The following is a 288,358-nucleotide window of genomic DNA, read 5'->3' on the forward strand; positions in this document are numbered from 1 at the left end:
TCTAATATGATGTAAGAAAAAAAATTAATTAAATTAAATGCATTTCAAATTTTTTTTTTTTTCAGTTTGGTGCCGGTGGCGACACGTACAACGTGCTGACATGAGGAAACTTTCCTGTCGATTTCTCATACACAAACAGCAGTTGACCGGCGTTGCCTGGTGAAACGTTGTTGTGATACCTCGTGTAAGGAGGAGAAATGCGTACCATCACGTTTCCGACTTTGATAAACGTAGAATTGTAGCCTACCATGATTGCGGTTTATCGTATCGCGACATTGCTGCTCGCATTGGTCGAGATCCAGTGACTGTTACCAGAATATGGAATCGGTGGGTTCAGGAGGGTAATACCGAACGCCGAGCTGGGTCCCAACGGCCTCGTATCACTAACAGTTGAGATGACATGCATCTTATCCGCATGGCTGTAACGGATCGTGCAGTCACGTCTCGATCACCATGTCAACAAATGGGGACGTTTGCAAGACAACAACCATATGCACGAACAGTCCGACGACGTTTGCAGCGGCATCGACTATCAGCTCGGAGACCATGGATGCGGTTACCCTTGACGCTGCATCACAGACAGGAGCGCCTGCGATGGTGTACTCAATGACGAACCTGGGTGCACGAATGGCAAAACGTCATTTTTACGGATGAATTCAGGTTCTGTTTACAGCATCAGGATGGTCTCATCCGTGTTTGGTGACATCGCGGTTAACGCACATTGGAAGCGTGTATTTGTCATTGTCATAATGGCGTATCACCCGGCATGATGGTATGGGATGCCATTGGTTACACGTCTCGGTCACCTCTTGTTCGCTTTGACTGCGCTTTGAACAGTGGACGTTACATTTCAGATGTGTTACGGCCCGTGGCTCTAGCCTTCATTCGATCCCTGCGAAACCCTACATTTCAGCAGAATAATGCACGTCCGCTTGTTTCAGGTCCTGTACGGGCCTTTCTGGATACAGAAAATATTCGACTTCTGCCCTGGCCAGCACATTCTCCAGATCTCTCAACAATTGAAAACGTCTGGTCAATGGTGACTGAGCAACTGGCTCGTCACAATACGCCAGTAACTATTCTTGATGAACTGTGGTATCGTGTTGACGCTGCATGGGTAGCTGTACCTGTACACGCCCTCCAAGCTCTGTTTGACTCAATGCCCAGGCGTATCAAGGCCGTTATTACAGCCAGAGGTGGTTGTTCTGGGTACTGATTTCTCAGGATCTATGCACCCAAATTGCGTGAAAATGTAATCACATGTCAGTTCTAGTATATTTGTCCAATGAATACCCGTTTATGATCTGCATTTCTTCTTGGTGTAACATGTTTAATGGCCAGTAGTGTATCAGTACGTCCATCATACTATGTGTTAACGACAGCAGTGTCAGATCCACATGAAAATGGTATTTTTATCAATTGAAGTAGCTTTTTATTAATAACATGCTATTGGGTACTGAACAGTGCATAAGCGATGTTGTTTCCTCACTTCATTGAGCATTTATAATATATGTTTACTCAGACGTGTGATTCTCCTCTCAGATGGGAGTGAATACACTTGTGGACATGCATGATCCAGAGAGAAGAGAATAACAGAGAAATTTTCAACAATGTGAAATGGGGGACTGTGCCAGGAACACAAAACGATTTATTATGCAATTGCACAAGAAGGTCTCTAACGACAATTTGATCGTTGCCTCACTACAGTCTTACCCACTACCAAAATCAGGAAGCCACTCTTGAAAACACAAGCAGCTGAAAAATTTCATTTAAGGGTTGTCAGATATTGGGGACCGACAGTTTTCTTTTGTACGCTACACCCGGAAGTGCACTGTGCCAGTATTGACGAAAATACCAGTCGTTTGTGGGTCATTTGTTTCTTACGGTTATTACAATGTACGACATTATCTACCTGCAGTTATTACAATGTACGACATTATCTACCTGCAGTTCGTGCTTTGTGTTAGGTGTCATAATTCATTCCTTGTGACATGTAATAACAAAATGGACGTATTTTAGACTTCCGTAAGTATAATATGGTTTCGCCATATGCACTGCCTTTCAATTCTACGTTTTAACGACATTCTATCTCAACAGGAGCAGCATGGTAGCTATTAGCTGTTCAGGTACCGAAATCATTCCTACTGCACTCGCCTTTCATCATTCACTTGCCAGTTTTCCCCTCAGTCATTTTCTCTTCCCAGCCCCGAAAGTGTGTAAGCGAGTCCGTTGTAGACATTTACGGACGGTGCCGTATTGTGACGACGAAGTTACGGCGGGAGAGGAAACGTTGCCTTGTTTATTTTTCCGCGCGGACGGTGCTTTCTGGTGTTCGGTCGCACGCAATTCTCTCGTTAGCATTGTTCCTTTAGTTCCTAGCTGCCAAATGACGCTCTGGGAGGGAACACGGCGCAGTTCTTTAAGCGAAGCCATTGATAGCCATAGCGCACCGTTACGCTCGATACAAAAGCAAATAGTACTCTTAACAACTCTGTGACCCATGTGTAGCGTGTTTGCCCCCTTATCATGTAGGCAATTTATGTCAGAAGTGCATTAAAACTCGCTTACGATCTGCAGCGGGTAGCCGATGTTGTTTGCATTGAGTTTTTGGAGTGATAAAACTTCCCACATATCGTACTGCTATCCTATTATGTCGTATTCCTTACCTACAACGTAGTACTGGGTGAACCCAAACCGGTCTACAAAATTTCGAAATTGTTTGAAGGATATTTTCAAAGACGAGAGGCATTCAGTAAGTAATGCAACACTTTTTTTCATAGGCAATTTCGGTTGAAAAACGGCCGAATTTGTTACAAGACATAGTGAAATATTCCCACTTCTGCCTTCATACTTTCAACAGGTGACGATGTCCGTAACTGAGGTGCGTTCCAAGCAGAGAGCTGTCATTTAGCTTTTTTGGCTGATAACTAGAGAACTGCAGATATTCGTACGTGCTTGCAGAATGTCTGCGGACACCTGACTGTGAAGAAAAGCACGGCGAGTTGTTGGGCGAGGTGTCTGTCACTATCGCAAGAAGGACGTGCAAATATATCCTGTCACCCGCGTGCCGGACGGCGTCACACAACCGTGGCTACTGAGTTGTTAGAACGTGCGGACACTCTCATTGGAAGTGATAGATCACAATCAAATGCTTCGTTCAAATGTTTAAAAGTGTGTGAAATCTTACAGGACTTAACTGCTAAGGTGTCAATAAGGTTCACACTACTTAACGTAAATCATCCTAAGGACAAACACACACACCCATGCCCGAGGGAGGACTCGAACCTCCGCCGGGACCAGCCGCACAGTCATGACTGCAGCGCCTGAGACCGCTCCGCTAATCCCGCGCGAAATGCCTCGTTCCACAACTGGTTGTGTCTGTTGGTAGTGCTGACACACTCGACCGGCAATTAAAGAACTCAAATGCGCATATGCGCTTGTTTTCTGCCGCCTATCAGAAGACCGTAATGAGCAACGCAATACCATCTTCGCGGAACTGCTTGCGCGTTACGAGGCTAATGTGGCAATTTTTTATCGGCCATGGTCACAGGCAATGGAATATGTGTTCGTCACTTCGAACCTGGAACGAAATGGTTATTCGTAGAGTGGCGCCACATCCTCTTTCCTGCGAAGGAAAAGTTCAAAGCTGTGCCCTCACCGCCGGCCGTTGTGGCCGAGGGGTTCTAGACGCTTCAGTCTGAGGGTTGCAGGTTCGAATCCGCCTCGGGCATGGATGTTTGTGATGTCCCTAGGTTAGTTAGGTTTAAGTAGTTCTAAGTTCTAGGGGACTGATTACCTCAGATGTGAAGTCCCATAGTGCTCAGAGCCATTTGAACCATTTGTGCCCTCACCCTGAAAGTCATGGCGACGGTCTCCTCGGACTCTGAAGGAATTACTCTGTTTGATGTCCTTCCTAGTGGTGTCACGATTAACTGTGAAGTGTATTGTGATACCCTCAGGAAACTGAAGAAACTACTTCCCGATCTTCGCAGCCACAAAAATTCAAACGAACTTCTCCTACCCCATGACAACGAAAGGCCTTAAGTAAGTACGTGCTCCCGAGAAGATCTCACAAAACTTCATTGGACTGTTATTCCTCGTCCACACAACAGCCCGGATTTCGCAACCTCCGACTTTAATCTGTTTGATCGAACGAAGGATGCATTCCGCAGCCAGCAGTACATAGAAGATGTGGAGGTTATTGATGCAACACCGGACGTTGATTCCGATGTCGACCAGTAGAGTCGTATCATGCGGACACATGGCGCTCCAGTCGCAATGAGCGGGGATCATGTTGAATAATAGGGTTTTATAGCCAACAGTTCATTACTCGTTGCCTTACTCATTGAACGCCCCTAGTATTTTGGTGTTAGGTACCCGTGTTGATGTGTCACAGAGCAATTGCATTTCGTTTCATTTATCACCACCAAATCTTTGTATCTCTATTGCACAGATAATATCTGCCCCACAGTGTAATATCGACAGCGTGCTCTGTGTGTCTTGTATGGAACAAAATTTTTCCCATTCACTGACAGCACTTGCAGATTTTTTTTTTTAGTTTACTTTATTTTTTTTGGGGGGGGGGGGGGAGGAGTCATGATTCTGAACTAGTGTGATGCGGCCCGCCACGAATTCCTCTCCTGTACCAACCTCTTCATCTCAGAGTAGCACTTGCAACCTATGTCCTCAGTTATTTGTCGGATGTATTCCTCCACAATTTTTCCCCTTCGCCGCTCCCTCTAATTCTATGGGAGTCATTCCCTGATGCCTCAAGAGATGTCCTACCACGACTGTCCCATCTCCTTGTCAATGTTCATAACATAGTACTTTCCGATTCTGTTCAAAGCTTCCTCATTCCTTATCAGTCTTCCTAATTTTCAATATTCGTCTATAGCACGACATCTCGAATGCTTCGATTCTCTTCTGTTCCTGTTTTCCATGTTTCACTACCATACAATATTGTACTCTAAACATATATTCTTAGAAATGTCTTCATCACATTAAGGCCTATGTTTGATACTAGTAGATTGCTCTCGTCCAGGAATGCCCACTTTGCCAGTTCTAGTCTGCTTTTGATGTCCTCCTTGCTCCGTCCGTCACTGGCTGTTTTGCTGCTTAGATATCAGAATTTCTTAACTTCATCTACTTCGTGACCACCAATCCTGATGCTAACTTTTTCGCTGTTTTCATTTCCTCTACTTCTCATTACTTTCGTCTTCCTTCGATTTACTCTCGATCCATATTATGTACTCATTAGACTTTTCATTCCATTCAGCAGAGCATGTAATTCTTCTTCACCTTCACTCAGGATACCAATGTCATCGGCGAACTGTGCCTTTGATATCCTTTCATCTAGAATTTTAATTCCACTCCTGAACATTTCTTTTATTTCCATCATTGCTTCCTCGATGTACAGATTGAACAGCAGGGACTAAGGACTACCTCCCCGTCTTACACCGTTTTTAATCCGAGCACTTCTTTCTTGGTTATCCACACTTATTATTCCCACATGGCTCTTGTACATTTTATATATTACCCGCCTCTCCCTACAGCTTACTCCTATTTTTCTCAGAATTTCAAACACCTCGTACCAATTTAAATTGTCGAACGCTTTTTCCAGCTCGACAAATCTTATGAACGTGTCTTGATTTTTCTTCAGTCGTGCATCCATTATCAACCGCAATGTCAGAATTACCTCTCTAGTGCTATTATCTTTCCTAAAGGTAAACTGATCATCCTCTAACACATCCTCAATTTTCTTTTCCGTTCTTCTGTATATTATTCTTGTCAGCAACTTTGATACAAGAACTGTTAAGCTACTGGTGATAATTCTCGCACTTGTCAGTTCTTGCAATCTTCGGAGTTGGGTGTATGATCTTTTTCCGAAAGTCACATGGTATGTCGACAGTCGCCAACTTTCTACACGCCAACGTGAATCGTCATTTCGTCTCACTTCGCCCAATGATTTTAGTGATTCTGATGAAATTTTATCTATCCCATATGCCTTATTTGGTCTTAAATCCTCCAAACCTCTGTTAAATTCTGATTCTAATGCTGGATCCCCTACCTCTTCTAAATCGGCTCCTATTCCTTCTTCTGTCACATCAGTCAAACCTTCCCTCTCATAGAGGCCTTTAATGTACTCTCTCCTCTGTATTTAACAGTGGAATTCCCGTTGCATTCTTAATGTTACCACCACAGCTTTTAGTTTCACCGAAGGCTGTTTTGACTTTCCAATATTCTGAGTCAAAAAATGGCTCTGAGCACTATGCGACTTAACTTCTGAGGCCATCAGTCGCCTAGAACTTAGAACTAATTACACCTAGCTAACCTAAGGACATCACACACATGCTGAGTCAGTCCTTTCGACCATTATTTCTTTTTATATTCCTTCATATGTTTCATGCAGCCATTTCGTCTTAGCTTCCTGCACTTCCCATTTATGTCATTCCTCAGGAATTTCTCTGAAAATTTTTGTACTTCCTTCCTTCATCGATTAACTGAAGTATTCCTTCTGTTACCCAAGGGTCTTCGCAGTTATCTTCTCTATACCTATGCTTTTCTTTCCAACATCTGTGATTGCCCATTTTAGAGATGTTCACACCTCTTCAACCCTACTGCCTGTTGAGCTATTTCTTATTGCTGTATCTATAGCCTTACCGAACTTCAATTGTATCCTATCCTTCCTTACTACTTCCGTATTCTACTTCTTTGTGTATTGATTCTTCCAGACTAATCTCTTAAAATTCAGCCTACCCTTCATCACCTCTACATTGTGATCTGGGTCTTACAATCTAGCATTTGATTTCTGAATCTCAGTCTGACTATGATATAATCGAAATCTTCCCCTATCACCCGGCCTTTTCCAAGTATGCCTCCTCCTCTTGTCATTCTTGAAGAGTATAATAGCTATTACGAGCTGAAATTTGTTACAGAACTCAATAGCTTTTCTCCTCTTTCATTACTCGTCCCAAGCCCTTATACTTCTGCAACATTTCCTTCTACTCCTTCCCCTACAACTGCGTTCCAGTCCTGCATAACTATTAGAATTTTATCTCCCTTTACTTACTGTATTACCCTTTCATTACCCTCATATACTTTCTCTATCTCTACATCTTCAGCTTGCGACGTCGGCATGTATACCTGAACTATCGTTGTTGGTGTTGGTTTGCTGTCGATTCTGATAAGAACGAGCCTTTCACTGAAGTCTTCACAGTAACACACTCTTTGCCCCACCTTCTTATTCATAACGAATTCTACTCCCCGTATATCGTTTTCTGCTTTTTTTATGTTACCCTATACTCGCCTGACCAGAAATCTTTGTCTTCTTTCTATTTCGTTTCACTGACCCCTACTGTATCTAGATTGAGCCATTGCATTTCCCTTTTTCAGATTCTCTACCTTCCCTACCACGTTCAAGCTTCTGACTTTCCACTCCTCTACTCGTAGAACGGTATCCTTTCTCTGACTATTCAGTCTTTTTCTCACAGTCACCTTCCCCTTGGCAGTCCCCTCCCAGGGAGTCGAATGGGGACTATTCCAGAATCTTTTGCCCATTAAGAGCTCATCATGACACTTTTTTCAGTTACAGAGCACATGTCCTGTGGATACACTTTTTTTTTATTGCAGTGGTTATCACTGCCTTCTGCATCCTCTTGCCATTGATCATTGCTGATCCTTCCGCCTATTGGGATAGTTTCCCAACCCAAGGACAAGAGTGTCCCCTGAATCTCAAAAACGTTTCATTTTCAACCGTTAACTACACCTTCCAGCTACTCTACATTGTCGCCGCTCCGATCAGGACATCTGTCGTCGCTTTGTACCAACTTTCCAATATCCTCGTCATAGAAGGAAGCCGCCTGTGTTTCCTGCCAATTCTCTACGCTGGTCTACAGTTCATTGCCTGAGCCAGAACGTTGTCTTCATAGCTAGCCGTTCATGTGAGCAGATAATGAAACTCAGGGAGGGTTAATTACGGGCTGTATTGTGGGTGATCAAACATTTCCTATCGAAAACGCTACAGAAGCATCTACATTACCCATTCAGCGTGCCTCCGAGAACTGTCATGCAGAAGGAAACGCATGACAGCTATGTTATGTGGGCTGCATGATTCAAGCGAAATATCACACCAGGCTCTCATACTTGGCGGGAGACATTAGTGTTCTAAGCGTCTTTACATGCCTCACTGTGCGCTCAGAACTAAAAGGAGCGATATGACGCGATCGACGGTCATGCTAGAGACACTGCCCAATAAACCTGTGCAAAGCGTCATCGGATCTTCGCTGTGGTTTCCATTTCGCACCCCATCGGACCTTACTTTCCAAATAGTCTTTGTAAATTGATTAGCTCATTAGCTGGCTGATTCCAAAGGTACAGAAACGCTTTAACATTATGCCACGGTTTAAACGTTCTTCAGAAAATAAAACAAGTTCAGTGCTTCTTCACTTCTCTTCTGAATTCGTCAACTCAACACTGCATTCATAGTGTCATGATGCGACCTCTCGAGATAATGTAAGAAGTCATGTCCTTCGATCAAAGAAGCTATAAAGCGGATTTTAGAAAGGTCTGGAGAGAACAGTTGGAGTTTTTTATAGCGATAAATAACAATTTGTAAATTAGATACAGATTGAGGAAGAGATTATAATAAAACAGTATTCGTATAGAACACTGTTAGTGAAAAGGAAAAAAAAGAAGTCTGTGTAAATGTCAGAAACAGAACGAAAACTACCACAAGGAGGAGGTCTCAGAATTTATCAGATACATTCGTAGACCGAGACAGAAGAAGATTAGCACTTGAATATCTTTAAAGTTATGACGACAAAGACTGAGATTTAAGCTGCAAAGTTTTGTGGTAAGGCCTATGGGACCAAACTGCTGTGGTCATCGGTCCCTAGTCATATGCACTACTTAATCTAACTTAAACTAACTTACGCTAAGGACAACAGACACACCCGTGCCCTAGGTAGGACTCGAACCTCCGACGGGGGGGGAGCCGCGCCAACCGCGACAAGACGCCCAAGACAGCACGGCTACCACGGGCGGCCTTTAAGCTGCATCAGGCCAAAGTGTCGAGTGTTAAGGCTATCTACCATTCGACGTAACATTCAAACACAAATATCACGAAAAGTAAAGAAACTGTACTTTTGGTGAAACAATATTAGAAAAGTAGAAGCCACAAGCATAAAATAGGAGAACATCGGTATCCCGGGTAGACAGTTCAAAAAATCGTCTCAACAAAAGCACTTCTTCTAGCAGAAACGGCAGTGTATCTTGCAAGACACGTCTTGCCTGCAAATACTAGAGAAAGAACGTCTAATCCAGTGAGCAACCATCAGTAGTGCCTGATCACATAATGAGTCGAAGAAAGAGATTGTCAGAAGATACCATCCCACAATGAAGTCCTCTGGCAAGCGATTTAAGCCACTCTTTCACTGAATGCTTATTAAATGCTACTCCAAGGTTTGAATAAAGTGCATTCTAACTTTTCTACGTAGATGTCAGTGATTCTACTAGTTTCTCAAATTATCAAGCAGCGTTCCCCTTTCTTAAGACTTACTATATATACTCGTAAACTGCAAAGAACTTAGGGGCAAAACTAATCAAGGTGCAAAGCAGTATCCTACCGCGATATGAATTTGACCCTCCCGGAATATTCCATAAGCATTCAACATCTTTTTCTGTAACGTCGAAGAAAATAGCGCATTGAAAAAGTTTTCCTCGTTTCATTACGTTACAGTTATTAAATCGCCAATTCCATTTATCGATATGGTACTATCCCACATACGTACATCGGTAACTTCATGGATCTTAGATTTGAACGACACAGTATTAGATAATGTAGGTGTGCCCAGGAAATAATTTTCCATATATGAGGTACGATTGAAGTCTGCGGGCCCTCTGCAGAACGACGGTATGGATTGCGCGCTTCCACTGCTTGACAGAAGCAGGTCAGCAGTGCTCGGTGGTGGTAGTGTTGACACTCGTTCGACTGACAAAGTGAACGACTAGATGTAAAATGAAGACTTCACGAATGTAGAGTGCTAGCTCTACAGATTTAAACATAAAAAGCAGCGGTGTCAGTCGGAATTTCGAGATTCACTCTGTCAAGCGAGCCGTGTGAACTTGCCCCCATCGATATGATTCGTATTGACAGAGTGTATAGGGCACGAACAGGGCTTCGAGGTACGTGATCAGGGTGGTTCAAATGTCTCTGAGAACTATGGGACTTAACATCTGAGGTCATCAGTCCCCTAGAACTTAGGACTACTTAAACCTAACTAACCTAAGGACATCACACACATCCATGCCCGAGGCAGGATTCGAACCTGCAGCCGTAGCAGTCGCGCGGTTCCGAATTGAAGCACCTAGAACCGCTCGACCACCGCGGCCGGCCCGTGATCAGGAAGACGCAACTGTAAATGGTTTTCAAGAAAACCAAATTTGAAAATTTTACACGCGCTTATGCAATTTGTGTGGGGGCTTGTGTTCAACGAGTCCGCAGCCGAGCGAGTAAGCGCCCACGTTCATCAGCACGGGGTCTCTGGATCGAATATTAATGCTGTTGTGTTTCTGTTTTTTTTTTTTTTTTCGTTGAGACGTAATTCTGACGACAGATTTATTATAACTGTGGAGGTCATTAGTATTTATTGGTTCATTTCTTATTTTCACAATCTTTGTCATGAAAAAGGAGGAAAACCTTTTTCGTAGGAGACTGGAAATACATAAAAGGATACAGGACATTTTAAATCAAATCTTAACCATCATTTTATTTACAGTATTGCACCTATGTTTGTTTCAAACATAATGTAACCTATTGAGGACTGGGCGAATTGGGTTTATAATGATAGCAGAACTAGGGAAGACAATAATTGTTGCGATACACAGAGCAGGTATTGAAAGCCGAATATGATTATCATGAGAATATACTTTCAAAATTTTTTTTAAAAAATCCGATTTTTCAGCAGCAAGATTATGATACTAACAAATTGATAGTATAGTAATACTGCGGATGTGTAAAGGCATAATAAATCTGTTGTCAGAATCACAGGATAATGAGAAATAAGCGCCAGCAGCGAGATTCGATCCACACCTCTCTCTTATACAGGATGTCCAGAAATTCCAGTGGCAAAATTCTGGGAACTGGGAGCGAGTAGGTATCATTTTGAATAAGAAACCTTGTCCGGAAACGTACTGTTCCCGTGCTACAACCATTTGAAAACCATTTGAAAACATATTGGTAACTCGGGCCACGTCTGCAAGTAATTGATTGGGCGTGACCCAGTAAATCACTTGTTTTACAGTTCTACTCATTAATAGCCAAAGAAATTGCTCCCGTAGTCGTTGACGGGTTCTCTTCGACGTGATGCAGTACATCCACTTTCCAATTCGGGTGTGCAATGTCTCTTTGGAGCACTACAGTCACGCCTGCTCACGTTGAAGATATCCTTTCGCGAAGCCTGTGCGTAATTGTGGCAAAAAGAGTATGCGATGTAGACGGACGTTGAGGCGGACGATCTTGATATAGGTGACAAGCAGCTCTTCCATCAGCAGCAGTCCGCAGCTCGTGGTCGTGCGGTAGCGTTCTCGCTTCCCGCGCCCGGGTTCCCGGGTTCGATTCCCGGCGGGGTCAGGGATTTTCTCTGCCTCGTGATGACTGGGTGTTGTGTGCTGTCCTTAGTTAGGTTTAAGTAGTTCTAAGTTCTAGGGGCCTGATGACCATAGATGTTAAGTCCCATATTGCTCAGAGGCATTTGAACCATTTGAAGCCATCAGCAGCAAGATTCGCCACTCAGAAGGATCATATCGATGTATACTGCATACTCAGCCATGTTGCTCAAACACTCACTGACGCGTGAATGAGGCTCGAGTCAGAACAGAGAGGTATGATAGACATCAAATGACATCAGCCGATCCGACGTAACACCCCCCCTCCCATATAACACACCTGTCGCATACTATCTATCAAAACTGTTTTCAAGCAACCGGTGCTTTTGCGGACGTGGGTTCCTATTCAAAACATTACGTACTCATTCCCCTCTATAAATCTTGTACGTTTGTATCAGGAATTTCCGAACACCCCGTAGAACTAAACGCTTACTCGCACTGGGGCCATACGAAGTATATAAGAACGCCTAAATCTTTTAAACTCTGTTTTCTGGAAAACAGTTGTCTGTTTTCGTATTTCTGTTTACGTATGTTGAAGTCCTAGAGCCCTGCGCCCCCTGTTAATATGAATGAAATGGTTAAGGCATGTGGGATCCCTTTGTGTATTGTAGTACGTGTTCAGCTGACGCGTATAATTTTTCCTGCTTCGGGAAATCTGTCCTCGCAGCTGTTAAACAGCACCGTATTTCACAGCCTGTTGCCTGTTATATACATAAAAACAAACATAATACAGAGCAGTTCCTTAAAAAATTTCAAACATTGCGTGACGTCACTCAGCTCAGCTATCAGAGCAGTCTTACTATATTTCCGCTCGAATACTGTACACCGAACCCAAGAAACATGCTGCCCCATGACCTCACCCGCACAAAGTACTGTAGCCGCACCGTTGTGGCTTTTCCTTTGTGTCCCTCAGTTTTGTTTTTCAACCGAACGTTTCTCAAAGGAGTGACTTAGATTAGCAGTTCGTAAGACCAGTAAACTTTGCCTAAATTAACTGTCGCGACTTGAAAAGAACGGACATTACAGTCTACTCTCTAACAGCACCGCATGGTGCAATTCACAGGAATTTCTGTTACACTGACTTAAACATTACCTTCGTGGGTCCATCACTGCATCATAGCTCTCACACTAGTGGCTGCATGACGCTCTTTAATAGGCCGGCATGCGTCACTGTTCGAAGGCAGAGACCAATCAAACCTACACAATTCTCACGACATAATGTTAGGTATACCAAGGGAAGTAATCGGATGAAATATCTCAGGGGTGGGAGGGGTTCTACCTCCCGACAGAGAAGCAGTTAACGAAAGAACACCAATGATGTTCCCTCATCGTCCCAAGAGCAATTCACCTCTAACGTGTCCTATTTCGCTGCTGAGGAACATTAAAACCACTGTTCATTTTATAATGAGACAGATAAGTTGTTCTCTTTAATTAATGAAGGTAAATCATAGATGAAAAGGTAATTACTACGCCAGTATTTTACAATGGATCCTAAGCTACATATTAAAATCACAAGCTCTCTCGAACGGAAGACAGAATGGCAGGTCAATGGCAGATGAATTAGCCTCTTTCACTTTTCTAAGCGACGTGACATTAACATTTTCTACAGCTATTATACAATTATAAAAGTATTCGTTGGTTCATTGAGAAGTACACTACTGGCCATTAAAACTGCTACACCAAGAAGAAATGCAGATGATAAACGGGTATTCATTGGCCAAATATACTAGAACTGACATGTGATTACATTTTCACGCAATTTGGGTGCATAGATCCTGAGAAATCAGTACCGAGAACAACTAACTCCGGCCGTAATAACGGCCTTGATACGCCTGGGCATTCAGTCAAACAGAGCTTGGATGGCGTGTACAGGTACAGCTGCCTATGCAGCTTCAACACGATACCATAGTTCATCAAGAATAGTGACGCGTATTGCGACGAGCCAGTTGCTCGGCCACCATTGACCAGACGTTTTCAGTTGGTGAGGGATACGGAGAATGTGCTGGCCAGGGCAGCAGTCGAACATTTTCTGTATCCAGAAAGGCCTGTACAGGACCTGCAACATGCAGTCGTGCATTATCCTGATGAAATGTAGAGTTTCACAGGGACCGAATGAAGGTTAGAGCCACGGGTCGTAACACATCTGAAATGTCACGTTCACTGTCAAAGTGCGGTCAGTGCGAACAAGAGGTGACCAAGACGTGTAACCAATGGCACCCCGTACCATCACCCCAGGTGATACACCAGTATGACGATGACGAATACACGCTTCCAATATGCGTTCATCGCGATGTCGCCAAACACGGATGCGACCATCATGATGCTGTAAACAGATCCTGGATTCATCCGAAAAAATGACGTTTTGCCATTCGTGCTCCCGGGTTCGTCGTTAAGTACACCATCGCAGGCTCTCCTGTCTGTGATGCAGCGTCAAGGGTAACCGTAGCCATGGTCTCCGAGCTGATAGTCCATGCTGCTGCAAACGTCGAACTGTTCGTGCAGATGGTTGTTGTCTTGCAAACGTCCCCATCTGTTGACTCAGGGATCGAGACGTGACTGCACGATCCGTTACAGCCATGCGGATAAGATGCCTGTCATCTCGACTGCTAGTGATACGAAGCCGTTGGGATCTCGACCAACGCCAGCAGCACTGTCACGATACGATAAACCGCTATTGCTATAGGCTACAATCCGACCTTTATCAAAGTCGGAAACGTGATGGTACGCATTTCCCCGTTACTCGAGGCATCATAACAACGTTTCACCAGGCAACGCCGGTCAGCTGCTGTTTGTGTATGAGAAATCGGTTGGAAACTTTCCTCATGTCAGCACGTTGTAGGCGCCGCCACCGGCGCCAACCTAGTGTGAATGCTCTGAAAAGCTAATCATTTGTATATCACAGCATCTTCTTCCTGTCGGTTAAATTTCGCGTCTGTAGCACGTCATCTTCGTGGTGTAGCAATTTTAATGGCCAGTAGTGTAATACAAGGATAGCAATGGCAAAAGAGGCGTTATATAGGAAAAGGAGAATCTTCTGCAGCGGTCTGGACAGAGAACTCAGAAAGAGACTCATAAAATGTCTTGTATGGAGTGTTCTTCTATATGGTGCTGAAACACGGACTATGAGGAAAAAAGACAGAGAAAGGCTGGTGTCTTTTCGGATCTGGACATGGCGGAAGATGGAAAGAGTAAGTTGGATGGACAGAGTAAAAAATGAAGAGGTACTGAGAAGAGTGGGAGAGAAAAGACAGTAACTAGATGTAATAAAGAGAAGAAAAAGAAATTGGATTGGGCATATATTAAGAAAGAATGACGGACTGATAAAAACAGTTATAGAAGGTTATGTAGAAGGGAAAAGGAAGCGAGGAAGGAAGAGATTCCAGATACTGGATGACATGATGGACGGTACAACATACAGCAGCCTTAAGAAGGAAGCAACTGATCGCAGAAAATGGAGAGACAAAGGACCTGCTAATATAGCAGATAACTGATGATGATGATGAGTGTAATAACTTTCACCATATTTTTATACAAATAAATCGAACTCTTATAATGAGTGATTACGAACCCCGGTTAAATTAGGAGAAAATAAAGAAAAAATAAAGTAAAAGGAAAGACTTCACTGTGCCACCCTATGTGCCCTGTCTGTCACGCATTTCTGTGTAGTAGTATTACAGCTTAATCAACGCCGCGTCTCCACGACACAAGCGTGTACTTTGTTTATTATCTACGCTGCGGTGTAGTTTATTATCTCAAAGCTCTCTAAATTTATGTACGTAACTGTACACAGCGCAGCCGCTCAGAGCGAGTGAGTAAAATGCGTGCGTTTGCGTGCAGGGTGAGGGCGCTGCGCCATGTGGCCGCTGCCGTGGGTGCTCGCGCTGGCCGCTGCGGGCCTGGCGGCCGTCTCGCCGACTCCGCCCCCGCCACCCCCGCACTGCCGGCTGTCCGAGTTCCCGTGTGGAGGCGGCGGCGGTGGCGGCCCTTGCGTCGCCCTCGACAGGTTCTGCGACGGCGCAGACGACTGCGGCGACAAGTCGGACGAGCCGCGCTACTGCTCCCGTGAGTACCGCCTGCCTGCCTAACTATCCCACCTGCCTGACCGCCGTCCGCAAGCAGCATTACAGAGTCCGCAAAAAGACATACCGTATTTCAAAAGGCAGCTACAAATCAACAAGGACAGATACAAAGGAAATACTTTCACTCGTGAACAACAAATACTAAGCCATTTTACATTAGTTGCTTTTATAAATTATGTCTATCAAATGGTGTCCTCCATTGTTGATACATTGACGGAGCCTTTCCTGGAAGTTGTCCATTGCTCTTTATGTACTTTGTGGTGGAATGGCAGCCGCTTCCTGTGTGATTAGGTCCTTATGTGATTGCTGGGTTATGAGATAATGTTTGCGTACTTAGGTGCCACCCAAACAAAACAAAAACACAAGGTGAAAGATCAGTTGACCTTGAGGGGCCAGGTGATGTGGGCGATGTGTCCTCATGAAGAAAAAAGACGTCCAGCAGAAAACTCTCCCGAAATGGCTAGAGAAAGGAGAGAGATGTGAGTTGTGGCTTCGTATTGTTGGAACCAGACTTCTTCCTCTTCATCATCCCCAATAAACTCGTTTAACTTAGATCTCTAACGTGCGACAGTAGCATTTTGAGCTAACTGTTGCCGTTACGACATCTTCTTCAAGAAAATTATAGACTCCACACAGCTAATCCAGCAACGGTGCACCAGAATGTCGCACGATTCCTGTAAAGAGGTCATTCGTGAAGTCCTTGAGCGTTTTCTGCTGCCCAATAGAGGACGTTTTGTTTATTTACAGTATCTGATAAGTGGAAGTATGAAACTTCCTTGTGTCCACTGAAACGTCTTAGTGTTTGCTTAAACTGCTGAGTGAAACTTTACTTATTTTTATCGTTTCAACACTGATCTACAGAACTGTCTCCGACAAAGACAACTCAAACTTAAGCTACTCATTTATTACCCAAAATGTACAAGAGCAACGCAATCTGACTGCCACACGATGACAACATGGCTTCAAATAATTAAGAAAAGAGAATGGCCCTGAATTGGAAGAAATCCTAACAGTAACCCGTACTTTTTCATAAGTCACTTACCTCAGAGAAAATCTATATAATGTAAACTATAGAAATTACAGCAAGCAGCAACTACAGCCAGCTAAATGAAAAGATTCTAACTACTACAGGCCTTAACTACTAGGAGGCATATGGTTAGCAAAAGAAAGATTTTATTGAAGAGCAAACAATGTATTTAGCAGATTTTACCTTACTCAAGTGACATCCAGTTTCAAAAATTATATAGTCATCAGTAACTCCACTACCCAAACATTACCAACTACTTCAATAAAATTCTTCAGGGTATCAGACCGCATCGTCATAATTTAAAATGCGCCAACGTTTCGGCCAGCGTTGCAGCTAGCCTTCATCAGGGCCTTACGTTAACTGCTAAATGAACACACTTGATTCCTTAAATAGCTGCACGAGAAAACCGTGTCGTTACTTGATTGGCTGTAAAGGGAGGAGGAGGAGGGGTGAAAGGTATGCTTTATTGGTGTTTCCTTTATTATCTGTCATTGGCTGAAGAAGACAACGGCCGCGGAAGCCTACGCTTACATTACCAACTACATCCATCGCCATTTTTCAATCCATGTCCTACCAGCACTGAGTCTCAACGAAGAACACATATCCAAGCCGTCCGCTCGCTAACTGCTAACTGCTAGTCCTCTTACCGAGGTCGCAGAACGCTGTCAGCGATATTAATACAATCTATAGCGCTGCCAACATACAAACATATAAACTTACATACTTACAGTACACTATCTCAGAAGAAATCAAAACAGCTACAGTTTTCGAGTTTCAAAACTTCTCTCATAACTAAGTAAACACCATTTTGTGGGGGTGCATGTGAAGACGTCTGCGCAAATCGTCCTGTCAGACAATCCCAGGACAGCTGCATGTTTATGTCTTAAACAGTTTGGAGACTGCTAGACGGACGCTCTCACGTTCGTCACATTTTCCGGCGTTGTAACAGTCCGAGGTCGGCCATTTGATTTTTTGTCGATGGAGAGCCTGATGCTCTGAAGTTTAATTCGCAAACTCGAATAATATTACTATCGGTAAGAGAATGACGTCGGCGAAGTTTGAACTGAATGCGAAGTTCTCGCTGAGTAGTAATCACCGAACCACCATTACGAATATACTCCTCCACAACAAATGCACAATGTTGACCTAACCAAGCCATTGCGCCTGCTGAAAATGGCACGTACACCGCTATCGATCGATATCTTCTCCACATAATGCCACAACAACTCGCACAGTGGCCTCTCCAAATACGGCAGGTTTTTTCTCCGGCCCCTGTGTAGTTGAACATTGCAGTGTCGTGTAAAACGTTATTACAGATTTCATAAACTTTGCTGAAAACTAAACGCTCCAAAATAATGGTCCGAATTAATCACAACTGGTGGTACTTGTACCATATCGTCCCAGCAATATGCGATTATGGCTGCAGAGAGATAGCGTACTTGTCCGTCTGGCAGCTCCCTCAATACGTAACAGGGAAACCAACAGAACGAAATAAATCCTCAGAAACACAGAGTGAAGCCATATTGGCCAATTATCTCATATAAATTGGCGAAGTTATTCAATAACAAAGGACAGCAAATTGGAGCAGAGGCTGAAGCACTAAATTAGCGCAGATGAGAGCTGGATGGGGAATGTGGGAGTTAATGAAATGAAGTGTCAGTATTGTTAAATGAACTACGTGGGTCAGACGGGAGGAAATTGAAAAATGCGTTTAAAGAGCACAATAATAAATGGAATGCTTCATAACGCCATTCGTTGAAACCAGCCAAAGATATACGTGAAATACAAAAGAGGGAAAGAAAAGTAATTAGGAAAATTTTGAGAAAAAAGTATGACCATGGGAAATGGAAATTAAGAAATAATAAAGACGTTCGTGAAAAAAATCGAACTAACATCATGCACAATGAGGAAGAGAAGAGTTGTATTCTATGGACACCTAAAAAGGCTAGATGAATAAGGAATCGCGAAACGAATTTTTAATTTTTTGACAGAAACCCAGAACAACAATGTCCTGGCTCAAAGAAGTTAATGCGGACATGAGGGAAATGGAAATAACAGAGGAAGAAATAGTAGGCAGAGAATAATTAAGAGCAAAAAAAAGTAGTTACAAAGACTGCCAGAAGAAAAGAAAAAGACAGGTGCAATATGGGCAGAAGAAAGAAGAAAACTACATACACAATGAATCAAAAATTACTGGAAAGAAAGAAAGTAGACTTAAGTTATTTCCTTAGTTGACAAACCTAATTAAAAAAAAGGAGAATTGTTCATCAGCAGCAACAAAGTAATCAATAAATGTGCAGCATTCGTTAGGGAGCATCACTGACTTCATGAATGTATTGTACACATTTAGAAGAAAAACTTTGGTTTCTGCCAGATTTAGAGGAAGTAGCGATTTTTTGCGCTTTGGGAGAGAAATGCGTCATGGTGTTAAGTGGAAGGACGGACGTGTCCAGGAAGCATTTCTGGGCCTCGTGAGAAGCGGTCACCAACCTAAACTCGTTTCTTGTTGATTATTCTCAATGGATGCAAACACTGCGACATAGATGCAAGACTTGTTTTAAGAATTGGTTGTTACATGACAAATAAACAGTCAAAGATTTTGCTGTCGGTAGCAGCATAGTATGGCGGTACAATCTTTGGTAGGTGAGAGTATTTGACTTCAGTTAATAAACTCAGCCTGATGAGTTATGTGCCTGAATGAGATGTAAAAACAAGAATTTTACGTGTCAGTCAATGCATGTTTGCTGCTTCGTTTCCAATTTTGGCTGTGTGTAATAATTTTAAGGTATGTAATGCTACACGACAATACAGATAGATTTAAATTATACGCGTGTTAGTTTGTGTAGTGATGCGAGACAATGATTTGTGTTTCCTTGTTTTGGAGAACTTGGTAACCGGATAAGGTTCAAATGGTTCAAATGGATCTGAGCACTATCAGATTTAACATCTGTGGTCATCAGTCCTCTAGAACTTACAACTACTTAAACCTAAAGACATCACACACATCCATGCCCGTGGCAGGATTCGAACCTGCGACCGAAGCGGACGAGCGGTTCCAGACTGAAGCGCCGAGAACCACTGCGGCCGGCCACGGATAAGGTAGTCGCGAAACATGTTGTGATAAATGAACCACACATTTTCGGCCTTTGCGTAATACAGTGTCTGATGCAGCTGTACGATGGATTGACTGCAGTTAATGTCTAGTTACATTGGTCTGTGAAATTTTCTCAAATACTGCGACGATTCGCCAAAATCATTCAAATAAATTTCCAGAAGCTTACAAGTTCAGTATACTTTAAATTTTTTGTGAATTTTTGGACCTAAATGAAAACAAATTTAATTTCCTGGTGAGAAGCAACGTTCTTTTTACATTTTATGAATCCATGAACGCCAACTGCCGAAACCCATGACCATCATAATAAACGTTTTTCTAACAGGTTTGATGCGATCAGCCACGAATTCCGCTCCTTTTCATCTCAGAGTAGCACTAAAATCTACGGCCTCAGTTATTTGCTGGATGTGATCCAATCTCTGTCTTCCGCCACACTTTTTGACCTATACAACTCCTTCTAGTACCATGGAAGTCATTCACTGATGTCTTGATAGATGTCCTATCATCCTGCCCCTTCTACTTGTCAGTATTTTCCACATACTCCTTTCCTCTCCGATTCTGCGCAGAACGTCCTCATCCCTTACCTTAGCAGACCACCTAATTTTTAATATTCGTCTGTAGCATCACATTTCAAAATCTCCGATTCTCTTCTGTTCCGGTTTCCCGCAGTCCACGTTCCAAACGTACATTCTCAGAAATTTCATCCTCAAATTGAGGCTTACGTTGATCATTAGAAAACAGTAGGGTGGGGAAGCTAACGTCGAAGAGTGGACACTCACTAGCGAAATTCTGGTCTTTGATCCTAGCCTCTCGGTCGTCAAGCACTAGGAGAAAGTGGGCACGGGGCGGAAAATGAGCGCAATAGGACTTTCTCGCTCGTTAATACTGTAGTCGGTAGCTGCTCTCACCGCAGCTGTAAGACAACATGAAAAAGGCGACTCCTGCAGTCGACATAAGATTTTTTCTGCCTAGAGGAAAGCGTTTCTGAAGAAGGGAAATTTGTTAACATCGAGTATAGATTTAAATGTCAGGAAGTCGTTTCTGAAAGTATTTGTATGGTGTGTAGCCATGTATGGAAGTGAAACATGGACGATAAATAGTTTGGACAAGAAGAGAATAGAAACCTTTGAAATGTGGTGCTGCAGAAGAATGCTGAAGATTAGATGGGTAGATCACGTAACTAATGAGGAAGTATTGAATAGGATTGGGGAGAAGAGGAGTTTGTGGCACAACTTGACAAGAAGAAGGGATCGGTTGGTAGGACATGTTCTGAGGCATCAAGGGATCACCAATGTAGTATTGGAGGGCAGCGTGGAGGGTAAAAATCGTAGAGGGAGACCAAGAGATGAATACACTAAACAGATTCAGAAGGATGTAGGCTGCAGTACGTATTGGGAGATGAAGGAGCTTGCACAGGATAGAGTAGCATGGAGAGCTGCATCAAATCAGTCTCAGGACTGAAGACCACAACAACAACAACAATCTAGTTCCTGCTACTTCTCATTACTTTCGTCTTTCTTCGATTTAGTTTCAGTCCAATATGTCTGCTGATTCCACTTTCCATTCAATTCCTCGCTGTCACGGAGAATAGCAATGTCATCAGTGATGTCATCATTAATACTTTTTCACTCTGAATTTTAACAAAACACTTAAACGTACCGTTTATTTCCGCGATGGCTTCCTCTGTGTACAAACTCAACAATAGAGGAGACAGATTTTAATACGGGCGCTTTGTTCTTGGATTTCAATTCTTATTGTCCACTCTCGTTCTTATACATATTGCATACTACCGGTCTTTTTCCATATCTTACGCCCATTTTTCTGAGAACTTCGAACAAATTGCATCATTTTACAATGTCCAACGCTTCTCTCTAGCCTGACAAATCCAATGAACGTTTCTTAATTTTTCCTACGTCTTTCATTCATTATTAAACACAATGAAACAAATTCCTTTCTCGTGCCTTTAATTTTCCTGGAGCGAATCTGATGGTCACCCAAGAGGTCAACAATATTATTATTCATTCCTCTTTACAATATTCTTGTCAGCAATTTGGATGCATGAGCTGTTAAGCAGATAGTACGATGGTTTATGTGGTTGTTATTTTTTCCATGTCTCCAGTCTCAGAGACCCTGCACATCAAGTTGAATAGTTGTCAAGTTGCGACATGCCCACATGATTCCCGAAGGAATGTTATCAGTTACTTCTGCCTTATTAGATCGCAAATATACTAGATTTCCGTCAAACTCTTAGTGTATTACACTAGCCGCCATGTAACCCAAATCGATTTTTTTTCTTCCAAACCCTATTACTAATGAAGGCTGTTCTTCACGTTTTAAGCAATATTTGGTTTGTAATGATGACCATTCCGTAATAAGTATACGGAACTGCTTCGGGACACGGGCTGGCCTTGTCCAACACAGAGGCTGACGAGGGAGACAAACTAAGCAGCATTTTCCTCTCCAGCCTGTATCCCTCCACTTGGGAGTTTCAAAAGAAGATTTCAGGTCGCCACGTGTACCTGGATGACCTTATGTTCCCTCTTGCTGCCTTGTTCTATTTGATAAAGAAAGCTTGTTTGAAATAAATGCTTTAAAGTCTCCGCTGCGACCACTGGATGGTTCTCTTCACGAGGAAACCCATATACAATTAAGATTGGTCTCAAAATTTAAATAATCCTCTTGGAAAATAAACATACTGGAACTTCAGTCAAATAAACTGCTGTAGGTTTTACGTTGTCTGTAGGATAATAACCCCTACTGTACCTTTTCCATTCCACTAACAACAAGTTTGAGATTCCTTCAGTCATATTCATAACGTAGGAGGGAAAAAAAGTTGGATTCAACGTACTTTTGAAAACATGCTTACTGGAGATGTAAAACAATCTCGAGTTTTGGGAAAGTGGAGGAAGAAATTAACAGTTTCATTTTCAAAGGAATGATACTGGCATCAACGGTAAGAGATTGAGTGAAACTAGATAAAGTTTAAATCTAGATGGTCATACGAGGATTTGAATCACTGCCCTCAATGTTGTGAATAACAGTAGGTTAAAATTTCGCTCTCTGGTGCTAGACGGGCCCGACAAAGAGGCCACTGCATGCAGCATCTGAGGGGCATGTGAAAAAGTACACCACTCTACCAGTAGTTGTCAAGTTTAGTGACGTTGGAACCGCTGCTACTCGATCAAGTAACTCCTCAGTTGGCCTCTCGAGATTGAGTGCACCCGGCTCCAAGAAAAAATTCCTCAGCAATGCCGCGAATCGAAGCCGGGTCTCCTACATGGCTGTCAGCCGCGCTGACTACTCAGCAGCGGATGTGGACTCGTACTGTGAGTCCAGTGTGCTAACGGTATCGCCGTCTCATTCCATCACATCCAGTTCGGAACAACCAACCTTTATATATACCTTATACACCGAACACAACAAATGTCAGGCGCAGTTGTTAGATCGGTTACTGCTGCTACAATGGCACGTTATCAAGATTCAGGTGAGTTTGAACGTGGTGTTATGGGCGGCGCAAGAGCGATGGGACACAACATCTCAGAGGTGGCGAAGAAGTGGGGAATTTACTGTAAGACCATTTCACAAGTGTACCGTGAATGTCAGGAATCCAGTAAAACATCAAATCTCCGACATCGGCGCTGCCTGAAAAAGATCCTGCAAGAACAGGACCAACGAGAACTGAAGAGAATCGTTCAACGTGACAGAGTTGAAAGCTTTCGGTAAATTGCTGCATATTTCAATGCTGGGCCACCAACAAGTGGCAGAGTGCGAACCATTGAACGAAACGTAATCGATACGGGCTTTCGGGGCCGAAGGCCCACTCGTGTACCCTTGATGAGTGGACGACACAAAGCTTTACGCCTCTCCAGGGCCCATCAACATCGACATTGTACTGTTGATGACTGGAAACAATTTGCCTGGTCGGACGAGACTCGTTCCAAATTGTATCGAGGGGATGGGCGTGATCGGGTATGGGGACACCCTCATGAATCCATGGACCCTGCATGTCAGCAGGGGACTGTTAAAGCTGGTAGAGGCTCTGTAATGGTGTGGGAAGTATGGGACCCCTGATAGTTTAGATACGATTCTGGTAGTGACAGGTACGTAAGCATCCTGTCTGATCGCCTGCAACCATTCATGTTTATTGTGCATTCCGAAGGACTTGGGCAATTCTAGCAGCACAATATGACATCCCACGTCCATAATTGCTACAGAGTACCTCCAGGAACACTCTCCTGAGTTTAAACACTTCCGTTGGCCACCAAACTCCCCGACATGAACATTATTGAGTATATCTGGGATCCCTTGCAACGTGCTGTTCATAAGAGATCTCGTACTCTTGGGGATTTATGGAGAGCCCTGTAGGATTCATGGTGACATTTCCCTCCGGCACTACTTCAGACATTAGACGAGTCCATGGCACGTCGTCTTGCACCACTTCTGCATGCTCGCGGGGGCTCTACACTATATTAGGCTAGTGTACGAGTTTCTTTCACTCTGCAATGTATTTGCGCTTATTTTGCTGTTGTTTAATGACTATTACTTAAGATTAATTCTGGTGAAGCTACTTTCGTCTGTAGTCGAATTTTAATGATCTTTTTTTAAATAAGAGTTCGTATGAAAATCGTTCTTCATTTTATCACGCTGTATAATTCGCGGTAAATGTTTGTTTTTTCTTTTCACTAAACTGTCCACTGGATCGTTATGGGCCAAACCAGTGTGATCGCTAGTGCAGGTACAACTGCAGTTTCAAGCTGCGCGCTTATAGGCGACTGGCCGATCGTGTGCGGTTGCCTAATGACTGGTGGTCCGCGCAGCGTGTGTTTGGAGAGTTATCCGTGTCGACGCCTCGGGAGCGGCGCGAAGCGCATGAATATTTAATCCTGCGAGCCGGGGAGGTCGGCGCTGACTGCCGGCCGTTCTAGAGAGACAGGCACTGCTCACACACGGCTCTCAGCGCACTCCCCAAAAGTGTTTGAGCGCTCGAAGTTAGGAAGTACTGCGATGATGAAGCACGGGGTTTTCCTCGAGGCAGCCCTACTGTAAACTATGCTGTACGTACTCAGAGTTCCGTACGCCATTCTACACTATTTAGTGCGTTATACTTCTCGTGGAATCTATCAAATTATTTAGGTTTCGAAAAGATAAAGACACCGCAGTCACTTCTAACATTTTGCTTGATAATGGAACTAAGAATGCAGTGTATTAACATATTTTCATACAATTTGTCTGATACGAGAAACGTTCGAAAATTCTGCCGATGGTTCACGATCGAAATTCTCAGAAAAATAAGTACAAAGTATGGGAAAGGATGAGTAATACACAGTTTGTGCAAGAATAAACAAGAGAGAAGAAAAAGAATGGAAAATCGAGAAAGAAGTGATCTGATTAAAGGGGGCGCGAGGTAAGAATGAAAACTTTCTCCCCTATTGATCAATCGATACGTCGCCGAACCAATGACGGATATTAGAAACAAGTTTCATGAACAAGACTGAAATTGAGGGTGACAAAAGTCGCTGATGACACTGCGTCCCCATAGAAACTGAGGCTGAATGACACAACCAGTTCAATTGAATGAACAGTGTGCTGAATAATGAATACGAAATAAAGTAAATCAAAGGAAGGCGAAAGTAGTGGGGAATAATATAAATGATCACAAACATTCCGCCAGGCGGTCGGCCTAACTTTCGTTATCATTTTCTCCGGATTTTGTCTTAAACATTATGTACGACATCCAGACCATTTATACTATGATTTTCACAACTCGGCAAACCGTAGATGTTCTAAGCTCGAAACTTGTCGTAGCACAACAAACGTGTCATTATACAGCAGGTGTTTTTAATTAACCATTAATGCTAAAGTGCAAGGAGGACACTAGCAGAGACAAAGAGAGCATTCCTCACAAAAAGGCCTCTACTGCTGTCATACACAGGCCCTGTGTTGGAAATTCCTGTACGACTATGGTAAAGTGTTGTGTTGAAATCTGTCAAGGACTATGGGAAAGGCGGCCGCTGTGGTCGAACAGTTCTAGGCACTTCAGTCCGGAACCACGCGACTGCTACGGTCGCAGGATCGAATCCTGCCTCGGGCATGGATGTGTGTGATGTTCTTAGGTTAGTTAAGTTTAAGTAGTTTTAAGTCTAGGTGACTGATGACCTCAGATGTTAAATCCCATAGTGCTTAGAGTCATCTGACTATGGGAACATCGAAAAAGACGAGAATCAAAGTGCTTTTAATATCGAGTTAAAGAATAATGATGAAAATTAAGTGGCCAGAAAGGAACTGAGGTCCCAAGATAAATCAGTAAGGAAAGGATTATGTGGGAAACACGGTCTAGAAAGTCCGACTGAATGATGCTGCACGTTTTAGGACCTGAGGGAGTAACTTCCATAGTAGAAGAGGTAGTCGTAGAGGGCAACAACTGTAGGAGGTTATAATTGCCTCGAATTGATCCAACATATAACTTGCCTTCCGCACACTGGTCACATTAGCCCTCTCAGGCAAGTTCCAGACCCGCTATTCCATCTGTGCCAGCACAACACTGTCCCATTCCCGGGAACCAACCTACCCATTCCCAAAACCCAGTTCGGCTTTCGTCCCAACTATTCCATCGAGGACCGACTCAATCACCTGTCAACTAAATAAACGGAATTCCGTCATATTTGTGTCTCTTGACATCGAAGCTCCCACTAAAAGACCTATGCATTCTTAGTTAAATGTGTCTGCCTTATGGCACCCTTCCTTCACTACGGTCCTACATATCTCGCAATCAAACTGTTCTCCTGCATGTTTCATTTCACCACTCCTCTACATCTATGCCGCAGCTCATAGCAGCTCCGACCTGCCAAGGGACCGAGCGCGTCAAGTGACGCGAGGAGCCGACGCCACGTTTGAAACTGCCGCTCCCGCCTCACTATAAGTATGTGACACCTGTTCTCTGTTACAACAAAGGGGACTTCTGAAATCGGCTGGATGAACAGTCACTAGATGGGAAACATCACTATGTTGGGATTCTGTTATAAAAGAAGCGGTCGATGTTAGAATAAGCAGCAAAATTTTTAAAAGAGATCTGGGATACACACTTAATAGATTATTGGTGCTGGCTTTGGACATAAAAAAGTGAAAGACGGAGGCTTCACTCTTATAGGGAGGCGGGAGGGGCAGTTTCAGTCGTGGCGCCAGCCCCTAGTGCACATGATGTCACTCGGCCCCGCGCTGGGATGTAGTTGCTTTGAGCTGCCCAACTGCCGTACAACGCACACTTCACTTTAGCTCTCTCTGCAAGATTCCAACCGCTACTACTACATCTATGTAGGCACAACGTCTTGCAATTTCCGGCAGTCAGTGATTTTAATTCCTGACGATAATGGTGGAGACAGCTGTCGAAAGCTCGAGTGTTTCATTCGAAGTGATCAGACCTGTAGACCTATAAGATTTTACTGAACTATTAAACCGAGAAACACACTGGGGACACGTATATTTCCTTTGCAGGTTTCAAATTGTCTGTCCAAAAGGTTTATCCCATTTGCAGTTGCGCAAGACACGAGTGTAGACGCGATGTGTGAGCACACTGCTACAGAGAGATGAGAAAAAAATGGTTCAAATGGCTCCAAGCACTATGGGACTTAACATCTGAGGTCATCAGTCCCCTAGACGTAGAACTACTTAAACCTAACTAACGTATGGACATCACACACATCCATGCCCGAGGCGGTATTCGAACCTGCGACCGTAGCAGCAGCGCGGTTCCGGACTGAAGCGCCTAGAACCGCTCGGCCACACGGCCGACTAGAGATGAGAACTGAATATGACAGCACATCGCGAATTCAGGATGAACGACATGGTGACGGTCGAATAAACTCGAATTTTTTTATTACGGAATTAGAACAAAAATATATATTAAAGAACTATTGCCCAAAATATTAGGCGCGAACTCCAAAAGGTAACGATTCATTGACCGTTTCAAGCCGAGCGTGCACGGCACCCCTCGGCGTTCGAGAACCGGTTCCCCGCTCACGCTCCCTATTTATACCGATCTGTGTAAAACTGGTTTTTTGCTCCAAAGTTGCTGATAAGATAATGAACATAAGAATGGAAAAGAAAATGGAACGTGTGTTATACGACGTTTAGTATGTCTTTCGAGAAGCTAAAGGCACAGAGGTGCAGTTACGTCGTTGTACCCGATAATTGTAGCAAGACTTAAAAAAATAAAGACGCATTCATAGGATTTGTCGACTTATAAATAGCCTTCGTCGTTATGAAATCGTGCAAAATGTTAGAAATTCTGAGAAAATAGCAAGACATAGTAAGAGACGGGTATTTTATAATACGTCTAAGAATGAAGAAGAAACAATAAGGATTGAATGCCAGGAACAAAATGCTTGCATTAAAAATGGAGTAAGACAAGGATCTATCGTTCACTACTACCATTCAATCTCTACATTGGTGAGTCAATGACGGAAATAAAAGTTACATTCAGTTGGCTTAAAAGTCAAGGTGAAGGAATATCAATGGTAACATTCTATGCTCACATTTCAACGATTAGTAAAAGCAAGGAAGATCTACAGGCTATAATAAAAGGAATAAGTACACAGGAGTACACATGAACATGATATCCAACAAGAGTAAAAAGAAGGACGAAATTAATTCGTAAGAGCAATGTTGTAACTTCGTCGCCAATCGACATGGCTACTGTGTGTTCTTTGCATTATCAATTGTCCACAAGGTCTCGCTGACAGCTTTGTGCAAATACGGTTGCTGCTCCTGACATACAATATAAATACATAAATGTTATAACTCCTGAAATAACATCTGCCTACGTCCAAACCACAGATTTTTTCAGTCTCATACGTCCTGTATGATCGTTGCTCGAATAGTCCTGGCCTGTTCCAGAGTCCGGTTCGCAGACTGAGTTCACGTGAGTGAACAGAATTGCCTTCCTCCCCGTGCAGACACTACTCCGTGATTATGTCTTTCGTTGTCACTGGGTTGCTGACTTCCCGTCGGACTCGTCATCGGCAAGTGTAGCAATTCCTTTGGCGAACAGATCAATACACCTCGGCACAGAAGTTTCGATCGAACAGTTCAGTGGATCTAGAACTACCTGCTAAGCTGCGGAACACAGTTTATATCTTGTTTCGTGCGGTGACAAGAAGCTGCTCCCAACTTGTTCCACGTGACTGCTGATGTGCAATATAAATTCCTGTTTTGCTGGCGACCTCTGTTGATGGACGCTTCAGTGGCTAGCTGTTTCTCTCCGCCTGGTGATTAGGCTGCCCTGCGCAACCTGCGTTTCTGGAGGGAGGAGTTACAACACTCACGAGAGAAGAGTGTCCCATGCGGATTGCCGATTTTGACCAAGTTTTCCTGCGACGTTCTATATTGAAAATAAACGGACCTCTGTTTCGGTTTTTTATTATACACTCCCTAGTTTTTAAAATATCGATGTCAAACTTGATGGCAGGGAACCATTTTTATAGTCCTATACACAGAAATGTCGTCTACTAACAAACATTTTTAATAACACAACATGTGGTAGAAAGTTAACATTTTTAGAATTGTAAACATTTTTATGTGCTGTTGATTGGTTACGCGTCGTTCGACATGTGTAATAGAGCCAGGTCGGCAGCTGAGCGGTCGATGGTCCATGTTCGATTCTTAGTCGTGACTTTTCTTCAGTCGATATTTTCTCAGCGTATCTTATAATATTTCGATAATCGGAATAATTTTCTTTTCCTTTTCCTCCAAGTAAAACATCTGGAGGTATTAATTATCAAATAAGTATATATAGTATATGTAATTTATTTGTAGTTATGCTGACGAAAAAATGTTGGAGCACCAAAAAATAGTTAATGTAGACTAGTGCAATTTCAGGATCACATATGTCTAGGTAACATATTTAAATGATTAACTTGACAAGATCACAGGTTAATGTGAGCGTTGGATAATCCATTACAAATGTGAAATGGTGGTACATAAATACCGGTGTACCGCCAGAATATTGAAAATAATCATTCAAACGTGTATGCACTGTGTTGTAGATGTGCCAGATGTCAGTTTGTGGATGGAGTTCCATGCCTGTTGCACTTCGTCAGTCATACAGCAGGGGTTAATGCTGCTTGTGGATGATGCTGGAGTTGTCGTCCGGTGATGTCCCATATCTGCTCGATTGGAGACAGATATGGTATGTGGGCGAGCGTTAATGTGTTGGAAAACAGCTTCTGGAATACTGTTCATGAATGGCAGCACAACAGGTCGAATCAGCAGACTCGCTCACAAATTTACAATCTGGGTGCGTGCGATATCCACTTGAGTGCTCCTGCTGTCACACGAAATCGCACCGCAGGTCTAGTGTGTCTAGCAAGCCGACAGGTTGGTTGCAGGTATACAACTGACTTCCTTATAATAAACATATGGCCATCGCTGGTACTGAGGTAGAACCAGCTTTCATCATAAAACACAATAGATCTCTACCATACCCTCCAATGGGATTTCTCTCGACAACACTAAAGTCGCAAACGATAGTGCTTTTAGTCAAATTAGAATACACGTCACAGGGCACTTGGCTCGGAGCTGTCCTTGGAGCAATAGCTTCGTAACAGTTCGTTGTGCACTGCGGTGCCACCTGCTACTCAAATTGCTGCTGCACATGCAGTACGATGCGCTGAAGTCGATGGTATTCCCTCTCGGTAGTGCCACGTGGCCTTCCGGAGCCTGTCTTCTTGCAACCATACATTCTGGTGACAACCGCTGCCAGCAATTATGTGTAGTGGCTACATTCCTGCCAAGTCTTACTGCATTATAGCAAAAGAAACATCCTGTTACACGTCCTCGTTCAAACTCAATGAGGTGTTGATAATGACGTCTTTGTCTCCTTAATGGCATTCTTGACTAACATCAGCTTACCACGTCCAGTCTCAAAGATAACTACTGCCTATGACTGTTACAGCTTATATTTAAATTAGTTCTGATTTAGATCGTCATAGTGGCACTAATAGCGCCACTCATGCGCTTTTCATCTTTCAGACGTAGAAACACATCTACCAACTTTCGTTTATGTCGCACAACTCCTTGTTGGTATTGCAATTTTCTTTCGTCAGTGCATTTTTATAATGACATAGCACCAAAAACACATAAAGTACACTATGTGATCAAAAGTATCCGGACACCCCCAAAAATATACATTTTTCATATTAGGTGCATTGTGCTGCCTCCTACTGCTAGGTACTCCATATCAGCGACCTCAGTAGTCATTATACACCATGAGAGAGCAGACTGGGGAGTTCCGCGGACCTCACGGACTTCGAACGTGGTCAGGTAACTCGGTGTCACTTGTGTCGTACGTCTGTGCCACGAGATTTCCTTACTCCTAAACATCCCTAGGTCCTCTTTTCCGATGTGATGGTAAAATGAAAACTTGATGGGACACGTAACCGCACAAAAGCGTACAGGCCAACCTCCTCTGTTGACTGACAGAGACCGCCGACAGTTGAAGAGGGTCGTAATGTGTAATAGGCAGACATCTATCCAGACCACCACACAGGAATTCCAAACAGCGTCAGGATCCACTGCAGGTATCACGACAGTTTGGTGGGAGGTCAGAAAACAAATTTCATGGTCGAGCACCTGCTCGTAAGCCACACATCACGCCGTTAAATACCAAACGACGCTTCGACTGGTGTAACGAGCATAAACATTGGACGATTGAACAGTGGAATATCGTTGTGTGGAGTTACGAAATGAGGTACACAATATGGCGATCCGATGGCAGGGTGTGGGTGTGGGTATCTGCCAGTGTGTGTAGTGGCAACAATAAAATTCAGAAGCGGTGGTGTTACGGTGTGGTCGTGACTGTCATGGAAGGGGCTTGCACCCCTTGTTGTTTTGAGTGACACTACCACAGCACAGGCCCATATTGGTGTTTAAAGCACCTTCTTGCTCCCCATTGCTGGAGATCAATTCGCGGATGGCGTTTGCATCTTTCAATACGATTGAGCACCTGTTCGTAATGCACGGTCTGTGGTGGAAGGGTTACACGACAATAACATCCCTGCAACGGACTGGCCTGCACAGAGTCCTGACCTGAATTCTACAGAACACCTTTGGGATGCTTTGGAACGCCGACTTCATGCCAGCCCTCCCCGACCGATGTCGATACCTCTTCTCAGTGCAGCACTCCGTGAAGAATGGGCTGCCATTCCACAAGAAACCTTCCAGCGCCTAACTGAACATATGCCTGCGAGTGTGGAAGCTGTCATCAACGCTAAGGGTGGGCCAACACCATACTGAATTCCAGCATTACTGATGAAGGGCGCCACGAACTTGTAAGTCAGCGAGATGTCCGGATAGTTTTGACCACATAATGAACATTATTGCGTAATCCTAAATGACTATCTATTCGTGTGTGTGCTCGCAATCAGTGGGGTGAATCTTACCATAGAAAAAGGCAAAACATAAATATTTATCGCAAGTTGCTCAACTCAAGAACGAAATCTCGGCTCATAGACGTTCTCCGGTACATTGTTCGTTGAAAACGTATCGGATTCACATTTCCAAACACATATCTATCAGATATCAAGCTTGACAGACTGGCGCGGACAACTCGTTATGGACCGTCACATGAATTTTGATAGCACCCGCCCTATCCTGTAATTCCCTACTCTCCTGTGATGCAGTATGATTTCGAAGCCGTGTGATGAAGTTGTTTAACAGTCGAAAAACGTGAACGTCACACTACTGACAAAGAGGGCTACATTACGGTCGTTCAGTGTCACGGTGCAGGTCGGTTTAGTATCAACATTTACGAAAGTCCTCTTGTAGTGCTTCATGTCGGTTTGGCCACCACGTGAGTCGAGTATCAGGTAAAATTTGTTTTGCTGCGCGTAAGGTTTAACGAAGTGATCAACATATGATTGATATAGTTGAGAGGTCAACTTTCCAGAATTTCAGCGCTTGCCGAAAACGTTTCCAAATTCCATCTGGAGAGTTTCCCCTTCTCGAGAGTCTCGTGGACCAAATTTTCCATTATGTTCTTGCAAACAAGAACATTACCGGCCCTAGTTTCGCGGATACAGTGATGCGACGTTGCGCATTGTACGGGTGTGTAACTTCATTCGCACTACCATCTGCAACAAACGTTTTCATCTCGCGTCGAGATGTCAACGTAAGTTTTATAGTGGGAACGATGTGCATATCCTGTTTAGTTATGAGAAAATCTCGGTCGTAGTTTGAAATCAATCTTTAGTCCCTTTGAAATATCACGGCAGCTTCAAGTTACTTTTTAAGTCGATATCAGTTCTTTCTGCGGAACGTGTTTGGTGGCATGACGTTAGTGTATTCTCTTTGCACGTGGTGATGAACCCATGAACTGAAAATCATCCTACTCTTATATTTACTGCATACTTGCTGCTGCAGCCCTTTGCTGAAGAGTTATTGTTGTTACGTGCTCTGAATATTCCGTGGCTTCAACGAATCTGTCGAACGCCCATTTATCGATATCATTTAATTTATAGACTCTGAATCTTCTATTTTGGATGTTTGCTTCCCACCTCTGCAACAAGCCCTTTTTATTTAACATTGCGTTTGCTCCTGTAGTGTGCAGTGTTTTCAAACTCCACTTAAGATGTCGTTACGCTACTGTAACTGCAGCTATACTGACATGCAATGGTACTTGCTCTCACACTATGCATCTCTTTGATTCCGGTTCCTATGCTGAATCTTCATCTCATCCTGATTTCGCTGGTGATGAGGTCGACGCACTTGAATCGTCGGTGATACTGGTACTTTACACAAAATCTGGTGGAGTGTCGGTTTCATTTTCAGAGACAGTCTCTTCAGTTTCTAGAAAGTTAATTTCAGGAGCATAATCCAAATCACTGATACAATTTCTAGCTGATTAAACGTTATCTTTCAGAAATCTTTGCCCTCACACCTGATTGTGCGAAGCCATTGTCTTCAAATAAACTAGAGACGACTTGTATGGGATCAGCAAGTTTTTCTTTGCACTCTTTGCTTATCTTTTCACCGACATCTGCAAAATATTCAACATTCTGAACTTCACATTCCGAAGGCGAACTTGTCGAAAGTCGTTGATTGTCCGTCATTCCGATAGTTCACTTAAACACACACACATCGGCAGTGATATGAAACGGTTTGATCGAGCTATATTCACTCGCCAGGGAGCTCTCGATGTGGACTCTCTGAATTTGTGTACAACTCTGACGGTTTAATTATATAGCAGGCCGCCTCGGTCGCTCGACCGCCGACCTCGCGCTTCTAGACGCGTAGCATGACGGGTACCGAAGCTACAGCATGAAAACGCAAACGCTTAAGCAACTCGAAGATCATTAATTCTGAACTCCATATTATATTAATAAAATTTTTGAACTTAGACGTTCTTTCGATGTACAGTATAATATTACTGGTATACAAAACAATAATATTATATTTATCGCATTTGCTGATGGCAATGCTTCTGAAATTGTAAAACAGTGCATAGAAAATTTTTACTTGTGGGTCATGAAATCATATATTCCACCAACCTGCATCCGATTCCCATCAGACCGACGAGAACATTGACCGACAGCATTGTTTAGAGGCCAGTGACTGATCTCAAAATTACGCATTTTGCGTAATTACCCTGCCCGGGTACTGGTACAATAGATTGGTAAAAGAGATATCAGGGACACTGAAATAAAATTTTGATAAAGTAAAAGCTGATTGAACACTAGTAGCGTTCGGCTGTGGCCACCAAACAATTCGTCGGCAACTCTGATTCGCTGCAGCCTGTAAAAGTTCTAAAATGTAACATAGTAAATTGAGATTGGTATTAATGGAATAGGAAAGTAGGTTCTTAATTCAAACACGGCTTTTGTAAGTAAATTAGCGTAATTATTTAGTCAAAATTTACAGGCACGAGAGCGATACTTACATTTTGTGAAACAGCCATCGAAAACGAACGAGAGAGCTCACAGCTCCCGCTTTTATATAATCCAAAAACAAATTACATCGACTACCTTCAACTTACTTTACAGTTTCGATACATAAACATTTCTCTGGAACATTCTTTATCGGAACAGCAAAAAAATACATACCTTACATTAATTCGTGATATTTTCTCCTTACTTCGCAGATTTATTTACATAGAGAAAATTAATTTTTAATGTATTTTAGCCTTAATTAAATGATTAGGGCGTATTCTATTAATCATTAAACAAGCAACATTTAAATGGCATTGAAAATGCGATTTTTCGTCATGAACTTCTACTTCGTCTTTATTTTTCACAAACTAGGGAGTGTCTGTCAAAGAGCCGAAACACGTGACTCATTATTTTCAGCGTAGAACGGTCGGGTAAAATTTTATCCGGTTTTGTAGTCCACATGGCAGATCCTCGCCCTGTGCGAAATGCGATTAGTGAGAAACTTACCGTCAAATTTGGAGATCCCGAAGTATAGGAAATCAAGGAATTATGCTAACTTGAAAGGAAAATAAGGCATTGCAGTCGAAGGAAGGAGGCCGTAAAAGCTGACTGCCGCACACAAAGAAAGCTTCTTGGCCAAAGGAAGCTTACTAGTACCACACATTCGTCTTAATTTGAGGAAGAAAGTTTTGGGAATGTACGTCTGGAGCACGGTAAGGTATGGAACTAGATCATGGAGTGTGAGAATACCAGAAAATAATGAGAATGCAAACGCTTCAGACGTGGTTCTATAAAAGGATATGGAAAATTGTGTGTCCTGATAGACACAGAAAAATGAAGTTCTCCGCAGAATCGATTAAGAATGGAGCATATGGACAAGAGCAAGAGACAGGATGATAGAGCATGCGTTAAGACAACAGGAAATAACTTCCACGATGCTAGAGGAAGCTGTAGAGGACAGAAACTGTAGGGGAAGACGAGATTGGAACACATCCAGCAAATACTTGAGGACGTAGGTTGCAAGTGGTACTCTGAGATGAACATTTGGCGCAGGAGAGTAATTCCTGACGAGCTGCATCGAACCAGTCAGAAGGCTGATGACAGAAAAAAAGTTCGCGGATGAGGATAATACATACAAAAATATGGTGGTTCTTTCATCAAAGTCCAACAAAATTATTCTCCAGTTTATCTCATCAAACTAATGAGCATAAAAAAAGGAAAAACGGCTATGTATTATTACTGGTTTCCATCAATCGGAGATCTACGCTAACGAGCCAGAACATTATGGCCACTAAATACATCAAGTATAAATACTGCCTCGTGGCGTTGCGGGCACGTTACGTAGAAAGCAAAGTAGAGGATCGGAGGGGAAATCATTCTAGCGACGATACGGTCGGCAATTACGGAATTCTGTTGCCATAAACCACTTGATAAATGCCAGGTGATTATGGCATGGCACGTGGGACCGTGTATCTCGAAAACAGCGGAGTTGGTAGGCTGTTCGTTTTCTGAACTTTTACGGAAAGTGGTTGAAGGGATGTGAAAGCTCGAGTAAGAACAGGGTGTTGGAAGTCCACGTCTCATCATACAACGTTCAGTTCTTAGCCTTGCGCCACGAAGGCTCGTAAGTACAGTATTATAAGAACATTATTGCGGACTACCTGTATTCCTTCACGCTTGACGTCCACAAGTACGGCGATGCCACCTTACAGCAGCTTGCCTGTCCATGTCGCAAGGCATACGAGATGCTATCCAAAATTTTCGGGACTGGTGCTGTCATCTCTTGAAAACCTTACCTTTGGACTAATGGTCACCATTACACTCGAAGTAGTTCCCATCCGCACGTACACACTAGTCCCAGCGCTTCTCCCACTGCTCATACGTTTTCTGGAAGTCCTGTTCTTTGACGGTGTTTATCAATGCCAGTGATGCTTCTTGAATCCTCTCTAGAGTCTCGAACCGACGACCTTTCGACTTGATTTTCAGTTTTGAGAATAGCACGAAGTCGCAAGGTGCCAAATCTGGCGAGTATGGTGGGTGGCGTACAACCGACATGTTGTTTTTTGCCCAAAAGGTACTGGTAAGCAAGGACGTGTAACAGGGCGCGTTGTCCTGATGCAGCAGCTAGTTCCCTTGACGCCAAAGTACGGGCCGTCGTCGCCGCACGTTTTCACGGAGCCGCCGCAATACGTCACAGTAGTACACGGAATTCGCTGTTTGGTTGGGAGGGACGAATTCTTTGTGCACAATTCCCTCAGTATCAAAGAAAACCATGATCATGGTCTTCACTTTGCTCTTCACCTGTCTCGCTTTTTTGGCTCTCGGAGAGCCTGGGCTCTTCCACTGGGACGATTGTTGCTTTGTCTCTGGGTTATAACCCTAAATCCAGCTCTCGTCGCCGGTGATAAACTGTGACAAGAAGGTTGGATCATTACATGCGGTCTGATGAAGGTCCGTGCATACTTCGACATGCTCTGCTTTCTGGTCGGCTGTCAAGATCCTTGGCACAAATTTTGGGGCGGCACGATGCATGGCCAATTCATCAGTCAACATTTGTTGACATTTCCCATAACCAATACCCACTTCATCCGCAAGGTCTTGAATGGTTCGACGTCGATCCGCAATAATCAATTGTTGAAATTTGGCAACAATGTCTGGTGTTGTGCGGCTAACGGGCATACCAGTGTGAGCATCATCTTTGTACACCGGCCCTAACGGAGCATGCCACTCAAACTCATGCTACGGCTTATGCTCTGTCCCCCAAACACTTGTTGAATCATTGTTAGGGTCTCCGTAGCAGTTTTCCCGAGATTCGCACAGAATTTGATAAACACGCGCTGTTCTGTTCGCGGATCCATTGTAAAATCGCCACTCACCAAACACAGAGTATTACGGAAATCATTGTGGACACGCAACACGTCCTCCAAGCTGAATGGCACTCCGCACACTTACTCATCAGATATGCAGCTCTCGCCACCTAGCGGTGCAAACATCTACTGCTTCTACTTTCCAAATGCCAGCACCAGTCCCGAAAATTTTGGGTTCCACCTCGTAGAATGGTACTACTGGATTTGAGGAGCAAGATAATGGACTCAAGTTGATGTCTTGGATACCAAGGGCACCTGATATCCGATGCTCGGATGCCACCGGACGCCAACTCGGCCCCACAAAATACCGGCCGGTAATTTACATGATTTGTGTGACCTCTGCGAAGACATACAGTGCTTCATACCTCTGGACACCTACCGAAAACTTGCAGAATCCACGCAAAATGCAAATTGCTGTATCGCGTTCCAAATGCGGCTCAACACACCATTAAACAGGCGATCGTAACGTTTTGCCTCCTCAGTGTCTGTAGGGAGCAGTGCTGAGCAGGCGGTACGGCCAACAGGGAGCGTGATAGTCGAGGTGCATATCTGCACGTACTCATGTTAGATATTTGAAAGCAAGAGTCATACGAACGAAAAAAAGAACGTCAAAGATATATCGCACACACATGTTTATCGTCAGTAGATGTAAGGTCTACGTCCTTGCCGCAGTGGTAACACCAGTTCCCGTCAGGTCACCGAAGTTAAGCCCTATCGGGCTGGGCTAGCACTTGGATGGGCAACCATCCGTTCTGCCAGGAGCTGTTGACAAGCGGGGTGCACTCAGCCCTTGTGTGGAAAACTGAGGAGATACTTGATTGAGAAGTAGCGGCTCCGGTCTCGTAAACTGACGGGAGAGCTGTGTGCTGACCACATGCCCATCCATATCCGCATCCAGTGACGCCTGTGGGCTGAGGGCGACACGGCGGCCGGGCGGTACCGTTGGGCCTCACACGGCCTGTTCGGACGGAGTTTTATGTAGACTTAAAAACTTTCTCCGGTTCTGCTGGGAAAAGGCATGTGGTATGGGCGCCCCTTGCGTTCTCTGTCTTCGTTTAGAGTAATTAAAGCTGTTGCATTGAAGATAAGCTTCTTCATAATTTAATTTGTTGAATCAACGCTTTGCTTTTACAAGCGCTTGTTACTGATTTTGTAGAGAATGACTCGAAACTTATTTTCAAAATCTATTATTCCAGGCAAAGCAGTAATTTGCACTAATTCCTCCTATTTTTAATATCTCACATGACTTGCAAATGATGCATTGTGGTGTATCCAGTCCTTTGCCTGGGTTCAGTCCTACCTCGCAGTAGTTGTTGTTTTTTACGAGGTTTGTGAACTTTTTTATACATATCGTTTGTCTTTGCAGATGTAGTAAAATAATTGCAAGGTATTTCCAATTTTGAAAAATAATCTTCCACCACAGACATACTTCCTGATAAACAGTCTGTTACACTTACGGAGATCGTACTGTACAACAGCCGTCTTCATAGTAAATATCGGTTTTATGGTGGATTAATGAAGTGACGCCACAATATTAGCCGTTTAAGAACACAGTAGCCATAAAAGTAACTAATTTATTTGCTGGAACGGTGATAAGCTCTCAGGAAACTTACTGATCTCTACGCACGCAGAAGAACACACATCGTAGTCATTTACAATGATATCCGTATGACTACAGCCTGATATCGAAAGCTTGTGTGAAATCACATTATCGCTCACTCACAATATATGCTCACAGGAAATAGCATACAAATAACTACTAAAAACAGTTGTACGCTGAAGTTTCATCGGATATGGTGGTTCACTGTTATCAGGGTAATTGTACCTCATAATGAAATTTTATAATGTAAGCTAGATGCATTTTAGTAAGGAATGTTCATACCGTCTAGAATCTTCAGTTAAATGACCTCAATTGGTGCACAGTAACGAAGTCATATCATAGTTCAGCAAACAAATGGGTAATGCCACAAATTAAAAGTTTCGCAGTTATAAACGAACATTACGGAAGAGCACTTCGCACTCCACTTATAAATTATTGCTTGAAAGTTTCACCCGACAGAAAAAGAAGCTTTACCTCTTCGTTCATCTATACGTATCACAGATGTTCAAACATTCAAATGTGTGTGAATTCCTCAGGGACCAATCTGCTGAGGTCATCGGTCCCTAGACTTACACTCTACTTAAGCTAACGTATGCGAAGAACGACACGCACACCCATGCCCGAGGGAGGACTCGAATCTCCGGCGGGAGGGTCCGCGCAGTTAGTGACATGGAGCCTCTAACCGCGCTTCACTCCAGTTCAAAGCTTACGTACGCCGTATAAACCATAGGTATGAATAGGTACTACGTTGTATTAACAAAAGATTTAGTGATGGATTGAGAGGAAAATCAATTGAAATCAGAAATTAGCACTCAGGATTGTTAAGGGTGGAAAACTGAATGATTTCCACGGGTGTGAAGCAAAAAACTTCGTCCGCAACTGCAAGTAACGGAATGCAACATTAGTTCGAGTAGATATGCCGACTTCACTAACATAGGGCGAACGGATACCGAAACTATATGAAGAAACTAAACGGATAGTTCAGTACGTAAAAGTAGTCGATACACTATCACAGATAACTGAAAGGGGAAATAATAGCAATGTGAGAGAAGTACTAATTGAGTTGTACAATAAATTTCAGTTATTATTAGTGAATACACTTATTAAAAATCATACGAGGAGGAGGTATATTCAGAAAAGGTCCGGAGACACGGGAAGATCTCAGCCGGATTATATCACGAACAGACAGGGATTCCGAATTCAGATATTGGATTGTAAGGCGTACCCATGAGCAGATGTAGACTACGATCACAGTATGATAACGACGGAAGGAAGGCTTAAATATAAGAAAATCTTCCGGGAGAATCAGTGTGCAAAGCACTAGCATACTGTAGTACGAGGAATGATGAGTTGCCTTGGAAGCTCTCTTAGGTTACATATGCTACTATAACGAATACCATAGTCCGCAATTCAGAGAAACAAGAGTAGAAATCTCTAAAAAGGGCCATTACAGAAGTTGGACAGACAAACATAGGTCCAAGGAAAGTAACTGCTAATTTCGGAGCTAAAGTTTTTTCCAAAATTCTTTTACTATGACTGGTCTGTCCATATTCAATCACGGTCACATATTAATAAAATATCGTCTAAAAGCACAGGTATTCGGGGCCGAACAAAATTATTTTGAGTGTTTGATAAGGCCATTATGTAAACAAAAAAATTAACGTTTTATCTGCTGTTACTGATATTCCTTTACTTTCGTAGTAGCAGCGGTATCTTGGTAACAAACATGTCAATAGAAAGGGAGGTAAATAGTACAGGGCGCAGAAGTAACTGGTCATCAGCGTCACCAGTCATTTGAAATTCACAGTTGAGTAATGGCTTCCTGTAAACACACCTTATGGTCCTTAGTTATATGCGTCTTCATTTCCTCTGCACGTTACTTGACGTCATGTACTCATGTCCCATTAGGTCGCTGCCTACATTGTGTCTCTTGGAATCCAGCAAAGCACTTGCGTGATCCACTTGCCAACCATAACATTGACTGCCCGTCTCGCCCACTTCCATTTTCCTATTCACTACAGTCATACTTGCGTCGTCCAGTCCTGTCTATTTCCAGTATATTTGTTTTCTCTTATGTTTATCCTTATAATTCCGAACACGCATTTCTCCACTCCTCTCTGAGATAATCTCACGCCTTGTACATTTTTAGCATTGAAGGACTATATTTCACTGACGTAAGACAAAACTGGAAACACACGCAGATAGTAAATTTAAACCACTTAATAATCCCCACATCATAAAGCAATTAAGTTCCTTTCGAAATGCGCTCCACTGCTCCATACGTAGTAATCTTAAACGGTCATTCGGTTGGCAAAACGTCCGCACCTAAGAACTGCAAAGTTGCACAGTTCACACCAATACAAAAAAAAACCTGAAATAGAAATGATACACTGAATAACAGACCCTTATGACTGACATCGACTTGCGGTAGGAATATGGAACATAAAATGAATTGGTAAGACTATTAACTATCCGAGGAAAAAGTATCTGTTGACATTAGTAAGCACGGATTTTGAAAATATAGTTCTTGTGATACACAACTGGCTATTCACACAAAATAAGGAGTGCTATAGATAGGCGATCTCAAATTGATTCCATACTTCTACATTTCCTGATCACTGTCGATGCCGTTTCTCACAAGCGGCTTCCAATCAGATGGCATACCTATGTGGTATCGTGTAAGTTGTACGACTGCTTTCCTGATTTCGTGTCAGAAAAGTCACAGTTCGTAGTAGTACACGGAAAGTTTTTCAGAAAAAACAGTCGTAATGTAAGGAGTTCCTCAAAGAAGTGTTATAGGTCCTCTGGTGTTCGTAATTTGTATCAACGGTTAATCTGAGCAGCCTTCTTAGATTGTTTGCAGATAATGCTGTCCTTTACCGCATAGTAAAATCATCAGAAGATTAAAACCAATCGCAGAATTACTAGGGCTATTCGGAAAGTGAGATGCGATTGATCACGAAATGGAAACAAATTTGAAAATCGGAAATATTTTATCTGCAACAGTTAGCTACAGCTTCTAGCCACTGCTCTACATAGTCACCACTCCAACTTAGACATTTGTCGTAGCGTTGTACCAACTTTCCAATACCCTCGTCATAGAAGGCAGCCGCCTGTGCTTCCCGCCAATTCTCTACGCTCATCTTCAGCTCGTTGTCTGTGCGAAAATGTTGTCTTCATAGCGATCAGACATGTCGCCATCGTCCGAAATATTGTGCCCGTTCGACGCTATCAACCGGCAGTATACCCCCGGACTGTTCGAGCCAGTCCAATAACTGTTTGTCTAAGGGCGAGAGGTGGAACAACTTCGTATCGACTGGCTCATTTTGTGAAGATCTTTTCTTGAATAAACCACCCAATATTTCTGAAAATTGTAAGTTTTGTTTGTCTGTGCATGTACAACACATTTACCGATTCGGATAATTCCCTCGTTTGATGTGTCGCCCCCGTTACTTTTTTTTGTCTTAGAATGTACCTCTGAAACATCCAGTACATCGTCTTGCTTTTATTTCTTTCGTTGTATTAATACTTACTTGTTACTCCGGAAATGAAGTAACAGCACCATGACGTCTAGGAAGCCCTAGCGACGCTTTGCGCCGTAGACGCGGGCCCAGCTCTTCTGGTTCCACTCTCTCACTTTCTCTCTCGCTCTCTTTCCCTCTCTGTCCTCGGCGATCTCGCGACGTCAGCTATAAGCCCGGACTCGCTGGAAAAAGACCGGCTGACAAGCGCAAAATTGTGTAAACATCTGTGGGCGGACGAGCTGCTGATGGAGCGCCCGCGCCGAGGAGCGCGGCCGCTATTCTGCGCCGCGAACAAAGGACTCGCGCTGTTTGTTCGCAGCCGCCCCTCGGGCCGCTGATTAGGATGTCACGAAATGGCGCGCTCACAATTGAGAGGGATCTGCGCCGCCCATTCACGGATTAGTGATAAATTCCGCGCTCTGAACAAGCTCGCCCCGCCCCCAGCCGCCCCCCCCCCTTGCCCTGCTGAACGACGAGTCTGCCGTGAGGAGTCGCGGGGGCGGCTGGGGGCGGCTGAGCGGCGGGCACGAGAGACTGGGAGGCGGCGCCGGGTGCGGCAAATAATGGTGTTGACTTTCCGCGCGCTTTTGCTTCATTACGGCGAATACGTCTCCTCCGAGGCGACGTTAAAAGTGGAACTGCGGTTTGCAGACGTTAGTTTCCTCAGTCTCTTCGTCGAGAAGCAGTGGATCGAGAAGAGGGGCGAAAGAAATATTTTAGAAAAGTTGGAGAAGAAACGACGTCTTTTACCCGGGGGACATTACGTGAGTTTCGGGAGGAGTTATTTATTTCTTTTTCTCGTTGCGGTTCTGAAAACTTGGCTTGGTGACTTGACTTGCGTACCTCAGAATGAGTAGGATAAAAGACGTCGCTCATAACAAAGTAGTGCAATATAGACACTGTAACAAACAGAAAAAGAGTCTTTTGATAATACGGTTACTTTTTCCGGCATGTACCCACGTAGTGAATGGAAGATCAAGAGATATAGCATTCTGCAGATATTTACATTGCGAAGTTTGAGCTTTCTGTGGTAAGTGAAGAAGGACTAAAAGCATCAATGGAAGAAAACAGTAACGATAAAAATCTAAACACCTGAAAAATTCATTTAAGACAAATCGTTTTGAAATGAAATTTGTCGAAATTGCAGAGAAGCAAAAGTAAAGTAATCAAGCAAGAATTTTTGACGAACTGTAACTTAGTTTGTATTAAGTAAAGCTGTTATGACGGGATACCATTATAGGTGAACAAACCAAAAGAAATGTAAATTTTAAATTCAGAAGGAAGACCTTTCCTTTGACATAACAAGAAGAGAGAGAAGCTGGTATTAAATAAATGTGTGACACATTTCTGCTGTCTGCTTCTAAGAGATCACGGAAATAATTAATGAAAAGCACTAATTTGTTTTTATTCTACAGTATTACTTCTATTGTATTAACCAGTTTTCGGCTTACAAGGCTATCCTCAGACATTTACTGAGTATTATCACTAAAGAAGTTACAATGTTTGTAAACAACGTTGGAAGAGAAGATGTACGTCTACATTGAAGCAGAAACATAGAGTAAATAACATCTTTGAACGTGTGCTGGTAATACAATGTAAAAAGAAAAAAAAACTGAACAGTAAATAAATAAAAATAAAAATCGTGTGGACAGGAAAAACCTTTAACACAAAATAGGAAAAGCACACCTACCTAACAATTTTTGTTAAATAATCAAAACTAATAAAATAAAATAAAATTAGTACTTGACAAGGCTACTTCATGAGGTATAAAAGATGGAGAGTGATACACAGACCCATTAAAATAAAAAATAATTATCAATGTAACTACAGAATACATAAGAAACTTAAGCAATCTCAATAAGATGAACAGAAGTGAATAAATGCAGGAAAATGGAGTAGTGTGAGGGAACATACTTGAAATACAATCTTTGAGAGTGTGGTGGTACTGCATTTTAAAATGTAAAAACCGCTGAACAATACACAAATACAAAAGAGCAAACCAAAACTGTGACTATGTAACAGTTTCTTCTTCTATCACATCAGAAAATCTTCCCCCTCATAGAGGCTTTCAGTGTGTTCTTTCCACCTATCCGCTCTATCGTCTGCATTTAACAGTGGAATTCCCGTTGTAAGCTTTTCTTCTACTGCTCCCTTACTACTGCATTCCAGTCCCCCATGAGTATTAGATTTTCATCTCCCTTTACATACTGTATTACCCTTTCAATATCCTCATAAACTTTCTCTATCTCTTCATCTTCAGCTTCATACGTCGGCATATACAGGGTGTTACAAAAAGGTACGGCCAAACTTTCAGGAAACATTCCTCACACACAAATAAAGAAAAGATGTTACGTGGACATGTGTCCGGAAACGCTTAATTTCCATTTTAGTTTCGTCAGTATGTACTGTACTTCCTCGATTCACCGCCAGTTGGCCCAATTGAAGGAAGGTAAAGTTGACTTCGGCGCTTGTGTTGACTTGCGTCTCATTGCTCTACATCAAGCACATCAGTACGTAGCATCAACAGGTTAGTGTTCATCACGAACGTGGTTTTTCAGTCAGTGCAATGTTTACAAATGCGGAGTTGGCAGATGCCCATTTGATGTATGGATTAGCACGGGGCAATAGCCGTGGCGCGGTACGTTTGTATCGAGAAAGATTTCCAGAACGAAGGTGTCCCGACAGGAAGACGTTCGAAGCAATTGATCGACGTCTTAGGGAGCACGGAACATTCCAGCCTATGACTCGCGACTGGGGAAGACCTAGAACAACGAGGTCACCTGCAATGGACGAGGCAATTTTTCGGTCAGTTGATGATAACCCTAATGTCAGCGACAGAGAAGTTGCTGCTGTACAAGGTAACGTTGACCACGTCACTGTATGGAGAGTGCTACGGGAGAACCAGTTGTTTCCGTACCATGTACAGCGTATGCAGGCACTATCAGCAGCTGATTGGCCTCGGGTACACTTCTGCGAATGGTTCATCCAACAATGTGTCAATCCTCATTTCAGTGCAAATGTTCTCTTTACGGACGAGGCTTCATTCCAACGTTATCAAATTGTAAATTTTCACAGTCAACCTGTGCGGGCTGACGAGAATCCGCAAGCAATTGTGCAATCACGTCATCAACACAGATTTTCTGTGAACGTTTGGGCAGGCATTGTTGGTGATGTCTTGATTGGGCCCCATGTTCTTCCACCTACGCTCAGTGGAGCACGTTATCATGATTTCATACGGAACACTCTACCTGTGCTGCTAGAACATATGCCTTTACAAGTACGACGCAACATGTGGTTCATGCACGATGGAGCTCCTGCACATTTCAGTCGATGTGTTCGTACGCTTCTCAACAACAGATTCGGTGACCGATGGATTGGTAGAGGCGGACCAATTCCATAGACTCCACGCTCTCCTGACCTCAACCCTCTTGGCTTTCATTTATGGGGACATTTGAAAGCTCTTTTCTACGCAATCCCGGTACCAAATGTAGAGACTCTTCGTGCTCGTATTGTGGACGGCTGTGATACAATACGCCATTCTCCAGGACTGCATCAGCGCATCAGGGATTCCATGCGACGAAGGGTGGATGCTTGTATCCTCGCTAACGGAGGACATTTTGAACATTTCCTTTAACAAAGTGTTTGAAGTCACGCTGGTACGTTCTGTTGCTGTGTGTTTCCATTCCATGATTAATGTGATTTGAAGAGAAGTAATAAATGAGCTCTGACATGGAAAGTAAGCGTTTCCGGACACATGTCCACATAACATATTTTCTTTCTTTGTGTGTGAGGAATGTTTCCTGAAAGTTTGGCCGTACCTTTTTGTAACACCCTGTATACATGAACTATCGTTGTCGGTGTTTGTTTGCTGCCGATTCTGATATGACTAACCCTATCACTGAACTGTTCACAGTAACACACTCTCTGCCCGACCTTCCTATTCATTACGAATCCTATTCCTGTTATACCATTTTCTGCTGAAGTTGATATTACCCTAGACTCATCTGACCATAAATCCTTGTCTTCTTTCCACTTCACTTCACTGACACCTACTACATCTAGACTGAGCCTTAGCATTTCCCTTTTCAGATTTTCTAGTTTCCCAACCACGTTTAAGCTTCTGACAGTCCACGTAGAATGTTATTACATGGCTATGTGAAAAATGTGAAGAAATCGAAATATAAGAGATTGATGGAAGGTCTGACTCAGTATATAGGAAAGTCAAAACAGCCTTAGGTGAAATTAAGAGCAGGGGTGGCAACATTAAGAGTGCAACGGGAATTCCACTGTTAAATTGAGGGGAGAAAGCGGATAGATGAAACAGAATTGAAGGCCTCTATGAGTGGGAAGATTTGTCTGATGTAATAGAAGAAGAAACAGGAGTCGATTTGGAAGAGATGGGGGATCCAGTGTTATAATAACAGTTTAAGAGAGCTTTGGAGGACTAAGGCTGAAGGGATAGATAACATTCCATCAGAATTTCTCAAATCATTGGAGGAATTGGCAATAAAACCACTATTCACGATGGTATGTAGAATGTACAGGAAGATTGCAAGAGCTGACAAGAACGAGAATTATCGCACAATTAGTTTAATAGCACATTTATCCAAGTTGCTGACAAGAATAATATACAGAAGACTGGGGAAGAAAATTGAGAGTGCGTTAGATGTCGATCAGTTAGGCTTTAGGAAAGGTAAAGGCACCAGACAGGTATTTCTGATTTTGCGGTTGATAATGGAAGCAAGACTACAGAACACTCAACGCCCTTTCATAGGATTCGTCAACATGTAAAAGCCTTCGACAATGTAAAATGGTGCAAGATATTCGAAGCTCTGATAAAAATTGGTGTGCGCTATAGAGAGAGACGGGTAAGATACAATACTAGGGGGGACCCAAAAGAAACCGGACTCCGAGGGCGCTGCCACACGTAGACGTAGTGCAGGGTTCTCACGCTGGATGGTGTTAGTGGAGACCTTCATGAAACAGCTGTGCAGACGGCGTCAGTGTAGAGCTGAACGTGCAAGTGTGGACTCGAAAACAGAAATTGCACGTGATCCAAACTTCTTGAACAAAGTCATTACAGAGGATGAGAGTTGGTGTTACGGGTATGACCCAGAAACCAAGCAAGCATCAAGCCAGTGGAGGACTCCCAACTCTCCCAGACCAAAAAAAGCAAGGCAAGTGAGGTCAAATGTGAAGACGATGATCATTGTCTTTTTTGATGTTCGTGGAATTGTGCATCGGGAATTCGTACCCCCTGGCCAGACTGTTAACCAGCACTTTTACTTGGATGTTTTAAGGCGTCTGCGAGAGGATGTGAGTAGGAAACGCCCGGAACTATGGCGATCAGGTGACTGGTTTCTGCATCACCACAACGTTCCAGCACACACGGCTTTACAAGTGACCCACTATTTGGCATCTCAGATGTGGTCTGTCGTTCCCCACGCTCCGTATTTGCCGGACCTAGCCCCGTGCGACTTTTCCTATTTCCACGAATGAAAAAAACGCTAAAAGGGGAGCGTTATGACGTTGTGGAGGCGGTAAAAACAGCTTCGCAAAGGGCACTGGACAATATCAAACTTGAAGAGTTCCAAACATGCTTCCAACAGTGGGAAAAGAGACCTGCTAAGTGCATCGCATGTAATGGAGAGTATTTTGAAGGTGAATGAAGTAATTTTGTAAAAAGGTTCATCAATAATTTTTTTATGACAACAATCCGGTTTCTTTTGGGTCCCCCCTCGTATGTACAAGAGACAAGAGGGAATAATAACAGTGGATGACCAAGAACGAAGTGCTCGGATTAAAAGGGTATAACACAGGGATGTAGTCTTTCGCCTCTAATTTTCAGTCTGTACATCGAGGAAGAAATGATGGAAATAGAGGAAAGATACTGGAGTGAAATTAAATTTCAAGGATATCAGTGATACGATTCGCCGATGAGATTGCTATCATCAGTGAAAGAGTGAAAGTGAAGACGCATTTTTACATGACCTGCTGAATGGAATGAGTGCAGAATATGGACTCAGACCAAATCGAAGAAAGTCGAAAGTAATGAGAAGTAGCAGAAATGAGAACGGCGAGGAACTTAACATCAGAACTGATGGTCACGAAGTAGATGAAGCTAAGGAATTCTACTACCTAGGCAGTAAAATAACCAGTGACGGACAGAGCAAGGAGGACATCAAAAGCTGACTAACTCTGGCAAAAAGGCCATTCCTGGCCATGAGAATCTACTAGTATCAAACATAGGCATTAATTTGAGGAAGAAATTCCTGAGAATGTACGTTTGGTGCACAGCATTGTATGGTAGTGACACATTGACTGTAGGAATACCGGAACATAAGAGAATCGAAGTATTATAGACGTGGTGCTACAGGTGGATGTTGAAAATCAGGTGGACTGATAAGCTTGTGCGCAAAATCGGAGAAGAAAGGAGTGTGTGGAAAACACTGACAAGAAGAAGACACAGGATGGTAGGACATCTCTTAAGACATCAGTGGGTGACTTCCATGGTACTAGAGGGAGCTGTAGAGGGCAAAAACTGTAGAGGAAGACGGAGATTTGAATACATTGAGCAAATAATTGAGGGCGTACGTTACAAGTGCTACTCTGAGATGAAGAGCCTGGCACAGGAAAGGAATGCGTGGCGGGTCGCATCAACCCAGTCAGAAGATGATGACTCGAAAAAAAAGGTGTCAATATGAAAATCCAATACATACAGGGTGTTTCTGTAAGAGCGTGCAAGAATTTAACAGGTCATACAGGATGCTTCATTGAATAATTTGAGAATGGGTACCAGGTGTCGGAGAACCCACATTGTGGACGTAATACAAGTAAAATCACAGTATTCCGTACTTTTTTATTTACAAGAGTTAGGGTTAACTATAAGTACCATCACTGACACAATGAAGGTGTCAGGATGATAACAGTACAGCACATCGACACCTACTGCGCTTGAAGTAACCTCTAAGCCCGAAATTGATTATTCGTGCAAGCTATAACTAATTGAATACTTGTGAAAAAACAGCCCCAGTGGAATACTGAAAATGTCGTGTAGCAAATATGTGGCTGTGGTACCACGAACAAAAGTTAAGACAATCGTCAACAGTAGAATATAGCAGAAAGCAACGAAATGATAACGTGCTACGAATCGAGAGGTGGAATGTCAGGAATTTGAACGTGGTAGGAAAACTAGAAGAACTGAAAACGGAAATGTTAAGGTTCAATTTATGCGTAGTGGCTGACAGTGAAACGAACAGAAAGTAGACAAGGATTTCTGGTAAGACGAGTATAGCGTATGATCAACAACAACAACAGCATATGGTATAACGGAAGTCGGATTCGTTACGCATGCGAAGATACGACAGAGAGTGAGTTACTGTGAACAGTTCATTGATAGTGTCGTAGTCATCACAATCGACAGAAAATCAACACCGGTAACTGTCGTTCAGGTATACACGCCGACAACGCAAACAGAAGATGCAGAGCTGGAAAAAGTATATGTGGATATTTAACAGTAAATCAGTAAGTAAAGGGAGATGAAAATGTAATAGTCATGAATTGGTTATGGGGGAAGGAGTAGAAGAAAGTCTTACGGGAGAATATGGTCTTGGTAGTTTGTATTACCAAGGAGAGTTCTGCAAAAATTTCAGCCAGAAGTAGCGTGTACTCTGTTCAAGAATCACAAGAGGAAGAGCTATATTAGGAAAAGACCGAGAAGTACATGAAGATTACGGTTAGATTACATCATGGGCAGACAACGATTCGAAAGAGATACTGGATTATAAGGCGTACGCAGGAGCGGATAATGGCTCAGATCACAATTTAATAATGATGAAGACTAGGCTGAAGTTTAAGAGACAAATCTGTAAGAAACAATACGCAAAGAAATTGAATACGGAAATGCTAAGGGATGAAGAGACGTGCTTGAAGTTCTCTGAGGCTATATATTCTGCTAGAATGAATAGCTCAGTAAGTAGTTCACTTGAAGAAGAATTGGATATTTCTGAGGAGAGGAATGACAAAAGTGGGAAAGAAAACATAGGCAATGTAACTGCGATGAGACCACGGGTAACAGAACACGTGCTTCAGCTGATGGCAAGAGAAGGAAGGGAATTTCAGGAATACAGAAATGTAAGTCGGAATGGAATAAACAGAAAGCTCAGGCAAGCTAAGGTGAAATGGCTACATGAAAAATGTGGAGAATTCGAAAAAGAAATGATTGTCAGGAGTGATTCAACATATAGAAAAATCAGGACAACTTACGGAGAAACTAAAAGCAAGGGTGGTATCATTAAAACTGTAGTGGGAATTCCATTGTTAAGTGCAGAGGATAGAACGCATAGATGGAAAGAGTACAATAAAGGTCTCTATGAGGCTGAAGACATGTCTGATGACGAGATAAAAAGAGGAACAGGAGTCGATAGGAAAGAAATAGTGGTCAAGTATCATATCATAATTTAAAAGAGCTTGGGAGAACTAAGATCGAGTAACGCAGAAGGAATAGATAAGGTTCCATCGAAATTTCTAAAATCACTGGGGGAGTAGCCATAAAATATCTAACCACGATGGTGTGTAAAATGTATGAGACTGGCGTTATACCATCAGATTTTGGTAAAATTACCATCCAAACAATTCCGATGATTGGAAGAGCCGACACGTGCGAAAGTATCGCACAACCAGTTTATGAGCTCATGCATCCAAATTGCTGACAAGAATAACAGAAGAATGGAAAAGAAAACTGAGGACCTGTAAGAAAGAAGAAGACGGGCATTTAACTAGTACAATATGTACAAGACCCAAGAGGGACGACATTGCTATCCTTAGTGAAAGTGAAGAAGAACTACAGGATCTGTTGAATGGAATGAACAGCCTAATGAGTATAGAATATGAACTGAGAGTGAATCGAAGATACCTTTCACCCAGGACTTTAAACCTGTTCTTAAATATTTCTTTTATTTCAGTCACGGGTTCTTCGATGTACAGATTGAGCAGTACCTGCGAAAGACTAAATCGCCGTCTTGCCCTCTTTTTGTTTCGAGCACTTCGTTCTTGGACTTCCATTCCTATTGTTCCCTCTTGGTTCTTGTAGATAGGTCTCCCGTGTATTATCCTTCCTTTTTTATAGCTTACTCGTATTTTTCCCAGAATCCCGAATAGATTGCACCACTTCACGTTGTCGAACACTTTGTCCAGTTCGACAAATTCCATGGACGTATCTTGAGTTTTCATCTGCCTTGTTTCCATTACCAAGCGGACCGTCAGAACTACCTCTCTCGTGCCTTTACCCCTTCCCAAAGCCAAACTGATTGACAACTGAAAGATCTTTTATGTTCTTTCCCATACTTTATGTATTAGTCTTGTCAGCACCTTGTATGCATGAGCAATATTAGGTTGACCATGCGATAGTTCTCGCACGTATCTGCCATTGCTATATTCAAGATTGTGTGAAAGATGTTTTTCCAACAATCTGGCAGTATGTCCCCAGACTTATACAGTAGATTCAACGCATCAACAGTAGCATGGTTGCCACGTCACCCAGTGACTTCGAAAATTCTGAAGGTATGCTATACGTTCATTGCTTTTAATTTCAGTGAAATCTGTTTTCTTTTGTTTGCTTTTAATTTCACTGAAATCTGTTTTGTTCTCCTTATGATCGGTCATTTCTTCGGACAAGCATTTCCCTTTATATTTCTGCACATTTTTCTTGCAGCAATTTCGCCTTGATTTTCCTGCACTTCCTACTTATTTCATTCAAAAGTGATGTATATTCTAGCAGTCCTGAATTTCTCTGAAAATTTTTGTATATCTTCATTCTGTAGATGAACTGAAGTATTTATTCTTCCGCATAATTTTCAATGTGAAAGAGGCGGTCGCAGACGGTAGAAGATCCTAAACGGATTATTTTGAGCTGAAGTTCCAATGGTCGGAAATGAATACGCCCTTCTGAAAGAGCAACGCATGTGACATGCAGATTTCTAAACTGTGTGTGAGCCGTGGTGCCATTAAATTAGTAGGTTGTTCTGTCTGGCAACACTGGCTCAGGTGTAGGTTCGACTATCCCTCTTGCGGCCCCATTGCCAATATCTATAAGGAAGAGTTGGAATCTGTGGGTTGTGTCCTTAGACGGTCTTTGCTTGCCGATCTTAATAGCTGGAAATGAGTTTAACTCTGAAATTATTAACAGCCAAATAAAATTGCCGGCGAGTGTGGCCGAGCGTTTCCTAGTGCTTCTGTTTGAGAACCGCGCGACCGCTACGGTTCTAAGTTCTAGGGGACTGATGACCTCAGATGTTGAGTCCCATAGTGCTCAGAGCCATTTGAACCATTTTTGAAATAAAATTGACAGAAGGGGCGGGTTGGGATCCAGTTGGTTACCGATTGAAATTACGAGGTTGGTTACTTTGAAGTAAGCCTTATCATTGTCATATTGTTGGCTAATCTTTTTAACCTTTAAGCACAGGTGCGCATCTTAACCCCGAACCTTTCGACATACAGCTTTCAGATAAAAAGTTAAGTCGTCTGTTTTGAGTAACTGAATCTCTCTTGTCATCAATAGTGCTTATATAGTTTTCATATGTTGAGAAGGGCATTTAATAAGACAGACTGTGTCCAGTGCGGTAGTAAACACCGCTGTTTCACCCGATAACGGGCGAGATGCAGGTCCGGCCGTCTTGTAATCATTGTCATATTGTTTGCTGTTTTGCAAGACAGAACTTCAGATTTCTTTTGCAAAGATTAAAAGCTTATTCATCTTAAAGTTTAATGTCAAAAGAATTTTGCAAATTTTTTCAGTTTGTTAAAGACAATTTTGTGCTTAAATGCTTCTGTTATTCGTAAAAAACAGTTCATATATTGTTAAATAATCAGGTTTTGTGAAAAGAAAGTTATGTTAGTGGCTCCTCTCTTCCACGTTTTCCTTAATTCCAGTAAGTACCACGTATCAGTGTGCGCTTAATAACAAACGACGGCCTTGCAAATCGACGGTGCTGGTGTAGCTTGAGAAACGATACGTAGTCGTCTGTGTGATCTGCGCAGTGAAGATTACCATTATCTACAGTTCATGACTGGTTGTCGAACAAGGACGGAGGTACAAAGACAAGATTGACAACGATGGGATCCTAATTGGAAGAGATTTGTTGCTGCGGATAGAAGCGTATGAGAAAACGTCGGGGAGCCTACCAAGAACAAAGACAAGATTGACAACGATGGGATCCTAATTGGAAGAGATTTGTTGCTGCGGATAGAAGCGTATGAGAAAACGTCGGGGAGCCTACCAAGAACGACGACAAGGAATTTTTTGTCCACAGAATTTCAGGAGGTGGTGTCGAACAGGAAGACAGAAGCTACACGAATAAAATCCCCCATCTTTTAACGCGCAATATGAATACTTCTAAAAATTCAAGTTGGTGAGTAATACTGAAGCTGCAGTTATATCACGATTACAAAAGAAAAAAAATGTGTGCGAGGAACGGATGCAAATGATTTCAAACTAAGGGCTGAATCCCTTCAGTGTGGTATTTTATGTATTTCTGTATTGCTTGCTTCCAGACCCGCGGTCGTCACTTTGAATAGTTGCTTAAATTTTGTGGTATTGCTACAAGGTGTAAGATGTCTGTCAATAAACCTTTAATTCGTTATGAGATTACCGATGAACTTAACGTTAAAATTGGTGAGTATGAAGTAGACGAAGGGAAGGAATTCTGCTATCTCGAAGTAACACGCGATAGACGAAGCAGAAAGGACAAAAAAAAGCTTACTGGTACAGGCAAAGAGGGTATTCCTGGCCAAATCCAGTTATGAGATGAGGTGCTATATAAAGATGTAAAAATTTTCTAAATGATAAGAAAGGCGGTTTTCCGTAAAATCGTCGTCGAAAGCAATACGTGGAAGACGTTGATAACAAGAAGGGACAATCTCACAGAATATTTGTTAAGACAGCGAGAAATAGCTCCCATGGTACTTGAGGGAGGGGCGTAACAACTGCAGGGAAAACAGAGATTGAGCTGTAGCAAACAAACAGTTGTGGACAATGGATGCAAGTGTTACTGTCATAAGGTCACAAGTTCAATCATTAGAAAGGCTTATTTGGAATTGTTGGTTTAACATTTAAGACAGGAAAAATATTAGCTGCTAATCATTCACCATGTGCGTCAGCAGGTCGACATAAAATGAGTGTCGCGTGCAGAGATCAATCTTCTGTGAGTTGTATGTATTACACTTAACAAATTGGACATCGTCGACTTTCGAGAAAATTTCAGAAGAAACCATCAACTTGCAACATGAACGCCGAATGAAAAATAGCGCTCCACAGTGATCACAAAGGTTTGCACCATCCAGATCGAAGACGAACTCCTTGGGAGTTACAAAACGTGCGTGACGCTCAGCTACGAGGGTGAGTCAAAAGAAAACCTTAAATATTTTTTAAAATACTATTTATTATGCAGAAGTGGTACAAAGCTGTATCACTTTTCAACATAATCTCCCCCACGCTCAGTGCAAGTTCTTCAGAGCTTACAAAGTGCATAAAGTCCTTTAGAATAAAATTCTTTTTGTTTTCGCGCAAGCACTCATGCACCGCGTAACTTACCTCTTCATCAGAACGGAACTTCTTTCCTCCCATTGCGTCTCTGAGTGCTCCAAACATATAGAAATCACTTCGGGCAAGGTCTGGTGAGTATGGTGGATCAGGAAGACATTCAAAATGCAGGTCTGTGATTGTTGCAACTGTAGTACGGACAGTGTAGTGCCTTGCATTCTCATGTTGCAAAATGACACCTGCTGACTGCAATCCACGTCGGTCTGATTTGATTGCACCCCCCAGATGATTTTTTAGGAGATCTGTGTATGATGCACTGTAATGCTGCAAAATGACGCCTTTTCCGTCCCAAAAGAGAGTCAGCATAACCTTCCCTGCTGATGGTTCTGTTCGAATCTTCTTTGGTTTTGGTGATGAGGAATGGCGCCATTCCTTGCACGCTCTCTTCGTTTCCCGTTGGTGGACGTGATCCCAGGTTTCGTCCCCAACAACTATTCTTGCAAGGAAACCATCACCTTCTCGTTCAAAGCACCGAAGAAGTTATTCACAAGCATCAACACGTAGTTCTCTCATTTCAGGAGTCAGCTGCCGTGGCACCCATCTTGCAGACACTTTGTGAAACTGGAGCACATCATGCACAATGTTGTGTGCTGACCCATGACTAATCTGTAAACATCCTGCAATATCATTCAGTATCACTCGGCGGTTTTCCTTCACTATAGCTTCAACTGCTGCAATGTTCTGTGGAGTCACAACTCGTTGTGCCTGACCTGCACGAGGAGCATCTTCCACTGAAGTCACAACATTTGCGAACTTCCTACTCCATTCGTAGAATTGCTACTGTGACAAACATGCATCACCGTACTGAACCTTCATTCGTCGATGAATTTCAATAGGTTTCACACCTACACTACGCAAAAACCGAATAGCAGAACGCTGCTCTTCCCTGGTGCAAATCGCAAGTGGGGCGGCCATCTTTATACTGATACTGCGACCGTATGTGTGCATTTGCACTATGCTGCCACCTACAGGCCATTCTGCACGCTGTTTGTAGCACGCTTACCAACTCACAGGAAAACGGAGCAAAATTTCGATTTGTTATTACAAATTTAAGATTGCATTTGACTCACCCTCGTAGGTATGCACTCTTAAAGAACGGATATAGAATCACGTTGGTGTAACGGGGTGACGAGAACTGATGAAATGCGATGACATGCAATCTAATGCGAAACAGTCTGTCGTGGGATTATCGTGAAACTGGCTGTCCTTTAAGGCGTCAGATAGTGCGATAATATGTTGTACAGGCACAACAAAACCATTCAGAGACTGGGTGTTTGTACAGTGGTTCCAGGTGGTAGGAACTGCAATGCCACAAATTTTCAGGGGGGTTAGTTCGCTCTAAAGGAGTATGATTTCTATGGGCAGACCAGGAATCAAGCAAAAGTAAGTTATTTTGACCAGCTATTGGCCAAAAGCGGTGCTCGTACCACAGTTGTAGTTCTCGTATGACCATTTTGCCACTCTTGCTCTGACGTAAATATTCCCTAGTGACCTTGCAAGATCACATAGAAGAAAGAACCGTAGGGGTAATAGCGCATCCAGTCAATTTAACATCTAGATTAACACTCGGCATAATTGTATACTAATGATTTAAAGCACTGATGTTAGTTGATAGGAGTCTCTTGGTACCTCCAATTTTCAGGGTTTCTTTCATACGCATTTCCTCTTCAAATCCTGATTGGTGGTAGTTGAAAACAAATTCCTTAGTGAACTCTGGGATAAGTTTGTTTACTTCATCTACAAATTTTCGGGCCGTTTCCGTAGTTTGCTTGCATTATCAGGTTGACGCTTTGTTTGAAATTTTGTTATCTTACGCCTTCCAATTCTGTAGATCTGTTTGAAGTTATGCAACCATCCACTGCTCCCTTGAAACGACTGTGGTCTATGTCGTGCGTTATTTGACGCGCATAGTTCACTATCACGTACACTCTGTAAATTGTTTCGAATATTCTTGAAACACGCAAACTCCAGTTTTTGTAACAAGTGCGCCTTGTCCTCCACTGAATATCCGTAGTTTTCCTTTTGGACTACACGGTCAAATTGCTGCGGACTTATTCGAAATCTGTCCATAATTGTTTTTTTACTACGCTGCACATGATTTTCCATTTTATGTTTAGTACCCGCTGTTTGGGGAACGATTGTCTTTTGCTACATTTCACTGGAGATTTGATTCCTGTCTCGCTGTCCGGCAAGGACGATGAACTACGTGGCTCAGCACCTGTTTCAACGTCCTTTCATTTGTTAACCACGTATCGTCATCATTGTACTCCTCTTGTATATTGTCCGCACAATCGAGCGTATGCGACACCATGCATTCCACTGAGTGATGATTTCATCTGCTACACCTTTCTCAATCTGCAAAAATCTTTGGGTTCCTTTCTGATAAAAAGGCAATTTCGGCATCTGGTTTTGGAGATATCATGCAATACTTGCTTTCTTTATCTTTGACATTGCTGTGCTTTGTATCAGCACCACTATCACTGTAGCTCTGTTGTGAGTTGCATGTCCACTAAGCAGTTCAACTAGGTTCCGTACCCTCATGCTATGCTCACCACTCGATACCTCCAGTCCCGCCCGATGTTGCGATTAACAGCCAATGTTGTGGTTGTATGGTGGATGATATGTGGCGCGTCGAATGCCGTAAACTTTATTGACCTTTCACAACCTCGCACTCAAGGAGTGCCTTATGAGATTATGAGGTTGGCACAGGGGTGAAATTCATCGGAAGCCGCCTCAAATCAGTCAGAAGACTGATGGTTCTGAACTTTAGGGATTCCCAGTACATCTCCCCGTGGCCAAGCGGTTCTAGGCGCTTCAGTCCGGAACCGCGCGACTGCTACTGTCGCAGGTTCGAATCCTGCCTCGGGCGTTGATGTGTGTGATGTCCTTACGTTAGTTAGGTTTAAGTAGTTCTAAGTTCTAGGGGACTGATGACCTCAGATGTTAAGTCCCATAGTGCTCAGAGCCATTTGAACCATTTTTACATCTCCCCAACGGTTTTCTTCTCCTGGCCTTTATCGAGGGGCTGACTTATTGGATTCTTCCCGGCGCAAATCTGTAACATTTTAAATTTACGCATTATTGCATGGTCTCGGATAAACACGTATTTTTATGAAGAGCAGTTTCTTTCAGTATTTGATCATCAAATCTTTGTAGTCGAGTCAGTGACCTCACATCAGAATAACCCCACAGCACCACCGATAGATGTATCTGAAGAGGATCAAATGATGGTCTAAATTAATCTTCACAAAACTAAATGAAAGACTAAAACGAGGAAGTAACGGATAAATTTTAAATTGTGGTCATTAGCGGAATCTCTCGTGACTAATATTTCAGAAACAGTGTTCAACGTAATACCTTAGATGCAAGGTCATACCACGTCGGCGTGATATTATTATCTTACGGCACTGAGTGACCTTTCCAAATAACTTTAAGAAGTACGACAACATGGAAAGCCTTCCTCTGAGGCTCTCCCATTGTTCTTCGGTGCAAACCGCATTCACTTACAGCACGCCGAACATTCCCAGCATTCTGTAGCTGAAAGGAGAGCCCGACACGGCCGGCATTCGCCGCTCAGAATCTCTGCCTCGCGTGCCTGCCGCAGGCCACACGCCACAAACATTTCCTGCCGTGCGCGCATTTTGTAATAAGGGCACTCATTATAACTTCCACCTGCAACACTTGTTCAGTTCTCCGTTCTCCGTTGAAACACGAGGGAAAACGCGTTGATGCTTCTAAATTTTGTAAAGTAGTTTTATGCGCGCTTTATGAAGTGGAAATGCCAAACGTTCTACGTACCAAATGACCTGTTTGTCTGGAGAATCAAAAGACAAGGTATCTCTTTTCATACATAAATTACTTGTAACATAAGAAATTGAGAAGATGTTCTGATACCACAAAAGTATGTTGCTCACCTCATTAATGCAAAAATTAATGACAAAAAATAAGAACCAGGGAACTGGTTGGTTTAAATGCGATTCCTTTTTTTTAATTTTTGGGTCATCAGTCTTCTGACTGGTTTGATGCTGCCCGCCGCGAATTCCTTTCCTGTGCCCACTTATTCAACTCAGAGTAGCACTTTCCTGAATGTATTCCAATCTCTGTCGTCCTCTACAGCTTTTGCACTCTGCAGCTCTCTCTAGTACCATGGGAGTCATTCCTTGATGTCTTAACATAGGTCCTATTATCCTGTCCCTTATCCTTGTTAGTGTTTTTCAGATATTCCTTTGCTCTCCGATTCTGCGCAGAACATCATTCCCTCCCTTAGTCAATGTTTCACTACCATACAACGCAGTTCCCCAGACGTACATTCTCAAGAACTTCTTATTCAAAGCAAGGCCTTTGTTTGATAGTAGTAGAGTTTTCTTGCCCAGGAAAGCCCTTTTTGTCAGTGCTAGTCTACTTTTGATGTCCTCCTTGCTCTGTCAGTCACTGGTTATTTTGCTGCCAAGCTAGCAGAATTCTTTAACTTCTTCTGCTTCATGACCATCAATCCTGATCTTAAGTTTCTCGCTGTTCTCATTTCTGCTACTTCTCATTACTTTCGTCTTTCTTGGATTTAGTCTCAGTCCATATTCTGCACTCATTACACTGTTCCTTTCACTCAGCGTATCATGTAATTCTTCTTAACTTTCACTCAGGATAGCAATGTCATCAGCGAATCGTGTCATCGATATCCTTTCAGCTTGAATATTAATTCCACTCCGGAATCTTTCCTTTATTTCCATCAATGCTTCTTCGAAGTAGAGACTGAACAATAGGGGCGAAAGACTACATCCCTGTCTTACAAACTTTTTAATCTGAAACTTACTGAAACTTATTATTCCCTCTTGGCTCTTGTACGTAGTGTATATTACACGTCTCGCCCTAGAAATGCCTAAAAATGGCTCTGAGCACTATGGGACTTAACATCTGAGGTCACCAGTCCACTAGAACTTAGAACTACTTAAACCTAACTAACCTAAGGACACCACACACATCCATGCCCGAGGCAGGATTCGAACCTGCGACAGTAGCGGTCACGCGGTTCCAGACTGAAGCGCTTAGAACCGCACGGCCACACCGGCCGTCCTCGCCCTGGAGCTTACACCAATTTTTCTCAGAATTTCAAATATCTTGCACCATTTTACCCTATCGATCGCTTTTTCCAGGTCGACAAATCCTATGAATGTGTCTCGATTTTACTTTAGTCTTGCTTTCATTACACTAGTCAACAGCCGTTCCTCATCTGGGATATGATACATCAGCTAGTATGTATTTTGGTGTGTAGAATCTGAATATACCTTTCAAAGTCTTCTAGCAAGTACCATTTTTGAATTTTTAAAGGCTTTTTGCTGTTCTTCTGTTTTGATGTTTAATTGTTTGTTTTTGATTTGTAGAGGAGAGCTAGAAGATCTACAAATCGTCAGGAAATGGGTGATGTGGTAATCCAGTGGTGTGAAAGAGATCCTCAATGAGTATTTCCTGTGAAAGTTAAAACACTAATAAAAATGGTAACTAGTAAATGTTGTTGCTGTCTAAACCACCCCAACAACCCTTCTAATGTGTGTGGTAAATTCACTCCAAAAGCCCAAAGAAAACCAATCACTGATGTGGTTAGGAAGGCATATAAATTATATTTTGATTGCCCTGTTGGTGATCAAGATAAAAATTTTGCAGCTCATATTGCCTACATAACCTGTACTACAACCTTAACCGAATGGCTGAAAGGAAAACGCCGAGAGATGCCATTCGCTGTTCCGATGGCGTTGTGTGAGCCTAAAGAGCGTTATTCAGACTGTTACTTCTGTCTTAGAAACATTTGGTGAGATTCAAGGAAAACTAGATATAAAGTAAAGTATCCAAAAGTATCTTCAATGCATTTGCCTGTGGCCCTGATGAGGAGTTTCCTGTTCCTGCCTGTAACTTGAAAGCCACGGAACCAGACACCATGTCAAGTGAACCAGAAAGTATTTAACATATAGTACTGCCCTTAATATCCATGACTCTTCGCCTCAGCTCTTTAATCAAAAGGAATTGAACGATTTGGTTCGCGATCTACAACTTTCGAAACAGCAAGCTGAACTCTTGGGGTCGTGACAGCAACAACGGAACCATCTAGCTCCAGAGACAAAAATTTCCTATTTCAGATCAAGAGGTCTTTCCTTCGCTCAATATTTCGATATACAGAATTCAATGTGTGTATGTATAGATGTAAATTGTCTGATGATGCAGCTAGGTGTACAACATAATCCACAGGAGTGGCGACTATTTATTGGCTCCTGTAAACCCAGCTTGAAAGCAGAACTACTGCATAATGGCAAGCATTTCCATCGGTACCTTTGGCTTACGCAGTAGACATGAAAGAAACTTATGAAACCATGGCTTTGCTGCTAGAGGCAGTCAAATATAGGGATCATAATGGCAGCTTTACTGTGATTTAAAAGTTTTTGCACTCCTTTCATGTTTACAGGCTGGGTTCACGAAATACTGCTGCTTTTTGTGCCTTTCGGACAGTCGTGACGCCAAGAACCACTATACAGTCAAGGAATGGTCTAGAAGGAAGTCATATGTTCCTGGAAACATAAATGTCGACAATATCCCATTGGTTGAGCCCGATAAAATCATTTTGCCTCCCTTTCATATCAAGTTGGGCCTTACCAAGAAATTCGTAAAAACTGTGGATAAAGAAGGTAAGGCCTTAGAAGAGAAGTTTCCGAAATTAAGTGAAGCAAAGCTGAAAAGGGGTATATTTGTTGGACCATAAATAAGAAAATTGCTGAAAGATCCAAACTTTGATACCAAACTCACAGATATCCAATTCGCTGCTTGGTCTTCTTTAACAGCAATTTGGGTAATAGAAAAGACAAGAAATATGTTAGCATTGTGAATGATCTGTTGGACAACTATAAGAACATGTCGCTTAAAATTCACTTTTTACATTCGCACCTTGATTTCTTCCCGGAAAATTTGGGAGACGTAAGCGATGAGCATGGTGAACGCTTTCACCAGGACACTCTTACCATGGAACACCGTTACGAAGGCCATCGTTGTTTAAGAACATGAAGTCCATTAATGGCTGCAAAAGGTCTCCAAGTAGCCGAAAATTACCAATTCCAATGAACGATCGGTTCAGATGGACTAGAGGACCCAGTCTATTCCATGTTAAACAGCCCACATCTTTACGGAGCCACCATCAGCTTGCACAGTGCGTTGTTGACAACTTGAGTTCGCGGCTTCGTGTGGTCTGCGCTACACGCCTGTCATCAGCTTTACCAACTGAAATTGGGACACGTATGACCAGCCAACAATTTTCAGTCGTCTATGGCCCAACCGATATGGTGATCAACCGAGGAGGGACGCTGCAGTCAATGTCTTGCTATTAGCAAAGCACACGAATCGGCCGTCTCCTGCCACAGCCCAGTAACAGCTATCTTCGATGCAATTAACTAACGGATACGTTGGCTATACGTCCCACACTGATTTCTGTGGTTACTTAACGCAGTGTTGCTTGTCTGCAGCACTGATCACTATACCCAAACGCCGCCACTTCGGTCATTAGATGAAGGGTATTGGCCACGGCGTTGTACGTGGTGGGAGGTAGTGCCTGAAATTTATTCTCGGCACACTCTTTACACTATTGATCTCGAAGTATTGAATTCCTTAACGACATCCGAAATTGAATGTCCCATGCGTCTATATCCAATTACCATTAGGCGTTCAAAGTCTGTTAATTCCCGTAGTGCGGCGATAATGGCGTCGGAAACCTTTCCACATGAATCACCTGAGTACAAGTGACTGCTCAACCAATTCACGACCTTTTTTTTACTTTGTGTCTGCCGCCATGTGTTTATGTACATATCACTACCCCATGACTTTTGTCACCTCAGTGTATGGAATTGACAATCTTCGAGTCAGCGGCCGGATGCCCTACCCAACACCTTTTACCCAGCGCCGTACTTTGTGTACTCATTCTTTCTGCGTCTGGAGTAAATCTTATGTTCAAGTACGAGAGCGATTTTCTAAATGTTTGCATATCGTGTATCAGGTGGTACCGACCATATATGCACGTAGGTGGATATGGAAAATCGTCTAAAACCACGTCAAGAATTGTCAGCTGACTAATCCTCGTTATCAGTCCGCTGGTCAGCATAGCCGCCCCAAATCCGTGAAGCGGTGCGTTTAAAGCGCTCGTCTATGCGAATGTGTGTGAAAGGTTTACATATGCTAATAGCTTCTTCGAAACCAGTGCTGAAGGAAAATTCCTTCTCTTATATCCTCCAATGGTTCAAATGGCTCTAAGCACTATGGGGTCATCAGTCCCCTAGACGTAGAACTACTTGAACCTAACTAACTTGAGGACATCACACACATTCATGTCCGAGGCAGGATTCGAACCTGCGACCGTAGCAGCAGTGCGGTTGCGGACTGAAGCGCCTAGAGCAACTGAAATTAGACCAAAATATGTTGCAGTCAACTATAATCGACTAGGTATCTCGCACATTTTTCGCCGGCACGGTAGGTCAGCGTGTTCGGTCAGAGGGCTGCGTGCTCTCTGAAAAAAAAAAAAGAAACCTGTGTCAAGGAATCACGGATTAACTTGAACAGATGTCTTGTCATCCCAGACCAAACGCAACGAACTATATCGAGCAACAACAAAAAAAAAAAAAAAAAGCCGCCGGCTATGACATCCTCAACACGTTACTTCTTATTGACATGAAATGTATTCACGATTGGGAATAAGTGCGTCCATCTACTGTATAATGGAATAACGATAATTAGATATTGTACCGGACCGGGACTCGAACCATGATTTCCCGCCTATCGCGATCGGTAGCCTTACCATTTGGCTATCCGAGCAGTACTCCCTGACAGACCCGAACTCCATGTATCTCCCGATGTCGGTGGGTAAATACGGTATAGCGGTGCCTGTGCTATTCCGAATTACGACGCAATGATCCTTCGGACATGCATGCATAATGGATGTGCGAGTACAGGTTCTAGATACATGCTTGACGACATATGGAAGTTTTGGTCTAGTCTTCAGTCGTGCTCGGACAGCCAAATGGTAACGCGACCGAACGCGATAAGCGAGAAATGCGGGTGTGACGGTTCGACACAAAATTTTCACTTTCGCCATTCTTTTCTTTTTTTTAAAATTCTTATGGGACTTAACTGCTAAGGTCATAGGTCCCTAAGCTTACACACTACTTAACCTAAAATATCCTCAGGACAAACACACACACCTATGCCCGAGGGAGGAATCGAACCTCCGCCGGGACCAGCCCCACAGTCCATGACTGCAGCGCCTTAAACAGCTTGGCTAATCACGCGCGGCTTTCGTCATTCCATTATACAGTGTGGTTGTCCGTATTCGCAACTGCAAACACGTTTCATGTGTTTCATAATGGCTGTATTTCTCGCAGTGCTTGTTCCTTCGGCCATGCATGCACGTCCGAAGGAACATTGCGTCGTAATCCTGGGTAACACAAGCACTGCAGTAGCATAATTACTTCTTATTGTCTCAAATGTAAAAGACAGTCCTCAGTTTTCTATAGAAGAATGTTGAAAATTAGGTGGACTGATAAAGTAAGTAATGAGGGTGCTCTCTGGAGAATCGGTGAAGGAAGGAATACATGGAAAACACTAACAAAAAATGGCTCTGATCTCGATGGGACTTAACATCTGAGGTCATCAGTCCCCTAGAACTTAGAACTACTTAAACCTAACTAACCTAAGAACATCACACATATCCACGGCCGAGGCAGGATTCGAACCTGCGACCGTAGCAGTAGCGCGGTTCCGGACTGAAGCGCTCAGAACCACTCGGCCACAGGGCCGGTAAACTCTAACAGGAAGAAGGGATAAGGCGGTAGGACATTTGTTATGACACCACGAAATAACTTCCATGGTACTAGAGGCAGAGGTAGACGGTTAAATCTGTAGAGGAAAACAGAGATTGGAATACATCCAGCAAATAATTAGGGACGTAGATTGCAAATGCTGCCCTGTGGTGAAGAGGCTGGCACAGGCATCAAACCAGACGTGCAGAATGATGACTCAAAAAAAAAAAGTATAAAAACAGTGTACACAGTAGCTAACGCAATATCAGCCATAGCAGTTAAAGACGAAACAATCATTTGTTTCTCAGGGACATTTTTTCTTGGGTAAAATGATCCTGAGTTTTGTTCGAGCTGAGAACACGGAGTGTAGAAAATGATTATTTGTATTACCAGCAGCCAAATAGTAATTTCTCACTCACACCTTCAACTAGACGATTGACCAGTTCTATGGAAGCAAAAAGGAAGACAAATTCAAAACGAAAAAACAGTGAGCCTTTATTATCTCAAAAATTGCAAGCATACACATCTGCTCTGAAAACCCCAGAGTCTAATTCTTTCCAGCGATCTTTGATTATCGGTATTATTCTTCAACATGATGTACGAGTATAAATAGTACTTAGAGCTTTGAGTATACTATTATTCTTTAGCATAATATGACAAGCAGCATGTAACCTTTGGAAAATATAGGGGGCAATCAAGTGGAAACAAAAGTAATTAAAGTCTTCAGTACTTCAAAAATAATCACCTTAATTGTTAATACATTTGTTCCACTGTGGGCCAAGACGGACAAGGCCTTCTTGGGCCCACCTACATGTTTCCATGGTTCTTTCGAGTGCGTTGCAGAAGTTTCGCTGGGAATCCTTACCCGTCCTCCATAGTCCCGATTTCTCCACATGCGATTTCCATATTTCTGCAGGCCTGACGGAAGACTTTCGCGGCCGTTGATTTGCTTGATACAAAGACATGCAAACCTGGGTACAATCACGGTTCCGCTGGCAGCCACAAACATTTTTCCATGAAGGTACAGACGATCCTGTCTCAGCAGTGGTGTACACGTATTAACAGTTATGCTGAATAGCTTTGAAATCATAAACAGTTTAATACGAATTTTCCATCTGCCCCGATTTCATTTGACTGTTCACTATATTCTAAGAGAGATCAAACTATTAATAAAATAAAAATGTCTGCGAAGAGGTCTAAGAGTTTTATACGTCATAAAAATTATAGCGACCAACACATTTATGAAAGACACACGTAATTATGAAAGACACACCTGAACACTTTAGAAATCTTTCTGTTGTGAAACTATCGTTCAACTGTATCACACAATCTGTGCGTACGGGACTACATTATCCCATTAGCAAGTTTCATGAGTCAAGGAATTTTAAATCATTACTTCATATGCTAGACATACTGACATACATGTAAACCAATCTACATTGCCTCGTAGCACTAGATACCCTTGGGCATCTCATTCATTAATACATTACCTAAGGTAGAATAAAAAATGCCTCCATTAGTATAAAAAACTAATGTGCATCATACTCCTTAAAGTGATGTAAAAAGGTAAACGAATTAAGCTAATAGGTTCATACCCCATTTATAGAGGTATAAATCCTCTCCTTTTTGATGACCAGCCACTCTACAAAGCTTCCTTTCCGATCAACATTAATGTATTAGTACATAACACACAAAAATCTCAGTTGCTAACTAAAGTCAACTGCCCGCATCTACCAAAAATTGTACTATCAAGTTCCGTATGTATCACAGCCTCCAAAGATGCTGCTGTCTACAGTCACATCTTTGATCTTTTGAAAGCGTTAGAATAAATACAGATTTTTTAACTTTGAGAGAAAACTCGAAATCGTGTTAAATGAAAAGACAGAAGTGTCCAACGGGAATGTCTCGGCCTGCTTGAACTAGATCCCTGTGACAAGAAACCGCTAAGCAAATCGCGGTCACAAAGTTTCTTTGTTTCGAGTTGGTTATTCTCACGAATGCTAATATTGCGACACAGGTGCAATATTTGTTTTTAGGATTTTCTTTGAGTTGGCATGCAAACGATCAAAGATTTTATTGTAGCCAGCGGCTTCGTTGTAGACTGAGATACAAATATAACGAAATAGCAAGGTCTTCCTTATGTTAGGTCAGTGGAATGTATTTAGCAAGTGAGCTTAGTGAGAGTGTTATGCGAAAATTACACGCTGACATGAGACAAACAAGTATGTTTTATAAGTTACACAACGCATGATTTCTGAATGCTTTTTACTTTTGACGTTGTCAAATGACGTGGCAACTTTAAACTATGTAGGGCACTACAAATACTCAGGGTGTAAAGGGTATAAGTGCTGGTATATCTGTTGGTGACTGATGACAGTGTACTGAACAACATTACGTAAGTATTTATGTCATCTGAAGAATAAAGTGCGCGTCATTTATGTTGGCGGCCGAGTTTAGGTTCGTTCTGCGCATCTGACGTCACAAAACACAGTCAGCCAATGAACAGAGAACGACGTTGCCACATCTCGACTGCAGTGCAGAGCATGGACGAGTGTCTTCAGTTTTAGAAACGTTCAGTCATAAATAAAGTAATACAACAAAAGCAATGTCTTGATAGCAGACATTCTTTTATAGAAAGTTTGGAAAAAGCATTCTTTATACCAATTGCTTCATATTCTATTAATTAATTAAACCAAACAAGCAATAAGACTCCTAATTCAGGCGATAGCAAGGAAAGGTGTTTGTATCACTCTCACGAACCGCTTTTTCGCAATAAAGAACAGCGGTAATTGTTTATTTCCTATTGTACTTCGACGAAGCGTGAGTAATTGATAGTCATACCAACAGTGTTTGTCAGTATTTTGCCCGTGTTATAGTCCTCATGGCGTTGTATAATCAGACGAGGTGCGTTAGCGTAATGGTGAAGGTGTTGGGCTGCCATGTCAAAGGTTATGAGTTCGAATCTTATGTGGTGCTTAATATTTTCATTATTTAAAAACAATATCGAAGTGCCTAACTTCACGAATTATATTCGTTTGAATGCAATTTTTTTAAATTTCTAGTGCTTTGTCTCTTCATTAACCCTTTCGCTCCTGCAGACACGTGCTCCCCGCATTCCGTGCTGTGCGCGATTTTGTCATCACGGCACTGCTCGCCTGTGCAGACACATGGTGTTCCCACTGCTTTGACACACTTATCATTCGATTTCACAAAAACTATTTGGCCCAAAAATTTGATTTTTACACGTCTTCTTGACTGATATCTTCCCCCCATAAATGACTTAATTTTGTGTCGATGTTCAACGCAGTTATTATGCAGCATTAAATGTAGTAAACCATTGCACGAAATTTTGAAGAGTTTGCAGAGGTAGAAGTCCATAGCGTATACTTTCCGTATGGTCCATTTTAGTTGCCACAATGTTGAGAATGAAATGTGGACAAGATACCTAAATTTCATATAAAATTTACTGTATGACAATATCTCATTTAATTTAAGTACGACATAGGTGTCGTATGTAATATTGAGAAATATTCCGTCTTTCGCGACTGTAATAAAAGTATTATTTACACCGGACGCGTTTGGCTTTATTTTAAAGCACTTCAATCAAGGAAAGGTATGGCACATACACAATGGTACTCATGTTCTCTTTCTCGTTTTTGTTCCACAGTCGCAGTTTTACCAATGGTACTGCAACTGTAATAAGGGACTTATTTAGACCAGACGCGTTTCTCTCTTTTGAAGCATCTTCAGTGGACAGTATTTTGTCTCCTCTATTGCCAAGTCACCTTTCGTAGTTTTGTGCTGCGGTAACACAATTTTCAACGTTTGTGTTGGCAGATCAGTGTTTTAGCAAATAAATTATGTTTGTGTGTGCCACACACAAAAATTATATTTGACATAGCTCAGAGCACTTCGCTGATAGACGGTATATTCAAGTCCTAATGTTTTTGTAAGTCCACAGTTTTGTTTACTGTATTTTGTCTACTTCCTTTTGATTGATTGAAGTGCTTTAAAATAAAGCCAAACGTACTCAGTGTAAATAAAACTTTTGTTACAGTCGCGAAAGACGGAATATTTCTCAATATTACATACGACACCTATGTGGTACTTAAATGAGCTATTGTTATACAGTAAATTTTATATGAAATTTAGGTATCTTGTCCACATTTCATTCTCAATATTGTGGCAACTAAAATCGACCATACGGAAAGTATACTCTATGGACTTTTACCTCTGCAAACTCTTCAAAATTTCGTGCAATGGTTTACAATATTTAATTCTGCATAATAACTGCGTTGAACATCGAAACAAAATTAAGTCATTTATTGGGGGGGGGGGGGAGGTATCAGTCAAGAAGATGTGCAAAAATCTAATTTTTAGGACAAATAGTTTTTGTGGAATCGATTGATAAGAGTGTCAAAGCAGTCGGAACACGATGTGTCTGCACAGGCGAGCAGTGCAGTGACAAAATCGCGCACAGCGCGGAATGCAGGGAGCACGTATTTGTAGCAGCGAAAGGGTTAATACGGCCGTGGTGGCTTTACTTCATGAACTGCGCGCTGCCCCCTACACGTAAGCTTGCGAACTATGCTATACTATGGCGCTGCTTCTATTGGCGCGTGCGTCGTGTGCAACTGGCAACGCAGCAATCTCCCGCGTCTGGGCGGGCATGCGCGAGCCGCCAAGATAAAAGAATTGAACTATAGTAATTATAGCTACTAGAAGTATTACTCGTAAATTTTTATGTTTGCTAGTACCTCCAAGCACATGTGACAAGAACAGACATTAACGCTTATTTTCCTCTAGGCAGCATTTCCCTTGTTGAAGTGTTTTGCGTGGACAGAGAAAGATCAATCTATAATAACAGGCGTAATTCATTTAGTAGTGTAGTTAGGACAGTGCGGAAAACATCAGTTAGCAAACAATGTGACGTCTTTGTGGGAAGACTGTTCGACACAGGGGAAAAACAATGAACACACTGACGTATGTACATATTAAGGTACCACATATAAAAATATCTGTTCTTACACCTGTTAAGCCTGTATTTATATATGAGCCAGTGTGTGCAGTACGTCAAGTAACGTTTACTGTTTCCTTGTTTTACAAAACTGTAATGGAACACAGTGGCCCTGAAACACGTTGCAGAAAAAAAAAAAAAAAACCTCACTTCTCGACAACTGGTGCGTAATATTCTCAGAATTTCGGCAGTCTGACTAAAGATTCATCCTGATCCCCGTGCCGTGCAGGCCGGACTTCAAGCCGTATGACTTTTCAAGGTCTGTAAGAGTGAAGTATGACTCGATCATCTTTATGTACGAAATGTTTGAGTGAAAAGACTTACGTGTCATTAAATTAACTTCAAATGCCGTGTTTGCATTTGCCTGTCATTCGAGCAACTACAACGTGTGTGCCATTTTTTTTATGCATGGAACCAATTTCCTCTTCATTTAATGCTCGTATAGTATCTGTTACGTTAAGTACGCCTTTATCATAGTTGTAACGTCCCCTAGGAAAAATTTTATGAATTACTGTGCTGGTAAACCCCTTATGTTATTTCATTTTCAAACAACTGAGCAGAACTGAACGTACTCAGACATTTCGCTCTTTACTTATTCTGATGAACACTAACCTGACACACAATATTTTTAGCGCAAAGCAATCTGACTTTCAATAATCCCTACAAAAGAATGGCCCTGACTAACAATAACCTATACCTTTCATGAATCACTTACCTCACAAAAATCTTCGTTACTCGAACTACTTCAATACTGCGAGCGCCAATACTGCCAGCTAAATAAAAGATTCTAGCTACTGAAGGAACTATCTAATGATAGGCATAGTTAGAAAATGAAAGATTTTGATAGAGAACAAACAATGTATTTACGTTAATAGTGTTCAAAAGTCATCATATATGTATCAGTTCGTGGTATCCAGTATTACAAATTTACTCTTTCTGATGGACACACGTCCATATCGCCCGCTCTCAAAATTCTGTCATCTCTCTCCCCACATCCACCACTGCTGGCGCCTCACCTCCAACTGCGCAACGCTACGCGCTGTTCACATCCAGCTGCCGCTGCCCAGCACTACAATAGCGAATATTACAACAATTCCAACCAGCCACAGACTGCACACAGCACAGCCAGTGATTTTCATACAGAGCACTACGTGACGTTACCAACATAAAAGCCTAAACAGCCTACTTACATAGTTTACTTTTTCTGTTATGTTATATCGAAGTCGGAAGGCATGAGAGACTCGCCACATTCAGTAGACATTTAGAGATGCCTATGACTTGACTATTTGTATCAAAATTCAAAGAACTACGTTAGTGTGTGTCTGTAGTGGAGTTCTACAAAACTAGCACTGTTCCCGCGATGAAATATCCATAGTATTAGTAACACTGGAAAATGCTTCAACGTCTGCAGTCATAATGCCACTAAGTGAATTTAAATCGCCATGGATTCATTACTCAGCTGAAAATATTGGTTTCTTTATTTTCTTATGTCATGTGCTGAAGAAAGATTACGATTTTCCCTTTTTGAAGCTACTACCACAATATCAAATGCATCTATTAATCAGATAGGGAATTTTGCGGCGGAGAACACTTCATCCCAAATTCTATTTCTTCCGACGACCTGGTTAACAGCGCAAGGTAGCTTTGAATTGAGCTCGCTGGTAAGCGGAGGAGAAAAGAGTAAGGCATTGTATTCCAAGTAATTTAAATGTAAATCGTTGCATTCATAATATAAAACTTTCCATGGGAAATCATATTCAAGCAGATACTAGTGGAAATAAATCTTACAAAATTTGAAACAGAATAACTGAAGGGAACACTGACGTAAGTCGAGTGAAGACACCGCAGTAAAAATAACGTAGCAGGAAGTTTTCAATAAAGAGAATACGAAATGAGCGAGATGCGTGAATTAGAGCGAGAAATAGTCCGTCTATTACGTAATATTGGATGAAGCATTAAATGCTGATTGAATCCTGTGAATTTAATTGTTCTGGAAAATCTGCAGAGTCGCGTAGATATAACTTGATAACTGGCAAATTTAGACACTTTTCAAAAATCACCCGACTGGAAGGGGTCATTTGATATAAAGAAGTGGTACCGCATCACAGGACAATTACGGAGGCCGGGATAAGCCTATAATCCGCTGGGAGAGTCATTTACTCAGTACTATCATAATTCAAGGTATTTCGATACTGTCTCATTGGGAGACCCAGACCCAAGTTGAGTTCTTACTTATCTTTTACAGTCTTTCATTTCAGTCACTATTTTCTACCGTAGGTTGAAAAGTCACCACGTAAATATAAGAGCCAAGGAATTATTGGACAGTGGAATGTAAGAGATATGGATACCACAGTAAAAAAAAAAAACGTTAATGAATACATAGTGCCATTTACTACAGCAACGAAATGACTAACTGTCCCATGAAGACTGCGTTCTCGGCTCATCGCATGGATTTCGCACAAACGGTTAATGGGCAAACGCACATCTCTCGACAGACACGCAAACGAAAATATATTCCACCAGCTTTTGCTGTCCAGTTCGAAAGGCTTTCGCTAGACAGTCACAGATCTAAGTGAGCTGGCATCTAAGCTCGCTACCAAGAATGGAGGTCGTCAGAAAAACGAGCTACGGTAATACATATCACATCAAGCGACAAGAAAAATTTTGATGACTACTTTGCAACGTACGGTAGCTTGTGTTATGCAAATAAAGTTCTTGAACTTTGTGTGTAAAGTATTGGCAAACATAAAAAATATCTCCCAATAGATCAGTGGAAAACGTAAGCTTTCCTATGTGATGAATTCAAAATTAATCAACGCTTAAGACGTAGAAGAGTTTCGAGATCACCCTCAGGTACCGCGTACCTCAGAAGTCAACATTTTTTCTTTAACTAACAACTAAAACTATTCAGAAACATTTGTAACCATTAGTTAGTAAGGAAAAGACAATATTTCAAAATTCAAAGAACCTTCTTTTTTCTCTTGGCTTTTAAAGATAGCCCTAAATCTATATCTTATAAAATGTGGGTATGTATATACAGTGTGTTCCAAAGAACGCCGACAAACTTTAGCGATAGGTTCCTTACTTCAAAACAAGAAAGAAATGTCTGGTAAACAAGGGATCTAAAGCACATGCCTTAAGAGATATGGGGACTTCTTCATCTTCGATATTACGAAACACGTTTCTTCTACTCCAAGCCCTTTGCTTTTCGTACAAAAGTACTCTTTCCACTCATCCGCTATCTCCTCTGCATTTAACAGTGGAATTCCCGTTGTACTACTCTATTAATGTTACCATTCTTGCATTTAGTTTCATTGAAGGCTGTTTTGACTTTCCTGTATGATGAATCAGTCCTTCCGACAATAATTTCTTTTACGATTTCTCCACTTTTTCATGCAGCCATTTTGTCTTAGATTCTCTACACAGACTATTCATTTCATTTCTCAGTGGTCGGCCACTGTGGCCAAGCGGTTTTAGGCGCTTCAGTCCGGGTATGGATGTGTGTGATGTCCTTATGTTAGTTAGGTTTAAGTAGTTATAAGTCTAGGGGCCTGATGACCTCAGATGTTAAGTCCCATAGTGCTTAGAGCTATTTGTATTCATTTCTCAGTGACTTAAATTTGTGTATTCCTGAATTTCCCTGAGCATTTTTCTACATCCTCCTTACATCAATCAACTTAAGTATTTCTTCTGTTAACCATGGTTTCTTCATAGTTATCTTTTTTGTACCTATATTTTTCTTTCTACCTTCTGCGACAGCCCTTTTTATAAATGTCCACTGAGCTATTCCTTATTGCTGTATCTGTCCTTACAGAACTTCAAATGCATCTCACCATTCCTTAGTGCTTCCGTATCACGCTTCTTTACGTATTGATTCCTCATGACTGATCTCTTAAACTTCAGCCTACTCTTCATCACTATTACATTGTGACCTGAGTCTACATCTGCTCCTGGGTACGTTTTACAATTCAGTATCTGCTTTCGGAATCTCTGTATGACCATGATGTTATTTAACTGAAATCTTCCAGTCACCCAGCATTTTACAAGTATACCTCCTCCTCCTGTGATTCTTGACAGAATATTCGCAGTCACTAACTGATATTTATTTAAGACCTAAATTATTCTTTTTCTTCTCTCTTAATCCTTGTTATAAGCCAATATTCTCCGGTAACCGTTTCTTCTACTCCTTCCCCTGCAACTACATTCCATTCATTCGTAACTATTAGATTTTCATCTCCCTTTACATCCTGTATTACCCTTTCAATCTCCTGATGTACTTTCTCTATCTCTTCATCTTCGGCTTGCGACGTCGGCATGTATACCTGAACTAAAGTTTTTGGTGTTGGTTTGCTGTCGACTGCAATAAGAACAACCCTATAACTGAACGAAGTTACAATGAAATCCAAACCTTTAGCTGCTTACAGGTGTTGATAAATACCAGCGGGGACAGTTTAAATTGTGTACTCCGACCAAGACTCGAACCCGGGATATGCTGCTTATATGACAGAGGCTCTATCCGTCTGAGCTACCGAGGACACAGAGTACAATGCGACTGCAGGGACTTATCTCTGGAAAACTCCCTGTGAGCCCCCATCTCCATCTTACTGTCCGCACACTAGATTTGTAATGCTCCTGCCCACTATACTTATTACTCGCGGCAGTCAATCTACCGATTCCCGTAAGAGATCTGCAATGTAAGTGCATCCGCAGTGAAGTAGGTCATTGGCAGGTAAGCCTTGTCTGTATGAAGATGGTATCTGTTCTTTCGGACATCTTCATACACTGTAACTGAACTGTTCACAGTAACACGACCTCTGCCCTACAATCCTATTCGTGACGTATCCCACTTGCGTTATGTCATTTTCTGCTGCTCCTGATTTACTCTACATTCATCTGACAAGAAATTCTTATTTTCTTTCCATTTCACTTAACTGGTCCCTTCTCGTTCCAGATTTTGTAGCTTCCTTAGCACGTTAAAGCTTCTAACATTCGGGGAACTTTATCCTTTCGTTGGTTATTCACTCTTTTTCTCGTGGGCACCTCCCCTTTGACAGTTCCCTCCCAGAGATCCAAATGGGGGACTAATCCGGAATCTTTAACTGATGGAGAGATCATCATGACACTTTCTCAATTGCCGGCCACATGCCCTGTGGATACACGCTATGTCGTTTCAATAGCCATCTGAATCCTCATGCCGTTGATCTGACTGTTCCACTTTTACGGTCAGTTTCCCACCTCAAGGACAAGACAATGCCCTGAATTTCTGTCGGGTCGTCCGCACTCTTTGACAATGCCGTTGTCTGAATGAAGGTGACTTCTTATTCTGAAAGTCTTCGACCGCCGTGACTTCTTATGCTGATAATTACTCAAATTTTAATGGAGGGTAGGTTTAGAACACGGGGAGAGAACGTTTTGATTAGTAAACAATGACGCACCCCCAATACCAGGAGAGTACCTGTATTGTCAGCAATAATCGCAACGTACTTCTGAGGTAGTATCCACATGTACCACTGAATATACCTGAAAATTCATGTCACTGTATGACGCATGGTTCATGAGATATGACGTCATAGACACTGAGATTTGTGAGAACTAGATTTCCAGAAAACGATACGCAAGCTACCCAGACCACACTCATCTAGTGCATGATAATGAGAGCACTTAGCGACTTCCAACGAACTTTAAACATACCTTCAAACCTTTACTAAGCGTTTTCTCTGTTACTTCTTTAGCATTAACATTAACTCATTCTTAAAGTTATAGAAGTTTGAAGCTGTTTTATACAGAGGAGTAGACTCTTTTTATAAATCGGTGGTTTACTGGTTACTTACGATGTGGGAGAAGCACTGGGGGTTAAGAACAACCTCCATCCCGTAGGTGTGGAAATGAAATAGGAGTGATGTGGAAGCGTGCTCAGACACATCTGGAGTATTTTAATCAAATGATACAGGCGCATGACAAATTATTTGTATAAAAATACTGCGGGAGTAATAAGCCAAACTACCACTAGTGGTAGGGGTGTCAATGAGTGGAGGGGACGTAAAATTTTTCTTTAATTCCCTGTTGATATTTATTTCCTGTGTTTAGTTGATCTGTATTATTTTAAAAGTATGTAGTGCAATGTATCTCTTATTTGTGCTGGTCATTGTTTCAACCAGATCGCGATAACGAACACTGCAGGGAGCCAATAATTTTGCCAACCTGTTCCGGGATCTTGGATCAAACCATATGGTTGGGGTGTCAATGAGTGGAGGGGACGTAAAATTTTTCTTTAATTCCCTGTTGATATTTATTTCCTGTGTTTAGTTGATTTGTATTATTTTAAAAGTATGTAGTGCAATGTATCTCTTATTTGTGCTGGTCATTGTTTCAACTGAATCGCGAAAACGAACACTGCAGGGAGCCAATAATTTTGCCAACCTGTTCCGGGATCTTGGATCAAACCATACGGTTGAATACCGCAGATAAATTTAACATCATTTCTGGAGTACATAATTAGACATATATGTGTGTATATTACGTAGCAATTAACACGCACATTTGTCCAACATCTCCATCTTAGCCTCCGGATCGATTTCAGAAAACCCTGGTACACATATCACTTACTATCTGGAAGAAATAATATGGGGGTAAGCACTACCATCCTGACATTGGGCTGAGGGTAGGACTGATGACATATTGATAGACAGAGAAGAGCAGGAGACGGTCAGAGCGAGCGATGATGAGGAGGTGGAAAGAGAGGGAGGAGGAAGTGGACTATGAGAGGCGAGGCAGATGATGGTCATTTAGCGGTAGGAGGAGATAGACAGAGAGTGGGAAAGGGGGAGACTGTCGAGAGACTGGGCAGGAGAAGTATTTGGACAGAGAGAGGGAGGGGAGGATGAGACGGTCAGAGACTTTGGGGATGGATAGAGAGAGGGAGTACGAGGTGGATAGAGGGAAGGGGACGCCAGAGATGGACAGAGAGAGGAAATGGAGATGAAAAGGGAGAGGGGGAAGGAGAAAATGGACAGAGAGGGGAAGAGGGGGAGATGGATAGGGAGAGGGGGAGGAGATGGATAGAGAGAGGGGAGGTGAAGATGGACAGAGAAAGGAAGAGGGGGAGATGGATAGAGAAAGAGGTGGGGAGGAGATGGATAGAAATAGAGAGGGGATGAGAAGATAGAGAGAGGACGAAGAAGCAGATGGACAAGTAGAAGACTGGAACAAATAAATATCAGGGCAACGCCAGTTTTCTCAGCTACTTAGTGTATAAGGTTGCTGCTCGAAGTATTGTTCGTCACACAAATAACACAAGTGTGGTAGTAACCAAGAGAGAGAATGTGGAAGTCGGTTTATTTGTTTAGTCAATTACCTCCTTTGTTTTACCTTAACACAGAGATTAAATACAGTTCAGTGAGCCAATAATATTGGCGCGTAGATTCTGTTGTGACCAGTTATGCAGCACTGTTGAAATTCACCGTGAAAACCTCCAGCTGTCTTTTATTTTGCACCTAGTTTCGGTCATTTTCAATCTTGGCAGGCAGGCAGGGAATTTTTTAATTGACTTTCGATGTGAATAACCCTTCGGATGACAAATGATCTGTACAATTATTGTATTCCTGAGGTTTTGTTGACTGTGATTGGCCTGCAACAGCATCTTGTAATCGTTTGCATCATACTATAACGTTCCTGCCACTTATGCCTACTAAGCTTGAAAATGGTCTGTGACTGAAACTAGTAGCATTGTGCAAAATAAAACACAGCTGAAATTTTTCATCACGTATGTCAAAGCTTATTTAGCAGCTGATTTACCCAATGTAAGTTATGCCATAATTGCATTCTAAGAGTGATGCTCTAATATCTGATGTAATACAAAACACAGGACCGATCGAACAATATATTTATGTCAACAATTACCGTAAAATACCAGTGAGGTCTTAGCAAACTCATGGAGAACAGATTGACGAGCCGAATTTTATGACCACTTGCTTAATAACGTATTAGTCCACCTCTGGAACTCAACACAAGAGTGGTTCTGCGTGACATGAATTCGATAAGTCCTTGGCAGATTTCCGGAGGTATGTGGCAACAGATATCTAGGTATAGATCACACAATACCCATAAACTGCGAGCTGGTTGCTTTTTAAGGCTTTTGTCATACTTAATGTACAGATTTCGAACTGCAAGTATACAGTTAAATAATATGCTGTATTTACAGCACCAGTTCTAGAAGTACTTCCACACCGAAAAGTACATCCTCAGTCCAAACAAATATTACATGATCATTAGTATCTCATAGTTTAAAATTATTAGTGTAAGGTTTTTTTATCAGAGTAACACACAGTTAACCATACGAAGCATCCGATAGTTGTAAATAAAATAATTGTAATGTACAGATTTAAAACTGCAAGTGCACAATTAAATAATGAACCGTATTTACAGCATCAGTTCTACAATTACTTCCACATCGAAAACTACATCCTTAGTCCAAACAAACAGTACATGACCATTAGTATCTCATAAACGTAAAAATATTTTATATGATATCATTTTTTCCCAGAGTAACACACAATTAAACATACGAAGAATCCCATAGTTGTAAATGAAATAATTTTCAATGTTTCATGGCAAAACCCTACACCATTCAAAGAATGGATTTATGTAAACGAACAATGAATTTTTGTAGCACCACACCAAAATAAACTGTGTTGCCTTATCTCTGCTTCTTTGCAGACTCGTATGTTTAACTGCTCACGACACCCGCTTAGATGAGGTTATCTGTGCTGTGCAGTTAGCCGTCATCTTTCCTAATGACAGGCATGTTACTGACTACTTCTGCATACTGACACAAGATACTGGTCTCGCGTTTCTTTCTGTCTTCCTTACTGAACATTGCAAGTGGCAGTTTCTCAAGTACAAAACGCATCTTGCACGCCTTAGATATACGTATATCTGCCATACGTCGGTATCTGCCATCAGTCAACAAACAACTTCAAAGGAAGCTATCGGATCAGAAGTGAGGCCAGTGTGTCCTCTGCAAGGTGTTCGTTTGCCTTAAGCAACATAAGCAGTCATGGGGTCACATGTTGTCTCTGCACAAGACCCATTATTCCATCTTCATCATCACTGCCCCATACGTGTGGTTATTTCTTCTCAAGCTGTTGTTCCACTGCTACCTCATCATCACAACTTTCTTTCTACTTCTCCTGCTTTTTTCTTTCCTTTCTTATGGCTGCTCTTCATCTTTTCCTTATAGGATTTACTGTTATGTTTATTCTCTTTTCGTTTGGGCATGACGAAATATAAAACGAATTTTTCTCGTTTTTTTCCAGAATGCCTCTTCTTCATTAGCATCAGTCAGATCCTGGAGTTGGAGATTTTCCCCAAAGGTCTGCAATTCTAGCTAGGTCAGTTCTCTCTTCTTGTCGGCGCTGATCCATAAAATCATCTTCTTGAGTTCTGCGAAATCTTCCTCCATAAACATGGTAGCTTTGAGATTCTGCGGTACATTTTATTCAAAAAACCAGCCGTGGTTCTATCGTTCAACAGAAAGTGCACGGGACTTTATAGCAGATGTACTTTGGGACGACTGTCTGCAGGAACTGTGCCTATCGGCCTGATACCATTTCGTATCATTTTATATGGCTGTTCTGTCGGACTAAGGCGAGGACAGCCAATGACCTCTTCAGTGCAGGTGCACACCACGCTCGAACTCTTGCTGGAATCGGCGAAATGCTGCACGTAATGAGGATAATGGGCAACGAGCTCTACCTTAGTAACGTGTGAGTAAGTTGAGATTTTGGGTGTGATGGTAGGTGTCGTCCATTCATTTGCAATTAACACTGTGTCCGAATTAGGCAGTGCTAAGGACATCTGCCTAGTAAGCAGAAAACCTGTGTTCGAGTCATGGTCCGGCCCAAATTTTCAACTTCCCCTCTAACTTCGATCAATGCCCGTTCGGTGCCAGTCCCTGAATTCCATTGTGCCGTATCATTTTGTTCCTTATCAAAATGGCTGTTCCACATTATGTTACGAATACAAGGTGTGATTCAGAAGTTTCACGACTGATTCATTTCTGAGTAGGGGAGCGCGGACGGACCAGTTCCGCCGGGTGGGAGAAGTAGTGCGGTGTCTCAGGGAACGAATTGACACTGCGACAGTTACCTGCAGAACCCTGGAGAGTGCGAATCGCTTGCAGCGTGAATGGGTGTCGTTGACCTCGGTCGAAAAGTGGAAAGGCGAAAATGGATCAGCACTTGGAGCAGCGTTATGCGATTAAGTTTTGCGTGCGTCTGAACAAACCCGTCACGGAGACTCTCAGCATGATTCAAGAGACCTTTAAGGAGGAAGCCATGTCCCGTGCGCATGTGGCAGAAACGCTTCAAAGATGACTGCGGGAATGTTGAAGATGACGACCGCTCTGGGAGGCCACCATCATCGTCTTAATACTAGGTTAATTGCCAATGAACTGGGACTCTGTCAGAGTATGGTGTGGAGGATTATGACGAGAATTTGATGATGCGAAAAGTGTGTGCCAAACCGATGCCAAAAGTTTTGTCAGTGGATCCTCGCCGAATCCCAAGAAAGCTAGCATGAGAAAGTCGTGTGTGAAGTGCATGCTGAGCTGATTGTTGTTGTTTTTTTTTTTTTTTTTTTTGGTAAAGGAGTGATTCACAAGGAGATTGTTGCTCGTGGACAGACTGTCACAGGTGGCTTTTACGCTGGAGTTCTCCGCCGCGTGAGGGATCGAGTTTGCCGCGTGCGCCCAGCGATCAAGGGCGATTGGATTCTCCACCATGACAACGCGCCCGCTCGCACGTCGCGCGCCGCCGTCGAAGTTTTGGTCAAGTTCAACGTGAGAACACTGCCGCAGCCACCCTACAGCCCCGACTTGGCTCCAAGTGACGTTTTCTTCTTGCCCTGAATCATGACAAGCCTAAAAGGGAAGCGATTCGACTCCATCAACGTCATCCAGCAGGCTTCGACATGAGCGCTCGACAGCATGATTCCCGAGGCCTTCCTGAAGGGCTACGAACAGTGGAACACGCGGTGCCAGCGCTGTGTTTATGCTGAAGGATCATATTTTGAAAAAATTTAGTCTGCTGTAGTTAAAGGTCCAATAACTTTCTAGTTTTGAGTTAAGTCCTGAAACTTTTGAATCACACCCTGTATCGTTCCTGTGAAACGAGATCGAACCTCTTACACTCAAGTCTTGTGGTGTTTTCATCGACGGACATCTTGACACCCTGCCGCTCTTTGCTCGCTGTCTCACTTCTGACTGGTACATTTGGATTCACTTGCGCGCTCTAGATGCTTGTAGGAGTTCCTTTCATGCTGATGGTTTGTTTGTCATTCCTGCCATTGGTGATGATTTCTTCTGGCCACGACCCGGGCTAACTGACGAATATCTTGAATCTGGCCCCACAATTCTACATAAAGCATCTCGTTTCAGTAATCATTACATACGGTTCCCACATATCTCTCTCTAAATACCCATGCACAAACACCAACTGTTCGCAAGTTACAAACGATAGCCAATTTGATAACAAATTACGGACCAGCAGTTTGTGGGCGCGGAGCTGGTCGCCGATAGAGTACGAGACGTGTTTCATTCGGTTTACGGAGATCAGATGAAATTGGTGGCCAAGACATTTCATTTCACTATCATACTTCTCAATCAATTTCAGGACGATTCTAGTATTGGCAGACGGACAGTTATTGACCTGGAAGATCCCATCGACATCGGGATAGACATTGAGCATGATGGTATGCAGATATTCTACATTAATGTCAGTCCACAGCTGTCATGAACCCATCGATTAATAACACAGGTAACATGGACGTCGAGATGAATTCCCCTACCAGCCTGCGTCGTCAGCGCGGTTCATCTTTCGCGCAGGCTTTCACCTCGAAGACGGCTCATCCGGACACAAGCATGGTATAACAAGAAACTTGATTTATTGAACCAAGCGACACGTTTCAATGGATCCACGGTCCGTTCTCGATGATCCCATACCCATTGCCGTCATAACTGATGATTTTGCTGGGTCAACGTTGGAACACATAAGGGCTGTTTCGTGAACCCTGTAATCCGTACACTTGTGCCTACACCAGCATTGTAATTTGTCGCCTGATCTGCCACAGGTTGATCGTGATGTACAGCGCGGGCAAGTCTTCGACCTCCATATCTACATCAACATCTGCATGATTACTCTGCAATATACAAATAAGTTCCTGGCGGAGGGTTCATCGAAACACCTTCAAGCAATTTCTTTGCCGTTCCACTATCGAACAGCTCGGGAGAGAGATGAACACTTACTTCTTTCGGGGCGAGCTCTGATTTCTCTATTTCTTAAGATGATCATTTCCCCCTATGTAGATGGGTGGCAACAAAATATTTTCACGCTTTGAGGAGAAAGTAGATGATTGAAAATTCATGAGGAGTTCCTGCCGCACCGGAAGACGCCTTTATTTCAATGATTGACACCCAAATTCGCGTATCGTATCCGTAGCACTATCTCCCCTATTTCACGTCAATACAAAACAAATTTGACGTCTTCCTTCAATCCTGTCTTCTGCGTATCCCACACTGCACAGCATAACTCCAGAAGAGGGTGGACAAGAGCAGTGTAAACGATCTGTTTAGCAGACGTGTTGTATTTTCTAAATGTTCTACCACTAAATCACAGTCTGTAATTTACTTTCCCCACAACATTATCAGTGTGATCGTTCCACTTTAAGTAATTCGTAATTGTAATTCCTAAGTATTTAGTTGAACTTGCAACCTTTAGCTTTGTGTTATTTATCGCGAAACCAAAATTTCACGAATTACTTTCAGTACTCTTGTGAATGACTCAATACTTTTCATTCTTTAGAGTCGACTGCAACTTTTAGCATCACGTAGAAGTCTAATCTAAATCATTTTACGATTTGTATAGATTAAGAGTTGACTTTACAGGACGGTAAGAGGTACTTATGAACCCACGGTCGAGGGGCGCCGGCACGGTAACTCAGCGCAGTAACATTAAGAGTGCGATGGGAATACCGCACCTTGGTTAGGTGGAAAGAATACATTGACGGCCAGTGTGATAGGAAGAACTTGTCCATAACGTGACAGAATAAGGAGAAGAAGCAGGAGTCAATATAGAAATATAGGTAATCCAGTATTACAATTAGAATTCAAAAGAATTCTTGAACAGTAAAATGGAATAAGAAAGAAGGCATAGACAACATCCCATCAGAATTATTAGAAACATTGGCGGAAGTGTCAGCAAAACGACTATTCACGTTAGTATGAGGAATGTAAGAGTCTGGTGGTACACTATCTAACTTTTGGAAAAACATCATCCATAGAATTTTGAAGATTGCAAAAGCCGACAAGTGCGAGAATTATCGAACAGTCGGCTTAACAGCTAAGGCATCTAAGCAGCCGACAAGAGTAATACACAGACGAATGGAAAAGAGAATGAAAGATGTGTTAGATGACGATCAATTTAACTTTAGGACAGGTAAAGGTGCCAGAGAGGCAATTCTGACGCTGCGATTGTAACGGAAACAAGACTAAAGAAATGTCAAGACGCGTTCATAGGGTTTGTGGACCTGGAAAAATCATTCGACAATGTAAAATGATGCAAGATGTTCTGAATTCTGAGAAAAGGGTGGGTGAGTTGTGGCGAGAGACAGGTACTGAACAATATGTACAAGAAGAGGGAATAATAATAGTGGAAGACCAAGTACGAAGTGCTCTGAATAGTAAGGGTGTAAGACAGGTCCGTAGTCTGTCACCCCTATTGTTCAATCTATACAGCGAGAAGCAATGATAAAAATAAAAGAAAGGTTCGAGAGTGGAATTAAAATTCACTGGTGAGACTTCTATCATCAGTAAAAGTGAAGATGGTTTACAGGATTTATTGAATGGTATGAACACTCTAATAAGTACAAAGCATGGATTGAGAATAAATCGAAGAAAGACGAAACTAATGAAAAGTAGTAGAAATGAGAACAGTGAGAGACAAAAAAATCAGGCTTGTTGATCACGAAGAAGATGAACGTAAGGAATTCTGTTACCTAAGCAGCAAAATAACCCATGACGGACGGAGCAAAGAGGACAGAAAGAACAGACTGGAACTAATTAGAAGGGCATTCCTGGCAACGAGAAGTCTTCTAGTATACAACATAGATCTTAATTTTATTAAGGATTTTCTGACAAAGTAAGTCTTGAACCCAGCATAGTATGATAGTGAAACATGGACTATAGGGAAACCGGAAAGGAAGAGACTCGATGCATTTGAAATCTGGTGCTACGGAAGAATGTTGAAAATTAGGTGGACTGATAAGGTAAAGAAGGAGGAGGTTCTCTGCGCAAAATATGAGGAAAGGAGTTTATGGAAAACATTGACAAGAAGAAGAGACAAGATAGTAGAACATCAGGGAATAACATCCAAGGTTATAAAGAGAGCTGCAGAGTGTAAAAATTGTAGAAGAAGACAGAGACTGGAGTACATCTATCAAATAATTAGGGACGTACGTTGCAAGTGCTACTCCGAGATGAAGAGACTGGCACAGGAGAGGTATTTGTGGCGGGCCGCATCAAATCAGTCAGAAGACTGATGATTCAAAAAGATCTTCATCATCTGCAAACAGTGTGAGAGGCTTGCTCAGATTGTCTCCTAAAATGTTTGTGAAGCTAAGGAACAGCAGGGAGTATATAACATTTCCTCGGGGAACGCCAGATATTATTTCTGCTTTACTTGATGACTTTCCGTTAATTACTACGAACTATCTTTTTGATTGCAACTCAGGAATCAGGTCGCACGACTGAGACAATACTCCATACGTGTGCAATTTGATTAAAAATTAGTTGTGAGGTACTCTGTGGAAATTCTTCTGGAAATGTAAAAATATGAACCAATTTCAATTCTCGATAGCATTCATTACTCTGTGAGAGTAAACAGCTAAGAGTATTTCACAAGAATGAATTTTCGGAATTCGTGTTGGCTCTTTGTCAATAAATCGTTTTCTTCTAGGTAATTCATAATGTTGAAACACGGTAAACGTTCAAAAATCGTACTGTATATCTATGTTAGTGATATGGGTCTATAATTGAGCGGATCATTCCTATTCACTTGCTTCGGTACTTGTGTAATTGTGCTGCTTTCCAGTTCATAGGTACAGGCCTTTCGAGGAGTGAACTGTTTCCTTTGCAAGTTCCATAGGTTTAACAATTGTAATAGAAGTCTTATTAAGAGCAGACGCGTTTCCTTTTATTTTAAAGCATTTCAGTGGTCATGTTTTTTTTTCAAAAACAAAAAAAAAGGTCGAATGTGTGTGAAATCTTATGGGACTTAACTGCTAAGGTCATCAGTCCCTAAGCTTAAACATTACTTAACCTAAATTATCCTAAGGACAAACATACACACCCATGCCCGAAGGAGGATTCGAACCTCCGCCGGGACCAGGCGCACAGTCCATGACTGCAGCGCCTTAGACCGCTCTGCTAATGCCGCGAGGCTGTTTTGTTTTTTTATTATTTATTACATTTTTCTTCGTCTTCCACGTGTGTGTTAAGAATTAGTACAATGCACTTAACACATTTACACTTTTGTTTGGGACACTTCCCAATATAGAAGTGTAAATGTGGTAGGTGCAGTCAAAGTGCTGTGTGCAGATACTTAAGACACGGGTGTGCAAGACGAAGAAGTATGTAATAAACAACAAAAAACTTGCCACTGAAAACTCTTTAAAATAAATAGAACGCGTCAGGTCTTAATAAGACTTTTATTACAGTTGCTACCTATACTGCTTGTATATGTGCAACTGCGGAAGAAAAAATAGGCAGAAATACAACGAAGACAATATGGTTTTGTATCGCTGCTAAGTATAGAGCTATTGTGTCAGCATACTCTGAGAGGAAGCCGACTGATATACAATCCGTGGCGGAGGCCTTGCATTTAGTGATTTCAGCTGATTCACTGCACCTGGGATATTTACTGCTAAGTTACTCGTGTCGCCAGAAGCCCTTGATTCGAATTCTAGAAAATATACTTAGCCTTCTGTAGTGAAGGAATTTCCGGAAGCCGTGATCAATAACTCAGCTTTAATGGCACTGTCATTAGTAACATCACCATCGTCATCGCGGAGTGAAGGTATTAATTGCGTCTTGCCGCTGGCCAGATTTCGGGACAGAGTTCGCGGTGGGAACTATCAAAAGCATCTCGCATTGAATTTCGCACTAAATTTCGAGGTTCTGTAAACGTTCTGTGATGAGTTGTGGGCATCCAGCATCTTTCAAGCGCTTTCTGTATCATGGCGGTACCACACGAACAGGCCACCAGCCTTCCCAGGCCCCGTGGTAAAGCAAACTCCAGTTTGTCAGAGTCGATTATGTCAGTGGATTCTCACATTTGCGGAACGTATCATAGCTATAATGATTCCTCATTCGTATCTGCTCCGCATACGCACTTACCTCACCGTGTTATATAGCCAGAACGCAACCGGGTAGCATTCAATTTGGCAACGTGCCGTAAGCACAATGATTTTGGTTCATCAGTGTATATTCAGTGCAGTGCCGATGAAAACCTGAATGGGGCAAGAAAGCAAATGAAATATAATTTCTCTGGAACGAGTAACCGGGGAACACAGCTTTTTATGCCACAATACTCCAGAAATAACCGCGAACAGCCTCAGAAATTCTGCCGTGGAGTTCGCTTTCACTCCTAATTGCAACGGTTGTCTATCCTAAGACTCGTCTTACGTTTAGAGAGATTTCTCCAGTTGCATTAATTTTTATGCAGTGTATAAATGGACTCAGCCCAAATAAATAATGCTCATTACACGTTTTACATGACGCCCAGTATGAACAACTTCGGTTTGTTTCTCACACAGACAGTTCGTTTCTAGGACAGATTCGTGTTTACATCCGGTAGAGCAGGCCTTGATTAATCTAGTTCTATAACCGGTTTAACGAGCAGCGCTGTTGCTGGCCTGCAGCGGACAGGCAGAGTGGTGAGATCGGGTGCGCGTGACAGGGAGAGTCGGGCAAGAAACACGAGAAGAACCACCGTGCTTTCGATTAGGCTTATTAGAGACTAGTCCAATTCAAGTCAAGTACTCACTGTACAAACACGGCACGGTGGGTTACTGCATCGTTTTCAGACCGTTCGGGCAGAAAGATCACAATTTTTAGTTCCCTAGCCGTAACATGGTAATACATTACTGGCCATTAAAATTGCTACACGAAGAAGAAATGCAGATGATAAACGGGTATTCAGTGGACAAATATATTATACTATAACTGACATGTGATTACATTTTCACGCAATTTGGGTGCATAGATCGTGAGGAATCAGTACCCAGAACAACCACCTCTGGCCATAATAACTGCCTTGATACCCCTGGGCATTGAGTCAAACAGACCTTGGATGGCGTGTACAGGTACAGCTGCCCATGCAGCTTCAACACGATACCACAGTTCATCAAGAGTAGTGACTGGCGTATTGTGACGAGCCAGTTGCTCGGCCACCATTGACCAGACGTTTTCAGTTGGTGAGAGATCTAGAGAATGTGCTGGCCAGCGCAGCAGTCGAACAATTTCTGTATCCAGAAAGGCCCGTACAGGACCTTCAACATGCGGTCGTGCATTATCCTGCTGAAATGTAGGGTTTCGCAAGGATTGAATAAATGGTAGAGCCACGGGACGTAACACATCTGAAATGTAACGTCCGCGGTTAAAAGTGCCGTCAGTGCGAACAAGAAGTGACCGAGACGTGTAACCAATGGCACCCCATATCATCACGCCAAGTGATACGCAAGTATGGCGATGACGAATACAAGCTTCCAATGTGCGTTCACGCCATGTCGCCAAACACGGATGCGACCATCATGATGCTGTAAACAGAACCTGGATACATCCGAAAAAATGACGTTTTGCCATTCGTGCACCCAGGTTCGTCGTTGAGTACACCATCGCATGCGCTCCTGTCTGTGATGCAGAGTCAAGGGTAACCGCAGCCATGGGCTCCGAGCTGATAGTCCATGCTGCTGCAAATGTCGTCGAACTGTTCGTGCAGATGGTTGTTGTCTTGCAAACGTCCCCATCTGTTGACTCAGGGATCGAGACGTGGCTGCACGATCCGTTACAGCCATGCGGATAAGATGCCTGTCACCTCGACTGCTAGTGATACGAGGCCGTTGGAATCCAGTACGGCGTTCCGTATCACTCTCCTGAACCCACCGATTGCATATTCTGCTATGAGTTATTGGATCTCGACCAACGCGAGCAGCAATGTCGCAATACGATAAACCGCTATCGCGATAGGCTACAATCCGACCTACATCAAAGTCGGAAACTTGAAGGTACGCATTTCTCCTCCTTACACGAGGCATCAGAACAACGTTTCACCAGGCAACACCGGTCAACTGTTGTTTGTGTATGAGAAATCGGTTGGAAACTTTCCTCATGTCAGCACGTTGTAGGTGTCGCCACCGGCGCCAACCTTGTGTGAATGCTCTGAAAAGCTAATCATTTGCATACCACAGCACCTTCTTCCTCTCGGTTAAATTTCGTGTCTGTAGCCCGTCGTCTTCGTTGTGTAGCAGTTTTAGTGGCCAGTAGTGTAGTTAGTGCATCTGACAAAGCTTTGGCATTGAAGCCATAGCCACATCTCGTGCCCTTGTCGCTTTTCGTGTCGGTAAACGTTTCTACGTCACCCTTTGCTAGTAAGGCGTGCCACTTAATGTAATGCTAGCCTCCAACGCGCTCTCTGCTGCTACCCAAGCAACAGCACTACTTAGTCGATGGTAAGTGCTAGCTGTTTTTATTGTTTGTCTGTCATTGTAAATACATAGCATTAAACAGAACATAAAACCGAAGTAATCTGAAATCTCTTTATCGCATAGACAAGTGAAATATCTCTTTAAAATGTTTGCTGTTCGTCAAGGGACATAAGTCGAAGTTCTCTGTTGATTCTGGCCCTCGCGTGAATCAATTGGTGAGTTGTACTCTTTTGGGCTGACTGTCGATATCTGCCGAAGTACCACAGATATGATGACAATGATTACGAGAGTCGCTGGAAGTACTATATATAGGGCGTATCACAAATGAGGAAGACAAAAAAAAAATTCTTAACGAATGAATTATCCGAATGGGCCGGAAATCGGTAGAGTTGATTTACATCAAGAGACAAACAAATGATTGCTTTTCCAGATCAATTGAATGATTTATTGAAGAGAAAGAGGTTCGCAAACTCAGCAAGTCAATAACGCGTTTCTCCACCTCTGGCCATTATGCAAGCAGTTATTCGGCTTGACTTTGATTGACACATTTGTTGGATGTCCTCCTAAGGGATATCGCGCAAAATTTTATCCAATTGGGGCGTTATGTTGTCCTGGAATCTCATTGACTGAAGTATAATTTTCTTCAGTGACGAGTCCCGCTCCGAAATGAGCCCCGATGGCCAGCGAAGACGTGTCCGTGGACGCTCCAGACCGCAGTGAGAATAGGGTCTGTCTGACGCCCTACATACGGCCCGACACGAGCGACGGTCTCTGGTGCCATTTCTTTTCATTGCAGGACCCCTTTGTTTGTCATCTGTGGCTGCTTTACAGCACAACTGTACGTCGACGATATTCTGCACCCCGTATTTTTGCCCGTCATGGCAATACATCCTGGCGTACTTTTCAACAGACTACGCCCGCCAGCACATAGAGACAGTTTCTACTGTTTGTCTTCGAAATTGCCAAACCCCGCCTCGGCCACCAAGATGGCCGGATCTCTGCACAACATTTGCAGCATTGTGGCCAGGGCCCTCCAACCAGCTCGAAAAAAAAAGAAATGTGTGTGAAATCTAGTGGGACTTAACTGCTAAGGTCATCAGTCCCTAAGCTTACACACTACTTAACCTAAACTATCCTAAGGACAAACACACACACCCATGCCCGAGGGAGGACTCGAACCTCCTCCGGGACCAGCCGCACAGTCTATGGCTGCAGCGCCTTAGACCGCTTGGCTAATCCTGCGCGGCCAACCAGCTCCAGATTTTGACGATCTAATGCACCATTTGAGCAGAATTTGGCTTTATATCCGTCGGGAAGGCATCCAACAACTCTGTCAAACAATGCCAAGCCGAATGACTGCTCACATAATGGCCAGAGGTGGACCAACGCTTTACCGACTTCTTCAATTTGTGCGGCGCCTTCTCTTGAATAATGCACCCAATTTTTCTGAAATTGTAATCATTCGTTTGTCTGTAAATGTACATCACAACTAGAGATTTATCGTTTTTCTTTCTTTTTTTTTTAGTACTTTAAATTGTTTTCTTTCTGAAACGGCACGTCGTGCACAGATTCACATGTCAGACTACAAACAAAAACAAAGTTGTTTCCATGTTCCTATGACAATAAATGGCAATGTAATTGGAATTTCATAAAAATAAGGAAACGTGTGTGAAACTTTTGAGTCTTGCTATGGTGCTGCATAAACTAAGAGAAAAGACAGTACAACATGCTCGCATTGAGCCATCGGCCGCTCTTTCCGCTTAGAGCTCCAAAATCACGTGACTAGAGACTGACTGAATGAGCTATCATGGTCGGCAGTGTGTGGTACACAAGTTCTTGTACTATGTATCGAACTCTGGGAGGCCTTTTTTTCCTTTATCTATTCTTCACTGGGTGACAGGTTCACAAGTGTACTCTGTCATGTAACGCATCTGTGGGAGAATAAAATTTATGTTCGTTTGTGAAAGAACAGTTGGCGATCCATAGCTGTAGGAAGTACTTGGAAATTTAGGTGATGAATTTAGGAGACTACAGCACAAGGAGTCAGTCCGGGGAGCCTGCTGAGAGAGCCAAAGTGGTTAAGGCGACCGTTCACGATAGGCTGTAAATCCGGGTTCCGGTCCAAGACCGGTACAAATTTTCGTATGTCACGATTGGGCAGTAGATCTATACACGATACAGCTGATGTCAAGAAATTTACAGTCAGTGAATAAATTTCGAAGGACAATAACAAGTTAGGAGACTGAGTCTCTTCAGTGTCCCGTTGACGGTTAACTTTTTTCTATATTTTGTAAACAATAACACACACAAAGAAAAACTAACGATGTTTGATATGTTGTGTGGTCCTCGAAATATTTTTCATTCATGACTTACAATATACGGCAATATAGCTATAATATGAGCTCCGTATATGGACACGTAGGCTGATGTAAATATTTTTGTTAAGTAAGTGGTTCCAGGCCTGCTTAAATAATCCACCGGCATGGAACGTTTATCGATAATATACTAATGTTCCCCCCATGAACCATGGACCTTGCCGTTGGTGGGGAGGCTTGCGCGCCTCAGCGATACAGATAGCCGTACCATAGGTGCAAACAAAAATGAGGGGTATCTGTTGAGAGGCCAGACAAACGTGTGGTTCCTGAAGAGGGGCAGCAGCCTTTTCAGTAGTTGCAAGGGCAACAGTCTGGATGATTGACTGATCTGGCCTTGTAACAATAACCAAAACGGCCTTGCTGTGCTGGTACTGCGAACGGCTGAAAGCAAGGGGAAACTACAGCCGTAATTTTTCCCGAGGGCATGCAGCTTTACTGTATGATTACATGATGATGGCGTCCTCTTGGGTAAAATATTCCGGAGGTAAAATAGTCCCCCATTCGGATCTCCGGGCGGGGACTACTCAAGAGGATGTCGTTATCAGGAGAAAGAAAACTGGCGTTTTACGGATCGGAGCGTGGAATGTCAGATCCCTTAATCGGGCAGGTAGGTTAGAAAATTTAAAAGGGGAAATGGATAGGTTGAAGTTAGATATAGTGGGAATTAGTGAAGTTCGGTGGCAGGAGGAACAAGACTTCTGGTCAGGTGACTACAGGGTTATAAACACAAAATCAAATAGGGGTAATGCAGGAGTAGGTTTAATAATGAATAGGAAAATAGGAATGCGGGTAAGCTACTACAAACAGCATAGTGAACGCATTATTGTGGCCAAGATAGATACGAAGCCCACGCCTACTACAGTAGTACAAGTTTATATGCCAACTAGCTCTGCAGATGACGAAGAAATTGAAGAAATGTGTGATGAAATAAAAGAAATTATTCAGATTGTGAAGGGAGACGAAAATTTAATAGTCATGGGTGACTGGAATTCGAGTGTAGGAAAAGGGAGAGAAGGAAACATAGTAGGTGAATATGGATTGGGGGACAGAAAAGAAAGAGGAAGCCGCCTGGTCGAATTTTGCACAGAGCACAACATAATCATAACTAACACTTGGTTTAAGAATCATGAAAGAAGGTTGTATACATGGAAGAACCCTGGAGATACTAAAAGGTATCACATAGATTATATAATGGTAAGACAGAGATTTAGGAACCAGATTTTAAATTGTAAGACATTTCCAGGGGCAGATGTGGACTCTGACCACAATCTATTGGTTATGACCTGTAGATTAAAACTGAAGAAACTGCAAAAAGGTGGGAATTGAAGGAGATGGGACCTGGATAAACTAAAAGAACCAGAGGTTGTACAGAGATTCAGGGAGAGCATAAGGGAGCAATTGACAGGAATGGGGGAAATAAGTACAGTAGAAGAAAAATGGGTACCTTTGAGGGATGGAGTAGTGAAGGCAGCAGAGGATCAAGTAGGTAAAAAGACAAGGGCTAGTAGAAATCCTTGGGTAACAGAAGAAATATTGAATTTAATTGATGAAAGGAGAAAATATAAAAATGCCGTAAGTGAAACAGGCAAAAAGGAATACAAACGTCTCAAAAATGAGATCGACAGGAAGTGCAAAATGGCTAAGCAGGGATGGCTAGAGGACAAATGTAAGGATGTAGAGGCCTATCTCACTAGGGCTAAGATAGATACCGCCTACAGGAAAATTAAAGAGACCTTTGGAGATAAGAGAACGACTTGTATGAATATCAAGAGCTCAGATGGAAACCCAGTTCTAAGCAAAGAAGGGAAAGCAGAAAGGTGGAAGGAGTATATAGAGGGTCTATACAAGGGCGATGTACTTGAGGACAATATTATGGAAATGGAAGAGGATGTAGATGAAGATGAAATGGGAGATATGATACTGCGTGAAGAGTTTGACAGAGCACTGAAAGACCTGAGTCGAAACAAGGCCCCCGGAGTAGACAATATTCCATTGGAACTACTGACGGCCGTGGGAGAGCCAGTCCTGACAAAACTCTACCATCTGGTGAGCAAGATGTATGAAACAGGCGAAATACCCTCAGACTTCAAGAAGAATATAATAATTCCAATCGCAAAGAAGCAGGTGTTGACAGATGTGAAAATTACCGAACTATCAGCTTAATAAGTCACAGCTGCAAAATACTAACACGAATTCTTTACAGACGAATGGAAAAACTAGTAGAAGCCAACCTCGGGGAAGATCAGTTTGGATTCCGTAGAAACACTGGAACACGTGAGGCAATACTGACCTTACGACTTATTCTAGAAGAAAGATTAAGGAAAGGCAAACCTACGTTTCTAGCATTTGTAGACTTAGAGAAAGCTTTTGACAATGTTGACTGGAATACTCTCTTTCAAATTCTAAAGGTGGCAGGGATAAAATACAGGTAGCGAAAGGCTATTTACAATTTGTACAGAAACCAGATGGCAGTTATAAGAGTTGAGGGACATGAAAGGGAAGCAGTGGTTGGGAAGGGAGTAAGACAGGGTTGTAGCCTCTCCCCGATGTTGTTCAATCTGTATATTGAGCAAGCAGTAAAGGAAACAAAAGAAAAATTCGGAGTAGGTATTAAAATTCATGGAGAAGAAATAAAAACTTTGAGGTTCGCCGATGACATTGTAATTCTGTCAGGGGCAGCAAAGGACTTGGAAGAGCAGTTGAATGGAATGGACAGTGTCTTGAAAGGAGGATATAAGATGAACATCAACAAAAGCAAAACAAGGATAATGGAATGTAGTCTAATTAAGGCGGGTGATGCTGAGGGAATTAGATTAGGAAATGAGGCACTTAAAGTAGTAAAGGAGTTTTGCTATTTGGGGAGCAAAATAACTGATGATGGTCAAAGTAGAGAGGATATAAAATGTAGGCTGGCAATGGCAAGGAAAGCGTTTCTGAAGAAGAGAAATTTGTTAACATCCAGTATTGATTTAAGTGTCAGGAAGTCATTTCTGAAAGTATTCGTATGGAGTGTAGCCATGTATGGAAGTGAAACATGAACGATAAATAGTTTGGACAAGAAGAGAATAGAAGCTTTCGAAATGTGGTGCTACAGAAGAATGCTGAAGATTAGATGGGTAGATCACATAACTAATGAGGAAGTATTGAATAGGATTGAAGAGAAGAGAAGTTTGTGGCACAACTTGACCAGAAGAAGGGATCGGTTGGTAGGACATGTTCTGAGGCATCAAGGGATCACCAATATAGTATTGGAGGGCAGCGTGGAGGGTAAAAATCGTAGAGGGAGACCAAGCAGATTCAGAAGGATGTAGGTTGCAGTAGGTACTGGGAGATGGAAAAGCTTGCACAGGATAGAGTAGCATGGAGAGCTGCATCAAACCAGTCTCAGGACTGAAGACCACAACAACAACAACAATACTAATGTTGCAAAACTCCACCGGCCAAAAATCAACAGACGGAAGAATCCCTTCACACAGTTACCATTCCCGCTATTGGTAGTTTACAGCTGTGGATGTGGACAATAAATTGTTATGCGGGTGGTGTAGTTAAACCGTCTGTCTACGGCTGTAAAACAGATTGCCTGTCACGAGGAACACGTGGCTACATCCGCAGCGTAAGCCACCGCTACAGAGAGTAGGGTGCCATCCTAGTGCTGCTTTACGGCCATTTACGTGATTCATTTGGCACAGCGATGGAGAGAGAGAGAGAGAGAGAGAGAGAGAGACAGAGACAGAGAGAGTCAGCAGCTGCTGAGAGCGTGTGGTTGTTGCAGCGTGCAATAGGAAGTGGTATTAGAGTTACTTGGGCAGCATTTACGATAGTAAGTTTGGTTAATGTAACACAATGGGACTTATATGCTCGTGCAGGCAGCATGTTTTTTAGATGTATTTATTTGGGCCTTAGCTGCCCAAATATTTAGTCAGTTACACCGTCGTTTAATATATCACTATTACATAAAGTTCCTTATATTCATAGGGGATTTCGATACATATCACTTTTTATTAGTTACTTATTACCACTACAATATATATAAACACAAAAAACAAATTATTCTTATGTTGGGGCTATTAATATTCCACAGGCTTCATCATTTCAATCTAATATCAGGAAGAGACTAACGCTGGACAGAAATAACCAAATATGATATAGCTAGCCGGCTGGAGTGGCCTAGCGGTTCTAGGCGCTTCAGTCCGGAACCGCGCGACCGCTACGGTCGCAGGTTCGAATCGTGCCTCGGGCATGGATGTGTGTGATGTCCTTAGGTTAGTTAGGTTTAAGTAGTTCTAAGTTATAGGGGACTGATGTCCTCAGAAGTTGAGTCCCATAGTGCTCAGAGCCATTTGAACCGTTTTGAAATAGCTAAATGACTGCATACCGTTTCATCTTCTTCTAGCATTTTCTGGTGTACATCTATGGCATGAATCAAATTCTGGCGTCGCTGTGGCACGGTGTCTTCACATCTTGGGATTTGGGGAGGGAAGTTTACTCTTGAATGTATATTGCGATGTAGACTTAGATTTTTGGCTGTCAGGCAAGTTTTGTTGCACCTGTGGATAGGGAATTCCCAGTTTGACATAGATTTGTAAATTTTGGCCTGCTGACCGTCGTAGCGGGAAGAACCAGGAATAAGATGATTTAGAGAGAGTTGATCTTCGAAATATCGAGAGCATAAAACTTCTATTCTCTAGAGATGTGCAAGATTACTCCCATGTAATCTTATGATTTAGCTTGTATGTCGTTATGGAAGTTTTAATTTTGAATAGCGTGTTCTTTTTTGGAATGAATTATTGAATCCGTTTTTGCTGTCGTCTACTGAGTGGTTTCCCAGAACTGGGACCAATCATCAGATTAGTTGTAGTGGTTACAAAGTCTATATGAGGTAGACCTACATGTATAAGTACTCTTTGCATGACGCTGCATGTTGTCAACTGGTCAACAATTTCTATGCATCCGATTCCAGAGTGTCCTTTGACAAAGATAAGGTGCATACCTTTGCGTTGTCTGATATGCTGGCAGATTAGGTGCCGTACGCTGAAGTGCCAATAGTTTACTTGCAAATTCCAAAATAGATGTTCTAGTTTCTCTAGGGCGCAGTGAGAACTTGTTATTATCAGAATATGAATGATATTGTGTAATTCAATCTGAGCGTCTCTCTCTTTCAACTTCAACAGTACAACTGCTCGTTTCGGGGGCAAGCTTGTTCCATAGTAGGACAGAAGTGTGCAAATCTTGTCCCTTCACTCGACTTAAATCCGTCAGAGTATCGAGATAGTTGTATAGGTTGAAGTTAGATATTGTGGGAATTAATGAAGTTCATTGGCAGGAGGAGCAGGACACCTGGTCAAGTAAATACAGGGTTATAAATACAAAATCAAATAGGGTTACTGCAGGAGAAGGTTTAGTATTGAGTAAGAAAATGCGAATGCGGGTAAACTACAATAATAGCATGTTGTTGTGGTCTTCAGACCTGAGACTGGTTTGCTGCAGCTCTCCATGCTACTCTATCCTGTTCAAGCTTTTTCATCTCCCAGTACCTACTGCAACCTACATCCTTCTGAATCTGCTTAGTGTATTCATCTCTTGGTCTCCCTCTACGATTTTTACCCTCCACGCTGCCCTCCAATACTAAATTGGTGATCCCTTGATGCCTCAGAACATGTCCTACCAACCGATCCCTTCTTCTGGTCAAACTTCTCTTCTCCTCAATCCTATTCAATACTTCCTCATTAGTTATGTGATCTACCCATCTAATCTTCAGCATTCTTCTGTAGCACCACATTTCGAAAGCTTCTATTCTCTTCTTGTCCAAACTATTTATCGTTCATGTTTCACTTCCATACATGGCTACACTCCATACGAATACTTTCAGAAATGACTTCCTGACACTTAAATCAATACTGGATGTTAACAAATTTCTCTTCTTCAGAAGCGCTTTCCTTGCCATTGCCAGCCTACATTTTATATCCTCTCTACTTCGACCATCATCAGTTATTTTGCTCCCCAAATAGCAAAACTCCTTTACTACTTTAAGTGCCTCATTTCCTAATCTAATTCCCTCAGCATCACCCGACTTAGACTACATTCCATTATCCTTGTTTTGCTTTTGTTGATGTTCATCTTATATCCTCCTTTCAAGACACTGTCCATTCCATTCAACTGCTCTTCCAAGTCCTTTGCTGTCTCTGACAGAATTACAATGTCATCGGCGAACCTCAAATTTTTTATTTCTTCTCCATGAATTTTAATACCTACTCCGAATTTTTCTTTTGTTTCCTTTACTGCTTGCTCAATATACAGATTGAACAACATCAGGGAGAGGCTACAACCCTGTTTTACTCCCTTCCCAACCACTGCTTCCCTTTCATGTCCCTCGACTCTTATAACTGCCATCTGGTTTCTGTACAAATTGTAAATAGCCTTTCGCTCCCTGTATTTTACCCCTGCCGCCTTTAGAATTTGAAAGAGAGTATTCCAGTCAACATTGTCAAAAGCTTTCTCCAAGTCTACAAATGCTAGAAACGTAGGTTTGCCTTTCCTTAATCTTTCTTCTAGAATAAGTCGTAAGGTCAGTATTGCCTCACGTGTTCCAGTGTTTCTACGGAATCCAAACTGATCTTCCCCGAGGTTGGCTTCTACTAGTTTTTCCATTCGTCTGTAAAGAATTCGTGTTAGTATTTTGCTGCTGTGACTTATTAAGCTGATAGTTCGGTAATTTTCACATCTGTCAACACCTGCTTCTTTGCGATTGGAATTATTATATTCTTCTTGAAGTCTGAGGGTATTTCGCCTGTTTCATACATCTTGCTCACCAGATGGTAGAGTTTTGTCAGGACTGGCTCTCCCACGGCCGTCAGTAGTTCCAATGGAATATTGTCTACTCCGGGGGCCTTGTTTCGACTCAGGTCTTTCAGTGCTCTGTCAAACTCTTCACGCAGTATCATATCACCCATTTCATCTTCATCTACATCCTCTTCCATTTCCATAATATTGTCCTCAAGTACATCGCCCTTGTATAGACCCTCTATATACTCCTTCCACCTTTCTGCTTTCCCTTCTTTGCTTAGAACTGGGTTTCCATCTGAGCTCTTGATATTCATACAAGTCGTTCTCTTATCTCCAAAGGTCTCTTTAATTTTCCTGTAGGCGGTATCTATCTTACCCCTAGTGAGATAGGCCTCTACATCCTTACATTTGTCCTCTAGCCATCCCTGCTTAGCCATTTTGCACTTCCTGTCGATCTCATTTTTGAGACGTTTGTATTCCTTTTTGCCTGTTTCACTTACGGCATTTTTATATTTTCTCCTTTCATCAATTAAATTCAATATTTCTTCTGTTACCCAAGGATTTCTACTAGCCCTCGTCTTTTTACCTACTTGATCCTCTGCTGCCTTACTACTTCATCCCTCAAAGCTACCCATTCTTCTTCTACTGTATTTATTTCCCCCATTCCTGTCAATTGCTCCCTTATGCTCTCCCTGAATCTCTGTACAACCTCTGGTTCTTTTAGTTTATCCAGGTCCCATCTCCTTAAATTCCCACCTTTTTGCAGTTTCTTCAGTTTTAGTCTACAGGTCGTAACCAATAGATTGTGGTCAGAGTCCACATCTGCCCCTGGAAATGTCTTACAATTTAAAACCTGGTTCCTAAATCTCTGTCTTACCATTATATAATATATCTGATACCTTTTAGTATCTCCAGGGTTCTTCCATGTATACAACCTTCTTTCATGATTCTTAAACCAAGTGTTAGTTATGATTATGTTGTGCTCTGTGCAAAATTCGACCAGGCGGCTTCCTCTCCCTTTTCCTACACTCGAATTCCAGTCACCCATGACTATTAAATTTTCGTCTCCCTTCACAATCTGAATAATTTCTTTTATTTCATCACACATTTCTTCAATTTCTTCGTCATCTGCAGAGCTAGTTGGCATATAAACTTGTACTACTGTAGTAGGCGTGAGCTTCGTATCTATCTTGGCCACAATAATGCGTTCACTATGCTGTTTGTAGTAGCTTACCCGCATTCCTATTTTCCTATTCATTATTAAACCTATTCCTGCATTACCCCTATTTGATTTTGTGTTTATAACCCTGTAGTCACCTGACCAGAAGTCTTGTGCCTCCTGCCACCGAACTTCACTAATTCCCACTATATCTAACTTCAACCTATCCATTTCCCTTTTTAAATTTTCTAACCTACCTGCCCGATTAAGGGATCTGACATTCCACGCTCCGATCCGTAAAACGCCAGTTTTCTTTCTCCTGATAACGACATCCTCTTGAGTAGTCCCCGCCCGGAGATCCGAATGGGGGACTATTTTACCTCCGGAATATTTTACCCAAGAGGACGCCATCATCATGTAATCATACAGTAAAGCTGCATGCCCTCGGGAAAAATTACGGCTGTAGTTTCCCCTTGCTTTCAGCCGTTCGCAGTACCAGCACAGCAAGGCCGTTTTGGTTATTGTTACAAGGCCAGATCAGTCAATCATCCAGACTGTTGCCCTTGCAACTACTGAAAAGGCTGCTGCCCCTCATCAGGAACCACACGTTTGTCTGGCCTCTCAACAGATACCCCTCCGTTGTGGTTGCACCTACGGTACGGCTATCTCTATCGCTGAGGAACGCAAGCCTCCCCACCAACGGCAAGGTCCATGGTTCATGGGGGGGAATAATAGCATAGTGAGCGCATTATCGTGGCCCAGACAGATACGAAGCCTACACCCACCACGGTAGTACAAGGCTATATGCCAACTAGCTCTCCGGATGAGGAAGTGACTGAAGAAATGTATGATGAGATAAAAGAAGTTATTCAGACAGTTAAGGGTGGCTAAATTTTAATTGTGATGCGGGACTGCAATTCTGTAGTATAAAAAGGAAGACAAGGAAAAGTAATAGGTGAATACGGACTGCAGGAAAGCGAATGAAAAAGTAAGTCACCCAGTAGAATTCCGCACAGAACATAATTTAATCATCGCTGACACTTGGTGTAAGAACCATGGAAGAAGGTTGAATACATGGCACACACCTGGAGACACCGGAAGGCTTCAGATTGGTTATATAATGGCAAGATAGAGATTCCGGAACCACATTTTAAATTGTGATACATTTCGAGGGGCAGATATTGAATCTGACCATAATTTATTTGTTGTGGACTGTAGATTAAAACTAAAGAAATAGGGAAAATGTAGGAAATTAAGGAGACGGAACGTGGATAAGTTGAGAGAATCAAAGTTTGTTGATAGATTCACAGGGAGCATTAGGCAAGACGGATGGGTACTTTGAGAGATTTAACGGTAAATGCAACAGATGATTAAATATGTTAAAAGACATAGCCTAGTAGAAATCCTAGAATAACACAGGAGAATGTATAAAAATGTAGCAAATGAAGCAGGCGAAGGGAAATAGAAACATCTGAAAATGAGACTGATAGGAAATGCAAAATGGCTAAGCAGGAATGACGGGAGATCAAATGTAAGGATTTAGAAGTATATTTCACTAGGGGAAAGATAGATACCACCTACAGCAAAAATAAAGAGACTTTTGGAGAAAAGAGGAGCAATTGTATGAATATCAGGAGCTGAGATGGAAAACCAGTTCTAAGTAAAGAACGGAAAAGACAAACGTGGAAGGGCTGAATAGAGGATATACGCCAGAGAGATAAACTGGTAGGCAATATTATAGCAATGGAAGAGGGCGTAGACGAAGATGAGGTTGGCGATACGATACTGAGAGAAAAATTTGACAGATTACTGGGAGACCTAAGTAGAATCAATGCCCCGAGAGTATACGACATTGCGTCAAAACTACTGATAGCCTTGGGACAGTCATGACAAAACACTTCCATCTGAAATGCAAGATGGAACAGACATACGAAATACTCTCATACCGCAAACACAACACAATAATTTTAATTTCAAGGAAAGCATGTACGATCAGTTTTTAATATTTCCGAACTATCAGTTTAATAAGTCATGGTTGCAAAATACTAATACGAATTTCTTACTGAACAATGAAAAAACTGGTAGAAGCCAGCCTCGAGGAAGATGAGTTTGGATTACAGAGAACACACGAGGCAATACCGACCCTACGGCTAACCTAAGAAGATAGGTTAGGGAAAGGAAAACCTACCTGTGTAGCATTTGTAGACTTACAGAACGCTTTTGACAATGTTTACTGGAGGACACTCCTTGAGATTCAGAAGGTAGCAGTCGTAAAATGCATGGATTGAAAGACTATTCACAGTACGTACAGGTAGACTATTTGCAATATGTACAGAAACCAGACGACTGTTATAAGAGTCAAGGAGCATCATAGGAAAGCAGTATATGAGAAAGAAGTCAGACAGGGTTGTAGCCTGTCATCAATGTTATTCAATCTGTAGTTCAGCGAGATGGAATGAAGTCTTTGAGGTTTGCCGATGGCATTGCAATTTTGTCAGAGACAACAAAGGAGTTGGAAGAGCATTTAACCGGAATTGTCTTGAAAGGAGTACATAAGACGGACATCAACAAAAGCGAAACAAGGAAAATAGAATGCAGTCATATTAAATCAAATAATGGTAGGGGAATTAATAAACGAGGCAAGTGAAGTTCAGATGAATTCCGTTATTTGGGCAGCAAAATAACATGGTCGTCGAAGTAGGGAGAGTGTAAAATGTAGACTGTCATTGGTAAAAAAAAGCCATTTCTGAGAAACAGAAATTTGTGAATATTCGATATTTGTGAACTAATTTAGTACTGAAGAGAAGTGTACAGCGCAAAAGTAACAGAGGAAGACCAATAGATGAATACAGCAAGTAGATTGAGAAGGATGCAGGCTGCAGATATATATTAGCATGGACAACTGCATCAAACCAGTCTCCGTAATGAAGATCACAACAGTTATGAGGAAGAGAAAGGAGTGATAAACCCCAACCCAGAGGTAATTGAATGTCCAAGAAAAATGCTGACAAGCTAAACTTAAGTAAGCCGATAGTGTGCAAATCACGGAAGTAGGTAGGCTATTCCGAGTGAAGTGGGATTAATGTGTCTGCTCAAAAGCTAGGGGATTGAAATACACTCAACGAGTATCCCACTGACAATACAGATAAGTCTGCTACTAGGCGGCAATTCCTGCAATATCACGAACAGTACAAGGAAGTGCAATATTCAAAAAAACTTTACAGCTCTTGTCACACAGGACGTGACTCAGAGTCTAACAAAGCAGCTCTTATAAAAACTATTTTGTTTTAAAAGCTGCAAAATAAACGAGTCTTTGTATTCGCATGAGAGTACATACTTGCAAAAAGATCATACTACGTTAGATTTTTAGGAAAAAGTGTAGTATGAGAATTAAAGCGGCTAGCAGGCAATTAAGACGAAACACTGATTTTTACACACTACACTATGAATAAATTTTGTCATGCTGAAGTATGGGAGGAGTATTGTGAAACAGTGATACAAGTAAATGTTTCATTGTTGTGCGTGCGGGCAGTTACATGTGTTTCTTTTTGTTTCTCGTATATGACAAGAACATCGTAAAGAAATGTACAGAACTTTTTATAATATGTACAGATAGATGAATCAGAATTTCTTGCATGAAAGAGCACCACTCGTCTCCTATTTACTCTGATGGTTAAATTTTGTTGAAAAATAGTTCCCACTTACAGCCATCAAATGATATAGTCCTAAATCCTATAGAGCTGGCCTAGAATCTTTCAGAGTATAACTATGGTCCATGGTTGTAATACGTCAAGCACCTCGCTCTACAAGCTGAAAAAAATAACGGCTGATGCTTTTAAAATATACAGTCTCCGGCACAACTACGTGTCGTAATTAACTCTAGGTATCGTGCAGCCCTTGTCTAAGCTGTGGCACCAAAAAGGGGAGGAATGGCATGTCTCTCATCCCAGCTGCCTTTTCCCCTGCAGGCAAACGTCCCTTCAAGCACCTTTGTTTTTCCGGTTGCATGCCCTGCAGGTGAGATGCGGGGCAAATCATGCCTTGGCGGCTGTTCACAGACGTCGCCTATATCGAATGGACTACTTTGCCACACCAACAACGAATCCACCAAGAGACTACGGTGACATCTCGTGACCAGGAGAGCCAACGGACAAGTAGCTCTCTATTTGTGACAGCAGCAGCCAATCATGTGATTCTATAACCTGTGGCCTGAGGCCAGCACAGACAGTTGCAATTCTACTCCGAATCGAATTGCAAAGTTGCCAGCAAGTGCCTTGGACTATTGAGAGACGCTAAACTGGAATATGCCATACTAGTGAACAGACTTGTTATTAGGACCACCACAGCCATACTGCTGCAACACAGGTACGGCATTAGTCGCTGGAGAATATTTACTGTGGGAAGTGTTAATTGGTCGTGCACCTTTCGAAAGTGTTGAATACTTGTATACCAGAGTTCATGCCACGGTAATTTATGAGTTATAATAAATAATACTGATAACACATTGACCAATTTATTTGTGCAGTAGATGCAGAAGTCTACATTTGACTAGTCGTTAATCTAGGCCACACATCAGAGCGAAGTGAACCGTGGCACTCTTGGTAAAGAGTGACAACATAACAGCGGAGCGACTCAACGATAGTAGAGACCACGACACAACATAATAAAAAACAACAGGACAAGCTACTTTTGAATGTGTACCATTAAAACAGTAGAAAAGCCATATATCGCACCAAAAAAAAAAAAATGTGTGCTGCCTACTGGAGGAGAAATACTTTGACAGACGAGGAAGCTGAAAACAAAATTCTCGTTGGATGCTGAAACAGATGATGACGAATCGACGGGAATAGCTGAGGAACGGAAATAGCTGGGGAACATAATTACATCATCAGGGAAGATAGTTTTACGGATAGTAGCAAGCAAGCATCGTGACCAACAAAGGTGAGATATAGTATACTTACTGCTTCTCTTCTTGTTCTAAATGGTCACGTCATTCTCGGACGTACAAACAATGGTGCTGCTTCTCTGTGCAAGTCTGCCGGGCAATAAAGCACAATGTCTGGTTATTTCAACATCAACATGACGTACTACGCTGACGGGGGTCGCGTTTACGGTACTATGTTTGTTTTTTGCAGCGTGCAACAGGACGTACTACGGCGACGTCGGCCGCACGTACGAGCTGGAAGTGCGGCGGCCGCGGGAGGACCGCCTGCCGTTCCTCTGCCACCTCAACTTCACGGCCGCCGGCGGAGACTACGGGGACATCGTGCAGGTGAGACGGCCCAGTACTCCTCTAACACACTGAAACAATAAGAACCCTTATCAATATATAAGAATAAATAAATTTATTTTGTTTGCAATTTCTTCACTGTTTAACTCAAACAGCTCACGAAAATTTGAGATTGCAACAAAGCAGATTCTGCAGGCTTCATTTTAAAAAAATATGCATATCACTCAAATCAGTTTTTTTTATTTACGACGCGGCTCGAAGGCTTTTCTCAGGTGGTAGTTCGGGTGTTTAGCTCAGGTGAACTTCTGCTTCACGGTGTAGCAAATTCTCCGAAACTTGTAGTGAACAAAAAACCTAAAGATTTTTAAGTGTTTGTATTTTACTTGCATTTTAAACAGACTGTCGAGGAAATCTGCCTAACAAACAGGTGAAAATGAAAAGTTTTTATTTTTAGTCACAAGGGAAGAACACTAACTATGGCACCTAACACAGAATGGGAATGTGTCTGCTTTATTACCCATCAACGTTACTTGTCAGTAGAACTTTTTACTTGTGTACAATCTATGATTCAAGATTATCGAATCCAAAGGCAATAAAAGCACAAGTTGTTGAGGAAAAACTACTCTGCAACAGATAGTTATGACCAGCAGTATATGTGATATTAATTCCCCAAAATACACTCCTGGAAATTGAAATAAGAACACCGTGAATTCATTGTCCCAGGAAGGGGTAACTTTATTGACACATTCCTGGGGTCAGATACATCACATGATCACACTGACAGAACCACAGGCACATAGACACAGGCAACAGAGCATGCACAATGTCGGCACTAGTACAGTGTACATCCACCTTTCGCAGCAAATGCAGGCTGCTATTCTCCCATGGAGACGATCGTAGAGATGCTGGATGTAGTCCTGTGGAACGGCTTGCCATGCCATTTCCACCTGGCGCCTCAGTTGGACCAGCGTTCGTGCTGGACGTGCAGACCGCGTGAGACGACGCTTCATCCAGTCCCAAACATGCTCAATGGGGAACAGATCCGGAGATCTTGCTGGCCAGGGTAGTTGACTTACACCTTCTAGAGCACGTTGGGTGGCACGGGATACATGCGGACGTGCATTGTCCTGTTGGAACAGCAAGTTCCCTTGCCGGTCTAGGAATGGTAGAACGATGGGTTCGATGACGGTTTGGATGTACCGTGCACTATTCAGTGTCCCCTCGACGATCACCAGTGGTGTACTGCCAGTGTAGGAGATCGCTCCCCACACCATGATGCCGGGTGTTGGCCCTGTGTGCCTCGGTCGTATGCAGTCCTGATTGTGGCGCTCACCTGCACGGCGCCAAACACGCATACGACCATCATTGGCACCAAGGCAGAAGCGACTCTCATCGCTGAAGACGACACGTCTCCATTCGTCCCTCCATTCACGCCTGTCGCGACACCACTGGAGGCGGACTGCACGATGTGGGGCGTGAGCGGAAGACGGCCTAACGGTGTGCGGGACCGTAGCCCAGCTTCATGGAGACGGTTGCGAATGGTCCTCGCCGATACCCCAGGAGCAACAGTGTCCCTAATTTGCTGGGAAGTGGCGGTGCGGTCCCCTACGGCACTGCGTAGGATCCTACGGTCTTGGCGTGCATCCGTGCGTCGCTGCGGTCCGGTCCCAGGTCGACGGGCACGTGCACCTTCCGCCGACCACTGGCGACAACATCGATGTACTGTGGAGACCTCACGCCCCACGTGTTGAGCAATTCGGCGGTACGTCCACCCGGCCTCCCACATGCCCACTATACGCCCTCGCTCAAAGTCCGTCAACTGCACATACGGTTCACGTCCACGCTGTCGCGTCATGCTACCAGTCTTAAAGACTGCGATGGAGCTCCGTATGCCACGGCAAACTGGCTGACACTGACGGCGGCGGTGCACAAATGCTGCGCAGCTAGCGCCATTCGACGGCCAACACCGCGGTTCCTGGTGTGTCCGCTGTGCCGTGCGTGTGATCATTGCTTGTACAGCCCTCTCGCAGTGTCCGGAGCAAGTATGGTGGGTCTGACACACCGGTGTCAATGTGTTCTTTTTCCCATTTCCAGGAGTGTATTACGCATTGGTTATAAACAACAAACGTTAACAGAGTCGTATTTCCCAAAATTTAGTGTTGCTGTACTGTCGAACGTTCTTACCCTATTCATCATCACAATCAAAATGTAGAGTTTCAGTGAAACGATTGTACCACTGCATAACGGCACAGTTCTTGGCATGCACGAGGAATATTCGGAAAGTAAGCTCCGATCGGTCTCGAAATGGAGACCACTATGAAAATCCGATGAAGCTTTGCACAGATGTGTTGGGTATTGTCTCTAGTATGCCCGTCGATCGGACCACGTTGCTCTTTTCAGTTCTGAGTGCACAATGATCGCATAAAAATGCCTAGGAAATAGTGTCTTTCGCTAAGTATGAGGGCCTGATCAGAGATTTCGCCTGATGTCAAACATCCCACATAACACAGCTGTCATATGTTTTCGTCTGCATGACAATAATTCTCGACCGCACTCTGCAGGGGCAATGAAGATGCTGATCAGCGATTTCGATGGGAAGTGTTTGTTGGTCCACAATAAAGCACGTAACTGGTTACTCCTGAGTTTCATATCTGCTCACATGAACCGCTGGCTTTGAAGACAACATTTTGGCTCACTCAACGAGTTGTAGACTAGCGTGGAGTAAGCGAAAAGCGCAAGCGGCGGCCTTCTATGGAAAGAGTATTGGAAAGCTGGCACAACGCTATGACAAATGTCTAAGTTGAAACGTCGACTATGTGGTGAAGTAACTGGAAGGTGCAGCTAACTGTAGCAAATAAAATATTTTTTATTTTCACAGTGGTCTCCATTCCGCGATCGACGTCCATCTCAAGGCCATTTTAAACTGGTCTATTTGTTTTAGGAGAACCGTGTATGACGATAAACGTACTACATATGTCCATCACAAGTTCATTTTTGACAGATACGCACATTGTAATGCGAAGACCACTCAAATATGTCTCTCCAAGAGAGTTGCACACTGGTTACAACCAAAACGACACAGTTTCCTACGGCATATGTACTGCCATGACAACGCCACTGAACGTTTTCAGTTTCTGATGGCCAGGTAGGACGCACTTATACCACAACTCATTTTGACTGTATCTACGAAGTGTCGAGCGCGGATTCGCAATGTTGTCAAAGGAATACGCGTAATGGATACGACTGAAGCATAGTTTGGAAGACTGCTTCACGAATAAGAGACACAGCGGTATTACGATCGTCTCTAACTTGTGACACGCTCTTTCACAAGAGATTACATTTCCAATAACATATCAGCGCTACAGATATTTCTAGTTTTGCTTGAAATCGGGACTAGTCATGCCCACAAGGCAAAAAATAATAGAATCTGAAACGCAGCTGGTTGTAGGTTCGCTTCGTTTTCTTCTTTGCTGTTTGTCATTTCGAAGAAGTTCCCATAAGTTCCTGTCTTCTGTATTTTTCCACATAAAATAAGCAAACTGTTTCACAGTATTAAGGAAGTTTTCGCAGAAATACAAATCTCTGTGCCTGCACAAACATACCGTCCTTTTACAAGCGACACCACATGACTCTCTTAACAACTCCTTCCACCAATTGGATAATTGTTAATCAGTTAGCTAGTTAATTACATGTTCCATAAATCATTTGAACATCTGTAATTACTATGATGCGTAACGAATCACTGAACAAGATATGTATATGTGATTAATTTTAACTTTAATTATCTTATTTTTCAGCCTTACTCGTATAACTATGTTTGGGAACTAAGTGATTTTTCTTACTTGGGATACCAATATTTTTACAAAATTTCACCTATGGAATAGAAGCAAGTATCCAGAAGAAATAATTTTAGGTTAGACTTAATACTTACCTGGCTACCTGTCAAACACTTTATGTTATTGGGTGAATGATAAAAATTTTTTTTATGCATGTTGAAATCCCTTCTGTGCCACTGACAGCGTTTGCATTAATAATGGATTGCCTAGCCCTGTAGGTACGGACATAAGTATTCTTATCGAATTGTGTTATCCATACTTTCTTTCTAAGTAATGAAGGACAGTGTTTACGACTGATTTTTGTTTATTACAAACTAGTTTTCGACTTACTGCGCCATCTTCAGGAAACAACCGACTAGTGCCTGAGAGGGACACTAGTTCTTGGGTTATCAAAGATTATAAGCGAAGATACAATCGACATGCACAGAGTGTTGTGCGTCAAACTTGCTTCTTAGCGTTGAAATTACGCTTTACACAATGGATAATATTAAGCAGAATGAATAGTTATACTACACAATATTGAATGTTAAACGTTTATAAAGCTCAAGTTTGTGGGGTCTTGACATTAGCTGAGAGTCTGTTAACTTTATCACTCTTCATTTATTATCTGCAACAAAGTCCGCCTCCGGTAGCTGAGTGGTCAGCGCGACGGACTGTCAATCCTAAGGGCCCGGGTTCGATTCCCGGCTGGGTCGGAGATTTTCTCCGCTTAGCGACTGGGTGTTGTGTTGTTCTAATCATCATCATTTCATCCCCATCGACGCGCAAGTCGCCGAAGTGGTGTCAGATCGAAAGACTTGCACCAAGCGAGCGGACTACCCGACGGGATGCCCTCGTCACACGCCATTATTATTATTTAGCTGCAACAAACATGTTTTTACACTGTAAATTAAACTTTCGGTAATGGACAACATTATACATAAAAATACACAGTCTTACAGTATTACAGAATAGAAGGTATGATGCCATAGTTTTTGAGGTCGTGACACTGGTTGAGATCTGTCGAACTGAGCACTAGTAACTTATGTTGCCCAACAAACGTGTTTTGCTAGGTAAACAAAATTTTATGCAATGGGCAGTATTGAACACAGTATATAGTTGAAATACACAGTATTACAGTATTACAAGTTATATTGTTGATGTTAGTGGGTAAGTAAATAAGAAATAGGAAATTCTGTTGTGTTTTGATTTTGTGTGGCAGTATGTGTGTCACTGTGACAGTTCGTGGGTATGTGGCTGGTTGACTGCGTCATGTGAAGCTTGAATACGAGGATGTGTCCTCCGTAACTGATCATTTAGAACCAGGTGGGGCGTTTGCTACGTACAGCCAACAAAGGGAGGAAACTAAGCCTGTTAGAAGCATTTGAGGTAAACGAACAGTTAGTTCAAAATCCCCAACTAATTCTAAAAACTATCAGTTTACAGTTGAGCTTATCTCCACTTTTGACCCTGTCATTACCAAGTTAACTTTTGTTGCATGTAATACCATCTGGGGGGGGGGGGGGGGGCTCAGAGGTCCATACAGAAAGTGGTCATTTGAATTGTCAGAATGCGACTTTATCTACATCTGATACTACTGAGAAAATTTAGAACTGCTTAGACAGTGGTTTTGTATACTGGATAGTAAAACAATTAATTAAAATAGGAACATAATCAACAAATCATAAAATTCATTTTTATAATTTCATCCTGTAACTTTCATAATTACGTCCTCTCACAAAAAAAACAACTATTAGTTTCTGTCCTCTACATGAAGCAAAAAGAATTTACTGCCTCATTCTGAAATACTTTTTTCACACAACATTTCTTCTTTCTGCGTTTTTCAGTCATGTTTGCAGCACTGGGAGCAGGCAACAGTTGATTTTCCCACCTTGTTACACCTGATCTTTTAAGATGCAGCTTCCTGGCAGCATAGGTGGCACAGTCCACATGTTCCTGGCCCTACTGTTGATGATGAGGATTCCACACTGCAGCTAAGCTTTCGTTGTGTGGTGCTTTCCATTGTCATTATTATTGGCTTCTGAAGCCCGAAAAATATTTGGGTCTATTTATGTACATGACGCCTTATTAGTCCAAGCTCTGAGTACAGAGAAAATCTCTCCTCCAACTACGCAGTTTTTTTTCCAGTTTGAATATTTGAGAAGGGAAACTGAACGTGTGTTTATTGCTGCTATGTCAATGAGTGTGTGGAAGACGAACAGACCATCTTCTTGTTCTTCTCTTCGTGCTGCAGAGTCGTGCTATCTGGTCTATAGTGTCCACGGTACCTTTTCCAGAATTACAAAAAAAAAAGTTATGTTAACTTTTTTTGTCTTCCCCTAATCACCCCTTCTGAGTGATAAGCCAAAACCATCAACAGCAGCTGCTTTGGTTTCTCATGGACTAGATGTAATGCGAGAGTAACTGTTGGCCTCCATATCTGAGGGTCAATATATGGAGAGATGGATGAGCATACACTGCGGCCAGTTGTAGTCTTTAGCTCTTCCGGTAAGTGTCTTCTATTCGACTACAGATTGCCAGCAGATGTGAGGAGAAAATCATCGCATGGAGTCTCAGCAAGCTCCACTGAAGTATAGTACTGACACTGCGGCTTGATTTCTCAATGGGTTTTATTAGTCTCTTTACAATATTCATTGTTCCATGTAAATACAGCGCATGTTAAGACTTTTGTTTGTACACACCCATGCTGATCACATATCTAGTTCCAGAATCAAACTGCATTCTAATTAGAATGCCGTATTTTCCAGGTTTTTCTTTTAGAAATACCTTGAATGGGCAGTGACCACGGAACAAAGACAACATTCCATTCAGTGTGGTGTTTGGTCCAAGAATGAAGTACAATGGAAATTAAGAATTCAAGCTATCAAAAATGTCCCTCTCTGGAGCAAACTTGTCAGTCTGACTATGAATTTCTCTTGTATTCTTATCGTCAAACCTCATTACTTGAGTCAGTTCGGGTTCGAGTCGTTGATCTATAGTAAACTTGTCAGTCCTGAAGCATAGACCATAAATCTTGGACATGTATCTTATTGACATGATCTGAACCCATGATTAACAAGAGCGCTGTGTAACAAAAGAAACTAATCTTCAATGGTGTGCTGAATACCTGGTCGAGAAGCCTCTTCATTTGAGTTGAGTTTTATTAGATTCATGAGATGTAAAAATGAGCTCTGTAGCCTATTTCGGAGGCTCAGTTTTTCCATGCTGTCTTAGCCTCGTCCTTTCCCGCACTATATTTTGTACAGACCGCCAATATCCTCTAAATGACTCCTTAATATATTTGCGTACCTTTTTTGCAATGAATTTATCACAGTTGGTATCAGTACCATCTAGTAGGTTGAGCTGAACCATCTTCATTCTCAGACGGGGAATCAGTTCCAATTTCTTCCATATCATCATCCAATTACCTTTCATTTAAATGTGCTTCGTTCAGGAATTCTTCAAGCTCTTTTGCAATAGAACTATCACATAAACGTTGTCTATTCATGTTACTTGTTCAACAGCACCAGAAACAATGAAAATAAAACTGTCGACTTCATATTAGTATGTTTCAAGACAACAATGCAAAAGTTCGTTGCGTTTTAATTCTTTAAAACCAAAGTCTTAACAACATCAAATCTCCCTTTGGCATTACTGACGGGAGAAGAGCGGGTTCTGAGGACCATGGAGAATAAAATCAACTAAATGAATTTCGATTAACAAATTATATAATCACTCAACTGTAAATTCAATAACGATAAATTAGCTTTGATTTCAAGTTGTTATATCAAAGTACTTACAACATATAAATATTGAGTCGGTGAGCCTATAAAGCCGCCCCCCCGCCCCCCACCTCCCATTGTTAATGCTAAGGTTAAGCTTCACATGAAGCAGTCAACCATCCACATACTTACAGACCGTAACAATGACACGTACTGCTGTGTAATATTAAAACACAATAGAATTTCCTATTACTTATTTGCTTATCAAGAGTATAACTTGTAATACTGCAGTATTGTGTGTTTCAACCATTTTACACATTGCAAAAAAATTAATTTGCAATGTAAAACTTGTTTGTTGAACATCATAATTCACTAGTTCTCAGTTAGATAGCTTTCATTCAGTGGGACAATCTCACAAAATTCTGGCATCACAACCGTGTAACCTGTAATATTGTAAGACCGTATACTTTAATTTTTATGTATGATATTATCCATTACCTAAATCTAATGTACAATGTCAAAAAACATGTTTGTTGGCAATGTAAATGTAAAGTGCTCAGTCTAACAGTCCCCCTGCTAATGTCGAGACCTCACAAACTTGAGCATTATAACCATTAAACCTGTACTATTTTCCACTTTAATTCTTCATTCTGCGCAATATTATCCATTGTGTAAAGTGTAATTTCAATGTTAAGGAACAAGTTCGATGCGCAACACGCGATGCACGTGGATTGTATCTTTGCCTACAGTGTTTAGTAACCCAAGAACTAGTGTCCTTTTCAGACTTCAGCCAGTTGTTTCTTGAAGATGGTCCAATAAGCGGAAAACTAGTTCACTCACGTGTATAAGGAATATGAGTGAACCCAAAACTGCGCAGCGTGGTATTCCTGCAGTTCATTCCTACTCCCTAAAATTTTCTCTCCATCCAATGCCGTCTGGTTACTTACCATAAGTTTTGCATTCTAGTTATGTATGATTAAAACCAGTTGTCTGGAAACCCATTAGTTCCCTAAAACTTGCTGGTCAGAATTATCCTGAATGTCTTTAGATTGAGATACGAAATTGTATCTTTGAATTCGAGCTGCATATGCAGTTGCCACACAGTAGGCAGGCTAAAACAGAGTTGCGTGGCTTTCAGCTGACGTTCGACACGTTCACGGTGGGCAAGTTCGTGTCGTTCACGAGCGACGGCTGCCCGGACGGCCACATGAGCATCCGGGAGGCGGGCCGGCCCTCGACGGGCGGGCAGTGGTGCGGCAGCGCCTGGGGCTACACCGTCTACTACAGCGAGACGCCCTCCATCAACCTCACCCTGCAGCTGTACAGGCTCTCGGAGCAGGTGAGTAACGTGCAACGGTCGTTGTAAACATAGCTACGCCATCTACTGCAGCTTGAAGCCTCTACAAACCTCGGTGCCTCCCTGTAGGTTGTCAAACGAGATAACAGCATCGTTGAAACTTTATATTGGAGAGGCCAACTTGGAACAGTTGTTCTACTGGAGCTAAGCCGTGTGCCATTAAAAAAAACGTTACTGACTTACACGATGCACGAAATGAATGAACATATGCTACTACATTGTTTACAAGACGTTTTGCTAGATAACTGTGCCAGTTTGGATTTCCAGCAAGGCTGGACTCTATCCCATTTCAGTAAAATCACGCATGTGCAACAACTGGAGAGAGGTGGATCGGTATGTCAGAATCTGAAGTCCGACATTCAGAACCCCTAGATTTATGGATTACTTTGTGTATTCAAAATCTGCGCTTAGCATTTCATCGTTTTGGAAGTATTCAGCTACCTACTAGGAGTGTAGCCATGTATGGAAGTGAAACATGGTCGATAAATAGTTTGGACAAGAAGAGAAAAGAAGCTTTCCAAATGTGGTGCTACAGAAGAATGCTGAAGATTAGATGGGCAGATCACATAACTAATGAGGAGGTATTGAATAGAATTGGGGAGAAGAGGAGTTTGTGGCAGAACTTGACAAGAAGAAGGGATCGGTTGGTAGGACATGTTCTGAGGCATCAAGGGATCACCAATTTAGTATTTGAGGGCAGCGTGGAGGGTAAAAATCGTAGAGGGAGACCAAGAGATGAATACACTAAGCAGATTCAGAAGGATGTAGGTTGCAGTAGGTATGGGGAGATGAAGAAGCTTGCACAGGATATAGTAGCTTGGAGAGCTGCATCAAACCAGTCTCAGGACTGAAGATCACAACAACAACATAAGGAGTGGCAATAGTAGCAGGAAATGTTCCATCTGCGTCAGACCAATCCACATTTTTTTTTTTTTTTTTTTTGTGTGTACGCGTGGAATGGCCTGACACAGATCCAACATTTCCTGCTACTGTCGAAAATTAATCACCGCAGGGTACGTAAATACGATAATTAACTATTTTTTGGACGTCATAATTAAAACTCTACCACTGCCCTCGTACCCCCGTCTAATGCTCGATTGACAAATAAACTTATGCATAAAAGTTTCCTGAATAACCTACCCACAAAGTTTAGCACTAATTTGTACTTAGGTTTCTTAAAGGCAACACATTCGTCGACCATTCCACTGTTTATTATATTTTTTCACAATTGTGACTTCGACTTATGAGTCATTTTCAAGTTATTAAGCTGCTGAAACACATTTAATATCCAGATTAGTAAAAAGGATGTGAGCTACACGTTACCAAAGTTGACAACTGCTCTAAGTTCACCAATCTAATCATTTGAAAATGGCTAAAAAGCCGAAACTGGAGTGTGGAAATTGTAATAAACGCTACAGTTGTTGGCGAACATGCAGTCATTTAAAAAATTTAATTAGACTGCAGTCCCAAAACCAATGCAGTTGTGTATCTTTGGATTATCGGCATTATAAGATTGTCGTAGGCTTGTAACTGACAATTTTCTCCCAGCTTGTACTCGACATTCGTGACAGAGAGCAGACAAGAAAGACCTGCTTCAGTAAGTGCCGGAACTTTCTTACATCCTTTATCGTTTGCCGATTTCCTAGCTTGTAATGTAGAATAATTCTCGTTGTTATTCGTAGAGCCCTCCAGTGAAACTAACTAAAAGGTTTGCAAACATGGCTCACTTTATCATTTTTACCATGCTGCATGAAGCATTGCTGTAGAGTCTTGTATCGCAAGGAAGCGAGGGAGAGGATGTTGTTATGGGTGGTGGTCAGTATCCTCTTTCTACGACACAAATGCACATGTGGATTAATACGGTTCCTCATTTACATGACCTAGAATCTTAACTTGAATAGAGTCCATGTGTTGTGGTACAACCCCATCAGTAATAGTCTCCTTGCAGATAATATCGGTAGTCCTGCTATTAATAAGTCGCTACGTACTGTCATAGCCCACAGTGAACTTTACCCGCTCCGCGAGTGGACCGACAGAAGCCAAACTGGATTGTGAGTTCCTGAGGTCCTCTTGTTATTGGCGGCGGACTAAATACTTGTTGTCGAGAGGGCTTTGGTGACGTGATACTTAAGTGTGTGTCTTTGGCACCTCTCTTGATAGGCGCGCTTGATCCTGCGCCTACTTATCGATCTTCGCGCTTCATCTTTGCCGACTGGTGTGCTGGAGACAGCTTACGTCAGCACATTTGCTACACCATTCATTCAATAGTACCATTTTTGAATCTGGTAGCGTGAACTAAATCACAATACTTTAATGAGAAATTTATGTAGATGGTAAAGGATCTTCACACTTTCACTAACAATATTTTTTTCACACTGAAAGCCAATAATCAGTGATAATAGTATTATGGTAGTCAGAAATAACAGAGCGAAACATTTCCCGCCATTTCGTTTTCCAACGCCGGAAATGGTGGAACATACAGCCTTAATCGCAACTACACACATTAACATGTCCACATCCTTTACAGTGCTCAGACGTCAAGATAAGACTGTGGTCGAAGCACCTCTCTTGGTTAGGGTCATGTGGACATAATGGAGATAATGTCCCACCGCTGTCAGATTTTGTAGTCCAGTATCCACTCATTGCTGGTGTGACCCTCTTCTGTCCACTGGTTCCACAAACTTACCACTGTCGTAGAAATATGCCCGGTATGACCCACAGAAGACACCTGTTTCAGCCGGCCGCTGTGGCCGAGCGGTTCTAGGCGCTTCAGTCCAGAAGCGCGCTGCTGATACGGTCAAAGGTTCGAATCCTGCCTCGGGCATGGATGCGTGTGATGGCCTTAGGTTAGTTAGGTTTAAGTAGTTCTAAGTTCTAGGGAACTGATGACCTCCGATGTTAAGTCCCATAGTGCTGAGAGCCATTTGAACTATTTGAACCTATCGTTATGCCTCATTCAAATTCGCATGGTGATGCTAGACTCTTTCAGGTCGATGACGGATACCAGCACTTGCTTCCACGTTTACACTTCATTTGCAGGCTTTGCGCCGAGTGAGCGTAGCGTAACGGTAACCTGCCCGGCCACACATGTTGGACATACGTGCATGCTATCTCTCTGAAATATTAATCACACCTACGTGCACGCTATCTCTCTGAAATATTAACCACTTGTCATGGTTCCAGTGCTCCACAAATTCTACGATTTTGGATTGATTCGGATCACTCCTTCCGGTTGTTGCAATTCTCAGAAACAGTAGTGTATTTATTCAGTTTATTTAATAACACTTCAAATGGTAGCAAATAATGTTGCTTATTAACTGCTATCGAATTTGGAGCATGAAGTCTTCATCGTTAGGCACACAGGCTGACAATCGATACACTCTGCAATGGCAGAATATGTTTAATACGAGGGTAATCCCAAAAGTAAGGTCTCCTATTTTTTTATAAGTACATAGACCTGTTTATTTCTACAATCGTTTACATCAGTTTACAGCTTGAACTTTTAGCAACTGTTTGACGTCATCACCATTTCTGTCGATGCATTTTTGTAGACGCTGTGGCAGTTTTTGTATGCCCATGTCATACCAGCTCGTCGCCATGCTGTTCAGAAAGTTATGAACCTCTTCTTTCCCCTCATCGTCGGAGCTGAATCGCTGGGACCACAATTAACGCTGACAGGTACTGTGAGGCTCTGAAGAAACTCAAACGGGCAATTCAGAACGGGAGAAGAGGAATGTCGAACAAGGGCGTACACATTCTCCATGACAACGCTCGCCCACACATCGCTCGGCAAACCGTTGCTCTCCTGCAACGGTTTCAGTGGAACATAATCACCAACCCACCCTACAGTCCTGACTTGGCGCCCAGTGACTATCACCTGTTCCCTAGGTTAAAAGAACATTTGGCCGGAAAGCGATTCAGTTCCGACGACGAGGTGAAAGAAGAGGTTCATAACTTTCGGAACAGCATGGCGGCGAGGTGGTATGACATGGGCATACAAAAACTGCCACAGCATTTAGAAAAATGCATCGACAGAAATGGTGGTTATGTCGAAAAATAGCTAAAAGTTCATGCTGTAAACTGATGTAAACCATTGTAGAAATAAACAGGTCTAGATACTTATAAAAAGATAGGAGACCTTACTCTTGGGGTTACACTCGTTATTACGGAAACTTAGCAAGTACGGTTGAGACCTAGTGACGGTCGAATGCCGGACATTTGCCACGCCGGACGTTTGCCACACTTGCCCCTTCGCCAGGTAGCGATCCCTCAGGTAAGGGACGCCCTTCCTCGTACTTCTTCTGTCCGCTTTCAAACCGCTGTCTCCACATCTTACTCGATACAACCAGTACATCTTGGCGAAATACAGAGCTTCTTTTCCGAAATCGAAATATTTTTATCTTTTGGGAAACGAAAGCAAATCCGACGATTATGTCAGTATGTAATTAGTTCTGCCAAGTGTAAATATAGATCCCTCTATCTGTACGGTAGCTTCCTTTCGCGCTTACTGATTGCGATAGAAACAGTCCATCGCCATGGGAGCAACAAGAAAGGAATGCTGTAAAGCGAATGCGAATGTACGCTAATCATTTCTTCTTGATCGCTGCATTTGTGCCTACTTTAATTACTACAAAAGACAATAAGGAAAGAAGAAATGGGTATGTGAATGTTTGAAAAGAAGAACGACATACTCCATATTAATTTACTCTCTAAAATCCGATATCCCTTCCAGCCAAACATTAGTTAATAAAGTGTAGCGGGACAATGTTCCAAACATGATGAAAGTACGTTCATAAACAGAGATAAAAGCATGTATGATTGACATGTCATCTAAAGTCGACGTACAATTTTAAAATATTAGAAATAAGGAAATGAAGTAATACAGAATGCTATGCTTGTAAAGTACGTTGTTGTTCTACCTTGTTTAGCTCTGGTATTAACAGGGTCACAGAGGAAGCATCCTAGGTTTTGGAGGGAAAAGCCGTAATTGTAATGATCTTCACTACAACAGAAAGAAGAAGCACAACTTAAGGAAAAATAATGTAATATGTGTTCCAGCTCACAAGCGACATTGAAGCAGGTAGTTCCTGTGACTTAGTATGGACAGAGGTTATATTCGGCAACCAGAATAAATTAATAACTTGCACCTTTTACCGACCCCCGGTCTCAGATGAAACAGTTGCTGAACATTTCAAAGAAAACTCGAGTCTCATCGCAAATAGGTACCCTACTCATGCAATTATAGTTGATATACTTCAGTCTACCTTCCGTATGTTGACAAAAATACATTTTGAGACCCTACTGTAGATAGAAAACAACTTCCATAATTGTTCTAAATACTTTTTATAAAATTATTTTGAACAATTAGTTCACGAGGCCATTCCAATTGTAAATGGTTACGAAACACACTTGACCTCTTAGCCACAAATAATCCTGAGCATCACGACGGCTACAGGAATTAGTGAACACGCAGCCGTAGCGAGGCTCAATTCCGTAACAAAGAAATTCACCAAAACTAAACGCAAAATATATATATTTATAAAAGCAACTAAAAATTTGGTTGAAGTCTTTCAAAGAGACAGTCTCCAATCCTTCCAAACTATGTAAGTGAAGACCATATGTGGCTTCAGTTCAAAGAAATAGTATCAACAGCACTCGAGAGATTCATACCAAATAAATTAATATCAGACGAAACTGATCCCCAATGGTACACAAAACACGACAGAAAGCTGCTGCAGGAGCACCGAAAAAGGCACGTATAATTTAGACGAGCGCAAAACCTCCAAGATTGGCGAAGTTTTGCTGTGGCTCGAAATTTGGAGCGGATTTCAATGAGAGATGAATTTAATAGTTTCCACAACGAAACTCTCTCGAGAAATGTGGCGAAAAATCCATAGAGATTCTGGTCCTATGTTAAGAAAACCAGCGGAAAGTCTCAGTAAGTACCTTTACTGCGGGTCGGGCGGCGAGTGTGGAGGAGGAGGAGGAGGAGGAGGAGGAGGGGGGAGACAAGGGACCCAACCCTTCGGAGCAGGTAAAATCGTGGCAAATGTCCGGCGTGGCAAGTGTCCGCACACCGTGACGGTCGCACACTATATCTGCGGTCACCAACTGAGCCTGATTATAAAGCGCTTAGCGTTTTTATTTCCATAGAGGCTGATATAGAATATTAAGTGCGGCAGTGGAAAGTGGATACCTCACTGAAGAGAGTAAATAGTCCATAATACTGCGATGAAGAACGCTACCGATTGTTGGAAAAACCGAAACAAAAATTAATTTGGCAGATCTGATGGGATCTATGTCATTTGTAACATTTCACGAACGGGAATGCTGTGTTAGTGCGGTTGCAGCACAGCACGAGAGAGACAAGCGGCGGAAGCTCCAAGACAGCGATCCACTCAGCGGGCGGATGATAAATAGACACCGTGTTTCTTATCTGTCATCGATCTGTCTGCGAGACAGCCGTGTAGTGTACGCGGTGCAGAGGAGTGGTGTATTTCATCCGCCGGGCAAGAAAATAAAAGAATTAATAAACGTCGGAGAGTCCCGTTTGCCGACACAAAGGAGTTACGGCTCGCCGTCACGAGAGCGAGCGCCCGCCGACCTGGCGGATGGAAACATCGCGGCCGACATTTACAACTGCTCGCTGCTCGCCGCGCTGCCCGAGTCGGGCACGAAACGTTCCGTCCTCTGCTATCTCCGTCTGGTAAGAGTCGCGCAGTCGCGCAGTGCGAGACGCACGGCGTAATTGCATTAGCATGAAACAGCGCCGCGGCGCTGCTGCATGCTGCGGCAACCGCAGCTCCGCGCGTGACACTTACTGGGCGTGTCGCTTGCGGAGTAAAATGTGCTCCCACCAACTTTCTCGCTCGCGGACAGCAGTGTTAGCCGGGGGAACTTCGTGGTTACGTCCTTGTGGCTTCTTGGGCCAGTTAGCAGGCCCACCGAGGTGGAAACGATCCAAACTGGAGTACAGTTATCCAGTCTCCTTGTGCTTCCCCAGTGGCAAAGTCACCATGTGAAGGCAGGTGACTCTAGCAGAAGTGCAGCAGGGCTACGGACGTAACGACTATACTTGGTAGTGCATCACTTTTTTTCTCCGCCAGCAACAATGGTACGAGTGCGAAACTTCCATTACGCATTACTTAAAGTTTCCGGAGTGCGCGCGTAAATTTTCCGTTTCCTCCGACAGATAGCGTAGGTACAGCAACGTTTCAAAACGGAGTGCGCGCATAGCAAGTTCTTAAGCCTGCTTGTGAATACAAAGTACTAACAATATAAACTTCCAAGCTGCACACTCCGTTTTCCACGAGAAAAAAGCTTCTTTTCGTAGCGAAGGTTAATTCAAAATGTTCAAATGTGTGTGAATTCCTAAGGGACCAAACGCCTGAGGTCATCAGTCCCTAGACTTACACACTACTTAAACTAACTTACACTGACTTATACTAAGAATAACGCACACACCCATACCCGAGGAGGACTCGGACCTCAGGCAGGAGGGGCCGCACAAACCATGACAAGGCGGAAGGTTAATTAAAACCTTGCTCGTCAGCGAGCTGTGTGCTAGAAAACAAGTCTCTTATACCGTCGCTACTTCGATTATCCATTTTGATCTCCATATGTGTTCTATGGCTTTTTTATTGTTGATGTTCTTGTCTTTGATATTTTTCTCGTCAGGGATCGTTTGTCCTAGAACCAGAACCTGTGTCTGTTCGTCGGCGAAACTTGGTTGGTTCATCATCGCTTGTGTCCGTCACACCCATTGACACGTAGCAACTGCCTTCGACGTTGAAAATCGCAATAGGTGTGCGTGCATGAATTTGGACTGGATTCATCATTCTCCACGTCATTTTCTTGCTACAGATGTATCTGGTATGGACGACGACAGTATGTGAGCTAGCAGCCCTTGCGCGATAGGGGGGAGGGAGGGGGGGCTTGAGGGGCCATGTAAAAAATATTAATGACTTTCACCTTATTCTCGCTGTAACTGGAAAAATGGTTTTACTTAACTACAGCTTACAGATGGTAGGTTCTGCAAGCGTCTCACTGGATCTGCACTCAAGGATAGTCCTGCTGCTGCGCCCTCGCTACTACTGGCTCTAATTACTCTGCAATATGATTAACAAATAAGGGCGGCATGGAAAATACGTGGCTAGCCACAAATAAAAAGGTCGAAACTATAATGAACCAGCATCTAAATAGAAATTATGGCACACGGTGCATTTAAAATACACTACCAGCTTATTTACAACTAATGTGCGTGCAAGTTTACACGTACTGTGCTGTTTACTTACATGTACATTCTTTATCTTCTGCAAGGAAACAGTGTGGACGAGCCTGCTTATTAGGAAATCATGATGCAGGTTTTGTTTACCTTACTTCACATAACGTAGCTCTGTTGTATTTTCATTGTACAATTACAGAATATGCTATGAATCAACGACAGGCCCATTCATTACTCAGTGTTTTCCGAGACATGCGTTGCAATGCTCTAAGAGCGTACAAAAACTTAACAAGATATATATAATATACAGGGTGTTTCAAAAATGACCGGTATATTTGAAACGGCAATAAAAACTAAACGAGCAGCGATAGAAATACACCGTTTGTTGCAATATGCTTGGGACAACAGTACATTTTCAGACAGACAAACTTTCGAAATTACAGTAGTTACAATTCTCAACAACAGATGGCGCTGCAAGTGATGTGAAAGATATAGAAGACAACGCAGTCTGTGGGTGCGCCATTCTGTACGTCGTCTTTCTGCTGTAAGCATGTGCTGTTCACAACGTGCAAGTGTGCTGTAGGCAACATGGTTTATTCCTTAGAACAGAGGATTTTTCTGGTGTTGGAATTCCACCACCTAGAACACAGTGTTGTTGCAACAAGACGAAGTTTTCAACGGAGGTTTAATGTAACCAAAGGACCGAAAAGCGATACAATAAAGGATCTGTTTGAAAAATTTCAACGGACTGGGAACGTGACGGATGAACGTGTTGGAAAGGTAGGGCGACCGCGTACGGCAACCACAGAGGGCAACGCGCAGCTAGTGCAGCAGGTGATCCAACAGCGGCCTCGGGGTTCCGTTCGCCGTGTTGCAGCTGCGGTCCAAATGACGCCAACGTCCACGTATCGTCTCATGCGCCAGAGTTTACACCTCTGTCCATACAAAATTCAAACGCGGCAACCCCTCAGCGCCGCTACCATTGCTGCACGAGAGACATTCGCTAACGATATAGTGCACAGGATTGATGACGGCGATATGCATGTGGGCAGCATTTGGTTTACTGACGAAGCTTATTTTTGCCTGGATGGCTTCGTCAATAAACAGAACTGGCGCATATGGGGAACCGAAAAGCCCCATGTTGCAGTCCCATCGTCCCTGCATCCTCAAAAAGTACTGGTCTGGGCCGCCATATCTTCCAAAGGAATCATTGGCCCATTTTTCAGATCCGAAACGATTACTGCATCACGCTATCTGGACATTCTTCGTGAATTTGTGGCGGTACAAACTGCCTTAGACGACACTGCGAACACCTCGTGGTTTATGCAAGATGGTGCCTGGCCACATCGCACGGCCGACGTCTTTAATTTCCTGAATGAATATTTCGATGATCGTGTGATTGCTTTGGGCTATCCGAAACATACAGGAGGCGGCGTGGATTGGCCTCCCTATTCGCCATACATGAACCCCTGTGACTTCTTTCTGTGGGGACACTTGAAAGACCAGGTGTACCGCCAGAATCCAGAAACAATTGAACAGCTGAAGCAGTACATCTCATCTGCATGTGAAGCCATTCCGCCAGACACGTTGTCAAAGGTTTCGGGTAATTTCATTCAGAGACTACGCCATATTATTGCTACGCATGATGGATATGTGGAAAATATCGTACTATAGAGTTTCCCAGACCGCAGCGCCATCTGTTGTTGAAAATTGTAACTACTGTAATTTCGAAAGTTTGTCTGCCTGAAAATGTACTGTTGTCCCAAGCATATTGCAACAAACGGTGTATTTTTATCGCTGCTCGTTTAGTTTTTATTGCCGTTTCAAATATACCGGTCATTTTTGAAACACCCTGTATATATCAAGGTGTTCCGAAAAGGCCTTTACAACTTTAAAAGTCCTTATAAATTTATTGAAAGAAGATATAGAGCTGAATTTAGTGTTATTTTGTAGGAAAATACATCAAGTTTTATTTGCCTTAAACTAAAGATGTATGTGTCTTCAGTTGGTTACCCTGCACACATCCCATCGGAAGTCAATTTCTTCCCAAAGTCACTGTAGCACTGCAGGTGCAATTTACTCAGTGGCGTCGTAAATTATTGCTCTAAGTTCAAGTAGAGAAGCCGGTACAGGCCAACCTTGATGGATCTCCAGAAAAAAAGTCGAGTGGTGCATCACGCCCAATCCATTGGCCTGTAAAGCGGTCACTGAGAAAATCCCCCCCCCTTCCCCCCCCCGTCAGCCAGGTAGTGGGCTGGTGCACCGCCTTGCATGAAGTAACAATTTCGTTCTTAATCATTCCTATCGATCTGTGGTATCAAAAATTGTTGTAACGTATCCAGGTGCAATATCCCGTTGACGGTTCTCTCACGAAATAAAAAGGGTTCGTACATTTTGTTCTTGCTCAATGCACGAAAAACGTTCAGTTTAGGGCTACCTCGAACATGTAGCAATGTTTGATGTGGATTTTCACTGACCCAAATCGAACAGTTGTGTGTGTTAACCTTGCCATTTAAGTTAAAAGTCGACTCGTCAGAAAATATGATTTTGTCCAAGAAATGTTCATCCTCATGTAATCGATTTAACATATCCGCACAGAAGTTCTTGCGAGCAATTTTATCAGCGTCTTTTATTGCTTGTACTATCGTCGATATGTACGGTTTCAAATGCAAACGGTTTCTCAACACACGCCAAACAGTCCTATGTGGATTTGCAGTTGGCGTCATGCAGACCGGATCGATTTCGTTGGACTGTTGACAAGACGTTGTCTCATTCGCTCTACGACGTCGCCAGATGTGTTTGGACGAACTGATGATTTCCCATGTCTTACCGAGCATCCTGTTTCTACAAAACATTTATACCACTCATAAACTGAAAGCCTGCTACGAGGATCTTTAGCATATTTGGAACTGAGATTATTCTGGACTGTTGTCGCCGACAGAGCTACCATGCTCACGTCCACTGATGGCAGCCATCTTTAACTCAACTGCCGCTAGCGCTCCTTACGGTGCTGTTCGGCTCTAGCGAACTAATCGAGACAAAACGTGGTGTATCAGCCTACAAATTGACTCTACAACCAACTCTGTAGGTACAGAAACTGGTGCACCACATTATTTTTCATCAAAAATTATTTACTGAACACACTGAAACGTCCACGCAAGAAATAATGATGATTTTTCTACATTAACTATTTTTCTTTGTCATCTCCTTCCCGTTAAGTGGTCTTCCTACTGCGACACGGTACCATACCTTGTTCTGGTCACGAAGTCGTATCTTCACTGAGCGAATCGCCTCTTCGTCATCCTCAAAATGTCCCCCATGAATGGCATCCTTAATTGCCCAGACAAGTGGAACTTTGTGGGAGCTAGGTCAGCGTTGTAGGTTTGATGAGGTAACTCTGTCCAATCCTGTTTGGTGATATGTTCTGAAATCATCAAACTTGTGTGATGATGGGTGTCATCGCGTTGAATCAGACGATCACCTGGGTCGTTTTAACACCAAAGTCGCTGGGAGTGCTTCTTCAGTTTGGCTTATGTGTGCGCAGTTGCTTCAGACATAATGGTGCTGCCTCTTGACATCACGAATGAGCACACCAGCAAGCTGCACCTCGTGAGGCGTGACAGCAGTGGACGGCCTCCCCGAACGCTGCAAATCATGGAACTCTGTCATATCGCCGTCTTGTGATGGTCTCATCCTCTTTGTCCAGCGACTATCCGTGCTCCATAAACCGCACACAAACGTTTGTGAATGTTCCCCAGAGTTTTATACACCGCAGTGAGACATTCAATGACGCCAGGCTGCTTGTAACGTACGTCACTTGTAGACTCCATTTTGAAATACTATTGTACCTACGCTATCTGTCGGAGGAAACAGAAAATTTACGCGCGCAGTCCGGAACTTTAACTAATCCATACCGGAAGTTTCGCAATCGTACCACTGTTGTAGGGTGAAAAAAATGTGATGCATTGCTTTCGTGTATCAAGCATCTTGTGAGACAGGAATGTGAGCCAGACCCTGATCAAATCTGCGCGGCAAAGAAACGGCCGCGATTGGTGCACCGGCCAGGCTGAGTGTGGTTTTTGGGCTGAGTTTATGAAATTCAGGGACAGGTGGCGCACAAGACTGCACTCCCATAGGAAAGTGATGACGGTGGTGACAGGATGGGATCCGGTCGCCGAGCTGAATAAAAACAAATTTGCCAAATCCTCCAATACAGAGGACCCGGTAGTAGACTGGATTAACCCTAAGAAAAAGAGGTCGCACACAACAGTTACAGAGTCACTCCTTATTTTCGCTGCTGAATTTCTTTATTGGTGAAGCCATTATACATACACTCATAATCGTAAATTAGGGATAATGCTGATACTTGGTGAAACAACGCTCTGGTGAGCGGTTTGCGGGTTTAAATCACCTCGGGGTATAACCATGCGGTGCATTTGACCTGCGGTCGTCGCACAGAGGCGCTGGCAGCAGTCCACATACGCAGGGGTTGTGTTGGTGCATGTCAGAGTACGGTGCAGTGAGTAAGTGTGCAGACTTTTCAGAAGTGCTAACGGTGACTGTGTGTTGAAAATGGCTCAAAGAACACATATTGATGACGTTATGTGGGGTAGAATACTAGGGTGACTGGAGGCTGGTCAAACACAGCGGGTCGTAGCACAGTCCCTCCGTGTGCCACGAAGTGTGATCTCAAGATTATGGCAACGATTCCAGCAGACAGGAAACGTGTCCACGTGCTACCGTACGGGACGTCCACAGTGTACAACACCACAAGAAGACCGATATCTCACCATCAGTGCCCGCAGACGGCCACGGAATACTGCAGGTAGCCTTGCGCGGGACCTTACCGCAGCCACTGGAACAGTTGTCTCCAGATACACAGTCTACAGACCACTAAACAGACATGGTTTATTCGCCAGGAGACCTGCAAGGTGAATTCCACTAACCCCTGGTCACAGGACAACCCTTAAAGCCTGGTGTCAAGAACACAGTATATGGTCGTTGGAACAGTGGTCTCAAGTTATGTTCACGGACGAGTCCAGTTATAGTCTGAACAGTGATTCTCACCAGGTTTTCGTATGGCGTGAACCAGAAACCAGATACCAACCCCTTAATGTCCTTGAAAGTGGCATGTATGGCGGTCGTGGTTTGATGGTGTGGGGTGGGATTATGATTAGTGCACGTTCACCCCTGCATGTATTTGACAGAGGAACTCTAACAAGTCAGTTGTATCAGCACGTCATTTTGCACCAGTATGTCCGCCTTTTCAGGGGTGCAGTGGGTCCCACCTTCCTCCTGATGGATGATAACGCACTGCCCGACAGAGGTGCCATCGTGGAGGAATACCTTGAAACAGAAGATACCAGGCGAAAGGAGTGGCCTGCCTGTTCTCCAGACCTAAGCCCCATCGAGCACGTCTGGTATGCTCTCAGTCAACGTATCGCTTCACGTCTTCAAACCCATACGACACTTCAGGAGCTCCGACAGGCACTGGTGCAAGAATGAGAGGCTATACCCGAGCAGCTGTTCGACCAGCTGATCCAGAGTATGCCAACCGTTGTGCGGCTTGTGTACGTGTGTATGGTGATCATATTACATATTAATGTCGGGGTACATGCGCAGGAAACAGTGGCGTTTGGTAGCACATGTTTTTCGGGACTGTTTTCTCAACTTATCATCAATACTGTGGACTTACAGATCTGTGTCGTGTGTGTTCCCTATGTGCCTATGCTATTAGCACCAGTTTTGTGTAGTGCCGCGTTGTGTGGCACCACATTCTGCAATTATCCTAAATTTATGAGCATGAGTGTAAATACTCTTTTTGCTAACCTAGCAAGTTGTGTGGAATAAATGAATGAGTCATTTGAATAGATTGTTTTCCCTGCACAGATTTTTCTCTTCCATATGATTATGAACAGTCCTCACAACACCACTTGAATTTATGGTAACAGCTAAATTTGTAAGAGCAGAACTCGTAGTCAACTGTACTAACAATACAACTGTGAAGCAGTCGTATCTGTACACTGATAGTATTTGGCAAAAGCTGATCTTGAATGATATACAGAGTGTAACAGAATATATTAAGACTCATTTTAAGAGCTTTGTATGTATGTTTGATTGTTTGTTTGAAGACGCTAATGTCCAACACTACTAGACGAATTTTCATGGGATTTTCACAGCTAAATTGAGCGTAGCTATGTGCAACATATAAGCTTTATTCCATCAAAATTGTATCAAGAAAAAAAGAATGTTTCGTAACTTAAAGTTTACGGAGTTTGGGTCAGTTCAGGAGTTTGTATGCTTCCCTCAGTAGCATGATCATCTTGGTGTAGAACACCAAAGAGCCAATAGAGTGTTTACCGCAGTTACAACTATTTTCAGAGGTTTAGCGTGAGTCACGGAATGAAGCGCTGTTATCATGTCTGTACGAATACAAACAAACACTGAATTTACTTGGGTAGAACAATGGATTTACTGATTTCGCTGTGTGTATTAAAAACTTGACGACATTGCTTTGCTTATTTCCATAGATTTTATTTATGTTTTATCTTTGGCTAGGAAAAACGAATTCACTGAGTTCGCTTTGTAATTTGGGTACCTACTTATTACAATTTGGTTTCGATTTGTTTATGAACAAAAATGTCTAAAAAAGGTCGAGTCTATCTCAGTACATCAGAAGGGCTGAAAGGTTGAGTACTAAGCGGTGTCAAAAATCCAATGAAGATCGTGACGGGATAGTTGCCACAGCTCGAGAACTTCAAGATTTAACTCGCACTTTGGAAACTTCTTCAGAAAACGAGGCGTAGCGTAACTTTGACCGAGAGCGTCTTGCATTATCTCAAAAAAATGGCTCTGAGTACTATGGGACTTAACATCTATGGTCATCAGTCCCCTAGAACTTAGAACTACTTAAACCTAACTAACCTAAGGACATCACACAACACCCAGTCATCACGAGGCAGAGAAAATCCCTGACCCCGCCGAGACTCGAACCGGGGAATCCGGGCGTGGGAAGCGAGAACGCTACCGCACGACCACGAGCTGCGGACTTGCATTATCTCGCTACATATTATAAACAAGTACTCCGGCTTTAGCTATTAGAGCTATCTGTGCGAAGCTGGGTAGATCGCTATTCAACATAAATTTCAACATGCCACCCCTGCCTGTTCCTGAGAAAAAAGAGTCTTAACATTTAGATGGATGGGCAACAAAGTGATTCAATGCAGGCTCTGTTTTTACCGACTGAGGCTTCAAACCCTAAAAAGCAACAATATGCAAACTCCCTTCTTTGACATCCGTTCCAAAGTACTGGCGTAGAGATAGTATGGAAAATAATTCCAAACAATGTACCCACGTCACTGTGCCACGATGGCCGCTACTGGCAGACTTGGTGATTGTGCCGTATGGCAGTGGGTGATGCTGTGGCGGCCACTGGTCAGCACCACCTGTGCTTCAGCCACTTGGCGCAGCCCTGTGAAAATTCTCGTTCAACGTTATGGATTATCGAAATACTGGTGATTAGCCCCACCGAGAAAATCGTATCGTGTGGAAGGAAGGAGTTGGAGAATCAGTAATACTGCCAACCCCGCTCGAGGCTGGCACGAACTGCGGAGTGGAAAAGATCTCAACGTCATGCTGTGCCGACGGGTGTTGGGGAACACGGAAAATAGCCATTCGTCATGGACGTGAGGAAAAGAAGACACACCACTAACAAAGCGTTTCCCTCATTCGGGGACAGTAGGAAGTAATGACTTGGAGGAATACGAAAACTACCGAGCTGGCTCGAGTCAGGCACGAAATGTGTGCGGTGAAGGAAACATGCGATGAACGGAACTGTTGAGGGAGTGACAAAACTGCACTTTGAGTCCTGCAGAATAGTAGTTTCTGAGCAACGACCACATATGATATGCAACGAGAATCAAGACGGAACAGTAAGATTGTAAGAACGATAACGAAGGGCTCGGATTAATAAGGTTGTGATGTAGTCTTTCTTTCTAGCGTTTGATCAGTACTCCGAAGAATCAATGACGGAAATAAAAGAAAGGTTCAAAAGAGGGATTAAAATTCGAGTTCACGTGATATCAGTGATAAGATTCACTGATAACATTGCTAATCTCAGTGGAAATGAAGAACAATGGCAGGATTTGTTGAATGAATTGAACAGTCTAATGAGACAAGTATATCAATTAAGGGTAAATCGACGAAAGAAGAAAGTAATGAGAATTAGGAGAAATGTGGTCAGCGAGATTCTTAATATCAGATATTGGGATCACAAAGTAGACAAAGTTAAAGAATTCTGCTTCCTAGGCAGCAAAATAATCTATGATGGACGGAGGAAGGACATGAAAAGCAGACGATCGCTTGCAAAGAGGGCGTTCATGACTAAGAGAAGTTTTCTAGTATCAACCGCAAGACTTTATCTGGAGAGGAAATTTCTGAGAACGTACTCTTGGAGCAGAGCATTGTATGGTAGTGTGACATGAACAATAGGAACACCGAATCAGAAGATAACAGAAACATTTGAGATGCGGGGCTACAGATGAATGTTGAAAATGTTGCTTGATAAGGTAAGATATCAGGAGATTCTCCGCAGAATCATCAAAGAAAGAAATATATGAAAAACATTAATAGGAAGAAGGGACAGGATGACTGGACATCTATTAAAACTTCAAGGTTGCAAGTGGTACTCTGAGGTGAAGAGGTTGGCAAAGGAGAGGAATTCTTGTCGGATCACATCAAAACTGTCAGAATTAATGAAAAAAAAATGACAGCAGTCCTAGTATGCAGAGCGTGCTGCCACTTGCCGGTCCTTGCGTATACGCAATTCATGTGAAAGAAATTAAAGTGTGTGTGACCTATTTTAAAGTTAGGGGGACGACCACACGGTTTTCTCCTTGTCCAGTTACTGCTTCCAAAAGTTCTTGATAACAATAAATGGTTGGCGAAATAAAAACTTCCTCAACACAATGTTTATTGCACCTCATCTTAATGGTGTAAGTGCAATCACTAGTCTGCGACCTCTATGAAGAATTCATTAGTTCCTAAATACCGTGCTGCTGTTCAGAAGGTATCCTAAATACAGTGTGACAACCTCTTCTAAATCTGCAAATTCATGCAGAAATATTATAAGTGCGAAACACCACGCTGCTGTTCAAAATTGAGTCTACCCAAGTGACTGTGGTCAACTTCTCTAAGTTCCTGAACTCGTCCAGGAACAGCCGCTCGTCCGGAGGAAACCACACGCAGTAACCGTTCCAGTTCACCTGCTCACCTTAGGGAAAAGTCACGGCTCACTTCGTCGTCCTTACATCCCACCATCGGCAAAGCGTTGGCTGTCCTTACGTGACAGCTCCAGTACTCAACCTTTACTCGACTGTGCCTGCCTGTGTCCAGAATCGCGCCGTCTGTAAACTGCGCCCAGTGAAAGTAGCGCCCACAAAAGGTCGAGGAATGATCCATTAACCTCGCAGTACAATCTCCACAGCTTGCCTGGTAGGTAGAAGAGGCGAGGCTTCTTAATTCACACTGAAGCCAGCCAGATTTTAAGCGTATGTGTGGTCGAAATGTGAGTGCAGTTGACAGCAGAATTGTTCATTGCAGTTGAAAACAACATTTTCTCTAGTGAGGTCAAAGTTGAGTTTATCTGGTCGAGCATAACAGATGTAATATGAAACCAAGTTATTTGGTGGATGTTTTTACCGGCCATCGGATTCTGCTGTGACACTTCTAGCGTCATACAAAAAAATTCTAGGGCCAATAGTGTGTGAATACCCAGATTAGGCAATACTAGTTGGAGGCGACTTAAACCTATCGAGTATAGCCTGGGATGTCTATTGATTCATTGTTGGTGGATGCACACAGACGTTCAAGCGAAAAACTTTTGAACGCGTTTTCTGAGAACTGTCTTGAGCAGCTAGGTAGCACGTACACAATGGAAATATCTTGGCCCTTGTAGCTACAATATTCCGGACCTCATTGACAACGTCAGTGTAGAAACGGGGATTAGCGATCATTAAGCCATTTTGACAACTGTTGTTACGAAAGTTAATAAATCAGTCAAGAAGGCTAGGTTCAAATGGCTCTGAGCACTATGGGACTTAACATCTATGGTCATCAGTCCCCTAGAACTTAGAACTACTTAAACCTAACTAACCTAAGGACATCACACAACACCCAGCCATCACGAGGCAGAGAAAATCCCTGACCCCGCCGGGAATCGAACCCGGGAACCCGGGCGTGGGAAGCGACAAGAAGGCTAGGAGAGTATTTCTGCTAAATATAGCAGATAAGGTGTTATTAGTATCTCACTCAGTCAGTGAACTGCCATCCATTAGCTACAGTAAGATGGATGTAGAGCAATTATGGGCAAAGTTTAAATAGACTGTAAATCGTGGTCAGGAGAGTTATGTGCCTAGTAAGTGGAAAAAGATGGAAAAGACCCACCATGATATAATAACGAAATTCGGAGGAGACTGAGGAAGCAGAGGCTGTTCTATTATCGGTACAAAAGGGAACGCACAAATTACGCCAAGCGAAGAATAGTAGAGATTCGGCCGCCTGTGAACAGACCTATGCGCGAAGCATACAACTACCATCGACGCACCTTAGCAAAAGATCTAGCAGAGAACCCAAAGAAATTCTGATCTTATGTAGAATCGCTAAGCGGGTCTAAGGATTCCTTTCAGTCCCTTGTTGACCAGTCTGGTGTGACAGTTGAAGACAGCAAAATAAAGACTAAGCTTTAAATTTCACGTTCAAGAAATCGTTCACACAGGAGAATAGTACAAACCTATCATTATCTGACCATCAGACAGATACCCGTATGGACGACTTAGTCATAAGCATCCCTGGCTTAGAGAAACAACTGAAAGATTTCAAAGTAAATAAATCACCAGATCCGGATGGAATCCCTGTTCGATCTTACAAGGAGTACTCTACGGCGTTGGTCACTTACCTGGCTTGAATTTATCGTGAATTTCTCACCCAGCACAATGTCCAAAACGACTGCAAAAAGGCGCAGATGGCTCCAGTATATAAGAAAGGTAAAAGAACGGACCCGCAAAATTACAGACCAATATCCTTAATTTACGTTTGCTCCATAATCCTTGAATATATTCTCAGTTCGAATATAATAAATTTTCTTGAGACTGAGATGTTTATGTCCCCGAATCAGCGCGATTTTAGAAAGCATCGTTCGGGCGAAATTCAAATTGCCCTTTTCTCACATAATGTACTGCGAACTGTCGATGAAGGGCAAAAGGCAGATACCATATTTCTAGATTTCTGGAAAGCATTTGACACGATGCCGCATTGTAGGCTGTTAACGAAGGTACGAGCGTATGGAAGAAGTTCAAAGATATGTGACTGGCTCGAAAACTTCTTAAATAATAGAACCCAGTGTGTTGTCTTTGATGGCGAGTGCTCTTCACAGACAAGGATATCGTCAGGAGTGCCACAGGGAAGTGTAATAGGACCGTTGTTGTTCTCTGTATGGATAAATCCCCATTCTCAATTGGGGAGAGGTCCGGCGTCTTTGCTGGCCTAGGAGGAATTGGTCAAGCACGAAGAAAAGCAATAGAAAATCTGTGCGGGCGGGCATTATCTTGTTGAAACGCAGGCCGAGGATGGCTTGCTGAAGGGCAACAAAATGGGGTACAGAATTTCGTCTAAGTATCGCTGTGCTGAAGGATGCCGCGGATGGCAACCAAAGGTGTCCTGATGTCGAACGGTATGCCACACCAGACCTACACTCCTGGCTCTCGGACCTTATGGAGGCGACAGCCAGGTTCGTATCCGATTGCTGTCCAGGCGACTCCAACCCAAGTCTTCGCAGATCGTCATGTCTCAGTTCAAAGCGGGGGTACATCTTATCTACCGATTTCCGTTCTATTCGGATGATTCCTTCGTGGTGTGTCGTTTTTTTTGTCGGAGAACACACTTCACAAGGCATTTCCACCTCCCGTTTCCTCGCCGTACTTTTATGATTACATCTGCATACTTAGTGGTGCTAATAGCAGTAATAATGAATAAATGAACGTAGCTGTCAGTTCGGGGTAATACTCGACTGCAACCGCTGAAGTAGTAGCACCTCGTCTACGATTACGAGCTGCTGCTGAATTATTGCATGTTGAAAGTAAGTAGTAATTGGGGGTATTACGTACAGGAATTTAGTATTAGTTATTTCCGTTCATTAATTTTACTTATTTATTTATAGTATATCCATACTATTAATGTTAAGTGTTGTGCAGACACAACGGGCGAATCGAATAGGATGGCCCAGTGGTAAGACACTGGACCCAAATTCGGGTGGGGGGACGGCAATTCTAATCGCCGTCTAGCCACCCAGATTCATGTTCGTGCTGTTCGTAAAGTTCCACGCCCAAAAGACAAATCACAAGCGCCAGAATCCGTGAGAAACAGCAACATTGTCATTTGCAGGTAGACGGCAGAGACTACAACATTTCTCTCAGGATTAAAAGAATTTTATGACTTGGGGAACGGTGTTCGCGCGCAGAAACAGGAGTACGTCTTGATCAATATCGTATCCGACAAAGTGCCAGAAATGAAATAATAAGGTTTGGGCTGGAGTATTATGGATCTAAGATATTCATCTGAGAACCAGCTACTTCTCTGGACAAAGGATTAAATGATCCACCGCCAGCCATGTCTCTTTCCGCTAACCAATTATGTGGTACGCGAACAAATTACCTCTCCAGCCCATTGCTCAAATATGGAGTGCCTTATTCGGTCGTGGGACGAAGCAGGATTGTCACACTTCTTCCACAAAAAAAGTAGTGCGCTTACAATTACGATATTAGGTTGAAATGGTGGAAATCTCACTTACACCCCATTATCTCCCAGTCTAATGATTCTTGTAGTTCCCCGTTAGACGCTTCTAAATTACAAGACTAGAGCTCTTCTCTCAAGGTACGCTGTCCAGTCCCAATAATGTAACCACCTGTGAGAACTCTGATTCATCTCCTTTTGTAGTACAGACAGCTGCAGTACGTGCAGAAGGAGAGTCATTGGGGTTCTGGAAGGTACCGAGATCGATGTGGAGCCACCTACGTAGCCGTCGTTCCCAGCTGTCACCTATGGCCCGTTGTGCTGCAAAGTTGCCTCGGCGTCGGTTTTTCACAGCGCCATTTTGCCACGTGCGGTATACTTTAACCACGGCGGCAAGCGAACAGTTTACAAATTTAGTCGTTTCGAAAATGCTTCCGTCCTTGGTCCGAAAGCCAGCGGTCATGCCCTTTTGGACGCCAGATGAGTCGCTCCGTCTCCACATAACGACAACGCCTGCACTGTTTTCCGCGCATTGCTTTAACACGCTTTATACAGGGTGTAAATTTTAAGTTGACAAACCAGAATAACTCCAAAAATAAGCTTCACACGAAAAAATGTGTAGAATCCAAAGTTGATTATTTTCGAGGGTGACATCTGCTAGTGCTAAAACTAGCCCGCCACCTCAGCTCCATGGAGGTGGAGCGGGAGGTAACTTTAAAATTTCAAATCGTAACCCTCGTTTTTTTATTGTAGAATCGGATTCTACATAAAAATCTACGTACATTTGGTCTTACACATTTGTTTTGATTCTTGGTAGTGGCCGCTGTAATTAAAGAAAATCCAAGTTCTCATTTTTGCGTGGAAAATGGTTACGAATAAATAAAAAATACTTATTTACTTCGTAAATTTTGATTCGCTAAGACTAAAACTCTTCCTCTCTCCCCATAGGGTGGGGTTTGAGAGAGAGGAATTAGAGTTTTACATCTGTTGACCCACATATTAGTTTTTTCCGCAGATTCGGATAAATTTTGCTTTTCTCCATTTGTAAAACTCTAATTCCTCTCTCTCAAACCCCACCCCATGGGGAGAGAGGGAGTGTTTTAGTTTTAGCGAATGGAATTCTTTTTTGAGCTTTTCCTCATTACAGAGGCTTATCTCCAACATAATAATTTACTTGGAAATTACAATATAAACAATAAACGTTCTTAAACTATATTTTCAAAATATTCCTCCAGGTGTTTCGATCTTGTGTGTTCTCTTCCTCTGCGCCCATTCTCCTCATTGTGTGCTGTACATTTTGGAGCCAGGTGGTCATTGGTCGTCCTCTTCTTCTTCTCCCCTCCGGTTCCCACTCCAGTATCAATTTTGGTATTCTGGTTTTCTCCATTCGTCGTACATGCCCGTACCACTGTAATTTCTTCCTATCCATTACGTCATATATTCTTTCTTTTATTTCCATTCTGCTTATTACTTCGGTGTTCCTTATCTTTTCTCTCCTGGAGATTCTTGCCGATCTTCTCCAAAAGTCCATCTCTAGAGCTTGTAATTTTTTTATATACTTCATGTTAATCGTCCAGGTCTCCGTTCCATACAGAACCACACTTTCTAATATGGATTTGTATATTAATTATTTAGTTCTGCTCATTACAGTCCTGCTCCATAAGACTGAGTTAAGCATCCCAATGACCCTCCGTCCGCTACTAATTCTTTTATTGATTTCTGACTCTGATTTTCCCTCGATTTCTAAAATGGATCCCAAATAACAGAAAGTGTTTATCTTTTTGATTTTCTTTCCTTCAATGTATAGCTCATCTGAATCATTAGTCAAGTATTCTGTTTTTTGGTAATTAATCTTCAAACCCCAAGTTTTGTATGCTACTGCTAATTGATTGCACATATAGTTAGCATCCACCCCATCTTGTGCTACGACTACTTGATCATCAGCAAATAATAAATGATGTAGGTAAACTCCATCTCTTATTTCTAATCCCATACTATTACATTTACGAGACCATGTTCTAAGGCTAATATCTATATAGATTTTAAATAATGATGGTGACATGGGACAGCCCTGTAAAAGGCCTTTGCTTGTTCTAAATTTCTGTGAAAGTTTATTACCAACTTTCACTTGGCAAATGTTATCTTTATATATCTGTTGTATTATTTTAATCAAGGAAGGGTTTATGTTTGCCATGTGTAGTGCTCTCCAAAGTAATTTTCTTGGAACAGTATCATACGCTTTTTCTAGATCTATGAAAATTAATCCTATATTTTTTTATTTTTCCCTATGTTTCTCCAAAATCTGTCGTAATGTGAAAATATGGTTTACACATGATCTCCCAGCCGTGAATCCACATTGTTCTTCTTGGGTTCTAAAATTTTTTTTCAGTTTGTTTTCAATTACTTTCGCAAAAATTTTCATTAAATTGTGTTTGTAACACAAATTCCTCGATAGTTTGAACACATTTTGCGATCCCCTTTCTTAAATATTGTGTTAATGTAATCTAGCTTCATCTCGTTGGGTATTGAATCTCCATGTATCATTTTGTTGAAGAGCTGTGTTATCGGATTCACAGTTTTGTCACCTCCATATTTCAGACACTCCAGATTGATATTGCCTGGTCCTGGTGATTTACCATTCTTTCCTGTTCTCAAGGCCTGAAGTACTTCACTTTCTAAAATCTGGATCTCATCATCTTCATGTCCGTTATCTTCCCCTGTTCCTTCTTCTAGATATTCTTCTCTGTCCTCATTCAATAGTTTTGGGAAATACTCTTCCCATTCCTTTTGTGTTGTCAGTTGGAGATTAGATCGAAATTTACGAAGTAAATAAGTATTTTTTATTTATCCGTAACCATTTTCCACGCAAAAACGAGAACATGGATTTTCTTTAATTACAGCGCCAACTACCAAGAATCAAAACAAATGTTTAAGACAAAATACGTAGATTGTCATGTAGAATCTGATTCGGCGATATAAAATGGGGGTTCCCATTTGAAATTTTGAAGTTGCCTCCCGTCCCACCCCCAGGGGGCTGGGGTGGCGGGCTAATTGTAGCACCAGCAGATGTCCCCCTCGAAAATAATCAACTTTGGATTCTACACATTTTTTCGTGTGAAGCTTATTTTTGGAGTTATTCTGGTTTGTCAACTTAAGATTTACACCCTGTATACCGCCCACTGCTAGCACGCCCATCTGCCCTCTGTGAGAGCATATTGCACTTTGACGTCAAACATAGTCGGTAGTCACGTTATCGCGATTGGACCGTATAGTTCCACCAGCAAAATGACTTTAGTAGACAGGTGCCCAGCACAGGGAAAGGAAGCAGTATCGCTTCTCCCTGTTTCCTTGAGCGTTTGTATTGTCATGATCATCTGCATCTATATACGTACTCGACAAATCACTGTGAACGGATGGCGAAGGTTACTTAGCATGGTAGCACGTGTTAGGATTTCTTCTCGTTCTCATCCAGTACGGAGCACAGGAGGTACGACTCCCTGCCCATCGCCGTGTTCTCTGTAGTTAATATGTCGCCACACCATCTACGTGATCAACGTGTAGGGATCTGCAGATATGTCTAGATTCTACACTAAATACCGGTTCTTGAAATTTGTTTAAGAAGACTTTCACTGACTAATTTGCGTCTGTCTTCAAACGTTTGCCATTTCACGTTTCGGAACATTCCCATGACGCTTTCCCGTGAATTAAACAGACTTTTGATCATTCGTGCCACCTATAAGTTCAGTAACCAAGGTTCGTCATATTTGGTAAGCAGCCAACAAACTCGAGCAATATCCTACTATGGAAGGCACAAGTAATTTGCAAGCAGTCTCCTTTCACTGCACTTTCCCTAGTTACCTACGTGTGAGCCTATGTGATCATTGCGCTTTGTATCCTCAAAAATTTTTACACCCCGGTACTGGTGTGAGCTGATTGATCACAGGAAGATATGATTTTTTTCGGAAGTGCATAATTTCACTTTCTGTATACTTATATCACATTCCCATTGTTTGTGCCACTTTGATATTGTATCCATATCTGACTCGATATTACTGCAGACTGGTTGGTTGGTTGATCTGGCTGAGGGTACCAAACAGCGAGGTCATCGGTCCCATCGGATTAGGTAAGCATGGGGAAGGATGTCGTTAGTGCGCTTTCAAAGGAACCATCCTAGCATTTGCCTGAAGCGATTTACGGAAATCAGTGAAAACCTAAATCAGGACGGCGGGGCGCAGGTTTGAACCGTCGTCCTCCCAAGCGCGAGTCCACTGTGCTAACCCCACTGCACCACCTCGCTCGGTGCAGATTTTTGACACAGTGTGTTGTAGACAACTGAATCATCTCTGAAAAGTATGAAGATGTTGTTAATACTGCCTGCAAGTCATTAATATACAACAAGAACAACAGGGTATCAGAACACTTCCCTGGGACACGCCTAAAGATATTTTCACTTCGTCGACGATTTCCATCCAAGGCAACATACTCTGACGTTTCCACCAAGAAATCCTCAATCCTGTCACAACTTTTCTTCCGTATGACATATAATCGTACTTATGTCAACAACTGTTGATGTGGTACCGAGTCAAATGTTTTTCGGAAGTCAGTAAAGACTGGGCTATTCCAAAAGAAGGAACAAATTTCAATTTTTGTTAGAGACACACTGTGACCCCTCCCGTCGGAGTTTCCAGTTCTCCCTCGGGCATGGGTGTGTGTGTATGTTGTTCTTAGCATAAGTTAGTTTAAGTAGTCTGTAAGTCTAGGGACCGATGACCTCTGCAGTTTGGTCCCTTAGGATCACACACACACACACACAAACACGCTGGGCATGTCACTTTATAGACACGTTCAAATTCTTGACGTAGCTGCGCTGTCGTTTATTTTTAGCAACAATTGCAGCTACACCACAAGAGAAATCATTTTCTGTGTTGGAAATTGTGCGAAGTCAATCCATCGTTCAAGTGCAACGTACATTCTGCCTTCTATTCAGCTAGAAGCTGCCTCTGCCTAAGCAGATTTGTGACTAGTCTGCTTTTGTTCTGCAGTACTGAGACAAAAAGGAAAGTCAACACATTTGGTTTAACAAACAGGATACTGTAAAACAAAAGCAAACTAGGGCTTTTCATTTATTATAATGTTGTCCTACCAAGAACCGACGGAAGATTCAGTTAACAAGATTTATGACTGATACGTATAATTCCTATAAATTGGGAAGGGCTCTCGTCTGCCACGCACGTCTCATGAAAATGTCGAGTGTATCAAAGACACGTTCACACGCAGACCTCGGAAGTCCATAAGGTTGATGGGACAGAAGATCCAGCTTCCTCAAAGAAAGGATTCTTCTCAAACGTCGCTTGCGTATGAAGCCTTACTGCAGAGATTTCGTACAGACGACCGTAACAGAAGGCATGAGTGTTACACTTTAGTTCCCCAGAATATGGCAGAGAACAGAAACACTTGCCTTCGCGAACGAATCGCCGTTTCATCTATCGGGTAAAGTAAACCACCAGAATGTAAGAATTTAAAAATCCTGGCGTCATCTTCGAACGTGAAAGAGATTCACCGAAACCGAACGTGTTTTCTCCTGTTTCTGTTCACGAAGTTTATGGACCGACCTTTTTTTCAGGGGAAACATTGACAGGAATGTCATACATGGTAGTGTAGCACAATTGATTGTTTCCTCAGCTTGACCAAGATTCCAAAGATTTCGTTTTTATACATGACGGCGCCCCCCTCACTTTCACCTTAACGTGCAGCTTTCTCTTTAACAACAATATCCTGCAACGCTGGATTGGGAAGGTGGGCGACAATCTTGTGTGGAACGAAATGGACTGCCGTTTCGCGTGGTGGTCATGTTAAGAGTTGGTATAGTGTCTGTGGATACAGAAAACTTTGCATCTTCCTCTAGCCAGTATCATGCGCAATTTGTTTCTGTCTTCATAAATTGTCTGTTATACGAGGTGCGACAATAAAGTAATGAGACTGATGGTAAAAAAAAAATATTGCCTACCGTTTTAGTCAAGTTTTGTGTTGTCTCCTTCAAAATAGTTCGCTTCTGATTGCACAAACTTTTTCCAGCGCTTCTGCCATTGATGGTAACACTTCTGGAACTCATCTTCTGTAATATCCTCCAAGACCCTCGTCACAGCTTTTTGGAAATATTGTGTTGTTTGAAAATGGTGTCCCTTGACCGCCGCTTTGACTCTTGAAAATATAAAAAAAGTCGCCCAGAGCGATATCTAGTGAATAAGGTGCCTGTGGTAGTACTGAAATTTGTTTTGAGGTTAAAAATTGCTGTACTGACAGAGCAGTATGGGATGGCGCATTACCGTGATGCAGAATCCAATTATCAGCAATGTTGGCACGACGCGAAGAACTCTTCTTACGAAGTCTTTCTAAAATATCTTTGTAGTAATATTGGCTAACTGTTTGTCCAGGAGGCACCAACTCTTTATCAACATTTCCCCTGGAATCAAAGAAGCACACAAGCATGCATTTCACTTTTGACTTTGACATGCGAGCTTTTTTTGGTCTGGGTGATCCCTTTGAGCACCATTGCGAACTTTGGCGTTTTGTCTCTGGATCGTACTGAAGAAAACAACTTTCATCATCAGCGATAACATGGCTCAGCAACTCTGGATTGATTTCCGTTTTCTCTAACAGATTGGCTATCACATTTTCCCGTGTTTCTCGCTGTTGTGGTGAGAGATTTTTGGGGACCATTTTTGCACAAATCTTTCTCATACTGCCGGCCGATGTGGCCGAGCGGTTCTAGGCGCTTCAGTCTGGTGCCGCGCGACCGCTACGGTCGCAGGTTCGAATCCTGCCTCGGGCATGGATGTGTGTGATGTCCTTGGGTTAGTTAGTTTTAAGTAGTTCTAAGTTCTAGGGGACTGATGGCCTCAGATGATAAGTCCCATAGTGCTCAGAGCCATTTGAACCTTTCTCACACTAAGATCTTCAGTTATTATTAGATGAACCGTTTCTCTATTGATGTTCAGTTCTTCTGCAATCATTTTCACGGATAATTTTCGATCATATCGTACGAGTTCACGCACCCTGGCCAAGTTGACATCCGTCCATGAGGTTGATGGTCTTCCACTGCGGTCTTGCCGGCCGGAGTGGCCAATCGGTTCTAGGCGCTATAGTCTGGAAACGCGAGACCGCTACGGTCGCAGGTTCGAATCCTGCTTCGGGCATGGATGTGTGTGACGTCCTTAGGTTAGTTAGGTTTAAGTAGTTCTAAGTTTTAAGGGACTGATGACCTCAGAAGTTAAGTCCCATAGTGCTCAGAGCCATTTGAACCATTTGAACTGCGGTCTTCATCTTCAACATTCGTTCTGCCTTCACTAAACATTTTATGCCAACAAAAATCTTGAGCTCTTGACATAACCTCCTATCCAAAAGCCTTCTGAAGCTTACCGTAAGTTGTCGTCGCGTTTTCACCCAATTTAATGCAAAAAGAAATGGCATACCGTTGCGCAATATTATGCGGTTCCATTTCCGTGACGATCGACACAAAGACATGTTAGCTTATTACAGCACAACTCACGACTGAGCAGTTGCATCAATGTGCCGCTTGGGCTAGAAGCTGCAACGTCAAAGATATTGTGCCTACGCAAGCTGCAGGGTTGTCATTGGGCTAGAAGCAGCAAGGTCAGAGATATTGTGCCTACGTAAGTCTGCAGGGTTGCCATATCTTGCAAAGAAAATCGGTCTCATTACTTTATTGTCGCACCTTGTACACGTGTGAAACCTTTTCTCTCTTTTCCAATCACCCTGCACTGAATCCTTCTGGCTGCCATGATCCATGGCCTGTGTACGGTACACGTCACTTCACTGCCAACAGGGTATCGGCTACAACTTCGACTTCAAGTTGTCGTACAAGCTGCTGCGGGCGGGTGAGGCCAGCGTGCGGTACGGCAACAGCAGCAGCGGCGGCGCCAGTGGCAGCGGTAACGGCGTGCCGGCGTGGCGCGGCGACCTGGTGCCCGGCTCGTACTGCGACCGCGTGCTGGAGCGCTGCGACGCGCGCGCCTGCCGCGTGCAGTCGCCCAACTACCCGGGCGTGTACCCGCGCAACGCCACCTGCTACTACCGCGTGGAGCAGCGGCCCGTGCCCAGCGGCCGGCACGCGCTCATCGCCGTCAGCCAGCGCCACTCGCACAAGGTGCACATCAAGGACCAGGTCGCCGAGTACGACCGCACGCAGCGCGTGCTCAGGTACGCTGGGCCACAATATATGTCATTAGTCACCCAACAGCACTGCAGTAGAAACAGTACAGAGAGACGATGTCTGTAGCAAACAAGTAACTTCGGAACTAGGCGCTTAGAAGGCAGAGAGGCAAAAGGTTAGAATAGGCACCAGTGACTACACCAGACGAGAGGCGTTCCATTAGTAGTGCAACGCATTTTTTCCTCTGCCAGTCTCGGTTGAAAAAATTGGGAATATGTTGTCGGACATCGCGGAAAATCCCACATCAGCCCTTATACACTACTAGCCCTTAGAGTTGCGACACCAACAAGAAATGCATATGATACACGGGTATTCATTGGACAAATATATTATACTCGAACTGACATGTGATTACATTTTCACGCAATTTGGGTGCATAGATCCTAAGAAACCAGTACCCAGAACAACCACCTCTGGCCGTAATATCGGCCTTGATACGCCTGGGCATTCAGTCAAACAGAGCTTGGATAGCGTGTACAGCTACAGCTGCCCATGCAGCTTCAACACGATACCACAGTTCATAAAGAGTGATGATTGGCGTATTGTGACGAGCCAGCTGCTCGGCCACCATTGACCAGACGTTTTCAATTGGTGAGAGATCTGGGGATTGTGCTGGCCAGCGCATCAGACGAACATTTTTTGTATCCAGAAAGGCCAGTACAGGACCTGCAACATGCGGTCGTGCATTATCCTGCTGATATGTAGGATTTCACTGGGATCGAATGAAGGGTAGATCCACGGGTCGTAACACATCTGAAATGTAACGTCCACTGTTCAAACTGCCGTCAATGCGAACAAGAAGTGACCGAGACGTGTAACCAATGCCACCCCATACCATCACGCCAGGTGACACGCCAGTATGGTGATGACGAATACACGATTCCAATATGCGTTCACCGCGATGTCGCCAAACACGGATGCAACCATCATGATGCTGTAAACAGAAACTGGATTCATCCGAAAAAATGACGATTTGCCACTCGTGCACCCAGGTTCGTCGTTGAGTACACCGTCGCAGGCGCTCCTGTCTATGATGCAGCGTCAAGGGTAACCGCAGCCATGCTCTCCGAGCTGATAGTCCGTGCTGCTGCAAACGTCGTCGAACTGTTCGTGCAGATGGTTGTTGACTCAGGGATCGAGACGTGGCTGCACGATCTGTTACAGCCATGCGGATAAGATGCCTGTCATCTCGACTGCTAATGATACGAGGCCGTTGGGATCCAGCGTGGCGTTCCGTATTACCCTCCTAAACCCACCTATTCCATACTGTGCTAACAGTCATTGCATCTCGACCAACGCGAGCAGCAATGTCGCGAACGATAAGCCGCAATTGCGTTAGGCTACAATCCGATCTTTAACAAAGCCGGAAACGTGATAGTACGCATTTCTCCTCCTTACACGAGGCATCAGAACAACGTTTCACCAGGTAACGCCGGTTAACTGCTGTTTGTGTATGAGAAATCGGTTGGAAACTTTCGTCATGTCAGCACGTTGTAGGTGTCGCCACCGGCGCCAAGCTTGTGTGAATGCTCTGAAAAGCTAATCATTTGCATATCACAGCATCGTCTTCCTGTCGGTTAAATTTCGCGTCTGTAGCACGTCATCTTCGTGGTGTAGCAATTTTAATGGCCAGTAGTGTAGCATCTGTACCGGAGGTTGTTCCAAGCGGAGAGCAGTCATTGAATTTCTTCTGGCGAAATCAAGAATATTGTAGATACGCATAGGCGCTTGCAGAATGTCTACGGAGACCGGGAAGTGAAGAAATGTACGATGAGTCGTTGGGCGAGGCGTCTGTCATCGCAAGAAGGTCGCGTAAACCTGTGCTTCGTGTCGATCGGCTCCGCACAGCTGTGATTCCTGCCGTGTTGGAACGTGTTAACACTCTCACTCGACGTGAGCAACGGATCACAAATATCTCGCTCCACAGCTGGATGTCTCTGTTTGTAGTGCTGACACACTCCTCGACCAGTTGGGGTACTCAAATGTCTGTGCCCGCTTGATTCCTCGCAGCCTAACAGAGGTCGAAAAAGAGCAACGAAGAACCATCTGTGCGGAACTGCTTACGCTTTAGGAGGCTCATCTTGACCATTTTTGTCGAATATCGTCACAAGGTGATGAAACATGGGTTCATCACTTCCAACTGGGAAACAAAATGGCAGTGGATGGAGTGGCGTCACACCACCTCTCATCCGAAGAAAAATTTCAAAGTTGCACCATCAGCCAGTAAAGTTATGATTTTATTCTGTTTGATGTTCTCCCTCATGGCCCACACTCAACTCCCAAATGTACTGCGCTATCATCAGGAACACGAACAAACGACTTCAGAGCGTTCGCTGCCACGAAAATGCAAACAATCGTATTCTCCTCCGTGGGAACCTAAGGCCTCACCCACAAGTCTGAGCACCCAAAAGGAGCTCGCATAGCATCATTGGACTATTCATCCTCACTCACCCTACATCCCACATGTCGCACATTTTGACTCCCGTCTGTTGGGCCCAATAAAGGACGCACTCAGCAGGAAGCAGTACATGGATAATAATAATGTCGTGTGACTAGGGCCTCCCATCGGGTAGACCGTTCGCCTGGTGGAAGTGTTTCGATTTGACGCCACTTCGGCGACTTGCGCGTCGATGGGGATGAAATCAGGATGATTAGGACAACACAACACCCAGTCCCTGAGCGGAGAAAATCTCCGATCCAGCCGGGAATCGAACCGGGACCCTTAGGATTGACATTCTGTCGCGCTGACCGCTCAGCTACCGGGGGCGGACAGTACATGGATGACGAGAAGGTTACGGATGCAGGAAAACGTTGGCTCCGACGTCGACCAGTAGAGGGGTATCATGAGGGCATGCAGGCCGTCCCAGTAACGTGGCGTAAGACCGTCGCATTCAACGGAGATGGTATTCAAAAATAGGCTTTTGCAGCCAAAACACTGGGGAATATTTCGTGCATTGAAACCCTGAATAAAACGAACCTGCTTACAGAAAATTATGTGTCTCATTACGCCCCTTGCACCGAGCTCATTCAGGTGATCTACTGGCTACCGGAAACTCACCAGACAACGTACTGCTGACCTCTTTAAAAGAGAACGCTAGTCGCATTAGCACTGTAAACGGCGTAGAATTGGCACCAGACGGTCGTGTTACCATCCTTCGCTGACGTAAGTCACGGCAGCGGAGAGGTATGTATATGACAGTCGATTGTACGGAATCAATGCTGTAGGTTCGAATAAGGTCGTGATGTGACAGAATATCGGAAGAAGCTGTTGTGGTTGTTTTTACATTGACTGACAGCAGCCATTCGTGTCAGATATTGTACAGATTGCCACTGTGTAAAGCATCATCATGATTTCCTGCATCTCCGTCGCCTCGTTAGTAGGACGTCGGTTTGTTGTTTTGAACCTTAAAATCTTACTGTATGTTTGGTGGTTTTTGCTCAGATAAAATATACTTAAGACCACAATTTAAGTTGCACTTTTCCACACATTTTATTAGCTTCGAGATTATATTGTTTGAACGATGACCAGTCTTTTGCCGTCATGGGATTACTAGCGCTTACTATCATGTCGGTGCACCCGAGCTACTAAAAGGAACAAGGTAGAAACATTAAACGAGTTACTAAAAGGTACAATGATAGAAACGTTAAACGAAGTCCAAAACTATTAAAACACACATTACTGAAGCACTGTCCAGTACTCAGTGACAGTAACGACAAGTCACTGAATTACATGTGGTACAAAACACTGTTCATATTTGCACAAAACGTCATAGCATTGTAGAAATCAATCGGATGAAACTACATTGAATTATTATACGCCAACAAAACGTACGTATGTCCGTTAACAAACTGCGGGTAGCTGTAGCGTGAACAGAGAACGGGAGTATAGGCGTTACATGTTTGTTAACTCGTCCGGGTATGGGCGCTGGCTTTCTCACTTTGAGTGACATCCGACTGGTCAAAAATTGCCATATGATCAAATTGTTATTTCGCAAAATTATACAATCATTTAAGAAGCGATTACATAAAATACAGTGTCCTGGATGGATTATAAGTATAGATAATACACTCCTGGAAATTGAAATAAGAACACCGTGAATTCATTGTCCCAGAAGGGGAAACTTTATCGACACATTCCTGGGGTCAGATACATCACATGATCACACTGACAGAACCACAGGCACATAGACACAGGCAACAGAGCATGCACAATGTCGGCACTAGTACAGTGTATATCCACCTTTCGCAGCAATGCAGGCTGCTATTCTCCCATGGAGACGATCGTAGAGAAGCTGGATGTAGTCCTGTGGAACGGCTTGCCATGCCATTTCCACCTGGCGCCTCAGTTGGACCAGCGTTCGTGCTGGACGTGCAGACCGCGTGAGACGACGCTTCATCCAGTCCCAAACATGCTCAATGGGGGACAGATCCGGAGATCTTGCTGGCCAGGGTAGTTGACTTACACCTTCTAGAGCACGTTGGGTGGCACGGGATACATGCGGACGTGCATTGTCCTGTTGGAACAGCAAGTTCCCTTGCCGGTCTAGGAATGGTAGAACGATGGGTTCGATGACGGTTTGGATGTACCGTGCACTATTCAGTGTCCCCTCGACGATCACCAGTGGTGTACGGCCAGTGTAGGAGATCGCTCCCCACACCATGATGCCGGGTGTTGGCCCTGTGTGCCTCGGTCGTATGCAGTCCTGATTGTGGCGCTCACCTGCACGGCGCCAAACACGCATACGACCATCATTGGCACCAAGGCAGAAGCGACTCTCATCGCTGAAGACGACACGTCTCCATTCGTCCCTCCATTCACGCCTGTCGCGACACCACTGGAGGCGGGCTGCACGATGTTGGGGCGTGAGCGGAAGACGGCCTAACGGTGTGCGGGACCGTAGCCCAGCTTCATGGAGACGGTTGCGAATGGTCCTCGCCGATACCCCAGGAGCAACAGTGTCCCTAATTTGCTGGGAAGTGGCGGTGCGGTCCCCTACGGCACTGCGTAGGATCCTACGGTCTTGGCGTGCATCCGTGCGTCGCTGCGGTCCGGTCCCAGGTCGACGGGCACGTGCACCTTCCGCCGACCACTGGCGACAACATCGATGTACTGTGGAGACCTCACGCCCCACGTGTTGAGCAATTCGGCGGTACGTCCACCCGGCCTCCTGCATGCCCACTATACGCCCTCGCTCAAAGTCCGTCAACTGCACATACGGTTCACGTCCACGCTGTCGCGGCATGCTACCAGTGTTAAAGACTGCGATGGAGCTCCGTATGCCACGGCAAACTGGCTGACACTGACGGCGGCGGTGCACAAATGCTGCGCAGCTAGCGCCATTCGACGGCCAACACCGCGGTTCCTGGTGTGTCCGCTGTGCCGTGCGTGTGATCATTGCTTGTACAGCCCTCTCGCAGTGTCCGGAGCAAGTATGGTGGGTCTGACACACTGGTGTCAATGTGTTCTTTTTTCCATTTCCAGGAGTGTATTTGTGTTACAAAGAATGTGACGACTTATGAATTCAGAAAAGTTTATGGAATCACTGTATGCATCGGTGCTAAGAATATCCGGCTCCTAATTATTTTACATAATCGTAAATTATTCAGAATCTTAATTGGTCACTTATTGATTAGTAAGGGGTGTCATCTGATTCGGGAAAAACTAGAGCTGTAAAATTACAGTGCTGAAGGTCAGAACCTAATGGGCCCAAAGGTAAAATCGACAATAGAAATTATGACAACACTGAGTTTTCAGCGTTAATCATCGCAAAAGTTATCTAGTTCCACGCAGAATAAAATAACTGTGAAGTTGGGCTGCAAGTGTTTATAGAGAATGGCCCTACTTACTACTTTTACCGACGTATATTAGCTCATATGATGTTGGCAAATTCGTATGATATTAGAGAGTTCAGTTCCAATATTTTCTGATTAACATGCCTCAAGTGGAAATTTATTATAGTGTTGGGCTTAGTGCAATGAAAGAAAAATAACTGAGTAATAAATTCAGGTGTAGCAAAGTCAGATTCAGCTTTTCAAGTCTTCAGATATATGTTACATGTGTTCAGTACACATTACAGTATGATAATTAGCACAATTACTGAGAAAAATTGTTAATCGTCAGGGCTCTAATCGTCGCAAGTGGTGGTGTTCCAGCTTGCTATGTCACAACCGGCAAGGTGTGACACTCGTCTCCGGCCCATGTCGCTTAGGGTCTGCGAACGGGCACTGTTCTTGCTCTGTGTTATGTGCATACAGGTGGTATACCCTTCCTTGTAGGCATGTTGAGCAAACGTGACCGAGCGAGGTGGCGCAGTGGTTAGACACTGGACTCGCATTCGGGAGGACGACGGTTCAATCCCGCGTCCGGCCATCCTGATTTAGGTTTTCCGTGATTTCCCTAAATCGCTCCAGGCAAATGCCGGGATGGTTCCTTTCAAAGGGCACGGCCGACTTCCTTCCCTGTCCTTCCCTAATCCGATGAGACCGATGACCTCGCTGTCTGGTCTCCTTCCCCAAACCAACCAACCAGCAAACGTGATCCACGTAGCCATGGCAACATCTGATGCAAACAGACCAGTTTGTTGGTTTATCAACGCATGACCTCCAACGTATTTACAAGGATGGGTATACCACACGCAGTCACATAACAGAGTGCAAGAACAAATCATACTAATATCATAAATGCGAAAGTAGCTCTGTCTGTTACGCTTTCACGGCTACACTGATCAACCGATTTTGATGGTATTTGGTTTGGAGATAGTGTGAACGCTGAGGAAGAACACAGGCTGCTTTAGAAAGTGTGTAGTACAAGGTAATTATGGATATGAAAAATATAACTCGAAATATGGGACAATAGTGATTGTTTGGAAAAGCTATTTACTCTTTGACTTTCGAACTTCATCATATTTGTGAATATGCTTTTATTGTTTGATTTGTTTTGTATAGTATGATTAAACGTAAGGAATACACGGCTTATAAAATGCTCAACGTGTTTAATCCATACTTCAATTGTAATACCAACCACAAGCCCATTGCATTTTAGCTGCTGAGCATCACGCATGTCGTGTAGCTTCTGAGACGCTAGACATCTCTTAACAATGGCATCGCTTCCAATGCTGTACGACAAACAGAGAGATGTCGTGCTTTTACGTGTAGAGCGCAGGAGGCTTTTGTTGAGGCTGCCATTCCCTTATTACCCGCGAGTGCAGCTGGGGGGTAACAGGCAGACGCGTAAGGGCAGCTGACACTATTGCACATACAAAAGTTACCAAATTCGCGCTTCACCGAACTACAAATTATTTAATTTCATTCTTCGACAATTTCACAATATTTCATAATGTTAGAAAGCTCGTATTTTATTTTGGCACCGTCAACATCGCTCATCATAATGAAACTACTGGTATGCATCCACAGCTTGCGGTTTCCATTGCGACCCTTGATCGAGGGGCCAGGTCGGATCTACTCTGCTCAAGTGTGTGTGAGTGTGTGTGTGTGTGTGTGTGTGTGTGTGTGTGTGTGTGTGTGTGTGTGTGTGTGTGAGTGAGTGAGTGTTTTGTTCTTATCGCCGTCAACATGGAATGCACCGAACAGGCGTCAAATAAAAATACTTGCATCAAGCAGGCGAAGATCCTGAACGGTCTCTCTTCCAGCCAATAACGCCGTATGCACACTTCATTTCATCTTAATGATATGCGGCCGCAGCTGCAGGCAATAGCTAGTGAACACAAACATCTTAACGAAGAGTGGCCAGAGACGACTGTCGCGCCTTGTAAATGACAATCGGTATCAAACCCGACAAGAATGGCTGCTGTCAGTCAATGCAGGTCAACTTTAACTAGTTTGTGCGAGAACACTGCGAAGGGGAATTGTATGCAATGGATGTTCTCGTAAACTGATACTTCGCTGCAGACCAAACAACACTGACTAGAGCCATGTGTTGTGCTATGAAGAGTCGCCTACTTTTAAATGATTGAAGGTGTCGAGGGTGTAAAGTTTTGAGGACAGAACAACAATTTCGTAAGCTGTAAATATTTATCGTTTCATTTTGCAATCTTATCACGGAAATACAAGCGTTTACACAGTTTACAATGAGACAATGTTACGACAGTTGTCAAACGAATGCATCTCGTCCTCAGAAAGTGAAATAATCCTAAACACAACAATGGTAAATTTTAACTAGAAGTTTCTTTACAAAATTATTTTTACAACTATGTCATGATGTTGGCCTGTACTACGATAAATCATCCGATTCCAGTTCAAAGTTCGGTGCTATTTAGGATGACAATCAAGTCTCCGGAGGATGGTTAGTTTTGTGGCAAGTTGAGCAAAAGATTACCCAAGGTCACTCGAGTTTACAGTGGACGCAAGCTGGTCAACCAACAAGTGTACACCTCTGCTCACGGTATTTACCTTAGCTGCAATGAGCTGTCTCTGCATGGCTGCTCTCATCCTCTGAAATTCCTATTAAAGCTAATTAAGCCTTTGCTGATTTTTCCAGCAGGAACTCTCCCTATGTATCTCATTATACGAAAAAACATGTACTCCTCCCTAGTCTTGGAAGATGGCGATATACACGTGCATGGTTGGAGCAGTGTGCATATTGAAATGCTCTCTCAGTCCTCGCAAGAACAATTAACTAACTGGCTGGTTCGTTTCTCCACAGTTGGAGCTCAACGACACAACAGTTAATATCTAGATGAATGTCAGCCACAGTGAACGCAGTGTTCACACAAATTTCCCCTCTGCATCGTACAGGGCATTATGCACCCCGTTCTGCGACTGACGCCAGTTCAGACAAGAGTCCCCGAAATTTCGCTCTTGTCCTCACCTGGGTTCTTTCGTTCTCCACGTCATGGCTTTTTACGACCAATAGGGACGTTCCTCTTATTTTTGTGGAAACTCTCTCTGCCAATCACAAGGGCTCTACCATTAAACTGCGTCGAAATCTGAGCACTTTACTCCTTCCTAGTTCGTTTCCGCCAATCGGATGCTTTGTGCCCACTCCAGATGCCTAAAAGTTACATGCGTACATCACATGTGTACCACTAACTGTTCACGTGATCAACTACGTCACTGGTTTTGTTCATATCCACTTGTAATTCAGAAACGCAGTTTTCTACAGCTTCTTTCTGTCCTACTTCTGGTGACCCGTTACTTGGTTTCCAGTATGCGTTACCTGTCCAGTCGCTGACTCCCTCCGCGTGACGCCCCGTAAGAGGTTTTCGTGGTGCCTCCTGATGTGTCGGCAGCTGGGCCAACACCTTGTAGATCGAGATGGCTGAAAATGCACGCTAGACTAACGCAGACGGGCGTGAAGTACTGGAACAGGCTACGTAATTAATGCTATGAAGAAAAGTACGTAGCTGGATTAATACTTATCTTTAATCAATCATTGTGGTACAACGCTCTTGACGATACACAGGAGACTTTAATTACAATCACTGTAAGGCTAATGGCGCCTTGCTAGTTCGTAGCCATTAACTTAGCTGAAGGCTATTCTGTCTCTCGGCTAATGAGAGAGAAAGGCTTCGTACATCTAGTCGCTAGCTAGGTCGTCCGTACAACTGGGGCGAGTGCTTGTTCGTATCACGAGACCTGCCTTGTGGTGGCGCTAGGTCTGCGATCACACAGTGGCGACACGCGGGTCCGACATGTACTAAATGGACCGTGGCCGATTTAATCTACCACCTAGCAAGTGTTGTGTCTGGCGGTGACACCACACCTCCCATAGTGTGGCCTCTGCTTCTGCCAACGCCTGCTTCCACACAAAACGTTTCCTCTGGCTGCTTGATTCACCTTCTGCTCATTGACATGCATAATATATAGGAATGGTGTGTTAATACCGTTGATTGAGTGTCATCCCTTTTGCATTAAATACTTATAGGCAAATCTGCTCATTACTGCCGAAGTAAGTTAGGCGTCGTATTCACCTTCCTGTTACGATGTACAAAACTCTTATGTGCGAAATTGACCTTTATTTATTCTGCCACCTTACAAGGGCACCAACGGCCCAGCATGGCACAGAGTCCAGAGATGGCTCTAATGATTTTTATCATTAGTCATTCAGGTTGCCATGATCGTGAGTCACGATGGTTATTTCAAGACTCTCGATGATGAAGCACACTGTGCGACGAAAAAAGGCTCTACACTAACGATTTATCCCAATGGGACGGAAATTAGAAGAGGTGACAAACAAAAGATAAAAATTTCTGAAAAACTGGATGATTTACTAAACAGAAAGAATTCAAAAATTGAGCTGAACAATAATACATTGGTTCACGTCTGCGCATATGCAAGCAGTTGTGTGATATTCTCCTGCTGCATATCGTACCATATTCTGTCCAATTGGCGCGTTATATCGTCAAAACCCTAGCAGGCTGAAGGGCGCTATCCATAATCCTATCAACGGTCTCAACTGGATGTGATCTGGCGACCTTGCTTGCCAAGGTGGGATTGCCAAGCAGAAGGAAAACCAGTAGAAACTCTCGCCACGTGCAGGCTGGCTTCATCTTGCTGAAATGTCATCGCAGGATGGCTTGCCATGAAGGGCAACAAAATGGGGCATAGATATGGCCCGTGTACTGCTGTGCGGTAAGGCTGTCACGGATGACAACCAAAGGGCTTCTGCTGTGATATCAAACGGCATTCCACAACTGGGTGATGAGCCGTGGCGGCCGGTAATCATGTGCTAATGTACCACAGCACAGTGCAAATACCGTACCAAAGTTACTCCATTTCTTTTCGAATGCATTCTGGCATACAAATAAAATGGACAAATACACGTTTTGCAGTGCTCTCTTCCCGATAACTAAAAACCAGTGTCAATAACTGTAATAATCGTCAGTCAACTACTATCAACTCGGGGAAGAGACGCATCTCTTGGTTTTCGACTGCCACGATCTGGTGTGACGTCACCCAAGCTCGTACTAACAAGGGAACCTCCCCATCGCACCCCCCTCAGATTTAGTTATAAGTTGGCACAGTGGATAGGCCTTGAAAAACTGAACACAGATCAATCGACAAAACAGGAAGAAGTTGTGTGGAACTATGAAAAAAATAAGCAAAATATACATACTGACAAGGGAACCTCCCCACCGCACCCCCCTCAGATTTAGTTATAAATTGACGCAGTGGATAGGCCTTGAAAAACTGAACACAGATCAATCGAGAAAACAGGAAGAAGTTGTGTGAAACTATGAAAAAATGAACAAAATATACAAACTGAATAGTCCATGTGCAGCATATGCAACATAAAGGAAAATTTGGGTTGAAGAACGCCGTGGTCCCGTGGTTAGAGCGAGCATATCTAGAACGAGAGGTCCTTGGTTCGAGTCCTCCCTCGAGTGAAAATTTTATTTTCGCAAAGTTATGATCTGTCCGTTCGTTCATTAACGTCTCTGTTCACTGTAATAAGTTTAGTGTCTGTGTTTTGCGACCGCACCGCAAAACCGTGCGATTAGTAGACGAAAGGACGTGCCTCTCCAATGGGAACCAAAACATTTGATCGCAAGGTCATAGGTCAACCGATTCCTCCACAGGAAAACACGTCTGATATATTCTAAACGACACTGGTGACGGCATGTGCGTCACATGACAGGAATATGTTGTCGACCCACCTAACTTGCACACTTGGCGAATGGGTAAAAAGATTCTTCTACCTTGCCCGATTTAGGTTTTCTTGTGGATGTGATAATCACTCCCAAAAAAGTGATGAAAACATAATAGTTTGTCACATAAACTGCAACAAATGAATGCAACAGTTTCACAGTCGCACAGTTTACCCTGTGCTCTGTCAAAACATACGTTTTCAAATGTTTCCGTGTGTAGACCGTCAAATCCTGCATATGTCCAAGCAAACCTAAACATGTCCTGGAATTTTGGAGAGCGAAGTTGATTATGTGTGGGTGCCTGATCTTTAATAATTGTCTGAAAATAAAAAATTAAACTTTTCACTCGAGAGAAAATTTGAACCGAAGACCTCTCGTTCCGCAGCTGCTCACGCTAACCACGGGACCACGGTGCTCGTCAGCTGACACTCTCCTAGATGTTACTTATCTTGCGCATGGACTACCCAGTTTGTATATTTTGCTTATTTTTTTCGTAGTTCCACACAACTTCTTCCTGTTTTCTCGATTGATCTGTGTTCAGTTTTTCAGGGCCTACCACTATGCCAACTTATAACTAAATCTGAGGGGGGTGCGATGGGGAGGTTCCCTTGTAAGAGTACTGCACTGCTCACAACACCATGTCAGTGTTTTCCTTTGAAAGGGTATGTAAATTAATGTGGAAGCAACATGGAGAACTCTGTAGACCTGCTAAAGAGAGACTTTTCCAGTAGATCTTCGGAGGAGAAAGTGAGAATTAAAGATTTAGTTAGCCTTACTCCAAATTTAAATGCAAGATGGGCAGGGCGTAGTACATGGCTCACCGTTTGGCCTCAGACTACGTGTGTAAAAGCAGGTACCTGCCCCTTTCAAGTTACCCCAATATTTCGTCTGAATGGGCGGCAGGACAATGTAAAATACTGTTTAAATATTTACGAGTAGAGTATGAGAGACTTTTGAGCGCTATTCGACTTATTGGTGCTGTGACACCTTAATCAATCGTACTGACTGGTAGTTCGTCGGCCGCGTTTTGGTTCTGGCTGATACCAATCTTCTTTGCTCATTTTCTTAGTTTTTGGCTTCCATTCTTAGAAATTCCTCGAGTTCAATTTATACACTTAAATTATATTCAGTTACAGTTACTACCCTGGTAAGTCGTAAATCAAAAGATTATAGAAAGCGGTAAAACAAAAGCAATTGTACGGGGAAATTTAGAATGAAAGTACATTAGGACAGTTGGATCTATGGGTGTGGTGTTCACAATGCACTTTTGTGCTCTGATGTTTGCTATTCAAGAACAGAAGTACATGGAATACACTCCGTCTTCAGGCCACGAGTGGCCTACCGGGACCATCCGACCGCTGTGTCATTCTCAGTGGAGGATGCGGATAGGAGGGGCAATGGGTCAGCACACCGCTCTCTCGGCCGTTAAGATGGTATTATTGAACTAAGTCGCTATTATTCGGTCGAGTAGCTCCTCAATTGGCATCACGAGGCTGAGTGCACCCCGAAAAACGGCAACAGAGCATGGCGGCCTGGACAGTCACCCATCCAAGTGCCGGCCACGCCCGACAGCGCTTAACTTTGGTGATTCCTCGGGAACCGGTGTATCCACTGCGGCAAGGCATACATGGAATACAGGGAGAGTGAAAATTCTAGGACAGATTAATGCATTAATAGAAAAACAGAGCCGCGAGGGATTAGCCGAGCGGTCTAGGCGTTGCAGTCATGGACTGTGTGGTTGGTCCTGTAGATGTTCGAGTCCTCTCTCGGGCATGGGTGTGTGTGTGTTTGTCCTTAGGATAATTTAGGTTAAGAAGTGTGTAAGCATAGGGACTGATGACCTTGGCAATTAAGTCCCATAAGATTTCACACTCATTTGAACATTTGAAAAAAACAGAGTGGTAAACATAAACATATAAAGAACATACCTGATCTGTTTATTTTTGTAATATTACAGCGCGCTGGCTAAATTTTGCACGTGACGCCACTGAAGATGACTATGCTGAGGAGTTGCAGTCATGGACTGTGTGGTTGGTCCTGTAGATGTTCGAGTCCTCTCTCGGGCATGGGCAAGGTGATAACAGCCGTGTTCACAGATCTGCAGGCATATGTTCCTGGCTTGACGAACACTCGACTGGCCCGTTACTTCATCCAATTTTAATCGCATAGAAAATATCTGCTATTTCGGAGAATGGCTGAAACAAATGGAGTCCTATCATCAACAATGGGTATCTTTAGATGGATATGGCGTAAAAAAAAAAATTGACGAACATTCAGTCGTTCTGGTCTTTCATTTCTCCAGGTCTGCTTCGCCATTCATTCCTTTTTTGGCCACTTCCCAAAGTATTACGTTGGTAAACTCATTCATTGTATGATAATCAAGCATTTGTCCAAATAATCTTCGTACCGTACCTTTTTTTCGCTTCAGACACGTGCAACCAAAATTTTGTTTGCAGGAATTCCTTGTACTCACAAGCCAATAATTGCTGGATTCTCGAGAACGATATCTAAGAAATACCGTCAAATATGAAACTGCATAACCAAGAATTGACGGAAGCATCAATTAACATGAAAAACAAAACATTTAACAGGGTTACCGTTATTTGGTTATCCATGGCTGCCACTCATTAATGCAGAGTCGTGGTATGCTGTCTGTGCGATACTTCAGGAGTTCTCTTGGCAAAAAATCTCATCACTGAGTAAACTCTGTAACATCTGGAAACATCTTTGATGGCAGTTGATGAGCTTCAGTTGCTCTCTGCAATCCATCGACAGACATACCAAGAGTGAGTCAGTCCGATGGCACTGTTGCCCAATCTATGCGGTTGATGTTTTTACCTTATTGTCTGTGGAGAAGATGTCTTTGAAAAGTGGAAGTTGTACTTTAACCTCTGGGCGTTAACGTTTCACCAAGCATGATGTGAATCGCCGTGTGCCTATCTATCTCATCTTCCTATACAGCAGGTTTCAACGTCGCAATCTTCCTAGTTGGCGTAGTGGTTAGCACATTACATGAGAATTCGAGAGGATGGAGGTTCAAATCCCCGTCCAGCCATCCGGACTTAGGTTTCCCGCGATTTCCCTAAATCAACTCAGGAAAGTGCGGGGATGGTTCGTTTGAACAGGGCACGGCTGATTTCCGTCCCCGTCCTTTCCTACTCCGAGCCTCTGCTCTGTCTCTAACGACTGCGCTGTCGACCGGACATCAAACTCTAATCTTTCTTCCTTCCTTGGTATAACTATTTTCCTATACTGTAGTTCACTTTGAATAATAAAAAAGTAAAAAAGGCTGGAGGTGGGACGCATTATAAAACCGCCTCGAGCTTTCGACTGTCTCCATAGCAGATAACTGATTGTCAACGACAATGCAAAATAAATTCGAAGTTTTAATTAAGCCGTTTGAGGAGACGCTGGAGATATCGAATCTTTCTTCATATAATCCAGCTCATTTGACGGGATATTTCTTCAATAAGAATTCTTACGATTACTGTGAACCCAAACACTGACGTCGTTGCTGGCATCTTTAATCATCCTGAGGAAACATTAAGTCAAAATTTTAATTACTCTTTGTGACTTGCAAACAACAGGATTATAATGTTTTCTCGCCGTCTCCTCACCCCCATTCCCCTCTTCCCATCCGACAGTCCCATCATACAATACCTCACAAATATTATCTCTGATCTCTGCCTCGAAAACCGGTGAACTAATAAAATGAATGCTCTGCGATGACATTATTCCTATGGAATATAGCAAAGGAAGAAACTGTAAAAGTAGAAAATAAAAAAATACTGACTTCTACTCCTATTAGCTGACAGCTTCGAACAAATTATTGTAGGGCAGGGCTGAAGAACTGAAATGGTTCAAATAACCTAAGGACATCACACACACCCATGCCCGAGACAGGATTCGAACCTGCGACCGTAGCGGTCGCGCGGGCAGCCCGGCACTGAACTTCTTCGAAGTCTTCCTTAAATCTGACCTTCTATGGATCCTAAACACTCGAGCAGTACTCAAGAACAGAAGACAGAAGTCTTCGAGCCAGTGACGTATCTGTGAACTATTCCATATGATCGTACCTTCTTTAACAGCCTGCAATGAGGCACAGTGTCAAACGCTTTCCGGAAATTTGGAAACATGAGATCTGCCTGCTGTTCTTCCTCCATATTTCCCAGTATATCACTTGCTGAGCTTCGTACGAGCGAAGCTTTCTTAAATCATGCTGATTCATGTACATAAGATTCTCGGTCTCAAGAAAACTTTTTACATTCGAGCTGAGAATGTGTTTGGAAGGTAGGAGACGTGGTGCTAGCGGAAGTAAAGCTGTGAGGACGGGGCGTGAGTCGTGCTTGGGTAGCTCAGTTGGTAGAGGTCTTGCTCGCGAAAGGCAAAGGTCCCGAGTTCGAGTTTCTGTGCGGCACACAGTTTTAATCTGCCAGGAAGTTTCATATCAGCGCACACTCCGCTGCAGAGTGAAAATCTCATTCTGAATACTGATGATATTCCAAGTCTATGGCACAGTAGTTCCTATGAATAATAGCGTGACTGATGAATGTAGGGATGGATGCTGTGTAGTGCCACTTGGAGCCCAGTGTTTCACAGACGGCTGTGTGTTGCAGGGTGTGGGACCAGTGCAACGTGGTGCAGGACTACCTGACGGTCTACGACGGCTCGTCGACGACGGACCCGGTGCTGGTGCGCCTGTGCGGCGGCGACGCGGTGCCCGACATCGTCAGCAGCGGGCCCAACATGCTGCTCGAGTTCCACACCTCGCCCTACGACAACCCCTTCCACCCCGTGCCGCTCAGCTACCTGCCCGGCTTCGAACTGGACGTGCAGGTACCGCGCACGAGCTGCCACGAAGTAACGCTGCAGGCGTTTTGAATGCAGGCACCTCACACCTGACGATGGAGTTTTATACCTGCAAACACCTCCACTGAAAGCAACACAGTATATAATTATCAGTTTCAAAAATGGCTTTGAGCACTATGGGACTTAACATCTATGGTCATCAGTCTCCTAGAACTTAGAACTACTTAAACCTAACAAACCTAAGGACAGCACACAACACCCAGCCATCACGAGGCAAAGAAAATCCCTGACCCCGCCGGGAATCGAACCCGGGAACCCGGGCGTGGGAAGAGAGAACGCTACCGCACGACCACGAGATGCGGGCAATTATCACTTTCTCTTTGTTTAGAGAAGGTTGCTGCTGCTTCTCAACTGCAAACTGAATTGACGAATAACAATTCCAGTTACTAAAAAGCACTTTATTTCACTCCACGAGTGCTGTCAGCTGCAGTATGGAAGCCATTTTCTAATAGAATCCGAAACTGACAACGTATGTGTAAGCAAGCATCGTGCATAATCTAGGGTATTAGTAAACGCATTCAGCTGCATTTAGTTCTTTGTTTTTCGATCACTACGGGTTTAATGGCACTAAAGGCCACATCTTCAAGCTAACATCTGAATAACAATAAATAAAGAAGGAATAACAAGCTTGAGACATCCACTAACCTGTTAATTTTCTAAGATAACTTATAAATACTTAAAAAAATAAATAAACAATTAAACCTTTCAAATGAGGATATTAAAATATACTATGTGATCAAAGGTATACGGACACCTGACTGCAAATGAGTTACAAGTTCGTGGCGCCTTCCATAGGTAATGCTGGGCTACGTTCAATCAGGTGTTGGAAGGTTTCTTGGGGAATGGCAGCCCATTCTTCACGGAGTGCTGCACTGAAGAGAGGTATCAATGTCGATCGGTGAGGCCTGGTACGAAGTCGGCATTCCAAAACATCCCACAGGTGTTCTACAGTATTCAGATCAGGACTCTGTGCAGGCCAGTTCATTACAGGCATGTTATTTTCGTGTAACCACTCCGCCACAGCCCATGCATTATGAACAGGTGCTCGATCGTGTTGATATATGAAATCGCCATCCCCGTATTGCTCTTCAACAGTGGGAAGCAAGAAGATGTTTAAAACACAAATGTAGTTTTGTGCTGTGATAGTGCCACGCAAGACAACAAGGGGTGCAAGCCCCCTCCATGAAAAACACGACCACATGATAACACCATCGGCTCCGAATTTTACTGTTGGCACTACACACGCTGGCAGATGATGTTCACCGGGCATTCGCCATACCCATACCCTGCCATCGGACCTCCACACAACGTTTTTGCACTATTCAATCGTCCAATGTTTACGCTCCTTACACCAAGCAAGGCGTCGTTTGCCATTTACCGGCGTGATGTATGGCTTATGAGCAGCCCTTCGACCATGAAATACAAGTTTTCTTACCTCCCGCCAAACTGTCATAGTACTTGCGGTGTATCCAGATGCAGTTTGGAATTCCTATGTGATGGTCTGGTTAGATGTCTGCCTATTACACATAATGTCGGCGGTCTCTTTCAATAACAGACGAGGTCGGCCTGTACGCTTTCGTATTGTACGTGTCCCTTCACGCTTCCACTTCACTATCACAACGGAATCAGTGGACCTACGAATGTTTAAGAGTGAGGAAATCTCGCGCACAGACGTATGGTACAAGTGACACCCAATCACCTGACCACGTTCGAGGTCCGTGAGTTCCGCGGAGCGCCCCATTCTGCTCTCTCACCATGTCTAATGACTACTGAGGTCGCTGATATGGAGTATCTGGCAGTAGGTGGAAGCACAATGCACCTAATATGAAAAACGTATGTTTTTGGGGCTGTTCGGATACTTTTGATCACATAGTGTATTTGCACTAACATAATTAAAACATTAGAACTAAAAAGCTCGGAAATTTGTACGCAACATTCGTTGTCCGTCAGAACAAAATACTGGTAAAAGGTGGTATGTCATTCGATAAAACAGACGGATTCCAATCCAACATGGTGGATGGGTCCTAAGAAAATTACACTATAGTGACGAGTTTGATCCAGGTTGAACATCCCTCTATTTTATTGCAACACTTCTTGGTTTTTCATGACAGCCGCAAGTTAGGTGTTAATAGTTTTTCATTAATTTCGCTCTACCGAAGGATCCCAATGGTACAATATTTTTAGGACCCATCCACCACATTGGATTTGAATCCGAGTGTATTATTCCACGACATATCGCATTGTAATGGTGTTTTGTTCCAACAGACAACGAGTAAAACTACCGAGCTTTTTAGATCTGATGCTTTAGCTAAGTGAGTGCAAATACTTTAATATTCTAATGTAAAACTTATTAATAGTTTATTTTTAGTTTTAAAAACTTAAAAATTGATTTTAGAAAATTAACATATCAGTGGATGTCTCAGGGTTATTATTGCTTCTACTTTCATTGTTTATACAGATGTTTACCTGAAGATGTGGCTTTTAGTGTCACGAAAGTGGTAGTGATCTAAAAATTAACCACTAAACCGAGCTGAAGCGGCTTATAAGTACCCAAGATGGTCATCCAGAAAAAGATGACTATAGAGTGTATATTGTGCTGTGGTGAAACGAAGGCAAATAATTATGAAAGTAGAAGTCGGATGGATAATAAAGTGATGAGCACAGTAATGCTGGAAAAAAGATAGGCGTTTCATTATCATATAAACTGAATGTTCTGACAAAATAAAAGTAATAGCATGCTTTGGCATTAAAATAAATGTTATTTTGATGGTTCGGCGTTTTGAATTGAATGTTTTACCAGCTAAACGCTAAGAGTAGTTGTTTATATTTAATGAGATGTTAATACAGGACGGTGCGTGCAGGTCAAGAGAAAAACCGTGAGCGGGCATAAGTTAGAAAACAATGGACTGCAGTGTGGACGCAACGTGTACAGCTTACAAAAAGAAGACCTTGTTTACTAACATCGGAAGTGCAACTACGAAATTGCCTTTACACGAAGCTACCAATAACGGAACGGATTTTCATTGGTAAAGCATACAGTTTAATATTTCGAACATGTTAAAATATTATTCCTTTTAATGTTAAAGGTTGTCAATATTTCAGTGCATCAAAATATGACATACCGTTTATTCCCTAAGATGTTTTCTACTATCGTAATTATTTGACTCTGCTTCATAACAGCACAGTATAAGCTACATTTTTCCTTTTTCTATATTTTTCAGAATCAACTAGAAATTGGCTTCAACTTCAAAGCCGGAACCGGTCGTGGGGTAATGTAAAGAACATTTTACTAACTTGAGCGGTTAGCAATGAGGACAGCACAGCAGGGCGCTTGAGTTTCCCGCGAGGCCACCTGCGGCCACGTTCGTATTCATCGCAATCTCGTGATTATTGCAGTACAACAATACAATGAGTACTAACGACAGAAATAACACATTCATAGTATCTCTGGGAGTTCCATGTGTTGTTGTCAACGAAAGCAGCCTTAAAGACCAATCTTGTGTTACACAAAAATGCCATCGAATGAAAAAGTAAGAATAGTTAGCTTGTAACAAGTGTGTTGTGGAGAAAAGCAATTAAACTTAAGCTATTGTGCGTGATTTTATGAGCGATCACGTCACATGGGACTTCGCATGTCAACTGTTCGGTTGCAAAGCAGCCGTGCTGTTTTCCTGTGCTTATATGTGAGCGAAATTTTATTTGATTTATGTCCCTCTGAAACCAGTTCGCACTTCATGTTCGACTTTCTTCTGAGCGTACGTTAATCTGTTTTCTAACTTATGCCCGCTCACGCTTTTTCTCTTGACACTTCCAAATCCTTTCGAAAAACTAAAGGTAGCTTCACACTTTTAAAAAACAACAGCAGACGACATAAAAGAGGTTGAGCGACTGTAGTTCGATAGAGGCCCAACACAGCGACAAAGAAGCAAATAAAGAGTAATATTTCAAAAATGGCTCTGAGCACTATGCGACTTAATTTCTAAGGTCATCAGTCGCCTAGAACTTAGAACTAACTAAACCTAACTAACCTAAGGACATCACACACACCCATGCTCGAGGCAGGATTCGAACCTGCGACCGTAGCGGTCACGCGGTTCCAGACTGAAGCGCCTAGAACCGCTCGGCCACACCGGCCGCAAGTAATATTTCACTGCGTAGTGTTGTAGCGCCGCAAATTAATACTTTGCATAATTTGACAACAATTATAAACGGTACGAAAGGTACCAAAGTCTGTCCAGTTCAGTAGAAACAGGTGGGGGGGGGGGGGGGGGAGTGCTTGGCGGTACAGAGAGCAGTAAAAAGAGAATAAAACACCAAATTTCCTGATCACGACTACGACTCAGACATAAGATAATAAGCAAAGAACACATTCTTTTCTTTATTAAACGTCTGTTATCTTTACGCATGTAATCTTACTGAGAACTGTTTAAATTCTATTTTCATCCTGATCCTTATCAAAGCAGACAATTGACCAATCGTTGCAGGAGGTAATCTAGTGCAGTCAACGAGAGTTTTTCCCAACAAAGGTCACAATTTGTGAATAACGTTTCATTAGCAAGAAATTGTGTCGTCGTCCATAGGTGTATCGTGCACTGGCGCAAAATTAGCGAGTTCCTCCAGAAGCTGAACTCAGCGTCAACGCCTCTCACAAATAGTGCAATCTGAAACACATCCACTCAATCTATTAGTTTAGATTAGATTAGATTCAGTTTTAGTTCCATAGACCCAAAAAAATAAGATGATTCTCGTGGCTGTGGAACTTGTCAGAAAGTATAACATAAAAAATAAAACATTTTAATATAATACTTATTACGCTGATCAGGAGATTGTCGAAATAGGTGTATACAGTGCGGTGAACTGTAACAGCTAATATTTACAGAATTAACACGCTGTCAGAATGAAACATTGTTATGCACTATTAATAAATTTATCATACGCAAAATACATAATCTTGACTGTTGTGACCAAGTGTTGTCAAATTGAAAGCTTAGAGACGTTTTTATTTAAGCCAGCTTAACTTTCTGTGTTAAGATATTAATCTTTAGAGTAGAAGGAGTTTCCTATCAAAAAGGTCTTCAAACTTTGTTTAAACTGCGTTTTATCTGAAACCAAGTTTTTAGTGATTGCTGGCAATTTATTGAAAATGCATGTTCCTAAATATTGGATCCCTTTTTGGACCAGGGTAAGTGATTTTAGGTCTTTATCAAGATTGCTCCTATTGCTAGTATTGATACTATGTATTGAGCTATTGGTTGGAAATAGAGATGTATTACTAGCAACGATTTTCATTAAGGAATAAATATACTGAGAAGCAGTGGTTAGAATACAAAGTTCCTTGAACAGGTTGCTAAATGAGGTTCTTGAATTTACACCACAAATTCTTCTTATCACACGCTTTTGCACCCTATAAACTTTTGCTCGGTTTGATGACTTGCCCCAGAATATGACCACATATGACATAATAGGATGAAAGTAAGCGAAGTATGCAAGTTTCTTTTATATTTATATCTCCTACATCTGACTTCATTCTTACTGCAAATAGTCAAACCAAAGAGGGAAAAACCAAGTGTTCAGTCTTATCTTTCGCCACAGCTTTGATGCGTCTGCAATCTATTCTCCATGAAAGAGGAATTGTTTTCTAACCCTGAAGCATCCGTGACCAAAACTTTTGCGGCAGCCACAAGACACTCTTTGAGAAATTCTCCATCGCTGAAGGGACGCACTGTTTCGCCATTTTAGAGCCGTATGACAGGTCACTATCAGTACAACATCGTTGTCGTTGGCGTGCTTATCTTCCTGTAAGTGCATTGCAAGGAATAAATAAAGTCTCCTGAAAAAAATCACAGAATTCTTCATAAAAAGCAGTATCATTTTCAAGAAATATATATGGATATGAACTTTCTTCTTTCCCTCTTTCCTGTTTTAGCTCCAGAATAAAATCGGTAACAAAGTGATCACGAATTTCTCACTCTGTACTTCTTCCACACCGACAAAATAGCTTTACAGAACAGACAGTGTGGCCGGCCGGGGTAGCCGAGCGGTTCTAGGCGCTACAGTCTGGAACCCCGCGACCGCTACGGTCGCAGGTTCGAATCCTGTCTCCGGCATGGATGTTTGTGATGTCCGTAGGTTGGTTAGGTTTAAGTAGTTCTAAGTTCTAGGGAACTAATGACCTAAGAAGTTAAGTCCCATAGTGCTCAGAGCCATTTTTGAACAGACAGTGAGGGCCAGGTTTAATTTCAATAAAAAACTAATATTCTTCCCACTGTGGATTGAAACGTAGGGGTCCGACCGATTTTCGTTTTGAGCACCTTAACTCCTCCTCATCCATTTTCCTCTGACTAATCTTGTCCCACCATGTACGCAACGCCAAAGACATTTCGCCACTGACAACACTATCTACACGAAGTAGACAGTCCAGTCTTGTCGAATACGAATCGGTAACAAATGGGTTATCTTAATAGAGAGGTGGTGGGGGAACCGCCGGATGACAGCGCCGGCGAGCAAGCGGTGTGGGCACTCAGGGGCGCCCGCACCCACAACAGCGCATGAGCTGCAACTACCATACACAGTTTGTATACTGTTCTTCAGACTTCCAAGTGTGGTACGATGTAAGACGTGTCTGATATTTCTACAGAAAGCAGTAGGGGCACTCTTAGAATCATTACACATTAGTGAAGATAATGGTTTCAACACTATGGACTGGTTGTGGAGCTGTTTCCATCCCAGAAAATACGGCCGAAATATGCAACATAATGTGCAAATAGCTTCGTAATTTAGTCTCACTAAAACATACAAATATGGTGCAAGATGTTTTGCTAGAACTGACCTCTCAATTGCTTTCCATAAAGGTTGGATGAGATTCATGTCTACCGACCTGGATGGCCAAGTCACTGGCAAGAATTGTTCAGAATTTTTTTCAAACCAGTCGCAAGTAACTGTGGCCCAGTGACGTGGCGCAGTGTCATTCATAAAAATTCTATTGTTGTTTGTGAACATGAAATTCATGAGGCCGGCCGGAGTGGCCGTGCGGTTCTAGGCGCTACAGTCTGGAGCCGAGCGACCGCTACGGTCGCAAGTTCGAATCCTGCCTCGGACATGGATGTGTGTGATGTCCTTAGGTTAGTTAGGTTTAATTGGTTATAAGTTTTATAAGTTCTAGGCGACTGATGACCTCAGAAGTGAAGTCGCATAGTGCTCAGAGCCATTTTTTTGAAATCCATGAATGGCTGAGATGGTCTCCAAGTAGCCGAAAGGAGTCGTTTCCAGTCAATGTCCGTTTCAGTGGGACTAGAAGACCCAGTTCACAGCACATAGATACAGCCCGTACCATTAAGAGCCAATACCAGCTTGGACAGTGCCCTTTTGACAACTTGGATCCGTGGCTCCATGGGGTCAACACCACACTCATACCCTACCATCAGCTCTTACTAAATGAAATCGGGACTCATCTGACCAGGATATGGTTTTTCAGTCGTCCAGGATCCAGTCGATATGGTCACGAGCCCAGGGGATGTCGTTCCGCTGGCAAATACACTCGCATCGGACGTCTGCTTCCCTAGCCCATTAACGCCAAATTTCGCCGCACTGTCCTAATGGTTACGTTAGTCGTACGTCCCACATTGGTTATCTGACGCAGTGTTGCTTGTCTGTTAGCACTGTCAACTCTATGCAAACGCCGCTGCTCTTGGTCGTTAAGCGATGCCTGCCGTCCACTGCGTTGTCCGTGTGGGAGATAATGCCTGAAATTTCGTCTTCTCGGCACCCTCTTGACACTGTGAATCTCGAAATTTTGAATACCCTAACGATTCCGGAAATGGAATGTTCCATTCGTCTAGCTCCAATTACCATCCCTCGCTCAGTGACTCGTCGTGCGGCCTATATCACGTCTGAGAAAAGTATAGTGACAGCTCCGCCAATGCATTACCCTTTTGTACCTTGTGTAAATGTCATCACTAAATGTGTATTTGTCACGCTTGAAGTTTTCATTGCAGGCGATTAATTATCACACGCCGACTACTACCTGGTCTCCTCGCTCTTTAGCTCTTGTACTCGAGCCACGACCTACTCGCTACCCTACTCCCGAGTAACTGCCAAGGCCACAAGTAACGAGCGAGCTTGATGGGCATGCTGACTGCCTCGCCCGCGTAAAGTGTTACAGGCAGTTTGCTTCCTCTGCGTTGAGATACATGTTCGAATAATAACACTAAGGTATCTGCCATACTTTCGTCACAAGACGGCTGGCCCTACGCGCGAGAAGCTGAGCTTCTTGTTGACTGGCTGCACTCGACTCCAGCTCGTTGGCCTCGTGTTAGGGCAGAGCACACCGTGGAGCCATTTGCTACGCACGTCTTCCATTACGGCGGTATGTGGGCACATTCTGCTCCTCCGGATGCCCCTGCCGGCCGCAAGAGGTGTGGCGAGGCATTACTGGCAGCGCGGCGCAGGCCCTGCAGGTGCAGCGCGGCCGGGGTGAATAATGCACCGCGCCCTCTGCAGAGTGGCGCGTGCAATATGCATGCGGCCCGCGCCGGAGGCCTTTACGCGGGTATCGACCCCCTGCTGCTTCCGCCTCCGCCGCCGCCTCCAGAAGCCACCGGCGCCGCGAGCCGCCGCCGCCGCGGCTGCCGCCTTCCGAATGCTGATGTCGTCCGCTGAGCGGGCTGCCGGCCCGCATGGGGCGCTAGCGAGCCGTGCCGTCGTTTGCGCAGTGGCGCGCCGGTGCAGTAGAGGCACACCGTAGTATCGCTAGCTAGAGCGGACAGCGGAGAAATGAAAGGGCGAACAGTGGCTGCCCTTTGAGAATTACGTCAAAGGATAGGTGAGAGCTCACTAGGTACTTGTCCAACACGAAAGGACAAGCCCCAGGGTGTAAGGTGTGGACGTGATGGAGGGTTGGGGTGAGGATGTATAAATATATTTAGTCTGACTTGCGCAGGGAAATGACTCGACATTCTGTTATCACTAAAACTGCAAGTATTGTCAATTGTACACTCTACTAATTGACTGTGAAATGAAATGTAGTAACCATAGAGAGGTAACCCTTATGACACATAGTCAATTAATGTTGTTTTCAGTATGTACAATAGCAAAGAAGTTTAATTAACATTGACCGAACCGCAACACAGCGTCAAATGATTTATCATTAGAGGGTTGTCAGTGCTTGTACAATTCTTGAGCGTATAGATCATAGAAAAGGCGGGAGACGCAAAGGAAACGTAAATACATTCTGCTCCAATAAAATTATAAACAGCCGACCAGTTGCAATGGATAAAGAAATTCTTTACCTAGGTTTATGCAAATATCAATTTGTATTCTTTAGAAGGTAACAATTTTACATTAGTAAGGCCTAATGTACCATCGCCGTTTTTACAATTGTCGGCATAAATCCATGTGTCAAAAATAAAATATAGCCCCAGAATTAGGGTTGTCTCATGATGGGCTCCTTTATACTAGTCATACCAAGCCGTCTTCCGTCTTCTTTTGTTATTCTGCCAAACCAAGTGTTCAGTCACGATTTTTCCGCCTAAATGTTTTTTTTTTTTTTCATTGTGTTCCTCCTGTTTCCTTGAGCTCTTGTTTTCCGCGCCGATCTATTTCAATTTTAGCTTTACTGTGATGATAGTAGAAATCCACAACCTGTCTAGTTAATCCGGTTGTTTTCGTTATTTTAATATGCCCGTAGAACTTGAGCCTGCGTAATTTCATATCCGAATAAATGTATGTTTGCTTTTCATTTTCTTTATTTACTCTAATTCTGCGTATTCCGTTTACACTATAAGCGGATCCCCGAACTTTTCTCATTACTTTTCGTTATCTCTTTATGATTTCCTCAATGATTCTCTTTCCGTTCAAAATGTTCAGCCAGTTTCCATTTGGTGGCAACGAATTTAATAACCAATCTCTTGTAGCCCAGACTTCTAAATGGTTTCACCTAAATTCTCTCCCTTTTATCGGATTTAGTTCTCAGAATTTTCGGTGTCGTTTTGTTATAGACATGTACTTCCTTTATCCTAATATTTGATCTTCTGAACTTGATTGGGTCGTTAATTTTAAGCACATGTTTTTGTTTTCGCCAATACTGGAAAAATTTTTTTCTTTGAAATGTTACCCTAAGTTGTGACTTCTCAGAACATTTCCCACTCATTCAATTTTACTGAATTTTACTACTGCTCTTTCATCTGGCAAATAGCACATTGCGTGCACTTCCCTATTTTATCTTCCACTGAAACTTTCATACTCACACACTGGTGCACAAAGGTTTCGTCTCAGTCTTCTTTCTCAGTGTCGAAATCTTGTCACTATGTGTTTATATTGAGGCACAATTGCTTTCTAAATACGAAGTTTCGATGTTCTTGTTAACTGTTCACCGGTAAATGGTTTATTCACGCCAAACATTCCTCTCTCTGCATACGTTACGTCATTATACCAATTAACAGTGCCTCCTAGTTATTTTAAGAATCCAGTCTTCTTAACGAGCATCTTGTATCCAGTGTTAACCCCACTTCTTCTTCATCTTTCCTCCTTCCTACAAAACAGATCGTTTCCTATTCATTAATCTTCAGATCCACTTCCTGTGCCTCCTACATTAACTCTCTTATCTGCCGTGTTTGTCTTCCTCCTCTGGAGACAGAACGATGTCATCGGCAAATGCTAACTGTTTAACCTCGAAATTTATATTAACAGCTCTTCTGTCCGGTGCTGCTTTACGGGTGCTCCCTGCCATACGCGACTGAGACATGCAGTCTCTCAGCTTCACTCGCATCTCCGCGCTAAAACATTCAGATTCCCTGCTTTCAAATCTTCCTTAGTTTCCTTAAACCGCGTTCTAGTAAGTCTTATCGGATTAAACCGTTTCCTGATTCTTCTACTACGTCCCATTTGCTTTCCGTGATGGTATTGCAGGCTTACGTGAAGTCTGTTAATGGGCAATATACATCCTTACCACAAATCTACGTCACACATTACTTTAAGTATGAATATGTGGCCTGTGTGATTGTAAAATTTCCTGGCATATAAGTTCCCGGGTATGCAGCCAGGTGTCGTCGTCCAAGTGGTGCGGTATTTCGGAAAAATGATTTGTTGCCGTGTCAAGTCGTTTCCAATTACCACCAGGACCACACGAAGATGGGAATAAGTCAGCTTCATGATGAACGGCACAAGTGGGACGTCACCACCCAGCTGAATACCTCAGAACATTTTAGAACATTTTTCATGACGAAAACGTCCGCTACGGTTGTAAAATTATGTATTGACTAAAGCGTCTACATCAGCAGGTTTCAGGAGCTCACATCCAAGTATATCTGTGAACAGTCGCACGAAGCGTCAACGTGAAAGCTGACTTAGGAGCCACTACATGTTCCATAAATGGCGCATCAGGTTGAATACCCAAATGTGCCAACTCTTGCTTGGTTAGGGTGACTTAGGTCAGCTAAAGTTGAAAAGTGGTTTTTGCACCTGCGCATTTGGATATTCAGTCTGATGAGCCATGTACAGCAGATGTGGTGCGTTGTAAATTACCTTTGACATGTACGCTTCGCCCTACTATTTATACATATACCTGAAGATAGAGCTGATTCCCTAAAACTGTCGAGGCGGTGCAGTGGTTAGCGCACTGGCCTCGCATTCTGGAGGACGACGGTCCAAAGCCACGTGCGGCTGTCCTGATTTTCGTGATTTCCCTAAATCTCTTCAGCAAATGCCGGGATGGTTCATTAGCAAGGGCACAGCCGATATCCTTCCCCACACTTCCCTAATCAGATGGGACCGGTGACCTCGCTGTTTGGTCCCCTCCCTCGATCAACCAACCAGTCCCTAAACCTGGTAGCATAACGATATTAGTCAATAAAAAATTGTACAACTGTAGCGGATGTTTTCATCATGAACATTACATAATCCAGTTCTAGATGTCACAGCAGAAAAAATTATGTTCAGTTATGTTTAGCTGGTATTGATTTGATTTCTGACATCTGGAATTTGGTACTCAGGTGGTGCTGGTGGATGCCCGGTCGCATAGCTACGTGCGCGACCACGCCCACTGCGAGTTCCTGCTGACGAGCTTCGACGCGCCGTGGGGCGAGGTGGAGAGCCCGCAGCACTCGCTGCCGCCCAACACGACGTGCCGCTACCACTTCCAGGGCCGGCGTCACGAGACGGTGTGGCTGTCGTTCCTCAAGTTCCACCGCGCCGACTGGGACACGGGGGCGGCGGTGGCGGGCTGCGTGCGCCTGTGGGACGGCCGGCTCGACCCGGTGACCAACAGCAGCGGCGGGGGCGGCGCGGGGGCGGTGCAGCTGCTGGGCGAGTTCTGCAAGGAGGAGGCGCCGCGCCTCTGCGACCACAGCCTGCTCAGCAACAGCACGCGCCACACGCGGCCCTGCGCGCTGCCCGAGAGCTACGTGTCGTCGGGCCCGGAGCTGACGCTCGACACGTTCCAGGCGAGCGCGCTCTTCCCGCTGTCGTTCCTGCTGCGCTACGAGTTCGTCGACACGTCGCTGGAGGGCGCGCCCGCCGCCGGCGCCGAGGCCGGACCCTGCGACCGCGTCTTCCGCTCGTCGCCGCTGTCGCCGCGCGCCGGCCGCTTCCAGTCGCCGCGCAGCGTCTTCCTGTACGGCCGCGGCGGCGCGCACAACCTCAGCTGCGTGCTGCGCTTCGAGGCGGCGCCGGGCGAGCGCGTGCGCCTCACGCTGGCGCGCGCCAGGTTCGGCGAGCGCGCCTGCCACTCGCGCCGCGACCCGCGCACCGGCCGCTGGCGCTGCGCCAGGCCGGCTCCAGCTGGAGGCCGCGCGGCCCGCGCCGCTGCCGCCGCCGCCGCCGCCGTCGCCGAGCTCTGGGTGTCCGAGTACCCGTGGCCCGGCGTCCAGCTGCCCAGGGACTGTATCTGCTCCAGGCTGTCGGAGCCGCTGCCGATGCAGACGCTCTCCTCTTCCGTCGTGGAGGTCAATTTCACGGTCACCTTCATGAACATCACACAGGACTTTAGCGACTTCAACTTCGAAGGCGAATACCAGTTCGTGTCGGCTGCCGAAGTGGGAGATGGCTTGTCGTGCCTTGCGACAAGAGAAGATAGGAGGTAAAGTGGATTACCAACACTTTACTTAAATGTATGTACCCGACTGATACGCATCACTAAAATCTGTTTCGTACAACTTTCCGAACGCCTCTGAGACACGAAAGATTTACAAGTTTCCGGGTCGTTGATACACAGAGGGCAGATATATATTATTTATTAGGTTCCGTGGCTCAGTGCGGGCCAAACTTACTTGGTCATGGAACGACTCATTGCCTTGTCAGTAGACAGGACTGCTGTGAACTCGGACCACAAACATTCACTTTGTATCCCTGTTGTGCCCCGCCCGGTCCCCGGCACGAATCCGAAAATGGTTCAAATGGCTCTGAGCACTATGGGACTCAACTGCTGGGGTCATTAGTCCCCTAGAACTTAGAACTAGTTAAACCTAACTAACCTAAGGACATCACAAACATCCATGCCCGAGGCAGGATTCGAACCTGCGACCGTAGCGGTCTTGCGGTTCCAGACTGCAGCGCCTTTAACCGCACGGCCACTTCGGCCGGCGGCACGAATCCGCCCGACGGATTTGTGTCGGGGTCCGGTAAGCCAGTCAGTCTGTGGATGGTTTTTAGGCGGTTTTCCAGCTGCCTCGGCGAATGCAGGCTGGTTCTCCTTATTCCGCCGCAGCTCCACTATGTCGGCGATTGTTGCGCAAACAAGTTCTCCACGTACGCGTACACCACCATTACTCTACCACGCAATCGTAGGGGTTACACTCGTCTGGTGTGAGACGTTCCCTGGGGGTCCACCGGGAGCCGAACCGCACAATAACCCTGTGTTCGGTGTAGGGCGGCGGAGAGGTGAAGTGGACTGCGGTAGTCGTCGTGGGGTTGTGGACCACTGTGGCTGCAGCGGGGACGGAGCCTCTCCGTCGTTTCTAGGTCCCCGGTTAACATACAATACAATACAATACAAAACCGCATCTACAACTTTCCACGCCGCTGCCAGCAAGTCACTTGCCTAGAAGGCACCTGTATCTTTGTCCGCACTTGTTCATGCCCCCTCTTGCGGCAGCCGTCCTCCAGTATCCCAGATACGGGGCAGTGACACACGCAGGGCGGATACAATCAACTGCTCAGCGCAACAGGTGTCACACGTGCATGACACACTAACCTATGATAAGTTACACACTTTCAACGCGTGGTTAAATTTCACTGTGTCTGTAAAGGAATAGAATGAAATAATAGATAATTGGGATAAAAGTTTTAATACGTAATTTCACAAGCAAAATATCCACAATATACTACGAGAAAACTATCTAGCTTATCATGCCAAATACACGAAAGCTTTAAAAGGCCGTGCAGCAAACCCTTCCTCCTTTGCGGGACGACAAATGCAAACCCTGTAAGCTCTAACTATCCTAGGTATCTACACACACACACACACACACACACACACACACACACACACATTTGTTGTGTGTGTGTGGGGGGGGGGGGGGGAGGGACGACAAATGCAATTGCGTACAAATGCATTGCGTACATATTTTCACTGTAACACAGACACAAAGATAAATTTGGGTAAGATGTCAAACAAAAATGCCACTGCTCTGCTGCCAGAGACCACGTGTCCCTTATATCAAAATACTCAACAAATACCCCTCAACAATTTAGTTTTATCGTTAGATTTCTGGTTCATCATATAGCACAATTTCTATTACAAGTTTCTAAGGTTTGTAGAGGGGATTTACTAGCTAATGTTTTGACGTCTCGAGACATACCATTTGGATATAAAATGGAAGATCGAATACGCTTCACAATACGCACTGTGTGTGAAGAGGTTGCGCTTGTCAGTCCCTCAGGTATTTACGAAATCGCATATCATTTTCGCCGGACTACAGCAGCTGTAACAAACTGGTACGTTCGCATCTAGGGGGATTGATAGTCGAGGTCCCAGGACGTACCACTCTCTCGAATTTGTAGAGGACACCCTTCGTCAAAAAGAAGAGGGCCAGACGGCGAGAACGCGAAACACAGACCATGCCATAGAGTACTGAGTTCAGAGTTCAATCCGCCCACTCTGTTCATACCGTGAAGCGGGAGATTTGAAAGCGATCCGATGTTCAACCACATTTTACCTCAAAACCTGGGAAATTAATGAAAGAGAAAAACAAAGACTTCTTGGAATAGTAACGGAAAACTGGAGGAGGAGGAGCGTAATCTCAAGACTGGATCACATAAGAAATGAGGAAATACGGAGGAAAATGGAAGATGGAAATACTGTTATAGACACAACGGGAACAAATATGTTACTTTGGTATGAGGATCCTGAAAGGTTAGAGATTAAAAGATGATCGAAACGAGTAGTGCAATGGATTCACCTGGAAGAAGTAAAAGAGTTAGACCAGCGAGAACATGCGAAGCACACTATCTGCAATATGGAGACTGGATGGACAATAGACAGTGGGGAATGGGAAACTGTGATAGCTGCAGTAAATTCGCATGTATACGATTCATTGCTAGACGTGAGTTTCTTATCACAAGTTTACCTGCTAGGTCCCCTGTACAATCGTAAAATTTCGTAATAAAAATTGTCAGACACCCTGCATATAAAGCATCCGTCCAAGAAGTTCTGGGACTCATTTTATTCGGGTGTTTAGGCGACGACACCGCAGTAACTAAGGTGGCAGCTTGAACTAACCACACTGTAAATAGTAGATGTGTATTCGACGAGTCAATTCTGATCAGGCATTGTTAAGTACAGGATGTACGGCTGAGGTGTGTCAACGTTGCAGTGTCACAAATGGTAATGGAGAAAAGTGTGTGCAAAGTTTGTCCTGTAAACCATGATCCCCAAACAAATGCAACGATGTGAGTACGCCTGCGGTGACTTAATTGAAGTGCAAATCCTGGACAGTTTTTTTCCGGAAAAAATCATCACGGGTTGGTGTTATAAATACAAAACGGGCTCAAAACGACAAACTACAGAGATTCACATGAAAGGTCAACGCGTTGACATCTAAACTGACATTGAAGCCAATGTGATACACGAGTTGACCATCGTCCCACAGAAAGAATTTTCTGACAACTCTGCAAGCTGTAGGATCGTTCTGTGAGTTATATTCTATTGAGTGGGAGAACATAGAACACATGAAGCATTAAAATCACCTTAACTTTTCTCTATTTTTTTGTTAATTAAGTTTCGGATCGTTTCGGACTGGCGGGAATAATGCAGATGTAAGACTACTATGAATACATAATTTAGAAGCATTTAGGGAAGAGAAAAAGAAACAGTGTTTTCATAAGAAAAAATGTGACACGTACCCGACACAATACTAGAGATCCATGATGGTTTTGACACTAATGATATTGATAGACAGTGTTTTAACTGCCGTATAATCGATATTGTATGCTAAGGTGTTCTGTCGCCGCCAGAGATTTACCGTAAATGAGTGAGCTGGTAGTGTTGACGACCATCTGACTCAGCAACGTGCGCAGGTTGCGCGGCTCCAGCGGCGAGATCACGCTGCGCAGCCCCGCGGCCCAGCAGCAGCAGGCCAAGGCGGCGGCGGAGGGTGCTTCCAGCAGCGCGCTGCTGTCCGGGGACGACACCGGCCTCGGCTGCGTCAGCCACCCCTGGCTCATCGAGCCGGAGGACTCGGCCAACAGCTTCCTCTACCTCAAGATCCGCGGCTTCGAGCTGCCCTACAACGCTCGGGAGGATGCCTGCCCCACGCTCAATCGCATCGTCGTTTATTCTGGCGTCGATACTCGCGACCCTAAGGTATGTACATATGTTATAGGTCTTCAATCATTCTACTGATGTCCCTTATCTTTCATCATTACCTAACAATTAGACCCAACATGCAATGACAGACAAAAGAGGTGAAGCACCCAGAAGACATGATTGGATGTCATCAATGTAACTTCGTACATGTACACCATCAGCGGGTACGTGAATGATGAGTGTTGCAACTTTCTGTGACAGATAGAACCGTCACCAGAGTCCAGTAGTGTTGTTGCTGTTTTAGCCTTTTACGGTACGTAAGGACCGTGAACAGCATCAGGCCTTAGGTGGACATAGAGATGCCACGTACCCGTGTGAGATACCATTATCAGCACCCGACAGAGTTTGCTAGGGCCCTTATTGTGAGTCATCGTTAGCAGGCTGGTTTAATGGTGCAATATCCAGATTTGTGAGGTATTCCGTTGAGACAGTGGCCTGATGTTGGGTCATATGGGAACGAGACGACGGGCATCCTAATCAACTTTCTAGTCGGCAAGGCCTGACCACCATATGATAGAATCGTCGTATTGTGAACCAATCACGTCGTAATCCCTTCACATTTGCGCCTCTGCCATCCAAAAACAAGTAATTTACGCTCTGCAACATTCATTGTCTTACCGCATCATTGGCTGGAGACTAGGAACGGCTGATTTAGGAGGATGTACAGTCCCATATTCAGGCTGCCGGTATTATCAGTTGGGAAACTGCGGCGTTTGGAGGGGTGGCACTACCGGGAAGAATGGACTGCTGATGAATGGCGTCGCATTGTGTTCAGCAATGAATTTCGTTTCTGCAGTGTACTGAATGACTGAAGTTGGTGAGCATGGCGGAGACCCGTTCTTCACACGTGTTTGGGAGGCACAGAGGTGTAACTCCTGATGTTGTGAAGGGACGAGAAGGGGCGACACATCGGATGTGACTTCCGGATGGCTGGTAGTGGCTGCAGGAACTCCATCGTCACAACAGTACGTCATGGACACCAAGCATCCTCATGTGTTACCTCTCAAGAACCAGTCACAGTAGTTGTTGGCCCGTTTGTCTCAAAGAGAGGATGTAACAGTGTAATGACACCATTCTCAACCGAATCAGTGCATGTATCCAGGTCATAGTGGACGCAGCGTCGTACTGGTAAGTCCACTGCTGTTGCCAAGTTCTTTGTAAACTTCAATCGATTTTGTTCACTAAAATAACATCACATACCACTGCATTAAAGACACGTAACGTGTATCCACAGGACATGTGGCCTGTAATTGAAGAAGTGTCATGATGATCTCTCCATTGGCAAAACATTCCTGAATAGTCCCCCATTCGGATCTCCGGGAGGGGACTGCCAAGGGGGGCGGTTACCATGAGAAAAAGATTGAATAATCAACGAAAGGATAACGTTCTACGAGTCGGGGCGTGGAATGTCAGAAGCTTGAACGTGGTAGGGAAACTAGAAAATCTGATAAGGGAAATTCAAAGGCTCAATCTAGATATAGTAGGGGTCAGTGAAGTGAAGTGGAAGGAAGACAAGGATTTCTGGTCAGATGAGTATCGGGTAATATCAACAGCAGCAGAAAATGGTGTAACAGGTGTAGGATTCGTTATGAATATGAAGGTAGGGCAGAGGGTGTGTTACTGTGAACAGTTCAATGACCGGGTTGTTCTAATCAGAATCGACAGCAGACCAACATCGACAACGATAGTTCAGGTATACATGCCGACGTCGCCAGCTGAAGATGAACAGATAGAGAAAGTGTATGAGGATATTGAAAGGGTAATGCAGTATGTAAAGGGGGACGAAAATCTAATAGTCATGGGCGACTGGAATGCAGTTGTAGGGGAAGGAGAAGAAGAAAGGATTACAGGAGAATATGGGCTTGGGACAAGGAATGAAAGAGGACAAAGACTAATTGAGTTCTGTAACAAGTTTCAGCTAGTAATAGCGAATACCCTGTTCAAGAATCACAAGAGGAGGAGGTATACTTGGAAAAGACCGGGAGATACGGGAAGATTTCAATTAGATTACTTCATGGTCAGACAGAGATTCCGAAATCAGATACTGGATTGTAAGGCGTACCCAAAGCAGATATAGACTCAGATCACAATATAGTAGTGATGAAGAGTAGGCTGAAGTTCAAGTCATTAGTCAGGAAGAATCAATACGCAAAGAAGTGGGATACGGAAGTACTAAGGAGTGACGAGATACGTTTGAAGTTCTCTAACGCTATAGATACAGCAATAACGAGTAGCGCAGTAGGCAGTACAGTTGAAGAGGAATGGACATCTCCAAAAAGGGCCATCACTGAAGCTGGGAAGGAAAACATAGGTACAAAGAAGGTAGCTGCGAAGAAACCACGGGTAACAGAAGTAATACTTCAGTTGATTGATGAAAGGAGGAAGTACAAACACGTTCCGGGAAAATCAGGAATACAGAAATACAAGTCGCTGAGGAATGAAATAAGTAGGAAGTGCAGGGAAGCTAAGACGAAATGGCTGCAGGAAAAATGTTAAGACATCGAAAAAGGTATGATTGTCGGAAGGACAGACTCAGCATACAGGAAAGTCCAAACAAACTTTGGTGACATTAAAAGCAACGGTGGTAACATTAAGAGTGCAACGGAAATTCCACTGTTAAATGCAGAGGAGAGAGAGCAGATTGGTGGAAAGAATACACTGAAAGCCTCTATGAGGGTGAAGATTTGTCTGATGTGATAGAAGAAGAAACAGGAGTCGATTTAGAAGAGATAAGGGATCCCGTATTAGAATCTGAATTTAAAAGAGCTTTGGAGGACTTACGGTCAATTAAGGCAGAAGGGATAGATAACATTCCATCAGAATTTCTAAAATCATTGGGGGAAGTGGCACACGTTGGTGTGTAGAATATATGAGTCTGGCGACATACCATCTGACTTTCGGAAAAGCATCATCCACACAATTCCGAAGACGGCAAGAGCTCACAAGTGCGAGAATTATCGCACAATCAGCTTAACAGCTCATGCATCGAAGCTGCTTACAAGAATAATATACAGAAGAATGGAAAAGAAAATTGAGAATGCGCTAGGTAACGATCAGTTTGGCTTTAGGAAAAGTAAAGGGACGAGAGAGGCAATTCTGATGTTACGGCTAATAATGGAAGCAAGGCTAAAGAAAAATCAAGACACTTTCAGGATTTGTCGACCTGGAAAAAGCGTTCGACGATATAAAATGGTGCAAGCTGTTCGAGATTCTGAAAAAAGTAGGGGTAAGCTATAGGGAGAGACGGGTCATATACAATATGTACAACAAACAAGAGGGAATAATAGGAGTGGACGATCAAGAACGAAGTGCTCGTATTAAGAAGGGTGTAAGACAAGGCTGTAGCCTTTCGCCCCTACTCTTCAATCTCTACATCGAGGAAGCAATGATAGAAATAAAAGAAAGGTTCAGGAGTGGAATAAAAATACAAGGTGAAAGGATATCAATGATACGTTTCGCTGATGACATTGCTATCCTGAGTGAAAGTGAAGAAGAATTAAATGATCTGCTGAACGGAATGAACAGTCTAATGAGTACACAGTATGGTTTGAGAGTAAATCGGAGAAAGACGAATGTAATGAGAAGTAGTAGGAACGAGAACAGCGAGAAACTTAACATCAGGATTGATGGTCACGAAGTCAATGAAGTTAAGGAATTCTGCTACCTAGGCAGTAAAATAACCAATGACGGACGGAGCAAGGAGGACATCAAAAGCAGACTCGCTATGGCAAAAAAGGCATTTCTCGCCAAGAGAAGTTTACTCATATCAAATACCGGCCTTAATCTGAGGAAGAAATTTCTGAGGATGTACGTCTGGAGTACAGCATTGTATGGTAGTGAAACATGAACTATGGGAAAACCGGAACAGAAGAGAATCGAGGCATTTGAGATGTGGTGCTATAGACGAATGTCGAAAATTAGGTGGACTGATAAGGTAAGGAATGAGGAGGTTTTACGCAGAATCGGAGAGGAAAGGAACATGTGGAAAACACTGATAAGGAGAAGGGACAGGATGGTAGGACACGAGGGAATGACTTCCATGGTACTAGAGGGAGCTGTAGAGGGCAAAAACTGTAGAGGAAGACAGAGATTGGAATATGTCAAGCAAATAATTGAGGACATAGATTGCAAGTGCTACTCTGAAATGAAGAGGTTAGCACAGGAAAGGAATTCGCGGCGGGCCTCATCAAACCAGTCAGTAGACTGATGACAAAAAAAAAAAAAAAAAAAAAAAAACTACATGGCTGGCTGAAGTGATAAAGATCCACCCACACCCATACCAAAGCGCATACGTTAGGGACTATAATAGTCTCCACGAAATGTGGAAATACAGTACGAATAGCAATGGAGACATGCTGGTCGATTGGTCCAAGGAACAAAATACATATCTGGTCTTTGACGCCAAGCACCGAGGGACATTCAGATCAGCCGCATGGAACTGCGACTATAACTCGGATCTGTGCTTTGTTTCGAGGCATACAAACGATAACCACTGACAGCCTCTAGAAGGGTCCTGACGGACTTCCCTCATAGTCAGCACCACCCTGAGCTTATTAATATCGGGATATCCATCCCGATAATTAGGTCTTACCCTCGACCAAGGTGGAATTTTACAAAAGATGACTGGACAAAATTCTCTGAACAACTTGATTATACCTTGAGCTGGATCCCTCCAACCAGCAAGAGCTATGAGAGGTTTGTGGGAGCGGTCATTAGCTCTGCGGAAACAGCGATCCCAAGAGCGTACCGCAAAAAATACATTCCCGGTTGGACTGGGATATGCGATGACCTGTGCGCGGAGTTTCTCAAGAATGGGGACCGGGAAATAGCGGATGAATTATTACATAACATCGACTTTATTAGACAGCAAAAATGGGAGAATACTGTTGAAAATCTAGACTTTTCGAAGTCAAGCCGACAAGCCTGGTCCCTACTGCGGAAACTTGGAGGCGCAAATCCACCTGAACATAGAAAGGACGAAATATTTCCTAACAAGGTTGCATGCCGCATAGTTTCTGCGTCTAGAGGCCCACAAGATAGAAAGCACACAACAAAAGTGAAGAAGGACTTAAAAACATTTAAAAGGACTCGTGCAATGGGGTCGGAATATTCATCAGTTATTAGTATCGAGGAGGTTACCAATGCCCTGAAGAAGGTTAAACCAGGCAAAGCTCCGGGTTTCGATGGTATCCACTCTGAGTTCCTCATACATTTCGGAGCCTACACAAAACAATGGTTGGCTAAGTTCTTTACGGACATTCTCCAAGTGGGTAACATTCCTCCCTCACTTAAATGAGCAAAGATCATCGCAGTCCTGAAACCTGGTAAACCAGGCGATAGACCAGAGAGTTACCGCCCCATTGCCCTTCTCAGTATGGTCTATAAATTACTATAAAGACTGCTCCTCAACAGAATAGGCCAAACTATACTCAAAAAAATCCCTATCGAACAAGCAGGATTCCGTCCCTATCGCTGCTGTACAGATCACGTCCTATCACTGACAACATATATAGAGGCGGGGTTGCAGAAGAAACATAAAGTAGCTGCAGCACTCATAGACCTAACTGCAGCCTATGATACAGTTTGGAAACAGGGACTCATGTACAAATTAATCTGTGCCGTCCCCTGCAAGAAGATAATCAACAGCATTGACGATATGTTGTCAAATAGAACCTTCCAAGTAATAATGGGGAATGACAGAAGTAAACGGATGAAACTCAATAATGGACTCCCACAAGGTTCTATCCTTGCGCCCCTTCTTTTCAGCCTTTACATCGCTGACATGCCTGCAACCAGATCGCGCAAATTTGGTTATGCTGACGACTGGACTCTGGCAGCAGCCCACAGAAATATAGAAACTGCCGAAGATATCCTTACGAGTGACCTAGGGATTCTCAGCGAGTACTTTACAAAATGGAGGCTACAACCAATTGCTACAAAGACGAAGTATCTGCCTTCCAATTGAACAACAAAATGGCCAACAGAGAACTACATGTATATCTAGACGGGAAAACACTAAATCACAACAAACACCCAAAGTACCTTGGGGTTACCCTAGATAGAACACTAACATTCAAAGAACACCTGACGAAAACTGCAGCGAAACTTAAAATACGCAACAACATATTGCAGAAGCTCTGTGGCACCACTTGGGGCTCCACAGCATCTACCTTACGAACATCCGCACTTGGCTTGGTATATCCAGTGGCAGAATACTGTGCCCCAGTGGGCCTCAAAAGCAAACACACACACATGGTAGATAGCCAACTTAATGCAACAATGCGTATTATATCAGGCACAATCAGGCCAACTCCTACAGTGTGGCTACCCGTTCTCAGTAACATAGCCCCTCCTAACCTGCGCCGAGAACACTCTCTGGTTAGAGAATCTCAAAAAATCATGACCAACCCTCAATTACAAATCCATGAAGATACTCACGACATCCATGGAAACCGACTCCGGTCTAGGCATCCTCCACTAAAGACTGCACAGGCGCTGCACCAAACCAACTTTAAAATAAATGACCGATGGAAAGAGGAATGGGAGAGCGGAACAGCAGTAAACTACCACAGTATGCCATGCATCTTTAGTAAACCAAAAGGATTTGATTGCCGTCGCAAAGTTTGGTCGACTCTTAATCGCATCAGAACCAACTGTGGGAGATGCGCCCACTTCTTACACAGATGGGGTAAACTTCCTTCGGCCGCTTGCGACTGTGGTGCGGAGAGACAGACGGCCAAACACATCGTGCAGGAATGCCCACTAAGGGTATATTAGGGTGACCCACAGGATTTCCTAATGGCGACCCAAGAGGCAATCGACTATATATTATCTAAGCTGGTCGTTTGTTTGTGATTACTCTTCTGTGAGTGTAAATTTACAATTGGTGGTGTCCTTATATACAAACTGTTGTTTCTTGTACTGTTTATACGTATGTGATTTCTTTTTTTTTTTTTTAATCGTGTTGTTTCTGTAATTTTTACTGTGATGTTATGAGCCATACGCTAAATAAATAAATAAATCACTGAGTATACCATCTTGACTGAATGACAGTTGGCTTTTACTAGAAATATTGACCCTTAGACGATGTGTCTAATAGTGTATTTTAAATACGACACTATGCCACGTTAGGCATTGTAAAACATTAAAACACTTGATAATGGCATTGTAAAGCCGAAATCATGATCGCGTAAATGTAACACTGCAAACATAAAACAGTCTAATGGCGGTACTGACTTTAAAGTAATAGATTTATGCCAGCGCGTGTGCAACAATATGGTGAGTGATTTAGTCGTCGAAAACAGGCAGCCCTTCCTAGACATCGGAGCCTAAACTAGATGTGGCCTAGAGGCTGACTAGTCTATGGCAAAACACCTTTTGAAATCTTTCCGGTAGCCCAAAACGTTAGAACCTCTGCTCTCTTTGGCTGCTATTTTAAACCTCTGCTCCCAATTGCAGCAGTCGGCATTCCAATGTGGCACAATTTTTTTTACCAAGGACCAGTCAGCGACCATGATGTTGCCAAGCACTTGCGCCTCCTAACGGCCAGTTTCACCTTGCAGGTGTATCCCCGCGCATAAAAGCATTAAAGTTCCTGCAAACACTTTGTTTTTAATAGAAATTCCCATCTGGGCAACTTCAACGTTTTAAAACAACTGCATAATGACACATAAATCAGGAAATAACCTCGACCGACTTCGTATCACGCATACAGTTGATATGCCAAATTGTCGACTCTATTAATTACCGAAGTTTCTGAATTAGTTTTTAGCCTCTAGTATTTCTTTAATATAGATAAGGATTAGATTTTATTGTCATTACTTGGTGTCACCTCACAAACAGTCTGGAGCTATGAAAGGTCGGGTACGTGATTGGGAAATGGAACACTGAGGTGCTTGTGACTGAGGGTGGTTGATCTGACACTCAGTTATTTGTCTCTCCTTTAATTTTTCCAACTCAGATTTCATTAAAAACAAAATCTGAAGATAGGACGCCAAGTTGGAACGCCAGACTTGCTTGGCACCAGGTGTGAGAACCCGTCCTTCTCGACCAGCGCGGCGCCGGTAGCAACGACGGTGCGCGCAAATCAACTGTTGAGGGTACAGACTGAACGGAAAACGGAAACTCTCACTGTGAAACAGAGATACGAGTAAGCAACTTGATCTCAGTTCAAGCAACAACACCACTGGCTGAGGACACAACCACATTAAAACATTCAGCCGAGCTTGTTCTAAAACTCAATCAAAATGCCATTCAAAAAAGGTTAAACATGATAGCAATGTGCACAATGGTTCAAAAACTAGCATTCACAATCAGAATGTTACACACTTAAGATTTTTCTACGTTCCCAGTTGGTAATAAAATTTACTACATGTAAGCAGACAGAGTAACGGTAGCACTGTAAATAACTCCAACAGCTACGTAAGCTAGAGCACTCACATATTAGCTTTACTGAGAACTATGCCAACAAGCACTTACAGTAAAATACGACAAGTAATCGGCACTAGCTGTAGCTTAAACTAGATTTTCGACATAGAACGGGGAGTTATACCTTTTATAAGTACGAAGGCACAAGTCTGATGAAGCTACTAAACAAGCACTAATCTGACCAAACATTAAACAGGCACTAGCCAGATCAACACTGACAATAATCACAGCACTGAATTCTAAAAATAAAAAAAATAATGGTTCAAATGGCGCTAAGCACTGTGGGACTTAGACCGAGCGGGGTGGCGCAGTGGTTAGACACTGGACTCGCATTCGGGAGGACGTCGGTTCAATCCCGCGTCCGGCCATCCTGATTTAGGTTTTCCGTGATTTCCCTAAATCACTCCAGGCAAATTCCGGGATGGTTCCTCTGAAAGGGCACGGCCGACTTCCTTCCCAATCCTTCCCTAATCCGATGAGACCGATGACCGCGCTGTCTGGTCTCCTTCCCCAAACCAACCAACCAACCAACTGTGGGACTTAACATCTGAGGTCATCAGCCCCCTAGACTTGTTGTTGTTGTGGTCTTCTGTCCTGAGACTGGTTTGATGCAGCTCTCCATGCTACTCTATCCTGTGCAAGCTTTTTCATCTCCCAGTACCCACTGCAACCTACATCCTTCTGAATCTGCTTAGTGTATTCATCTCTTGGTCTCCCTCTACGATTTTTACCCTCCACGCTGCCCTCCAATACTAAATTGGTGATCCCTTGATGCCTCAGAACATGTCCTACCAACCGATCCCTTCTTCTGGTCAAGTTGTGCCACAAACTTCTCTTCTACCCAATCCTATTCAATACTTCCTCATTAGTTATGTGATCTACCCATCTAATCTTCAGCATTCTTCTGTAGCACCACATTTCGAAAGCTTCTATTCTCTTCTTCTCCAAACTATTTATCGTCCGTGTTTCACTTCCATACATGGCTACACTCCATACAAATACTTTCAGAAATGACTTCCTGACACTTAAATCTATACTCGATGTTAACGAATTACTCTTCTTCAGAAACGCTTTCCTTGCCATTTGCAGTCTACATTTCCACCATCAGTTATTTTGCTTCCCAAATAGCAAAACTTCTTTACTACTTTAAGTGTCTCATTTCCTAATCTAATTCCCTCAGCATCACCCGACTTAATTAGACTACATTCCATTATCCTTGTTTTGCTTTTGTTGATGTTCATCTTATATCCTCCTTTCAAGACACTGTCCATTCCATTCAACTGCTCTTCCAAGTCCTTTGCTGTCTCTGACAGAATTACAATGTCATCGGCGAACCTCAAAGTTTTTATTTCTTCTCCATGAATTTTAATACCTACTCCGAATTTTTCTTTTGTTTCCTTTACTGCTTGCTGAATATACAGATCGAACAACATCGGGGAGAGGCTACAACCCTGTCTTACTCCCTTCCCAACCACTGCTTCCCTTCCATGTCCCTCGACTCTTATAACTAACATCTGGTTTCTGTACAAATTGTAAATAGCCTTTCGCTCCCTGTATTTTACCCCTGCCACCTTTAGAATTTGAAAGAGAGTATTCCAGTCAACATTGTCAAAAGCTTTGTCTAAGTCTGCAACTGCTAGAAACGTAGGTTTGCCTTTCCTTAATCTTTCTTCTAAGATAAGTCGTAAGGTCAGTATTGCCTCACGTGTTCCAGTGTTTCTACGGAATCCTAACTGATCTTCCCCGAGGTTGGCTTCTACTAGTTTTTCCATTCGTCTGTAAAGAATTCGTGTTAGTATTTTGCAGCTGTGACTTCTTAAACTGATAGTTCGGTAATTTTCACATCTGCCAACACCTGCTTTCTTTGGGATTGGAATTATTATATTCTTCTTGAAGTCTGAGGGTATTTCGCCTGTTTCATACATCTTGCTCACCAGATGGTAGAGTTTTGTCAAGACTGGCTCTCCCAAGGCCGTCAGTAGTTCCAATGGAATGTTGTCTACTCCGGGGGCCTTGTTTCGACTCAGGTCTTTCAGTGCTCTGTCAAACTCTTCACGCAGTATCATATCTCCCATTTCATCTTCATCTACATCCTCTTCCATTTCCATAATACCGTCCTCAAGTACATCGCCCTTGTATAGACCATCTATATACTCCTTCCACCTTTCTGCTTTCCCTTCTTTGCTTAGAACTGGGATTCCATCTGAGCTCTTGATATTCATACAAGTCGTTCTCTTATCTCCAAAGGTCTCTTTAATTTTCCTGTAGGCAGTATCTATCTTACCCCTCGTGAGATAGGCCTCTACATCCTTACATTTGTCCTCTAGCCATCCCTGCTTAGCCATTTTGCACTTCCTGTCGATCTCATTTTTGAGACTTTTGTATTCCTTTTTGCCTGCTTCGTTTACTGCATTTTTATATTTTCTCCTTTCATCAATTAAATTCAATATTTCTTCTGTTAACCAAGGATTTCTACTAGCCCTCGTCTTTTTACCTACATGATCCTCTGCTGCCTTAGCTACTTCATCCCTCAAAGCTACCCATTCTTCTTCTACTGTATTTCTTTCCCCCGTTCCTGTCAATTGTTCCCTTATGCTCTCCCTGAATCTCTGTACAACCTCTGGTTCTTTTAGTTTATCCAGGTCCCATCTCCTTAAATTCCCATCTTTTTCCAGTTTCTTCAGTTTTAATCTACAGTTCATAACCAATAGATTGTGGTCAGAGTCCACATCTGCCCCTGGAAATGTCTTACAATTTAAAACCTGGTTCCTAAATCTCTGTCTTACCATTATATAATCTATCTGATACCTTTTAGTATCTCCAGGGTTCTTCCATGTATACAACCTTCTTTCATGATTCTTAAACCAAGTGTTAGCTATGATTATGTTGTGCTCTGTGCAAAATTCTACCAGGCGGCTTCCTCTTTCATTTCTTAGCCCCAATCCATATTCACCTACAACGTTTCCTTCTCTCCCTTTTCCTACACTCGAATTCCAGTCACCCATGGCTATTAAATTTTCGTCTTCCTTCACAATCTGAATAATTTCTTTTATTTCATCATACATTTCTTCAATTTCTTCGTCATCTGCAGAGCTAGTTGGCATATGAACTTGTACTACTGTAGTAGGTGTGGGCTTCGTATCTATCTTGGCCACAATAATGCGTTCACTATGCTGTTTGTAGTAGCTTACCCGCATTCCTATTTTCCTATTCATTATTAAACCTACTCCTACATTACCCCTATTTGATTTTGTGTTTATAACCATGTAGTCACCTGACCAGAAGTCTTGTTCCTCCTGCCACCGAACTTCACTAATTCCCACTATATCTAACTTCAACCTATCCATTTCCCTTTTTAAATTTTCTAATCTACCTGCCCGATTAAGGGATCTGACATTCCACGCTCCGATCCGTAGAACGCCAGTTTTCTTTCTCCTGATAACGACATCCTCCTGAGTAGTCCCCGCCCGGAGATCCGAATGGGGGACTATTTTACCTCCGGAATATTTTACCCAAGAGGACGCCATCATCATTTAATCATACAGTAAAGCTGCATGCCCTCGGGAAAAATAAATAGACTTAGAACTACTTAAACCTAAGTAACCTAAGCACATAACACACATCCATGCCCGAGGCAGGATTCGAACCTGCGACCGTAACACCAGCGCGGTACCGGACTGAAGCGCCTAGAACCGCTCGGCCACAGCGGCCGGCGCTGAATCGTAATTTACCACTGAAGTATTAGAACAGTTCTCGCTGTTGGACTTTGCCGATTATAGCTCAAGAAACCCACTGAGAAATTTGAGCAACCACGACAACGATCGCAGGTCCGTGGTTCCTTACGCAACACAAGAGCACAACTCAGTAATATGAAAAGTCCATAAAATAAGCGGGACGGACAAGTATACGAAATGTTCACCTAACACAACTGCCAGCCGGTGTGGCCGAGCGGTTCTAGGCGCTTCAGTCTGGAACTGCGCGACTGCTACGGTCGCAGGTTCGAATCCGGCCTCGGGCATGGATGTGTGCGATGTCCTTAGGTTAGTTAGGTTTAAGTAGTTCTAAGTTCTAGGGGACTGATAACCTCAAATGTTAAGTCCCATAGTGCTCAGAGCCATTTGAACCATTTTAACACAACTAACAAGAACCTCGTTCCGTACAACCTACGAAAGCTCATAACGGCAGTCTTCAAGTCACATGCTGACCAATATACAAGTAATATCAAAATCACAACGAGAATATTCAAAGCAAATACAGAGCAACGCAAGTCGACGACGCAATTAAGCACACCCACGTTCGTCCAACAACCAAATGTTCAACATGATCACGCCAAATTAATAACACGCAATCAACATGGATGTTGCAAACCACATGTCGTCGAACAACACCACAGGGTGACTGTCGGACGCACAGGGCTGCGTCCAGTGTTAATTCAGTTGCTCAATGTTCGACAAAGAACTCGAGACGATCTAGCCGTTCCTCTAAAATGGCATGCAAAACTTATTTCCTCGCCAATAAGCTCACTACTCGTATCATACCACGGAGACACGAAATCAGAACTCACACAGATGCCACAACAATCTTAAAACAACCGCTAATACAAGGCATCAGACAGACAAACTAAGCCACTAACCTTTGACGTAATTGGACTACCAAAACAGACACTACACATATGTGCCTAATCACCGATCACACGTCGTGAAACCTCTCATAATGGAGCAATAACCTATTTACGAACGTGATAGACTCGGAACACATCAAGCAAAGTCACAAAAAACCCAGGCAGGTAACAGTTTATCGTTGCCGGCTGCAGAAATTAAACTCTGACACGATACTAATAGGACATGACCGAGGTTGCACATTTCAAAATAAGTTACTAAGCAATGTGACAGCGGGGAGAAACAATTCAAAAACACTTCCACATCCAGTCGCAAACTGCTGAGTATCTTACACTGTACTGTCCATGACGGCACGACAGGAAGCCTGTCACAACAACCTTTAAGTACGTGACTTCACGCCCCGGCGATACAAGAAGGAAAACCCTATCACTACAACCACAAGAAGCGGCCCATGCTGGTTCCGCAGCACCACAGTGTATCGCGATACTCCATCTGTCTTTTGTTATCCACTGCGTCAGCAGCGCGGCAAATGGCCCGGAAGCGATATTTCCGAACACAATGTCACATGAGTGCGGATATTGTCGTTTACATAGATTTGTAACACGGTTTATACAATAGGGAGGGTATGTAGCGCAATAAAACTCGGCAATGACTAAAAAATGACCGAACATTTGTCATTTTTTTGGTTGTTAACATCTGCGCACCACGATCGGCAAGAATCTTCAACACATTAGCTTTCGAATCCAAAGTAATTACAGTTACAGATATATTCATGTACCAGAAAGTCGAATGAGCAAATAATTAGGCTCCACACAAAACTTTGACATCCCAAGGAAAGTCTGTATCATTAACAAGAACAGGATATGCTTCTCAAGTATGAAGTATATGATTATATTCTCTTGCTTTCAGTGGAGTAAGATGCAGTTATGCAAATATCTGAGTGTATTTCTTCATGAATAAGTTGTAGTTTATGTCACTGTTTTTACATTTCTTTCATGATAATTTACGCCTTTTGGTAACTTACTAATGCATGGGATGCCAAAAACAGCTGTTTCATTAACTAAGTAGAAAAATAGTCAAAAACAAACATTGTTTTCTCACCACTCGGAGCGCTAGTGTCGCTCCAGCTGTGAACAGTAACGACTGTCGCACCAAAATGTGTCACGACTGTATGTATTTCTGTGGCACCACTCCATACCACTCGAAGGAAGCCCTTCTCTCAGGACACTGCGTGCCTCAAGTCGCCAGAGAGCATCTATTTAACGGCAACGCCGTACATGGCAGGTGGTGGGATTTTAGGAATCCCGGAGGTTGGTACCACACCCCCAAAACTTTGTTTATTCGAACAGTAGCCTATCAAAGATGTAGGGAGGGGATGGAGAGTCTGTCCCTACAAAGGGCGCAAGCACTGAGTCGGCGCAAAAACTGACAGGTAAGAACAAACAAGAATGGAACAATGTTTAAAATTTGACCGTATCAGGTATCTGAGTTCCCTTACTCCTCGTGTTACTACCATCTTTCTACGAGAAGAAGCCTTTCTCTTGGCCAATGCATACTATTATCACAGAGCCATTTCTACTTCATTTGGTCCAAGTAGCATTTTAAAGAAACGTCTATTACCGAAAGCACGTCTATCGCTAAGATAGTTTTGTGTGACGACATCGCTCTTATGTTCAACGAGCTTCCACCTACACTGCATACTCGTATTCAACTATGGAGGTCGTGTTGTAACTTCGCTACATTACTGAAGGATGTCGAAGAATGATGAGGGGGTCCTGAAGCAGTTATTTGACGGAAGACTTTCGTTTTTGGCTGATTTCTGCCGCGTGAGGACTGATGCGATACACGACGATGGAAGAAGAAGGAGAAAATGGTGGCGGTAATATCTGACTTGCCTCTTTCTGTGGTCCCAAGTTTCTATCGGTACAGTCTACTGAGCAAATAAAAATGAATTTAAGAGTGTGTCTCTGAGGGTGATAAATAATACTGCGGGAGTTGTTAGTCGTTCAGCCACAGGCAGTTATATTCCTTTACCAAGATGAACCCTATTCTGCACGAACTTATGCTCTTACATTGCTCATCTGCTGCATTCCTGAAGTTCTAGTGAACTAGGGCACTGGAAGTAGTTACAGTAATTTAAAAATGGTAAAGTGCTTAGGGTCTAGTATGCGTAAAAGTAGACTGTCAGATTTTAGTAGTCTGGTATGATACAACTGCTGAACGTGACTTCGGAGATATAGTGAATGAGTTTGCTCCTCCAAAGCAAGGCAGTGCAAAGCAAAATTATAACAAAAATACAATGTTCCTGAAAATTTATATTTTCTCATCTCTTAATAATAGCCCTCGTTCTTTTATTTATAATTAATAATTTATGCATTATTAACAGTTCTGAGAACCCACTTCGAAAAGTTAGCAAGCGAGGATCTGGGAGTGGTAAAGTGATAGGCAACAAACGTATAAGATCTCAGGTAGAAAAGATAAATTGATTTTGTTTAGCAAGTTTAGCAAACTTTTATTATGACTTTTTTAACAAGTGAAATTTATAACAATCCAAGAAAAGCAGCAACATATATTTAGTATTTGAAGTCTGATGACTATTATTTTGAGTTTTCAAATCATGACTCGCGTAGAGTTTTCCCTCACTCAGGTGGTTCTGTCTCAAAATAAATTCACTAAAGCACGGTATAAAATCTGATACTAACGGGACAGACAGAAAAACATATCAGTTAACGAATGTTCCGGAATAATACATAAGCATCAACAAAGATATAGTTAATACATCAGTTTACACTTGTAAGTACACGAGATAACAACAGGAAATAAAATGTTATGAAAACAATGTGAAATATAACCTTTACATAAATCAGGGTAGCATTATTTGAACTCTCATAAGTAGGTACTGGGTCTGTCACAATAGAATCATGGAGTAGGAGCAAATAGCCATACATGGAATTAGTTGTAGTACAGATCTCAGCAAAGAGAGAATGTACCAATGTTCATAGCTTCTTTTTTAAGTTGGTATAACTCAGGCTGTTTCTGTAAAAGAAAGTATAAATGAAACTTGAACAGGAACGCCCACATGGCTTAAAATAAAACAGCTGGCAGTGAAATTGCAACTTACATTAAACCTGAGTACAAAATAAATTCCACATATTCACAACAAGGCTTAAATCTGATAGACAGGAACCAGACACCTTGCCCCAAATAACTGAAGCACAAACAGTTTTAGCTATGTTGTTAGCCAAGTCGTAAATGGCAAACACTTTAAATAAATTGAAATTTATTCTCTGACAGTGAATTTCTGGAGATCAGCTGTATTAGGTATAGATCTACTACATAAGAGTGACATATGAAAATTTATGTCGGACCCGGGCTTGACTCTGGATTTCCTGTTTATCACAACTGTCGCCTTAACCATTTCGGCTATCTATGTACGCTCATCAGACCGACCAGCTGTGGATTAAGAACAGTGTGTGTTTCAGACATTCATGTAAATCTTTAAACAGAATCGGCGTTCACTCAAACATAAACCAATACAGCAGGCAAAATTTAAAAAAAACTCTACGGCACGTCAGATAGATTTAACCTTTCATATAATTTTGTATTTGTGGTGATCCACAGCCTCCAGATGCTGAATACACGAAAACACGGTTCGTTGTAACCTGTAATGCGATGTTTATTTAACCGTAAGAATAGCTAATTTCGACTAAGCGTCTTAAAAGGTGACATAGTAGTGTGGATCCTCCCGTAAAAATGACGGAATATGGCTATTTTTTTACCTGTAATTAAGAGTGATTTGAAAATGACACGAAATCTAGATGTTGCAAATGTGTTTCACCATGACACTTAGTCGAAATTAGCCGATCCCACGATTAAATAAACATCGCATTACAGCCTATTACGGGCTATGTTTACGTTTACTACGCGTTCATACATTCTACACATACGGTGGTCAAAAATTTGAGTCCACCAAGCGCCGCTGACTGCGGCTGTCTAAACCCACTCTGCCGTGAATTCTCTAGAAACAAATGGCAGAAAAGTTTTCAAAGCAAATACTCCCGTTCATTACACAGCATGCTGCAACCAACGTACAGTAGCTCCAACAACTGACATGGCGTATAGGGGAATTTTTTTCCAACCTCTCACAGGCCTTCAGCAAAAGTCAACCGAGTAAAAAAATTATTTTATGACTACAAGCTAGGTGCACTTGTGGTTACTTTCCGACGTAATCACCATAACTCTTGGGGCATTTGTCGTAATTGTGTACAAGCTTTTCAATGCCCTCTTCACAAAATGTTGCTGACAATGAACCGAAATGAGTATTGACGTTGTTTTTAAGCTCCTCGTTAGTTTTATATTGTTGCACTATTAGCCACTTCGTCAGTTTAGCGAAAAATGGTACTAACTCGGCACCAGGTCGGAACTATATGGCGGGTAACAACAAAGTGTCCCACAGAAACTGCTCAAGGAGCTGTTGGTTTGCACGAGCAGTGTGAGGACGAGGATTGCTACGAGTCAAAACAATATCAGAAGTCAGCATGGCTTTTATGTTGAATGGATCTCCGAAAACATAAAATTTCACAATTGACGGCTGCATTAATTGTGGTTCCTGACTCACAATTCTCACTTCGCGGAAGAATCCAGTAAAGAGTGGAAATGGAAAGTGTAAGTGCCAAATCTAACATTTGTCGGGAGAAGAAAAAGACACTGTATATCTTTTTGTAAGTAACTGATCTGTATCCAAAAATCTGAGAAGGTATTTTCATACCACAGAATTATGATGCTAACCCATACCACTGCAGAAAATAATAGGACAAATTTGAAAATAGATCATTGGGAATGTTCTAAGTGCCATATCGGAAAACTGACAGTTTTAAGTGCCAATAAGACAGTTTATTCCTGCAAAGAAGAATACAGCAAACAGTCACAGTTAGTAATGCTCATTATTTACCCAAATAACGCCGTTACCCGTATCGATACGACGTGTTCATTTTCAGATGGCTGTTCACCCATATACGACTATTACAGTTTTTAATATTAAATTAGTTGTTGAAGAAACGCCGAACAACTAATGTCATTTAAACGTGAATAGTCGTCTCAAGATCGCTATTTTTGTCTTTGCTAGAATCAGCTTCAGTTCTGTACGCAACCACTGTCTCAAAAATGGCAGTTTCCGACGAAATACTGAGACACTACGTTTTATTTGTGATCAGACAAGTGTAGAAATACAGCACTCGGTATTTAACTGAGAGGGCTGTAGCAAAGAAAGACCACCTCTCACATCTTTAATGTTTATGAACTCCAGACGGAAACGGCGCGAGGTAGCCGCACTGTCTAGGCTGCTTGTCATTCTTCGCGCGGGTTCCCCCATCGGAGTTTCGAGTTCTCTCTGCTGGAACATATGAGTGTGTGTGTGTGTGTGTGTGTGTGTGTGTGTGTGTGTGTGTGTGGGTGTGTGTGGGCGCGTGTTGTCCTTCACGTAAGTTAGTTTAACTTAGATTAAGTAGTGTGTGAGCCTAGGTACCGATGACCTCAGCAGTTTGATCCCATAGGAACTTACCATAAAGAACATGTACGATCTCCTAACGCATGTTTGAAAGACTTTCTTCATAGCTTGGCATCCGGATCAATCTAGAGACGTGCAAAAAGGTACCTAGAACATAACTGTACTGAAAATACTTTTTGAGAAAAATAGGCACAATGTTTTCCACTTGGACTCTTTAATTGAGATATCCATGTTAATGTGACTGCAGCTCAGCACAGATTGACGTCTTGAACTCGATAGTGACAGATCGTGTGGTGCGACAAATGCGCATTTGGATACTGTGTACATCACCCTCCTGCCGCTTGTCTGCCGTTTATGATGTGTGATCGGAGGCAGAAAAAAAAAGACTCTCATAGATAATGATTTACTTTCACCTTTTATACAATTTGTAACGTATCTACTAGAATGATGTATTTAATTTGTCGTTTGCAGTATTTCATCAATATAATTCGTTTACGTTCTATTTTCCAGAAATTCTTAAGTTTTGCTAAACGTCTTTTGTAAAAAATAGTCTTCGTAGCCGAGGTCGCTCACACTTTCTTGTGTGGTGGCGCTCTACTCTGATATTCACCGCTTTGAGTCCCGGTGGTGGAAAATGTTCACGCCAGTATTTGGACAGAGGGAGACAGGTGATGGCGTAAGGTTACTAATGACCCGTCTTTACACCAGTGTCCTGGATTAAACTGGAAACCTCTACCGGAGATTCCTAAAGTTAGAGTCCATTACAGTGTTGATGGTGATCCGCCAGTCGGACGAGGGCGTTAAGTTCGACGGCCATTCGAGAGGAAAAGTCTATATGCTGGCACCAGATTTCATCCTGACCCCCTCACCTTCATCCATAATGACACATACCCACCAGTACACTGTCCAAGCACTGATCAGTCTTTTACATGACACAGATAAGCAGCTGACACTTCATAACATGTCGGAGGGAGGCAACGCCAAGCCATCCTACGGTCGCAGGTTCGAATCCTGCCTCGGGCATGGATGTGTGTGATGTCCTTAGGTTAGTTAGGTTTAAGTAATTCTAAGTTCTAGGGGACTTATGACCACAGCAGTTGAGTCCCATAGTGCTCAGAGCCATTTTTGAGCCAAGCCATCTCCATCATTACCCTGCCTCGAATGGTCACGCTGTATTTCTAGATCTGCTCACATACGCTTTCAAATTCTGAAGGTGGCGGGGGTAAAACACAGGGAGCGAAAGGCTATTTACAATTTGTACAGAAACCAGATGGCAGTTATAAGAGTCGAAGAACATGAAAGGGAAGCAGTGGTTGGGAAGGGAGTGAGACAGGGTTGTAGCCTCTCCCCGATGCTATTCAATCTGTATATTGAGCAAGCAGTAAAGGAAACAAAAGAAAAGCTCGGAGTAGGTATTAAAATCCATGGAGAAGAAATAAAAATTTTGAGATTCGCAATTGACATTGTAATTCTGTCAGAGACAGCAAAGGACTTGGAAGAGCAGTTGAACGGAATAGACTGTCTCTTGAAACGAGGGTATAAGACGGACATCAACAAAAGCAAAACGAGGATTATGGGATGTAGTCGAATTAAGTCGCGTGATGCTGAGGGAATTAGATTAGGAAGTGAGACACTTAAAGTAGAAAAAGAGGTTTGCTATTTGGGGAGAAAAGTAACTGATGATGGTCGAAGTAGAGAGGATATAAAATGTAGACTGGCAATGGCAAGAAAAGCGTTTCTGAAGAAGAGGAATATGTTAACATCGAGTATTGATTTAAGTGTCAGGAAGTCGTTTCTGAAAGTATTTGTATGGAGTGTAGCCATGTATGGAAGTGAAACATGGACGATAAATAGTTTGGACAAGAAGAGAATAGAAGCTTTCGAAATGAGGTGCTACAGACGAATGCTGAAGATTAGATGGGTAGATCACGTAACTAATGAGGAGGTATTGAATAGAATTGGGGAGAAGAGGAGTTTGTGGCACAACTCGACAAGAAGAAGAGACCGGTTGGTAGTACATGTTCTGAGGCATCAAGGGATCACCAATTTAGTTCTGGAGGGCAACGTGTAGGGTAAAAATCGTAGAGGGAGACCAAGAGATAAATACACTAAGCAGATTCAGAAGGATGTAGGCTACAGTAGATACTGGGAGATGAAGAAGCTTGCACAGGATAGAGTAGCATGGAGAGCTGCATCAAACCAGTCTCAGGACTGAAGACCACAACAACAACGCTCATTTCCTGAGTGTGGGACTACTTTCACATATAAATCTATGAAAATTTGCTAAATTTGCGAAATAACTGAAGAAAGTTAGTTTTAGCTGGATGGGGCGCACGTCCTCTGGAAGTTCTGCCAGGGCCGCAGAATGACCTCTGTAGCTTAGTTTCCAGCATGCGGGCAGTGACTGTGAGGCGGCGTCCCGCAGGTGGTGTGTCCGGTGGAGGCGGCGGGCGGCCGGCGTGAGCTGCAGGTGTTCTCGGAAGGCTGGGAGCGCACCGCCACCTCCACCGCCTCCGCCGCCACCGCCGCCGCCGCCGCCGGCGCCAACGCTTCCGGCACCGCCGCCGCACACGCGGGGTCGTCGACGCCGCTGCTGCTGGCGCCGCACGCGCGCAGCTTCATCGTAGAGTTCCTGGAGCGACAGCCCGGCAGCTACGCCGTCACATGGATGGAGGTGTCGCGCCGACCACTCCTCTCCGCTTCCAGCTACTTCGTCATGTCCGTCGCTGCCCCAGAATGTCCCTACAGGTGAGTGTCGACTCCAGTTCTCTCTAAAATTTAACGACTTCTGCCAATATGTCACTACCGGATCCCTATATGCCTACCATAATCTCACCTCTGCATAGATTTGCAAGATATTTCTAGTCTGTAGTTACATTACAACCTGCATAAGTCATTATATACTGTATGGTGGAGGGTACTTACTTTACCAGAATTGGATTCTTCCGTATCATCTGCTACAAAATTCGAGTTCCTCTTCTGTGCCAACTACTCCATTCCATCTCTACTTCCACCCAACGTCCTCCATTACCTGCTGGGCATATTCCAATCTAACAGGTTTGTTTGCATGGCTATTATCCGCATCAAACATAAAATATTCATTTCTTCCTTCAATCTAAATTTACCCTAAGGTGAGAAAACTCATTGGATACACATCCGCCGGCCGTGCGGTTCTAGGCGCTTCAGTCTGGAACCGCGTGACCGCTACGGTCGCAGGTTCGAATCCTGCCTCGGGCATGGATGTGTGTGATGTCCTTAGGTTAGTTAGGTTTAAGTAGTTCTAAGTTCTAGGGGACTGATGACCACAGATGTTAAGTCCCATAGTGCTCAGAGCCATTTTTGATACACATCCTTTATCCGAAGTACAGAAGCAAGTTGATGTGACATCGACTCAACAAGTCGTTAAAAGTCCCCTGCAGAAATACTGAGCCTTGCTGCCTCTGTAGCCGTCCTTAATTGCGAATGTGGTGCCGATGCAGGATTTTGCGCACGAACTGTCCTCTTGATAATGTCTTATGAATATTCTATGGAGTTCACGATGGGCAATTTGGATGGCTAAATCACTCGCTCGAACTATCCAGAATATTCTTCAAACACATCGCGAACAGTTGTGGTCCGTGGCATCGCTCATTACCATCCATAAAATTTCCATCGCTGTTTGGGAACATGATGTCCATGAACGGCTGAAAATGGTTTCCAAGTATCCGACATAACCCACAGTCAGTGATCTGTTTAATTGGACCAGAGGACTAAGTCCGTTCCATGTACACAAAGCCTACACCATTAGGAGCCACCACCAGCTTGCAAAAAAATGGTTCAAATGGCTCTGAGCACTATGGGACTTAACTTCTGCGGTCATCAGTCCCCTAGAACTTGGAACTACTTAAACCTCACTAACCTAGGGACATCACACACATCCATGCCAGAGGCAGGATTCGAACTTGCGACCATAGCAGTCGCACAGTTCCAGACTGTAGCGCCTAGAACCGCTCGGCCACTCCGGCCGGCACCAGCTTGCACAGTGCCTTGTTGACAATTAGGGACCATGGCTTCGTGGGGCCTGCCCCGCACTCGGAGCCTACAATCAGCTGTTATCAACTGCAAATTTGGAGTCCGCTGATCAGACCACGGTTTTCCAGTCGTCTGAGGTACAACTGATATGATCTTCAGCCCAGGAGAGGCGCTGCAGGCGATGTCGTACTGTTAGCACAGGCACTCGGGACCGTGTTCTGCTCCCGTAGCCCATTATTACCAGATTTTGCCACACACGTTCGTCGAACGTCCTACTTTGATCCATCCGGTTATTAAATGCAGTGTTGCTTGCCTGTTAGCACTGAAAACTCTAGCAAATGCCGCTAATCATGGTCGTTAAGTGAAGGTCGTTGGCCACTGCGTTGTCCGTGTTCAAAGGTGATACGTGAAATTTGGTATTCTCAGCACACTCGTAACACAGTGGATCTAGGAATATTGAATTCCCAAATGATTTCCGAAATTGAATGTCCCATTCGTTGAGCTCCAACTACCCTTCTATCTTCAGAGTCTGTTCCTACGCGTCGTGCTGCCACAATCACGCCGGAAACCTTTCCATTTGAATCAACTGAGTACAAACCACAGATTCGCCAATGCACTGCCGTTTCACACCCTGCGTACGTGGAGTTTTCCACTTCCTCGGGCAGTTCTTGAAGTTTAGTGCGTGGAGACTGAAATGAATTTCGAATCTGTGCATCAAAGTTCCCGTTTTATACAAATCGGAGCAAAGATAGCTGAGCTCTGCTCACTGCATCTAACTCTAGCCCTATGAACGAGAGTCCGTTACACACCACAGCGCTACGATGGGTGTTGGGAGCTCGCAGCTCGTAAGTATATATCAGAGTGAGTTTACGGAGGACACTGCGACCGAAGGGACCGTCTTGTTTTCTGTGTACCAAGACATCTAAAAACGGGAGGCCTCAATTTTTCTCCACTTCTGTGGTGATGCAGATGCTCGGATGGAGGGAGTTAAGGTGTTCCAGAGTTTCAGGTAGCGTTACTGCCCCATGTAGGCATACTACAAAGGTGTCTTCCACATATATCCAGAAATATTTAGATTCCAAATTTGCCGACTGAAGTCCTTTTATGTCTAAGTCTTCCATAGAAAGGTTAATGCTATGGTAGACGAGAGACTAACCATAGAATCATCGCCAGATTGCTCAAATTATTGTTCATTAAATAAAATGTGAGTAGAGGTAAATATACATTTTAACAGATTTAAGATGTCCTCTTCCAGCTTAGCTTCAATAAAGTGTAGAGAATCCACCAGAAGTATTCGTCTGAACCAAGTGAACACACCGAAACTCACTAATACCTCAGCTGATTCGAGACACCAAGTCTTCAAGTTATCAGCAGTGCTTAGCCATCTTCGCTCTATGTTTGTACAAAACGGGTATTCTGATAAACAGATTCTAAACGCACTTCGTACTGCACCCATTAGCCCTCTAGAACAGCCAGAAGGAAAGGAGAACTCCACGAGGATGGTTTTTCTACGCTATTTTGCTGGCGCGTCCTAAGGCCGGCAGCCCGTTCAAGGATCATCAGACACAGTGTGTATTTCCGTCCGCCAGCGCGAGTGCAAACGATGTTGGGCTCTGTTAAAGGCAATCTACGTCTAAGGAGACTAGGGATATATAAAACCCTTGCCTGACCAGACTTTTTGCACTGTTAAGGATAGATATGTTGAATATAGATGTCACAACAGACTGGATAAGCCTAAAAAGTATGTTGTTGCTGAACGCTGTCTTGACACAGCACATACCACGAACTATGGGGATACTTTCGTCCACCTCCACATACTGGGACTCAACCAATGTAGAAGCAGTTGAAATACTTATAAGTAACGACCCGGTTAGTAGCCACACGGGATTTCAAATTACAAAGGCGTGGGGAACCAGCACTGACGGTACTATGGCGTCGTCTGGCGCAGACGACTGAATCTGACTCAAAACAGACGGATAATCGGAGTCCGCACACTTAAAATGGGCGCCAACACTCTGCCCGCGCGCGTACTGTGCCTCGGTTTGCAGCCGCGCTTTTCCCGCGTCGCGATGACGAAGACCGTGGCCCGTTTCTCCGCAGGTGGCTGAGGATCTGGTCGTCCTCTATGAACCGTCTACGACGATGTTATGGCCCCATCCCTTCGCACCCGCGCTTTTCTAGCGTGTCAGCGTATGTATCGGCGAACTCTGGCACCCACACGTCAGTAAGCACCAGAAGAAGACAAGGTAGCTGTCTCGTTGAAATATCGTTCATTTCTCACAGATTTATCCGACACGACGCCCGTGAATCACCGCAGCAGTTTTTACGGCGATAAAGCTTCAAACAGGGCAGTTACAAGCTTCTAAGCTTATCTGTCAGGTAATTTATAGGTATCATCAACAGCTACCTAGACCTGATAGCTTATGTGGAAACCCATTATTTACTTCATGGCTTTCAAATTCTCTCAACGTTTTAGTGTTAACTGGTACTGTACTTTGAATTCACTCAATTTGTTGACATTCCGTTTTTCGCATAATACACATCCACAGCCAAATTTGGAGTCATAAACAGATACTGTGCCCGTAAAAGGAAAAGGGACCATTTGCATCGATCTCTAAACTCCTGAATTATAGTCCTGACAAGTACACAACATAAACTGCCACACTCTTAATAAATTACACACATAATATTAATCTCATATTGTTCATCCTGCCATTTCAATAATTTACACGTTGTATTGAAGAAAAAGTTGTAAAATTGAGTCTTTTCAAGATGTTGTTTTAATTTAAGCCACGAAATAAAGGATCCATACATTCGTTTCGTATTCATTAGTAATTACAAACATTTATGTGTCATAATTTACATACTTCGATGTCGTAATTACTTGAACACACACTATACGCTATACCTTAACAGTTTACAGGAAAGTGCACTAAGCACCGTGTCAGAAAAGTGTACTAACCCATTAACCTTTTTAGTCATGTGTAGCCTATATATGCTTATGATTTTTCTTAGGGGTTAATCTCGATGTAGAAGAAATTTCGAATAAGAATGGACTTCGTATTTATTCCCCGTGAGGTAGTTCGTTTTATTTGATGATCGTTAAAAATGTTCTTTATCATACAATACACAAGTGAGCAATTCAGCTATGCTGACGGAGCTGTGCCTATTAACCCCTAATAAAGCACCCCACCGTTTAGTACGGTGTGAGCTGATGCATCACAAAGTTAAGATCAGAAACGATATCCTGACAGAGAGAATGCCGCAGCGTTCCCATTTGCCAAATGAGAGAGTGGCTGGAGCATGTGATCTCTCTCTCTCTCTCTCTCTCTCTCTCTCTCTCTCTCTCTCTCTCTCTCTCTTTCTGTCTTTTCGCTGAATCCGGTGGGGTGGCGCAGTGTTAAGCATAGTGACTGAAACCCCATCTGCCCTACCCAATCTAGGTGTTCCATGGTTTCGCTAAATCACTTCACACTTTAACCTGGGTGACAGCCACACTGTGTGACCTCTCGTGGTACGGAATCATCATCGCGAGCGAGTAGCGCTGTACTTGGAAATATTGAGTCAATGCGTTTGCACATGACACGAGACTACACGTGACGAAACCTATTTCCCATCCAGACTTTGATCAGCATTAGCGAAGCTAATTTCTGTGATTATGCATTGACTTATACAGTAGCTTACATTATTACTTTTGACATGAAATATACATTGAAGACCAAAGAAACTTGTACACGTTCCCAATATTGTGTAACGCCCCCGCGAGCACGCAAAAGTGCCGAAACACGACGAGACATGGACTCGACTAATGTCTGAAGTAGTGCTGGAGGGAAATGACACAGGAATCCTGCAGGGCTGTGCACAAATCCGTAAGATTGCGAGGGGATGGAGATCTCTTCTGAACCGCACGTAGTAAGGCCTCCCAGACCATAATGTTGATGTCTGGGGAGTTTGGTGGCCAGCGAAATTGTTTTAAACTCAGAAGAGTGTTCCTGTAGCCACTCTGTAGCAATTCTGGACGTTTGGGGGCGCCGCATTGTCCTGATGGAATTGCCCAAGTCCGTCGAAATGGACAGTGGACATGAATGGATGCAGCTGATCAGACAGGATGCTTACGTAGGTGTCACCTGTCAGAGTCGTATCTAGGCGTATCAGGAGGGACTCCAACAACTGACGGCCCACACCATTACAGAGCCTCCAACAGCTTGAACAGTCTCCTGCTTATGGATTATATGTATCTCAATACACTATTGTGCGATGTGCTGTAGCTAAAATTTGTTTGTTCCTTTCATTATTAGTCGACAGTATAAAACACCCAACAAACGAAATTGAAAAGAAATATGAACGGAACAAACGATTTCAATAAAAGTGTGTTAATAATTTATTTCGCTCAAAACGCATCGGCCAATTGAAAAAAAAGGAAGGACCTAAAACTTTGATTACTTGGATTACATTTTATAATACTACGTTGAATACAGCGAAGAGCTAAAAAACTTTGATCTGTCTGCTAGTGACGGCACACTTTTATTAGCCCACCATATGTTGGGCCTCGCAGCGAGGAACATTTTCATTCGAATAGCTGATGATGGGTTTTGTAGTAACACCCACGGCACTCTTATATACCTCATTACATTATAGGCCTTGTAGCGAGGGCATTAATCATAGAGTGAGCTTCATAGTGAGGGCACATCTTCATATCACCATCATACGGCGGTCATCTTAGTATGGCAATGTATTAGACTGGAATGTCGTATGATGGGCCTCATAGTGAGTGCACTCTTTCACTGGGCTATCACATGATGGGCTTCATAGTGATGGCAGACTTTCATTGTACCATTATATTGTGAGAATCATTACGTGGCCATGGTTTCATTGGGACATCATCTGATGGGCCTCTTAGTGAATGATCTCTTCCGTGGGACCATAATATGATGGGCTTCGTAGCGACGGTACACTTTCATTGCACCACCATATTTCAGTCATCATAATGTGGTTACGGTTTCATTGCACTATCATGTGACGAGACTGGAGTTCGGCATGTAGAGAAAACTGAAGGAGCGATCTACATTTAAATTGAAAGAATTTTATACAACCAAAACCGCATTAATTAATTAATATTTATTACTGACGGCCGGTTTCGATACCTAAAACTGTCATCTGATCTTCAACAATTTTTTGCTTAGAACTCCTCACGGAACACGATTAATAAGCAAAACATTTTTGAAGATCAGAAGGTGACACCCCCAACTGTCGAAACTGATTATCAATAACAAAAATTTATTAATACGGTCTTAGCAGGGAACTCTTTCATGAACCATAATCTGACTGGCCTCATAGCAATGGCACACTTTCGTTGCACCATCATATGGCAGGCCTCATGGTGTGGTCATGCTTTCATTGGAACATCACCTCACTGGTCTCACAGTGAGGGGCAGCCTTTCGCTGGAAAATCTTATAATGGGTTTTGTAGTAAGAGCTCACTGTCAAATGGTTCAAATGGCTCTGAGCACTATGGGACTTAACTTCTAAGGTCATCAGTCCCCTAGAACTTAGAACTACTTATACCTAACTAACCTAAGGACAGCACACACATCGAAGCCCGAGGCAGGATTCGAACCTGCGACCGTAGCAGTCGTGCGGTTCCGGCCGGCAGCTCACTGTCATTGCACCATCATACCAAATTTTCATTGCACCTTCATATGATGGGCCCCGTTGAGTGGTTATGCTTTCATTGGAACTTCATTTGACGGCCCCAATGTGCGGACGTCCTTTTATTAGAACAAGATACGATGGGCTTTATAGTGACGATATGCTTTCATAGAGACCGTCATGTTACGGGTTTCGTAACGGGCAGGCTGTTTGTTCCGACGATCCAAATTCTGCGTCCTCGCTGCTAATCATAAACGAGTGGAAGATGGCCAAATGATCCGTCACCATAGGAATTTTGACAGCCAAGCAGACGATTAGTTGACGCGAGTTAATTTTAAATAAATATAATCAACTCAAGTTGTGCGGAAAAACTGCTAAACTGTTAACTTTTGGCAGACGCTGCTAGCTATGAGCAGAAGCCCGACACAGGGGTGCGACTAAGTACACTGAATGTTTGCGGTAGAGCTAACTATCAATAACTCGATGTAACAATCGGCACTAAATTGCGTCACGAAAATAATGTCCACTGGAAGTAATCTTGAACTACAAGACTTGTGCCCAGGTGACCGCCGCTTGTAACACTATCGTGGCAATCTTCATTCGTCGGGAGCCTGGAGGTTCTTCATCGGTGGCGATGTTCAGAGCGAAAGATTCTTCGAGGTGTCAATTCCGGCAGTATCGATAGGCTGAACCGGCAGTGTCCAATCCGTAACCGGGCCAAAACGACCTCGTCCCGCCGAGAAGGGCGTGAAGAGGTCGTCCAAGCCGTGGGGAGAGGTTTCAAGGCCCGAAGCTTGTTTTCAGTAAGTGTAGACCAGTCGGCATGCCACAGCGATAAAATGCGCTGACAAATGAGCCTGCTAAAATGATGAAAGTGAGCGCCCACTACAAGGCCCGTCATGAGAAATTCCAATGAAACGTGTCCTGACCATGAGACCTATCACATGACGGTCCAATGAAAGAATGGCTACTCTACGAGGCGAAACGTATGATGAAGCAATGCATTGCACCCTCATAGGCAGCCTGTCATATGGTGGTCAATGAAAAAGTGCTCTCACTACAAGACCCATCACATGTTATTCCTATGGAATCATGGCACCACTTAAACGATCGTCATATGCTGGTGCAATGAGAGCATGCCATCATTGTGACGGTCCTAAATTAACAGGTCCAAAAGAGGCCTGGCGCCGTTCTGCCCATGTGGGCAATTGCTGACAGTACGCCACATTTTAACGTCGTTTCCGAATTTTAATACACTGCGTATTGATCTTGGCTTGCCATGTACTCTGGACGACATTTCAGCCGATGACCCAGGAGCAGCTGCTCGCGTTCTTCGTTTTATCCACTTGACAAACCTGTCTAAGGACATTTGATTATGTTGTTTTCTTTTAATCCCTTGCCTGTTAATGTGCCTTTTATAGTGTTGTCCTTTTTAGTTGCTGTTTTAACCTTGTGCCTCGCAATGCATTCATAACTTAGTCTGGGCGCTAATAACCACTGTAGTTGTGAGCCCTAAAACCACAAAAAAAACTTTCATCATATGGTGGCCTCGTAGTGAATGGCCGTCTTGATAAGGGAGCACGAGGGCACATTCGTTTAGTTCTGTCCTATGAGGGGTCTCGGCAATGAAGTGTTAAGGCAAATTCCAGGATGATTCTTTTGAAAAGTACATTGTTGATTAGTTTCCGATCCTTCCCAAATACGAGCTTGTCGTTTGTCTATAGATACCGTACCGTCCATGGGACATTAAACTGAAATCTTCCTTCCTCATCTATCGTGCTGAATGTCTCTGTGGTAACGTCGTCTACGAGGCATAGAAAACTGATCGTCATTTGGCTAAGATCTGTGCAGCGTCCTACACTAAAGCTGCTGCTCTTGCGACAGGTGTCCGGAGCTGAACGCGTGCATCAGCGCGGCGCTGTGGTGCGACGGCGCGCGCCACTGCCCGTCCGGCTTCGACGAGGACGACGCCAACTGCGCGTACCAGCTGGCGGTGCCGGCGCTGTACGTGGCGATCGGCGCCGCGGCGCTGGCCGTGCTGCTGCTGCTGGTCAGCGTCACCGTCTGCGTCAAGCTGGCGCAGCGCCGGCGCGCCGCCGAGCGCGACAAGAAGGTGGCGGCGGCGGCGGCGGCGGCGGCCGCCGCGGCGGCGGCGGCGGGCAACGGCGCGCGACAGCTGCAGCACAACGGCGACAGCAAGCGGTTCGCCGAGTCGCTCTTCCTCGACGCCAAGGACTCCCTGTGTTGACAAAACGTCGTTGCCATGGAGACAACCGTGTGACGCCCGACCGTCTCCAGGCAATGCTCGCCCCGCCACAAGAGGAAGGGCAGCCGCGCGCCGCGGGTGCGCTTCGCCGAGTCGCCGCCGGCGCCACGCCTGTTCCCCGCGGCCGAGCGGCAGGTGCTCTTCTACTGAACCCCAGGGCGTCGCCTCGCACACACGTGTGTGTGTGTGTACAGTCCCTCACAAACGGCCAGTAACGTATCCCGAGACTGACATTCACCGAGTTTAAAGCGTACGCTAACCGTATTTACTTGCAAAAACAGCGCGACAGTGCGGTGTTTGTCGCGATTGCGCACGTGAGCTGTTTTAACGGACGAATACTTACAGCTGGCTGTGCAGCCTATCTGGTATTCCATGAACGGTCATAAGAAACAGTTCTGCTTCCCGATACCGGTGGAATCGTGACACAGCGAGTGTGTAAGAAGTGGCATGGCAGTCAGTGATCCTAGAAGAGTAATTCCCGTAACGCGAGAAAAAAATAAATTCTCCGGTTGTATACGATGTGAACCCAAACTGCACCGGCAAAATTCCGGAGGTTGTTATGGGATGTTACTTGAGTATTGCGGTATAAGGGATCCGACGTGTCCGGTGAATCGTAATTGTCTGTAAACTGAAAAGAGAGAGGTAATTCCCCTCTCTCTCTATCCAGCAACGTCACAAGGAACAGCTCCAGACTCTTTCTCAATGTTATATCGGCCTTTCCGCAGCGCGGTTTTTGAATCAGTGGCTACGCACTGCTTTGACGTGCTGGCGATGCTTTATTGTCCACTAAATGTGCTAACTATGCGTGCAACATAGTAACTAGAAACTAATATAATGAGCGCCAAAAACGCGCGTCAGCCGAATCTCCGTAAATCAACCTAGGCTACATTGCACTACTTGACAGAAAAATGGTTCTTTTTTTTATTTTTTTATTTCAGTTCGGGCCCATACAACCATTGCAACAGTGAAAAGTCGATGCGACTGTGGTTAATACGATTTTCGTGTCAGTAATGATGACACGAATGTGAGGACAACACAACGCTCAGTCCCGGAGTGGAAAAGTTCTGCGACCCGGCCGGAAAAACAAATTCTTAGTCATAGTGTATGAAAGGCAAGGCGTTCTACCAGGAAATGCCACTTCCCCAACCACAACTGCCGCTTCTACTTCAGTTTACATTCAAACTATACGCAGTAATTGCATTTTGTTTGATTTATTATTACCTTATACCCTTGTGTCTATACTGCACGGAAAAATAGACGCATAACGGTGCAAATGTCGTCGCTATGTCTACGAGCAAACTTCTCCCATTCCCTCTTGGTACACGCTGTTGAAAACAGTAATTCCCACATTACTCTTCGCCCTCAACTTGCTTTCAATACTGCGCGCGTCTGTCTCGGCGCGCTAGCTACACGTTTTTCTTCGTTTCCCAGAGCAGAAAAAATTGGCTACCTGACTGGGAATCCAACCCGAGCCTTTTCGGATAGCAATTCGTCGCTCATATCTTGCAGTTCCCGAAGAGTACCAGCTGTACGCTAACAGTGGTGCACACCAATGAGGGTAAGTTTTCTGGTGAAGTTGGCCTATGTCCACCCCGCGGGTTGCTTCAAGGCGGTGGAAGAGCTGAACTGTTCCCACGGCAAAGGCAAGTAGGCAAACATCGCAACACTTTTGCATCAGTACATAGGCATTTGTGTAACGTGTCGTGCATTTTGGCTTCCACATTATTGTGAGGACTGTCACAGGAACAAATGCAGTTTGAGTAACAAATCAATCGTAATTACATTTTTACTGTCCGCCTAGATAGCTGAGGTATCATATTTTGCCGGCACCGTAGCTCAGCGTGTTCTGTCAGAGGGTTAGCTGCTCTCTGTAATAAAAAAACTGTGTTCACGGATGAACGATGAACTTGACCAAGCGTCATGGGAAGTTAGCCCCGAACAAATAGAACGAACAATCACGAACAAGATGAGGAAAAAAAGTGGTTAGCGTGTCGGAATCCCATGCCAAGGGCACCGGGTTCGATTCCCTGCTGGGCTGGAGATTTTTCCCCACTCTGGGACTGGGTGTTGTGTTGTCTTCATCATCATTTCACCCCATCGACGCGCAAGTCGCCGAAGTCGCGTCAACTAAATAGACTTGCACCAGGCGACGAGTCTACCCGACGGGAGGCCCTAGCCACAAGACATTTCATTTCATTTTTTTCATTTTTACTGTGTAAAAAGCCTCCGCAGGCCACCGTTCGAGAAACCTGAAATTCAGAAAATGTCCCTGAACAACCTCCGAAATTCTGTTGGTGACCTTCGGACTTAGAATGTATTTTGTGAAATGCTTGATCTCATTCGTTATAAGGTACCAACGTTAGATGGCCTGGAAGCAAATAACACCACCAGTGGCAGCTGTATTTTGTGTATCTCCACAACGCTAGGCTCGTAACCAATTGAAATTGACCCTGGGCTGAAACGGGACGTGTCATTTGAAAGTAAAATAGCAACTGCTGCTATTGCTTATTTTCAGTTATTATTACAGTTGCCGACAGTGGACCACAATGTTCGATATGCTGGACAAAAGAAGATGAGGTGTGCACGGGAACCTCAAATTTTGGTAACTACTTCAGAAAGTTACTTGCTGTAGAAATGATTCTGGAGACACTATTTGTAAAAACTGAACGTCGGCATAAAAACTAATTTTAATAAGGAATTTCACTAAGTCTCCGAATGTTGCAAAAAATCCAATTGCTAAACCATTACAAGTTTCAGGTCATAAAATGACTATGCTACATAAAGGATGTTGTGAAGAAATATTTAACATTTTTTTCGGCCGTGTGCTATTAGACGTTAAATAAGGCATTTGAATAAGTGGCGTTCATGTTTTACTAACAACCTCCGAGCACATTCTCTGCAATTCTTAAACTATGTCCCTAGATCACTGTGCTCTTGACAATCGAGTATATTTTATTCCGAGTATAAACGTTGCACAAGATAACTGGATATGCGAGGTTGTTACATGATGAAGAGACGTCAATTACAACATCAGATTCCTAGGCAAAGAGTACTTACAACGGAAGACAACTGACTTTATAAACTGATGAAGCTGAAATACTACTCAGTACTTCTCAGTGAATGTCCTATAAAGAGCAAGTTGAAAGTAGTAACAATAAGACGTATTTTCATGGGAATGATACGTTATCTTTCTTGACTGAGATGTATTACTTATTTTCTGGTGCTATGCAACCCATATATATTACCTCAAAACATATTTGTGTAATGGAGGTGACTATTTCATCAGTGTTGGAACGTGGAAGGACTGAAGACGAAGCTAAGGTGAAATGAATCCGGTGCAGAAGTCAAGGTCATGTAGACCATAAGACTGCTGTTAATTTATTTTGTGATCTAGGGGGGATCTGTAAATTGGTTTCTGTTATCTTTCAACTGACAACTCAATGTCGCTTGTGATGCTATGAGTGCATATTTTATACGGATGCGTTTTGTGAGACTGCAATGAAATGTGTTGAGTATTATTTCGTCTAAACAACATGAACAAATGTGAAAGATGTATGCCGATATATAAATAAAAAATAAGTTTGTGTATTCTGTGTTCAAATATATTTCTTAAGTTATGTAAGACGACGCATTTTTTATAATTTATGATTTCTTACATTTACTAGGCCGCTATTTTAAGAATGAATAACCATATTGCCCCATATAATACATTTCTCACATATTTATTGCTCTATCCAGTACATTTTCATCAGGCATTATTTCCATTATTCTTCTAAATCCAATGATCCAGACAACGCCCTTAGGCAGCCCTGGCACAATGAACAGGCAGTCAAGCTTTTCTACCTGTCGTTACTGGGATACAGACTATTCTTTACTCATTTAAGTTGTTGGACAGTTATACATGCAGAATACTTCGAAATACACTAAGAGTTAAGTCTTAATTTTTTATAACCTCTTATGGTCTTATTTATAATAGAATGTAACCTAAAATTTCACATATGTATATATATATATATATATATATATATATATATATTTTTTTTCTCGAAGTATTAAAGGAACATAGCTTTGGTCGACTCCCTTACTCCAATGAGCAATAATTGACGTATAGGTAAGTTACCACACTATACCTTTATCTTTCTATCTTTCACAAATTAAGTACACAATGGAACATCAGTACGTCTTCGCTCAATTATATAACAAGAACTGAAATGTCCAACAAGTGTTGAAAACAAAGCGGAAACAGTCTTCGAGACTATCAGTATTGAGTAATAGGAAGACGATACGTAGCTCGCGATCTGTGAGTAGTAACACTGAACAATAACTGCATCTAGGAGGCACACGAAGAAAGTCAAGTTATATTTCTTTTCTTTCCTATTAGTCTACAACTGTTATGTACAAATCATTTTGTATGCCTGCCACCAATTATCGCAACTTCTCTCCTTCCTTGTTTGTGTCGGTGCTGACTCCCACAGTTGCCGACACAACACCAGCAAAGTACTATTCTTTGCTTCCGAGTTACAATTACCCAAACCGCAAATAAATATACTTTAACAATTGTAATACATCACACTATTAGCTCAGTGTGCCCATTATTACACAATTTCCTACGTCGATCATTCAGTATATCCACAGTGTACCACATTTCTACACCAAACAACAGTCACAGAACTCTACTATAAAATGATCCTACAGAAGTAGAGCACACAAAAACAAATTTTGGTAACTGCTCCGACCAGTATCCAGTCGCTCTTTGCAGTCACAACTCATTAACCAGAGGCTGATCTCTGCACAGTTCTGTGCTACTTCGAACGAAATATTCTCACATTTTGCTTTCTCCCACTCCGCGCTGTCTAAAACCAAATCTCCCTCTTATCCCCGCTATGTTCCACGTTAACCTTCTACTACGAATTCACAGACGTAATTCGCAGTAACCATCTTTTGGTTATGCCGAGTAAGTCACTACTTTTACCAAAAGAACTAATTCACTGCACACTGTGAGCGCTACCATTCCATTGTGGCTAGAACCAATATAATTAGCAGTACGTCCTCTTCACTGAAAATATTAAGTATAGCCAGGCTCCTCTGCATTGAATCTCACTGAGAATAGCTCATCCACGATTGACTTAGTCGTCCTCGAAACCATTTAGGAACCATTTACCAAACAAATTCCGAGCTATACAATTTGTTTTAACAATTAATTCAATTTTTATTGATTGGCGACTCCATGGAGTGTTCTGTGCACCACGACCAGATAATGGATATAATTGGAAGGAGAAACAGCATTGGTTGTATTTTTTTTGTTTTATTATCCGCAAAATCGATTTTCGGTCGCTTAGTGACCATCCTCAGTGCTAGAAGTTAAAAATTTCACATAACGATCAGAGAGTATAAAACAGAAAATTACAACTATACCTGCATATGAACATAACAGTTGGTGGAACATACCTGTAATATACAATTAAAATTGGTAGGCACTGGGATCAACAAGCTTAGAGCGATCACATAAACTGAGGCCGCTGTTTACATGCACCTGTTCAGCAGACCTCGGTGTCACAGGGCTTGGAACGCCCTCTATGTGACATGTGTGACGTGAAGACTTAATATTACTGGTTTTGCAAGATATTAACACAAAATAATTCTTGTGCATTTGTGAATCATGAAGTAATTCAAATTTAAAATGTACGTAAAACACTTAGCAGACGAAGAGGGAAGGAGACATCTAAAATACATTGGCGTATTGTTTTTATAAAAACAAAGTTTCAAAACATAAAACAGATCGATAATAAGTTGTCAGAGTGCAGGACTCTGACTTCTAGCACTGAGGATAGTCACTAAGTGACCGAAAATCGATTTTGCGGATAATAAAACAAAAAAATACGACCAATGCTGTTTCTCCTTCCAATCACATAAATTCCGTTTTTAGATGGAAGTCGTCTCTTTTTCTCGTCACCGGCTGCTACCAACGTAGTCTCTGCAACTCGACTTACACTCTAACATAATGTTTGGAGAAAACATATAAGCAACATATAACAATAGCATCAAAATCCCATTCAACACATTTTATGTGAAATCCGCCCACTGTAACAATACGACGAAACAGGCTACCGTAACGGCTCTTCAAATTAACTGTTTGCTCGATTTCACCCTCCACCAAACATATGGAGCGTACACTGGCATTCTTTCCGCCCCGTACGCTATTGTCTTGAGGAGCTCTTCTAGCATTGGAGCTCCCTCTACACTTGTTCGGACTGGGCAGCCGCGCTGACCCAGAAGTATTAACAACAGTGGGTGGCTCCTCGCACCTCTTGCCAGGGCGTATAGGGCCAGCCGTGCTGCCTGTTTCCTCTTTCTCCTTTCATCCAGTGACACGGGAATCCATCTCGGCCCGCTATTCACTGTCGACTGTACGTTGCGTATCAGTAGTCGTAACGAGGATGGGTTTACCAAGGGACTCCAGTGGCACCACAGCTCCTCAGTAACGTCGTGATGTCGCTGCAGCTTTGAGCAGTGGCCCGAAGCCTGTCGACCGTGGCCAACGCTGCCTCCAGTTCTTTACGTCCTAACATTTGACTGATTCTCTGGACAGTGCAGCGCACTCCGGAGGTATCTGAACGTGAGGGACAGTGGTCAGTGGGCCACCCCTCCAAGGGCACCTAACGGTACACACGCCGCGGCGAGGGAGAGATTTGGCACTGGTGAATGGGCTGTCAGCCGCGCGGCTGTCCTTAGCTCGTGGCCGCGCGGTTGTTAACTTACCTGTGAATGAAAGTTCATTACAGTCTGAATCGATTCGAACCACTATACAGTCTTCTTCTTCCGGTACATCTACGTTTTCGTCTGCAGAAGCTAACATTTTGGTCCTCTGGGCCGGATTGTGATGGATTCGACGAAGTAACGCGCAGCGACAGCCATCCATCGGCGGAACGGCAGCGACGAGCTTCGACGGAGCAAGACGGATGCGCAGCCTGCAGCGCCAAGACGACGCATCTGAAAATGAAGCACCAGGTCTGACTATCCTGCATCCTGTAATTCCCACTCATTGCTGTTTTTGCTGTTGCCTGCCGCCGCTAGTTTTCCTTGATGGACGAAATATTAAGAAAGTTGTAACCACACGTTCGGTGGCGAAAGCAAGCTTCACACGGTTATTAAGGCTTGCAAGCGAATTCAATGTAACAGGTAAATCGGACACTTTGCACATTACTATGAGGCTAGAACAGTTGAAAAAGATGGTGGAAAAGCATGAGGACGCGCAGTCACAGCGCGCATTCTTTGATGATATACAGAGTCATGCTGAGGACAGAGAAACTTCCGAAAACATGGCCTTCGAGGTTTCGAAGAAAATGAAAGCGATTCAGGTGAATCACGCAAACGCAGTTGACAAGGTTGCGTCAGATGCTGGGTCTGCCTTCTCTGTATCAAAACAGAGCATCAAGCCGCCCACCATAAAACTGCCATCGTTTAACGGTGACGTAACGCAATTTTGCCATTTCCCCAACATTTTTGTGAGTCTCGAATCCTGCCTGGGGCATGGATGTGTGTGATGTCCTTAGGTTAGTTAGGTTTAATTAGTTCTAAGTTCTAGGCGACTGATGACCTCAGAAGTTAAGTCGCATAGTGCTCAGAGCCATTTGAACCATTTGTGAGTCTCGTCCTAAACAATGAGGAACTAGAGGACTTTGCTAAGTACCATCATTTGTTGATTTCATTAAAAGGTGAAGCACACAATGTAACTGCCCTTCTCCCTGTGACTAATACCAACGTTAAGGTAGCCTTTCATTTGGTCTGTAATAGATACAATAATGCTCGACTGATTGCATCAGCACACTTTAACAAACTGATAACGCTACCGGCAATGATAAAGCCTTGTTAAAGTGAACTTCGTGCACTACTGAACGAGGCTTTAAGCAATGTGCAAGGGCTGATGGCATTGTAGCTAGCTGTCTCTTTGCAAGACATAATTGCGTCACAGCTCCTTATAGAACGGACCACAACGGTCACAGCACAACTGTTAATAAACATCAGAATGCGTCCAACACCAAACAGTTTGGGCATTCGAAATAGACATACGTTGCTACAAGTACTGCATGTGTTACGTGCTACTAGCCTCACGCGCTGCACAAGTACAGCAAATTCAAACAAGCCACGGCAGTGAATGCAAGGGTGTTGTGACGTGCAACAACTTGTGCTACAACAGTCCGAAGAATGATCACAGGGCTTCTCAATGCAACTCCAGTACCTGTCATACCTGTGGTAAACGACACCACACGTTATTACATGCACAATCACAACGGACAGAAGATGCGCAAAGGAAGGAATGCACAGGTGACATGCAACACGAGCACAATGTCAAACATCAGTCAACAACATCGAGCTATTTTTCACTGAAGGTGATTCGAGGCAAACGAGCACTCCTTGCGACAGCGATAATAAGGTTGCAAGACATCAATGGAAAATAGCAGACTTTTCGTGCTCTATTAGATGCTGGGTCGCAGTCATGCTTTATACCCGAAACATGTGCACAACGCCTCAGAGTTCAAAGATGGCACAGCAGAGTGCCGATTCAAGGAATAGGTGCAACCCGCTCAGAAACAAAACACCACGTCTGTATACTAGTGGGCTCCTGTGTAAGCAACTTTATGTCATCTCTCGAATGCTTAGTCTTCCCAAAGATAACTGACACGTTGCCTGAACTAATAATTGATCGCAGTATATGACACTTGCTTAATGTACAACTCGCTGATCCAAAGTTTTGGTCCCCTGAAAAGATCGATGTGTTGCTAGGAGCAGAATTTTGTACATGCATTCATAAATCAAGGACTATCTCTATAGGAACTGATCACCCTGTGCTTCACGAGACAGAGCTAGGTTGGGTCATATCTGGTCAGTATCAAACGGCACAGCACAACATTTCGTCACGGCTTCCGGTCGTATCGTGCTTTGTAAAAACGAACACTGATGTTCAAACACTCTTTAAGAAATTCTGGGAGATAGAAGAATTAAATCGTGATGTAATGACGAAAGAAGAGGAACAATGTGAATCACACTTTGTGCGACACACAGCGAAAAATTCCACAGGCAGATTCGTTGTCCATCTTCTGTTTCGCGAAGAGCCAAGTAAATTCGGCGAATCTTTCAACACTCCAGCAAAACGCTTCTCTCAGGTTGAACAGAAACTGGCGAGAAATCCGAAGCTTAAAGAAAGCTACACACAGTTTATGAGGGAATATGAAGACTTATGACATATTGGAACCAGTAGCTACACCTGCTGCAATTTCATACTACACTCCTGGAAATGGAAAAAGAACACATTGACACCGGTGTGTCAGACCCACCATACTTGCTCCGGACACTGCGAGAGGGCTGTACAAGCAATGATCACATGCACGGCACAGCGGACACACCAGGAACCGCGGTGTTGGCCGTCGAATGGCGCTAGCTGCGCAGCATTTGTGCACCGCCGCCGTCAGTGTCAGCCAGTTTGCCGTGGCATACGGAGCTCCATCGCAGTCTTTAACACTGGTAGCATGCCGTGACAGCGTGGACGTGAACCGTATGTGCAGTTGACGGACTTTGAGCGAGGGCGTATAGTGGGCATGCGGGAGGCCGGGTGGACGTACCGCCGAATTGCTCAACACGTGGGGCGTGAGGTCTCCACAGTACATCGATGTTGTCGCCAGTGGTCGGCGGAAGGTGCACGTGCCCGTCGACCTGGGACCGGAACGCAGCGACGCACGGATGCACGCCAAGACCGTAGGATCCTACGCAGTGCCGTAGGGGACCGCACCGCCACTTCCCAACAAATTAGGGACACTGTTGCTCCTGGGGTATCGGCGAGGACCATTCGCAACCGTCTCCATGAAGCTGGGCTACGGTCCCGCACACCGTTAGGCCGTCTTCCGCTCACGCCCCAACATCGTGCAGCCCGCCTCCAGTGGTGTCGCGACAGGCGTGAATGGAGGGACGAATGGAGACGTGTCGTCTTCAGCGATGAGAGTCGCTTCTGCCTTGGTGCCAATGATGGTCGTATGCGTGTTTGGCGCCGTGCAGGTGAGCGCCACAATCAGGACTGCATACGACCGAGGCACACAGGGCCAACACCCGGCATCATGGTGTGGGGAGCGATCTCCTACACTGGCCGTACACCACTGGTGATCGTCGAGGGGACACTGAATAGTGCACGGTACATCCAAACCGTCATCGAACCCATCGTTCTACCATTCCTAGACCGGCAAGGGAACTTGCTGTTCCAACAGGACAATGCACGTCCGCATGTATCCCGTGCCACCCAACGTGCTCTAGAAGGTGTAAGTCAACTACCCTGGCCAGCAAGATCTCCGGATCTGTCCCCCATTGAGCATGTTTGGGACTGGATGAAGCGTCGTCTCACGCGGTCTGCACGTCCAGCACGAACGCTGGTCCAACTGAGGCGCCAGGTGAAAATGGCATGGCAAGCCGTTCCACAGGACTACATCCAGCATCTCTACGATCGTCTCCATGGGAGAATAGCAGCCTGCATTGCTGCGAAAGGTGGATATACACTGTACTAGTGCCGACATTGTGCATGCTCTGTTGCCTGTGTCTATGTGCCTGTGGTTCTGTCAGTGTGATCATGTGATGTATCTGACCCCAGGAATGTGTCAATAAAGTTTCCCCTTCCTGGGACAATGAGTTCACGGTGTTCTTATTTCAATTTCCAGGAGTGTACATGCCACACCATGCAGTTCTTAAGGAAGCCAGATCGACTACTACCAAAACACGAGTAGTTTTTGATTATTCGGTCAAAACAAGCTCTAATTTGTCGCTAAACGGTTTGGTAATAGTCGGACCAACGATTCAAAAAGATTTGTGCTTCGTAATATTACGCTTCCACATGCATCACATTGCCATCACAGCTGACATAGAGAAGATGTATCGACTAGTTCTGGTAGCGGATGAAAATCTCGCCTACCAACGAATACTGCGGGGGAGTGACCCATCTGCACCACTGCAGGAATATCAGTTTAAGTCAGTCACATACGGAATGGCCTGTGTACGTTTTCTTGCGGTACGATGTCTGTTGCAATTAGCTCATGAAGAGGGCAGATGCAACAAGGCAGCAAACAGTCTTGCTAATGACTTCTATGCGGTCGGTTGTCTCTCAGATGGCGATACAGTAGAGGCTGCAATCAAGGTCCAGCAAGATCTCACGAAGCTTTTGAAGAAAGGTGTTTTCTCATTACGGAAGTGGTCCAGTAGCAGTGTGGAATTCCTAGAAAATACCCCTCAGAGTTAAGAGAGACACGAGTACCCTTACAGGTTGATAACGACGAGGATATTAAAACGTTAGGCTTCCTATGGCATCCAGTTGCTGATCATTTCCAAATAATGAACAATGTCAAGCCAGCATGTAAGGTCTACAGCTTCACAAAACGCATTGTACTGGCTCTCACGTCATGGATTGTTAATCCTCTGGCATTAATCAGTCGCATTGTTGTCACATTCAAAATTCTTTTGCAACATCTGTGTCAGCTTCAGGTAACATAGGACGAAGCCTTGCCTCAATAGCTGAATTGCATGCGGCAGACACTATACAGAGATGTTCGTATAGTAGATAATATTCGTAGGAAAACTTGTCAGCATTCAACTGCACGGATTCTACGACGCTTCAGAGAAGGCCTATGGCTGTCCTATATATGCACGCTCAACTAATCATCATGGACTCACATGTGTGAAATTATTAAGCTCCAAAAAACGAGTTTCTCCATTGAGAAAGTTGTTTTTACCCCGCCTGGAACTCTGTGGTGCTCTCTTACTGTCGCGACTACTACAGCATGTAGTTCGCTCGCTGCGTAAAGGCACAGAACGAACTTACTTGTGTACTGACTCATCCATCGTACTGGCATGGCTCGCAACTCCACCCACGCGGTGAAAGGCATTTGTGGGGAACTGTGTCGCTGACATACAGGAAAATACAACAGCCGCGGTATGGAATCATTTATCTACAATGGAAAACCCAGCTGATTTGACTTCTCGAAGTGTATCTCCTGCAGATCTGCAAGAAAACAGCCTGTGGTGGGAAGGACAAGCTTGGCTTAAGGAAGATATCACTTCATGGCCTGTGATAGATACCTCCTGGGGCCCAGGAGCTGCCGGAAGAAAGGGCTAAAGTCCTCTGTCACATCAGCAGAGCAATTCAAGACGGTATCATCTGTCAATTCTCAAAGTTGTCACGATTACAGCGGATAATGACATACCGTCTTAGATTCATTAAAAACTGCAGGACTGCAAAGTGAATGAGACTAACTGCTGAGCTGTCTCACAGTGAACTGCCGGACGCTTTGCTACAGCACAAGAAGATAGAAACGCAACGGAAATCTACCAGTTGAAGACCGCAAGGCTAGTGGATAAAAACAGCAAGCTCAAATCACTGCATTCTATCCTCGATGACATAAGATTGCTACAGGTTGTAGGCAGGCTAAAAAATGCTGAACTGTCATATGAGGAGAAGCATCAACTCGTACTGCCACCTAACCATTATCTCACACAACTAATGGTGGAAAGTGAACATTGTCGTTTATCCCATGCTGAATGTCAACTGTTGTCTCTCAGAAAACAATACTGGATACCTAACGGACGAAATGCAATCCGGCGTGTTCTGCATCAGTGCGTGACTTGTCAGCGATTAAAGGCGAACCCTGCACAACAGCTCATGGGAGACCTGCCACGCCCACGCGTAGAAGCTGTGAGGCCATTCATCAATTGTGGAATTGATTACAGAGGACCGTTCTATGTGAAAACCGGCTCACGGAGATCCGTTTTAAAGGAAAAGTGCTACGTTGCCCTGTTTGTACGCTTGGCTACAAGAGCAGTTGTCGAGAGAATTTGATATTTCACTATATTCTCTGTCTTATGACGCGTGTGCGAATGGGAATGTGGTCAAGAGTCAACGGAGTGGAAACCTTCTTCGTTTTCGTTAGAAGCTGATAGTGTCCAAACGTCTACTACGCACATGCTTATAAATGTATTGTGTAACGGTTCATCTACATCCGATCTTGACAAACATAATAAATTACACATAATTTTGCATATCAGAAACTGTTGTTGTTGTTGTTGTTGTTGTTGTGGTCTTCAGTCCTGAGACTGGTTTGATGCAGCTCTCCATGCTACTCTGTCCTGTGCAAGCTGTTTCATCTCCCAGTACCTACTGCAACCTACATCCTTCTGAATCTGCTTAGTGTATTCATCTCTTGGTCTCCCTCTACGATTTTTACCCTCCACGCTGCCCTCCAATACTAAATTGGTGATCTCTTGATGCCTCAGAACATGTCCTACCAACCGATCCCTTCTTCTGGTCAAGTTGTGCCACAAACTTATCTTCTCCCCAATCCTATTCAATACTTCCTCATTGGTTATGTGATCTACCCATCTAATCTTCAGCATTCTTCTGTAGCACCACATTTGGAAAGCTTCTATTCTCTTCTTGTCCAAACTATTTATCGTCCATGTTTCACTTCCATACATGGCTACACTCCATACGAATACTTTCAGAAATGACTTCCTGACACTTAAATCTATACTGGATGTTAACAAATTTCTCTTCTTCAGAAACGCTTTCCTTGCCATTGCCAGCCTACATTTTATATCCTCTCTACTTCGACCATCATCAGTTATTTTGCTCCCCAAATAGCAAAACTCCTTTACTACTTTAAGTGCCTCATTTCCTAATCTAATTCCCTCAGCATCACCCGACTTAATTAGACTACATTCCATTATCCTTGTTTTGCTTTTGTTGATGTTCATCTTATATCCTCCTTTCAAGACACTGTCCATTCCATTCAACTGCTCTTCCAAGTCATTTGCTGTCTCTGACAGAATTACAATGTCATCGGCGAACCTCAAAGTTTTTATTTCTTTTCCATGAATTTTAATACCTACTCCGAATTTTTCTTTTGTTTCCTTTACTGCTTGCTCAATATACAGATTGAACAACATCGGGGAGAGGCTACAACCCTGTCTTACTCCCTTCCCAACCACTGCTTCCCTTTCATGTCCCTCGACTCTTATAACTGCCATCTGGTTTCTGTACAAATTGTACATGGCCTTTCGCTCCCTGTATTTTACCCCTGCCACCTTTAGAATTTGAAAGAGAGTATTCCAGTCAACATTGTCAAAAGCTTTCTCTAAGTCTACAAATGCTAGAAACGTAGGTTTGCCTTTCCTTAATCTTTCTTCTAAGATAAGTCGTAAGGTCAGTATTGCCTCACGTGTTCCAGTGTTTCTACGGAATCCAAACTGATCTTCCCCGAGGTTGGCTTCTACTAGTTTTTCCATTCGTCTGTAAAGAATTCGTGTTAGTATTTTGCAGCTGTGACTTATTAAGCTGATAGTTCGGTAATTTTCACATCTGTCAACACCTGCTTTCTTTGGGATTGGAATTATTATATTCTTCTTGAAGTCTGAGGGTACTTCGCCTGTTTCATAGATCTTGCTCACCAGATGGTAGAGTTTTGTCAGGACTGGCTCTCCCACGGTCGTCAGTAGTTCCAATGGAATATTGTCTACTCCGGGGGCCTTGTTTCGACTCAGGTCTTTCAGTGCTCTGTCAAACTCTTCACGCAGTATCAAATCTCCCATTTCGTCTTCATCTACATCCTCTTCCATTTCCATAATATCGTCCTGAAGTACATCGCCCTTGTATAGACCATCTATATACTCCTTCCACCTTTCTGCTTTCCCTTCTTTGCTTAGAACTAGGCTTCCGTCTAAGCTCTTGATATTCATACAAGTCGTTCTCTTATCTCCAAAGGTCTCTTTAGTTTTCCTGTAGGTGGTGTCTATCTTACCCCTAGTGAGATAGGCCTCTACGTCCTTACATTTGTCCTCTAGCCATCCCTGCTTAGCCATTTTGCACTTCCTGTCGATCTCATTTTTGAGACGTTTGTATTCCTTTTTGCCTGTTTCACTTACTGCATTTTTATATTTTCTCCTTTCATCAATTAAATTCAATATTTCTTCTGTTACCCAAGGATTTCTACTAGCCCTCGTCTTTTTACCTACTTGATCCTCTGCTGCCTTCACTACTTCATCCCTCAAAGCTACCCATTCTTCTTCTACTGTATTTATTTCCCCCATTCCTGTCAATTGCTCCCTTTTGCTCTCCCTGAATGTCTGTACAACCTCTGGTTCTTTTAGTTTATCCAGGTCCCATCTCCTTAAATTCCCACCTTTTTCCAGTTTCTTCAGTTTTAATCTACAGGTCATAACCAATAGATTGTGGTCAGAGTCCACATCTGCCCCTGGAAATGTCTTACAATTTAAAACCTGGTTCCTAAATCTCTGTCTTACCATTATATAATCTATCTGATACCTTTTAGTATCTCCAGGGTTCTTCCATGTATACAACCTTCTTTCGTGATTCTTAAACCAAGTGTTAGCTATGATTATGTTGTGCTCTGTGCAAAATTCGACCAGGCGGCTTGATTTTGTGTTTATAACCCTGTAGTCACCTGACCAGAAGTCTTGTTCCTCCTGCCACCGAACTTCACTAATTCCCACTATATCTAACTTCAACCTATCCATTTCCCTTTCTAAATTTTCCAACCTACCTGCCCGATTAAGGGATCTGACATTCCACGCTCCGATCCGTAGAACGCCAGTTTTCTTTCTCCTGATAACGACATCCTCTTGAGTAGTCCCCGCCCGGAGATCCGAATGGGGGACTATTTTACCTCCGTAATATTTTACCCAAGAGGACGCCATCATCATGTAATCATACAGTAAAGCTGCATGCCCTCGGGAAAAATTACGGCTGTAGATTCCCCTTGCTTTCAGCCGTTCGCAGTACCAGCACAGCAAGGCCGTTTTGGTTATTGTTACAGGGCCAGATCAGTCAATCATCCAGACTGTTGCCCTTGCAACTACTGAAAGGGCTGCTGCCCCTCATCAGGAACCACACGTTTGTCTGGCCTCTCAACAAATACCCCTCCGTTGTGGTTGCACCTACGGTACGGCTATCTCTATCGCTGAGGCACGCAAGCCTCCCCACCAACAGCAAGGTCCGTGGTTCACAAAATACGACGGTAATAAAGACACACAAAGATATAGTGGCTGCGAGTGGCAGCAGCGATGCTAAAAAGAGACTGTTGTACATTATATCTCTGACTTTGTTAGTCGACTTTTTCTTTGTTTTGTGTTGTCTTCCTAGGGGAGTAGAGACAGGTATATAATGTTGTATGAAAGGGATAGTCTGCCAATGCAATCAGAACTGTCACTTTTCACTTTAATGTTTGGTGTCTACATAGAAATCGTCAAAGACAACAAAATAGGAAAAGGTAATTCACTCTTTTAAAACCCGAACTCTTCACATTGAACGTTATATATGTTTAAGTTTTACCAGCAAGATTTACATCCTGTGGCCAAAATAATTTCAAGAATTATTTCAAGAATCGAATATGTAATAACACGGATCAAAACCAGCGACGAGCGACATTGTCGTGTTTTCTCAAAAGTAACATTCAGTAGCTCGGACGTGGATTTATTCTCGCTACAGCGATTAAGGATCTGCTGCCATTGTCCTTCCCCTCCCGTTTTTCTTTGAGATCCTGCAGAACCATCAATACTATATCGTCGATCACTGCAGTTGTGAAGTCCAGAGCTCGACATCAGAAGAATTCTTCCTCCAGCGAACCTCTATTGCTGGATATACAAAAATAATAATAATTATGATTATTTTCAGAGAATCTTCAAGTTTTTGTTAGGAAAATTCCTGCAATTTATTTCACAAACATTCATAAAATTCTTGTTTTTTTTCATTTTTTCATATGCACATTATTTCGATTAACTTGTGGAAGGGATATTATGTAGTGCATTTGGAGGTAGTTGGTAAGATGACGAATGAAGCGTTCCTGTCGGCTCTCAGAGGATTTGTTTCACGGCGGAGTTGGTGCCAAAACCTGTACAGTGACAATGGGAAAAACTTGGTCGGAGCTAGTCGGGAACTTCGCGAGTCACAAGCTGCTGTGTGCAGTCATTACCAGCAGACACTTTGGCGGAATATGGGAAGCAGGACTGGAGTCCTTCAAGTACCACTTGCGGCGAACGATGGAAACCATATGTCCAACTTTCGAAGACGACAACCATGACTTGCTAGATTGCTTGTTTGAGCTCTCGTTCTCTCACGCCACTGTCTTGTGATCCTACTGATCCCCAAGCCCTCATTCCAGGTCAATTCCTTACTTGAACCGCAATCACAAGTATCCCTCAGCCAGATCTATATAGGTACAGCCAACCTGAGTTTCCTCGTAAGGTGGGAACTACTGCAGCAAGGCTTGCAGATCGTTCGGCGGCGCTGGTCATCTGACTATCTGCATTATCTGCAGCAGTGGGCCAAGTGGACGGTCACTAATCAGAATGTGCAGCCTGGTGCGTTGGACATAGTAAAAGAAGATAACCTGCCACCCTTATGTTGGAAACTGGCCGTCATTGAAGGAGTACACCCTGGGAGCGACGGAATGGTGCGAGTGGCCACTATTCGCACACCGCAATGGGCTTTCAAGGGACCAGTCTGCAAACTATGTTTCTTACCGAGTGACGTGATACAAAGGTTAAAAGTGTATTCGTGATTTTTGTGCGTTTTTATCCTTTTGTCTTGTGTGTACCTTGCAGCTGACTCAGTGTATTTTGTCATTTCTTGTGTCTGAATGTATATTTGTTTATGAGATTGTGCTTTCCAGATACCAGTTACAGACTCTATGAACAGAACACCTGCTTGAAGGACGCAATGCTGTATTTACTTGTTTTATTTCCTATGATTTATCAGGACTTTTGTTACTTGTATTACGCTGGAAAGGAATTAATATTTCTGTGGCGGCCGGTATGTTCGGTCGTTACATTTGACTGAGCCTGTGGACAGTACTGCCCTCTCTGGAAGTATTTATACATAGGGGACAGTGGTCAGTGGGCCACCCCTCCAAGGACCCCTAACGGTGCACTCGTCGCGGCGAGGGAGAGATTTGGCAGTGGTGAATGGGCTGTTGGTCGGGCGGCGTCCTTAGCTCGTGGCCGGGAGCACCACGTAAACGGCAAAAATGTGTATTTTGATTATTAACTTACCTACGAATAATAAGTGATTATCTCAATTCTCGTGTTTCATTACAGTGTGAATGAATTCGAGCCATTATACATCCCAATTCATGGTCCTCCGGTACATTTACGTCTTCGTCTGCGGACGGTAACCCAGCTGTTTATGGACGACGGCAGTCTATTCTCCATGTGTCTGCACGCGACAAGCGCGTAGCTACTATATAAATTCTCAAAAGTATCACGCTTCAGGACAACTTGAAAAGAAACAGACCCCTACAGGGAAGAAAATTACCTGACTGTGGCGCTACTGATGTTGGGATGTAAACAAATACAAAAGAGAAGAATAAACAAATTATTAAATCTGCTCTATAGGTTCCTCACTAAACACTACGACTGCGAGATCACAAGCTCTTAAAACAGAAAAAAATTTCGCTGTTGAATTAAGACATATCAACAGCGGCTTTTCACTAGAAACTCAGCTCACACAAAAATTACTGCAAGAAATAAACACGCGAACTCGAAATGTAAATAAACACCAGGCAATCAAATAAGTACAGAAATATCTCGTGAGTCTTCACTCGGAAGAAGCTGCGGTTATTACCAGACTCAATCTAATAAAATTTTACATACAACTGCAAATGATTGTGCTTCACTTTTCTCTTAATTTTTTACGGCACCAATTTACTAACGCTAAGACAGGTTTGCACAGTGGTATGACATACTACTGCAACACATCAGGTATTTCACAATCTCGCCGACTGTCTTTGAGAAACATTGCCACACACAGGGAAACGTAGTTTACTGAAAGCGTCATTTATTAATACCTACGTGAAATGACTGAAGAAATCTATACAGCTAGATAGAATTCTGATTCACGTCATGAAACGTATCCTATGTCCTTCCTTGTCGGCAGTCCATAATGCTCATGCATCAACAGTGACACCGGTTAGTTGAAACTGGATTAACTGTAACCGATTAAGGAACCAAATACAAGATTGTCCCTCAATCGCGAAACCAGTCTCTGAAGAATGCCGTTGCTAACCAGAACTAGGAGCCTCCTAAAAATGAAGTATGGAAAACACCAGGACAGAGGCGTCGAGAGAATTGCCAAAGCTGAGTATTGGAAGCAATTACAGATAATGTACACAGATGGGCACAGCCGATCCGGCATGCAGAAGATGGGTAGATGGGGGCCCTTGGACTCGCTTGGAGCTAGAGGAACCTGTCTCCACTGACCCGCAGCTGACGTGAGACGAGCGTAAAACGATGATCTAAGGAAAACGCACATCTAAACATGGGAAGGCGAAGATAAGGAAGCAACGTCGTGAAAACAAAAAATCATAAGACTCGAAATCAATTTCCCGAAACAGATGGCTCTGAGCACTATGGGACTTAATTTCTGAGGTCATCAGTCCCCTAGAACTTAAAACTACTTAAATCTAACTAACCTAAGGACATAACACACATCCATGCGCGAGGCAGGATTCGAACCTGCGACCGTAGCGGTCGCGCGGTTCCAGACTGCAGCGCCTAGAACCGTCGGCCACCCCGGCCGGCCCCGAAACAGAAACGAGGCACCTATAATAGTGACAAAAGCGCTGTCATACGGGAACCAGATACTGTTACGTGCAGCAGGCGGTAGTGTGTCCAGAAACTAAGGTAAGCTATTACAGTTAAGAATGCTACCAGAACCACAAATCACAGGGGATCGGATTATGAACCATTTCTGCCCAAACCTTCTTGGGAAACACTATCTGAAAGTGTAGGTTGTGATACAGCCAAAACCTCATACAGTGATGTGACCAATGCCCACAGTCGCTATCACATCGCTTACTCGTAGAATGTTTGTTACTCAAAGTCTCTTTCACGGTACCCTTGGTATCTCACATTCTGAAATCAAAAGTCTCATTGCCATACAATTCAGGATGATGACATACGAAATGTAATGTGAATGTGTCTTGTAGATATGATGAGTGTCTCTTACTGCCCACACTGCTCAAACGCTCCGGATACTCTCTTTCGAAGTACTGACTCATCCTCCATATAGTCATTATCTCGCCACTTCCGAATACCACTTGTTTGGTCCAGTCAGAGAGACAATAAGGGAGCATTGATTCACGTGGGACCAAGAAATGCATGCGTGGCTCGCTGCTTAGCCGAAACCTTAATTTCTGAGGGCCTTGCTTTCTGAGGCCATGATGAAGCTTGTACAAGGATGGACCAAGTGCGCTGAAAAGCAAGGGAACTAATAAATGTCGAGTGACTAGGGCCTCCCGTTGGGTAGACCGTTCGCCGGGTGCAAGTCTTAGGCGACTTGCGCGTCGATGGGGATGAGATGTTGATGATTAGGACAACACAACACCCAGTCCCTGAGCGGAGAAAATCTCCGACCCAGCCGGGAACCGAACCCGGGCCCTTAGGATTGTCATTCTGTCGCACTGACCACTCAGCTGCCGTGGGTGGAAGACAAGGGAACTGTAATGAGAAAGATGTTAATGTACGTCTGTTATTTGTATTGTAATAAAAAGTATAGCTGGAATGGAGATAATTTTTGATTTGCACTCGTACGTCACCGTCCTCAAACTGCTGCTCTTACTGAGCTCAAACAACAGGTAGAACATGTGGGTCCTTAAAGTCATACTTGTAACCTCGCCACAAAATTCTTTCTCCAGTGTAACCTCGCCACAAAATTCTTTCTCCAGTGCAACCTCGCCACAAAATTCTTTCTCCAGTGTAACCTCACCACAAAATTCTTTCACCAGTGTAACCTCAAAACAGAAAAATTCCTAAACTTCTCAACAGTAAAAATTATAATTATGTCGTTCACATTCAGTGTAACGTCCCAACAAAATAATTTCCGTAACCTGGTAATAATACAATGTAACAAACCTCTCAATTAAATTGCCGTTCACTTACAACTTTTCAATAATTGACTGTCAATTTAACCTGGTAAATTTTGGACGTCAGCAGTGCTGCGTCATGGCCCTGAAATATCATTCTGAATAAAAAAAGAGAAGAAATCTTACCTCAATGAAGTCGCCGGATAACGCATATATATCTGCTCTTACAATAAATTTTTTTGGCACAGCCCTGTGCAATGCTGGCCGATATATTTGTCATTTATGAAAGGAAGCAACTGATTTTTCTTTTGCAACAGTCGGGATGATCATGGATTGGAGAAATTAGTAAATTCTTTAAATTGAAATGAATGGTTGTTAAAAGTTACTTTTTATGAGAAAGATTATTATTACGAGATTTTTAATACATTTACATGGGAGTTGAGATAACATTACTACATATGGGCGAGGCTACTTTTTACCTTATATAATAATACTCAGGCTCCGGCATCGCTGCACCGCGACCGGCCCAGCCAACACGATACACCAGACAAGACCAGAGCAGACTGCAGACTAGCAACAACTTACTGCTACAGCTACACAGTTCGTACTGCAGTCAACACTGCTCTCTGGTCGGAGATTCTCTTATACCTTGCATATCGCAGGCAGCACATGAGCAATACATCGAAATTACATCTGCTCGGACCTCTTACATACTTAAAAAAAAAAAAAAAGGTCAGCAAAGCGAGCCACCCACCGGGTAGGCGCACTTCCCGGACTGGGAAGTATGCTGATGGTTGAAATGGCTCTGAGCACTATGGGACTTAACTTCTGAGGTCATCAGTCCCCTAAAACTTAGAACTACTTAAACCTAACTAACCTAAGGACATCACACACACCCATGCCCGAGACAGGATTCGAACCTGCGACTGTAGCGGTCGCGTGGTTCCAGACTGTAGCGCCTAGAGCGGCTCGGCAAGTATGCTGACTTCGGACCGAATCCGCCAGCCGGATTAACGACGAGAGTCGGTGTGCCGGTCAGCCAGGATGTGGTATTTAGGCTGTTACCCACACACCACCAGTGATTCCTATGGTCCGCCCTTAATACAAGTTACGCAAACAGTTAATACACTTCCTCACACTTGTAAACAGAATTTACTCTATATGTTGACAAGTGGTTACACTGGTTTTGTCCTGGGGGGTGAACAGCAGACTGATGACCCTCACTGTTGGGCTTCCCTAGCCATTCAGCTGCAGCAGCAGCAACAACAAACCGAACTGGGGTTCGTCTGACCTAGGTCTCACCACCGTCGTGTTTACGCCAGAGAAACAGGGAGGAGAGGTACAGTCCACATGGTGGACGAGTCCTGACGCGGCATGACTGCTACCATAATATATTGGTTGGTTGGTTGGTGGTTTGGGGAAGGAGACTAGACAGCGTGGTCATCGGTCTCATCGGATTAGGGAAGGATGGGGAAGGAAGTCGGCCGTGCCCTTTCAGAGGAACCATCCCGGCATTTGCCTAGAGTGATTGAGGGAAATCACGGAAAACCTAAAGCAGGACGGCCGGACGCGGGATTGAACCGTCGTCCTCCCGAATGCGAGTCCAGTGTCTAACATAATGTATTAGGTTACGCGATTTCGTACACGTCTCTACGGCAACACCGCGGTGTTGCTGCAGCTCTATACTTGAATATTGATTTCAGTCACATATGGAGTGTAGAAAATCACTTTGTCAGTACCCTGGCAGACTGTGCGGTAGGAGAGGGGACAACAGTAGTGGTGGGCGTTCCGATGTGAAAATTGAAAATGAATTGCTCCGTAGTGGAGGTGCAGTTTGACAATTGAAGTGTACGAACAAACTAATAACTTGTAAGCTAAAGGTAGTGAGTCTGAAACTATTTTATTAAAAGGTAGTGTCAATACGACCGTTAAGAGGTAACTGTCAACGTCGATGAAATTCAGCAACAGCCGTATAACTTAAGTTATTATTTTATTATGCCGTCTTCAGGCCCCATATGCATCTACCCAAACAAAAGAAACTGTCATAAGGAGCCATAAATCTCTGGCTGTCGTGAATTCAATCGTTACACAAATGCTTCATTCGAAGACCTGATAGCAACTTGATATTGACGTTTACTCAACCAGCCGATGCCCCTGTCCATGGTGGACCAAGAGAGATATTAATAGGTAAGCCCTGTGGCGCAGGACCATGATCAGGCTATTGTCCTGACAGTAATTCGAGAGCAGTCTTTCTTCATCACGGCACTTCGACAGGGCGAATGGCTCGCACTACGCCCCCTTCGCCTTTTCTCTCCAAGAAAGACTGAGAACAGACTGAGTGGACCTGTGGTTCTCCTGGAGCTACAGGGACAATGAAAAATTCCTGCCCCTCTCCAGGTTTGAAACTGGAACCTCCAGGGCCAGTGATCGTTGGTCTTCGCGCTGGACCACCACTGCGACAGTCAAACCAATAAGTAAACAAGTATAGACATTCAAAGTCAGTAGTTTCTCTTCACAGTACAGAATAAATAGTCACATGACCAACGGGCCTACCAAAGCAAAGGAAGTCCGAACAAGAACTACCATGAAGAAAACTAATAAAAGAAAACGGGGTAAAAGTGTACTGTAGAGAATGACATTGCTTATTATAACATTGACAATGTAAAATAAAATTTACTCTGCATATGCCTGTCTAAGGCGTTTTAAGTTTTCTAGCGTATTTTTGGTATTGAAGGCAAGTGATATGCGCTCTACACCTTATTGCATGTGCCATATTTCGCATTTGTACATTAAATATTTATCAGGGTTGCTTTCAGTAGTTGATATGTTACGCCACAGCAGTTCGGTACAGGCAAAATGATTGTAAGTAGGCTGCTTAGGTTTTTATATTGGTAACGCCACGTAGCGCTCTGTATGAAAATCACTGGCTGTGCTGTGTGCAGTCTGTGGCTGGGTGGCATTGTTGTAATATTCGCTATTGTAGTGTTGGGCTGTTTGCTGTTAAACAGCGAGTAGCGTTGCGCAGTTGGCGGTGAGCTGCCAGCAGTGGTGGATGTGGGGAAGTGAGATGGCGGATTTTTGAGAGCGGATGATCTGGACGTGTGTCCATCAGAAACAGACATTTGTAAGAATGGATGTCTTGAACTGCTATATATATTATGACTTTTGAACACTATTAAGGTAAATACATTGTTTGTTCTCTATCAGTCTTTCATTTGCTAACTATGCCTATCAGTAGTTAATGCCTTCAGTAGTTTGAATCTTTTATTTAGCTGGCAGTAGTGGCGCTCGCTGTATTGCAGTAGTTCGAGTAACGAAGATTTTTGTGAGGTAAGTGATTTGTGGAAGGTATAGGTTAATGTTAGTCAGGGCCATTCTTTTGTAGGGATTATTGAATGCGATGCGCTAAAAAATATTGTGTGTCAGTTTAGTGTTGATCAGAATAGGTAAAGAGCGAAATGTCTGAGTACGTTCAGTTGTGCTCAGCTGTTTCAAAATCAAATAATGTAAGAGATTTATCAGCACAGTAATTCAATAATTTTTCTAAGGGGACGTTTCATGATCTTTTGTTGTCAGTAGTGTTGTCGTTTCAGTACGAATTCATAGAGAAGCTATTGAGGGAGTCGGGTATTTCTTACGCTACTCCGCAGTCTGAAATAACTTGCAGATCACAGAGAGAAAGATCAGAGGATGATGAATTATGGTATATGATTTGGTAAACATGAATTGTACAAGTGAAGATTATGAGGTAAAGTTGTCACTGTATTTCTTGTTAAGGACTTAATTGTGATGTGTTCGAAACATTTAAGTTTTAGTTTTATTTTTTCCTTATTGTTTTATGTTAGTTTATTGTTCAGATGAGAGTAAGCAATCTGTTCACAAGGTTTGCACTCAGAGCTTGTAGATTTACCACACTTTTTATCAGTTTCAGTAAATAATCACTCGTCAGAGTAAAACTTGCTGTAAAATATAAATTTTGTAAACACAGTTGTGATAGCAGTTTCAGTTTTTGCCATACCATTTTTTTTAAAGGTCAGTTTTTCTTCAGTCATTTAGCAAGCTCAAAATCGACCACCGTCTCCTCACGAAAGAATGTCATTTTCATGATTCTGTGTGTCGCCATATTCCACAGAAAGGAACACCATTGTTTAAAAGCTGAAGCATGATCTATTTAGAAGGCTTTTTCTTTCCTTTTAGCTTGCTTGCTGCTGCGTTGCATATTTTATGTTCATGACTTCGAGCACTCCCGAGATTCCGTTGCCACAAGTAAGTCGTAAAAATTTGTCAGTCCCATTTACGTTACAGTTAGGATACAGTGAGCAGTCGTCCCCAGTGGCCGAGCGGTTCTAGGCGCTTCAGTCTGGAACTGCGCTACCGCTACGGTCGCAGGTTCGAATCCTGCCTCGGGCATGGATGTGTGTGATGTCCTTAGGTTAGTTAGGTTTAAGTAGTTCTAACAAGGGAACCTCCCCATCGCACCCCCTTCAGATTTATTTATAAGTTGGCACAGTGGATAGGCCTTGAAAAACTGAACACAGATCAATCGAGAAAACAGGAAGAAGTTGTGTGGAACTATGAAAAAAATAAGCAAAATATAGAAACTGAGTAGTCCATGCGCAAGATAAGCAACATCAACGATGGTTCAGGAGCACCGTGGTCCCGTGGTTAGCGTGAGCAACTGCGCATCGAGAAGTCCTTCGTTCAAGGCTTCCCTCGAGTGAAAAGTTTACTTTCTTTATTTTCGCAAAGTTATGATCTGTCCGTTCGATCATTGACGTCTATGTTCACTGTAATAAGTTTAGTGTCTGTGTTTTGCGACCGCACCGCAAAATAGTGCGATTAATAGACGAAATGAGGTGCCTCTCCAATGAAGTCACGAGCTGTATTTGCTGGACTCGCATTGCCCGCGGAATACACCTCACGTATTTAATGCACTCTCGTCCAAAGAAGCGAACAGTCAACTGCCAGCCAGGGAGCCTCGTTAGCAGGAATACTCTCTCTTCCGTTCGCTGTAGTCGACTGACGTCGTGTGTTTCGATGTTTGTTTAGGTGTAGCGTCCCCATACTACGGCGCAGTTATCTCGCATCGAACAGACGAACGGACAGATAATAATTGTCTGAAAATAAAAAAATTAAAATTATCACTCGAGAGAAGACTTGAACCAACGCCCTCTCGCTTCGTAGCTGCTCACACTAACCACAGGACCACGGCGCACCTGAGCCAACCATCTTGTTGGGGTTGTCTATATTGCGCATGGACTACTCAGTTTCTATATTTTGCTTATTTTTTTCATAGTTCCACACAACTTCTTCCTGTTTTTTCAATTGATCTGTGTTCAGTTTTTCAAGGCCTATCCACTGTGCCAACTTATAACTAAATCTGAGGGGGGGTGCGATGGGTTGTAAGTTCAATGGTCTGATGACCTCAGATGTTAAGTCCCATTGTCCTCAGAGCCATTTAATTTACTTTACAGTGAGCATTCAGTATTTTGCGTTGTCTCCGATATTATTATCAGCTTCAGTTTAGGTAATGATCACTTAATATTTCATTTCGTATACAGACAGTCCTTTTTCACAGTGCACTGTTACATTTGCGTGTGCATTATTCTATGTTAGAATTTCCTTCAGTCGGATTGAGTACGAAAATTCAAAGGGCATTTTTATTGAAATATTTTGGTGATTTATTCTCTCAAAATTTGATTAGTAAATTTTATAGCGAATTTTTATTCTCTTAGCTTTGTGTGTTGGAATTGCAAGTAACGTAGTGTGACGTCACGCATTGAAGTAATGTTCATTTCTGCACATTACGGAGTTTCGCGGGATAGCTTATTTAAAAATGGTCCAAATGGCTCTGAGCACTATGGGACTTAACATCTGAGGTCATCAGTCCCCTAGAACTTAGAACTACTTAAACCTAACTAACCTAAGGATATCACACACATCCACGCCCGAAGCAGGATTCGAACCTTTGACCGTAGCGGTCCCGCGGTTCCAGACTGAAGCGCCTAGAACCGCTCAGCCTCACCGTAGCTTATTTAGTTTACAGTTTTTGTCTTTTAATTACTTTGGTCAAGTTAGTTAAAGGTAGAATTATAAAATTTCAGTTCTGGCGACTCATATATAGATAGGTTGTCCGTAACTACACCTATTGCATTGTTCAGGATTACAACTCAGATACACGAGTTACAAAGAATAGCAGTACAGTCCAGTCCAGGTCCAATTCACAAGGTTGAACTTAGAAATGTTACAGCGTGTTGTAGGATAGTATTAAACTTTCTCCACTGATGATCAACGGTCCTGGAGGTGAATTTTTGTATGGTCTACTATAGTTGGAGTCACGAACGACGGCGGTCCAGTTTAAGCTAGTTCGGCGTGTCTACGTCACGCATTCGGCAGCCACTGAGCGTTCAGTACTGTGTACTCTACGCTCTCCTGGGAATGTCGTAGCCGATGTCAGCATTAAACGTGACTGTAGCGAATTATTTAGAGAATGTTTATCGCACGCGTTGCTAGTTGTCACCACTGGTGGTGATGGTAAACACAAATTCTGCACAAGCACGTGAGAGATGTAATTTGCAGTTTACACGCTTTCTTCAAGCGCAGAGCTCGTGTATGCGCTTACCGCAGCCGTCGCTTGAAACCGGCAACAATGTAATCTCCGTTCGTGCGTTTATCTCCGCGAACAGCCATTGTTCGTGGATCGGACTGTAATTGCTTCAACTAATACAGTGAATGCTTAGAAGAAGAACAAGAGCAACTACGGGTTATATGTAAATTGAAGGTGGAGAGGGGAAGAAAGGAAAGGAAAGGAAAGGGAGGGGATCTCTGCTGTCAGCTTCATCGGGACATTACGCAGAATCAGTGGCGACGGGCGAAAACGTGTACCGGACCAGGATTCGAACCCAGGACCTCCTGTTTATGCGGCAGGTGATTTAACCACTGCGTCATCCGAACAGCGTTATCGCAACTGCGTGAACTATCTCGGCACGCCTCACGGTCGATTCACATTCCTATCGACCGCCACCAATCCACAGTTCCTGTCCAGCTCCTTCCATATTCGCTCTCTGAGGTTCCCACAGGAGGTCGGACGTATTTGTGCATCCGCACTGCAGGAGATGGATCCATTGTCCAGCTAGCCCAATAAAACTAAGTGAATGCGTGGTGTCTGTTCTTCCGGACATGTCCCAAAGAGTAGACTCCACGCGTTAAAAAGTATATGTCCCTTATATATATATAAAAAAGAGAGAGGATCGTCTGTGTGTGTGCTATAGGCCCTTGAAGACTGTCGGTGAGAACTTGAAATCTACATCTACATCTACATGATTACCCTGCAATTCACATTTAAGTGCTTGTCAGAGGGTTCATCGAACCAATGGTATTATCTCTCTACCATTCCACTCCAGAACAGCGCGCGAGAAAAACGAACACCTAAACCTTTCTGTTCGAGCTCAGATTTCTCTTATTTTATTTTGATGATCACTCCTACCTATGTAGGTTGGGCTCAACAAAATATTTTCGCAATCGGAAGAGAAAGTTGGTGACTGAAATTTCGTAAATAGATCTCGCCGCGACGATAAACGTCTTTGCTTTAATGACTTCCATCCCAACTCGCGTATCATATCTGCCACACTCTCTTCCCTATTACGTGATAATACAAAACGAGCTGCCCTTTTTTGCACCCTTTCGATGTCCTCCGTCTATCCCACCTGGTAAGGATCCCACACCGCGCAGCAATATTCTAACAGAGGGCGAACGAGTGTAGTGCAAGCTGTCTCCTTAGTGGACTTGTTGTATCTTCTAAGTGTCCTGCCAATGAAACGCAACCTTTGGCTCGCCTTCCCCACAATATTATCTATGTGGTCTTTCCAACTTAAGTTGTTCGTAATTTTAACACCCAGGTACTTAGTTGAATTGACAGCCTTGAGAATTGTACTATTTATCGAGTAATCGAGTTCCAACGGATTTCTTTTGGAACTCATGTGGATCACCTCACACTTTTCGTTATTTAGGGTCAACTGCCACCTGCCACACCAAATAGCAATCTTTTCTAAATCGCTTTGCAACTGATACTGGTCTTTGGATGACCTTACTAGACGGTAAATTACAGCATCATCTGCGAACAACCTAAGAGAACTGCTCAGATTGTCACCCAGGTCATTTATATAGATCAGGAACAGCAGAGGTCCCAGGACGCTTCCCTGGGGAACACCTGATATCACTTCAGTTTCACTAGATGATTTGCCGTCTATTGCTACGAACTGCGACCCTCCTGACAGGAAATCACGAATCCAGTCGCACAACTGAGACGATACCCCAAAGGCCCGCAGCTTGATTAGAAGTCGCTTATGAGGAACGGTGTCAAAAGCTTTCCGGAAATCTAGAAATACGGGATCAACTTGAGATCCCCTGTCGATAGCGGCCATTACTTCGTGCGAATAAAGAGCTAGCTGCGTTGCACAAGAAACCATGCTGATTACGTATCAATAGATCGTCCCCTTCGAGGTGATTCATAATGTTTGAATACAGTATATGCTCCAAAACCCTACTGCAAACCGACGTCAATGATATAGGTCTGTAGTTCGATGAATTACTCCTACTACCCTTCCTAAACACTGGGGCGACCTGCGCAATTTTCCAATCTGTAGGTACAGATCTATCGGTGAGCGAGCGGTTGTATATGATTGCTAAGTAGGGAGCTATTGTATCAGCTCTACCCGTTCAGTATTTTGTACAGTCCTTGTTTTGTAAGTAGAAGAAACAGTCTAGATCGCACGAATCACATTAATTGGTGGGCAGTTTCAGTCCAAAGGTGGGCCATCTTCAGCCAAGCGAGCGGTATGCCGCTTCCCATCGCAGAGGTAAACAACTGAAATTTATTACAACTAAGGCCAAATATGTATCAAATAAAAATCGAAAGTGCAAATAGACTGCGATTTTTCAAAAAAAAAAAAAAAAACGTATACTTCTGCTCAAATGTAGGAGCCCATAAATCCTCTATAATTGCCATACTGTTTGCATGCAAATTAAAAGCCCGTCCGTGATAGCGAAACAAAGCGACACATTCCGGCCTTTCCCGTGCCTCTCGTTTAAATCCCCGGGGCAATTGCGTGAAATGAAAAATATGTTGCACAGCGCGGCGGGCGGTCTCGGCAGAGCAAATATTGTCCCACGGCATCCCATCGCTGCGCGACGGCCTGGAAATTCCGCCCCGTTGTCTGTCTGTCTGTCTGTCTGCCTGTGTGGTGGAAACGGCGCGCCAGGTCGGACAGAAACTCTCTGATGAACGCACACATCTTCGTAAGGCGTGGCAAGTGTGAGCACCGACTTGTCTTACAAGGAGAGGGTCTGACATGTGTGTCACTGACCTTGATCAGATCTTGCAACAACGTTCTATGCTGAAAATAACGAGACAAGTGTTTCGGTTTTTTGCTAGACTCTCCCTAGCTTTTGAAAAAAATCAGTGTCAAATTTGATGACGGAAAATCGTATTGTCATTGCTTTACATGTAAGTCCGTCTAAATACAAACTTTTTTATTAATATATTAATATAATATGAGGTCCAACGTCAATAATCTTCGAGATATTAAAGTTTCGGGTTTTCGTGCTGTAGCTTTGGTGCCAGTCATTCACTGTATCTAGGAGAGTAAGCTCGACGATCAAGCACTCAAGGCATTAGACTACCAAACTGCTGCTCCGTGTTCGACTATTGACTGTTTTTTCGGTGTATCTGATAATATTTTGATAACTGGAACACTTTTATTTGTCTGTTTGTAAAGTGAATAATTGGGAAGTGTGATTAATAACCAAATAATTATATGTTATAATGTAATGCCCGTTAGTACCATCGTAATATATGGGACAAAAACACACTTGAAGTATAATCCTGCCTAATCCCAACTGATCATCTATTCGCGAACGTTCTCGCAATCAATTGGATGAAACTTATCATAGAAACAGGCAAAACATAAATATTTCTCACACTGTGGGCAATACACGAACTCATTGACGCGTTTTCCTGTACATCGACAATGGAAACATATCTGATTCGCGTTGGTAAAAACAGATCTACGAGATATCAGCTTGGATGTGTACCGAGCTCATAAAATTATATACTGAAAAAACAGGCATGTACAGCCAGTTATGAACCAGCACATGAATTTTGATAGCATCCTTCTTACCTTGTAATTCTCTGCCCTGCTGTGATGCCGCATGATATCGAAGTCGTGCACGGAAATTCTTTATCTGTCGGAAAAAGTAAACATCACATGGTTTACAAAAATGCGTATAAAGCTTGGTATCAGTTCCACGCTTTAGGTCCATTTAGCGTCATCACCTACGAAAGTCCTGTCTAGGCGTCATGTATCGTGATTAAAATGACTGTCAATGCATTATAAATCATACTTATTATTAATCACCCTTCCAGACGTTGTACTTTAAAAAAGGAAAACAGGGTATTCTTATTATCAGAATGTTGTCAAACGCACCAAGAAAAATATCGAGGGGAAAGAAGCAAAGGCCAAGAATGGAAGACAGACAAGCAGCTACGTTGTCTAATGCCATGACCGCTCGAACGCCGATCCCGCTATGCTAGACATGTAGTATGATGGGTACCCAACCTACAGCATGAAAACACAAAACATTAATAACTTGAACATTATTTACGTTGGCTCCCATATTTTATAAATAAATAATGTTTGTTTTTAGACGATCTTTCAATGTATAGCATTGAAAATATGATTTTCCGTCATCAAATTTGACGTCGATTTTTAGACACGACAGTTTGCGCCTGCAGATGACATCGACCAGTACTCAGTCCTTCTAGCACCGTACATCGAAATGAAGTAAGTGGCGATAGCTCGATTTCTGTGAGTATCCTAGCGCGAGGACACAGTTGGTCGCTGGGTGCTTCGAGCGTGCGATGATGGCGGAGCGGATGCTCGGCTTCGCTGCGGCTGCGAGGGAATCAGCGGCAGGGACGCGGCCTCCTCCCTGGCAAATAATTAGGTTGCGCCTCTCGGTCGGCAGCCACCTGGCAGCGTGATTGGATTGCCCACAGCCTCTCCCACCTCCCCCCCCCCTCTCACCCTCCCGCTGCCACCTTCGGGTAATCTATGGTCCCCACCTCAATGTGCTTTTGGTGACTTCCGCTGCGGCGTGCGTGCCGCCGCCCGCAGACCAATCTCTTAGCCGTTTGAAAGCGTACTGATTTAGTTCAGGGATAGCGGCTGTTATTACGTATTTACATATAGCTGACTGTTGTAAATCTCCTTGTGTTAATGCTATGTTTATTTTTGTTATGTTTATGCTTACTTCATTACATGGCATACATTTTTGCTTACCGTAGTGTTCAAATGAAAATAAATTAAATTGACATGACAGAATTCATGGGAGAGCGATGAGCAATATACTGGAAGCGGTAATATCCCGTACACAAGACATTAAATGACGGCGCACTGGCGGAGTTGTTAAGAGTGTGCCGAGGCATTACCCTCACCACGGACAATGCAGTGGCCAACGGCTTTCACTTAACGACTGAGAGCAGCGGCGTTTGCATAGCATCGTCAGTGGTAAAGGACAAGTGACATGTACGACTGTAAGTAGGCTGTTTAGGCTTTAATGTTGGTAACGCCACATAGCGCTCTGTATGAAAATCACTGACTGTGCAGTGTGCAGTCTGTGGCTGGTTGGAATTGTTGGAATATTTGCTATTGTAGTCTTGGGCAGCTGGATGTGAACAGCGCGTAGCGTTGCGCAGTTGGAGGTGAGGCGTCAGTAGTGGTGGATGTGCGAGAGAGATGGCAGAGTTTTGAGAGCGGATGATATGGACGTATGTCCGTCAAAAAAACGAAGTTTGTAAGACTGGATGTCGTGAGCTGATATATATATTATGACTTTTGAACACTATTAAGATAAATACATTGTTCTCTATCAAAATCTTTCATTTGCTAACTATGCCCATCAGTAGTTAGTGCCTTCAGTAGTTGGCGCTCACTGTATTGCAGTAGTTCGAGTAACGAAGATTTTTGTGAGGTAAGTGATTCATGAAAGGTATAGGTTATTGTTAGTCAGGGCCATTCTTTTGTAGGGATTATTGAAAGTCAGATTGCGTTGCGCTAAAAATATTGTGTGTCAGTTTAGTGTTAATCAGAATAAGTACAGAGAGAAATGTCTGAGTACGTTCAGTTTTGCTCAGCTGTTTGAAAATCAAATAACGTAAGAGGTTTACCAGCACAGTAATTCATAAATTTTTCCAAGCGGATGTTTTACGACGAACGTATCCGTTACGACAGTGTGGCAAAATTTGGCGTTAATGGGCTGTGACAGTAGATGACCGACGCGAATACCTTTTGTCAACAGCACGACATTGCCTACGGCGCCTCTCCTCGACTCTTGACTGTATCGGTTGGACCGTAGACGGCTGAAAGACAGTGGCCTGGTAAGCTGAGTCCCGATTTTAGGTGGCAAGAGCTGGTGGTATGGTTCGAGTGTGGCGCAGACCCCACGCAGCCGTGGACCCAAGTTGTCAACACGGCACTGTAAAAGCTGGTGATGGATCCATAATGGTGTGGGTTGTGTTTACATGGAATGGACTGTTTTCCCTGGTCCAGTTGAGCCAATGACAAACTGGAAACGTTTATCTTCTGCTACACTGAGTCCATTTGAAACGATTCATGGGCTTCATGTTACCAAACAACGATTGAATTCATATGCATGGCAATGCAGCATGTCACAGGACCATAATCCTTCATGAATGGTTTCAAGAACATTTCGAGCGCATGATTTGCCCGCCCATCAAAAATTTATGGCACATAATCGAGAGATCTGTTCTTACATAAGATCGTGCACCGACAACACTTTCGTAGTTACGTACAGCTATATGGGCACCATGGCTCATTCCTGCAGGGGATTTCCAACGACTTGTTCAGTCCATGCCACGTCGAGTTGCTGCACTATGCCGGGCAAAAGGAGGTTCTACACAATTTTAGGAGTTGTTCCACGAATTTTGTCACTTCAGTGTATCTATGATACAGGAAAACAAGTCGAAGAAGTTGTTGAATATAAACCAAATTGCGAGTTAATCAAATGACGGCTGTACCTGAGTTGCAAGGGGAAGAGGGGGAATGGAGAAACGATGGCTGTACTCTGATTTGGAGAGTGATGATGGTGAATGGATGGTGAGAAAAACGTAGTCCATTAGTTTTTGTTGGGCTCTAGATTCTGCCATCTAAAGATGGGCTACGGTAGGAAAATATTGATGGCTAAATGGATTTGGTGCTCTTCATTTTGTCTCGCCCTGTTCGCCCGCAACTGGTAGGTCCACCAGCCCAGCTGATCCATCCATTGGCCTACTTCCACAACGAACAAAAACAAGAAATTTTACAGGATATTTATACATGACGTCGTGACCAGGCGAAGCTACAACTGTGGGTTCTTTGATTGCTCTTGGAGAAGGCTCATCAAACTATTTCACTTTATTACAGACATGAGTAAGAGATTTAATTAACTTTTTCACACTTCTTTGACAGAGAAGTACTTGATAAATTACAACTCTCGCTGGCTATCAAAGCATCACGTGATGCACTTATTAACAAAGTGTTCTGTTCAGGCACAGTGTTCAACATTAAAAACACTACGAGTGTACTTGAAACTTTAATTACTCGTTGGTCGTAGACGACGATGCTGACTGCTGTAGCTGAGGTCCCAGAATTGGTCTGCACTCTTGCATACTCGACACTATATTAACCTCAGTGTGAAGGCACTGCTGTTTCTGAGAGGGAGGTGTGGCCTTCTGCAGCACCTCCCATTGGTCGCTACGGATTGCAGCGAGCACTCGCCAATGTTCGTGGTATCGATTCGCGTTGCCAACTTTGTTGTGGCAACGCAATGTCTGTATGATACTACATATTATTTTTGTTTAATTGGTCATGTCAGTGTAGTAGCACTTGTAACCCACATTCTCAATTATTTGTTGGATATATTCCAGTCTCTGCTTCTCCTACAGGTTTTACCCTTTGCTGATCCTTCAAATACAATGATGTCTTCACACATGACCTGTCGTCCTTCCTTTACTCTTGTCAGTACTTTCCACATGTTCCTTTCTTCGCCAATTCTGCACAGAACCTCCTCCTTCTTTACCTTATCAGTCCACCAAGTTTTGAGCATTATTCACTAATACCATCTCTCACACACTTAGATTGTCTTCTTTTCTGTTTACCCACGGCGCATGATGACCCACTACTATAGTGTTGTGCTCCAAACGCACATTCTCAGAAGTTTACTCCTCACATTAAAGCAATATTTGATACCAGTAACGTACCCTTGGTCAAAATGCTCTCTTTGTCTGTGCTAGTCTGTTTTTGTATCCTCTTTGTTCCATTTATCATGGGAATTTTGCGTACAAGGTAGCACAATTCGTCAACTTTGTCTACTTCGAAATGACCAATTCTGATGTTACATTTCTCGCTATTCTGACATTTGCTACATCTCCTTACATTTTTCCATTTCCGATGTTGTCTCAGTTCATGTTCTGTTTTCATTAGAACATTCATTCCATTCAGTCGACCCGTTAATTCTTCTTCACGTTCACTGAACATAGCAAAGTCGTCAGCCAATCTTATCATTGCTATCCTTTCACCCAGAATTTTAATCCCACTCCTGCATCCTCATTTTATTTCCGCCGTGGCTTCTTTTATCTATAAATTGAACATTAGGGGTGATAGACTAGGTCCTATTACTAAACCCTTTCTAATTCGACCACTTAATTCTTGATCCTCCACGCTTATTTTTCCCATTGATTCTTCCATATGCTGTACATTACCTGTCTTTTGCTTTTACTTACTCCCACTTTCCTGCGAATTTCGATCATCTTGCAACATGTTACACAATTCAACGACTTTTGTAGATGAACAGATCCTGCAACGTATCTTGAATTTCCTTACGTGTTGCTTACATGATCAAGCTTAACGTCAGAATTGACTCTCTGGTGGCAATACCATTCCTAAAGCCAACATTGTCATCAACTAAGACGTCCAGAGTTTAGTTCTACGTTCTGTCTGTGAATTACTGTCACCCGAAATTTGTAAGCAACAGCTATTAAGCTGACTTTGCGCTAGTTCTGGCAGTTACTTGCCCTAACTATCTTCCGGATTGTAAGGATAACACATTTCTTAAAGTCCGAGGGTTGGCCTCAAGCATCATCGATTCTACAAACCAACTTTAATAGTCATTTGGTTGCCGCTTATAATCTCCCCCCCCCCTCCCCCCTCCTTCTTTCTTCCGTCTAATGTCCACACTAAACAATGTCCAGTCCAAGTAATTAATAAGCAAAGCCTTTTGTGAAGATTTGAGAGGAGCGAAGATTACAATAAACTTTCAAGTTTATTTAGCCTGTCGTGTTGAGATGTCTCCAGTCCTTCTTGTCTAGGGGTCTGATTCTTGAAGCTGAAAATCTGGCATCGGGTCCTAAGGGTTGGTTTGAACTAAATAAATTGGAAGATTGTTGTTGCAGAATTTTGTATGTAAATACATTTTCCAGTGATTTTCTCGCATATCATACAGTATTTTGGTTTTTCACATTAACAAAACCGAAATTACATTTGTATACCTGTTATACAAAATACGTCCGATCACATAAGAGGCAAGCGTGCGACTCCTACACTCTGCGTAAATAACAATATTCCAAAGAGTTTACAATTTTTCTTAACAAATTAATTCCTACTATTTTTCTTTAGATTACTAATTTCGGTTATTATTTCTTAAATGAATCCAGAAATAAATGTAGTAAACAGTACAGGATTGCGTAAATAATAATAGGAAATGTTAAATGTGCAAATAATTCGTATTTTCAAACGTTTCTATAAAAAAAATTATTTTAACTCTGCATTCAGAACTAGTACTAGTCGATTATAACATCGAAACTAAAGTATTTTATAAGGGGTGGTCAAAAAGAAACGAGCCAGAGGCATAATTACAGAAACCAGTACCAGTATGTCCCACTGTGACACAAGGCGGTGAATGGCTGATTCATAAAATTCCAGGGGCTGCGACGGTAACCAGTTCCGCGCGTACAGCTGGACTTCGTCGTCGGAGGTGAATCGTTTGCCCCTCAGAGCCTTTTTAAGGGGACCCAAAATGGCGTAATCACAGGGGTAGAGGTCCGGACTGTATGGAGGGTGGCCGAGAACTTCCCATTTGAATTTTTGCAGGAGTGCCGGGACTATGTTGGCCGTATGAGGCTTTGTTTTGCCGTGGAGCAGAATGACCCTACGGGTGAGATTGGCTGGTCGTTTTGATTTGATCGCTTGGCGAAAGGTGGTCGAGGTTTATGAGCAGCGCTGGGCGTTCACTGTTGTCCCGAGCTGCAGGAAGTGAATCAGAAGGAGGCCATTTTGTGTGACAGTGGGACAAGTGTCACAACAGCCAACGTCAATACTTCCGACAAACAGGTACTGGTTTCTGTAATTATGCCTCCGGCCCGTTTCTTTTTGAACACCCCTTTTCATAAATTGTAGCTTGAAGTATAACATACTATGTAAAAATTATATGAAAATTTTCAAAAAAGCAACTAGGATAATATAGACCTGTCCAAAATTCGAAAAAAATACTAGTACCGACAACTACTGCTGAAGAAAAGCAATGCTAGAGGAGGATGTCCCGTTACACACTCTCCCCCAGAATTCTAGAAGTTCCGGAGGAGTGTCTTGAATGCCTTCCGCATTCCCTCACCTTAAGCCTTCCAAAAGTCTTTTAAACCCTGATTCTAATAATAGAGTCCCTACGTCTTCCACACCGACTCCCTCTTCTATGACATCACATAGTTGCCTCTCACCTTCGCACAACTATTCAGTCTACGTCTCTATTCTGTCATTTGCGTTTAACAATGGAATTTCCACGGCCGTCTTAATGTTGACGCTTTTGCCTTCCGACAACTATTTCTTTTTCGATTTCTTCGCATTTTTGCTGCAGCCATTCCTCTTTGGCTTCCCTTAATTTCTTATGTGTTTCATTTCTAAATGATTTATATTGCTATATTCCTGCTCTTTGCTGAACACTTTTATATTTACCACTTCAGTTAACTTCCTTGTACCCATATTTGTCTGTCCGACGACTATGATTCGCCTTTGTTCCTCTGCCTACTGTGGTATTCAATTACCACAGCGTCGCGAAAGAAAAGTCTAAAAACGTAGAGCAAATAAATATACCACTAAACGAGAAAGAATGGTCCAAAATTCGAACATGTGAACAATACTTGATTTTATAGCTCAGTCTAATGTTATTTGTTGTTCTTTTTGTGTGCTGGTTATTGTTTCACTTGGTTCGTTTTGCTCAGGTTCCAGTTTCTTGTAGTTGTGTCCAGTGTTTATATTTTCTCCTACCAGTTAATGAGCGAGGTGGTCATTCGGTGAGGAAGGGGGCCTAATCGCCTCCCAGCTTCAAAGATTTACGTTTTCCGCAGTTTCTCTAAATCTCTTAAGACAAATGATGCGTTAGTTTATAACCCAACCAGTTATCAGGGGTGACAAAGTTCCTGATAATGTTACTCGTATGATAAGAATTAAAGTTTGACGATGGTCGTGTGTTAATGGAAAGAAACCGGACTACATGTTACCAACAGAAATATTACATTTTGACAGGGAGCAGTAGTTAATTGAAAGGGGATCGAACTAACGTTATTCAAGTTGAAAAATGAAACTGTAGTATGTAAAATACATGGTCGGCACCTAATCGGGCAAAATGATTCCAGGTAAATATACTACTGACCGCGAAAACTGACTGCTGTACATGACTTTACAGTGGAATCTATTCCGTAAATTGGACACGAAACAATAGGACAATTTGCAAGTATTTGTAAAGTAGCTGTTCATGAGCAACACAGATAAATACTAAAATGTCTCCGCAACAAACTATGTCTCATTAGCGCACATTGTCTGTTTAAAGCTAAAAAGATAACGTTCATTACACAGTGCTACTTAAAAAGGGAGGAGCACAGCTGAACTGGATGTGAGTTGGCTTTAACGTTTTACTCTTGAAAGACAATAATACAGAAATTAACTATTATGCTAACCATTATTATTGCTGAATGTTCTACAGAGCGACGTACAGGTCTTAGCACTATGCAAGACATAAGTAAAACCTGGGGACCCCTAATCCGTTAGGGTCTTACTAAGTTGAACCCAATTATATTCAGTGAAACACAAATGTTCCGAGCAAAATCACTGTACTTAATGTCCGTCCCTGGTAGCTGAGTGGTGTTCGATCAGAGGGCCGATTGTCCTGTGTAATAAAAAAAAACTGAGTAAAGGAATCAACGATCAACTTGAACGGATGCCACGTGACGTCTGCCCAGACCAAAGGTAATGAACTATACTGAACAAAATGAAAATTTAAAAAAAAAGTGGTCAGTGCGACGGAATGTCATACCTAAAGGCCCGGGTTGGATTCCCGGCTGGGACAGATATTTTCTCCGCTCAGAGACTGGGTGTTGTGTTGTCCTTATCATCATCATTTCATCCCCATCGACACGCAAGTCGCCGAAGTGACGTCAACTCGAAATACTTGCACCAGGCGAACGGTCTATCCGACGGGAGGCCGTAACCACACGGCATTTCCACTGCACTTCGTAAAACCTGTCACTGTAAGAACTACTGAACTACTGACTCAACATTAAGTGGGGCCCAAAAACCTTTACAATCTGTTAACAGAGTTTACTACATCTGACACTGTACTGTATGGATGCATAGACAAATAAAAATATTAGAATAAAAGCACCATAACAAACCTGCGAAGTACAGAATAGTTCTGTTGGTCTACGAATATTTCTGATAATCTCCACTCCATTCTATTACTTCAGTACTTCGCCAAGTTTTCGTTAGTAAAAACTGAATAATGTAATTAGGCCTTTTTCTTCGCATTTATTCTTTTTCAGAACTTTTACTTAACATGTGGAGCGTTTCATACAAAGATTAATTAAACACTTAAGAAAATTATAGCTCCACAATAGTAGATAACACTTTTGCAGTTCATTAGAAATCGGACGCTCGGAATTGTTTTAGCACAGGAGATAGGAACCTATCTAGGTAACTGACTTGTCAATAAATCTTAAAAAGAAGATCAAATTGAGTTATTTACTATTTGCACTTCAAGCAATTTACTGTTCCAAGCAAATAAATGCAATATTCAAAAAAATGGTTCAAATGGCTCTGAGCACTATGGGACTTAACATCTATGGTCATCAGTCCCCTAGAACTTGGAACTACTTAAACCTAACTAACCTAAGGACAGCACACAACACCCAGTCATCACGAGTGCAATATTCAACTTTCCTTCCAGTGAAGGTGGTGGCGGTGGTGACCTTCTGTGGCAAAAGTATGACGTCGTCATATATGATCATGACTCCTAATGTGAGACTGTTTTCTATAAATTACCCTCTAGGTGGCGAAATATTCTGATTCAGAGCAAGCAGGTAAATGCCATCCAGTGCTAGCACTTGACAAAAAATTAGTCACCCCTTAAGAAATCATTACAAGCGTCATTTAATACCGTTCAACTCCGCTCCAGCACTAGATGACTGCTTCGATTCTGTTGGCAAAAGAGTCCACAAGGTTGTGCAGGTATGCGTCACGCAGGTGAAGCCACTCGCTCAGGATGTGAACGCGCATTTCCACCGAACTGTGGGGATGCTTACGGAGGCGTTTTATCCGCTGTAGCAACATGTCCCACAGATTTTCTACGGCGTTAAATTCAGGTGGTTTTGCAGATCAGTCGCGATGTAATAGAGAGGGGTATTTTTTAGAATATCAGACACATATTTTTCAAGCCGATGAACTTCACAGTTGTCGTGATCGATGACCTGTTGTGAAATGACCGTCTCCACCAGTTCACTGCACGCTGTTAAGGTCGCAAAGTTCTCTCCCTAAAAGCTTGTGATGGATCTTCTTCGTTCACTGCCTGTAGCAGTTCCGGCCGGTCTTGGAAGCGATTTTGATTCACAAGCAGTTACTCTGTCAGGAGGCTACACCGAACACAATTCTGACATCGAGTTACGTGGCTGCATGTGTTATACCACTGTTTGTAAGACACGTTAAACAAACAGCCGCGAAACACAAACAAAGCCAGAAACTTCACACACCGAATGGCCATGGCCATGGCCAAACACAATTGCCCCTTTTCGCCACTCCGCCATATCCTTATATTTACCCATGTTTCTGTACAACGTTCGCTTGAAACATAAATGACCTACTGGTGGCTACCATCTCATGCTCACGTAGAGGCATTGTGTGCGCGGTTGAGCGCGTGATTCAATAGCTGTGCCATCAGTAAATGTTTAACGATTCATCTGTGCGTGCGCACCAGGGTGACAAATTTTTTTGTCCGATGAGCTTACATCCACATCCGAGGCGTAATTAACCCAGTCTTGATGCTATCCTTGCCTTCTTTTGTACTCAGTATATTCATCGATTGCAAGCTAGCCACCGGCTATTTCTCTCACAAAGAATTTTTACAGCATTTCGCACCAAACCATCTTTTACCTTCCTCGCTATCTTTTCGTTGCGGGGGGACTTTCTTCTAACTTTTACATCTTCATCTTCATAAATCTACGTACCCATGCATGAACCAGTTTTACTCATAAAATTTTAACATATTACAATATAACACAGCATAGCTTTAACATTTACATTCACAAATCAGTTATTGTTAAATATCTTTACAGATATTAAGAACAATTATTTATATATTTGATGAACGGAATACAGTCATTACTGACCTTGAGTGTTAATGGTTCCTCTTACAGGGTCACGACTTCCTTCCTCATCTTTCCCGAGACGAGTTTATGCTCCGTTTTAATACCATCGTCCATGATGGCTCCAGCAACATCCTAATCTTCCACTCTCATTTGTTCCATTTTTCTTCCTGCAAACATATCTCTAATAACATCTCGTTTTTATAATTACTCTTAACTCTGATTATTATTTGTACTAAATTACTCCTTCATTATGTTGTTTCTGTTGTTCTCTTTATTTCCATGTTGTTCATTATTTCCGAGTCATTATTCCTCAATGGCAGTTCTGTACATTTGCATCCACCAGTTCATCGCATTATTATTCGTCAGTCGTTTATTGTCGATTTATTGATGTAGAGCTGTTCGAGACTTCACCATGAAGAACAATCTTCAGCATTCTGCCTACAAGTTTCTCCTGATTCCTTCTTTATGTCGTCAGGAAATATTCCTTTGGAACGACCTCAGCTTCCCTACAAGACAACAATTTACTTATCAGAGAGAAAATGGGATCTCTTGAATTCTCTATGTTCTTTAACTTTCCCTTTCGAATCCGGGCGCCCATGGTGGTGGGCCGTAAAAATTTATTACCGATCTTTAGGTTTCTGCAACTGAAACGATACCCTGTCGCTGAAATACGGGGTGATTATAACTGAAGTGCAGCTAATCGCAGATGTCCAGTGTGAGATGTAATTATCGTATGGCAGTTAGACTTGGTAGATAGGCTAATGCGTTACTGCGTAACCTATTTACTCTGGAAAAAGATTAGTTCCAGTTTTTATTACCAGGTCCAAATCAGGCGGTCTGCAGCACTCGTCGACGTCTCCAGTGCTCATATTGAACAATGTGTGTAAGCGACAGTAAATAAAATCAGCATTGTGCCTTTCACACTTGTTTGATCTTTTCTGCCCATGTCCCGTTCCTAATCAACAACATAAGGAAACATTTATATATGTCTTTCTTGGATTCGGAGCGCCAGATTTGAGCTTGGTTACAAGAACTGAAACACTTTTTTTAATGTAAATCGGTTTCGCAATAAATCATTATAATCTCTACAAAGTTTCGCTGCCATACGGTAATTGCAGGCCACACCGGACATCTGTAAGTAATTGCGTTTTATTAATATTTATTTGAATAACCATTTCATAGGGTACGATAAATCAATTTTAGTTTTGCTTCTTTGTTGCTCTCAGACTTCCTCCATCCTTCAAGCGTGTCGTCTCTTTTCTTCCTGGGTCCATTTACAGGCTTTTGCAGACCTCTTTCTTGGCCGAAATCCTACCGTCTGTGTTTTCTCTAAAAAGTATTCTGTTATCTATTACGTCCATTCTAATTCCTGGATTTTCTTGTATTTGTCAGTATCGGTGAGGATCCGGATTTGTAGCTGTAGAAAGTTGAAGATATGCTTGGTTAGTATGTTATTATGCATTCGGTATGTGTGTCCATGAAACTGTAATCGTGTTTTCCTCTTTTCACCAGTTAGCTTTACCATTTTCAAATAAAGCTCTCTGTTTATTCTTAATTTGTATTCAATATTACTATTACTCGTAGGTCCCAGTATTCCCTCTGGAATTCTTTTTTCAACTTTCTCCTGTATTTAAAGATCCCCAAATCTTGTTGGTTTAAGTGTTTCCCCTGCATGCAGCGTTTCACGCCTTACCACTGTTTGATAGTTCCTGTTTTATGTTGCAGGACGAATTTTTTTGTTATATATGTTTTTTGTCATTTGGAATGCCCTTTCCATTTTATGTGCTCTAGTTTCTATGGTTATCTTCTCTTTTGTGTTGCTTGTTATTCATTCTCCTAGGTATTTAAAACAGTTTGTTTTCGATATTGTGTTGTTACGAATTTTAAGATTTGGAGGGGTATCATTAACATATGTCCAAATTCCTTTAAAATGATGATTTGCGCATTTCTGTCAATTCACTCAAGTGCCTTTTTACAATCTACAAAAGTTATCATATATTTGAAGTTTCTAATTTTCCTCGTTTCTGTTATGTTCTTTAGATTTAGTATTTCTTCTGCACAAGAGCTTCCCTTCCTAAATTCTGCTTGACACTCTCCTAGTTGTGGGTCGAGTATTTCCTCAGCTCTCTTTAGAACTGTCGTGGACAAGATCTTATATGTAACCGGCAAGATGGAGAGTCCTCTATGGTTGTTAGGTTCAGTTTTCTTTCCTTATTTATGCAGTGCGTGTATTAGTGCTAATGTTCATTCTGTTTGCTGTCCAAATTTCATTAATGATTTACATTAGATATACAGCAATGTTGTCACTAAGTGTGCACTTTAATTGTAACCACATACTACTACGATGATGACCATCAGATCACCCACGAATCTGCTTCTGACAAATTTTCCTCTGCATAAATTCGTTCAGAATTCTGTTTCTATCATTTCAGCAAATACATTTAACGGTCGAGTGGATCAGAAGTGGCGTAAGCCTGGACTAGCAGCGCCACGAGAGGAGGTTCACAGCAGCGCAAGAGCGCTCCGCTTTAAGGGTCGAGGGAACTGGCGCTTGACACTTCTCGCTCCGCAGTTTTGATTCAAATTAAAACTAAGTTACTACACGGACAACTCTAATTGAAAAGAGCGCCGCCCGCGATGGGCTGTGAATTCTCATTTAATATCGTGCAGGTACGAACCAAAAAGCCGGGTGCCGTATACACTAGACCACGCGCTGAAACGAATAATGTAATGCGCAAGCGCAGCTGCAGGTTCTGCAAACTGTTTTGCCATTGTCCTTACGCGTCATGTCAAACTCAGAAACATTATTTGCGAGCCTTAATTACTTTAAACAATGCTGTCACTGTTGCAAACTTCAGATCAAAGGAGTGAAGTAAAACAAAATTATTCGCTGTGTTTTCCATTATCCACTGTGCTTAAATTACGAGCCGTGTGTTTGTTGGATTTCCCTTCACGTTGCATCAAAAGCAGGCAAAGTATCATTTCCCGAGTTTCGTAATCAGCAAGGGTAATGCCCTCACCAAAACGTTTTACGTATTCGAAACTGTAAATCACTTTACGTCTGATTTATAGGAATACTTGGCATAACGGTAAAACACACTTTAGTCTCTCTGTTTTGTTATGAAACTTTATAAGATTTGCATCAGCCGATAAAACTTGATTCTCTGCATTTACAAATGGCTATTGAGCATTCAGACTAAGTGTAAAACGAGTTTTCCACTCATTTTCCGTTTTTTAAATTTGCGATTTGACTGACTATGTTAGAGACCACGTGATAATGTGAATTTCTTCTCTTTTCCCCTTTCAACATATTTTAACCTTTCACCATGTGTCTTTTTTCTTTCTTCCGACCACTTTTACCTATTCTCTGACTGCTCCTGCCTTGGAGTACCTCTTAATTTAACAATTTCCTTCTGAAAACATATATTTCCCTACTTCTTCTGCTTTATGTTGCGTAACTGTGTAACCTCACAACAGTTTATTTCCGTAACCTCGGAATAAAAATGATGATTAACTTATTAAAACTGTGACTCACATATGACCTTTCAATTATTAACTGACTTTGAATCTAAAAAAATTCTTACCGCAGTGAAGTCGCCGGATAAAGCGTATGTATCTGCTCTTATAAGAAATTTTTCTGGCACAGCCCAGTGCAATGCTGGCCACTAGATTTTGTTGTGTATGAAAAAAACTATTTTCCTTTATGATAATTGGCATCACTATGGATAGGAGAAATTAGTAAAAACTTTAAATTCGCATGAATGCCTGTCAAAAGTTATCTTTATAAGAAATATTATTATTGACCAATTATTGAAAATTATTTACACGTGACTTTGATATAACAGTAGTACAAAATGAGTTGTTGCAAATTACATATGCGCGCGGCAATAAATAATAATAATTTTTGTTTTACCTTATACTACATCGCTCAAGCACCGCCATCGTTCTCCACGACCGGCCTTGGTAATTCCATACAGGACAAAAGTGCTCTCTGTGAGCTATACAACTAGACAACTGCTCTCTAAGAGCGACCTGGGCCAACCGCCCGACTGCGAGCTACTACTGCTACTACTGCTGCCGACACTGCTCTCTGGTCTACAATTCTATTGTAGCTCTCATATCGCAGGCAGCGCGTGAGCAATCCATCGAAGTTACATCTGCTCGATTGCGCTAGCAATAAATTCCTTAGTCATGGACCTCTTACAACTGTAAATCTTTTGTTTTAGTTTCTCAGTCGAACCTGTTCTTAGTTTCTTGTCCCAGAGATACTCAGAATATTTGTATTGTTCACTTGTTGTTAATAGACTCGTATATACTATACAACATCTTTTACTTTAAATTTCCTTCCTTAGCGTGTAGAACTTTGATAATTGTCGGAGGGGAGGGGGGGAGGGGAGGAGGAAGCCACGAACCATATGTAATTGCATAATTACATAAACAACAAATTGGCCACTAGTACATTTTTCCATATATTCGAAGTTACACTGATGATGTCATTTTTTCTGGCACTATGATCATATTACTTAACAATATTCATAATGGTACGTAAAATGTTGATTAATTGTGAAAACTCTCAGCGCTATTGGAAGAGATGTGAAATACATGGACAACTTTTCTCTGAAGTACAGTCTTTCAAACAAAAACCTATGCATATTAGAACCAGTGGAAAAATGTTCCCATCAGTTAGCAAAATAAGCGGCAGTGTTCCTGTTTATTTAAAAGGCTCTTATTGGAAAGTAGGATACAATCAGTCTCATTCTACCTTCCTCAGTTCCTTTAAAAATTTTCCCAAATATTTTGGCATGCCAACATATTCGCGCCCTTTTGATTAATGCAACCCACCTCAAACTCCCACAAACTCGACTACCTGTACCTCACTCACACCCACTAGTCGATCGCTGTAAGTTGGTCATATCCATCCACTCCAAGCCGCCCTTTTTCACTCACTCATTCAGCGAAACTCATTGCCATTTGCTCAACTCATTTTCATTTCTCTTTGTATCTCTCTGTCACTGTCTCCTGTTGCCACAGCCACAGGCCTCTTCGTGTGTCCTGCTACCACAGTCTCATCTCACTGACACTGTCTCCCTCTTGCTCTCTCTTACTGCTAATATCTCATTCTTTTCTTCCTACTGCCCGCTGTCTCTTCTCACGTTCACTATCTCTCTCTACCTCTAAGTCATTGTCACATAGTCTGTTTCTCATGACACTGGCTCACCCACTTTCAATTTCTCAATCTCTCTGTTTTTCTCATCCCCCCCCCCCGCACGTGGCACTGTCTCCTCAACTTTTTCCTCAGCACTGTTTTATCACTGTCAACTATCTTCCACTGCCACTGTCTCCCTCTCTTACTCTCACACCGCCATTCGCTACTTCGCTTTTTTTATAAGACAACAATTGATTACTATCGTCCAGCACTTATCTCTTCTCCGTTTCTTCGCCACTGCTGCTGTCTTCTTCTTGCATAAAATAGCCCGAATACGTCCGAATGATAAAATTTTTGGGAAATTTTTTAAAGGTGCTAAGGAAGACAGAATGTGGCAGCTGCTACCCCACATTTCAGTAAGAGTCTTTCGTATAAATATTCGCATTTTTTTTCTGCTCCGATAGGAGCATTCATTCCCTTTCATTTTCCACCCGCAAACGCATCGAGGTAAAAACGACTGCCTATATGCCTCCGTGTGGGCCCTAAGTTTTCCTATCTTATCTTCGTAGTCCTTACGCGCAATATACGATAGCGGCGGCAGAATAGTTTGGCAGTCAGCTTCAAATGCCGGTTCTCTAAATTTTCTTAGTAGTGCTTCTCGAAAAGAACGTCGCCTTCCCTCCCCTCCTCCCCCCCCCCCCCCCCCGCAACCCCGTAAGCGGAACCGAATTCCATTCAAGTTCACGTCTCATTCGAAGCAACCAGTAACAAATTTAACGAATTTCTTCAATGTTTTCCTTCGATCGGACCGTGTATGGACCCCAAACACTCGAGCAGTACTTAAGAATAGGTCGCACCAACGTCCTGTATGTGGTTTCCTTTATAGGTGAACCATTCTTTCCCAAAATTCTCTCAATAAACCGAAGCCAACCGTTCGCCTTCCTTACTACAGTTCTCACATGCTCACTCCATTTCACATCGCTCAGATATTTAAACAACTTCATTGTGTCAAGCAGGACGCTTGTAATACATTATCCGAACATTAAAAGGCTGTTCTTCCTATGCATCCGCATTAACTTACAATTTTCCACATTTACAATTAGGTGCCAATCATCACACGCTTGTATCTTCCTACAGTCACTCAACTTCGACTCCTTACTGTACACCACAGCATCATCAGCAGACAACGGCAGATTGTTAACCGCCCTGTCCATCAAATCATTTATGTATACAGAGAACAACAGCGGTCCTGTCACACTTCCCTGGGGAACTCCTGACGATACCCTTGTCTCTGATGAACACTCGCAGTCGAGGACAACATACCGAGTTCTATTACTTAAGAAGCCTTCGAGTCACTCACATTTCTGTGAAATTATTCCATACGGTCGTACCTTCGTTAACAGCCTGCAGTTGGGCACCGTGTCAAATGGTTTCCGAAAATCGAATAATATGGAATCTGCCTGTTACCATTTATCCATAGTTCGAAATATGTCATGTGAGAAATGGGCAAGCTGAGTTTCGCACTAGCGATGCTTTGTAAAACCATTTGCTTCGTGGGCATAAGCTTCTCAGTCTCAAGAAAGTGTATTATATTCGAACTGAGAGTATGTTCAAAGTTTCAGTAGTAAACCGGAGTTAAGGATATTGGTCTGTAAATTTGTGGGTCTGTTCATTTATCCTTCTTATATACAGGAGTCATCTCCACATTTTTACACTCGCTTGGGACTTCGGGCTGGGCGAGAGATTCACGATAAGTGCCAACGAAGGGGCCAATACCGTAGAGTACACTTTGTGAAACCGAATTGGAATTCCATCCGGACCTGGTGATTCGTATGCTTTCAAATCTTTCAGTTGTTTAGAAATGGGTGGGAGGGGGGGGGGAGGTGGTTTAGCTATTTTTTTCAAATTTGTACAAATAACGCCTGTTTTTGAAGATACGTGGGGAGGTCGCAGACCGAGCAGCTGGTATTGTTACGTTCACGTGAAACACTACCAGTTCTCATTAATGTCTTGTAAAGTAAAGCCCGCAGAAGCTATCGCTTTACCTCATTTCTTCTTGATAGCAGCAGTTCCGCAATCTTCTTCTGCGGCCTTCTTCTTATTAGATAAATTAATTTCTTCTGACCGTGTCGTGTCGATAAGGCGTCGTCTTCGTGATATAAAATTTTTGTAGAGGGAATCTTAATGGACGTAGGTTTCTCCCCATACTAAATAAAATCCTACTCCGAACTTGTAGTAAATACTACATTGAATACCTTTCTTAGACAAGTTTAAACTTTTTTCCGTTACACAAAAGATGAAGCGTATCCATAAAACGTCCTACCATGGAGGAGTCCGATACAAGATAAGTGATTGATAAAATGAACCTGCTAACAAATGAACATAAAAAAATGAAATTACGGAGATAACACTGAGTCTATGTCACAAATGGTGTAATCTTGTTAGGGTTATCTTCCCATAAATCATGAGAAAGAAAGAAACAAAGAATTAAAACCTTACAGTCTTTCAGGTATTCCAGTTTAGGTACACTACAACTGCCACCTCCCCCCCCCCCTCCCCCACCTGCCACCTCCCCCCCCCCCTCCCGCCGAACACACACATACTGACATTGTCCATACTTTACTGGTGCACTTTCCTGGTTGTTTAGGGTTTATTTATTCGCTGCTCAAAGCAAGCGTTACACGACATTTTCTAAATTGGGTCTTTGGCCTGTAGGGGATAAATACCATTTATTATTTGCCGAGATTTAATACATTTTTATTTTTCTTATTTTTTTATTTTTTGTTCTCCTATGCGTGTCAGCTTCTTTACATTTTAACCAGTTATTTAATATTTATTTTACGAATTTCTTTTATACAATAATATTATTTGCGATATGTAATATACATCTTTTCTTTTTCCTCTTCTCTGTGGCCTCCTTAGTTGATTTGATATTTTCTTACATACTGCCCCTACAGTGTTCGTATTGATTGTTTATGTCCAGTCTCAGCTCCGCATTGTCAGCACGTAACCGTCGCGCAGTACTGTAGCCAGTCAGTATGTTCGTGCAATACCGTGACCTCGTGTGGCTCTTATTCCTACCGGAGCCTCAACGAAGGGGCCACATAAATTCCCGTCTACTAGGTTTGAGGCTACGACGTACCCTACACCGCGGCAGAATCTGAAGAAGCCACTTCGTACAATCGACACACGATGATTGTCCTCTTTTTTTCCGATGTTGTAACGAAGGAGCCATATAAATTCCCGACTACTTGTTCGTAGATTACGACGAATCCTACATCGTCGGAGAGTTCGAAGAAGCCACTTCGAACAATCGATGCCGTGACGAATGTCTACCGAGGACAAGGTAAATTTGTTGCCTTTTTTTCATTCATTTCCCTCCTGTGGCCATGTCTTGCGCTGCTACGCCGCTATAGGTTTATCATTTTTTATCCTTGTCATGGGCACACGCTTTACACTTCTCACGGTTCAGGTATGTCTTCCATCACTATCATCTGGTGTCAAGCTTTGATTCTCTTATTTACAGTTCTGTCACTTCTTGTAACCTATGTACATACTCATAGAGCCATATTCCAGAGACAGGCGTTTCCGATTGACAACTAGCCGTTTAAAACGCTATTTGATACATACACCGTATGTTATGTGCCTCACAGAAAATTAGCTTTTAACTCATTTGTTGTGGTATTAGACCTTTTATTTACCTCATAAATTCATTCACGTACTTTATTCTCCAAAGAACTCATCTTTTCCACACATATACAGATACTTACAGATTCATACACACAACATTTGCAGTACGGTGGGGCCATCTCCAAAGGTATCTACCACCACAATATTCCCCTGTTTCGCTGGGACTTGGCTTTGCATCATTCCCTAGAAAATATTCTTATCGCTAATTAAACTACTAAGTACGTAACTACCCGTGGGTCAGCTCGCATCGCATTTTTCCCTTCATCACATACTCACACTGCCCCAGTACCTGGGACTATTCGGTTTTTATTTACTTTCACTCACGGCAGAGTTAAAAGTATTCTTGTCTTCTAAAACTTTAGTGTGCACACATGTTTTGTTTTTAATATGAGCATAAATATCATTATTATAGTTCTCCTCGACTTGCCAGCCGCTTCTATTTATGCCTGCTGCATTATGGAAACGACTTGGCGTGGAAGAATTTGTTATCTAAAGCGTAACACAAATAATGGTTCAAATGGCTCTAAGCACTATGGGACTTAACATCTGTCATCAGTCCTCTAAGACTTAACTACTTAAACCGAACTAACTTAAGGACATCACACACATCCATGGCTGAGGCGGGATTCGAACCTGCGACCCTAGCAGCAGCGTGGTTCCTGACTGAAGCACCTAGAACCGCTCGGCCACAGCGGTCGGCTGTAACACAAAACAAGCTAGTGGTTGTTCTAACACACGGTCCCCAGTTTTCAGTTCTTTCCCACATAGTTTGTAATTTTGTCGAAATACAATAGTTAGCCTATACAATTAATAGCTCCAACTTAACACACAGTATAAATTGTAAATACTAGCCTAATTCGTAGTTAAGTGTAGTATTTGTTGACTTCAATTTCCTCTCGTTCTCCTGTAGATGTTCTTTTGTTCATTCACCCCTTCGTGTAGTAGTGTTTATTTTACTTTAGTTTTATACTTTAGTTATTATCCTGTCCCCTGTAAATACTCCTTCTAAATTACCTGAATCCTGTTATATACATATAAATATGTTACTTAAAACACGTTGTAAGCAATTAAGTGTCTCCGCCCCTCTCCTCGGTCACTTTGCGTTACTTCTACTGTTTGCACAGTATTGTCATTGTTTCAGTAATTTGTAACCTGCCCAAATTTCGAATCAATTTCCCTTTGACCTTGTCCTCTCTCCTCTACGTATTCCGTGTTTCTTTGCCTGTGACTACTGATATTAATGTTATGTCGTTATGTCCTGGCCAATTGCGATATCGATTTTTGTTGTCTACTGACGGTGGACCTTGAAATCTGGCCACTGTAACCTGAATCATATTCTCACAAATCCCGTCTTTGGTACCTGTAGTTGCCTGTGTTACCGTAGTTGCTATTTTTGTTACTTTGCTTAGGCGCGTAAGGATGCCAACCGTGGCGGTTGTTTCCACTGTTATTGCTATAATGGTTTGTGTAACGCGATGTTTCAGGCTATTCCTGTGCTGAGAGAGGGTGTTGTCCCCCCTCGTAAATGAGATCGAGTGAGTCGAGAGTAGAGAGGAAGTACTCAGGATTTTTCTCCAGCATTGTTACCAATTTTTCCTTGATATGGAGCGTCAACCGAGTCTTGAGTATCTTTAAGATGTCAACGTTGGTATTTTTCAAAATATCGACGCCATTCTTCCTGTTTACTGTTAAAGGGCTGAGGGTTAAACACCTCCAGACCAGAAATTGCTCAAATTGTTCGTAGGCGTGGCAACGCTCTTCCATGTCGGTAGCCCAAAGCAAAGCGTCTCCTTGGATATAGCCTACAATGAATCTGATCTTTAGTTCTTGCGTCCAGCTCATTCCGGAATGCCCTTGCTCTCCGTCGAATATACTGGAAATTACCTATGCCTAATTAGGCCTTCATCTGCCAAAAATAGATGACAAAGTGCTGTGCTCAGAGGCAGCGGCGTCGTGTCCGGCTGCTTGCGATTGTACCCAACTTAGGACTGTGCTGTCATTGGGATCGGTTGTTGCAAATTATATTCCCTTCCTTCACCGTAAGGTATAGCCGCAGTTGAATGCGTGTAAGCTTTCCCGCTTCCTTACATATCAATTAGGCTTTGATTGTTGTTTGCGGTCGGCGGCTTCTTTGAACTACAGCTACCATTCACGATATCTTTACGTATTCGTCTTCTGCTGCTTTAAAATCTGAGTCGACTCTAGCTATTATTTCGCATCCCTACTTCTTGCACAACATCTACGTACGTTTTACGCTGTACCAGGAACTTTTACGCATGTGTATTGTTGCTATCTAATAGCTTAACCGCGGCTCTTTCAGTCTGGTTTTTCATATCCTTGTCAATACGTTTCTTACTGCAGTTCCGTGACGTTTCCATGCACAACCACGGTTTTTGTAATTTTGGTCCGCGCGGTTTGTAAATTATTGTGAACCTTGGTAATTCTGTTTAAGTCTGCCCATGGTTTCCTTTTGATCTTGGATTTTAGGCAAGAACTTCTGATCTAACTCATTCAAGTCATTGTAGAAGCCTGTACGCAAATTGGCGCATGTCCGTATTTAGGTTACAAATATCATTTAATATTACTTGAATATCGGACATTGACTGACGCGTTAGCGCCTTGTGTATCTTTTAGATTTTGTTCCCTCGTGACCGGGTTCTCTACACATAACGTCGGAAAAATAGATTTTTCGGAATCCACGCTAGCGCGTCTTCCGCTATTATCTTAGGGAAAAATGTGCACTGGTGTCGCTTGTGAGTTGATTTCATCTGTTGCAGGCGCAGCTCGTAATTAAAGGCTCTGAGGCGGAGCCGCCCCAAAATATATGTTAAAGTAAATTTCGCAAGAACGTATTACATAATTTAAGTTATCAGGACGAATTTCGCATATTTCCCATTGCGATTAAAATAACGGCAGTCAACGTTTTTGGAACTGTTTGTATCGATAGATGTTTTCCGAACGGTTAGTAGTGTTTAGGCTGCGCCTTGGAACGTCCGTAAGCTGCATGTTGTAGCGGTTTGGGGACGTGGCTTGTACATAGTACTTCTCTTTATGGGTGACCTGAAGGCTCAGAGCTTGCAGCCTAAGGGTGTCATACCAACCACCACACATTTTTCAGGTTCCAGTATCTATGTAATAAAGGAATGTAGAGTGGCCGAAACTTCGCTACCCAGTCTCTGTCTCTGCACATCTCTAATACGCTTCGATGCGTCATTAATCGACGTTTAGTATTATTGTTTTGATAATGTTTTACGTAGTTGTTTTGTTTCTGCCGTTGGCTATTTTATCCACATTTAGAATAAATTTGCAAATATCCCGCCAGAGTGCACTACACTACAGTAACATAACAGTACTGCCATCTAGCGAGAGTTTCATAAGTGGTTAGAGGACAAAGCGCGCGAAATTTGTCCCGTTACTTTACTTTCCTTGCTTGCTGATGCTCTCACTGCTTTTGTTGATACCGTGTGATATTAGCAAGTTTCTTTTTCGGAGTATATTTTGCAAGATTTTAGTGAGTTTTACTTGCTGGTGAATATCTGCGACATACTGCGAGTGTGAAACATGCGCAATATGAATACAGTGTGCAATTTAATAGATCAAAACGTGGAACACGGCCATAGGATGAAAGTGAAAGAACTTGGTGCATCCAGACCCGCATTAAAGATCTTTCCGAAACGCGTCTTTTCATATGATTTGCTGCAAAGTGTCAGAAAATGTAATGATGACATATAAAAACACTAACCTAAGATTTTAACTCGAAGTTAGCTTCTAATGATATTTAATACCTGATTATAGAAGATACAGTACGTAAATTTATGGGTAGAGAGTGATCTCCCACCCCCTCCCCCTGAATTCTTAGTTGTTTATGTCAGACTAATCTGTAGCGTTACCCGAGGTCTATGTTGGCTCCGATCGATAAATGCCACAGCCTTCCCCGGTATAGAAACCACGAGCCGCGCCTGATCTGTTGTGAATAATGTACCCATCAGTACATTTTCCTCTCCTATATGAGTTGAGTTTAAATAAAATTCATGATTATTCCGCTGATATCCGAAATCTCGTAGCTCACTAGCATTTGTTATACGGCTATTTGCAGCGTTATTTTCTACATCTAAATTTCCGCCACTGCTGCTAACAACATCTTTCCTGACTGGTTCCATAGTGACAAATAAAAAAAAAAAAGCGTGGAAAATTAAAGTACTTATCGTCGTAACAATATATTACGAAGCTTTTAAAATCATTATGTGCAATTGACACTCCGTCCAAATGGCAACTAATTGTTGCCTGCGTTATGGTCTGCGTAAAAATGAACAGCATAATCATGCCAGCTTAATAATAGGTTGGGATGGTTCCTACTTTTATTACAAACTGGTTGCCTGCATCTTTTTGGCAGCTTACCTCTAGTATATTATTAGCATAGTTTTGATCTGTAGCTTTTTCTACATCCTCTGTTTCTCTACTCGTCTCATTCATGCAAAAAAAATAGTTCAAATGGCTCTGAGCACTATGGGACTTAACTACTGAGGTCATCAATCCTCTAGAACTTAGAACTACTTAAATCTAACTAAGCTAAGGACATCACACATCCATGCCCGAGGCTGGATTCGAACCTGCGACCGTAGCGATCGCGCGGTTCCAGATTGTAGCGCCTAGAACCATCCGGCCACTCCGGTCGGCTCATTCTTGTACAATAGTTGCAAACATGAAACACAAAAATAAAGTACAATTAGAACATTTACAATTTTTGCAATACTATACTTTTAACTATATACTTATACGTTCATTCAGCACTGTCCTTTAACTGGTAGCCAGTTGAAATGGGGGATTTAATTATATTTTTTAATTTGCATAAATACTGATAAGTCTTTGAAGATACGTGGGGAGGGCAGCAGACCGAACGGCTGCTAATGTTACGTTCACCTGAAGCACTACCATTTCTCATTATGTCTTGTATAGCAATTCCCGCCGAAGTTATCGCTTTACCTCGTTTCGTCTTGATAGCAGCAGTTCCGGAACCTTCATCTGCGGCCTTCCTTTTACTAGATAAATAAATTTCTTCTGATCGTGTCGCGTCGATTACACTTTTTTCTTCACACAAAAGACGGAGTATCCCCATAAAATATCCTACGCCGGAGGAGTCCGAAACAGGAGAAGTGATTATTCAAAGATAACTGTTAACAAGTGAACGTTTTAAAAAATTTAAATTACTGAGATAACAATGATTCTGTACCACGTGTACTATATTATCTTGGTGGGGGTATCTTCCTATAAATCATGAGAAAGAAAGACAAACAATTAAGAAATTAGTTTTTCGGGTATCATAGTTCAGGTACACTAAATTTCTCTAAGGCAGCGATGTTTATTACTATGTCGCTGTACGGGAGTCTTTTCGATGGTCAGATGACGGTATGTTTGTACGATTCTCTTGTGTGAATGATTTCTTGAACGTTAAATTTAAAACTTAGACTTTTACTTCGTAAAAATTACAGCCATTTTCTGCGCATAGCCCTCTCGAAAGCATTGGCTAGGTTTTGGTACCCAAAATACAAGTTTAGATGTGTTTCTCGATAACGGAAAAATATTTTTTAAACGGGGATATGGAAGATGATTGCCTAGAGAATATATCGTTAAAATTTGAGCAGTTTGCTGCGTTTATCTATTATTTAGATTTGACCTCATACTGCATTTTACATGTTGGAGCAGGGTGAACAACTGTGTATTTTAGAAACGGATAAAGATATCAAAAAAATTTTCAAGGTTGGTCGAGATCAGGATCTTAGGAATATATCATAAATATTCAGCCATTTGCTGTGCACAGCCGTCTTGGAATCCGGTTTGGTTCAAATGGCTCTGAGCACTATGGAACTTAACATCGGAACTACTTAAACCTAACTAACCTAAGGACATCACACACATTCATACCCGAGGCAGGAGTCGAACCTGCGACCGTAGCGGTCGCACGGTTCCAGACTGAAGCGCCTAGAACCGATCGGCCACCCTGTCCGGCAATCCGGTTGGGTTTCCGTCCGCTAATGACCGAGGAAAAATACTAAAAAATTCTTTCTGTAGGGTTTTCCGAGGAACTCATTTGCTCCATTTACCTAAACAGGGAGAAGTGTGTAATATTGATACTTTGAACCTGTACTGTAGGATACTAACACTTTAAAGGGCGCTGTCCTATTTGCCACGAAGATTTTCATGGAAGTTTTTGCCATAAACGTGAATGAAGGAGCGAATTTGGTAAATGTACGTAATCTCTGTGATATCGATATAATCAGATTCTTTGTAATACTGTGATTGAGACCAGGGATGCATGCTAGAGTAAGATAGATAGCAGCAGTAGCAGTGCGTGTTGGGTATCCAAAAGGATGGAAGCTGGCCTGCTGCGTAGTGGAGACAGCATTATTTAAAAAGTATTTTGTAATAATATGGTTCAAGGAAAAATAGTGAGTAAAGGAGACTATGTTAATGGAGGAATGATAAAAGCCAACTTTCAAGGTAATCCAGTATTTTTATATTTGTAACAGTGTAGTTTACTGTCGTCAGACCATTGTGTATGGATGAAGTGCGCTGTGTAAATTTTTTTATGAAGCACAAGGCCTTGTCTTATAGTTGAAACAACTATCAAAGAAGGCAATTGTGTTATTAGAAAATATTTTGCAAACTTTTCTAGGTGTGAGAACTTTATGAAAATGTGTATTGATGTCATGGCGTAATGAATTTTTAACCTACTCCGAATTCTTCTTTTGTTTCCTTTTGCTTGCTCAATATACAGATTGAATAACATCGGGGAGAGGCTACAACCCTGTCTCACTCCCTTCCCAATCACTGCTTCCTTTTCATGCTCCTAGACTCTTATAACTGCCATCTGGTTTCTGCACAAATTGTAACCCTGCTACCTTTAGAATTTGAAAGAGAGTATTCCAGTCATCATTGTCAAAAGCTTTCTCTAAGTCTACAAATGCTATAAACGTAGGTTTGCCTTTTCTTAATCTAGCTTCTAAGATAGGCCGTAGGGTCAGTATTGCCTCACGTGTTCCAACATTTCTACGAAATCCAAACTGATCTTCCCCGAGGTCGGCTTCTACCATTCGTCTGTAAGGAATTCGCGTCAGTATTTTCAAGCCTTGACTTATTAAACTGATAGTTCGGTAATTTTCACATCGGTCAACACCTGCTTTCTTTGGGATTGAAATTATTATATTCTTCTTGAAGTCTAAGGAGCTTAAGCCTGTCTCATACAGTTTGCTCACCAGATGGTAGAGTTTTGTAAGGACTGGCTCTCACAAGGTTGTCAGTAGTTCTAATGGAATGTTGTCTACTCCCAGGGCCTTGTTTCGACTTAGGTCCTTCAGTGCTCTGTCAAACTCTTCACGCAGTATCATATCTCCCATTTCATCTTCATCTACATCCTCTTCCATTTCCATAATATTGCCCTTAAGTACATCGCCCTTGTGTAGACACTCTATACGCCTTCCACCTTTCTGCTCTCCCGTCTTTGCTTAGAACTGGGTTTCCATCTGAGCTCTTGATATTCATACAAGTGGTTCTCTATTCTGCAAAGGTCGCTTTAATTTTCCTGTAGGCAGTATCTATTTTACCCCTAGTGAGACAAGCCTCTACATCCTTGCATTTGTCCTCTAGCCATTCCCGCTTAGCCATTTTGCACTTCCTATCGATCTCATTTTTGAGACGTTTGTATTCCTTTTTGCCTGCTTCATTTACTGCATTTTTATATTTTCTTCTTTCATCAATTAAATTCAATATTTCTTCTGTCACCCAAGGATTTCTACTAGCCCTATGGAGAAACATTGCTAGGTCGGCGCTGACCTACAGGGTCCTCGATCGCCGATTTCATGATTGATTGATTACTTTTATTGTAAAAGTTTTGTTTCTGTCATTTGACATTAGATTTACCGTACTTTACTCAGTGTCCGTTCTTTCTGAGGTTTCCTGTATTTCTCATTGCCTCCCGTGTTGCAAACGCTCCGACATCCAAACCACACTGTATCAACGGTCTCGTCCGTGCACAACAAATGGCTACGTAAGGGTGCTGATTGTTGGGGCGGCATCTGATGCTTTAAATTCCTCTCGCCAATAATTATTATCCATTGCTCACATTTCTGGCTAGAACAGCCGGAGACAGCGGTGATGTGTGCGTGAGTTTTGTGTGTGAGTGACTGGATGAATATGCATGTGTGATGTGCTTCCTTTCTGAAGAAGGCTTTGGCTGCAAATTTATGCGATCATCCTTTGTGTCGTCGCTGTTTCCTGCTCGGCTTGTAACAAACTATCCGTTTCACAGTAGTTATTCCTTTATGAAGTTTGTTGTAAATAATCCACTGAATCCAACAGGAACACTGACGAACATAATTATAATACCAGAAGAAGAAAATGACATTCATTAAACCACATTAAGGTTGTCTGTAGCACAAAGAGGGTTTCACAGCGCTGCAGCCAAAGTTTTGATCACTTACTTTTTGATATAAAATGCCCGACACACAGCAAAGAAAAATTTGAAGCTAAACTGAAAACGTATCTCTCTGATAGCTCCTCCTATTCCGCGGAAGGTTATCTGCTACTGTAATGTGTAAATGGTAATTGGTAAAAATTACTAACATCTGACTGTCTTTAATCAAAAAAACTTGAAAAATTAATAAATGATCAGTATGGAAGCATATTTACAAAAATACTGTTGTTGTTGTGGTCTTCAGTCCTGAGACTGGTTTGATGCAGCTCTCCATGCTACTCTATCCTGTGCAAGCTTCTTCATCTCCCAGTACCTACTGCAACCTACATCCTTCTGAATCTGCTTGGTGTATTCGTCTCTTGGTCTCCCTCCACGATTTTTACCCTCGACGCTGCCCTCCAATACTAAATTGGTGATCCCTTGATGCCTCAGAACATGTCCTACCAACCAAGCCCTTCTTCTAGTCAAGTTGTGCCTAAACTTCTCTTCTCCCCAATCCTATTCAATATTTCCTCATTAGTTACGTGATCTACCCATCTAGTCTTCAGCATTCTTCTGTAGCACCACATTTCGAAAGCTTCTATAGTCTTCTTGCCCAAACTATTTATCGTCAATGTTTCACTTCCATACATGGCTACACTCCATACAAATACTTTCAGAAACGACTTCCTGACACTTAAATCTATACTCGATGTTAACAAATTTCTCTTCTTCAGAAACGCTTTCCTTGCCATTGTCAGTCTACATTTTATATCCTCTCTACTTCGACCATCATCAGTTATTTTGGTCCCCAAATAGCAAAACTCCTTTACTACTTTAGGTGTCTCATTTCCTAATCTAATTTCCTCAGCATCAACCAACTTAATCCGACTACATTCCATTATCCTCGTTTTGCGTTTGTCGATGTTCATCTTATATCCTCATTTTAAGACACTGTCCATTCCGTTCAACAGCTCTTCCAAGTCCTTTGCTGTCTCTGACAGAATCACAATGTCATCGGCGAACCTCAACGTTTTTATTTCTTCTCCGTGGACTCTAATTCCTACTCCAATTTTTTCTTTTGTTTCCTTTACTGCTTGCTCAATATACAGATTGAATAACATCGGGGACAAGAGTTACTGAACAGGGCCTTCCGACATGCCTTCACAACTGAAGACGAGGTAGATATTCCAGAATTCGAATGGAAAACAGCGGCCAACGTGAGTAACGTAGAAGTACATATCCTCGGAGTTGGAAGTAGCTTAAATTACTTAATAAAAGCAAGGCTTGTGGACCAGGCTGTACACCAATTAGATTCCTTTCAGAGTGTACTTAACAATCATATACAACCGTTCTTTCTACGAAAGATCCGTACCCAAAGACTGGAAAGTAGCGCAGGTCACACTAATATTCAAGAAAGGTAGTAGTAATCCACTAAATTACAGGCCCATGTCATTAATGTCGATATGCAGAAGGATGTTGGAACATATATTGTGTTCGAACGTTATGAATTACCTTGAAGAAAACGGTATATTGACACACAGTCACACGGATTTAGAAAACATCGCTCTTGTGAAACACAACTAGCTCTTTACTCGCATGAATTGTTGAGTGATATTGACAAGGGATTTCAAACTGTTTCCGTATTTCTTGATTTCCGGAAGGCTTTTGACACTGTACCACACAAGCAGCTTGTAGTGAAACTGCGTGCTTATGCAATATTGTCCCAGTTAAGTGACTGCATTCGTGATTTCCTGCCAGAGAGGTTACAGTTCGCAGTAACTGACGGAAAGTCATCGAGTAAGACAAGTGATTTCTGGCGTTCCCCAAGGTAGTGTTATAGGCCCTTTGCTGCTTCTTATATATAAACGATTTGGGAGACAATCTGAGCATTCGTCTTAAGTTGTTTGCAGAAGACACTGTCGTTTATTGACTAGTAAAATCACCAACTAGTAAAATCGTCAACAAATGGCAAAACGATTTAGAAAAGATAGCTGTATGGTGAGAAATTTGGCAATTGACCCTAAATAACGAAACTTGTGAGGTCATCCACATGAGTGCTGAGAGGAATCCGTTAAACTTCGGTTACATAATAAATCAATCAAATCTAAAGGCCGTAAATTCAACTAAATACCTAGGAATTTCAATTACGGACAACTTAAATTGGAAGGTGCACACAGAAGGCTCTGATGAAGGCTAACCAAAGACTGTGTTTTATTAGTAGGACACTTAGGAAATGTAACAGATCTACTGAGGAGACCTACACTACGCTTGTCCGTCCTCTTTTAGAATACTGCTGCGCGGTGTGGGATCCTTACCTGATAGGATTGATGGAGTACATTGAAAAAGTTCAAAGAAGGGCAGCACGTTTTGTATTATCGTGAAATAGTTGGGAAAGTGTCACTGAGATGATACAGGATTTGGGATGGACATCATTAAAACAAAGGCGTTTTTCGTTGTGGAGCGATCTTCTCACGAAATTTCAATCACTTACTTTCTACTCCGAATGCGAAAATATTTAGTTGACGCCTACCTACATAGGGAGACACGATCATCATGATAAAATAGGGAAATCAAAGCTTGTACAAAAAGATGTGGATGTTCGTTCTTCCCGCGCGCTGTAAGAGATTGGACTAATAGAGAATTGTGAAGGTGGTTCGATGAACCCTCTGCCAGATACTTATAAGTGATATGCAGAGCATCCATGTAGTTGTAGACGTAGAAAGCATGGTTATCACATCACTTCCTTCTGTTTCTGTTTATCCGAAATACAGCAGCAAAAAACAAGTTCCATTAACGAAGGCAAATGTGTCGTATTACTAAAGAAAATACGCATTCAAGAACAGAAGAACGTTCTAAACTGCCTTCCTGACACTTAGTAATTCATGTAATATCTATAATTTTTAATACTTAAGATAGTTGTTGCGCGCACACGACGGAGATAATGAACAAGATACAATCGAGTAGCAGTCTGCTATGTTTTGGGCTATTTAAAATGGCAGCTGGCCCCGCTCACTCTTTGCATCAAAACAAAGTACAGAGTAAGTCTGCAGTGCTACCTCCCTTCTTTTTTTATGTAAATGATAAGTGTACCATCATTTTGTTTTTATCAATTACACAAAAAACCACTAAATCAGTCACCTTTATGATGAGATTCGAGGGAACACACCGAAATCAAGGAGCCTAATGGTGTGGGGGCTCGCCTAAATCAACCTCGAAGGGAACAGAACACTCGGACATTAAACGTACCTTAATTACCAGAATTTTAAATGTCTAAACGTAAAAGTTTTACTGTACCAATTTTAGACAATAATATCAACTATTGAGAACAAAAACGCTTATGTTTTTATCGAAATTGTGAAGTACAAGCAAATGAGTGGATCTTTTATATGTGTGGTGTATGTTCTTTCGAACACTTCAAGTCATCTCGTCTTACAATTTCCGAAAGAAATACGAAATGAGTTAAGACAAGGAAAATAAAAATGTTTGTTAACATTAATATTCCATTTTAACGTATATATTCTCACAGAGATGTACAAGCTTGAAAAAAATATAGCCACCCCTTATTACACTGTGTGTCTAAACGAGACAGAAGGCAAAAGAGAGTGAGTGCGAAGGAGATAAAATTGCTCGCTAAAGGAATTAATGTCATTTGTTTCAAAAGTTATAACGTAGCGCTATTATATCAATGGGATGACAGATGGCGCAATCAATTTGGAAAACGGGGTATAAACAGCCCTCTGGAAGGGCGTTGACGTAGTTTATTGCCTAACTTGGCGACGCTATTCAACATGTGAGATGGTTGCACTTAACTGACAACAATTCAGTAATCTAGTTTACAAAACACTGTACAGAATTTTTCATTTCATTGCGTGCGTTTCTTTCTTTTTCTCACTTTAGAGCTGTGTTGTCTTTTCCTTTAATGTGTATCGTTCTCAACACATAGTCATTCCATTGTTACAAAATAAGGCGTCTGATACGTCTTGCGCTGCGTATGTGCCGGTCTTAGCCGGCAACAGGAGTTGACTTTTTCCGCTCCTTGAAACTAGGATTATATTACTCTGAAACTGTCTTCGTTATTATGAGCTATATTCTTGGCTCATGGAGCAGAACCATGTTATTTGACGATAGCACTGTTGCTGAAAATTTAAAAATTATGATGTGTATTCTGGTGAAGATAGTCCTAGAGCTATCGAAACCTGGTTAATGTGTTTTTTTAAAAAAAGTTTATTGAAACCGATTGGATGACAGTTACATTTTATATGTCACGACTAATACTAGCCGAGGAAGTAGGACCCGAGCAAAGAGATATCCAGTCGGACTGACATATGACGTTGTACGCTGACCAGGACGTCATTCGGAAAGGCCTCAGGTGCTCAACAGGTTTAGGAGCAGTGGAAAAGTTACACAGTAGAATCATTGATACCTCAGCACGACACACAAGGGTTGTGCTGGAAGAACAATATTAGACATAAAAATAAATACAGAATTGTCATTTTCAACATCAGGTTTAGAGATAGACAGCACATGGTTTTTGTATTTATTTTCTAGATCCGCTAAATTTTCTGCTAAGGAGCATGACCTTTCTTAAAGTCTGTTTGCCTTACTTTGTTGACTACTTTACTTTGCGGCGTAACCAAGCAAGATCTCCGATTGCTGTTAAGACACAGCGCAGTCTCTGTCACCTTAATTCACAATAAATGTTCCTAAGAAGATTTATTATTTACCGTCCATTTTATTCATTCTCTTTAATTTAAAGACTTTCTTGCAGACAGGACTCAACACGTCGCTCTTAGCGGAACTAAATCGACAGATGTAAAGGTAATTATCTGGAATACTGCAGAGGAGTGTGATACGACCGTTGCTATTAACAGTATGTACAATTGATCTAGTAGAAAGCGTCGGATGCTCTTTAAGGCCATTCGCAAATGATGCAGTTGTCTGTACCAAAGTAGCAAGCCCAGAAGATAGTAAGAATTTGCTGAACGCCCTGCAGAGAATTGATGAATGGTGCAGACTCTGGCAGTTGCCGCTGAACGTAAATAACATATTGCGCATACACAGGAAAAAAAAAATCCACTACTGAACAGCTACACTCTTTGATAACAAACAGCTTGAGACAGCATCTGCCGTAAAATATCTAGGCATAAGCGGCCGGACTGCTCGAGGGGTTGTAGGCGCTGCAGTCTGGAACCGCGCGACCGCTACGTCGCAGGTTTGAATCCTGCCTTGGGCATGGATGTGTGTGATGTCCTTAGGTTAGTTATGTATAAATAGTTCTAAGTTCTAGGGGACTGATGACCTCAGAAGTTAAGTCCCATACTGCTAAGAAACATTTGAACCATCTAGGCATAAGTATTCAGAGCAACCGCATAAAACATATAGAGGGAGAAGCAGACACCAGACTCAGATTCATCGGAAAAACCTTAAGGAAATGTAACTCATCCACGAAAGAAGTGGCATATGAAACGCTTGCTCGCCCGATTTTTGAGTATTGTTCATTATCTGAGATCCCTAGCAGGTAAGACTGATAGAGGAGATAGGGAAGATCAACGAAGAGCGGCGCGTTTCGTCACGGGATCATTTAGCTGGTGACAGAGCGTTACAGAGATACTAAACAAACTCCACTGGCAGACGTTACTAGAGAGACGCTGTGCATCACGGAGAGATTTACTATTGAAATTTCGGGACAGCACCTTTCAGCAGGAGTTGGACAACATATTACTGCCCCCGCCCCACATACATCTCGGGTATTCGAGAAACAGGAGCCAATACAGAGGTTTACCGACAATCACTCTGCCCACGCATTATTCACGAGTGGAACAGGGTTGGAGGGATCAGATAGTGGTACCGAAAGTACCCTCCACCACACATCATTTGGTGGCTTGCGCAGTATGATGCAGATTGAAATCCGGCATCTGCGCTACTTACGCTACATTCAGCTCGACAATCGAGTCTGTGGTACGCAGCCAGGATTGTTGCCGGGCGTGCACAGGCGGCGATACAGTGGGCTGAGTGTAGCTGCGGAGCGCGCATCATGTCCCGAGTGAGAAACGCAGGATGATGCCGCCACGAAGGGTCCATTGGCACCCAGACCTCCCACCATGTATCCACAGGCAGTCAACTGCACACCGGTTATAGTTCAGGTAAGCAAAAGGTTTATTCTTTCCTTGAGTGCCAACGAAATATTTCGTTCACAGGTAGCCACACAAACCAAACACTCGGACCCGCTTTGGGTTCAAATCTTTACTTTCGCGAACACGTCACAGTTGGCACACATATTCGCAAAATGATTTCTTATAGTCTTTGCTCTATTTCCCAAATAATACGGTCATTTGGTAGTTTTTCGTTTTTGTTTGAAGGTGGCAGGGGTAAGACACACGGAGCGAAAGTCTACAATTTGTACAGAAACCAGATGGTTGTTATAAGACTCGAGGGATATGAAAGGGAAACAATGGTTGGGAAGGGAGTGAGACAGGGTTGTAGCCTCTCCCCGGTGTTATCCAATCTGTATATTGAGCAAGCAGTAAAGGAAACAAAAGAAAAATTCGGAGTAGGTATTAAAATCCATGGAGAAGAAATAAAAACATTGAGGTTCGCCGATGACATTGTAATTATGACAGAGACAGAAAAGGACTTGAAAGAGCAGTTGAACGGAATGGACAGAGTCTTGAAAGGAGGATATAAGATGAACATCAACAAAAGCAAAACAAGGATAATGGAACGTAGTCGAATAAAGTCGGGTGATGCTGAGGGAATTAGATTAGGAAATGAGATACTTTAAGTAGTAAAGGACGTTTGGTATTTGGGGAGCAAAATAACTGATGATGGTCGAAGTAAACAGGATACAAAATCTAGACTGGCAATGGCAAGGAAAGATTTTCTGAGGAAGAGAAATTTGTTAACATCGAGTATAGATTTAAGTGTCAGGAAGTCGTTTCTGAAAGTATTTGTATGGAGTGTAGCCATGTATGGAAGTGAAACATGGTCGATAAATAGTTTGGACAAGAAGAGAATAGAAGCTTTCGAAATGTGGTGCTACAGAAGAATGCTGAAGATTAGATGGGTAGATCACATAGCTAATGAGGAGGTATTGAATAGAATTGGGGAGGAGTTTGTGGCACAACTTGACTAGAAGAAGGGTTCGGTTGGTAGGACATATTCTGAGGCATCAAGGGATCACCAATTTAGTATTGGAGGGCAGCGTGGAGGGTAAAATTAGTAGAGGGGGACCATGAGATGAATACACTAAGCAAATTCAGAAGGATGTAGGTTGTAGTAGGTATTGGGAGATGAAGAAGCTTGCACAGTATAGAGTAGCACGGAGAGCTGCATCAAACCAGTCTCAGGACTGAAGACCACAACAACAACAGTCTTGGCTCTAGTTCCCAAATAATACAGTCACTTTGTAATTTTTCTTTTTCGTTTTTATTGGCATTTATGAGGCTAACCTTGTCCTTTAGAAAAGCGTTTAATTTGTATCTCATCACGCCAAGTAAAGGCGAGTAAATAGCAGATAGTCCGATGTGGTTTACTGAATTCTCATAACGTTACCGGCGCTGCACTATTTTAAATTAAGACATGAGGCGTAGGAAAGATCTGCACACGGCGTAGCAAGAAAATCCGAAAAGTATTTTAAATCAGACGCCAGCTAAGTCAAGCAGATTAAAAAACGGAAACACGGAGCATCACTGTACAGTATGCAGGCTATTAACTTCATCAAAACTTTCGTCCACTAGACACCATTAGGTAGGTTTCGAAGCTTGTTGCATAAATTACCATAAAACAAAATACTTACAGTCAGAATACTGCTTCAATGTAAAATACAGGGAGTCTCAACGAAAGACGCCCGGGAGCGGTCCGCAGGTCGCGCGGCACGACTGCCGCCACCGCATCCGCCGGCCGCTGCCTCGCCCGACTCTTGGACACTAATCAGCCGGTAGTCGACTGCGCGCGCGCTTCCCCTGAATCAGGCATTAACAACGTTGCCATCTGATCCACTTAAGCTGCCCTTTACCTGCAGTAGGTGCTCAAAATTATGTCCGTCTGTGGTAAGAGCTGCCTGATATCTGAATTTCCCTACCGAATTGTGGGAAATAGCTGTTCGAGCATATGGGGATTGGTTGTATGCCACAGAGGAGTGTTATGGGACCATTGCTTTTCACAACATATATAAATGATCTAGTAAACAGTGTCGGAAGCTCCATGCAGCTTTTCGCGGATGATTCTGTAGTATACAGAGAAGTTGCAGCATTAGAAAATTGCAGCGAAATGCAGGAAGATCTGCAGCGGACAGGCACTTGGTGAAGGGAGTGGCAACTGACCCTTAACATAGACAAATGTAATGGATTGCGAATACATAGAAAGAAGGATCCTTTATTGTATGATTATGTGATAGCGGAACAAACACTGGTAGCAGTTACTTCTGTGAAATATCTGGGAGTATGCGTATGGAAATACTTGAGGTGGAATGCTCATATAAAATTAATTGTTGGTAAGGCGGGTGCCAGGTTGAGATTCATTGGGAAAATGTAGTCCATCAACAAAGGAGGTGGCTTACAAAACACTCTTTCGACCTATACTTGAGTATCGCTCATCACTGTGGGATCCGTACCAGGTCAGGTTGACAGGGGAGATAGAGAAGATCCAAAGAAGAGCGGCGCGTCAGAGGGTTATTTGGTAAGCGTGATAGCGTTACCGGAGATGTTTAGCAAACTCAAGTGGCAGACTCTGCAAGAGAGGCGCTCTGCATCGCGGTGTAGCTTGCTGTCCAGGTTTCGAGAGGGTGCGTTTCTGGATGAGGTATCGAATATATTGATTGCTTCCCCCTACTTATACCTCCCGAGGAGATCACGAATGTAAGATTAAAGAGTTTCGAGCGCGCACGGATGCGTTCCTGCAGTCATTCTTCCCGCGAACCATGCGCGGCTGGAACAGGAAAGGGAGGTAATGACAGTGGCACGTAAAGTGCCCTCCGGCACACACCATTGGGCGGCTTGCGGAGTATAAATGTAGATGTAGATCTTGTCTTGTAACATTCCCCAAAGATGAAACTCGCACGAATTTAGATGTGGAGAATCATTGGCGATGTGTGGATATGCATTGTCCTGCATGAAATAATCGTACATGTTTTCGTTAGGTCTTAGTTCTCGAAAAAAATTATGAAGTATATTTTTCAAATACCTGACAGAACGTTGTAGAGGTTGCTGATGTAATTCATGCGGATTTTCGGAGCTGCAACGTCGATTGTTCCTAGAAGTTACATATCCTGACAAATGCAGCCATGCGTCATCAGAAAAAAAAGTATCTTCCCAATCGTCCAGACTGTAACAGCCAGCTGCAATAACGACGTCGAGCAACAGTATCTGAGTTCCTCAGCTGATTCACTACCGATATTTTGTATGGTTTTAATTTTAGTTTGTGTATAGCTCTGTGAGCAGATGCTCCTGACTCACCAGTTTGAAGGGCCAAACGGCGCAGAGATTTTCTCAGGTCTATTCCCAAGCGCTTTATTTTCGGTAAAAACACTAGGTTCTCTAGCCCTTTGTTTAACACAAATCCAGTCCCTTGAAATTTCTTCACTAATTTGCAGATCGTCGGATTATTGGGAACATGCACGCCGGGAAATTTTCGTATCTATTCAAGCCGATATTCCACATACGATTCTGTTTCTGCATAGTTCAACACGAGAATAACTCGTTGATCCTTCGTGTATACCATACTGAATGGAAACACGACAGGAAACCCAAAACAAAACACCCGAACACTCAGTCGCACAGTATAGAAGACAGGCGAACGGAGTTTCTGTCTGAGGACCGGGCCCAGCGATATACGGGCAGGGAAAGCCCCGGACTCGGCGCAGTTGCAATAATGACGTATAGAAACAGTATTTGAAGCCATTGGACTTAAAAAAAACTCAAAAGGAAATAGTGCTACACTAAGTCGCACAGTGTAGGGGCATGCACGAACTATTGGTGTCCGACAACTATGCATAGCGACAAGCGGCCGGCACCAGCCGGCAAACGCGACCCGCTGAGCCCCTCCCGGGCCTCTATCGAGATACACTAAAAGTTCATGTCATTTGTATTCATGGTCGTGTAGTAGTTTAGTGGGCGTTACATTGCAAAGAAAAAACTAATAAAACGTACAACTTAATTCATATTCTTCTTCAACATAAAATCGAAGTAGCTGCTAAAGATTGTATAATACCTGCCTCTCTTAGTTGTCCCTAGAGCACAGTAGTCACATATTACTCTGAAAAATGTCTTGTTCAGAGTTTCCATGTCGGTTTACATTAGTGTCATGGAAACAATAACTTATTTTCACATACAAAATATAGCTTCTAGCACTGCTAGTTTCTTGATAGCGTAAACAAATAGCTAAAATGAGATTGCTATATCAAAACTTAAGTGCATGTCTTTTCAGGTTAAAGAAAGTAATGGAAATACAGACTACTCTTTTATTTCTCATACAAGTAATACCTCAATCCAGTATACTCACTGTACCAACTATAAGGACTTTTCAAAGAGTGTAGTTTTTTGAATCCGTCATAACACTTCTTTATCTACCGCTAGTAAATAGATATATTTTATAATGATTCTCAGCTTTAAAACATGGTAGCTAAGTATGTAAATATTTCTATGGACCCATTGTAAAGCAACTGTCATTTACTATTGCGTTTATGCAGAGCAGAAGATTTCGGATGTGATTTTAGCAAAACTATTTATCAAAGAGAGTATTTTTGTCCTCGTCCTGACTTTTCACTGTGTATTTTCTTTCTAACGTGTTCTGTCAGTGCGGTTAGTGTGTCCTTAATTTTTTCTTGCGGAATGATCTCTTCCTTCCGCAAATGTGGCAAAGGACTTGTCCAATCATTTGCTTCTTTTTTGTTGCTCAGTACTTTATCATGTGTGTCCGCTGTGATGTAAACTGGAACTTATTTACTATTTACTCCAAAGGTTCCATGATATCGACACAGCTTGTGTGTTGCGCATTTGCATATTCATTACAAATCAGTTAAATTACTTAAAAATAGGTTCAACGGGATTAGTTTCAGGTTCAAAGCGGGATATCGAAACAAGCTAAATGTCATTGCCTGTCAGAAAATCTTCTCATTTTCTACAAGTAAATCCGATGCGTTGTCTGTAAGGAATGCAACACGTTTGTCAACCGTGGCTATGTTTGTGAATCTTTCTTATAGTAGCAGATGCTGTTCACTTTAGGGCAAATAGTTGAACATATACAGACAAAAGATCATAGAAAGCTAGTAAATATTTGATACCATCTCGTGCAGTCGGCACTGGCCCAGCTATATCGATGAGTACTAAAAGCATGGGTTGTGTTTGTAGTATTGAGTGTAGCTCGATGTTACAGAAAGTCTCTGTAGTTTGTTGGTGTAGCCTTGTGGCACACGAGACTGGTTTTTTAAAACTGTTCAATATATTTGGCCATATTTGTAAAATAACAGTATAAATTCAGTTTCCTCCAGCAAATAGTAGCATCGTAGTGACCCCAGACACAGCGAATATGCCAAGCTAAAGGTTCTCTCCACGTGCTAGGTTACATACATACACTCCAGGTGTGACGACTGACATGGCGTCGGTAGAAAGAAACGTCGTTGTGTATCTTGCAGTGCAGCTAAAATTTCTCAAACTGGTTGTCTGATAAGAAGTGTTCTTATTTGATGAGCATCGAGAATCTAAATCCTGCAATGTTGCCATGTTACTAAACATGTCCAAATATCACTGCGTGTAGTGAGTGTGTTTCATCAAAAGTATTCTGTAGTTTGTGTCTGGTTCAGTGATATCAGGAAGTTCAGTTAATCCTCGTGGCAAACGCTACTGAACGACATTATCCCTACCTTTTACGTGCATTGCCAACGGCCTTGCCGCAGTGGTAACACCTTTTCCCGTCAGATCACCGAAGTTAAGCGCTATCGGGCTGGGCTAGAACTTGGATGAGTGATCATCCGGTCTGCTGGACGCTGTTGGCAAGTGGGGTGCACTCAGACCTTGTGAGGCAATCTGAGGAGCTAATTGATTGAGAAGTAGTGATTCCGGTCTCGCAAACTGAAATACGCCCGGGGAGCGGTGTGTTGACCACATGCCACTCCATATCCGCACTGAGTGACGCCCGTGGGCTGAGAATGACGCGGCGGCCGGTCAGTACCGCTGAGCCTTTATTGCCTATTCGGGCGGAGTTTGGTTTAGTTTAGTTTTTATGTACATTTTCTCAAAGTCGTATACTTCAAGAAATACTTTCGATCTAGCATTTCTAGGGCGCACTAACTTGCATGTTCAAATGGTTGAAATGGCTCTGAGCACTATGGGACTTAACATCTGAGGTCATCAGTCCCCTAGAACTACTTAAACGTAACTAACCTAAGGACATCACACACATCCATGCCCGAGGCAGGATTCGAACCTGCGACCGTAGAAGTCGCGCGGCTCCGGACTGCAGCGCCTAGAACCGCTTGGTTACCGCGGCCGGCACTTGCATGTTAATATAAAGCTAAGTGCCTGGTGATCACAGTACACTTTTATGTTTTTACCATAAATGTAATAATTAGTTTTCATAAAAGTCATAATGGCAGATAGAGCTTCAAGCTCGGTAGCTGAATGTTCACGTTCACATGCACACAAAATCCTATTTGCAAAACTGGTTACGTCAGTCCCAACTTGACAGTTTCTCTCATCTGAAATAGTCCATTCCTGTAAAGGATGCATCAGTGGAAACACAAAAGTCTAACCTCATGTCAGGACGACGTAATAAATCGGAATTCGTAAGTGCATCTTCAGTAGCATCAAAATCTTTTTGTCAGCTATCTGACCACATCCTAACTGTGTTCTTCTTTAGTAATCCACAGTTGTGATGGTTGTTCATTATACGCAAGTTAAGCAATGCGCGGACAAATTTCGACACATAGCTCATCAATATTTTTATATACAATTAAATTTAATAAAGGCAAATTTACGTTTATTAAACACTGGTGGACAAATACTCGGACGATATTAATTGTACGCCCTGGAGCAAGGAGTTTGCTAAGCCCAGTGTCTGTAAATGAAATAGCTATGTTGTCACATCTGCGTCTTATTTTGCTCTTAAATTACCTTATTATTCAATTTCAGAATAGCAATACTTTCATGCCACATCGGTGAGGCGGAATTCCAATCGCTTACTTTTTGTTTATAATATAAGACTCTTCGAAGGGATTTTATTTCTCGATATAAAGGAAACGAAAATATCGGCATAGCTGGTTTCCGTGGTAAGTCATTAACGGGGTATTGTCAGACTGTGATCGGTAATAAAGGTTGAATCAGCAATGCAGGCATGCATAAAGATACGTTCCTGAGACGGTAATTCGACTTAGTAAATCGTGAAAACGTAATGAACGTAGGTTCTTTGAATCATCGTGCAAATTTGTATGTAGGCGGCTACAATGGCCTCCTATCAACCGCATCACCGCATCAAGACTTCCCGTCCTGTCATCTTACAAATTCTGAAAGAAATGCGAAATAGGGGGTCTAATGAAGCAGGGGATACAACCCGTCGGCTTTGACCAATGACGTCATACATTACTCATAGATAGTAATGTCTTCTCTTTGAGCCATAGATAATAAAACAGTTCTGTGTTCCGGGTAAGCGCTATCATTGTACATTAAAATAACTGAATGTGATTTTAAAAGAGATCGCTACATCTACATCTACATCTATACTCCGCGAGCCACCTTACGGTGTGTGGCGGAGGGTACTTATTGTACCACTATCTGATCCCCCCTTCCCTGTTCCATTCACGAATTGTGCGTGGGAAGAACGACTGCTTGTAAGTCTCCGTATTTGCTCTAATGTTGCTGAAAATACTCTTTGTGTGCATTAAGTGGTTGTTTCTAATTCATTCGGTACTTAATTTCATTGTTAGTGATATTGAGGTAATTTGGACTATTAGATTCTTATTTTAAAACAATTTTTAGTATTTCATTATCGTTTGTAGGTATGGATTTACCTATTCCGATGAACCTTGATGATTTACGACAGGCTGTGGGCGAAGACATGTGGGCACGATTTATTTTTTGTAAATGTGGTCCCATTGCCGAGTATGTTCGATGTCGTGAGTGCGGCGAACATATGCGCCTCACAAGTGTATCTCGTTGCCGTACTCACGACCAATTCGTATGGTGCTGCAGCAGAGATAGGTTGTGGCGATCCATTGGAAGAGGGACGTGGTTCGAAAAATCTAAGCTCGCCTTGAGAGACATTATGAAAGTCACTTACTGTTTGTGTTTGAGATATCCTGTGTGGTTGTGTGTGCATTAATGTCGTGTGAGTACGCGTAAAGTCGTGGGTTGGTATTCTTTTTGTAGGGAAGTGTGTGCGGAGTACATGAAATATAGGGGGCCGTAGGGAGGGGGAGGGGAGGGGGGCGGGTGTTACGGTCGAAACTGACGAATCGCATTTTGGCAAAAAGAAGTACAACGTGGGGGAACCTCCTGTGGGATTATGGGTTTGGGGGGTAGTAGTTTCAGGCCAGGTGTGTGACGATGTTATGTTCAAAGTAGTATCCAATCGAAGGAAGTAAGTTTGGTCAGCTTAATTGAAGATCACGTTGCAGAGGAGTCCACTGTAATTTCAGACGGGTTTTCTTCATATAGGGATTTAGAGGACAGGGGTTATCAGCATATCGTAATAAATCACAATATTGAGTTCAGATCATTATTCACAGGGGCTTGCACAAATAGCATAGAGGGTTATTGGTCAGCTGTGAAATCTATTGTAGGGAAAGTTAAACGCTAGATTTCCTCACTTCAAAGGACAAATCGGTCGCTAAAGAAAAGGTTTCAACGGAGCGTTATTCAGTGGGATCTAGAACGATACAGTTTTGTTATTTTTAAATTGTCAAACAGTTCACGTCAAGTTTTTCATATAAAAAGTAATTACTTTAGAGTTTCTTGACATCTGTGTTTCCTCTCATATGGCCTGGAGATCGCACTACCACGTAATTTCCGTAACATAAACACAATTTTGCATTCCGATCTTTTTCTCTCAAACTGCTCACCACGTTTCTCGATCTTCTTTGAGGTGCACTATTATTCTTTTGCCACTAGCTATAGCTTTCTATTTAATCATTGTGCTACTCACGACGTAAATATTGTTAGTTCATTATGTGTTTCCTCTTGTTTGGATTGTTTACCTACATTTTGCCAACATAACGAAATACATGTTCAAAATTAACGTTTATTCATGTAGATTTTTATTATTACTATGATAATAATCCTCTTTTGGAGGTGTAGGTTCGTATTATTATTATTATCCTCTATAAGTGTGTTATTCTATTATTTGAAATATGTACTTGATCGTTCTACAGGGTTTTACTTTCTGCTTTGGCTTTCTGTATGCAGTAATTTCCTTGTAGGGCTAGGAGGTGTATCTTTATTGTTGGTTCTAATTATTTTCACTTCTTCTCTAGTGATTCGGTTTCTGGTTATAATATGGAGTGGTTTGTCCCATACTTCCAGGCTCTCATGTGTTCTTTGTATCTGACATCAAATGTTTTACCTGTTTGTCCTATGTATCTGCCATCACAAGTGTTACACTTTAGTTGATATATACCTGCTTTCAGGTGTATGTCGACTGTTCGTCAGTTTTGGGGTGTATTTTTGTATAGAATTGTCTGGTGTGTATGCTATATTTATTCCCTGTCTTTTGAAAATGTTGCTGACTTTATGTGTGAGTTTGTGACTGTGTATCATCTTGCGTTTTCTTTCATAATTTTCTGATTATTCTGTGACGTTGTTATGGTATTGACTGTATGCGGTTTTGTTGTGTCGCTGTCTGCAGTTTGGTGTTTTCTGATTTTATTTTATTTTTAATTTTGTTGATTAGATGAGACAGTGTTACTATTGTAATCATTGTTTTGTGATATCTGTATTATGGTGTCAGGTTTTTTTGGTAGTTTTCTTTGGTGAGTGGCACTGTGTTTAGTATAAGAAGCATGTGTCGAAGTGCTTCTCGCTTTTGTGACTGTGTGTGGTTCGAGGATTGGGGAATAATAATATCCGTTGCTGTGGGTTCACGGCAAATTTCAAACCTACTGAATAGGATGTTGAGAATCAGAGACAATGATGATCTTGTTATTGGCGTTCAGACAATACATTTGGTGAGAAAAACTTAATCATAAATACAAATTAACATCCTTTTCGTCTGTCAGGGCTTACTTCTGATCTGCATGTGATTATATCGTAACAAGTTTCCCCTCAGTGATGAAGTACTCAAGCATGCAGAGGTTGCAGAAATTTCCAAAATAGGGGATGCCAAGTTTCCTTCTGTGGAATTTCTTGTAGAAAGGTTTTCATCACTGCCGCCGAGGAAGGGAAGAGAGTCAGTTGAGGGAGCAATGAAAGTGCTTCAGAGCCAATTTGTGGCCCTGCAGATTGATGACTCTGCTACGGTTGAGAGCAAGAACTTGACAGATGATACCAGATTGCCTCACTTGATGAGCATTCGTGGAGCTGATGGTGTCCCTAAGTACAATAGGTTATCCAAGCCAATATTTTCTGTTTTGACTCAACCGCACAGCAATGCTGAATATGAGAGTGTGTTCAGGTAGGTGAAGGAGAGTTGCAATCAGTTTAGGTCCTCCGTATCGAATGAAACTCTGGGATCCATTTGTGCTTTGAAAACAAGAGGCAGTGCTCCATGTTAAACGATGAGTTTTCCCTCAGAATTTCTGAAGAAATAGAAGAAAGCTGCTCATCTTCATCTCTCCTCTGCATCCTGCGATGGAATATAGCCAGTAAATAATTGTAAATAAATGTTCAGTTTAGTAGTTTTGACAGTGTCGTTCATATTGTGGCTTGCAAGATCAAGTGCAGAAAAGCTCATTTTTGGGTAGTGTGTGAACTGTTCCCAGTGTTGAATGACAACAAAAGAACACTAATCAGACGTTAGTTTTCAACATGTACTTCATTAGGTTGGCAACATGTAGGTAAACAAACCAAACAGGAGGAAACACATAATGAACTCACAATATTTACGCCGTGAAAAACCACAGTTTTCGAACAAATAACTATAATTAGTGGCAAAAGAATGATAGTGCACCACAAAGAAGAAGGAGAAACATGCAGAAAGTTTTGATTGCAAAATTGTGCTTACGTTTCGGAAATGAAGTAGTAGTGCGACCTGCAGACCAGGTGAGGGGAAACACAGTTGCCAGCAAACTGTAAGTAATTACTTTTTACATAGAAAACGTGATGTGAACTGTTTGACAATCTAAAAATAACAAAACTCTGTCGTTCTAGATCCCACTGAAGATGCCTTAGAGAAAGAAATGGCGAAACGCCTCTGGAAAAATAAAGTTACAGCAAGAAAAGGCATTTTATTTACAAAACAACTAAATATCTCGAAAAAACGCATCTTACGAAAAAATCATCCAGCTAAAAATTAATAATCTCAAGGGCGACTTTTTTCTGTGTCAAAACCAGCCAATCCTAACGCACCAACCCCATTCGTGGGGGGCAAAACATTACTTCTCAAATGGGAGCCCCGTCTCATTTATTGAAGATTCGGATTCTTCGATAAAGATATCCAGGGTTTAGCACAAACCTTTTTTTTTCCTTTCGTATTAGTTAACGCTGGACTAGAGAAGAATTCTATTATTCTGTTTTTTACAGTTAAGAACCGACTCATTTGAATGAAAGGGAAAACGGGCGTTAACTGCAACGTGCCCATCTGATAATTTGTACCGTACTGGGACTCGAACCTAAAAATTAATTGTACGCTCTGGAGCAGAAAGCTTGCTAAGCCTAGTGCCTGTATCTAAAATAGCCATACTTTTACGCCTGCGTCCAATTTTGAACGAATTTTTTTATTCCATTTCAAAATAAGAATGCTTTCGTCCCACGGCGCTGAGGCGGGAGGCATTTATTTTCCAAATAAGGAAATAAACAGGCGCGGCAGTCATGGACTGTGCGGCTGGTCCCGGCGGAGGTTAGAGTCCTCCCTCGGGCATGGGTGTATGTGTTTGTCCTTAGGATAATTTAGGTTACGTAGTGTGTAAGCTTAGGGGCTGATGACCTTAGCAGTAAAGTCCCATAAGATTAAAAAAAAATACGAAAAATAAAAAGGAAATAAACTGCTTACCTTGTCAAAAGCAATCGCTTTAACGGTTAATACATTTATCCCACTGTGAGACAAAAGGGTCAGTGCCTTCGTAGAAAAAGGTTTGCTGTTGCCTACGGATCTTCTTCATTCGAAGCAATTCGGCGGTCACAATTGGCTTACTTCAGTGGTCCAAATATATGGAAATCGCATGGGGAAAGGGCGGGATTGTATCGAGGATGTGTAAGGGCTTCACGGCGAAACTTCTGCCACGTAATGGAAACGACAGGCACGTCAGCGCCGGGAAACTCATGATGACCTTTCGCTTTAAGTGCAAGAGCCGGTCACTAATTGATCTTCTTGAAAACGGCCCCAGAATTAACTTACTGCAGTAAGTGGACGCTCTCCAAACCTTGAAGCGCACCATGAAGTCTGTACGCTTAGGGATGTTTACAGACTCTATTATTGTGTTGCGGCATACTGCACGCAGACATGTTGTCAAGTAAGTTTCGACCACCTTGCAGAAGTTTCGCTGTGGAGCCCTTACACATCCTCCATACAGTCCTGATCTGACCTCTTGCGATTTCCATGTCTTCGAGGTACTGAAGAGAGACAATTGTGGCCGCCAACTTGCTTCGGAGGATGAGGTGCACATATGTACGCCCAGGAGCCGAAAGCTTGCTCAGCCTAGTGTCTGTGCCTGAAATAACGATGTTCCGTAGGCATCCGCAAACATTTTTCCAGGAACTAAATTAGAATTATATTAATACCTTCAGCTGCTAACGGGCGTTGATATATAACAACGGGGACAGGTGAAAATGTTTGCCTCGACGGCTCGAACCCGGGATCTCCTGCTTACATGGCAGACGCTCTATCCATCTGAGCCACCGAGGGCACAGAGGATAGTGCGACTGCAGGGACTATCTCGCGCACTCTTCACGCGAGACCTTCATTCTCAGCTTGTATGCCTACACACTACATTCGTAGTGTCCCACCCCAACACACTCATTACTCGTGGAAGACAATCTTACCAAGTCCCGTAAGAGTTCGGGAATATGTGTGCATCCGCACAGAAGAAGAAGGTCATGGCCGGTATTGCCAGAACTATATACTTTTATGGAAATAGTGTCTGTTCTTTCGGACATGTCCGAAAGAACACACACCATATCCATGTAAGTATATTTTTCCAGGAAGTCTTGACTTACAGGGAGATAACGTAATGACAGTTTTGACGACTACTTTCGAAATAATAACGAGTTTACTTACTTATGCTACGTTTCTGCATGTATGCTGTCTCACTGCCAAGTAATATAGCTGGATAAACTTGGGCTGTACACAGAAAAAAGAGCTACAGTATAGTACAGAAGAAAACTGAAAGAAATAAGCAGTGAGACGAAACTGAATAACACTTTTATTCAAAGACAATAACTGCAATGGACTTAACCGCTATTCATGATAGTCCCTGGACTCGTATAAACGGCGGAAGGTAGAGTGTGTGTTCACCATGGTCGGCAGTGAATGCTATGCAAGCTACTTCCATGCTGCCTACAAGACTGGTAAGTAGTTCTTTTGGTAGGACGTTCCATTTCTTCACCAGCAGAATTGAAAACTGCTGGATATTCGTTGGTGCATATGTACGTGTTGTAACATAACTCTCCGACGCATCCCACACATGTTCGTTGAGATTTAAGTAGGGGGAACAGACAGGCCAGTCCATTGGCCGAATACCCTCTCGTTTCGCAGTTCGATGCGGACGCGCATTGTTATCCATAAAAATGAAGCCAGGGCCGAATGTGCCACCGAAAAAACGCACATAGGGAAGGCTACAGTGTATAATAATGTTGTCTGGTTAGTATGCTGCGTTCAACGGTTTTCTGGTGAATGTGCCGTGTTCTATAATTGTTCTATAATTTGGAGGATAGTACTCCAGTGTAACATTGTACTTCCTCATGTCACAACACCTGGGCTACTAAAACGATCATGTTGGACAATGCTGGACGTAATGAGTTATGGCGAGAAGTGAGAACACGTAATGCTCCAAGGAACATTCTTCATCTACATCTACATATATACTCCGCTAGCCACCAAGCGGTGTGTGGCGGAGGGCACAATTCGCGCCAAAGTCATATTCCCCCCCCCCCCCCTTTGTTCCACTCGCTAATCGTGCGAGGGGAAAACGACTGTCTGAACGCCTCAGTACGAGCTCTTATTTCTCTTATCTTTGAATCGTCATCACTGCGCGATTTGAAAGTTGGTAGTAATAATATATGCTCTACATCCTCGGTGAAGATCGGATTTCGGAATTTAGTGAACAGCCCTCTTCTGTTTAGCGCGCCGTCTATCTGCAAGTGTGGCCCACTTCAAACTTTCTATGAGATTTGTAACGCTCTCGCGATGGAAATCTACCAGTCACGAATCTTGCTGCTCTTCTTTGGAGATTCTCAATGTCTTGAATCAGGCCCAACTGGTAAGGGTCCCATACAGACCAACAATACTTCAAGACTGGAGAACTAACGTATTGTAAGCTATTTCCTTTGTTGAAGGACTGCATCGCTTCAGGATTCTACCAATAAACCGCACTCTAGAGTTCACCTTACCCGTTACTTGTGTAATCGGATCATTCCATTTGAGATCATTTTGAATAGTCACACCCAGATATTTGACGGACGTTACCGCTTCCAAAGACTGGGCATTTATTTTGTACTCGTATATTAATGGGGATTTTCGCCTTGTTATACGCAGCAGGTTACACTTACTAATATTGAGAGATAACTGCCAATCATTACACCACGCATTAATTTTCTGGTAATTGTGGAACATGATAGTTTTGGTGATCTAGGTATTGTGCACAGGGATTGTTCAAATGGCTCTGAGCACTATGGGACTCAACATCTGAGGTCATCAGTCCCCTAGAACTTAGAACTACTTAAACCTAACTAACCTAAGGACGCCCGAGGCAGGATTCGGACCTGCGACCGTAGCGGTCTCGCGGTTCAAGACTGAAGCGCCTAGAACAGCTCGGCCACACCGGCCGGCGTGCATGGGGAGGCATAATGTTGCAAGTATTGATCTCCACACCTTTCAACATGCTACACACACCGGTCAGAGTTATTTCGAGATTGACTCCTTCCCCTTGCGCATCTTTTCAGGAGTGCATTCGGCCCTCGCATAATTTTTATGGACGACAAGGCGTGATCTCACCGAACAGCACAGGAACGACAGAGTATTCGGCGAATGCACTGACATGTCCGTTTACCAGAGTTAAATGCAATAGAGCACATATGGGATGCGTTGGGGAACCTTATTGCAGAATGTCTTAATACACCAATGACCATCCAGCAGTTATTAGCTGCGATGTTGGAGGAATGGAACGCCCTACCTACCACAAGTACTCCCTACCATATGGCCAGCGTGGCAGTGCATTGCACAGCATGCACTTCCGTCCGCGGTGATGTCCCACCTTTTGTAACGTCCAGGGGATCATGACGAATCGCAGAGACTTAAGTGTAAATATTATCTTTGAATAAAAGTGTCATTTCTGTTCGTCTCGTTGCGTTTTACATTGTTAGCTTCTGTATTATACTTTAGGAGTTTGTGCAGTGCAAGTGCATAAATATAAGAAGGTTTCGGTTTAGTAAATGTTTGTTACCGATTACTAAATTTCCGTTATTTGCGCGAGCAGCATCAGCACTGTATCTAGCTACACTTGGGCCACAACATAATGTTCTTGTAACACCTCCGTCTGATGATGAGCGTGCAGTGGCTCGAAATCATCTTTCTGGTTGAAAAATCGTATCAAAAGACTAAAATGGTAAAAAAAGCGACTGGTTGCATATTTGTTACCAGATAAATCCCCAATGTAAATCACAGTCGCAGTTCGTCATCCACAATGAACACACTTAGGAGTTTGTTCTTAAATATGGTTCAAGTTTTATCCAGCTTTGTTACGTGCCAATAACAGATCGACCATAAGTTATTTTCGACCTTAAGGATACACGGTACTTATAAATGGTGGAAAAAATCGAAATTTTTAATGACTTTATTAAATTCTGTAGTCTTTCCTGATTGCACTGATATATACATTATAGGGTTACAAATGAAAAAGACCTATATATACCAAATTTTAAAGTTACAGTCATGTATGCCACGCCCCCTTTATTTCTGTTGCAGAAACCAGTATTATTTTGAAAAGAGCTGTGAACTTTCTGTTTCCAGCGATTATACGTGTGATATTTTGTATATGTAGGTAACGGAGCACGTTCCCTATGTCTGTAAATGATTATCTTTGCTAGTATGCACTTTTGTTTCGCTGAAGCAGTATGTCCACATGTTACTGAAAGTTTGTTGCCCAAGTGCGCCATTTATTTGTGGAAGTACATATCCTGTAGTGTGCAATAAATACGAACTATGCCACACATCACGAAATTCCATAAAAGAAAATTCCGTGCTAACCAGTTCACAAGAAAAGCAAGCTACTCCGTTGAAAAAGTAACCTATGTGTCAGTTCTTCAGGGAAGAAACTCCCATATGGCCTCCTGGTGATTCAAATTTTTGTGTTAACAATGACGTTGTGTGTAGTATGTTTGTTGTTGTTGATGTGGGCATCTTATCTTCTTTGATAAAGGAAGTGGCGAAATGTAAACAATGTGATGGTGTAGGCTGTGTGGAAATAACTGAACAGCAAAGCAGCAGGCTGGGTTTAGCGTCAAAATTAGTTGTTCTGTGTAGATTCTGCAATAAATCTACCTCGAAAATGACTTAGAACATTGTGCATAATTCATATGATGTGAATTTCAATTTAGCGTATGCAATGCGTGCGATAGAAAAAGGAAAAAAGGCTGCTCAAAAGTTTTCTGGTTTGATGGAACTTCCTCCTCCTCCCAGTAGGTTCAGCAAGTTCATAAAAATACTTTCAG

At 43.0% G+C, this 288,358-nt stretch overlaps 1 protein-coding gene across 1 annotated transcript; it reads left to right on the forward strand.

The window, feature by feature from the left end:
- The first annotated feature begins 15,518 nt into the window (after positions 1 to 15,518).
- Positions 15,519 to 209,933, forward strand: LOC124733746. Its single transcript, XM_047248528.1, has 10 exons — positions 15,519 to 15,726; positions 104,436 to 104,572; positions 113,206 to 113,406; positions 142,281 to 142,654; positions 158,890 to 159,109; positions 171,130 to 172,214; positions 175,652 to 175,937; positions 196,918 to 196,984; positions 197,069 to 197,240; positions 206,037 to 209,933. The coding sequence occupies exons 1-10, from the start codon at positions 15,519 to 15,521 to the stop codon at positions 206,398 to 206,400; spliced, it is 3,114 nt and encodes a 1,037-aa protein (XP_047104484.1). The 3' UTR covers positions 206,401 to 209,933.
- Positions 209,934 to 288,358: the final 78,425 nt, after the last annotated feature.

Source organism: Schistocerca piceifrons, chromosome 1, assembly GCF_021461385.2.
Source record: "Schistocerca piceifrons isolate TAMUIC-IGC-003096 chromosome 1, iqSchPice1.1, whole genome shotgun sequence".
Classification (NCBI taxonomy): domain Eukaryota; kingdom Metazoa; phylum Arthropoda; class Insecta; order Orthoptera; family Acrididae; genus Schistocerca; species Schistocerca piceifrons.

What these genes read in the sequence shown, in the direction of transcription:
- LOC124733746 (XM_047248528.1), top strand. Translation starts at nt 15,519, where the DNA reads ATGTGGCCGCTGCCGTGGGTGCTCGCGCTGGCCGCTGCGGGCCTGGCG. An exon ending in ACTACGGGGACATCGTGCAG is followed by an intron (nt 104,573 to 113,205) that starts GTGAGACGGCCC and finishes CGTGGCTTTCAG; the next exon opens with CTGACGTTCGACACGTTCAC. An exon ending in GCGACAAGAGAAGATAGGAG is followed by an intron (nt 172,215 to 175,651) that starts GTAAAGTGGATT and finishes CAACGTGCGCAG; the next exon opens with GTTGCGCGGCTCCAGCGGCG.